The sequence below is a fragment of the Neltuma alba genome, unplaced genomic scaffold (assembly GCF_004799145.2).
Source record: "Neltuma alba isolate B1F8T4 unplaced genomic scaffold, ASM479914v2 tig00012646_pilon, whole genome shotgun sequence".
Taxonomy (NCBI): Eukaryota; Viridiplantae; Streptophyta; class Magnoliopsida; order Fabales; family Fabaceae; genus Neltuma; species Neltuma alba.
In genome coordinates, this window is record NW_021637081.1 from 1 (window position 1) to 242,470 (window position 242,470).

At 37.5% G+C, this 242,470-nt stretch overlaps 40 protein-coding genes, 3 long non-coding RNA genes and 1 pseudogene across 56 annotated transcripts; 25 read left to right on the forward strand and 19 right to left on the reverse strand.

The window, feature by feature from the left end:
- Window positions 1-229: 229 nt before the first annotated feature.
- LOC114729554 (S-protein homolog 29-like) lies at window positions 230-2,255 on the forward strand. The gene is made up of 2 exons (XM_028916574.1): window positions 230-342; window positions 1,877-2,255. The coding sequence occupies exons 1-2, from the start codon at window positions 230-232 to the stop codon at window positions 2,253-2,255; spliced, it is 492 nt and encodes a 163-aa protein (XP_028772407.1).
- Window positions 2,256-2,979: 724 nt separating this feature from the next.
- On the forward strand, window positions 2,980-5,996 carry LOC114729562 (surfeit locus protein 2-like). Of its 2 annotated transcripts, none has more exons than XM_028916584.1 (5): window positions 2,980-3,267; window positions 3,985-4,082; window positions 4,246-4,542; window positions 5,042-5,090; window positions 5,207-5,996. In XM_028916584.1, the coding sequence occupies exons 1-5, from the start codon at window positions 3,035-3,037 to the stop codon at window positions 5,286-5,288; spliced, it is 759 nt and encodes a 252-aa protein (XP_028772417.1). In that variant the 5' UTR covers window positions 2,980-3,034; the 3' UTR covers window positions 5,289-5,996. The 2 variants fall into 2 exon arrangements, with proteins under 2 accessions (XP_028772417.1, XP_028772418.1); XM_028916585.1 differs by having other exon boundaries at window positions 2,981-3,267; window positions 5,054-5,090.
- A 2,201-nt stretch (window positions 5,997-8,197) lies between these two features.
- Window positions 8,198-10,154, forward strand: LOC114729561 (GDSL esterase/lipase At5g14450-like). Its single transcript, XM_028916583.1, has 5 exons — window positions 8,198-8,416; window positions 8,624-8,833; window positions 8,914-9,086; window positions 9,318-9,591; window positions 9,673-10,154. The coding sequence occupies exons 1-5, from the start codon at window positions 8,218-8,220 to the stop codon at window positions 9,927-9,929; spliced, it is 1,113 nt and encodes a 370-aa protein (XP_028772416.1). The 5' UTR covers window positions 8,198-8,217; the 3' UTR covers window positions 9,930-10,154.
- A 942-nt stretch (window positions 10,155-11,096) lies between these two features.
- On the forward strand, window positions 11,097-13,172 carry LOC114729542 (GDSL esterase/lipase At5g14450). Its single transcript, XM_028916558.1, has 5 exons — window positions 11,097-11,619; window positions 11,709-11,918; window positions 12,027-12,199; window positions 12,305-12,578; window positions 12,679-13,172. The coding sequence occupies exons 1-5, from the start codon at window positions 11,376-11,378 to the stop codon at window positions 12,924-12,926; spliced, it is 1,149 nt and encodes a 382-aa protein (XP_028772391.1). The 5' UTR covers window positions 11,097-11,375; the 3' UTR covers window positions 12,927-13,172.
- Window positions 13,173-14,751: 1,579 nt separating this feature from the next.
- LOC114729545 (elongation factor TuA, chloroplastic-like) lies at window positions 14,752-16,373 on the reverse strand. The gene has a single exon (XM_028916562.1). The coding sequence runs from the start codon at window positions 16,342-16,344 to the stop codon at window positions 14,848-14,850; it is 1,497 nt and encodes a 498-aa protein (XP_028772395.1). The 5' UTR covers window positions 16,345-16,373; the 3' UTR covers window positions 14,752-14,847.
- Window positions 16,374-21,873: 5,500 nt separating this feature from the next.
- On the forward strand, window positions 21,874-27,018 carry LOC114729582 (E3 ubiquitin-protein ligase RGLG2-like). 2 transcript variants are annotated; one of them, XM_028916609.1, is made up of 12 exons: window positions 21,874-21,966; window positions 22,584-22,910; window positions 23,277-23,361; window positions 23,443-23,583; window positions 23,691-23,804; window positions 23,911-24,008; window positions 24,286-24,365; window positions 24,445-24,550; window positions 24,644-24,771; window positions 24,870-25,053; window positions 26,454-26,510; window positions 26,609-27,018. In XM_028916609.1, the coding sequence occupies exons 2-12, from the start codon at window positions 22,635-22,637 to the stop codon at window positions 26,687-26,689; spliced, it is 1,350 nt and encodes a 449-aa protein (XP_028772442.1). In that variant the 5' UTR covers window positions 21,874-21,966; window positions 22,584-22,634; the 3' UTR covers window positions 26,690-27,018. The 2 variants fall into 2 exon arrangements, with proteins under 2 accessions (XP_028772442.1, XP_028772441.1); XM_028916608.1 differs by lacking the exon at window positions 21,874-21,966 and adding an exon at window positions 22,015-22,123.
- A 973-nt stretch (window positions 27,019-27,991) lies between these two features.
- LOC114729541 (pentatricopeptide repeat-containing protein At4g35850, mitochondrial-like) lies at window positions 27,992-33,240 on the forward strand. The gene is made up of 13 exons (XM_028916556.1): window positions 27,992-28,059; window positions 28,177-28,312; window positions 28,409-28,571; window positions 29,446-29,511; window positions 29,627-29,724; window positions 29,818-29,935; window positions 30,026-30,235; window positions 31,082-31,158; window positions 31,468-31,561; window positions 32,182-32,247; window positions 32,327-32,404; window positions 32,491-32,592; window positions 32,769-33,240. The coding sequence occupies exons 1-13, from the start codon at window positions 28,035-28,037 to the stop codon at window positions 32,856-32,858; spliced, it is 1,323 nt and encodes a 440-aa protein (XP_028772389.1). The 5' UTR covers window positions 27,992-28,034; the 3' UTR covers window positions 32,859-33,240.
- A 3,012-nt stretch (window positions 33,241-36,252) lies between these two features.
- On the forward strand, window positions 36,253-40,893 carry LOC114729571 (pre-rRNA-processing protein esf2). Of its 3 annotated transcripts, none has more exons than XM_028916594.1 (8): window positions 36,253-36,616; window positions 38,573-39,168; window positions 39,273-39,339; window positions 39,424-39,491; window positions 39,650-39,739; window positions 39,827-39,957; window positions 40,381-40,506; window positions 40,631-40,893. In XM_028916594.1, the coding sequence occupies exons 2-8, from the start codon at window positions 38,748-38,750 to the stop codon at window positions 40,646-40,648; spliced, it is 921 nt and encodes a 306-aa protein (XP_028772427.1). In that variant the 5' UTR covers window positions 36,253-36,616; window positions 38,573-38,747; the 3' UTR covers window positions 40,649-40,893. The 3 variants fall into 3 exon arrangements, with proteins under 3 accessions (XP_028772427.1, XP_028772429.1, XP_028772428.1); XM_028916596.1 differs by having other exon boundaries at window positions 38,757-39,168; XM_028916595.1 differs by lacking the exon at window positions 36,253-36,616 and having other exon boundaries at window positions 38,566-39,168.
- Window positions 40,894-41,418: 525 nt separating this feature from the next.
- Window positions 41,419-43,930, reverse strand: LOC114729544 (ras-related protein RABB1b). 2 transcript variants are annotated; one of them, XM_028916561.1, is made up of 7 exons: window positions 43,910-43,930; window positions 43,637-43,724; window positions 43,404-43,543; window positions 42,839-42,921; window positions 42,177-42,381; window positions 41,999-42,067; window positions 41,419-41,856 (listed from the first exon to the last, which is right to left on the reverse strand). In XM_028916561.1, the coding sequence occupies exons 2-7, from the start codon at window positions 43,680-43,682 to the stop codon at window positions 41,764-41,766; spliced, it is 636 nt and encodes a 211-aa protein (XP_028772394.1). In that variant the 5' UTR covers window positions 43,683-43,724; window positions 43,910-43,930; the 3' UTR covers window positions 41,419-41,763. The 2 variants fall into 2 exon arrangements, with proteins under 2 accessions (XP_028772394.1, XP_028772393.1); XM_028916560.1 differs by lacking the exon at window positions 43,910-43,930 and having other exon boundaries at window positions 43,637-43,889.
- A 1,605-nt stretch (window positions 43,931-45,535) lies between these two features.
- LOC114729539 (proteasome subunit beta type-7-B) lies at window positions 45,536-49,177 on the reverse strand. 2 transcript variants are annotated; one of them, XM_028916555.1, is made up of 10 exons: window positions 49,103-49,177; window positions 48,455-48,617; window positions 47,238-47,379; window positions 47,017-47,113; window positions 46,867-46,936; window positions 46,670-46,774; window positions 46,299-46,397; window positions 46,119-46,205; window position 45,993; window positions 45,536-45,776 (listed from the first exon to the last, which is right to left on the reverse strand). In XM_028916555.1, exons 2-10 carry the CDS (start codon window positions 48,596-48,598, stop codon window positions 45,700-45,702), a joined length of 822 nt encoding a protein of 273 aa, XP_028772388.1. In that variant the 5' UTR covers window positions 48,599-48,617; window positions 49,103-49,177; the 3' UTR covers window positions 45,536-45,699. The 2 variants fall into 2 exon arrangements, with proteins under 2 accessions (XP_028772388.1, XP_028772387.1); XM_028916554.1 differs by lacking the exon at window position 45,993.
- An 849-nt stretch (window positions 49,178-50,026) lies between these two features.
- On the reverse strand, window positions 50,027-52,657 carry LOC114729536 (cytochrome P450 724B1-like). The gene is made up of 9 exons (XM_028916552.1): window positions 52,454-52,657; window positions 52,052-52,376; window positions 51,798-51,950; window positions 51,461-51,703; window positions 51,265-51,351; window positions 51,094-51,172; window positions 50,899-51,005; window positions 50,673-50,791; window positions 50,027-50,412 (listed from the first exon to the last, which is right to left on the reverse strand). The coding sequence occupies exons 1-9, from the start codon at window positions 52,582-52,584 to the stop codon at window positions 50,319-50,321; spliced, it is 1,338 nt and encodes a 445-aa protein (XP_028772385.1). The 5' UTR covers window positions 52,585-52,657; the 3' UTR covers window positions 50,027-50,318.
- Window positions 52,658-56,834: 4,177 nt separating this feature from the next.
- LOC114729564 (uncharacterized) lies at window positions 56,835-59,012 on the forward strand. Its single transcript, XM_028916586.1, has 6 exons — window positions 56,835-57,019; window positions 57,626-57,747; window positions 57,873-58,011; window positions 58,091-58,195; window positions 58,284-58,374; window positions 58,625-59,012. The coding sequence occupies exons 2-6, from the start codon at window positions 57,659-57,661 to the stop codon at window positions 58,789-58,791; spliced, it is 591 nt and encodes a 196-aa protein (XP_028772419.1). The 5' UTR covers window positions 56,835-57,019; window positions 57,626-57,658; the 3' UTR covers window positions 58,792-59,012.
- Window positions 59,013-63,723: 4,711 nt separating this feature from the next.
- On the forward strand, window positions 63,724-66,776 carry LOC114729543 (protein SIEVE ELEMENT OCCLUSION B). Its single transcript, XM_028916559.1, has 7 exons — window positions 63,724-63,988; window positions 64,075-64,179; window positions 64,283-64,731; window positions 64,824-64,933; window positions 65,043-65,185; window positions 65,291-65,788; window positions 65,877-66,776. Exons 1-7 carry the CDS (start codon window positions 63,776-63,778, stop codon window positions 66,549-66,551), a joined length of 2,193 nt encoding a protein of 730 aa, XP_028772392.1. The 5' UTR covers window positions 63,724-63,775; the 3' UTR covers window positions 66,552-66,776.
- Window positions 66,777-70,745: 3,969 nt separating this feature from the next.
- Window positions 70,746-74,542, forward strand: LOC114729537 (alpha/beta hydrolase domain-containing protein 17B-like; annotated as a pseudogene).
- Window positions 74,543-74,757: 215 nt separating this feature from the next.
- On the reverse strand, window positions 74,758-78,499 carry LOC114729560 (glycerol-3-phosphate dehydrogenase [NAD(+)]-like). The gene is made up of 13 exons (XM_028916582.1): window positions 78,237-78,499; window positions 77,926-78,002; window positions 77,776-77,848; window positions 77,362-77,579; window positions 77,170-77,277; window positions 76,823-76,886; window positions 76,704-76,741; window positions 76,488-76,608; window positions 76,355-76,409; window positions 76,210-76,258; window positions 75,714-75,843; window positions 75,546-75,627; window positions 74,758-75,303 (listed from the first exon to the last, which is right to left on the reverse strand). Exons 1-12 carry the CDS (start codon window positions 78,430-78,432, stop codon window positions 75,587-75,589), a joined length of 1,170 nt encoding a protein of 389 aa, XP_028772415.1. The 5' UTR covers window positions 78,433-78,499; the 3' UTR covers window positions 74,758-75,303; window positions 75,546-75,586.
- Window positions 78,500-79,787: 1,288 nt separating this feature from the next.
- Window positions 79,788-80,338, reverse strand: LOC114729540 (uncharacterized). Its single transcript, XR_003738755.1, has 2 exons — window positions 80,129-80,338; window positions 79,788-80,017 (listed from the first exon to the last, which is right to left on the reverse strand). It is a non-coding gene; the product is annotated as an uncharacterized LOC114729540 (long non-coding RNA).
- A 955-nt stretch (window positions 80,339-81,293) lies between these two features.
- LOC114729567 (classical arabinogalactan protein 11-like) lies at window positions 81,294-81,785 on the forward strand. The gene has a single exon (XM_028916590.1). The coding sequence runs from the start codon at window positions 81,294-81,296 to the stop codon at window positions 81,783-81,785; it is 492 nt and encodes a 163-aa protein (XP_028772423.1).
- A 1,517-nt stretch (window positions 81,786-83,302) lies between these two features.
- On the reverse strand, window positions 83,303-84,931 carry LOC114729572 (pectate lyase-like). The gene is made up of 2 exons (XM_028916598.1): window positions 84,788-84,931; window positions 83,303-84,659 (listed from the first exon to the last, which is right to left on the reverse strand). The coding sequence occupies exons 1-2, from the start codon at window positions 84,895-84,897 to the stop codon at window positions 83,558-83,560; spliced, it is 1,212 nt and encodes a 403-aa protein (XP_028772431.1). The 5' UTR covers window positions 84,898-84,931; the 3' UTR covers window positions 83,303-83,557.
- Window positions 84,932-87,254: 2,323 nt separating this feature from the next.
- On the forward strand, window positions 87,255-89,717 carry LOC114729573 (protein CHLOROPLAST IMPORT APPARATUS 2). Its single transcript, XM_028916599.1, has 3 exons — window positions 87,255-88,260; window positions 88,721-88,915; window positions 89,046-89,717. The coding sequence occupies exons 1-3, from the start codon at window positions 87,553-87,555 to the stop codon at window positions 89,067-89,069; spliced, it is 927 nt and encodes a 308-aa protein (XP_028772432.1). The 5' UTR covers window positions 87,255-87,552; the 3' UTR covers window positions 89,070-89,717.
- A 1,001-nt stretch (window positions 89,718-90,718) lies between these two features.
- LOC114729580 (uncharacterized) lies at window positions 90,719-92,057 on the reverse strand. Of its 2 annotated transcripts, XR_003738757.1 has the most exons (3): window positions 91,798-92,046; window positions 91,405-91,659; window positions 90,719-91,293 (listed from the first exon to the last, which is right to left on the reverse strand). It is a non-coding gene; the product is annotated as an uncharacterized LOC114729580 (long non-coding RNA). The 2 variants fall into 2 exon arrangements; XR_003738756.1 differs by having other exon boundaries at window positions 90,719-91,659; window positions 91,798-92,057.
- Window positions 91,788-106,239, forward strand: LOC114729576 (succinate dehydrogenase [ubiquinone] iron-sulfur subunit 2, mitochondrial). Of its 2 annotated transcripts, XM_028916603.1 has the most exons (3): window positions 91,788-91,793; window positions 103,816-104,496; window positions 105,688-106,239. In XM_028916603.1, exons 2-3 carry the CDS (start codon window positions 103,835-103,837, stop codon window positions 105,866-105,868), a joined length of 843 nt encoding a protein of 280 aa, XP_028772436.1. In that variant the 5' UTR covers window positions 91,788-91,793; window positions 103,816-103,834; the 3' UTR covers window positions 105,869-106,239. The 2 variants fall into 2 exon arrangements, with proteins under 2 accessions (XP_028772436.1, XP_028772437.1); XM_028916604.1 differs by lacking the exon at window positions 91,788-91,793 and having other exon boundaries at window positions 103,640-104,496.
- LOC114729579 (uncharacterized) lies at window positions 96,302-97,121 on the reverse strand. Its single transcript, XM_028916606.1, has 2 exons — window positions 96,880-97,121; window positions 96,302-96,793 (listed from the first exon to the last, which is right to left on the reverse strand). Exons 1-2 carry the CDS (start codon window positions 97,100-97,102, stop codon window positions 96,636-96,638), a joined length of 381 nt encoding a protein of 126 aa, XP_028772439.1. The 5' UTR covers window positions 97,103-97,121; the 3' UTR covers window positions 96,302-96,635.
- Window positions 97,199-98,173, reverse strand: LOC114729578 (BAG family molecular chaperone regulator 2-like). The gene is made up of 2 exons (XM_028916605.1): window positions 97,788-98,173; window positions 97,199-97,673 (listed from the first exon to the last, which is right to left on the reverse strand). Exons 1-2 carry the CDS (start codon window positions 98,029-98,031, stop codon window positions 97,447-97,449), a joined length of 471 nt encoding a protein of 156 aa, XP_028772438.1. The 5' UTR covers window positions 98,032-98,173; the 3' UTR covers window positions 97,199-97,446.
- A 1,071-nt stretch (window positions 106,240-107,310) lies between the features above and the next one.
- Window positions 107,311-109,343, forward strand: LOC114729574 (cystinosin homolog). Of its 2 annotated transcripts, none has more exons than XM_028916600.1 (8): window positions 107,311-107,550; window positions 107,623-107,755; window positions 108,056-108,145; window positions 108,243-108,388; window positions 108,479-108,521; window positions 108,618-108,735; window positions 108,839-108,888; window positions 108,991-109,343. In XM_028916600.1, the coding sequence occupies exons 1-8, from the start codon at window positions 107,426-107,428 to the stop codon at window positions 109,171-109,173; spliced, it is 888 nt and encodes a 295-aa protein (XP_028772433.1). In that variant the 5' UTR covers window positions 107,311-107,425; the 3' UTR covers window positions 109,174-109,343. The 2 variants fall into 2 exon arrangements, with proteins under 2 accessions (XP_028772433.1, XP_028772434.1); XM_028916601.1 differs by having other exon boundaries at window positions 107,316-107,550; window positions 108,264-108,388.
- Window positions 109,344-109,865: 522 nt separating this feature from the next.
- On the forward strand, window positions 109,866-110,959 carry LOC114729581 (uncharacterized). The gene is made up of 3 exons (XR_003738758.1): window positions 109,866-110,073; window positions 110,158-110,292; window positions 110,571-110,959. It is a non-coding gene; the product is annotated as an uncharacterized LOC114729581 (long non-coding RNA).
- A 1,118-nt stretch (window positions 110,960-112,077) lies between these two features.
- Window positions 112,078-113,993, forward strand: LOC114729575 (cystinosin homolog). The gene is made up of 8 exons (XM_028916602.1): window positions 112,078-112,254; window positions 112,364-112,496; window positions 112,572-112,661; window positions 112,764-112,888; window positions 112,999-113,041; window positions 113,128-113,245; window positions 113,336-113,385; window positions 113,518-113,993. The coding sequence occupies exons 1-8, from the start codon at window positions 112,136-112,138 to the stop codon at window positions 113,713-113,715; spliced, it is 876 nt and encodes a 291-aa protein (XP_028772435.1). The 5' UTR covers window positions 112,078-112,135; the 3' UTR covers window positions 113,716-113,993.
- Window positions 113,994-114,829: 836 nt separating this feature from the next.
- On the forward strand, window positions 114,830-118,324 carry LOC114729555 (protein FAR1-RELATED SEQUENCE 5-like). The gene is made up of 2 exons (XM_028916575.1): window positions 114,830-115,161; window positions 115,515-118,324. Exon 2 carries the CDS (start codon window positions 115,679-115,681, stop codon window positions 117,983-117,985), a length of 2,307 nt encoding a protein of 768 aa, XP_028772408.1. The 5' UTR covers window positions 114,830-115,161; window positions 115,515-115,678; the 3' UTR covers window positions 117,986-118,324.
- A 213-nt stretch (window positions 118,325-118,537) lies between these two features.
- LOC114729556 (protein WVD2-like 7) lies at window positions 118,538-121,692 on the reverse strand. Its single transcript, XM_028916576.1, has 9 exons — window positions 121,416-121,692; window positions 120,578-121,111; window positions 120,063-120,497; window positions 119,914-119,972; window positions 119,739-119,816; window positions 119,399-119,474; window positions 119,231-119,293; window positions 119,033-119,143; window positions 118,538-118,939 (listed from the first exon to the last, which is right to left on the reverse strand). Exons 1-9 carry the CDS (start codon window positions 121,488-121,490, stop codon window positions 118,640-118,642), a joined length of 1,731 nt encoding a protein of 576 aa, XP_028772409.1. The 5' UTR covers window positions 121,491-121,692; the 3' UTR covers window positions 118,538-118,639.
- A 3,146-nt stretch (window positions 121,693-124,838) lies between these two features.
- LOC114729538 (myb-related protein 315-like) lies at window positions 124,839-125,996 on the reverse strand. Its single transcript, XM_028916553.1, has 3 exons — window positions 125,864-125,996; window positions 125,621-125,750; window positions 124,839-125,516 (listed from the first exon to the last, which is right to left on the reverse strand). Exons 1-3 carry the CDS (start codon window positions 125,994-125,996, stop codon window positions 124,949-124,951), a joined length of 831 nt encoding a protein of 276 aa, XP_028772386.1. The 3' UTR covers window positions 124,839-124,948.
- A 4,567-nt stretch (window positions 125,997-130,563) lies between these two features.
- Window positions 130,564-135,348, forward strand: LOC114729568 (glycosyltransferase family 92 protein RCOM_0530710). Its single transcript, XM_028916591.1, is given in 11 exon segments — window positions 130,564-130,804; window positions 130,884-131,521; window positions 131,523-131,637; window positions 131,640-132,370; window positions 133,533-133,798; window positions 133,915-133,985; window positions 134,073-134,215; window positions 134,313-134,362; window positions 134,532-134,606; window positions 134,715-134,942; window positions 134,945-135,348. Coding segments are annotated over 11 exon segments (2,775 nt in total). The 5' UTR covers window positions 130,564-130,674; the 3' UTR covers window positions 135,273-135,348.
- A 1,661-nt stretch (window positions 135,349-137,009) lies between these two features.
- On the reverse strand, window positions 137,010-140,510 carry LOC114729565 (probable carboxylesterase 11). Its single transcript, XM_028916587.1, has 2 exons — window positions 139,421-140,510; window positions 137,010-137,894 (listed from the first exon to the last, which is right to left on the reverse strand). Exons 1-2 carry the CDS (start codon window positions 140,239-140,241, stop codon window positions 137,357-137,359), a joined length of 1,359 nt encoding a protein of 452 aa, XP_028772420.1. The 5' UTR covers window positions 140,242-140,510; the 3' UTR covers window positions 137,010-137,356.
- Window positions 140,511-142,860: 2,350 nt separating this feature from the next.
- Window positions 142,861-146,825, reverse strand: LOC114729557 (serine/threonine protein phosphatase 2A 57 kDa regulatory subunit B' theta isoform). Of its 2 annotated transcripts, none has more exons than XM_028916578.1 (4): window positions 146,477-146,825; window positions 146,185-146,298; window positions 144,506-146,026; window positions 142,861-143,627 (listed from the first exon to the last, which is right to left on the reverse strand). In XM_028916578.1, exons 3-4 carry the CDS (start codon window positions 145,718-145,720, stop codon window positions 143,268-143,270), a joined length of 1,575 nt encoding a protein of 524 aa, XP_028772411.1. In that variant the 5' UTR covers window positions 145,721-146,026; window positions 146,185-146,298; window positions 146,477-146,825; the 3' UTR covers window positions 142,861-143,267. The 2 variants fall into 2 exon arrangements, with proteins under 2 accessions (XP_028772411.1, XP_028772412.1); XM_028916579.1 differs by having other exon boundaries at window positions 146,450-146,825.
- A 1,027-nt stretch (window positions 146,826-147,852) lies between these two features.
- On the reverse strand, window positions 147,853-155,066 carry LOC114729546 (AUGMIN subunit 6). Of its 2 annotated transcripts, none has more exons than XM_028916564.1 (13): window positions 154,639-155,066; window positions 154,429-154,485; window positions 154,193-154,287; window positions 153,453-153,603; window positions 152,854-152,979; window positions 152,570-152,726; window positions 152,013-152,073; window positions 151,659-151,926; window positions 151,082-151,207; window positions 150,637-150,795; window positions 150,103-150,322; window positions 149,141-149,629; window positions 147,853-148,639 (listed from the first exon to the last, which is right to left on the reverse strand). In XM_028916564.1, the coding sequence occupies exons 1-13, from the start codon at window positions 154,852-154,854 to the stop codon at window positions 148,599-148,601; spliced, it is 2,166 nt and encodes a 721-aa protein (XP_028772397.1). In that variant the 5' UTR covers window positions 154,855-155,066; the 3' UTR covers window positions 147,853-148,598. The 2 variants fall into 2 exon arrangements, with proteins under 2 accessions (XP_028772397.1, XP_028772396.1); XM_028916563.1 differs by having other exon boundaries at window positions 150,076-150,322; window positions 154,639-155,065.
- A 2,540-nt stretch (window positions 155,067-157,606) lies between these two features.
- LOC114729549 (plant UBX domain-containing protein 1) lies at window positions 157,607-161,448 on the forward strand. 2 transcript variants are annotated; one of them, XM_028916567.1, is made up of 7 exons: window positions 157,607-157,750; window positions 158,396-158,492; window positions 158,628-158,693; window positions 159,171-159,238; window positions 159,409-159,538; window positions 159,744-159,848; window positions 160,953-161,448. In XM_028916567.1, the coding sequence occupies exons 1-7, from the start codon at window positions 157,667-157,669 to the stop codon at window positions 161,153-161,155; spliced, it is 753 nt and encodes a 250-aa protein (XP_028772400.1). In that variant the 5' UTR covers window positions 157,607-157,666; the 3' UTR covers window positions 161,156-161,448. The 2 variants fall into 2 exon arrangements, with proteins under 2 accessions (XP_028772400.1, XP_028772399.1); XM_028916566.1 differs by having other exon boundaries at window positions 157,608-157,750; window positions 158,625-158,693.
- Window positions 161,449-165,469: 4,021 nt separating this feature from the next.
- On the forward strand, window positions 165,470-171,653 carry LOC114729548 (glucose-6-phosphate 1-dehydrogenase, cytoplasmic isoform). Its single transcript, XM_028916565.1, has 16 exons — window positions 165,470-165,625; window positions 166,205-166,444; window positions 166,783-166,868; window positions 167,061-167,127; window positions 167,242-167,428; window positions 168,019-168,176; window positions 168,261-168,329; window positions 168,575-168,633; window positions 168,930-168,966; window positions 169,208-169,279; window positions 169,358-169,505; window positions 169,723-169,818; window positions 170,319-170,389; window positions 170,772-170,887; window positions 171,077-171,122; window positions 171,234-171,653. Exons 2-16 carry the CDS (start codon window positions 166,271-166,273, stop codon window positions 171,399-171,401), a joined length of 1,554 nt encoding a protein of 517 aa, XP_028772398.1. The 5' UTR covers window positions 165,470-165,625; window positions 166,205-166,270; the 3' UTR covers window positions 171,402-171,653.
- A 2,495-nt stretch (window positions 171,654-174,148) lies between these two features.
- Window positions 174,149-178,052, forward strand: LOC114729569 (F-box protein SKIP14). Its single transcript, XM_028916592.1, has 2 exons — window positions 174,149-175,748; window positions 176,413-178,052. The coding sequence occupies exons 1-2, from the start codon at window positions 174,816-174,818 to the stop codon at window positions 176,965-176,967; spliced, it is 1,488 nt and encodes a 495-aa protein (XP_028772425.1). The 5' UTR covers window positions 174,149-174,815; the 3' UTR covers window positions 176,968-178,052.
- A 2,665-nt stretch (window positions 178,053-180,717) lies between these two features.
- LOC114729570 (cytosolic Fe-S cluster assembly factor NBP35) lies at window positions 180,718-183,303 on the forward strand. Its single transcript, XM_028916593.1, has 3 exons — window positions 180,718-180,935; window positions 181,018-181,119; window positions 182,140-183,303. Exons 1-3 carry the CDS (start codon window positions 180,899-180,901, stop codon window positions 183,066-183,068), a joined length of 1,068 nt encoding a protein of 355 aa, XP_028772426.1. The 5' UTR covers window positions 180,718-180,898; the 3' UTR covers window positions 183,069-183,303.
- A 5,188-nt stretch (window positions 183,304-188,491) lies between these two features.
- Window positions 188,492-192,133, forward strand: LOC114729558 (serine/threonine-protein phosphatase 6 regulatory ankyrin repeat subunit B). Its single transcript, XM_028916580.1, has 3 exons — window positions 188,492-188,558; window positions 189,363-190,229; window positions 190,628-192,133. Exons 2-3 carry the CDS (start codon window positions 189,522-189,524, stop codon window positions 191,909-191,911), a joined length of 1,992 nt encoding a protein of 663 aa, XP_028772413.1. The 5' UTR covers window positions 188,492-188,558; window positions 189,363-189,521; the 3' UTR covers window positions 191,912-192,133.
- A 9,814-nt stretch (window positions 192,134-201,947) lies between these two features.
- LOC114729559 (lysine histidine transporter 1) lies at window positions 201,948-206,293 on the forward strand. The gene is made up of 8 exons (XM_028916581.1): window positions 201,948-202,072; window positions 203,965-204,122; window positions 204,280-204,663; window positions 204,767-205,160; window positions 205,257-205,362; window positions 205,450-205,541; window positions 205,636-205,704; window positions 205,809-206,293. Exons 1-8 carry the CDS (start codon window positions 202,025-202,027, stop codon window positions 205,905-205,907), a joined length of 1,350 nt encoding a protein of 449 aa, XP_028772414.1. The 5' UTR covers window positions 201,948-202,024; the 3' UTR covers window positions 205,908-206,293.
- Window positions 206,294-209,116: 2,823 nt separating this feature from the next.
- Window positions 209,117-212,111, forward strand: LOC114729566 (lysine histidine transporter 1-like). The gene is made up of 8 exons (XM_028916589.1): window positions 209,117-209,227; window positions 209,328-209,485; window positions 209,612-209,995; window positions 210,650-211,043; window positions 211,139-211,244; window positions 211,357-211,448; window positions 211,672-211,740; window positions 211,845-212,111. The coding sequence occupies exons 1-8, from the start codon at window positions 209,147-209,149 to the stop codon at window positions 211,941-211,943; spliced, it is 1,383 nt and encodes a 460-aa protein (XP_028772422.1). The 5' UTR covers window positions 209,117-209,146; the 3' UTR covers window positions 211,944-212,111.
- A 2,165-nt stretch (window positions 212,112-214,276) lies between these two features.
- On the reverse strand, window positions 214,277-215,565 carry LOC114729553 (TLC domain-containing protein At5g14285-like). The gene has a single exon (XM_028916573.1). The coding sequence runs from the start codon at window positions 215,241-215,243 to the stop codon at window positions 214,488-214,490; it is 756 nt and encodes a 251-aa protein (XP_028772406.1). The 5' UTR covers window positions 215,244-215,565; the 3' UTR covers window positions 214,277-214,487.
- Window positions 215,566-216,494: 929 nt separating this feature from the next.
- Window positions 216,495-223,675, reverse strand: LOC114729552 (transcription factor GTE8). 2 transcript variants are annotated; one of them, XM_028916571.1, is made up of 11 exons: window positions 223,320-223,675; window positions 221,550-222,914; window positions 221,381-221,429; window positions 221,170-221,301; window positions 219,633-219,703; window positions 219,411-219,483; window positions 218,041-218,121; window positions 217,840-217,955; window positions 217,667-217,733; window positions 217,408-217,538; window positions 216,495-217,321 (listed from the first exon to the last, which is right to left on the reverse strand). In XM_028916571.1, exons 2-11 carry the CDS (start codon window positions 222,786-222,788, stop codon window positions 217,052-217,054), a joined length of 2,229 nt encoding a protein of 742 aa, XP_028772404.1. In that variant the 5' UTR covers window positions 222,789-222,914; window positions 223,320-223,675; the 3' UTR covers window positions 216,495-217,051. The 2 variants fall into 2 exon arrangements, with proteins under 2 accessions (XP_028772404.1, XP_028772405.1); XM_028916572.1 differs by lacking the exon at window positions 223,320-223,675 and having other exon boundaries at window positions 219,633-219,697; window positions 221,550-223,308.
- Window positions 223,676-228,919: 5,244 nt separating this feature from the next.
- Window positions 228,920-233,425, reverse strand: LOC114729551 (uncharacterized). Its single transcript, XM_028916570.1, has 2 exons — window positions 231,742-233,425; window positions 228,920-228,956 (listed from the first exon to the last, which is right to left on the reverse strand). Exon 1 carries the CDS (start codon window positions 232,691-232,693, stop codon window positions 231,788-231,790), a length of 906 nt encoding a protein of 301 aa, XP_028772403.1. The 5' UTR covers window positions 232,694-233,425; the 3' UTR covers window positions 228,920-228,956; window positions 231,742-231,787.
- Window positions 233,426-234,860: 1,435 nt separating this feature from the next.
- LOC114729550 (uncharacterized) lies at window positions 234,861-236,800 on the reverse strand. Its single transcript, XM_028916568.1, has one exon. It carries the CDS (start codon window positions 236,156-236,158, stop codon window positions 235,277-235,279), a length of 882 nt encoding a protein of 293 aa, XP_028772401.1. The 5' UTR covers window positions 236,159-236,800; the 3' UTR covers window positions 234,861-235,276.
- Between the last annotated feature and the right edge of the window lie 5,670 nt (window positions 236,801-242,470).

A 242,470-nucleotide genomic window follows, 5' to 3' on the forward strand; every position in this document is an offset into this window, starting at 1 on the left:
TTCTACTCTTCCTCAATCCTCATTGCCTTAGTAAATATATGCATATATGGGAAAAGAAGTATTTAATACTCCTAAAAGTTAAATCTAATTAAATTTCTTTTTACAAAAATCAAAAGCACCTTCCAAAAAATGCCCTATATATGGACTGGAGGGACCAAGTAATGTACATCGGAGGAGATCATTTCAATTCATGTTAGGTTCTGCATAAGAAGGAGAGGGAGGAAACAAGATGGCTCCATATATGAAGTCTCTGCTTCTGGTGGCAGCAATAGTAGTTGCAATGTCTGAAGGTGGAGGCGTGGAAGATAAGATTTGCTCCCCTAACGGTGCAGATCCAGAATGGTTTGTCTCAAAATCAGGACTTGACGCTTCATTGCAAATCCAAGGACGATGATCTGGGACACACCCTACAAAACAAGGCAACCTACGAGTTCAAATTTTGGCCCAGTTTTTTTGTTCGTACGACGCTGTTTTTCTGCAGCTTTCGGTGGCCATCAGATACTTTCGCTTCACTACTTCGACATATACGTAGAGGACCGAGACTGGGGTGTGATCCTTGTACTTGGAACATAGAAGAATCTGGTCCTTGTCAAAATAAGTGCTTTCCTTGGAATTCCCCAAGTCCTAAATCACAATAATCAACAGTTAGTGGCTCCTATGCATTGGCGTTGCCATATATGCCAACTTCTCTCTAAATATATATGATATTTGTTTGAGAAGAAATTAGAAAATAAACGTACCTGGCTTCAAGTATTGAATCGAATTGTTGGCAAAAACGCTCGTCAAATGTGCATTAACAGTGTATGTTGAGATATTTGAGGCGAAGAGATTGATTATCTGGGTTAGTTCATAGCACATGAAACCATCTAAATGAAGCGGTGACACGGGCCACGCAGTTTGAAGCAAAAACGAAGCATTAATAACGGAGTAAAGCACGAATGCAAATGAGGACGATTCTTTAAATGCAATAACTGCAAAGTAGTAATAGTACAAGTGCAAGATGTTATTAACACTGCACTGATAAATGTTAAAGAATAATGTATTCCCGGTATGTTTTTATCTCAATTTAAAATCACTTATAAGTAACTTTTTAATAATTATTTATAAATGAGATAAGTACGTGAAAGTAATTTTATTTCAAATTACATGAAACGTGTTTCTAAGTGATTTGATTCGTGATTATTAATGGAAACAACTGCCATCTTTATATCTCTCCCTATTTATTATAAAGACAATTTTCGAGACATGTCAATTTTTTAATTAGTTTCCTATTTTACTCTCATTAATTAATTATATTTTAATATTCAATATATTTCTTATCTCATTTTTCGAAGTATTATTGATGTTAGGGGGGAAAAAAAGACAACACTACTAAACCCTTAACATCATACTAGTTCTTCCGGTCCTTATCACAAGTCACCAAATGAGATATTAATTACATTTTTTTTTAAAAAACCTGCTCTATTTAAAACCTTATTAATTGCAACATCTATGATTAATTGAATGAATTAATTAATTTGAAAGCTTATTTTATTTTCAGGCAGAGTTAATTAATAACCTGGCAAACTTTTATTGGCTTTGATGAGCTAGTCAGAGATGCCGAAAAATAATAGGAATGGACGGAGTAACCCCCCCTTTTTTTAACTATCCCTGTTAAATATAAGTGCATATATGGAAAAAAAAATATTTAGCACTCTTTAATACTAATACTATCAAATAATTTATTTAAAAAAGAATCAACAACACCTTCCAAAAGAATGTCCAGTATATATAGGATTGAAGGGAGTGACTAACGCAGATTGGACAAGATAAATTCAGCTCATGGGAGGAAACAAAATGGCTCCTCCGTCTATGAAGTCTTTGCTTCTGGTGCTAGCAATGGTTGTAATGGTGGGAGGCGGAAAGGCATGGATTATAAAAGCTCCAAAGTAACAGTGAAAATCCAGAATGGGCTGTCTCAAAATCAGGACTTGACGCTTCATTGCAAATCCAAGGACGATGATCTCGGAGAACACACCCTACAAAATAAAGCAAGTTACAAGTTCAGTTTGAGGCCCAGGTTTTTTATTCACTCGACACTGTTTTTCTGCAGCTTCTGGTGGCCTTCAAACACTTCGCTTCACTACTTCGACATATACGTAGAGGACCGAGACTGGTGGTGCAATCTCTGTGCTTGGACTATATCCGAATCAGGAGCTTGTATCTACGATGAACTCACTCGCCAAACTGATTGCTATCCTTGGAATTCTGCCTAATAACAATATCCTCATCCACACCAAATTATCAATATATATTACCCTAAACTCATCTTTAATTGTTGAAGCAATAGATCCTTAATTTCTTCCCCCAGGTTGTGACTTCTATTGACTTTGAATTAATTTTTTGAAAGTAATTTTATGAAATCAGTTTTGGTATTTATCACTTTAATGAGTATCTTAAATTCATGAGATGTGAGGCGTCCGTATTTTATTTGGATAATCTGGATTTGATTTTTTTATTTTTTATTTAAAATAATTATTTTAACATATATAGAATATAAAATAGAAATAATCTTTTAAGTATCATTCTTTTAAAAATAGTTTTTATTTAAAAATAACTAATTAAAAAATTTAAATCTAAACCATTCAGATTATATATAAATGGTTCAAATATAATGAGTTTAAAATGCTCATTAAAATGATGAGCAGTGAAATTGGTTTCGTAATTTTATAATGTTTAAGATAAACATGTGAGAGGAGTTTTATCTAGACGTGTATAAAAATACTCTTTTTTGGATGCTTTTACTACTTATCAAACACCCCTTATCTTTGATTAAAATTGATTAAAGACAGATAAAAATATAAGTTTCAAAAAAAATTATAGAAAAAAAACGAGTAAGAAAAAGAGATGTAAGAAATTTGTATATTTTATAAAATATATAAAATGGAAGGCAGAGCACGGGGCTTTTGATACAAACGACATCGTTGGCGGGCTCCACCATTAGGTCTTTTGTGCAGTGCTTCTGGCCTTCGGGAGGGACAACGAGGCGCGAGCCATGGCGATGGCTGAAGAGAAGGCGGGTAAGGAAGGTTTTGAGCTGCTGGGCTCGCCGACCTTCAATGAGCTGGAGAATGGTCGCTTCAGATGCGTTGAAACTGGACATGAACTGTTCGCCAAGGACATGGACTCCTACTCTCACAGCAAAAAGTGCCGATTAGGTCTCATTGACTTTGCGTTGTCCCATAATAAGCCCCCTTGCAATATGTTCAAGCAAGACCCACTCTCCCGGTAAATTCCCTTCTTGTTTTTTTGTATAAGAATTCATTGCCATCATGGGTTTCCATGGACTTAGCTATCATATGTTAACTTCCAGGCGGTTTTGGTTGAAACCACACTCTCCCTTGGTCTGTGTGTGCTATCTTTGGAAATCAATGGAATAGAACTCTTCAGGATTTCATTTATTCTTTTCTTTCACCTTCAATAAGGTCTGTGTAAACGCACTAAGGGGATATGCCCAAGCTTGACTATAGAACTCGTTCCTGGTCCTTGTAAGGGAGAAAACTCACATTTTTATCGTCCTTTTAGCTGCCCAAAAGGAACAATGAATTACAGCTTACCGAAAGAACTGGCTCGGTTTGCCTCAACTCCATCAGATCCTAACATGTTAATCTTCGTTCTCACCTCTCTATCATCATTTAGTCCATTTTATTTTCTATCACGCCATTCTAAACCATTCCCATCCTTTCCAACAATTAAACGGGCTATAAACTGTTTCCTTTTTATAACTTTGAAAAAACCGGTCGCTTATCTAAACCGCCATATCTTTGAAGGTCAGAAGTGGAAACTATTCGCGAGGAAGACCGATAGCGTTTCCAATCCTCAGATGGAGAGTCGAGCTATCGACTAGGATATAATGTTTATTTATTTTATTATGTGTCCGTTTGTTCCTTGGATTATTTATCAATGTCAGACTGGCATAACATAGGCATAGGTTCCGCATTGCAGTTCAAAGTTGATATGTAAATTGACTGGAGACACCGTCAACAAGTCAGAGGAACATATCTGGAAGCATATGAATGGGAAAAGATTTCTCAATAAACTAGGTCTGTCATATACCCCTCACTGTTTTAGGTCTTTTGGAATCATGAAAAATTCCAAATAATTTAGTGAGGTTCTGGTTTCTCAGTATTACTCATGGGTTAATATGTGAGTGCATGAGAAATTTGTAGATATTTATCAACTAATGTATTTGGCTTATAAAAGCAGAGCAAAAGGAAGCGGAGAAGTTGTCATGTGATGGAATGGAAGAAGAAGAGAGCAAACCAAGGCCACTAAGTGCAGATGGTGGGAAGACGGATAAGAAAAAGAAGAAGAAGAAGGAGGACAAGGACATTGAAGATATCAAACCTGAAGTACGGAAGTCTTCTAATGAGGACAGTGACTCTGAAGAGGCAGAATTCTGGATGCCTCCTGTTGGAGATCGCTGGGACTTTGATGATGGAAGAGATCGGTGGGGTTCAGGAACAGAGTCGGAGCAGGAAAGTGAAGAGGCCAATGAAATCGGTATGTTTTCCGCTCCTGCTCATTTCAATTGATTTATTATCAAGTTCCATTGGCTGTTTTGTCAAGGTCATACAAAGTGTTGACATGGCAGAAAATTAGTTTTATATTGGTTTATGATATGAACAAGATAATATGGTCGAGAATGAAAGCTTCCAAATAAATGAAATAATTGATATTGGGAATGAGGGGAAACTAAGATATGCAGAGACTGAATTACCAATAAGTAGTTGTATGATGGAACATATACAATATAAAGATTCAGTTAGATGCACTATCTTATCTTGTCTGCTTTTGGGGGGGGGGGGGGGGATCTTATTTTGTGATAACACATAAGTGGATTATCTTGTCAATAGATCACGTGAAGTGACTACGTTTTGTTCCGATGGATAGATCAGCTTTTAAGTCAGTCAAGCTCAAGCATTACTTTGGTTTCTCTTATGTTTTTCGTTGAGCTCATACAAAAACTAAATTAGTAATTGGGCTAATGATAGTATCGCAAATGTTGCTGCAGATGGGAATTCCAAGGATTCGGAAGAGCTATCTTCTCGGTATGCTGTGTTATCATGCAGTGGATGAATTACATTTAAGACTATTCTTTGTTAAATTTGTCGTTCAAACAGTCAAACAGTATCTGTTGGACTTAGCTTTTCCCTTTACATTGCAGGACAAAAAGAATGTCTATAGAAATAGGACCCAGTAGCTTTGCCTCAAGGAAGAAGAAAAGTAAGAAGGACCTCCAAAGCTAGTATCGGCTGGTAATATCAGTTTTGTGGCTGTGCTGTATAGCATGGAAGATGTAGGACTGGGCTGACAGTCCATAAACTAAATTATGTCAATGGAGGTTATAAGCTTGAACGAATAGAAAGTAACGGTTTTCAAGTGAAGCATATTCAAGATTGAAGGCTATACATTATGTTCTGTAAGATAAATGACTCTTAACATTTTTGTTGGTTGCAGCTTCGTTGCTATAGTTGCCGCTCTTTTATTCTTTGCTTCTTTGGGACTGGTAGCAAGTTTCACCGTTCATGTTTTAGTCATTTCAGAATTTAATTCATGATTTCATCTGCTACAGCCTAATAGTCATGGATCTTCATTTGATGTCTTGCTTGCGATATTCGTGTAAAGCCTTGTAACTTGCCAAAGTGAAGCACCATGTATTAATTAATAGACGATCTCATTTTCGACCGCTTTGATCTACAGAGAGACCCCGGATCGTTGAAGCAAAACGAGGGGAGAATCTTAAGGAGTGCAGACTAGAGCAAGCCAATAATAGTATAGTCATTTAAATTTTATTTGACACCGCATAATTTTGCGTGGGTTGGTGGGGAAAAAATGCTTTTTGTCATGGCAAGATGTAATTTTGTAGAAGGTTTGAAAACCGTTTTATAAGCTCTCACTCTCAGTGTTTCTGTGGAAATTCTGAAATGGGCCATTTAATGTGAGATTTTTCCTTACGCTGGTGCTAGAAATATTAATGCGAGCAGAGATCTTTCGAAGAATCAGATTAACCAACTAGGCCGTGATGCTCTGTCTGGGTCATGTTGCTTGGCACGAGTTTGGGCCGGGGGAAACATGAACCAGAATACCAGAATGACACCATTGCAATCAAAACGGGGAAATCATGCAACCCGAAAAGAGAACAGAAACGGGACTAGTATTTTTAGCTGTGGGTTTTCGTTTTCTATGATCACTTTCGGCAGTTATCATGTTATGAAGCGATCGAAATCCACTACCACTCCCGATTTTATTAATGTTCGTATGCTACACAGTCACACATGTCGCAGTAAGAGTGATGGATGAAAAAGGAAAATGCGATGATGGCGAGAGAGACGGAAGCTACATCTCTAAGTTTCGTACTTGTCAGAGTACATTTCTGTCAAGTCTGTACCACCCACCATCCCCTCCCCATCACATTACCTACTGTCCTCCCCCTGTTTTGCCTTCCCAGGCAACCATTTCCAGTTTACAACTACCACCCCAAAATAAATAAATAAACAACTACTTGCCCGAGATTACGCTCTTTTCTCCCAATTTAATGGCGTCCGTTGTGTTTCATCAATCTATAGTAGATATGGATCTTGTTTATTGAACAAAAGATGATTCTGTTCTTGCTGCTGATTATTATAATTTTGATTATCATAATGGTGAGGCGTGCACTCTACTAGTGGGGCGACCTTCTTCGTGTTGTGCGGAGAGTGGAGACCTCAACAACCCCATCTCTCTTATCTGAAGCTTGATTTCCGCTCATGTCCCTTTCCCTTAATCATTTTGTTATTAAAATAATTACTCATAAGTCCATATAATATCTCTCTCTAATTAATTTTCTTATCTGAATCTATGAATGATTTTCACGTTATTATTTCCGTCATCCTTTCCTATATCTCTCATTCCCCAAATTCTCGAAGCTGGTATCATTATTTGTTGTTATAAAAAATTTAGTTGATTTGGTTCTCAAGATTCACTACGGTCAGAACCTTAACATTATATAAACTGCTTGCCGAATCACAGCATCATGCCCATCTGTGACGTCGTCGTCTTAAAAGATAATATAATTAGCGTAGCAAATCATGTGATGGTCCTAAAATATGGATGGAGGAAGAAAGGTGCGCGAAACAAAGGGAAGGAGAAGGAGGATTTCCTTCTAAATCCAATTAAATGCTAACTAAAGTAAGGAGACATGCTGAATAAAGCGTGTGGTTTATGGACTGACATTTGAATTTTTAATAAAAATTTGCATTTTTAATTCGTGGCAAACAACAAAATTAAAAAAAAAAAAACCTTCAATTGCATTTTATTTAAGTTATTCGACTTTAAATTTCGGGACCACTATCATCACAGATAGAAGTTTTCAAATCATTTCAGTAAAGATTCAATCTCGCGTGATACGCAAATTAATTGAAAAACTTTGAACAAAGAAGAAAACTCCGGCTCATATGGGACAGTCCTTGTAATTATACTCCTACGGAAACCTGAAATTCCTACGGGTTAATGTGTTCATATGTGGACAACCTAGAAGCTTGTGTAACATTATTATTATATTCATCACTTCGATCAGTTCAACGTTTGTGGTCTAACCCTCAAGAAATTAATCACCATTATTAAAATCTTGTCGGTATCACGATAAATTTTTGCCAATGTTGTCGACTAAGCTTGTTGACACCCTGAAAATAAATTAACTTGTTTTTATAAAATTCTGACACCAAAGAATTGTATTCCTGCTTATATTTCAGAAAGGCTGAACATATTATCATAATTGTAAATTTGTAATATAAGAAATGCAGAACGGGATCTACCATCATGAGATTGTGCATTTAATAAGGAATATTCAGAAAAAAGAAAGAGGGACCCAATCAAAAGATAGCGAAGGGAGCTTCATTTTGTCAGGACATCACATTTTGTTTAGTTGTTCCTCATGAAATTAACAGGCAAGCAGGCCAGATCTTTCATTTCTTCCAATTTTAGATTCCTCTACTACTTCTATTCACCCTCATGTGATTATTAGCCGTTGGGTACACGAATACGTGATCACTCTAATTCTGCAAAACCATCCAAATATTTATATATAAATATAAACACACGCACACATATATATAGGAAGCCTGTTGGAGAATAGGTTAGGCCTGTGAGCAGAACATAATGGATGTGACTGGTGGGATCATAGTGTTTTGGTTTGTGATGAGTGGTGTGAAGTCGGAAGAAATGGATTCTCTGCCATCTTGTGATTTCCCAGCAATCTTCAACTTTGGTGACTCTAATTCAGATACAGGTTGCATGGCCGCTGCTTTCTATCCCATGGCTTCCCCTTCTGGTGAGACCTTCTTCCATGAGCCTGCTGGTCGAGCCTCTGATGGTCGCCTGATTATCGACTTCATCGGTATTTCTACAATACTAGTCTGTTTCTTCATCAATTCATATCTTTTACAGATACAAATCAATTATATGTATAGTATAGTATATAATACAATCGTATTCTTTTGAATCAGTTTCTCTTCTGTAATACAACTGTATAAGGTTTGGTTTGGCTTCCTTACTTCGTTTTGTAACTTGTCTCAAATGAGAGTTGTTTTATATATGAATGCAGCAAAGCAGCTTGGCTTTCCTCTGTTGAGTGCTTACGTTGACTCGATTGGAACAAGCTATGGGCATGGAGCGAATTTTGCAGCAGGATCATCAACAATTAGGAGGCAAAATAGAACCTTCTTTGATGGAGGCACCCCATTCACTCTTGAGATTCAGACTGCACAGTTTCATCAGTTCAAGGCACGCACCGCCAAGTTCTTCAATCAAACTGGTTGGTTCTTCTGGTATATATACCTATGCAACAACGCCTTTTTATATTCTGTTAAAACTGAGTTTGTCTATGATTTGCAGGAAATAATCCTGCCTGCAGAAGGCAGTATCCAAAACCAGAGGACTTTCCTAAGGCTATTTACACCATGGATATTGGCCAAAATGATATTGCTGCTGCTATTAACAGAGCGGGCCAAGAGGATTCTCATGCTGTAATCTCTGATATTGTACAGCAATTTGCTACTCAAGTTCAAGTAAGTTATGCGTACAAGAAGAGTTAACCCTTTTCTTCTCATTTACACGTTTAAAAGCTTACTTTTTTTTCAACCTCAACATATTAATTTGTGAAAGAATGATCTCGTATGATTCTACTATCGTTTGAAGGATGAACTTGGAGCCAATACCGAATTTAATTTTCAACTAAAGTGGCAAAAGAAACTTACTCACAAAAGCTTCGCTAAGAGAATATAGTGCCCATTACCCAGAATCTGTACAACGACGGAGCAAGGACATTCTGGATACACAACACTGGCCCAATTGGATGCTTGGCAGTAACCATGCACAACACTCACAACCCAGCGGCTGGTTACGTTGATCAAAACGGCTGTGTGAATTACCAAAACGACATGGCCAAAGAATTCAATGAAAAGCTCAAGAACACAGTGGTCAGTCTGAGATCACAACTCCTTGATGCCTCATTAACATACGTGGATCTCTTCTCCGCCAAGTACCAGCTAATTAGCAATGCAAAGAAGGAGGGTAACTAAATTCTCACTGCTAACAAAACTTGCAGCAGAAACCACAGTGCCTTTCAAATTTTACTTACTCTTGACATTGCAGGTTTTGTAGATCCAGCTAAGATTTGCTGCGGGTATCATGAAGAGGGGACTGATATATGGTGTGGAAACAAAGGAACAGTAAATGGTACTGAAATATTTGCAGGTGCTTGTGAAGATCCTTCCTCCCATATCAGCTGGGATGGCGTGCATTACACTGAAGCAGCCAATCACTGGATTGCTGATCGTATACTCAATGGTTCTTTCTCAGATCCGCCAATAGCGATCACGAACTCGTGTCATAAACCTGGGTCTCTCTGATTCTGACCCTTCTTTCTTCCTCATCATATGATTACAATATTACATATACTACAAACAGTGCCTGGCTTGATATAACTAATTAAAGCACACGTTGGAAGAAGTGTGCACAGTGAGGGGGTGACTTGTAAAACAGGGTAACCCATGCGTCTTTAACGATAGAACTTTATATTTTATGTGTTTTGCTGGACTGTGATTGTGATGAAGAAATGTTTACAGGGCGTAAAATAACTTCTCTATTGTTGGGTCAATCAAGAAGCTTCGTTACACGGCGTATAAACGCCCGCGCAAACAATTTTGGACTTTCGTATCGTCTCGTACTAAAGATCCTCTTTTTAAAGTTTGTGAACTTTTTTCCATAAATTTTTTATTTCCTCTCTTATGCGATCATGTTCTATGTTTGAAATTTGTGTATATAAGCACCATGCGCCAATGAAAATGTGTGGTTTTTCTTAGCATCCGTGGAGATGCGTAATTGACAGCAAGGGTCAGTGTTATTTGACCTCAACTATAATAAGGGACGAGTTAGCGTCTTTGCAGTATAATCCTGACATTTTTTCTTATTACATCCCAAAGATTTTCAGCAAATATTAAAGGCTGATAATTATCTCCTAATTTCTGGTATCTTGGAATGAAAAGAAGTACTCACTTTTTTTAAAATAAAAATCAAATTATAATTTTAAAAATAATTTTATAGTATACAAAATAAATATATAAAAAATTCATCTCAACTTATAAAAAAAAAATCTTGTAAAAGCTTTCCATTCACAACAAAAAAAAGTCTGACGTCGTTACTGTAGACTAGAAAATGTAGGTTGCATATACCTAGAAGATTGTCTCTGCTGTCTCACCCACTGATCACGCAAAATCTCTGTCTCTCTCTCTCTCTCTGTTTTTTTGGAGTAATATCTCTTCTGTTCTTTTTTTTAATCAAACAATTTTGAGCCTTTGTACTGCCCTGCCTCTCTAGTTTCCACCGACAGAACATAAGATGGACCACCTCAATTATACTTATGCTACATGCCTACATCACTGGATCATCCATACAGCCATACTAGCCGCCGCTTTTGTCCAAGCCCCTGGAAAACATGGACATGTGTTAGATCGCTGCATTTACCTCATGCCTTTATTATACAATCTATTTTATCCTCCTCGATTCACACACATTAACCTCAAAAACGAGCCGTATGAGGCACTTGATTTTTGTCCCATGTCAGAGACTCATGGCACAAGTGTAGCCCTGAATTTACTGCTGAGGAGGGCCAATTAGCGAACTTAGAGTGTCTACAAAAGCCTAGAAGTGAATGAAATCACGTGGGTTTTGCTCCAAGGCACATCGCCAAGCTCATCGCTCTCCCCTGGTTCTGGTCTAGGGTGTTTTTGCGGCTCTATAAATAGGTGTGCTCACTGGTTCAATCTAGCACAGGATACGCTAAGCCAGGCTTCAAAATGGGGATAAAGAAGCATTTTGTCTGCGGATTCTTGCTATTCTGGTTTCTATGTGTGAGTGGTGTAGAGCAGAAAGGCTCGCCTTTTTGTGCATTCCCAGCAATTTACAACTTCGGAGACTCAAATTCAGACACTGGAGGCATATCAGCTTCATTTGAGCCCATTTCTGGGCCATATGGCTCGGGCTTCTTCCATAAGCCTTCAGGAAGAGACAGCGATGGCCGCCTCATCATAGATTTCATAGGTAACACACATTCAAATGATTTTTTTTCTTCACTTCTACTGGTTTAGAAGCGAGAGTGAAATTTTTAACGAAAGTAATATTCTGGGCAGCTGAGAAGTTGAAATTGCCTTACTTGAGTGCTTATCTGAATTCACTTGGGACCAATTACCGGCACGGTGCAAATTTCGCGACGGGAGGATCCACCATCAGAAGGCAAAACGAAACCATATTTGAGTATGGGATAAGCCCATTCTCGCTTGACATCCAGATTGTCCAATTTGTTCAGTTCAAAGCACGCACCACTGAGCTCTACAAACAAGGTGAGCAGCAACTCACACTAATACTTGTACTAAACTTGAAGAAATTACGACAAAACTCTATCTTATTGGTCGTTAATTACATATAGTGCTTGTTTTCTTGAAATTTAGCTAAGAACCCATTCGAAAAAAGCAAGCTTCCAGTACCAGAGGAGTTCTCGAAGGCGCTTTACACATTTGATATTGGTCAAAATGATCTCTCTGTTGGCTTCAGAAAGATGAGCTTCGACCAACTCCGTGCAGCTATGCCTGATATCATCAACCAGCTAGCCTCTGCAGTGAGAGTAAGTAGCAATTTTTTATGCTATGAAATAACTGAGAATCCTAGGGAACCTCGAAGCTGTATGATTGAAATGAAGCGGGTCTGAGTTTAAATAGCTGATTTGCAGCATCTATACCAACAAGGAGGGAGGGCATTTTGGATACACAACACAGGACCAATTGGGTGCCTGCCAGTGAATCTGTTTTACAAGCATAATTTACCAGCAGGTTATCTTGACCAGTATGGGTGCGTGAAGGATCAGAATGAGATGGCCATAGAGTTCAACAAACAGCTTAAAAACAAAATTATCAAGCTGAGGGCAGAGCTCCCACAAGCTTCAATCACATATGTGGATGTCTATGCTGCAAAGTATGGACTCATCAGCAAAGCTAAGAATGAAGGTAATATCTTTCTATTCATTATTGGCATTATTTATTATACGAGGTTCTTATTAGGCTAAAATGGAGGGTGTCAATGCTTCGTTTTGTTTTGTGTTTTCAGGATTTGTTGATGCACTGAAGATCTGCTGCGGATATCACGTGAATGACACTCATATATGGTGCGGGACAAAACAAATGGTGAATGGAAAAGCCGTGTATGGTGCTTCTTGCGAGAATCCCTTGAAATATGTAAGCTGGGATGGTGTTCATTACGCTGAGGCTGCTAATCATTGGGTTGCTGATCGAATCCTCAATGGTTCTTTGTCAGACCCACCAATTCCAATTACCCAAGCATGTTACAGGCACTAGAAGTCGTGCCATGAGTTAGAACCGCAATTCAACTTATCGAGCATTCCCAAAGGCAGTCATGTCGCAAATAGCAAGCATAAATGGAGGTCATTTCTGTATTAGGTCAGCAATGCGCCACGGACCAATCTAATTACCACTTTTACCAGTTTTTTTTCTTTTTGAGAAAGATCTTCTTGCAAAATGAAACTGTACTATTCAACGTTATCATTTCTTTTAGTATGGAAGCTTCTTTGTTTCTTGGCATTATCCTTGGAACTTCACCAATGCGTCATCAGCATCGGATTTTTCCCGCCAAGACCCAGATACGACCTAAAGCTTCGTCTCCACCAAAATCCTGTGAGGAATGATCATAGCCACATCACCAATGAAGCAATAGCTTCGTCTTTGTCCAATCGATCCAGAATTGAATTGCGCCCGTCAGATGGTCAAAGTCCAAGTGCGAGAAAAGCCCCCATGAAAATTCTTTAACGGCTGGAAGCTTACAGCAAATCAAGAGTATGCAAAATTCAACTTAAAAATATATTTTGCTCATTGAAGGATGGAAGGCAAAAGCTTTTCATTGATCATCGTTCCACTCCATCCTGAAGTTACGACGTATCTAACAGTCTTCTACGATTTACTCTCATTTACGTTAAGCACAATGAAAACAACGCATCACTTATTACACACCTTGCCACGTCAAAAAAAAAATTATAGTGAGGTCCTAAAAAAAATATATTACAAAATTAGTCTTAAAAGTTTTTATTGTTTACTTTGACACTTGTCATTACAAACTGTTTAAGTTGTTATTAAGACTTGTTGGTAATTATTTTCTTTTTTTAGGACTTAATTATAATTCTCCCAAAAAAAAACTACCGGTCAACACAACTTCAGGTATTCATCACTATTATGCCCCATCATTATATGAAGAGTGGTAGAATGAACTCGCAACTTTTTGCTGTTTGAGCCTACCAAACAGCCTATACTTAAGATTAAGAACCACCCGCATTTGATGTGGGAAGCTAGGTCGCAGGGTGGGCTAACATCCTTGAGCAAATATAGAATCGCACACAACATGCTTATCACAGTTCCTAATTTCACATAGTATGTCAACTAAAATACACTAATCAAATGTCCACCGCCATCTTCTGTGGAGTAAAGAAATGCGGACGCACAACGGCACCAACTGATCAACTCCAAGCATGCAGCCAGGATTAAAATTTTCCACAATTTTACCAGTACATAAACTGAAACTAGTGCGTGCAGGTTGCATCAGACCCTCAAACCACCTCGCAACACTAAAGCTACACAATGACTAGATAAACGTTTGAAGAAGATTTGGCCAGTTAAAATTTCCAGAACGATGGCCACACAAATATGGCAAACGGAAAAACTCGTATGAAATTTACGTTGATACAAACTTAATAAAAATGAGCATGACTTGTTAGGAAAATCAGATGCTATCCAGCTCCCATCCTCTTCTTCTAAGTAACTGTGTCTCTGAAGATTACTGAACTAAGTTCCTGAATCAGCTATTATTAGGGTATCCTGCTATTGTTTAATGCGACCAAATTGAAATTTGAAACGTTAAATAGTTCGAGCACATCTAACCTGAAGACAAAGCATCCAATCCAATTCAATCTTACCAAATTAGGTAGTCCTTTAAGTTTTAAGTCAATCAAAACCCTCACACATCTTCTCGGTATATTTATCATCTTATTGATCATCCTGCAACCACTTGAAACTGCCTAACGCTCATTGTACTTTACAAAACAGTAGAATGCATGCCTGAAATATCTTTCCAGGTACCCAGCAAAATAGAACAATCTACATTATCATCGAAATATCAAAACAGTAACACAATTATTTGCAGACAATCACACTAACTAAACCGCATCAAAATAGCTTAAATTCATTTCACTGACCAAAATTCACAACAACGTCATTTAATGATGGTTTGGATGACACCAGCCCCAACGGTCTTCCCACCTTCTCTAATTGCAAATCTCATTCCTTGTTCACAAGCTACTGGAAAAATTAGCTCCACGTCCATCTTCACACGGTCCCCAGGCATAACCATCTTAGACTCTTCATCCTTATCATTCATGATCTTAGAAACCTTCCCAGTGACATCAGTAGTTCTCATGTAGAATTGCGGCCTGTATCCAGCAAAGAATGGCGAATGCCTCCCTCCCTCCTCTTTTTTCAACACATAAACAATAGCAGTGAACTTTGAATGGGGTGTGATGGTGCCCGGTTTGGCAATAACCATTCCTCTTTGAATGTCTGTTTTCTGAATACCCCTAAGCAAAAGCCCCACATTATCACCTGCAAGCGCTTCATCAAGTGTTTTCTGAAACATTTCAACCCCAGTAACTGTAGTAGTCCGGGTATCCCTAAGACCCACTATATCCACAGAGTCTCCAACCTTAACTTTGCCCCTCTCAACGCGCCCTGTCGCCACAGTACCGCGACCAGTAATTGAAAACACATCTTCAATTGCCATAAGGAAAGGTAAATCAGTCTGACGCTGAGGAATTGGTATGTAGCTATCAACAGCATCCATCAATTCATAAATTTTATCCACCCACTGATTCTCCCCTCTTTTAATATTCGGGTTGGCCATCAGTGCCTCCAAAGCCAACAAAGCCGAACCTGAAACTACAGGCACATCATCACCAGGGAATTCATAGATGCTCAAAAGCTCCCGGACTTCCAACTCCACTAGTTGAAGAAGCTCATCATCATCAACCTGATCCTGCTTGTTCAAGAAAACTACCAAATTAGGCACACCCACTTGTTTCGCCAACAAAATATGCTCTTTGGTCTGAGGCATTGGTCCATCAGCACCCGATACAACCAAAATAGCACCATCCATTTGTGCCGCACCGGTGATCATATTCTTCACATAATCAGCATGTCCAGGACAATCTACATGGGCATAGTGCCTGCTTTCAGTCTCGTATTCCACAGTAGCAGTATTGATCGTGATCCCTCGGGCTCTTTCCTCCGGTGCTGCATCAATTTCGTCGTATTTCTTGGGCGCACTATTTCCCATAGAGGCCAAAGCCATGGTAAGAGCAGCCGTCAAAGTAGTCTTTCCATGGTCAACATGACCGATTGTACCTATATTAACGTGTGGTTTCTTTCTCTCGAATTTCCCTCTGGCTGCTCGGACGACCAGGGACCGCCGGCCGGAGGAGAAACCTCCGAATGCGGACGAAGGGAGAAGGGAGGGACAGAAAATGGGAGATTCACCGACGACGAAAGAGGAGGACGAGACGGCAGAGTAGAGTTTGGAAGATAGGGTTTTGGGAGTTGAGGTGGGATTGGAGAGGAAGAGGTGCGTAGAGGCGGAAAGTGATGAAGAGGGCAGTGAAGGTCTGAGAAGGAGCTTTGAAGGAGAAGAGGAAGATGGCGATCCCACAACGGAAGCCATGCGAAACGGGTCCCGGGGGGGGGGGGGGGGGAGAGAGAGCGGGAGTGAGAGTGATACCACGAAGTGCAGAGCGCAGACAAAGAAATGAGAGAACAGGCCAAAGAATTTGAAAGGGGCTTGGGATCTCCTGGGCCCTGGCTTCAAACAAATATAACTAGTACGGGGTGCGATTGTGATTAATATTGATCATAAGGGGTGTCCTTGACCCAAAAAAAAAATACTACTATTGGGATTCTGAATATAAAATTTGTTTTGTAATATAAAATTATACTATAAAATAGATTTTATATTTAAAATCAGAATATTAATTTTTTATAAGTATAGGTATTATTTTATTGGAGGTAGAACATAAAAAAATTATATTTTTATTTAAAGGAAATATATAGTAAATTGAAATATTTATGATTTTTTTTTGAAAAAGACCATAATCCTCTGTTAGAATTTTTAAAAAAATCTTCACAACTTAGTTTTTCAAATTTTAACTATTCATTTCCCACGTTTTCAGCGTTGTTGGAAAGAAGGCAATTGATGAAATTGGTTTTTAAGCTCTAATCTTTCGTTAAAGAAAGACGTGAGGCGGACTGTCTTGAAAATTGTTTCTATTTTCTTGACACTTTTCCAGGCGTGACGCTGCCACGTTTTTCAATCGGCGATCAGCAAGTTTTCAACTTTCCATTTATTGATTATTGATTTTGTGATTTTCGTTCGTACTTATAATCACACTTGGCCTTATTGTATGGGTCGTGAAGTTCTCATTCGCGTGCATCCACGTCATTAATGAGAAATCCTTGCGGGCGCACCATATCCAATTAAATGGAACCACCTCATTTGCATTCCGTCTTACATGGCATCGCAAACAAAGAAATAATCTATGTGGGTTCCACCAATTTTTATTTAACAATTTCTCTCTCCGTCAATTAATTTCTTTCTTTCCGTTCCACAATTTTCACTTTTAATTATGCCCTTTTTCATCCTCCATTAAGGGGGTGTTTGGGAAACCCAAAACCATGGTTTCAGAAGCACTTTTCCGCAAAACGAGATAATCTCCTCCACATATTTACTTCGTAATCCGTAAAAAGCACTTCTGAAACCATGGTTTGGTTTCTATCCAAACACCTCCTAAAGCAAGAACTCTACCATAAATTATTTTCTTTCTTGGGTGCACAGCTCTAGAGTTAATTTTAGTTGTATCTACAGTACGTTTTAGAGCACTGTAAACTTGGGAGTATATCAATTGAAATAAATAATATATGCGTGATATTTACTGTAACTAAATTCATCCCTGTTGGCAAAAAAATAAAAAATAAATTCATCCCAATCCCATGTTCATTATTTTAATTATATCTATCGAAATTTTAAAATTTGTGCGGATCAATAATTTTGTATACTAGCTTTTATATTATTATATGAATTAAAATGTATTTGGTACTTTGAAATATTTTTTAAATGTATCCAGCATTTTAAATTATTTTTTAGTATATCCAATATAGTTTGAATTGTGTTAAATTCAAATTCTCTCTTACTCTGGATTGCGCTAATTTTTCAGAACAATTTATATATTATGTTAATTGTAAAATTGCACAAAAGATATTTTAAGATACTAAATACACTTATAAATATATTTTACAGTATTGGATGTGTTTTAAAAGACAAACTTTAGGCGTAGACTTATATTCATTAGGTCTATTTCTCTAGTAAAATTCCAATGCATGGGTTTTCTAGTAGTAAAGATTGATAGGAATAAAATTTTAAAATTTTGTTAAACTAAGCAAATCCACCTACTTTTTATGGGGTGATTAGATATCACTAGAAGTGTTTTTTAAAATCAATTTTTTTGTAAATTGAAATAAATTATTCTATATATTTATTTCGCATATCATAAAATCACTTTTTAAGTTATAATTTGATTTATATCTAAACCCCAGTAGCTACAGCTTTCAAGCCAAAGGAAGAGTTACTGTGCTTGGATGGAAGGGAAAGAAGGGCCTTGTTGAAGGAGAAAGTGTGATGGAGAGAGAGAAATTCATTAATGGAGAGGAATTGTTAAATATAAAAATTTGTAGGACCTATTGGTTTTCATTTCTCTGACTATGATGCCATGTAAGTATAAAGTTATATGAGCTAGTGCTATTAAACTCGATAGACCACGAATGAGCGTAAGAATTTCTCCGTCATTAATATATTAGTAATTAATCATACAGTACTATGCCTGGTAATTAGACACAGACCTATGGCTTTCAGAAAAGCTGGATCGACGGGAGTGTTTGTTTCTCAATCGAGCGTTCCAAAGCAGAATTTTGCAAACATATATACATTTCGGCTTCTGGGAAAGATCTATGAAACGCACAGTTAATTATATTACCTCCGTGACGTCGAGCCATTTTAGCCGGGTGCGGTGGCTGGTAAAATTACATAGCGGGGGGGTGGTTCCACTGATAACAATTAGTATGGGCCTTCAGGACCCTATCATATTTACACGCACCTCTTTTTCATGTCTTTCAGGAACATCGTATAGCGCCTTTCTGCTCCAAACAACTAGCCTCGTTCCCTGTCTGAACATATATGTCAAAGTAGTGAAACGAAGCGTCGGATGGCCACCTGAAATTGCAAAAACACAACGTTGTCCGTTTAAAAAGGCTGGATCTGAATTTGAACTCATATTTTGCTCCGACACTGATCTTGTGTTCTCCTTAGATTTGCAGCGAAGCGTCAAGTTCTGAGGTGGATTATTAGTGAAATTATTGATGATTTGTGCTATCGTCTTTGGAGGTGCGCCTGAGAAGAGGAAGAGAGCTTTGCTACCCGCAATAACCACTGCTGTCCGTACTAGCAAGGCGAGGGATTTCGCCAACCAAGCCATGTGTCCTTATTTCTCACGAAAGGGTATGACTGTTGGTTTAAGCTTATAAAGGGAGCTAGAATTCTCAAGTAATAATAAACTAATTAAATCTGTCCCAAATTAATTTTTTTAATCTTATTCATGTTAAATGAGGCTTGTTGTTGTGATTCATGTAGTCGACTCCACCTAGTGGGATAAGGTTTGTTGTTGTTTTTTTATTCATGTTAAATGAGATTATGAATAAGAAAGAAGAATATAAAAGGTCATGTTTAAGTATCAATTGCGTATACAAAACTGATACGCAAGTGTTGATTACTTTTCACATAACATATTATAAACCAAATTATTTTTTCTTGAACCGGCTTATGTATTTTGTAATCATGTGCGCCTCGCTATTTGTACGAGTCCTGATGTGTCGTGACGTTTCCATCTCATATACACCCATCACGTTAAAAGCTCATTAATGGGAGTTAATATTTACAGATTATATTCGCATTTATGGCATTTGAATAAATTGGGTCAGTGTTTTAATGTAAAACTAATATTTCTTCTTTTCCCTTCTTAAAAATAGATAAGAATCATGTGCAGGATTTTAATATATCGTCATGTATTTTTTTATATATAAAAAAAATTTAGATAACTTGAGTTATAAAGATTTACGAAAGTCAAAACATGCTTTTAAGTTCATATTAACAATAGAGTTCAACCTTGTGAGTCACGATTTTATAAATCATGAGCCGGTTCTTTATCAATTATATCAATTTTTATTGGCAAAATAGGTGACGTATGATTAAAGAAGAACAAATTAACAAAATAGTATATATGATTAAGAAGGAGGAAAAAGATGCAGCGCGCATCAGCAAAGTCATTACTTTTCCAAGTTCAGACATGAAGAATTGAAGATACTCATCCGTTTTTAATATAAGATTTATTTAACTAATTTGATTAGATTAAGAGAGTTAAAGTAAATTAGTTAATTATAAGAAATATGACATGTTTTTTCTAAAATATCTTAATCACTTTTCTTAATGTCCTCCCTTCCTCTTCTACTTGATTATAATCGAAGGAGTATTCATGGGGTAATTTAAAAAAATTGATAAATATAAGAAGTATGTATTATATTTAGGACCAAAATCAATTCAATAATTAGATCATATATTAAGGACCGGAAGAGTATACCATTAATGCCTAAACTTTCTTTTTTTCCTTGGCAGCTAATGCCTAAAATTTGGACGGTCATTTTACCTTAAAAAAAAAAAAATTACGTCAACCTTTTTATATTTATTATTTTAAATTTTTAAATCACATATTGTTGTGAGCTTTTTTATTTCCTATAAATTTATAATTGAATATTAATATTTCAAAAATAAGACACGTGTGTAATTGAGAAAGTTGATATGATTTTATTTTTAAAATTTTTTCTCAATCCTCGCGTAGTATTTCTCTTTTGATGGGTTTTATATAGTGTTTCTAATAATGGAATAAAAACTACTTATATTTTGAGAAAAACACTATAAAAGTCAAGAGATAAATGTAATCCTAAGAAAAGGTTTAAGTAACAATTTTTGTCACCAAACTTATTATCGTATATACTCTATATATATGGTCTATTTGGGTTAACAGTAGAAAAAATAATTATTCTCAAACTGACTTTTAAAAAAGTGAGATTGAATAAAAGTGAGATTGAGTAATGTGATTTATGTTTGGATTGATTTTTATAAAAATTAGTTTGTAAAATAAAAAAAGTTATTTGGATTATAATTGAATAAGTAATTCTAGTTTGTAGAATAACCAAAATAGATATAATTTTTATTAAATAATGAAAAATAATTAAAAACATGAATTTATAAAATATAATAATTTAAATTAGAAGTCATAATAATGTGAAAATTTTTTAAACCCAATAATATTACATAATTAATTAGATGATATACTCTACATGATTTATGCAAACATAAAATAGAAAATAATATTAAAAATTAAAAATATTATAAAAACTGTTAAAAATCATTTTCATTTAAGAGAACATTAAAAATTAATAACTAAGAATTGATTGGGAAGTATAAAAAATATATAGGAAAGCATAAATATAAAGGTAAAAATACCTTTTAATTTTAAAAAGCTGTTTTTGAATAAATTATAAGTAAGTTTTAGATATTTTTATAATTATATTTAAAAAAATAATTTTTGACTCGTAAATCTCAAAAACTGTAATAAATAACTTTTAAATTTACAAATTAACTTGTTACCGTTATTTTTTCCTCCTCAATCGCGTTGCCCAACAGGCACATGGTTTTGCTGTGATGAGACTCCCATTCCCAGTTATTCTTCCTATACCACATTTTAACAATAAGATCAATATGGTTTTTTTTTTTGGCCAGAATAAGATCAATATGGTTTAAAAAATTGAAATTTAAAAACAAGCTCTAGAAAATTCTGGGAAACTGTTGAGAAAATAAAATAATCCATCTAAAATCTAAAATATTAAAATAATGAACACAAGCAAGCAGGTGAGGTACGACCGTCGGCGGCGGAAACGTGCACGTGAAGGCCTCTTTTGATTTCGGCGGAAAAAGTGGTCCCGCTTTTCTGTTGTTTCCTTTTACTCGTTCTTTTTTTTTTTTGTTTCCCTGGCCAGAACCTTCTTACTCATTCGAAGAACCATTTGAAATTCGGATCTTAAATTGTCAATAGATCTACCGCCGCATATACTCTTCCGCAGATCGGCGCGCGTGGACTCTTCTCATTTCTAGACTACTCTCGTTAACATCGTCATCGTTCAGGTATTTTCTCTATGGAAATTGATTGCCTAGGATATTTCTTCATCTCGCCTTCCCAAATGAGGAGTTGTATCAAGCAAGCAGAGTTCTGATCTCATGCTGCGCAATGCAATGCTGATTTTTTTCCTCTATGCTTATTTTGGTTAATTGTGCAGTTGTGGTAAACTGTCGCTAGTAGTAATGTTTATATCTGGCTCTGACTCTTTTTGTTATTGCTTCTGTAGAAAATATGTAATTGCCTATCGGAGGAATTGGTATGCTATTTTATCTATTTTTATCCTTTACCAGTTGAACTGAACGTAGACTAGTATTAGTATTTGGACAGACCAAAGTGCCGTGTGTTGATTGTATTTGGAGGCACTTGGCTTCTTTGATACATCTGGCGACTTTTTCTGCTAACCTAATGGGGCCTATTTCCTTGAGTCGGTGGGTTTTGTTAAGAAGTCGGCTCATCGAACAATTGAAGAATTTGCTTGGAAAGGAAGAGCTTCAACCCCCTAATATATGTCATTTCAAAGCATTTGATATTAGGCCTGTCGTTGTCTGGGATTCATCCTCTTTTTGCTTGTTTGTTGTTGATTCGGATTGGTTGGGTTGATTTACTGCTTCGTGCCTTGAAGGAGAGAAGCGGGTTAGGAACCTTCTTTTCTAAGAGACTTGGCTTAGAGTTTATGGGTGGCAAAAGTTCCAAGGAGGAGGGTTGGGAGCGAGGTTCATCTTATCGTTCAACTTCGTCTTCGTCGTGGAGCTCATATCCTCAATCATCTTACGACGGAAGTCAGCCTTATGAGCCTCAACAGTCTTATTCTACGCAGCAATATTACATCCCTCCTCCACAAAACTATGGTCATGAACCTTATGCTACAGGTAGAGTGGCTGGCGACAACCGGAACAAGTTCGAGAGGATGTACTCTAGGATCGCTGATAATTATAATTCCGTGGAGGAGGTAAGAAATACATCGATTTTCTTCAGCTGAGCATGAGACTTGTTTATATACATGCCTAGATTTGTAGTACTTTCCTTCACCACTTATCGCCCTTTCTGAATTGTGCACAACTCAAACGACTGAGGATCATTTTATTGTTTGTCAATTTGTTATGGCACTTATGAGTCTTGTAGAAGAGCTTAAAATTTTACTGTTTGACTGATTGGTATATTTAATTTGGTAGAACGGAAGGTTCTTTCTAAGTAATATGATATGATTGAATTTGGAGGACTCTGTTCATTCTTCTTTCACGTATATCCATTCGAATAAATTGAATTAAATTCACTGAACATAAAAACACGTTTTTATGAATATTTTCTGTTCCAGGTAACCGAAGCTCTTGCCTGTGCAGGCCTTGAGTCTTCCAATCTTATTGTTGGTATCGATTTCACCAAGAGCAATGAGTGGACAGGTTAAGTCATGCTGTGATTTAAACTGAAGTTGGAATTAATCAAATGTGTTGTATTGAAATATCTTTTTCTTGGTCTTCTAGGAAAGCAATCATTTAACAGAAGAAGCTTGCATCACATTGGGACTGATCTAAATCCCTATGAACAGGCAATATCCATCATTGGCAAGACCTTGGCAGCATTTGATGAGGATAATTTGATTCCTTGTTTTGGATTTGGAGATGGTATCTTTCTTAAAGTTCATACAGTCTATAGTAACAGACTTTTTTTTTAATCAACTTCTATTTGAAGTTTAGAGATGATAAAAGGTGTTTCTGTAATGTCATGGCAGCATCGACCCATGATCAAGACGTCTTCAGTTTCTATTCAGATGAAAGATTTTGTAATGGATTTGAAGAAGTGTTGAGTCGGTATAGGGACATTGTTCCTCAGCTTCGACTTGCTGGTTATATTTCTTAAACTCTCTTTTTCTCGTTATACATGTTTTACTTGTTATTATGGATTTAGATATCTAGTATTAAAGCTGTCAATACTTGTGATTATTATTTCAGGTCCTACTTCATTTGCACCAGTAATTGAAATGGCCATGACCATTGTTGAGCAGAGTGGTGGCCAATACCATGTTTTGGTGATAATTGCAGATGGCCAGGTATTATAATCCTGGATAGACAGCGTTATTTTTTTTTTCCCTTTCTTTTGGCGGGCAAAGTTTTAGTTACTGATGAGCACCAAACAGAGTGAGAATCCCTTCCTCAAAAGTTAGCTATTGAGAAGGGGAACCAACATATTTGAGACTGGGTCTCCACTAATTAAGAGGATAATGTTTAAATCCATCTGACTTATTTGTCATTTTTCTTTGTTTATTCACCAACTATTATTGTTCTTATTGCTGTAAACTGAGCTCACACACAATGACTTTGCCTCAGGTAACAAGAAGTGTTGATCTTGAACAAGGCAAGCTAAGTCCACAGGAGCAGAAGACTGTGGATGCCATTGTTGAAGCCAGGTGATTATGTAATTTCTGCCCTAGTTTTTATTTATTCAAATTCAAATATCTGTGGTCTTATATGCCTACAATGTCACAGCAAATTTCCCCTTTCAATCATATTGGTTGGAGTTGGAGATGGGCCATGGGACATGATGAAGGAGTTTGATGATAATATTCCAGCTCGGGCCTTTGATAACTTTCAGGTAAGTGATTATGGCACTGAAGATCATCTTTATGACTTGCTATAAGTTACTAGTTTTGCGATCTGATCTACTGCCTTTTTTATTCCTCTCTAGTTTGTGAATTTCACAGAGATTATGTCAAAGAACATTCCCCCATCACGAAAAGAGGCAGCGTTTGCTCTTGCAGCATTGATGGAGATTCCCTCGCAGTACAAGGCAGCTTTAGAACTTAATCTGCTGGGGTAAGTATTTGACTCCTCTCTGTTCCTGTTGGCTCTAGGCTTATTGGCTTCATTTTCTGACAGAAGTTTTGTGGTCATATGCATTCACTGATCCACAGCAATATTCAGAGAAACAATGCTCCTCGGAGAGTTCCCCTCCCACCACCCACGTATGGTTCTGCATCTTTGGGCGCTTCAAAGCCTTCTCATCCTGCTAGTTTTGAGCCTAGTGTTCCCCCTTATCGGGACAACATCTCAGTGGGTACAGCTCCTCCTGCTTCGAGCTCCACTTATGACAATCAGGTACGAAGTCCATCAAGTGGAATCATATGCGTCCAAAGCTCAGGTTTTTTTGGAGCAAATATGTTTTATGATAATTCTGTGACGAATTACTTGAAATTGTGTTTATATTTTATACTAAAAGGCTTTTTATGTATTGCCTTTACATGAAAAGGGCTCTTTAGGCTTTAGCCCATGAAAAGCCAACTCTAATTTCCAGCTCTAGTTACATATAGCCACGTTCTTTTGCTCATAAATCAGTTCAGCAACTGTTGATGATACAAGAAGCCTTGGCAAGATTTGTAGTGGTTGGTCCAAGGTTGATTGAAAGTCATTGGACTGGGGATTATGAGATATGGCTGTAGCCGTAACACCTTTGTTATACTGAATGAACAATTATACCCATGTCAAATCGAAACTCTCTCTCTCTAGATGTTTAGTAATATGTAATTTTATTGTGACGTATTCTAAGTGTTTTAGTAATGTATTTAAAAAATTAATAAAGCAACATATGTGTTCTTTTTGGTAGAAAGCAAGTGTACATATACTAGTTATTATAAATAAAAATTACTCCTCCGGTCCTTAATATAGGACTCAATTCTTGAGTTAGTTTTGGTTCTAAATATAAGATCTATTTATCATATTTATCAATTTTCTCTAAATTACCCTTATGGATACTCCCTCAACCATAATCAAGTAGAAGAGGGAGTTGGGGTATTAAGAAAGATGATTATGGTGTTTTAGGAAAAGTGTCACTTTTTTTTTATAATTAACTAATTTACCTAACTTCCTTAATCTAATCAAATTAGTTAAATGGGTCTTATATTAAGGACCGGAGGAGTACAATGTTATTGAAGGTGTATTTGAGAAACTACAAGACATATAAAGCAAAGTATTAATATAAACCATGTATAAGCATGTAGCATCCAACAAAATATCAACAATTTAGGAAGCTGGACATGAGAAACACGGTCTGGAGTAGCATTGATGAAGAATTGAAGAAGGCTGTGCAGAGAGGCACGAGTTCTCTAATTGCATATAAGGGCAATATCGGAAGCTCAGAAATCATTGAGGTCAATTCGGTCATAGCAAGCCCGTCCTTTCAAATCCTCCCACTTCCCTCAAGTGTTTAACCAAATGAGGGGAGGGGAGTAACATCCCTCAAACCAAATGGCCTGTTATAGTTGGCATCTAGTGGAACTAGCGTGCTAAATCAATATCTCGTGTTTTCTTTGTATAATTAATTTTACATCATCCCAGCCCCGTTCCTTTTTGTGTTGCGTGTTGGTTTTATATTTGTGGATGCGACTAAATCTGAAATTTCCGTTGCTGTTAATTTTCAATAATGTTGAAAATGTGGTATTTAATGATGGAGTATTATTCAGTGGCTTTGCAACTGAACACATTGAACTGGTCTTGTGCAGCTTTGTCCCATATGTCTGAGCAACCCAAAGGACATGGCCTTTGGATGCGGTCATCAGGTAAAAACAGTTATCAATGTCTTTCATACTGGAGAATGATTAGAACCAGATGAAGAGAATGGCATTTGACCCCTTATGTTTTATGTCTTGTTTGGCAGACGTGTTGTGAATGTGGATCAGATCTTCAAACGTGCCCCATCTGTAGGAGCCCTATCAGTACCCGAATAAAGCTTTACTAAAGGCGGATCTAGGCCTTAGGCTCAATCGTGTTACCCAAAATTCTTTGTATTCTTTTTAGATATTCATTTTTTATTATTTGATTTGGTTGTTCATGGAACGTAGTTGTGTTGTGTGATTACTGGTTAATGTAGTCAATTTGATCTAGCAAGATAAGACTTGTCGTTGTTCGAATATCAGTTCCTAGGGATCAAAAGTGGAAGTTACAATCTTGTACAGCAGCATATTTTATTGCTTGATTCATGCAATCGATTTTATCTAGCAAGATAAGACTTGTTGTCGATGCATTTGAATATTGGTTCTTAGGGATCAAAAGTGGAAGTTGCAATCTTGTACAGCAGCGTATTTTATTGTATTCTAGAAGAAAATGGCAATTTGATAGGATGAAACACTGAAATGAACTGGTCGAATGGGAAATAGATGGGGGAAATCAGTTGGTCTTTCGGACTTGAATCATACGCGCTTTGCGCCTGACAGCTTATTGATTATGTGGCAAGTGGAAGGCCATGCCCCCTGTTGTGGTCGTGGGGCTCCCTTCCACTGTTTCACCGCTCACACGTCTTTCCCCATCTTGCCGCGGCGGCCTTGCATTACAATAACACCAAGCTCAGTTACAGAAAATATCAAATATTTATTTTTGTGCTTTTGCTTCTGGGCACGTGGATTTTCTGCCCTTTGAATCAAAACACAGATGTACTACGCGTTCAAATGATGAACGAAGTCTTGGGGGCAGCAATTCCTAGGCTTCTGCATCTGTTCTCACTTTTAGAATAAAATGGAGAATTGGTTATAATGATCACAAAAAAATGGATTTGACTATTCTGTTAAATGAAGCCTATTTATGGTTGAGTTGAAGGGAAATAATTTAATTTTCTTTGAGAAGTATGTTGAGGTCGAACTCAAAAAAATATCTCTACAAAGGATAATCGACTGTGCTCAAATTAACTACTACTACTAAAGAATGAGGGAGTTATTTAAAAAAGGGGAAAAAAAAGGTACATATACACGAAGTTCAACACGAGGAGTCGAAACCCTCAGACATAAAAGTTAATGATAATAATAATAATAATCTTCACCAAAAATAATAATAATAATAAAAATAAAATTAGGATGATCCGATTCTAATTTCTAAGCTAGTAAGCTTTGTTTTGTGGGAGAAAAGTCTTAAAATGCAACATGGGTCACAGGCCCAATCATTGGGCTTATGGGAAAAGTTTCCCGAGCAATTATGAGCCCAACAAACCATTCGAAGTTTCGACCGGAAAAGACAGCAAGAATCTCAGGGTTTTACTCCGTTCGGGGGACACGCCAAGCAGAGAGCCAGGACTCTTCTATTGCTCCCCGACCATGAAGCTTTTTCGCTCCATCATCGGTACTCCACCTCCTCTCCATTCATTTCTACACAGAGATGTGACTGGAAGAAGATCAGCCACACATTACGGATTCGTCGATACGCATATCTGAGCTTGTGCCTGTCTTGTTTTTTCAGGCCACCAAAGATCACTGGGCCGGGTCGTCGGACGCCGATACTTTGCTGCTTCCACCGAAGAATACTCTAAAAGAAATTATGCGAATAATGTTTCCGAGTATAATACTGTGGTGGGCTCTATTACAGCTCAAAGAAGGTCCTCTGTTTTTATCTTTCAGAGCTTCACTTAATCGAAAGCCTTCACGCTTCCAATTTCTATATCTGGTTCACTGTGTATTCAATTCTTTAATAGGCATTTCTTGTTGAGGGATGTGTATGATGATATGATGCTTGATGGAGTGCAGCCTTCTCGGGACACTTTCCATTCGTTCATTGTTGGAACCATGAAAGGCTCTCGTTTGCAAGACGCTTTCTTCTTCAGGGATCAAATGAAAGTCATGGGTTTGACCCCTGATGTATGTAACTGAAATCTATGTCTTCTGCTCTTTCTCCATGTGTTTGCTTGCGCTCTTATTTTTGGTTCCTGCCATCTAACTGGCTTTAAATGATGTAATCGGTAGCCTTTCTTTGGACCAACTCCTAAGCATTCGAATTTTTTGCTAAAAACTGGATACTTAGTTCTCTTTAATCCACGATAGGAAGGAGCCAATTTGGTTGCTTGACGTTTACTCGTAATTTTTGTGATTTTTGAACGACATGAGTGATATAAACTGGATATATTGATATTCTGAATACTTCTGCGCTATGCCTGGCAAAGTATGTCTAACAACTTTCTATTGTAAACCTAAACATTTTGACCGCGCTAGGATAACTGCCCTCTCCCAATTAAAATAGCTTGTGGATATGCAAATCTATTGTTTCCTTTATGATTTGTCTTTTTTTATTAAGTTTATGTATTTTGAACGACCATTTAGCTACGCATGTTTTGTTATTCTTTATACTTTCTTGTTTGCATGGATTGGAAGATAGTTTGATTATTTTGGTGAGGCAACTTCAATTAAAAAGAAATGTGACTTGAGTTGAGAGCAGAACCACTTTTGGCGATGCCAAAGGTAGGCATTTGTGAATTAAATTGTAGCAACGATGCCCATGAGTGTTTTCATGGTTGCACTGCATTGCCAATCAGCTTTTCAACTCCCATACGAAGTCACTCTATTCCTTTTTTGTGAGTTGAGCAATATAATTGTTTCTTTTGTTTTCTCATGAATCACTTGGTTCCTGTCAAATGAATGCCGTGTGCCCTGCAAAACTTGTTGCCTGTTAATTATATAAACTCCCTTTTAGGGTCTCAAAATTATGTCTATGACGTGTGTAAAATGGATGTCATAGGTTACTTTATACAACTTTCTCATTTCAACTTGTGGGAAATGCAAGAACTCTGATAAGGCTATACAGGTATGAGCCCCTGTCAACTTGTTGACATGCCTTAGAATTGTGCAACATTAGAAGGGGTTATTAGTCTCTTGTCTCTTGATGTATAATTTTTCTTGTTTACCCCTTATGAATGAAGATTTTGGAGGAGATGAAGCACATGGAAGTAAAACCCAATGTGCAAACCTACATCTGCTTGCTACATGCTTGTGCAGCTGATGGCCGATTAGATCGAGTGTATGTTAACAGCCTGGCAGCCTACCATGTATATTCTTCTTTTGAAATTCCATGGGGTATTAACAAATACAATGTCAATTCTTATTGATCCAGGTATGCAATTGTCCGTGATATGACTGCAGCGGGTCTTGGATTAAACAAATTTTGCTATGCTGGGCTTATAGCTGCACACAAGAACAAGACACCTGTGACAGATGATTTTGCCACAAAAGTAACGTGAATCTTTTCTCTTTGCTGCTATGTATTGATGTTCAAGTTCTTCAGAAATTCTTAATCTTGTAGTTATAATTGCATTAAAAAGGTGGTTGAGTTTGTGGAGCGATCAAAGATGTGGTCTTCAGTTGAAAGTGACAGCGCCAGTGCTGAGAATGTTATGATGGGTGTTTCAGATGAGGAGTTGTACAACTTGCCAACAGCAGAATATGTTCATAGACGTGCTGGATTTTTGGCTAGACAATTAACTGCATATCATACTGCGTTTCATGCTTCTGCTGATCTAAAAAATGTTGAGGTACAAGTCATTGTGTTTGTGTGTGCTATTTTTATCGAACAGATGTATAGTTCTTGCTCTATCTTCTGTCTCTCATTGCCTTAGTTCTGTGCACAACATGAGGGGTGTTTGGCAACCCTCGAAAAGTGCTTCTCAGAAGCATTTTTTCGCAAAACAAGGCAAACTCCTCCACATATTTACTTTGTAAACCGTAAAAACACTTTTGAAACCATGGTTTTGATTCCATCCAAATACTCCTGAAATCTTGGTAACTAGCAGCAATGGAAATCAGGGTAATGCTACTCTGGTTTTGTTTGTTACACCCCAAAAATGCGCATATGGTACATCTTATTAAAGGAAGTCATTTCTCATGGTTTGGCATGCATGTGTTGGACACTGGGTAAGTTAACAGAAGAGAGGCAACTGAGTTAGGGATTCCAATTGGTGGTTAGCTTACTCTATGAAGTGTGAATTCTACTGGAACATGACCTATCACTGTTACCCATCCCATAATGAGCTGAGAATCCATTGATGAATTGGCCATTGCTTTGGTTATATGGCGTGAATATGCTGCATCATTGCGTTGCTTTTGTCATATCACGATGTTTATTGAATAAGAGTTAGTAGACTGGTTGGCTCCAAGGAAAAGAGTTAGTAGTCTTAAAAAATGAGACTTGTAGAACCTTTGATAATCAAGCACAATTGCTTCATCTGGTTCACTTTGGACTTTATCTGCCTGTTCCTGCATGACTTGAGTTTTTTTATTTATTTGATATTCATATTCATATTGCTTAAAAAGAATTACGTATCTTTATTTCAGAATCTCATATTTGTAAAATTTCAAATCTTTATATTTGATTGTGGCAGCTGACAGATACTCTTTTAGAGATGCTAAAAAAGGAAGGAAAAATTCCTGATACCTATATTGTCATGCAAGTAATTAGGTGAGTATTTCTTGATTATTAACTCCATCTTTGCATTCGTTTGTCAATTAATTAAAGCAGTGTGGCAGCTCATGTTAATTTTCATGCGCTAATCATTTGAACCACTTGAGAATGGATGCTCTGGAGCCAATATCAATATTAATAATGTGGAAGGGTTCTTTTAGACTTCCAACACTTAAATATGCTCTAGAGCCAATACTAATCATGTGGCAGGCCTTTCACCTTGCTGTTCTTTTATTCCCCTGGTATATGTTTGTCAAATCTATTATTATATAATGCAGTTTATCTCTGATTATTGATTTTATACAGGTGCTATTTACATGCAGGAGACCTTGATCGTGGTCTTCAAACATTCGAAGACTACATGAAATCAGGAAAGCCTCCTGCTGCAGAGCTGTATGTGGTGAGTTTGGATTTGACCCTTGGATCTACCATGGGACAGGATAGTCTTTTCATGAACTCTGATACATCTTATATTGTCTTTGGTCCTGAATATGTAGGGTCTTCTCTGCGTAGTTAATCTGTCTACTTTGCAGTAGCTGCTATTTCCCCGTTATTTCCATGTGCTCTCTGCTAGGCAGTGGTTAGGGAGCAAATATCAATATATCATTCTTTGTTTGAGAGAACTTGATGTTTAGCATATTCATCTGATATATACTGCATAGCTGCACAATGCTGTTAGTTATATAAGCAGGTTTCTGTCTGCTTTAGTTGAGGTGATATGATCTGCAAGTTCTATTCTTTCTATTACGTGCATATTTGTAGCAATAGGTAGTGTTATATAGCAAGGGAGGCAGCCAATCTCTACTTGCTACTTGTCTTCCCCGCTATCTAGTGTTCAATTTCCATTTGTGGTATATTTTGCCGAGATTTTTAGTGTGTACTCTTGGTAAGTGCAATTTTGGCTGTTGTAGGCTTTAATTTCTTTTTGAAGTCAGTTTCTGTTAAATCAGTGCGCTTTTTTTTTTGGGCCATGATTTGCTAAAAAGGCATATTGATTGATGCAAACCATCATTGGTGCAGACACTTGCAGAGGGTGCGATGGTTGGACACACTCCAAAGGGAATGCAAATTGCTCAAGACACGCTGGTACGTTGCTCTAACTTAAGTCATTCTATCAACGCAAATTATTTGGAATATTAGCTGACTATTAATCCATCATATGTAGGTAAATATGGTTTCAAGGAACTTTTTCTTGAGTCCCAAGATGGGAAGTGATCTCCTGCTTTTAGCTGCTGGTGAAAAGGTACTCTTACTTGTTTTGTTGGGCTTTGGAGGAAGTCTATTATATTTGCTGCACGTTTATTTGGGTGATTTTTTCTTGAATTGCAGACTGGGGGATATACCACTGCTAACTACATATGGGACCTGATGCATGCTCGTAAAATGGTCCCTTCATTCCCTGCCGTGGAAGCCTATTACCAGGGGTTAAAAGTGAGTTTGTGGCCTCAATACTGATTCAATTTTCTATGTGCTTTCAAAATTTCTTGATGTTTGTGAATTCATTTTTGTTCTTGCTACGTAGAATTGTGTAATTCTATCTCGGTTGGGTATAGTAGCTGATTAGCCATCTTACATGTAAACTGAATCTTTAATTTTTGGAATTGCAGGAACGTGAGATTCCTGAAGACGACCCCAGACTTCTATTGGTGTCTAGAACTTGTGACAACCTTCGCGCAAGATTTGGTCCGAGAACATAAGTTGGATAGATTTCAACACCTCCTTGGTTGTAATGAGTTCTGCTAGATGTTTCTGGACATGGTATTTGACGAGAGAATCCAGAAATGGAAAAATGATTAATCAAATTGATGCTTGAGTTAGTGTGGGGCTTGGATCGGTTTGCGCCAGGTTGGGACGCTAACTTTTAAATGAATGTAGGCGCTGTTTTCGGTGTTCATTTCCTCCTAATATTATTCGGAGACTCTTTCTTAACATGTAGTAACTGTTTCATCGTTTGATGGTGGAGATTAGGTAGCGTGAGTTTTGTATATTACATTTTCAATTTGAATCTAAATTTTTGCAGGCGATATGTATCCGATAACGTAATATTAGAACTCGGCGAAACAGGGGAATATTAGAGGCCAAACTGTTGTGACGGAATAGATATTTGTAATTGGGTCAGAGAGAAAAAATGGCTTGTGGATTGGGTAGAGGGCATGGTACTTGAACCCTCTCCTTTCTCATCCGCACATTGATTGAAGTCCTCACTCTAATGGTGTAAATTGTGGAAGTAAGAATTCAGAGATTGTACTGAAATGTTGTGTCAAGTTAAAGCGCGAAATGTGCATTTTTGCCTTGGAAAATATCAACTACCAGATTGTGATTGTTATATTTTTTAAAACGAATGTGTAGCTTCTTATGTAATATTATTAGATCATAATTTAGTAGTTAATACTCCTCCGGTCCTAAATAGTATAAGGGTTTTATATTTGGAACTGGAAGAGTAGTTTTTAACTAATAGAATTCAAAGCCTCCTGTAATCTTAGGATTTTGACGGAAAAAATGTGTAGCTGGGGGAAGAAATTATGGAGAGCAATAGAACACTCATCCTGCTATTATCATCAAGCACTTAATCTTTATAAAGTGTCTGCTGTACTGAGAGTAACCGCCAATTCTTTGTGATCTATATTCGATTATTTTCTCATTTGTTAGTCGGTTGGTAACCGCTGGACTGACGAGAAAACCGAATTTCTTGTTGCCCTCGGGGCCTCATTTCCCCTACAATAGAGGAGAAGTGTGGCACTTTGTATCGGATACAATGGACAATTTGTATTTTCCCAAGGACCCGGCGAGTTGCGAGGATGAATGGGACAACCTTGGCAAGTTCTACCACAAGTCACAAGAGGATGGCATAGGGTAACGTTGAACAGAATAGAATGCTCTGCTCAACCTGATATTTAGTCGAGTTAGTTCTTTCATCTCAATATTTAACTTTTGAGGTAGAATTTTTTATTCCATTTAGGTATCCATCAATTGGTATTAGTCAGGTTATTGACAATGACTTTTAGCTATCTTTTTGTTTAGTTTCCTTTTATGGAAAAAATTAGTAGAAAGCTAAATAAATCTACGGAAATTTTTTTATAATATAAATTAATTGTTTTTAGATGATTGGGAAAGGTTTGATTGATCCAAATCGTCTAAAGTTTTGGACCTAGAAACTTTCAAAGGCTCAAGTTAGGCCGAATAAAATGGAACAATTATATGCGTAATTATGTATCCTAGAATGGGGGTGTTTAGGTCAACGCCTGATGGTATAATATAGGTTTGCCCTGCTCATCATTTTTTTTGAGTGAAAAGGAATTTATTGAAAAATAATAGCAACAAACTTACAGAGGGAACTTTAGAAAAAGTAAGAAACTATCAAGAGATTACATAATGAGCTGTTTACGAAACTCAGCAAATCTTATAATTTTGATCAGTCAAAGAAAAAACTTCATTAACTAGTCTTGGAGGCTGGGCCACTTCATGATTGAAAAGTCTTCCATTGCGGGCATTCCAGAGTTTCCAGCAGAGAAGACCAAACCTCACACACCAATTCAGGTTGTTCTTACTCGTGTCCAGATTCTTCTGCAACCATCTTCCAAAGGGTATACTTAGAAAACACGAAAGGTGACGCAAGGGGATTACAAGGCTCCAGCAAACCTGAGCCCAATGACAGCTCCTTAAGACATGGTCTAAGTCTTCGACTCCGTGCCCGCATGATTCACATTGGGTGCTATGGGTCATGTGTTGTCAGTAACGTTTAGCATTAGTTAGGAGCTTGTTACTTAAAGCTAACCAGAGGAAAGATCTTACTCTCTGTATTCTTGGCCATTTCCATGCTAATTTCCAAATTGGATTTTCTTCATCCCATTCATTCTCCATAACCAATTGGTAGGCTAAGTCAAGGCTAGCAGCTGTCTTTTCCCTCCGTTGGGTTCGAGGGGCGCATCTCTGAAATTTGGCATAGGATATCTTGCGGGAGGTGTTCAGAGAATTCCTACCAGTTCCATCTTCCATCCGTAGTTACAAAATCAAGTAGTTTCTTTTGTCTATCCGTCTCGTGTATGGGTGTATAGGCTAAATGCTGTAAGGGGCCAAGATCTCCCACCCAGTGGTCCTTCCAAAATCTGATTCGTTCACTGTTACCTATTTTCCATTGGATCCCCAAGTTCATGTCTTCTATTATAGTTGCCATACTTCGCCAGAAGTGCGACACATTCTTAGTTCTCATGTGCTGGTTAGGTTCACCATTCCAACCGTATTTGCTCGTTATGATCTGTACCCAGAAAAGATCAGCACAATGCATGAGAGCACAGGCTGCCTTCATTAAATTTATTTGCTCGCTCTGCCCATCATTGATATCACCTAGGAGGAGCCATTCAAACATCCTGCCTTGGGTTAAGCTTGAACCTTTACCTAAAATTTTTTTGTACCAAAAGAAAATGTACATGGATTTGTTGTACTGAAAAAAAAATTGATTTGTTGTAGCAAAAAAGATTTATTATATCGATTTGTACCAGAAAAAAGTATATCGATGTAGTGGTTCTAAAACTTACCATATGATTCTTAACAAATATTTTAATTATTGGCTGTGAAGTTTTAACAAAGCGGATTGGTAATTTAGTAGAACATTACTTGTTGGGGGTGTTTGACAATCCTTAAAAGTCCTTCTAAAAAGCACTTTTTCACAAAATGAGACAAATTTCTCTACATATTTACTTCGTAAATCGTAAAAATATTTTTAAAACTATGATTTGGTTTCTATCCAAACACCCGCGTTGTTTGATGTTAGTTTTTGAATTCGAATCCTCTAGGTGCCAAGTAAGGGTCCCCCCAAACAGCAATATGAAATTACCCTAAAGCACTTATTAGGTAAAAAAAAAAGAAGGAAATATTCTAAAAAATGATTGTTGAATTTTAAAATTTTAAATCAGTATTAATTACTACACTTATAAAGAAAATGACTACATTCAAAAAAGAAATGACAATATATTTTTATAGTAATTTCTGATTTGAAATGTTAAAATTCAATATTATTTTTTTGGGTATTTTCCCAAAAAATTAACTTGAGAGAACTCCCCCCCTCCCTTCCCGTGTATTTTTCCCATTCCAGACAAAGACGAGAGGAAAGGAAGAGGGAACGGCGCCGAAGGTAGCTTCTCGATTCTGAACGTGAAACTCAAGTCGTCCTCCACTTCCATCCTTGCCTGCCGTCGCCGTGCTCCACCGCCGTCTTCCTCTGCACTCAAGGTCCTTGCTTTGATTTCTGGTGGCTGCGTTTTCGTTTCTTTCTTGCTCTGTTGCGCAAGTGGTCTCCTCCCTTCCTTTGCTGAAATTGTTCTGTGGCAGTAGGAGAGCCATCCGTTTTATTCTCTTCTTTCTCCTTTGCTGCGGTGCTAGAAAGTTTGCTCTTGCTAGCTGGTGCAACCCCCATCTTCCTCCTTCTTGTTCTCGCCGATTTCTCCTTGTGCGTTTGGTAAGTTCAGATTCTTCTTCCCTTCTACTTTGTGTGGACAAGGCTGAGCAATTTGGTTCCTTCTTTCTTTCCTTCTTGCCGCGACTTGACAGATGAGAAGAGTTTGTATTGATTTATTGTTGCAGCTGGTTTTTTTTTTTTTTGGGGGGGGGGGGGAGAAGGGGAGGGAAGACTAGAGGCTGTTTATAGTGGAGGAGTATAGGAAGGATATTACAATTCAAGTAAGTTTGAGAATTAAAAGAAAAGAAAACAAGGAGAGGAAGAAACTTGTTTTACTAATGTCATTCGTGTATGGTAGATGTTTGATAAAATGTTTACTAGGGGAATTAAAATTAAAATGTACAATTAGATAGGTTTAAAGTATCATAATGCGAGTTTTGTATTTGAGATAATCTTGTGTGCCCACTAGGTGTTTGATGAAATGTTTGATAGAGAAGAGAATTGCAAGTATGTTTTTTTTAAAACTATTGCGATGGTGAGAAAGAATTGTGATCCTATTATGTATGATTGTGATGCAGATCTTGTGTAACGGTAAAATTTGGATGTTCTATAATCTTACACTAAATTGTGCTCATAATGACCAGAAGAGGAATGGATTAAATTCTTTTTAAGGGTTATGGGTTGATTTGTGGAATGCCCTTGAAGTGACTTGAAAAGGAAACCAAGCCTTATGGAATTGGGAATGAAATCTGTTGATACTAGTTTTAAGTGAAATTATAATGTGGGAATTGTTGATTATTTTTCTACATTGAAAACTGATGTATGCTGCTTGTGTTCATGCACGCTTGAACAGGGAAAATGTTTGAGATAGATAGACTTGTAATAAAATGTATATAACAAACCATTCTAATGGAAATGTTGATCTGATTATGTCTTTCATTGTTCATGGGACAGTTTTGTTCAAATATATATATATATATATATATATTTAAGTCACGTGATTATAAAGTCTGTGAAAGGAAATTTTGAAGTAAGGCTTATGAATATTTTGCAGAATCTTTTAGAAGGTTGAATTTTCAAAATACATGATGAATTTTCATAAGTTGAAAGAAATGATTTCTTATAAGATTATGAGCATTTTTTTATTCCCGTGAACTAGGCACAAAGCGACTGCCATTCGTAGCCTTTGACTTGCGCCTCTTATTCGTAGCCTTTGAGGTGTGTTGGATATTCGTGACCCTCGGGTTGTGTCTGTCATACATGTCCTTTTGGGTTGGGTGAAAGTACGGGGCTAAAGCCCATCTTATTGTTTCAGAACTTTACGTGGGTAAGTAATCCTCACAGTATCCCTGTACAAATATAAGAACAGTTTTTGGGATGGTTTCTCATCCTTTTGGGTTTTTATTTGTTTTGTGTTGGTTCCTCTGACAACACAAATTTTTAGAGAAAATGTTTTCTTAATTATTTCGTATCATTGAATTAAAATTTGTTTATAGGATCTTATATAAGTTGAATTTATAGTTATTTTATTGTTGTTAAATACAAGCATCGTTACGATAAATTTATAAATCATATATATATATATCATGATACTGTTTATTTATTTTATATTGTGAAATTTGTACGAACATACACTTGCTTACATTTATTCCAAGTATTTTATATGTTTTGGATTGAAAAAAAAAAAAAAGGGGAAGATGTTTCCAAAGTTAAATGTTTAAAGAGATTTAAGTTGGAAATTTATACCAGAGTTTAAGAATAATATTATAATATGGCTTGATATTATATTAATGGAGTGACCTTGTCAATTAAAAAAAGGGAAATAGTAAACTTAAAGGGCTTGTGGAGTGAGGTAGCTGTTAAGCTGTTTACCATGCGTGACGATGGAATGACCAATTTTTTTTTTCCCGAAAAGAAAAGACGGAGAAGAACAAGATTGGCATTTTTTTTTAAATCTTTTTTTTAAATAAAAAAAAAAAACCTTCCTAACACCTATTTTTCTCTCCTCGCCTCCAGCTTGCGCTTCTGTTTCCGCAGCCGGCTTCAAAACCTTGACATCCGCAGGGAGACTCACAATTTACAGACACTCACTTCTCCCTCCCTCCCTCCCTCTATTTTCACGCGCTTATGTTCAGATTGAAATTCACTTTCGCTCAAATCTAGCTGTTAAAATTCATTATTCGGTTGTAAAATGAAAAAGCGAAAATCGAAGGAAGCTTCCAGCTCTGAAACCCTGGGAGAACATCTCCAGGCCGATGACGAGACTCTTCAACGCGAGGCCTCTCCAATTGATAATGAAGCACAGGAAGTTGATGCGAGTTCCCAAATGAAGAAGAAGAAGAGGAAGAAGAAAGTTATGGCGGGCAACTCTGGGACTGCGCCGGAGGAAAAGGACATTAATGCCACGAAGAAAACCAGTTCACATTCCAGTGGTGAGAAAACGGATGGTAGAAAAAATAAAATGAAGAAACGGTTGTTGAAGGAGGCAGAGAAGGCCGATAAGCGTGGCGTCTGCTATTTGAGTCGGATTCCGCCGCATATGGACCACCTAAAGCTTCGGCGCATTCTCTCACAATTTGGTGATATTCAAAGGATTTATCTTGCTCCTGAAGGTGACCTCCTCTAGTTCATCTTTGATACTTAGTTGCATCTCTTTTAACTCTTTGCCAGAACGTGGATTGTGACTAACTACGGACTTTACTGGATTTGTCAATAGGAGATTCTGCTTCTCGAGCACCTTCAAAGTCATCGCGTAGATCTCGAGACCAAGTATTTTCGGAAGGGTATTCTTTGAATATTTAATTGACCGTTAAAAATTCCATTACTCTACTAGCATATGATCATTTGCTTCGCCTTCAATTATGTAGATGGGTTGAATTCACTGACAAAAGAGTAGCAAAGAAAGTTGCTAATATGTTAAATGGTGAACAGATAGGTATGTATTCTAATCAAGTCTAAGCCAAATAGTGGTTAGTTAGTAAAACGTAACTTGCAGGGGCAATGTTGCGCTATGTGATATGGTTAGTAATGCTTGATTGTCCATCATGTTGGTCTGTATTGATATCGTGAAAACTGTCTGTACTGTTTATCCAGGGGGAAAGAAGAGATCAGCATTCTACTATGACCTTTGGAATATTAAATACTTGAGTAAATTCAAATGGGATGATCTGACTGAAGAACTTGGTAGGGTTTTTATTATCTGTATTATCTTTTTATATAGCGGAGCTAAAGCAGCTGAGCTTACAGCAATGTCCTGATTTCTTATTACAGCCTTCAAGAAAGCCGTTCGGGAGCAAAAACTAGCTGTAGAACTTTCTGCTGCCAAAAGAGAGAGGGATTTCTATCTTTCTAAGGTTGATCAGTCACGTGCTTTGAGTTCTATAGAGGAACGACTAAGGAAGGTATGCTATATTTTGGTGGCCCTTGTATGCCTTTCTCCCTTTATTATGACTATGTCTACAGGAACACAAATCTAATAATGACAGAGGGAATGTATTATCTAATCCAAATTATTTTGGTCTGCATTGGTCTGTAATGTAGAGCTTGTAAAAATTTGGCTAAACTCTAAACGGTTGTAGGGAAAGACCAATTTTGAATTGTGGTTGGAGCTATTTTTCCGTTAGAATAGAAGCTGTCGCATTTGTTGATGGTAACGTGTTTTTACTCTGCATATGCCTTGTCATGCTGACTTCTAGAACTTGATTCATTAACGGTAAATTGGTGATTATAAACTTTTTTAAGTGATACTTTGTTTCTGTAGTTTTAGCACAAATGATATATTTTGAAGAATTATTAAGTGAAACAATCTCTTTCCGCTTTCACAGAAGCAAAAACTTGATCAGAATTCAGGAAAAATTGCAAAAGTGATTCGCAATTTCCCTCAGAAAAAACCAATATCTGCTAATGCTGACGGGAATAAACCCAGAGTCTCTGATGATGTATTGGATGCGGTAAGTCAGTTTGTTTATTGGATATAGCTATTGGTTTTGTCCTGTGTTTTTGCAGGAGTGTTATAGCATCATGCAATCTATAGTGGGTTTTTAAATTGAACCTTTTCCGCCATGCTTCTTGCAGGTATTTGGTGGTTTGTAATGCATGTCTTGAAATCAGCAGCCAATTTTGTTAAATCCTAAGGACAGCATGGACATCGCTTTCCCAGTTTGATTGTGTTAGACTTATTTATGATGTATTTTCATGATTCAACAGTGATTCTTCTAACACGATCTTCTTTTCGTCCAGCGAAGATTTTGTAGGAAAAATCAAATTTAAAACCTTGTGGATGATGTACCAGATTACGGTGCCTAATTGATCAATATTCTGTTTGCTATGATGGTTTATCTGGACTCCAACGATCCAATTATATGTGCCGAGTTAGAAATAAAGAGGAAGAATATTTATGTTCCTCAGAATAGCATAGCTAGTGTATGTATGGTTTCCTTCATACATTTAATTTGCGAAAATCATATTGAACCATGACTTGATAATAATTAACTACATTATAATGAAATACACAGAAGTGGCGTCATTACTTAAATAATTTCTTTTTACCTTTTTTGAAGAATACAACAGGATGGCACTGTCAATTAAAAAAAGGGCGTTGAATCCATAGATTAAACTATAACAAAACAGATCTCTGCAATCATTAGGATGCTAAATTATTGTGTAATGTTTAAAGCTTTGAAGTAGTGTTCCAATTTGTAAATAATGCAGCCTGGTAAATTTGCTGTTTTACATCCATTGATGATGGATTGACAAGGTACGCATTCTAACGCGAATTCCATTTTGACACCTTTAGGGAGCTGTAAATCCTAAAATCGAAAATATCCGATGTCTTTACTTCGTTCAAAACTAATACACAGGAATTAAGTTTGAATTTTCTCAATTGTTTTTTATTCAACAATTTATTTCATATTGATGACAGATCAGATATTAACGACTGAGAAGAGTCATTGAGTAAAACGAGCTACAACTTTAGCACTTGAAAATTTGATAAAGGCGTATGATACCCAACCAGGCTTTCATAGTTGGGCGGTAAATTTTTCTAACGACAGAATAAACAATGTCCCGAGAACGCTTGGGATTAGAGCTATACAAGAAACTTTAGTGCTATCCATTATTCACAAGACAATTCTAGGTGTGTATTCGGCGACGACATGAAATTGCAGATATAGCTGGGGCGAAAGGATCAAATACTGGTTTCCTCAAAATCAGCTGCAACACCCACCGCTCTGACTAACTGTTCCATCCCTAGCCCCTGATTGCCCCTGTGGACGTCCATAGCCAACCTTTATGCCAAACGACTGCAATGAAAAGAATCACGTCCAATCAGGTTGTGCAACAAGTATCCAAACTATGCTATTTAGGTTTATAATGGTGATGCTATATATTTGTCCCAGTTAACTTGATAAAACTTTCCACCATCAAACTGACGCTATATGTTACCTCATTAGATACATCAAATACACCTTCCTGGATGTTCTGGAGAATTTTAGCAGCAGTCTTGATGAAAGCCTGTAAAATATGCTTTAGAATTACTTTACACTCTAATGGAAAATCACGATATTCCAGAAGCTTTAAAGGACATTCAATGAACTCTTTTGAATCTGCGAATATGAATCACCTCTTCCACATTTTGAGCCGTCCTTGCAGAAGCCTCCAAGAATAAAAGCCCATTTTCCCTAGCAAACTGTTCCCCCTCCTCTTTGCTCACTGCCCTTCGGTGAGCCAGATCACACTTGTTCCCTATAAGCATGATTGTCATGTTAGGATTGGCATGCTGCCGGGCATCTTCCAGCCAACTTGCTAAATGATTAAATGTCTCCCTCCTGATAACAAAAACATCTTATTTTCAGGCAAGGGCAGGATTAGGAAATAAAGCAAGCATAAAAACCAGGAAGTTGGTATTGGATGGCATTGATCGTCATTTTATACAAACATAACAAATGACCTGTTCAAATATTAGACCAGTTTCCCGATTAGTTGAAAATGCAGATAAGCAAAAAGAATCACTGGCCCAGTACATAGGATGCAGCTTTCAAATAGAAGAATCAATAATTTCAAAAGGACAAGGAATAATAAAGCATCAATCAGCTGCCAGAAGCATCACAGAATTTCACATTAACTTTTATTGTAAGCACAATGAAACTCTGGAACCTATTAACGTGAATAAAAGAGGCAAAGACTAGACAATGTAGACGCATGTAAAAGGGTTGTATAGAGTTTGAAATGACTCTTAAGCACAAAAGTAATGCCTACATGTCAACCAACATATCCAATACTGACCTTGTAATGTCATAAACTAGAAGTGCCCCAGCAGCTCCTCTATAGTATGATCTAGTGATTGATCTAAAAGATTCTTGCCCAGCCTACATATAAATGAGGTATTTTGAATCAGTAAATATGCATTATGATTTATAACCTGAAATCTATTATGGCGAATCCAGAATCTAAAACCACAGCCCTACATTGTGATTACAAGGACAAAGACAACATTCATTACTATATTGATTTAAGGTTACCATGCAAGGCGCACTCTAATTCCACAGTCCCCAGCCTTTAGAAAGGAGAGAGTCGTTCAGATCAGTAACTTACTGCAGAGGTTTCTGATATGATTTCATAATCTATTATGCTCAGGGTCTCAATTACTGAAACGTTTGCGGTCAATTGTGGCTTTTACTGTATGTTTCAAAATAGTGAAAGTACCAAACAAATTATTGTTATTTTAGCTCTTTAGGTATGAATTTCCAATCAATCCTCAACAACTTAAAGAAGCATGGAGAAAGGTCAAAGGTTACCGCAATTAGATTTTGAGAAAACAAGAGCAGAAAGAAATAAAACATAGACTTACAGTGTCCCATATCTGGAGCTTGATGGGTCGGCCGTCGATGGTGACCATACGAGCGCCGAACTCCACACCAATAGTCAGGTCATGGACGGGTTGGAACCTCTTATCGGTGAATTGCAGAAGCAAGCATGACTTCCCAACACCTGCACCACAACCAAAAAATGCCCGAAATTTCAATTAGTTAGAAAACCATAACCGAAGTGGGATAAAAGCTAGGGTTCCTACAGCAAAATAACCTGTGTCCCCGATAATGATATACTTGAAAAGGTAGTCGTAAGACATGCCGAGAAAATGACGCCGTGCAGATCAAGGATAGAGGCGGCACTGCGGAAGAAGCCGTTTCAATAGGCAGGGCAGTGAAATATGCAGTGGGTTCAGAGGCAGAATGAGAATGAGAACTGAGAAATCGAGAGTAGAGAAGAGGCGAACGAACAGAACGAGAGACAGAAAAATGAAACAGTGACAAATCAAAAGGGGTTTAAAAGTTTAATGGCCACAGCGTGACGTACGAGTAACACCTTCGTAATCGTAACCCAGCACGCTACCCGTTCCCGTTCTGGATTGGGTTTCCTCTTTCCCGGTTCCACATGGCCGCCCCTCGCTACCATTCATTTGCTACTATGGTTTCTTAAATTTTTAAAGCAAACTGCTTCCTCCCTTTTTTCGGAAAATAAAAATTTAAAAATTAATATAAAATTTATTTTGGAGTTTAAATTAAACTATAATCTAGATTTTATATTTTTAAACTACACACTAAATCTTATATTAATTATTGAATGTAGTATAATTTATACATATTAAAATTTTAATTAGTAGTAAAGGAATATAAAACGTTATACTCGTTTGAAATATTACTTAAAATTTTAAAAAAATTTTGGTGATAAAAAATGACATGTTTCTTCATGCATTAAACAGAACCTCATCTAGGTTATACTTTCGAGTCTAATAAACAGTACATTTCAATGTAAGTTTTACATTTTATTATTAGTTTTCTGCAAAGACACTATAGAGAAGCTAGGGATATAAAGAGAAGGAGAAGTGACTAACATAGTACATGAAAAGCTAACGAAAGTATTAAATTCTGATTAAATCCATTATTTTTAAATGAGAATGCAAAAGATTAAGCATATATATAATTTATTTTTTTACTGTTTATCTCTATTTCTTAATTAATCAGTAATGGTAATTTCAGGCCATTGGCACTTTGGCAATCTCATTACGTAAAAGCATGGTTTGGGCCGGTCACGGGCAATTTGTCCCGTGGATACCAACATCGCTCAAGATAAAAGCAATTAATATGGTGGTGATGATTTGTATAGTCCCTTGGATTTTTTTTTTCTTCCCTTTTTCGCGATGGCTTGATCATGCACACGTGATCGGTAAAGTAGGACTTGGGGGTGTTTGGAAGCACCTCCGCAAAATATGATAAACTCTTTCACATATTTATTTCGTATACTGTAAAAATATTTTTAAAACCATAATTTTGATTCCATCCAAACACTTTCTAAATCATAAATTCTTGGCTTAGAACTCTAGAATTAGCAGACTCACGAAGAATATACATACATAATAAAAATTTTATAATTACTTAATCTTTTAAGAAAATGAAAATAAATTTCAACCTACTCTCCCCCGCCGACGAACGAAGGGCAATACATCCCTTAGAGGGAGAATAATTTTCTAAATTAGTAGTACTTCACTTATTTTAAAAGGAAATACTTATATACACTTAAATAATAAAATTCCTCACACTTTGATAATATTAATATAATTACCTCACTTTTTTCTATTAATGCTGCTGCAGCCAGAGGGATGCAAGTTGAAACTTTTACCAGTTATTATTCAAAAAATAAAAAAAACTTTTACCAAATGAATTTATGGGCAACTCAACCTGTCACAAGACACAAATGGAAATAAAGCTTGATATATTCTATGTTTATTATTCAATCAGAACTAATTGCTTAAAACCAAATTAAATGTTCTCACTTTCATTAAATCAACTAATGATAATCCACATAATTTAATCTAACATTAAAACGAGTAATTCAGGCCAGCAACATTAGAAATGCGGCCAAGATTGCACACTACTAGAGTAGGAAAAAGGGTTCTTGAAAAAAAAAAAAAAAAAAAGAGTAGGAAAAAGGGTATGCGGAATACTAGAAATTCATTTGGTAAAAACAAGAGGCCAATGATTATGGGGCCTCCACGATGCCGAGGTTTTGGGTGAGAATCAATACTCTCAATATTACAGGCATGTGATGATAATTTAAAGTAAATATAGTTCCTGTTGACACGAATGCTACTCTTCCATGGCATCTCCTCCATCGATCACTTCAACCTTCTCCTTCAGGGAAGTAATCTTTGTTAAGAGAACCTCTGCGCCAGATAACAGATTTATTATCTTAGGCACAACACAGAACATCACTAAATGTAAACGGGCTGGGCTTAACACTATTCAGGACCCGTTTAGAATAGCTTATAAGTAGTTTTTCAATCGTGATTTATAAAATGAGATAAACATGTAAAATGAGTTTTGCCTTAATTTGTGTAAAACGTGCTTATAAGTATTTTTGAATGCTATTCAAAACAGACCCTTAATTAGGAACACAAGACACAATGCAGGAAAATCCACACAAAATGCGTAAGATACTGTAAGCCGCGTTAATTTTCGAAGACTCCTAGCCGAATGACAGTGAGAAATAGAGGTTTGCCACAAACCGGTCTTTTTAGGAAAGTAAAGCCTTTTGGATTAACATATGTTCGAGGATTTGGCAACAGATGGTTCCTGAGGTAGTCCTTATGTCCCTGTGCAATATTAGAATAAAATCAGTACGTCAATGAAAATTAAATTCCTTCCTTCAAAAGCCCAGTTGCAGTGAATGGCATCAAAACACTAACCTTGGTTATCACACAAACGTCCACGTTGCTTCCACTTCCCAGATCATTAAATATACCAGCACAGATCGCCTCAACCACTAGCTGTACCCCTTCATCCCTCTGCACCACATCAAATAAAAAATGTTGATAATATATCAGAATATCCGGCAAGAAGCAAAATCAAATTTCATGACTCGTAATCAAAGCCTAAATCACCACGAACGTTTGTGCAATACTGATTTTTGACAAACCGGTTTTAAAAGAAATATCATCTGTCAGAATCAAAAGGTTATCAAATGTAAACGTTAACAATTTTAAGGTTGTCTGTTTTCATAAAATAAGCTAGCCATTTTAACAGCCCCAGACCTCTGAATCACAGAATGCTTACTTACAGTCAACCCTTCCTTGTATTTAGACTCAAAAAGAGACATTGCAGCAAGTGAACCTGAACCCATTGTTGCAAAGGGGAGCGAGTCAGTTGAACCGTGAGGATATATCTGCGACATATCATCAAAAGTCACAAGATATAACATTGCATGAATTCAAAGCAAGGAAATTCAAGTATAGAATTTTTAAGCAATGAACTTACCGTGTGCAAATGAGGTCCGGTGACATCAACCCCACCAAGTACCAAAGCTGCTTGGACATAACCTTGGTAACTGCACAATTATTTTGAAAGTCAACATGAATACTGCAACAGGGAGTAAGTTTAATTGCAATGGAAGTTCAGAAACTCAACTTGAAAAGATGTTTCTTCAGAAGTGTCAGTGCTGTAACCACTCTTGATTCTCGACCAGTATGGTAGCGATGTAATTGCAGTTGGGAGCTGACCATGTCTACAGGAAAGAACAGACTTCTCATTATCAAAGATGAGTAAATCGTAAACACAGCCATATTACAGAAGCCACGAGACATGAAATAGTATTATGCAGCCAAAAATATATTATTGCAACAAAATACCTGTTACTGCTTCTGTATCAGCAGCAGTGCCTGCTCCACAGCAATATATGTTGGGTGCCATGTAATGAATTTTCTCACAGTTTTTATCAGCAACTATGGGTCCTTCAGTGGCCCTTGTATCTGCTCCAAGAATGACGCCATCCTAGCAGGCATTAAGAGCCTTAATTATGGACTGCTTAAAGATAACTCTTAAGACTCAAAAAATTATCAAGAAGATATTTTTTTCCCCCTTTTATGTTGTATCAACAATGAACTTAGCCGAATTATAAACATTCAAGTTTATAACATCAAAAAGCTTGATTCCTCAGCTGTAAGATTCAAAAGTATGGGACAGTTAGTACATACTTTACCTATACGTTGGATAAGGTTTTCTGCAACATATACTGAGATATACTTTACATATACGTTGGATAAGATGCTATTATTAGTTGCATCGGCATGCTTAATTTCCTAATATGCACCATAGTATCTGCCTTACAAAGTTGAGCACTGAATCCAACCCAAAACCTTTCACCTCTTCCTTCGAAATTTAAACCATACCACTACCTCAAGAGATGGAGACCCCACAAATATTCAAGCAGCTGATTCAACTGAACTTTATCTATTTAATAAATTGTGTTGCAGGCCATACTGCCATAGACATAAAAGAAATCCAAATGACTGGACATCAAAATTTTAAGCATAAGATTCCAAAGTAAAACCAGACATTTCACTCCGCATAAATCATGATTCATAACCAGGTTTATAGGTTTAGTCTTCCATTACATAGCGGCTCACTTGTGGCTTCTGAGCAGGCTAAAGTGGACTCTCATTTTAGTAACAGAGACAGCAAGAAACAAATGAAAACTCTTCGCCACTGTATATTATATGTGGGAACGTATGTTGACAATTGGCAACAAACGCCAATTAAGAAAATCTCAAGTACCGCATCACCCCAAAAAAAAAGGGGGGGGGGGGAGTCTCAAGTACTAGATCGGCATTTAGACTTGGAATGTCCCAAAAAATAATCTTATCTATGGTTTTCATCATATCACTTCTCTGGCAGAGACGTAGCCATTTCCTTTCATGGGCGTAAGACATTACTTCCAAAGATTTAAGAAGTTGTTACAATTCCACTTAAATTCATGGAGCGAAAAGAATCACCGAAGAAAGAGCCAATCAAGGCTTCCATGAGGTAAAACAATCCTAGAAAGCAGAGAGCACTCAAGCAACCATACCTGGAATATCAAACCAACAATAGTAGTTCCGGTCTTGAGAAAAGATTGCGGTTTAAGACCCTTCTTTTCAAGCATGTCATTTCTTCTGCAGAGATCAAAACTAAATCCACCTTTGGGAGGAAGATCCGCCGCCAACTTAGACATTCTAAAAATTCGTATTGACCTGCAGACAATATATATAAATATATATAGTATCCAATAGAAATACCTCCCACGAAATAATACAAGTCCCTAAAACTAATATAAGCCTGCTAAAATACGATAGCCTAAATCCCTAATTATGATGACCGAAAGGGCAAGTTTCAGGCTTTCAGCTAAGCATCGCATTAAGAAAACAAAAGAAAAAAAGAAAAAGAAAACAAAACACGTTCCCAGGGAAGACAAGAGAAGTTCTACTCTGGTAGTAACTATTCCTTTTCCATCCTACAGCATTAAATCTGATGTAAACAAACAGAGGCACCGTGATAGTTGTTCGCATTTGACATTAACTGGGGGGAAATTAAATTGTTAAACAACGAAGAATGAAAACCCAAGCAGAAAACCGACAAGATATTGAACCGCTTCGATCTGGTTAAAGTGGGGACAGTGCTAATTCACAGCTGAATAAAGTTCAATGAGAGAGAGAGAGAGAGAGAGAGAGGTGCTCACAGCGTTAGATGGAGTCGACTCGACGAGCTTTCTTCAGCAAGCCAGGACGCCCGGTATGTCGTGGAAAGGAAGAAATCGGAGAGGCAGTCACGGCGTAGGCTTTTGCTCGGCAGAGTTCCCTTTTTGGGTCAAAACCGACCTGGGTAATCATGGGCCACAAAAGCCCATGTTATTTCTGTTTTGGGGCCACCAGCCCATGTATCCCCACAGCAGGATTTTCATTCCATGTATCCCACTTGATTAACAAAGATATTTCAGGAAAGGCAATACCTATTTATTACAAATAACTAATTTAATTAATTTTTTTTAATGTACTCAAATTAATCAATTAACTCGTATATTAATGGCAGGAGGTAGTATTTTATAATTTTGAATGTGATCTATATCCTATATTTATATGTTTCTATTATATATGAAAGGTGATGAATACCTCCAATAGACTAGTAAAATGCAAGACTCACATTCTATTTTTTTCTGTAACACTGAAAAAAATATAATTTTGAAAATCACTAATAATGGTTTGCATTTTTACCTGTGCTGGAAGGAATAAAAAGGTTGTATATGAAATTATATAAAAAATTGAGCTTTGTACTCCAAGAGAGCTTTTCACTCTGAAAATGGAACTTTACGTTTAACTTAAAAACTTATCCATAAAAACAAACATTTAACTCATATTTTTAATACATTTTCTTATCTATATTAGCTGGATCCAACTAATCTAAATACCATATATAATTAGACTAGATTGTGTAGGAAATTCAGAATTCATTTATTTCAGGCCTGCGAAATGTGTCCTCGTAAGTCGTAAAAGCTCTCTAAAATGAAATGGCGTTGGTTGTGCTCGCCTGCATTAATATATGGCAAAAATTGATATAGAGAGATCCTAGCATCCAGGTTACTCTTCAACTGTCGAACAAGTTTGTCTTTATTGTAACTATTACAGAACATGGATGTTTGAATTACAGGGGCGCAAGAGCTGTGAGCTACAGAACAAGTTCCTAATATTCACATGGACAATTGAAATTGAACCCAAGTTGGTCAAGCACCAACCGTTTTTTTCAAATAACAGAACTAGAAAACTGTTACATGCCATAAATTAATCATCCCGAATTTGGATTCTTTATTTTGTATCGGAACACTTGAGATCCCAACTTCCTGAAGACACACACATTAGATCTATTCACATTCTCGAGTGTCTGTCCAAAAGCAGTGATTTTTATGAGTCCAACTTTTCAAGGTCCAATAGCAAGCCTTTGGTGAAATCCACGTAAGGAAGAGCAAGTGGGTAGTCATCTGATCTGATCTTCCACCTATTGCAATCACGTAGCAAGTAACATCAATAGCAAATATAATTTTTTATTCTTCACAAGCTCAATTGGCTTCAACAATAATCATGCACATTCCAACATTGGCTGCATTCTTATAAACTAATAAAATAATCATACGGATTCCAAAGTGGGATACATTGAGTTAATTTATTCACCAATCTGCCCATCTTGATACCCATAAGCTATGCATGTCATTATTCTCGTGGACAGTGTTGCCTGGTTAGTGTGGTGTGGTAAATTACCTATAATTAAGGACAAGATGATGAAGGAAGAATGCTATCTCCACTTTAGCTATATCAGCACCTGGACAGAGTCGTGAGCCTCCACCAAACGGTGTAACTTTCTTGCACGTTGAAGTGTCCTACAAATAGAGGCAAATGTTTGATATGTACTGTTAAGTTTGTTTCTCGAGCAAATTAATACTTCATGTATGGGTTAAGTTGTTAATTGCATGGTGTTGCAACATACATTCCATCTGGAAGGATCGAACTTTGAAGGATTTTCATAGAAGAGAGGATCCAAATTCCCGGCAGACAGAATTGGAAGAACCTTCCATCCTTTGGGTATAACAAAATCTGCAACAGTTTTCAACCATTGAGGAAATATGAGCAGATTTTTCTGTTTAACGAGAACGAGGATAATGTAAACTCCCAGTTTAAATACCTTCAAATCTGACGTCTCGAATAGCTTTCCTGTGCAAAAATTTGACTACGTTCCCACATCTTGTTGCTTCATTTATCACCTGATGGTAAGAATTTTGGTGATTTTATATGAGAAACTGAGTAATTCCGAGGACATAAATTTGTTGTATGGTAAAGTAACTGTTTTCCTTACATCAAGAGTGAACTTCATTTGCTTGAAGTCCTCCCAGTTCAATGGTTCTCCATCTATTTTGCTTTTCCTAATGACTTGATGTTCCTCCTGTGGAGTTTTTTATTATTGAATTTATAGCAGCGAATCAGTAATCATTGTCAACTGAGCAATGACTTGTGATTAAACTAAAAATAGGAAAAAATTGAAGACTAGGTACCTTGAGCCTTTCTAACAATTTAGGTGATTGGCCAAGGAAATAGGCAATCAAGGACAATAGTTTTGCTGTTGTCTCATAACCACCAAACATGAGGTCCAATACAACACTCACCATCTCTTCAACACAAAGGTTTGGCTTTGACAATATCACATTTAAGAGGTCCTCTCCTTCCCGAGACCCCACATTACCTTTACGCTTTTTTATTATCATCTCTTTGACAATGGACGAGAGTCTTATTCTAGCCTGATAGAATCCGGGAACAGTAAAATATATCAGCATCAACATATTCTGGCTCTCGGTTAACTAAAGAGTTAATCCATATGTTTTTTATTTGTACCTTCACAGCATTGGAATACGTCGTTCCAGGGATATTTAGTGGGAATGATACGAAACCTCTCATGTAAGTCTCGAAGTTTTCTAGAATCTGAGAGCCCAGAGGCTCGTCTGGATTAATGTTCAACAGAAGCTTCAGCATAGCGCAGATCGTAAACTGTTTGAACCACGGGGGAAAAAATGCAATCTTATATCTTTATTTCTACTGCTTCTCTTGCAAAATATATATAGATATCAAGTGCCAGGCAGAAATCTTACCTTTTTAGCTTCAGCATAAAAACCAACTTGTTTACAGTGGCGCCATGAATTCACTCTTGAGAGCGCAAGCTTTTCTACAGAGGGGAGGAAAGTAGATTGGGATTTGGCCGCACAGACAAAGCTAACAGCAGAACTTCGTAGCTTCTTATGAAGGTCCCCAGTGACAACAATGAGAGACAAGTTGCCGAGAATGTAATGCATAACCTTGGGATAATCAGCCTCGAATAGCCTCCCTTCGTTCTGAAGAATGAACATGTTGAACTCGTAGTCGCAGGAAACGATGGTGGGGGAGCCAAACAGATGGGACTTGAAAACTTTGCCGTACCTGCATAACAAGGATAATTGCTCAGCGACAATGATAGGCTAACAACACCAGAGAACGGCCGTGAAAGAATATGGTACCTAGAACAACGTTGTTGCAAGAAGCTTCCTAAGGAGAATGATTCATGGGGTTTGAGGAAGCCAAGAGTCTCACCACAAAACGGCAAGCCCATGCTTCCATGAGGCAATTTCTCTTGCGCACTCTGCGTCATCAGATATTTGAGAAGCAAAGCCAAAAAGAAGGGCAATCCACAGAGGAAAGCTGAGATAAGGGACGAAAACTCAACCATAATGCTTAATAATCCTCCCGCTGAAGATGCAGATTTAGTCTGTGTTGGAGTACAGAAGCATATATATAAGAATAAATATGGATGTGGAAATAAGTATACCTGGGAACTGTCCTAGATTCTGATTTAATGATTTTATGTCTGCAATAGCAAAAAAAGGCGCTTTGTTGTAATACTTCAAAAATCAAAAGCATTTATCACGCCCTTCCTTTCGATATGGTAAATTAAATATTTCAATCTCCTTAAAGAAAAAGGTGAATTATCGAATTTGCCATTGTACATCTGCTGAAAGTCCAAATTCTCACATCACACCAAGGTGGGTTCTGCAGGAAGAAACAAAGGGCATGTTTGGGAGAAAAAAAATAAAGAGATGAAACTGAATGATGTTTAGTAGTATCTTCTTCTTGTTGCTGGGATATAATAAACTGGGGGGGTAAGAGTATTAAGATTGTTAATATCTGCTGCGATATCGTTTTAATTTATGTGATGATTTCTGAATGCAAGTTTAGCTTTATATCAAGCACATTTTTTCAATAAAAATGTGATATGTAAAGCATTTCATTCAACTTAATATTTGGAGGCAAATAGTTAGAATTCAATTTTTCCCCTCACAAAATTGTAAATGAAGCAGCTGTCTTGTTTGATCCTTTCATGCGGTTATTATAAACTAGGAGAAATAATTCTTGGTGGGATAAGACTAAAAACGGCCCCCCAAAATTTTTATTTTTACATCTTTTTATTGGTTCTAGAAAGCAATTCAAAATAACGAGTTATATCTATGACGGTGAGGCTCACCAAACTCGCTTTACAAAAAAAGGCATAGAGAATGATTTGGTGTCAACCAATTTTTTAGCTTTATTGTCCCTATCATAAACCCACTAATTCAACCTCTCTTGAGAGGCCCCATCCATGTCGGTTAAATCATATTTCTCACCCATTTTACGTGCGCTCAGTTAGTTTCTGAAAGCCCTCGCTAGCTTTAACATGTACCCACACATTAAAATATGGCGAAGTGTCCCCTTAACAAAGAACAAAAGAACACAAGGAGCCAAAAAGATTGAAACTACTAACCCACGCAGAAAAAAGTCTGAGCGTAAAGCTTCTTTTGGAATGAGAGGCTTTGATGACTGTCTTGGCAAGTTCGGCCAAACTTTTGTTCTATTGCTATATAGCTCTGCAATCTGCATAATCATGGACATGCACAAATTCTAAGCTTTGGATCATAATAGCTAGAAAAAAAGGAAGAGACATGAAGAAGGTACGGGCCTTTGGGGAGGCAAGAAAAGAGAACTGGTTCAATCTCTGTCTGGTACTGTTGTGCCTTGCATGTGCACGTGCAATGGGGATGGGACCCTTGATTTGATTAGGTTGCATTTAGAATCACTGGCAAATAGCTGGATATTCACTTTTCTAGTGCGCCCAAGTTTAGCATTATTCCTTTAGTTTTTTTTTCTCCTTCTCCTCCTGACTTAGCTTGGATCCTATTTATGAAAAGAAGTTTCATCAGAGCATCTTATGCGGGGCTTCATGATTGAAATTGTTGTCAAGAGTGAGGTTTTGCAAAATGGGGTTTCATTCCAAGGACTCTCTCGAACAGAGTGTCTAGACACTTAAATTAGGGAGGGATAAAAGAGTTGGTATTTATTAGTCATCATGCATTTGGCATAGTTCAGACTTGAAACTGTTGTTCACTGCGTGCTCGATATGACTTGAACCAAGTCCCTAACTATAAAGTCCACGTGAAACTATTTATTTGGGTGCTTTCATACTCGCAAATTATGAAGGCTAGGTGAAAGTCATCAAGGTTAAACAGATGCTTCCTATAAAAGACTGAGAATACTAAAATAGAGTAGGCAGATAAAAATGTGCATCATATGCTTTTGGATGTCTGCAGCCAATTAACACCATCTTTTTCTTTCTTTCTTTGTATTGTTGTGCATATTCATTGAACTGACTGGAACAATAGAAAACTTAGATAAGACGTTGTTGACTCGTGAAGGTTTGGTGAGAAATCTAACCCGATATTATATTAAAAAAAGGAAGAGAGAAAACAAGAATGGAGAATTTTCTATTCTATCTAATAGTAAACGCACAAACTAGTTTGCACCTGTAGCACCAACAGTAGCATAAAATGCATCATGTCTTGTGTAGATGACTATAACAGTAATAGAAGATAATGAAAATTCATTTTTTGCTGCCGTGAATTGCTGAACAAGAAGGACTGGGTTTCAACTCAAGTTTCTTTTATCACACAGTTCTTCTCTGCCTTCTCACAACAGTCAATAATTTTTATATCTTCAATTTAAAAATTGTATTCTTAAATACTCCTCCGGTCCTTAATATAGGACCCAATTACTGAGTTGGTTTTGGTCCTAAATATAAGACCCATTTCTCATATTTATCAGTTTTCTCTAAATTACCCCTATAGATACTCCCTCAACCATAATCAAGTAGAAGAGGGAGAGGAGGTATTAAAATAGATGATAGTGGTGTTTTAGGAAAAATATGTCACATTTCTTATAATTAACTAACTTACCTAACTTCCTTAATCTAATCAAATTAGTTAAATGGGTCTTATATTAAGGACCGGAGGAGTACATATTTGTGTCCATGCCCAAACAACATTGTTGCAAGACGTTCATAAGATATACTACCACCGGTCCTTAATGTAAAATTAGTTGACTAATTTAAGTAGATTAAAAAAATTTACTAAGTTAGTTATCTGTAATAAATACTACCTCCAACCTTTAATATAAAAGCTAGTTTGATTTTCAATTTGATCTTAAATATCACACTCTAATCCATTTTATCTTTCACATTTATCCATTTTTTTATAATAGTCATTGTAATAATTGCGCATGTTAAATGTTTTATCAAATGGTAATAGTATTTTTGAAAAGACAACACATATTTATTACAAATAATTAACTTAACAGATTTTCTTAATCTACTCAAATTAGTCAACTGGCTCTTATATTAAGGACCGAGGGCAATGGGTGTTATTTTCCTTAGAACACCCTCACTAATCGTGTATATTAACTAGAACTATGATTTGATGAAATATTTAATATGTGCAATTACTACAAGAACTACTTTAGAAAAAAAACAAATAAATATGAGAGACAAATTTGATTGAAATCTTATATTTAAGATCAAATTGAATGTCAAATTAGCTCTTATATTGAGGATAGTACAAGAGGACTACAACTTTTTTTTTGGGCTAAAGTATAAATATCCTCATATTAAAAGCAGTTTTATTTGAGGTATCGTCGGCCACTAAATATAGACATCTCTCCCAACGGAGATTTAAATCTTTTTTTTTACTAAAGCATAGGTATCCTTCTATTGGAAATAATCCTATTCGAGGTATTGTTGGACACTAAATGTAAGCACCTCTCCCAGTGGGAATTCAAACCTTAGCTCACTGCGTTGTGGGAGACTAGCCTCTTTTGCTAGACCCAATCCCTGTTGGTTAGATTCAAATTTTGGTTCAACACGTTACGAGAAGAAATTAATTTTTTTTGTTAGACCCAATTCTGTTGGTAGGACCACAACTTTTTCATCCAAGAATCATGTCTTCCTCCATTATCCAGTCACTGAGGAGTTCTTTTTTGGGGGAAAAAAAATTGGGCTATGCTGAAATGATTATGGCCCAGCCCAAATGGGCAGGACTAAGCTCTAGGACCGGGCCATTTCGTGTTGGGCACCGACCCATCACCAAACTGATAATGTATGCGTCCATTATGAAAATATAGAAATATAGATCCAATTGCCCTTTGACGTTGCGTATCGGTTTCACCTGCATCGCCATGTCACCGTGGAGATCTAATCTGGATGGTCTAAATTTAATATTTTTAAATAATTATTTTAAAATAAAAATATTATTTTTAAAAAAATAATAATTAAGAGATTATTTTATTTTATACTTTATATATATTAAAGTAATTATTTTAAAAATATAAAAATAAAACTAAATCTGAACTGTTCACGTCAGATTTGGACAGTCTTGATCGGTTGAGCATCCGAACTCACTCCTCAATTTTTATCTTGTGTTTGTTTCGGTCTGGCCGAGCCGTATTATTACTTTTTTTTTTATTTATATATCATATTGGCGGTGTATTTATTACCCCGCGAGTCGGCTTTAGTGCTTGCTTAGCCCTGTTCCGCAGCGCACTTCCGCTCTTCGAAGTTCCACTTCCACAGCTATACCGCCTCCCGCTCTCTTCTCATCCCTCCCTTTGCGCCTCTGTCTCTCGTGCTTCTTCTCCACTCTCAATTACTGAATTCGAATCTCCGCACCTCTGCCTCTCGTTATTCGCCGTCGAGCACCTCAGATATCAACCAAGGGATTTGGCTCTAGGTTCATCTACTCTCCAGACTCCAATTTTTAATTCACCTTTTTTATTTTTGTTGAATCTTGAATTTGTTTGTATTGTAAATTGTGAGTACTGGCTACTGGGTATTGAATGTTTGTGTTCGCGAGGAGCCTTGTTAAATATGCTCTGTATATGCTTCTTTCGACTTTCAACATAAAATTTTTAGCTGCTGGACCTTCTTTTGGAATTCAGAATCACATTGGAAAATCTTGTAATAATGCTCAATTGTTGAAGCATTGTTATTTCTTACTGTATTAATAGTAAATTTTGGAAGCTTTATGTTTCATGCATGTTCACAGCAGGACGGAGAAGGTGAATTTATTAAATAGTAACTCCTGTAATGGGAAGTTATCATGCTTGTGATTGTGCTTTGGGAAGTTCACTAAGAACATAATTAATAATATTTCTGGATTTGGAAATTTTATATTTCGAACCCTAGGTTTTGCCAGATGCATAATTTCATAACCCTTGTAATGTTTTGGTTCTGTCTCTATTTTTTAAAACGTTCCTGTTTTGGTTGGTGACAACTAGTAATATTAGCTCCTTTGTAAAGGTTATGTGTACTAAATATACGTATTTCTTGTTTGTAGGTTCAAATTATTTGGAGGTCCCCGTCATTAACAATGCATCGAATTTGCATGCATAGTTGGGTTATTCTGTTTTACATCATCCACATCATGATCAAGGTCCCGACCCTCTGCTTTGGGAATGTGTCAGTATCCAAATAAAAAAATCCTCAGCTATGTTTAATTATTTGGACTTTTCCTCCTGCAAATCAGTAGTGTTTCTGTTTTAAATTGTCACTCAAATAGAGAGGTCAATGGCTTAATGTCATAGGGATGAGAACAAAATTTTGAGAGCTGGGCAAGAGCTCTGGAGAGAGAGCCTGCCTTTAAATGGTGGCTCCCGGCTTTATCAACTACAAGATCTGAAGCCCCAAACGTGGTATGAAGTGAAGATATCATATCCTGCTTCTGTATGTATAATGTCTTTTCTGTCTGTTGTTTGCTGTGGGTTCTTCTCTGGAAACTGACATACGCTAACTGAAATATCAGATACCTGCCAGCTTTGCCATACAACTGGAGAAAGAGATGGTGCTGGGTAATAACAGAAGATTACTCAACACAGAAAAGCTAATTTTCAAGACCGAGAGCAATCTGGTTGGATATTTCATTCTAAACGAAGCTGTGATTGCTTTATATCACTTATGTTGTTACGTTATGTTCTGAAAGCATTGACGTTATTCAGGATAAAACGCGCGTCTTGGTAACTGTGGAGCCAGAGGGGTTTGTTGCCATACCGCATGTACGTGAGAGGCCATTCATTATCTTCAATATAGGTAATTTACTAATTTAGCATGGTATATGGCACTACTAATTTCTCTGCCAGAGATTCACGTTCTTCATTCTTGTTATGTTCCCTTCGAATTTGATTGAAATGGTTTTACTTTCCAGTTCTATTTTCGGTGCAAAGTCTGGTCACTGTTCATTGAGTTAAATACTATGCATTTCATTTGAAATGCATCTCATTTTAGCTTCAGACTTTGCTTGGTGGGTCTAATTCTTGTTCACTTTGGCATGGCATGACAGTTTGCGATGAGCTATTATTGGGCATACCCCAACAAGCCTGGTGGGTCGTAGTATTGGCAATGCTGTGTCTGGGAATTGCATTCTTTATTCCTTTTTTCCATCCACCGTATCTGTTCCCAAAGAATCAAAATGTAGGTTCCACCGATGGCATTTCAAAAACTTCTTGACAAGCTGTCGAAGAAGCAAGTGACCGTTGGATTCTTCACTTCCAATGCAGCGAAGTACCCTCTCGCGACATTAAAAATTATAATTTGTGAATTTCACCCAGTAGCAAACGATGAAACTGTTGTAATTAAACAAAATTGTTATCGCTTTCCTTTGATTTGCTTGCGATTATATGTATAGGCGTGTTATTTTAGATAATTTTATCATTTTATGGTATCAGGTCTACATCGACTAAACATTTAAATCTGGGAAGTGAGCTCCAAGAAATAACAAGTAACTTTAAAACCTTGAATCAAAGATTATAACAAAAAAAAAAACTCATTAGGAAAATAAACAAACTATTATCGTGATCAAGAGTGAGAAAAACGGTATTTAGTGTCAATTGGTTGCGGTGGTACATGGCCCCTGTATTTGTTAATACACGTGTCAAAACTAGGCAGCAAAATAGGAGGGTCCTTGGCTGCCCCCAAAACAGCAACCAAAAGATATGTTTTTTCCCGACCGCCGGCTATCTGGACCCCCTCAAATATTTATTTACTTTTTTGAAAAATAAATTTATGATTTCTTGTTTAATATCATTAGATCGTAATTTAATGGTTAATATTTTTCAAATCCAAAAAAAATGTGGGGGCGGCGGGAGAAATTATGAGGCACTCAGCCACTGCAAAGCAGCTAGCTTGCCCATTACGCTCATGACAAAGAAGTTAAAATTTCTCTTGTTGAGGTCCATCTGGCTTGGGGTTTCTTCGCGTAATAACTTGTATTAGCGGGTTGCTCCTTGGTTTTTGTTTTGGTCTGTTACTTGCCCGTAACAGAATGTGATTATCATTATTATTATGCTCTGATGTAATTTTGTCATTAATCTTACACTGTAGCATCGTTTTTTTTTTTTGAAAAATAAAAAGTTGTGAGCTTGATCCTTATTATAACACCAAGTAGCCAGTACCGGTCATTCTAAATAAAAAAGAATTATTGAAGTCTTCATTTTCAGAATAGTAATCCATAGTTAATTGTCCTGGTGTTCAGGTCCCCTAATCTAGTAAATCAAAGACAGACATCGGCGATCCCGTGACGCGTGCGAAGAAGAGCCGTTCTTCCTTTCTAGAAAGTGAAATTTCTCTGCTACACTTCTACGAAACATCATATGTGTGCCCCTTGGTGACTTACTCCCTGGGTTAGGTCCTCTCCTCTAGAAGCCCCTGTACCATTCCACCATCTATGGACCGTTTTTTCTCCCTCCCTAGTCAGTTAAGGCACCGTATCATATATAGTATCCCACGCTCATCAACCTTCACCAATTACAATTCTTGTATTCCTTCAACTTCAACCCAGTGATTAAGATATGAACGCGCATCACTTCGACTTCGAGTTCCCCGCTCCAAGTTTCGATCCCAGTAGCAGTTCCGCCCTTCCCAACGACGTCGTTTTCTGCGGCAAGGTCATTCATCGTCAATCGGAACCCCATCCACCCCAGGAGGTAAATAATTCATTCCTTCTACGATCCCATTCTCTCGTTAAATCGGACACTGGCCGATCAGATGGGCTTCTCAAACCTTTGGCTGTGGAAAATCGATGCCGAAGGAGTGCCAGCAGCCGGAAGTATCGCAACGGTCTTTTTGGGATTCTCAAGTTTCCCGTGGAAATGGATCTGAGCGAGATAAAGAGTAGGCAGGGACGAAGAGAACCAGCGCCGCTGCCGAAGTTTCCGGAGAATGACAATGGCGATTGGGTGAGCGGTGGTGATGGCGGGAACAGTTGTTGGGAGATGGCGCGGCCGTTAAAGCGGAGGGGCCCGCTAGTGAGCGCCTTGGTCAGGGCCACGTTTGGCTGTATTCCGCCGTTGTAATTAGTCGTATCGTTAGACAGATTGCGTCGTTGTGGATCTAGGCCCTTTTTTTCGTAGTCATGGGCTGTGAATTTTTACATAGCTGCTTCTCTGGTGTTTTTGCTGTTCCAGACTTGTGACCCAAACATTAATATATTCATGTTCATAAAATAACTGGGCAATAAATACTTCTGCCGAAAAAATGGGAATGAATACTCCGAACACTTCTTTTTTTAATCTTCTGACATGGGACTTTTTTTTTTGGGGGCAACCGGAAACGGGTCTAGTTTGCAAACATTCGCACAACATTTTGTCTTCAGCTTTCTCGATGAGCCTTTGCAAACTGCTTTTCCTGCACACTTTGAACGGAAAACACGTTCCCCCGAATTTTCAACTTGCATCATATTGAATTCATACAGATTATGAAGCTAGCCTTCGGATTTTGGCTTTTTAAAAACTAAATTATTATACATTTCATCTAGAGGTGAGTATTAGATTTTTCGGTTTTTGATAAAAACTGAATTAACTGATTTTGAATGTCATACCAAAATAGATTAAATAAGTTGATCAAAATGTTTGGGTTAATCAGTTAATCAAAATATATAAATATGAAATATTTTAGATTGAAAAAGCATAATAAAACACAATTACAATCATTAAATTAATGAAATTTCATTATTCAAGATGATTTATTATAATTATATTTGTTAAGTATAAATATGTTTCAGCTCACATACGCCTACATATATATTTATTATAACAATATTTATTAACTGAATTGTCAAATAATAAAAATCAAATATCTAACTGAAAACTAAGACAACCTAATCGAAATTGAATCTGGTTTGATTTTTTTGTTACAGTTCGGTTTTACTCATTACTACCTTTTAAAATTCTAACTTTATTTTAACATAAAACAAAGTATTAGTATAAGTCACTCTCTCATAATATAGCAACTCTTTAACTCTATACTTTCATCTTAAATTTAGTACTCCTTTGATCCTTAGTGTATATTTTTAAATATAAGACATATTTCATATAATTATCAATTTTTTTTTAAATTAACTTTATTGATGTTTTCTTAACAATAATCAAATAGGAAGAAAAAGAAAGAAATTAAAAAGATGCTTAGAGTGTTTTTAAAAAACATATCATATTAACTACTTCAACTAACATCCTTAATATACTCAAATTAGTTAATTAGGCCTTACATTAAGGACATAATGAGTATAAAATGTCAATTTATTTTCTCCCATAAATTTATAATTTTGAAACTATTGATATTAATTGCATACATCAAAAGAGTCTTACTAACATGGATAGTCCAATATAAATAATTTAAAATAACATTTTAGACCAAACAATACATATTTTTGACAAATAATTAATGTAAGTAATTTTTTTGGGACCGAAACCTAAGTATTTTTCCTAATTTTATTAATTTTTATAAATTAGTATAGTTAATGACGTATAAATAAGCAGGAGAAAGGAGGCTTAAAAGAAGGGTATAATGGAGGGGGGGGGGGGAAAAAAAAGAAGGAGGAGCGTAATAAAGAAGGTGTGCCATTAATCGCTTTAACAACAGAATAGGAGAAATGCACTTTGAATTGAACTACAGAGTACAGACAGCCGTAAATCACTGGAAACAAACTTTTGGGCACCAATTAAGCTGTCGGCTTAACTCTATCGAGGAACGCTAAGCGGAGGGTTCAAGAATGGGAATGGCCATAACATAACCCAACCTTCCTATATAAAGATAAAACAATTGACGACAAAAATAAAAGGAATCAAAGAAAATAAATTTGAATCCCGCTTAACTTCACTTGGCAAGATTAAATGAACAACCACGTCAATAATAGTATTTGACGCAGAGACCTCCTCGATGAATGTTTTCGATTTCAATTTGATTTTGTTGGCTTGGGTTTCATTAAAAAATTGAATGAAGATTTTTTGGGATTAAGATCACCCTTAAGCCACGTTAATCAGGGTTTCAATTACACATGATTTTGGCCATACAAGACCATTAAGCAAGACAAGTTAATTTAATGGTCATTTTGGGTGTTCCCAGTGAACAAGACGTCAAACCGATGTGGTCAGTGAATAGCTTCATGTCCAGTGGAATATTATGGGTAATAAAAAAGGGGAAAACCATATTGGAGGTACCTATACTTTTTTTCAATTTTCAATTTGGTACCTATGTGTTTTTTGTTCTTAACTAAATCTTTATTTTTCCTCTATTAACATCATTAATCCTTATGTAGAGACTAAAAATATCAATAGAACAAAGTTATAAGAGCTAATGTTGCTAAAAAGATAAAATTAAATGTTTAATTAAAGGGAAAAAAACACATAGGTACCAAATTAAAAATGAAGAGAAAGTATAGGTACCTTCAATATGGTTTTTCCATAAAAAAGAGCAAGGCATCAAATCTCTCAGTTCTATGTCCTTTATAGCTTTTGGTTGTTTTTGGCATAAATCAAAATATACCCAACTGACTTTGCAAGAAGAAAACGGAATCAAGTAAAGAAGCAAATCACAACAACGATCTTCACCAAGTTTCCCAATGGCCACCATGATTTGAATCTGGTTATGACATATTTAGTAAATACTGTGATACTTATTGGTTAACCCGAATCTTTATATACTGCTTGGACCACTCACCCCGAGTAATTTGCTGCACACGTTTACGTGCATGTGCAGATACTACTACATATCAGGCTATTACTCTACTTATATAGTACTCAATTCTGCAATATTCTTTCACAGGCCATTATCCATGAGTTTCACGCTTTCACAGACACGGTGAGAAGATTTTGTAGGTATAAGCTGCCAAACAGTCTGATCAGAATTTGGCTGTTCGGTGTTTCTTATTTTGTTTTGGATACTGCAGTTCTGTGGACAAGATACAGATGTACAGCACTAAAGTGAAGATGTGGTGTGGGGACAGAAGACAGGAAGATGCCAATGACTAGCTTACTCATAACGTTCCGAAGACTTAATTATGGTGAAAGCAAGGAAGTAGATTCATGTAGGCTTTATTCCTTTCTGAGGGTTATATAATGACCTGCTACTACATGGCAGCAAAACGCAATCTTTCTTCTCTTCTCTGTCTCAAAACCTAGAGTCCTTTGTCTGCATTTAGCTTCCCCTCTTGCTCACGATGGCCTTGGCTAACTTCGCTAAGTTGAATACAATGCAGCAACTGATGAAAACTGACAGGAACGTGCCTACTATGTCGGACGACACAATCCTTGTCAAGAAAATACTGGCAGATCATAATCCTGATGGACTAGAGCATGACGTCAAGCCACTCCTCCGTCTTGTTGAAGACATTCTTAAACATGCCACCTTGGAATCTGAAGGTGTTTCAATGGTACGATGCTTTAACTGTCCATTTACAGTTACTTCTTCAGTTGACTCTTGCCTGCCTCTCCTTCTCTTAGTATTCCTTTCCCGCAGGGTACCATGGGAATTGGTGATCAAGTTGATGACAGAGACCACCCTGCCAGCTACTTCACCGTCATGGAGAGTCTAGCCTACAGGATAGATCGGATAGCCTGCGAGGTGAACAGCAATTAGAATCCAAAAACTCTTTATATATCAAAATTATATTCATCTTTCAAATGCTCAGTTACTGACAAGCATGTGATTATGAATAAAATCTCAGATTTCCTACAAGGCTCTAAGTGGCGTGGATGCGCACACCACAACAGTTTCAATATTTGACATGCTTACAAATTTCAAGTGGGATGTGAAGTTGGTGCTGGTCTTGGCTGCTTTTGCTCTGAGCTATGGAGAATTTTGGCTGCTCGCCCATATTCATTCCACAAACTCTCTGGCCAAATCAATGGCTGTCCTGAAGCAACTTCCTGGTATCATGGAGCATGCTGGCCCATTGAAACCAAGGTTTGATGCGCTTAATGATCTTGTCAGGGTCATATTGGAGGTTACAAGATGTGTCATTGAGTTCAATGACCTGCCTCAGACATACATCACCCCAGATGTGTCAAGCTACACCACTGCCTCTGCCCATATCCCCATTGCTTCCTACTGGAGCGTTAGGGGCATTATTGCTTGCGCCACTCAGATTACAAGCCTCACTACTATGGGCTATGAGTATGTTGTTCCTGTCAATTATGATATTTTCTAATGATTATATATATATAAAAATGAAAATTGAGTGAATATATATTTATCACTGGTTGCAGGTTCATGCTGTCAACCACAGAGGCTTGGGAGCTATCCACTTTGGGTCACAAGCTCAAAACCATCCTTGAGCATCTCAGGAAGCACCTGGATGTCTGCTACAAATACATTGGTAAAAGGCAGTTCATTATGTCATGTGGAAGCATAGTAAACATATATATCATGTATCCCAGTATATACCATGCCTTAATTCCATGACACAAAATCACCGTTATATGCAGAGAAAAAGATGGATGCCGAAGCCTATGAAATGCTGTGCGATCTCTTCAGGATGATTCACATTGACAACATGAGGGTTCTAAAGGCTCTGATATATGCTAGGGATGATTTACTCCCTCTCTACGACGGTGCTACTAGGAAAAGGGTTTGATCATCTACCACACAAAGAATTATGATCATTTGTATATATATTAGTATTACTCAAAAATCATGCTAATTACTCAAGCATTCATAAAATGGAAATAAACAGGTTGGGATTGATGTGCTGAGGAGGAAAAACGTGTTGCTGCTAATCTCGGGTCTGGATTTCTCCCACGACGAGCTGCTAATCCTTGAACAGATATACAATGAATCGAGGGTACACGCAACAAAGCTGGAGAACAGATATGAGTTGGTGTGGATCCCAGTTGTGGATCGTCTCACCGGCGATCAAATGACAGAGCAACAGCAAAGGCAGTTCGAGAACCTGAGAGAGACGATGCCGTGGTACTCTGTGTATCATCCTTCATTGATAAGCAAGGCAGTGCTTATGTTCGTCCGAAACGAATGGAAGTACAAGAACAAGCCAATCCTGGTAGTGTTGGATCCTCAGGGCAGGGTAGTATGCCCTAACGCCATCCACATGATGTGGATTTGGGGAAGCAGCGCCTTCCCTTTCACCAGCTCAAAAGAAGAAGCCCTCTGGAGGGAAGAAAGCTGGCGTCTGGAGCTCGTCGTCGACGGTATCGACACCGAAATACTCAACTGGGTAAGCATGCACGAACATAAAATCACATACATTCATGGATCTGAACATGGCTCAACTGAAAAAAATTGCGTAACTAATTACTGAACAGATGAAGGATGGGAAGTTCATATTTCTGTACGGAGGAGATGACTATGTGTGGGTGAGGAACTTCGTGAGGGAAGCAAGGAGGGTACAAATGGCGGCACGCATACCATTAGAGATGGTGTATGTAGGGAAGAGCACGAAGAAGGATCAGGTACGGCGAGTTCTTGAGAGCATAATGCAGGACAAGCTCAACACTCACAGCTGGCAAGAGCAGAGCATGATCTGGTTCTTCTGGACCCGACTCGAGAGCATGCTGTTCTCCAAGATTCAGCTGCAGCAAGCCGATGATCATGACCTGGTGATGCAAGAGATCAAGAGGCTTCTGAGCTATGACAAACTGGGCGGATGGGTAATTCTGGCAAAAGGGTCTCGCATTGTGGTGAACGGCCATGCCAATACTGGGTTACAGACCCTGATGGAGTACGACACTATGTGGATGCAGAAAGCTGAGAAAGATGGTTTCGATAATGCTTTTGCAGAGCATTACAGGAAGCTTCATGCAGTAGAGAATCCGTGTTGCAGATTCGAGTTTTCTCATGCGATGGGCAGAATTCCAGAGAGGCTGAGGTGCCCTGAGTGCCAGCGTCACATGAACGTTCTTACCACCTTCCAGTGCTGCCACGATGAAGCTGCCGATGAGGCGTTCGTGGTCAGCGCCGTGTCTCCTCCCACCATATAATCCAACACACACGCCTCCACATGTTCTCGTCACTGTTCTGTTTCATCCCGTTAATTTCAATTCTGTGTGTTTTTGTTACGTACTCACCCCCCATGAGTGGCCAAGGACGTACGGTTTCGCTCAGCCATCGCACGTCCTCGTGTGCCTTTTCACGCTGAGGGGAGTGATCCTTTATTTTGTCAAGAGCTGCTTGTCATGTGATTGATATCAATCAATAATACCGCAGTTTTCGTCAATAATTTCACATCATGCCTTTGCTTTTCTTTCAGCTTTATTTATTGCCCCAGTAACATTTTTGGTCTGCTGAGCTCCCTGTGTGTTATCACGCCTCTGAGTTTCAAACTGCTACATATATATTTGTTAAGTCATCATAGGAACGTGCCAGTAGCTAACGTGTTGGATAACATTCTTCATTTGTAAGAATTGTGGTGTAAGATCAAAGATTTGAGGAAAACTTACTGATTGGAACTCTGGTACGATTGAGGAAAACATGTGTCTGTTCAACAGTGACCCTGGGACTTAGGACAGGTATTCAATATATAATGAGGGTAGAATTAAAGCATATCGGGGGCGTATTTTGCAGACTTTTCCATATTTCTCAGATTGTTATGTTTTAGTTCTGTTCTTTATCTGTGAAACTATCCACAAAAGAGTCATGTTCAGCTGCCATAGTGTGAGGAACTCTTTTGCGTTTATTCTTCTATTGATTTTGCATTGAATTGTTATCATCAAGACAAAAATCTAATAATCTGGTACAGTTTTCCATTGCTATAAAGTTCAAAAACATTGTTTGAAATCTCATCTGAACATATAGCACTGTTTCTTCCGGGCAAATGCTCTTAATTAGTTAAATGTTCATATTCTTAAATGCTACCGCTACTGATGCTTGTGGATAGTTGCTCACATAAAGTATTTTTCAGGTGCGGTAAAGTTGAAAGGTTTAAATTTGAAAACCTCATGAAGCTTACGCGTATGTCTAATAACCCTATTTAAGATCTTTGAACAGTACTCACTACTTATGAACGGATTCCTCCGAGTTCATGAATATTTCTAATACTTAATGCTCTTGATATATATCCTTAGTCTATCCCAGTCAAGATGTGTATTCCTTGTTATATCGTGTGCCATAAGTAACAATATATCTTAGTTCTAGATGTGTCGTTCATGTCAGACGAGGATAATCCAACTGCTACACGACCCCATCCTGGATTTGTCTGAATGCTTGCAGTCGCCATGCCATCAGCACCAGTGCCGACTCTGCCTCCTGTTATACACTCTCTGCTTAGAATCACTTGCACGATACATCCATCAAACACTCATAACACTACCTTTCTTTAATACTACCTTGGGTACTCTTAGTTTACTAATTTGAGTAAATTAAAAAAATGAGTTAAATTAGTTATTTGTAATAAATAAGTGTCCTAAAATATCCTTGCTAATCAAATTTATTCGTCAAAACTACTATTATTAAAAGGATAATCTTGAAAAAAAATGAAAGACAAAGTATATTAGGGTCTTATATTTATGACTAAAATAAAAATCAAATAAGATATTGTACTCCTCCGGTCCTTAATATAGGACCCAATTAGTGAGTTGGTTTTGGTCCTAAATATAAGACCCATTTTTCATATTTATCAATTTTTTCTAAATTACCCCTATAGATATTCCCTCAATTATAATCAAGTAGAAGAGAAAGAATGAGTATTAAGAAAGATGATTATGGTGTTTTAGGAAAAATGTGTCACTTTTCTTATAATTAACTAACTTACCTAACTTTCTTAATCTAATCAAATTAGTTAAATGGGTCTTATATTAAGAACCGGAGGAGTATTAAAGATCAGAGGTAGTATAAGAGTTAGTTTAAATTTTAATTTGATTCTAAATGTAAAACATCAATCTACTTTATCAATTATATTTATCCATTTTTTTCAAAACAATTCTTATAATAGTTGTATGTATTAAAAGTTTTAATCAAATGATAGTTTTAGCTAATAAATTTTAAATAAATAGCTCAAAAAACTTTTTAATCTACTCAAATTAATTAATTAGTTTTTATATTAAAATTTTGATATGGTGGTAATAATAATATTCTCTCTGGTTTGTCTTTCCATCACAACGGGCAGCAGATACGGGTAAGGTGAGTGCAGCCCAGCCCATCATTGTCTTTGCCCGGCCTATTATATTTTAGGGGGACCCGCAACATAAACAGAGAGCCTTTCTTTCGACTTGAATTCTAGTTGACTAGTTATGCACCTGATTACACTTCTTCCGATCTAAAATATAAGTTAAATTTTGTATTTTTTTTATGAAATAATATTTATTTTGATTTAAATATTTAATGAGTTTTTTCTAATTTTATCTCTATATATTTTCTTTTCTCTTTGTTTCATTTATAAAATTTTTTACTTATTTTTTTCATTAATAAGAACATATTTTTAAAAAATACATGCTTTATATATTTATTATTTTAAAGTAATTTAACAAATTTCTTGATAAACTTAAATAAATAAAATTTATCTTATATTTTGACCCAAAGAAACTATTATGTTCGTTTGTGTACAGTCCTTTTCTTCCCAATGAGATTAGCGTCTGTCCTGTGACCTAAATCCAAGCTTATTCCGGAAATATTGGGCCCACGGATCGTGACTGGTATCATGACTAACAGATGACGTTTGTCTACGTGGGAATCGATATGGGTAATTTTGACCATATGGTCCCATCTGTCAAATGTGCAACACTTGTTTTGAAGCTTTTGGTGAAGCCTGTGTCTGGGGATCCCAGAGATGAGGCATCGGGATGATTTCATGGGGATTTGCGTTGTTATTTCTGGGCAAGTTTTTTTTTTTTTTTTGAGGTTTGGTTTTTCCATGCTCATGTTCACGTTCACGTGTTTGTATGTTACGAGGGTAGTACGATTGCTGGTTCTATGTTTTTAACTTTTCTCTGAGGTTTCACGGAGGTGGCAACTCCACGTGAATTTGGGGTGAGGACCTACTCGACCGAAGAACATATTGCTACATTCCATTTACAAATACAAAGAACAAATGAACAATGATGGCGATGTCTCATGAAGCCAGAGAAACATTTGGCTATTTTGCTTCATTGGTTTGCTTAGAGAAAATGACACAGTGCCTGTATCTTTTCGATTTGTCCCTCATAAAAGAAAAAACGATGCCAATATGACTGTGTTGTGTTTTCCTGGCCTTACCCTGGTGACAGTATGATAGGCAGCTGCGTGGGATTAGTTAGTGTGATTATTGGAGGTTAATTAAAGCGTTTGGTTGCTTAATTAAGGGGTTAATGGGCCTTTAAGTAAAAGAACAGTGACCAAAAGGAGGAGGGATTTACATGGAGGGAGGAATCCGTATAGTTTGTTTGGGAAGTCTCAAAACAGAGGAAGGAGGAGAATGATGATGATGATTATTGTTTGAATGTGGAATGCAAAAAGTTGGCCTCGGTTCCATAATTCCAGCTGTCTGGAGAGAATCGGATTAAAGTTTAACATGTCAACTACTAAGCTTTTTCTTAAATCATCCAAAAACAGTATTGAAAAGCACATGAATCTGCACCGGTGGCCACGATTGATTGGATCCCAAAATGAAAACAAAAAAACAAAGAAAGATGGAGAAAAAAAACAGGGATATTCCATTCATATCTCACCATCTCTGCCTCCTTCAGTTGTCTGCTCCTTGTCAATTGCTCCATCGTCTCATCACCAAGGCGTTTGATTCACGCTTTCCTTTATTCCATCTTATCTCAACACTAATGGCGAATGAGTGTGTGTCTCTCAATTATATCTGATATTTCTTCTTGATAAGCCACAGTCATTTTTATTTCATGCCATCATATTTCACCTCAACTATCCCTTACTCTCCATATAATAATATGTATATATAGAGATTAATTTTTCATGGTCTCAGAATAATAATGCGTTTTTTCATGAAAGATTTGTGAAAAGTGAAAGAAGCAGCAAATTACTATGGAGATGGGGAGCAGGAAGACGCATGTACATGCACTGATGGGATGAGATGACGGGGAAATGGGAAGGAGGCAGCGATATCAGAGTACAATGACAAAATGATGTGAAATGAAATCCATTGGTCCATGCCTCCATACCCCACTGGCCCAACTTAAAGCAAAACAAAGCAAGCGAGGCAAGCCAGACCTCTTCCCCACGCACACTTTATCACGCTCTCTCCTCTCTCTCACTCTCATTTTCATTTTCAATCCCAATTTCGCACATTCGAAGCGCCCATTTGCCAAAACACCGTAGAAAGAAGCTCCTTTCACTGTCGCTCTTCTCTTTCTATTTCCAAAAAGTTTCGTCTTCTGGAAAGAGAAAGAAACCGAGTGTGAAGAGAAAAGGAAAAGAAAAAAATTAAAAAAAAAAAAGAAGGAAAGGCAAGGAAGGAATGTCGTGGATCTGAATTACTTCAGCGTGGGAATTCAGGACGAGGAAGACCAAAACAGGAGAGAAAGAGGGAGAGAGTGATGGGTGGGGTAACTTCTTCTATGGCGGCCAAGTTCGCCTTCTTCCCGCCGAACCCACCATCCTATAAATTAGTCACCGACGACCTCACCGGCCTTTTGCTCTCAGTCCCTTCCCTCACCGCGAGAACATTGAAATTCTCAAGTTGCCCACTCGTCGCGGCAGTGAGATTGTCGCAGTCTACATTCGGCATCCCATGGCTACCTCCACCTTGCTCTACTCTCACGGCAACGCCGCCGATCTCGGCCAGATGTACGAGCTCTTCGTTGATCTCAGCATCCATTTGCGCGTCAATCTCATGGGGTACTCTGTTTCACTTCTCTCTCTACTGCTTTACCTCTGTTTCTACTATTTACTGCTTTTGCATTTTGGTGCTTCGTTCTCTCTCGTGTCAGTTTTAAATAATGACTCGTCTAAATTTAGCATTTTTACTTCCTGTGTCCTGGTCATTTGGATTCTGGGTTTCCATGTGCGTGGAAGGTTTTTCATTTGCTCACGGAGGGAAAATCATAGCTAATTTGGTATCCTATGAAATAAGGACTCAGTGATCGTGACATGGGATCCTATCAAACTGGGGTTTCTCAGATTTCAGCTTCAATTTCAGTGTGATATTTCTTTAGCATCAAATGCTTCTTTAGATGGTCTGAAATTCCTGATCAATGTATATAATTCTGGTGATTTGTTGATAAGGGATTGTTTAATGTCGTGGCTTTAGATTCATATTGTTTTGAGGGTTTATAATACTGCGTAACATTTTTCCTCTATCTTTCAAGCCTGCAATCCCATTGCACGTATAGGCAGATGATGCACTGGCGGGTTTTGTTTGGTGTATCCGTTATCTTAATCACCGTAATTCTGTTAATCAGTCTGTATAAATTTATTTGTCCACGTCAGCTTCATGACTTCAGAACTGCAAAACCAGTAACATGCCAATATCGAGGTTCAATGGACATCCTCCCGTTATCACTTGCTGAAATTGGTCTAATTCATTGACCGCGTGCAGAAAATTTCTGGAAATGCATGTATTTTATCTGTTAATTGTGATGGAGACAATATCCTCAACTGTTCTCAGCACGAATGATGAAGTGTACTTTGGCAATTTTTCTCACAATCTCGCTCTGATTTTGTGCAGGTATGACTATTCTGGGTATGGCCAATCATCAGGAAAGGTTTGTAAGAATATCATAATGTCATTGGTATTGATGTAAACATGTGGTATCATGCATTAGTGTAGTCTTAGAGCTTAAAAATCATCTGACAAAAATGTTTCCTCATATGCAGCCAAGTGAACAGAATACATATGCCGATATTGAGGCTGCATATAAGTGTCTAGAAGAAAGCTATGGCACCAAGCAGGAAGATGTAATTCTTTATGGGCAATCTGTTGGTAGCGGCCCCACTTTGGATCTTGCTGCAAGGTTGCCCCATTTGAGAGCTGTTGTCCTGCACAGTCCCATATTGTCTGGCTTAAGGGTTATGTATCCTGTGAAGCGTACCTACTGGTTTGACATATATAAGGTGATTTACTGATATGATTTCTGATTGATAATTAAATGTTTTTAATTAAAGATTGCTAAGTTCCAGGCATGTGAACTTTTCAACCAATATGACACTACTCTCTGTTCATGTGCAGAATATTGACAAAATTCCACTTGTTAATTGTCCAGTTCTTATTATCCATGTAAGTATGCTGTACAAAATATTTATATTTTATATAACTATTTTAAGAATGATTTGCATTCATCATAGATTTAATGCTATTTTATTACATTGTACTTGTGTTGTTTCTATTATTTCATATGAATACCAACATCTTTTTTGAGTGAATTCTCTCTATTTTGTGCAAATTATTACCATCCAATCCATCTAGATAATTGAATTTTTTCAATTGAAAATATAAAAATATTTTTAGCAGATATTGGCCGTCCTGACTCCTGATTAAGATTTACTGAATAGTAAGAATTTGGTCCAAAAAAAAACAGAGAGGGAGAGAGGGAGAGGGGATCCTCTGGCCTTTTTCCTGAGGGCATTTTACTCCCCTTTTTGTTATGCCTTGATCAAATTTCCCGTTTTTGACAGGGTTTCAAAAACGTAGTCTTTGATATATAATATTCCTTGCCATTTTTTTTTCCTGAGTCAAGCTTAAAAGTAACTAAACCTGTCAAACCATCTCTAAACTCTTCTGCACATTTCAATGAAGTTCATTCTGTTTTTCTTATGTATTAAATAGGAGATAATAAATTCCTTTCAAATAAAGTAATTTGAGTAATACTGGTCTTTTTAGTCTCACAGGTATAAAACTAGGAAGAAAACTATCTTTCCTCTGTCAGTTGCTTACTTTCACCCTATATCAGGCAAAATGTGCATGTATATCTGTTTGAAAGCAAATTTACAATTCAGTTGCTCAATTCCTTATGAAGCCCGTTTTGCTCTTGGTTTGAATGGCATTAGTGAGATGCGTTTATGATGGTAACCATGCAGTAAGTGAGACAGTATTCTAGGACTGTTTCTTGGAGGATTTATCATGCCCAAACAACTCGCTATATTGGCAAGCATTTACAATATGATATATTGAGTATTCTTCTAACGGCCACTATTACTCATAATATCATTCAAATTGTTGTGTAGGGGACTTCAGATGAAGTTGTAGATTGCTCCCATGGCAAGCAACTGTGGGAACTGTGTAAAGAGAAGTACGAACCACTGTGGCTCAAAGGGGGTAATCATTGTGATTTGGAGCACTTTCCCGAGTACATCAGGCATCTGAAGAAGTTTGTAGCCACAGTGGAGAAATCTCCATCACAACGTTACAGTTTTAGGAGGAGCACGGACCAGTTTGAACAGCCGAGAAAGAGTACAGATTTTTTTGAAATCGGTAGAAAGAGCACTGATCGCAGAGAAAAACCAAGGAAGAGCACAGACAGGCCTGAGAAACTGAAGAACCTGTCTAGCAACGTTGATAAGCTAGAGAAATTAAGAATTTCTTTTGAGCATATGGAAAGGTCTCGGAGAAGTGTGGATTGCCACGAGAAGTCTCGAAAGAGCATTGATCATCAACTGGAAAAGGCACGGAAGAGCGTTGACCGGCTAGACAGAATAAGGACAGGATAACTCTCATTATAGCCATATATTCATGCCTGGGTTGGTTTTCTGGGATACTTTTTTTCTTTCCTTCTTCCTTAAGTCAGTGGTCTACTGGTTGTGTAGCATGTTTTATGACATATAAATAACTATTGGCATTCAAGGAAGGGTTTGGTGTTACAGCTAGATTCACTGTTCATTGAGATGCTCTCGCCCCTCTTTCTCCTTTTAATATGTTTGTGTGGGAATTACTATCCAATTAAATGCTGCTAAGAATTTTTTCTTTTTTTGTGGAAATGCTGTAAAGCATCTCTTTAGATCAACCACCCAATTGAGTTCATGGAGAATTCTACAGTTCTGATGTGCCGCCTTGATAACATTTTTGTATAAACTCTTCGCTGTGAATCAAAATTACATTATTTATTATTCTTGTGCGTGCTCAACAAGTTCCATAAACAATATTTATTTGACAATTTAATAAATAATTGACCATGTTTTGGTCTGATAGTACATGGTTGATGGTTCTGATTTACAAAGCCGTTCAATATATAACACTCTATTCTTATCAGTTTTGATGACAAGCAAAATCCCTGTTGATTCGTTCCAAGTACGTACAAATGACTAAAACAACGCGTGTTTAAATCATGAAATATAGCCACATAAATTTATGAAAATTTTCACAGTAACAGACATTTTTGGATTGTGGCAAGCTACCACCAACCAAAAGTACAAAAAAAGGTAGCAACTTCGACCTTATGGAAAGAGAATTTTATTAAAAAAAAAAATTCGTTTTAGAATTCCAATCCCATCAACCCATTTGTCGCTTTAAAAAAAGGCAAACAATTGGAATCACTTTCACTGGTACAGTTGTCTTCTTTTCCGCATTTTAGGTGACTTTGTGATCAACAGGATATATGCAGTATCTTTTCCTTCTTCCCTCACTCAGATTCTCCTAATCAGACATAGCTTTAAGGTTAAGCTGTCTTCAATCAGATGCTCCAACAAGGTTCTTACTAATGTCATGTGCGCTTCAGTAACTAAATCCTGCAGATGATGACAACGACCTAATATCTCGTGAGCAGACCATATTCCCTCCTTATGGGATTTATTTGCAGTGTAAAAAGTCTTCGCTGCTCTGAGAGCTAAAAGAGACGCTTTGTTTTCCCTTACCACAGGCGTCCGACTGCAGGCATTTGTTTCCAATTAGAAATTTGGAAAGGGAAAAAAAAAAAAAAAAAGAGGGCGTACTTAGTTAACAGGTTTAAAACACCACATAAAATGTGTTTTTCTGTTGCCTGTGTAGCTTGCAGTGGAAAAAACTTAAGAAATGAACCTAGAAACGAATTAGCAAAGCTGCCTTCGAAGAGACACAAAACAATTAGCATAATTTATGCAGCATACGTAACCAGGACAGAAACACTTACTTGGCATGAGATTTTTGGGAACAAAGAAGGTCCAGAAGTAATCAAATCCTTCCAAGACATTTACTCTTCAGTTTTCTTTGATCTGTAAATGTAATATATGTCATTTCAGCAACAAGACAATTTTCTTCTCCAAGACTAGTATCTGGAAGAACTAGTTTTTGTGCTTACTGTGTTGAACTATGGCAGATGGTGGGAGGCGGCCAGTGCATATCTCATGCACTGATGAGAAGAGGGGGAACAACTCAAGCCATCCGTTATGGCTTAGAACTTCATAAACATCGCCTGCAGTAGAGACCCCCTTCGTCCGAGAAAATTAGTCAAGTAAGGACACGGTATAATCAATCACACAAATTTTACAAGTTTTGGATTAATAACCTGTAATGAATGTGACCCATGTCCATGATTCTTTCTGGTGATAACAATCATTAATAATCCTCGTGCATGGAAGAACATCTCATAAAATATGAGAATTTACACTGTCTTTTAATTAATGATACGAGTTATGCATGTAGGCAGTAGAACTCCTAATGAATGCACATATATATGATAACTAGTGCCTAGATTTCAATTTTGATACTCTAGTTGTAGACAAAAATTATCAGTAGAACACCTGATCAATGCACAAAATCTAAAAATTTTGTTATGTCACTTTAAGTTATTAAACCTGCAATTTCTGGCCCTGCAACATCTCTTTTTCAAGCTCATCAAATGACCTGCAGAGATAAAGAGCCAAAGCAGGCAAGATTAAATCAATTGTTGTCCTTTTCTCTCCCAAGATGATACGTCATTATCAGAGAGGGAAAACCCACCTCTTCCCTCCACTCTTGGCAAAAGCCTCAGCAACTTCCCTGTTTCTTCCACCCACTGCCATGAATGATTTGGTTCGGATGAAATCCCTAGATAAGAAATGAAAAGAGATATTAAGTCAAACAGCTTCCTTACAGCATGTTGTGATAAGGTCAGCCACACCACAGCTTTCCAAAAAGGTGCTGTCCTTGACAGATGGAAAGAGTAGCTTGGAAAACGCCTTCATCTCTTCCAGACCTAATCGCATGATAGCAGCCTAGGCATATGTGGAAAACAAAAACACGACGGAATCTATTTATACTTCTCCTTTTTCCCTAAAAATCTTCAGAAGATGAAAATTTTGAAACTTACTTTTGCATTATTTCCCATCTCCAAGCCATCAACAAAACCTGTCCCATTTGGTTTTCATTCCTTGGTCATTCACTAAAATTGAAAAGGGGGAAACAAACTGCAGGATATTTTGTACACACCTGCGGCCACGGCCACAATATTTTTAAGAGTTCCACACAGTTCGACCCCTTCAACATCTTGGACCTATTATTCCATATAATGCAAAACGTAAGCACAAAGCATACTGTCTTATAAACAAACAATAATGTATAATCAAAATAAATAAATAAATAAACAGTAATATAACAGTTCACATGATTCATCATGCATCAATTTTATTTTCTCAGTTTTTGCCCGGTCAACTTTCTCTTGGTGTAGCAGATTACTTCAAGCAAATTTCTTGATTGATTCAGTTTCATCTGGAATCTCGTGTGATAAGAATTTCACAAGTTTATTGTAAATCAATCAGAATTTATGCTGCACTTACGGCCGTCACGTTGAAATAGGGAGTATTAAACAATTGAACCCACGTCTCTGCAGCCCCCCTATTCTGCCTGTACCCGATGGTTGCTTCACTAAATTTTTCTTGGCCAATCTGTAGAAACAGTATCAGTTGGAACAGGAACACGGGATGGCACAGCACATGGCATAAATTAACACTAAGTTTATTGTTAACTACCTCATTTGCTATGTTGGCCCCCATTAAGACAGAACAATTGATTCCCAGTTGCTGGGAAATGAGAGTAGACATCATGCGGGGACCGTCCACCTTGACCTCCATCCCTTTAACAAGGGAAATGGCTTCTGCATCTGTCTTAATTTTCCCTACAAGCTTCCTGCATATTCCCTCCACGAATTGATGTGGGGTCACAAAGACTAGCATATTCGCGTCCTTCACTGCATAATTACCCAATCAGAACAGCAGACAAGTTGACCCCAAAAACCACCTCAAAGTAAAAGTGAATAATTGTAAATGTTTGTGGGTTTTTTATGTCCTTTCCACGTACTAAAATGTTGGTCCTGTTCTGATTGGACCTTGTGATATATCTATATAATGACATTGTGGAGCTATGGATAAACAAGAAATCATTACCCGCATTTTCAAGATCGGGATCTGCAACTACATTTTTGCCCAGCTTAATTCCCGGAAGATATTTAACATTTTCCTACCAAAAGGAGTGAAGATGTTAATAATGGGAGGATATTGGATTCACGAAACGAATAATGCACGAGTCGGCCTTACATTGGTTCCATTGATGACATCAGTGAGCTTTTCGCCACTGGGCAATGTTTCCTCGAATACCCACATCCTCACTTCATCTGAGTCAATCAGAGAATTCATCAGAAAGATAGCTTTAGGATTCTACGACACACGGATACCGTGTTGATTAGCTGAGAAAGGTCTGTCAAACTCTCCAAATTCAGTTAAAGAGCATCGCTCGAGTGAGGAAAAAAAGAAAATAAGTATCTCATTCACAGATCACAAGGCTGGTTTCGGGCGCGGCCCAGAAACGAAAGAGGGTGAAAATTTACAGCAGCAGAAGCAAAACGCACCATGAAAGGAGGTGAACCTCAAGGTATTGGACGCGATGAGTTTAGCCGCAACACTGCCCCAGTTGCCGCTGCCAACGACGGTGACTTTGGATCCGAGTGAAACATTGCGAGCTTTTTGCAGGTGTGGGGTCATGTAGAGATCAAGGGAGGGGGAGATTGAATACGAGGGAAGGGAATTGAAGCGAGAGCATTGCATTGAGTTGTTCCTAGCCTTGCACTCTTCGCCGCAATTGTGCGAAAATGGGTTGCTGTTCTGAACTACGTCCTTCCCTGAATCTACGCTTCACTGATCCTACCCTGCTTAGCTTAAATCCATGCAATATGCTATTTTCGTCATTATGTTTTTTTTTTTTTGGCCAAAACATTATGGTTTTAAATAATGGGACATTTATACCCAAAAAAATAATGTAAACTCAAACGCAAATCATAATCACATATTGTAAAGTGAAAAATCGTATTTAAATAATCTCATTAAGAATCTGACGATAATTGTCACGGAATTTTAATTTTAACTATTAAAAAAACTGATTTCCGTATGTAGGAATTCAATGCTTCCTGTCGTTTAGCCATTTCCGATAAGCAGGTTCAATCCCTGGGCTTCGAAAAGTATATTTGAAGCCAAGGGGTCAGCTCGTAGCACATGATACTTTTCGGGATACTTTTCCGATCTTAAATATAAGATCTTTATACACATTAGTAATAGGGTGGACCGGAGGAGTAATTCTTATATGGAGCTTTCTCCATCTAAATTTAAGTTACGGCACTGAGTATGACTGAAATAAAGAGTTACTTTTCTTGCCTTCAGCTAAAATTTTTTTTTTTTTTTTTTAAAAAGGTGGATGCACTGCTAGTTGCTGGGGTCTGCACACGCCAACAGTATAAATATTCTCCGGAAACGTGGCATCTGTTCATGCCGTGCCCAGAAAAGGAACCTCTGCCCCAAACTTGGCCAAGGGGAATTCCGTACGTTGATTATTAATAAGTTCGATTGCACAGATGGACCAAACCAGATGCCCCAATTATGGAGGGCGAGGAAAGTGACCCGGCACTGAACATGCCGACCATCTTTATTTACGGATTCTCTTAAATAATTAATACACTAATTGCAATGCCTCGCATCTACTACAAAGGATCGAGAGGGACACACGTTTGCTTAAGGAAGATATCGTCATATTTAAGCCTCAAAGTACGCAAATTGTATTTGTGGGTGAAATTTAGACCTGGACTGCCGTGAAATAAATATACTAAGAAAGTGTTTGGATGAAAATATACTATAATTTTAAACATAATTTTATGATATATAAAATAAATATGTGGAGGAATTTATTTTGATTTGTTAAAAACAATTTCTTAAAATTTTCCAAACACTCTTGAGAAGTTAAGTGATTCCTAAACATGGGTCGCATGGACGCAGTGAACATTGAAACGAACGATCTGAGGAAGGCTGAGCGGCCGTACTAACAGAGATATTCAATTCGAAGGATCACTAGGGATGTGTTTCAGATCTGTTTCAATTTGAATTCCCAAATGTGGAATGGCGCACGAGCATGATATTGAAGGAAAAGTGCAAAAACATCTTTGGCCTCGTGACATTATTCATGCAGAATATTACAGAGACAACCCGCCACTCCTCACTCGCAACCAAGTTAAAAGTAAATCATGTTACGGCGGCTCTAACTTATTATGGACATGCCTTCGTCTCCCAGGTACAGAATAATCCTCCGACCACCAGCCTGACGCCCGCCGCCGCCCTTTCATTTCTTGTCCCTTCAAATTCGAACCTGCAACAACCCACCCGCTATAGTCCCTCGTTTGAACGCGACGCTTGCAGAGCTTAACTCAGTTGCCAAAATCACACTGCTCACACTAAAACACACTAAATATGCGCGTACCTGATGTCACAGAAGCTGCACAATGCCCAGTGAGCAAGATGAAGCAGACGATCGTTTTAAGCACCGCCACCACCTGAATGCCGCAGTTGTTCACCATCGTTGGCAGCCCGAATCTCCCGGTCTTGAGCCACATGTATGTCGCTGGCGCTTCTATATTTGGGACTGATGGTACGGTCCAACTGGTTGGTTTGAAGGAAAGGGAGCTTTTTTTTTTTTGCGACTATTATTTATTACCATGCACTAATTTACAAGCAGACACGCGTATGAATTGAAAAAAAGATGGTTTTGGTTTGCGGGCTCAGTATTGTCGCTTAGTGTGAATAAGAATTGATTTTTCAAGTTAAGAGTGGCCGTAACCATGTGGCCCACAGCCTAATGCTACAATCGTACGCATGATGCTTCATCAATTCAGACTCTCATCACATCCACAGTGATCGTCTCATCGTCATACGCATGATGCTACATCAAACCGCAACTTCGCTGACAAGAGTAATACCGATTAATGAAGCCGCTGGAACTGTGTAAAGGAACAATTTGACTGCAGCAAAATGGTATGGTGTTGAGCGGGCGTATAAGAGCTCAAGTCAAAACAGTATGTATCTGAAGTTGGTCGAAGAGATTAAAAGGCCCAAAATCTTTGTGGAAGCCCATGTCTCACAACTGGGTTTCTAGGGCAGGGAGGGGTCCGAAACCGCCAGTATGTAATTTATGTATATCATTGCAACCGTTTGATCACGTGGAGGGTGGAGATCTTCATTAGACGCCCATAATTGCCACAAAATGGCCCGCACACGACATCATGGCTTCATCAAAATTGTTCGAAAATATAACTACTTGTTACAAAAAGAAAAAGAAATAACATTCGTGGGTTTTTGGGAGCTGAATATTAGTGGTTATTACAATAATAGGAAAAGTGAGAGTTTTGCTGATATGCGCTGGTTGGAGGTGGGGAGTATGGGGCCCAGGAAGGTGGCCGGCCATTCATTGGAGCGATAGTCGCTGTCATCCACGCATTTTTTCTGTTCTGGGAACCTATAAATGGCGTCCTCCTCCCCAGCCCATTCCTCACTTGCGGTTCTTCTCTAATTCCCTTCGATTAGAGAACTACTGCTTCCACTGCCTTCATTCCCTTCCCTGTAATAAAATCCCAAAAACAGATTTAAAAATGGGTCGTGATTTGTTCGTCGTTCTTGTGGTGTTGATCGTGGCTGTGGCCGGAGCCATGGCGAGCGAAGCGCCCTCCGCCTCCCCCGCCGAGCCCCCCAAGTCCTCCTCCCACGCCTCTCCTCCCACCTCCCAATCCCACGCTCCCAAGGCCTCCGCTCCCGCACCCTCCTCCTCCGGCTCCGGCAAGGGCAGTGGCGGCAGCAGCAGCAGCCCCAAGTCAGCGCCCACTCCTTCCTCCTCCTCCGGCTCTCCTTCCCCGAGCAGCTCTGGCTCTCCGTCTAACTCACCTCCCACTCCTTCCCCCGAGGCCGACGACATCTCATCCCCCCCGGCCCCCGGCAGCGAGTCCATTGAGATGGACTCTCCTTCGCCCGCCCCCTCCTCCACCGTTACTCCAGCTGCGGCTCCCGCCAGCGCCGCCTCTTCCGATGCTGTTCTCCACCTGTCTGCTGCCGTGGCCGCCGCTGCAGTTGCTACCCTGGCCTTCTGAGCTGCTCATATCCCGGGCTTTATTTATTAAGTGATGTGGTTTGAGTGCCTATGTATATGTGTATGCCCCTACACTGATTCAAAATCCGTTCATTGTATTCATCCTCAGCTGAGGAAGCGGGCAATTGCGCCCGCGCTTTTGATCACGTTGTGTATGCATATATAACGGGAGGGCTCTTTTTCTTCATATCTATTATGTCAAAAAAGACCACTTCAGATTTTATATATACTTATTCATATTAATAATATTTAGTTTCATTCTTGTTATTTTAAAAATTTAACTTATTATTTCGATGACGACAGTACTTGTATTCGTTAATACATATAATTACATTATTATTCGCTGTATTTTGCATTTTTGTTTTCACGAGAATAGGTGCTTGGCGGATTCTTCTTCTTCTTGCGTTGCATGATTAACTACTCCTTCGGTCCTTAATATAGGACCCAATTCTTGAGTTAGTTTTGGTCCTAAATATAAGACCCATTTATCATATTTATCAATTTTCTCTAAATTACCCCTATAAATACTCTCTCAACCATAATCAAGTAAAAAAGGGAGATGAAGTATTAAGAAAGATGATTGTGGTGTTTTAGGAAAAATGTGTTATATTTCTTATAATTAACTAACTTACCTAACTTCCTTAATCTAATCAAATTAGTTAAATGGATCTTATATTAAGGACCGGAGGAGTAACTGAGTTAAGGTTTAATTTTGACCATATCTTATTTCTCATGTGTAATTTTATTTTTAATTTTTTCTTTCTATATAATTTCGATGCTGATCTTTTTTTTTTGCGCCCAAAAATCAGGGATAAAATTACACGCACAAAATCAGGAGCAAAACTACACTGGAAAAAAAAAACCAAGGTCAAAATTATATTACATTCACGGTGCGCAAAATTGCTATATATGAATACTAACACCAAGAAAGTGTCAACTATTTGAAACTAGTTTCAGTATTCATCACCTTGACGAACACATTAAACTCATCAAAACTAGACCGTTTTATATTTGATTTAAACAATCTATATTTAAAATCTTTAATTAATTATTTCTAAATAAAAAGAACTATTTTCTTAAAAAATAATAGTTAAGATATTGTCTTTATTTTAGATTCTATACATATTAAAATAATTATTTTGAACAAATAAAAAAATAAATCTGAACTATTTAAATAAGATATGAACCATTTAAATAGCTTATGATGCTCATCATAGTAATGAGCATCATAGTAATGAGCACTGCTTCCAAATATTTTACCCCGTACAGTTTTAGTCGCTCGTTTACCATATTATATATCACTCAATCCATTATGCACGATAGCTAGAGACTAGGTTGCTATTTGACATATGGGAAACCGGGCAAAGTCCGGACACTCGTAGCTAGACGGATCAGCCCGTGAAACGTCAGATGCATCCAGCTGGTCTTTGTATGGAATAATGACGCGACGAAACAAAATATGGCTAGCGACGCCATATGAGGCTAAGTGTGCAACTGAGAGAAGTCCAAATATTCCAATGAAGCCAACATTCACATGCGTTCCCATTCATACTTTGAGACCCATCTTTGCCATTAAAATGCAAAGGACAAGGACTGTTACAATACATAATCAAATTGAAGTGAAGTCGACGACTAAGCTCAGGGGGACGCTGCATGTGTCTATATATGTATATATAGCTATAAGAAACTGCTAGTGGGAAGCGATTTAAGGACACAACAATTTCCCAGACTTTATTCTTTAGCTAAGAAAGCAATTCCGTGGTGGTTGGCTTATCAGCAACGACTGCCCTTTCTGCAGATAAGTGCACCAGCACTGACGGTGATGGAACCAACCAGGGAAGACGGCCTAGCACTGAGACTCGACGCCCTAGCATAGGTAGAAGAAGCTCCAGCGCCGGATTGCGTGAAGAATGCCCCGTTCAAGAAAAGATCCCCTTCCGATCTCCAATTCCAGTTCTTCCACTCGCTCTCCGGAGCATCCTCGTGCTTCGTCACTTCTTTACTGGCGCTATTATCAGGGGCAAGGAACCTATTCCCTTCGCTGTTAATGGTGGGTTCGGCACTCCCTCCAATGGCGTACATCTCCCAGTGAGTGTAATCGTTGTTCACCACGTGGAAATAGCCGTGCCTGCACCTCGGCATTCTCTGCACAAGCCCTTCTCCGAAGTGATTAAACGCCACCGTCACCTGCATGTCCTTGTCTTGCGCGTATTCGTCACTGTGACCCAACAGCATCACCTTGTCGTGGTGGGTCATGTAGTTGTTGGAGATGGTGATGGCCGTGGATCCATGGGTGGCGTCGATGAGCCCGTCGTGGCAGTTGGATAAGGAACAGTGGTCGACCCATATGTTGTTGGAGTTAAAAATGGAGATGCCGTCTCCGTCCGACACCGTCCAGAACCCAGAGTGGGTGGGAGAGTCTCTGATCTCCGTGTTCCCCGTGGGCTTACAGTCGTGGATGTGAATCCCGTGGATGATGACGTTGTTGACGTAATGGATGGTAATGCAGCCGCCGCCGGCGATGTGAACACTGGCTCCTCTCCCGTCGATGGTCTTATAGGAGTTCATGATGAGCTCTTGCTTCAGATTGATCACCATGTCTCTGTTGAAGATGATCCACAGTGGCTCCTCCTGTATGACGGCGTGCCTGAGAGTACCCGGCTTGGGGTTCACTGGGTCGTCATCCCCCGAGTCGGAGACGACATAGATTCGGCCGCTTCTTCCTCCGACGGCGTCCTTACCGAAGCCAATGGCGCAATCAGCCAGCCTCTGACGGTTTTTCTCCCAGTTGGGGTCACAACGCCAGCAGTCATCTATGGGGTTCCCAGTTCCGCACGATAGATACGCCAGGTTTCTTCTAGACGCATTGATTCTCCTGTAACAATATCGAAATTCAGAAACTTTATAATGCGACATATATACACTCGCACGCTCACACAGATATATAGCAGCGTAATGCCTTTTGCTGATTATAAATATACGGTGTGCATGGAACGCGTGTACCTGTGTACGTCTTGGGCAACTAGGTGAGGGTGTGGCACAGCTGAAGAGGAAACAAGTGAGAAAAGAGAGATGGCAGGGAGGAGAAGAGAGAGAGGAAGATGATAGGCCATTATGATATCGTTTTTGTTTGTACTGAAGGGGGATAAGGGAGATGGTGCGGTGTGGAAGTTGAGGGGAGAGGGGGGGTTATTTAAAGGGAGAAAAAGCCGAGAGTAATGGCGTGATTAGTAGTAATTTTGGAAGTGGATTTCCATAATAATTGTATCGTAATTTCAGGTGCCTACCTAATGCCAACAGATAGCGGTAGTTTTGAAACCGTTAATGTTGGGGGCTTCAGAAATTCAAGCAAAGCACGCACGCTCAGGTCAATGTGGCTGACCTCTTGGTTCGCTTCGTTGAGGTCAGGTCCATTAAAGTGTTACGTGTATGAACTCTCGGCGTATAAACCTCCTCATTCTCAGGCTCTGCCCCCACAAGTCATGCCATGTTTTGCAACAGTGCGGCTTCAACTTCACACTATATGAACCAACAAGTGTTAGTTCAAGTAAAAGAGATTTGAACACCTTAAATATCATGTTTTGGGTTTGATCTTTAGAGCAATGTGTATGGAAAAAATATTATTGGGAGAAGTTTCCGCTACGACACCTGATAGTATCATTGAGAAATTATTCTTCTACTGTTTAGGTGAGAGGATGCACTGGGTGTAAAAAAAAAAAAAACTTCACACTATCTGAACAATTACAGAATTACTAAGGACGAAATGAAAATAATCACTAATCTAATTCTGATGCGGCGTTTCGGCCCAGGACAAAGATTCTTGTGCCGTGTGAAAAGCGAAAACCACCACAAGTGGCGCTCACGTGTTCATTGAGCAACTTGATCTCTTTTGGGCCGAATTGAAAAGCGAGCCCACAATGTTGAATTTGCGAGGTTGGGGAAGAAAATGGACCGAAAATGAACGGAGAACAGAATATGGGACAATTTTGACCCTGTGGTGGAACCACGTTCGGGGGCGGCGTGGATGGGCTATTTGTTTTCTTTTAACCGTGACTAATTACGTGACGTGAATCACCTTGGCGGGAACTCTCAGATTAGCTTATGACATATGGTCTGAGTTGACTGGGAGATCCCAATTTTTTGTCCCTTAAATGGCACAGCACCAAATACATGAAATGACCACACCTTTTCACAGTCTGTTATTGTTAAGAAATCATGTGACTCGTGAATTCATTCGAGGCTCACCAACCTTAATTATTGCACTATGATGCCAAGGGATCATTTATAGTCGGAATTTCAATTGTACTCTATGTTATAATTTCAAAACTCGTGCAGAATTAAAATTTCCTGAGTTTATTCTTGGTTTATGGATTATACATAGCTGAAAGCGTGGAATGGTTGATTTTTATTTTATAAAAAGATTATTCGAATCGAAATATTGGGATGTGAATGAGGACCAATTGGAGAGGACGGGATATAAAATTGAGGGGGGGGGGGGAGAAGAAGCGAAGGCCTGTGTTGGGGGGAGAGATATTTTCATGATTTGGATCTGAGTACACGTAAGAGGGCAGCTCCGAAAAGCGTCGGAGCATGCGGGGCCCGCACCCTGCACTTTTCTCGTGCCCTTTCGCTGTTTCATTCCATGCCCCCGCTTTTACGCTTTTGCCCTCATCCCCCATTTTCATGACTTATCATCACCTGGCGTCCTCATCTACACTTCCAGTTGGCCAGGAAAATACTCGACTACATTTTCCACAATTTTAATGTGACCGCTTGTATTTATTTAATATTATATATATATATATATATATCAAATTACAACTCATCTTTCTCTCTACATGATTAGGCAAAATAAAAGACTTGAATGAATTGTAAACAGTTTTTTAATTATAATTTATAAAATTAGAAGTAAATGTGTTCATATAAATAAAGATAAAATTGTTCTCATATATTTATATTATATTTCATAAATTACAATGAACATACTACTTATAAGTGACTTATAAATCATTCCAAACAAAGCCCTGAATGATTCACTCTTTTGGTTTGGATTAATTGTTTCACTAAGTACTCGTTTGTTTAGATTTTTAGTTGAAATGGTAGTTTTTAACAGTTTAATCAACTAAAAATATTAAGGCTGAATGGTGTGTTGGCGGATGATGAAAGAGGATGCGTAAGTGGTAGGGTCACATGATTGTTGTTGTTGTTGTAATTATTTACCAACACGTGAATATGAATCGATACTATCAGCCATCAGGTCTGGTGTATTTTTATGCTGAAATTATCGTTAGATATATAATTATATTTCACTAAACCATCTTTAAGTGTCTTCTAGATATATTTTAAATTAAAAAAAACAATCTATTGATATTTTAAATATGTTGAGTAGCTTTGACACCTCAAAAGTAACGATGCTATTTGCCAAAGCATGTCATTAATGTTGAAGGAACTCATTTTCCATTCTATCTATCCAAACCAAAACGAAATCCAGATAACAAGGGAATCCACTTCTTCCGCCAATGGCAGCGCCCCACCTGTGAAAAGCGGCACCGCGTCAGCATCATCTCCCTGATGAGCTATCTCTCTCCTAATGGGGTCAGTGTCCCTCCCTCAGAAAAGTCTCTCGATCGCTTTTTGCCCCCTTTTCAACCCCTCCCTCTCTTCCTCTCTCCGTTGTGGGGGAAAATCAGACCCGGCAAAACAGAGCAGTGTGTCTGTGGGTGAATATGGCATGTTAGGAGTCGGTGAGGGTGAAGCCATAAGTAGCTATGTGTCACACCAGCACCCCTCCTCCTTCTTCCGATCTCAGCCCCAGTAACTCCAACTCCATTCCCACAACCAGAGATTCTCTGAGTCGTCTCGCAGCACCTCGCCGTAAGAACAGAACAAAAACCAGGAAGCCCAAGTTCCTGAGTCTTCGGCTCCAGCTCTCATCAAATCAGTCCGATCCAATGGCACATCATCAACAGCTCAACCTCTTCCCCTTACACCCTGAAAACTTGATCCATGACAGAGATGTCATGCACGACGACGGCAACGTCGCTTTGCTCTTCACTTCTTATGGCCCCGCCACCCTCAACGGCCTTCTGGAACAGGACTCCACAACCACAACCACCACCACCACTAATACCACCGTTTCGGAGGAGGATTCTGTGTCGCCCCAGTGTTGGACGGCGTACCCCTTCCACAAGGAGAACGGGAGCGCGCTGGTACGTAAGGCCATGAAGAGGAGGAGCGAGGAGGACGGAAGGGAGGAGAGGTGGGTGTGTTACTCGGAGGTCACAAGTTATTGCAGCGCCAATACGACGGAGAGCACCGCCGCCCCCTCGACGTCGTCCGGGTTGCTGTCATTGAAGCTGAATTATGAGGGCATATTAAATGCCTGGTCTGACAAAGGTCCTCTTTATGTTCCGGCCGAGACCCCACACGCTGTTCCCGACTTCCTCGATCATGTCCTTCCACACCATCCGCCCCACGTAATTCTTCTTTTCACTCCGATCCTAGTATTTAAAACTGGCCATATCTATAATTTATATATGTGATGAATCTGCCGACACATGGAAACGTATGTAGTAAGATCGTAGTATGTGGCTTCTTATGATTCACATAATCCTTTTTATGAATCTGCTGTGGCACAGTATGATCAGGATGCCAATTTGACCTTGAGATTTGATGATTTTTTTTTTATTACTTTTAGCGTGTGAGGAAGTTTGTGACCGATGTTATAAGGACTTGGATGAACAACTGAGAACATTATTATTGGGGCCCATTGAAAAGAGATAGTTGGAGAAATAAGATGTGTATACAGTAGATCTAGCGAAGGAGGATAAGGGGTAAACATATAAAGAAAGGAGTTGACAATAATTAAAGTGGTGGGGCAGTGTTGAGGATAACGTGAAATTGATGTATATATGTTTGTGGGGAATATTATTGCAGGTTGTATGGGGGCATAGCAGTGTGGTGGAGAAGGCGTGGGAAGAGAGCGAGAAGAAGGAGAAACGGAAGGAAGAAATGGGACAAAGGGAGGCAAGCGTGTTAAGATATAAAGAGAAGAGGCGAAGCAGGCTCTTCTCCAAGCGAATCCGCTACGAGGTTCGTAAGCTCAATGCTGAACAGCGCCCCAGGATGAAGGTATCTTCTCTTTTCCTTCATTCAAGTGAACTTTATTTGCGGAGGGTTCTGATTCTGAATGAGATGGGAAATTAATTAGCCATCCAATTAGTGACATTTCATTTGTTTTCTCTCTTAATTATTTCTGTAGGGACGATTTGTGAAGAGGGACTGAGACGTGAAGCCTCTGGTGGCAGGGCAGGTACTCCTAATAAGAATTGACAACAACGTAGTTTGCCAATAATCCGGCGTCCTTCTACAATATTTGTTCCCTTTCGGGGGGGTAGATTTGTTGATTATATACAATTATTGTAAATATGGCAATGCCATGTAAGGAACAATAAATAGATAAACAAGCAAGCAAAACAAAAAATGATGTTTCCTTAAAATTAGCAACGGCAAGGAATAATATGTTAATGTGACGAAAAAGGGTAGAAGAGTACGGCAGCTTCGTTTTGAACACTTGCTGATCCATTTTAGTAGATATTTGCACTGTGGAGTGGAAAAGAAGAGAGATGTTAATAAGAACAAGGTAAAGGATTGTGTTGATGTGGAAGAGGAAGGGGAATAAGCAAGGCAATGTATATATGGTGGGGAGTCTGTAAACTCAGTACTCCATTCTCTTGTATTCAAACTGTATCAGCACTTAATTAACTGAAATAGTTTTAAGTGACGATCGAAGAGTGAGATATGATGATCATCTTGATGTGTGTTCCAGTTTTATTATGGGTGTGTCTCATTTGTGTTGCAGCCATTGAGGTGATAATTATCGCTGCTGTATGCCCACGTAATGACCACATACACTGACACTTTTATTTTCTTCTCAGACTGTAAAGTTGTAAACGGGAACCAAAACTTCCCATCTTTCTTTCTTGTTTGGAATAATGCTTTAAATAAAGTCCATATCTTGGATCTCCTATCTGTCCCACATCAACGACAGTCAGTTTGGTTGTAGGGATTTAGAAGGGACAGACGGGGAAGGAAAGGATTAATCTGGTGTCAGCCCTTCTATGTTGGTTAAAACAAAACGAAAGAAAAAACTCTAATGTGCTTGGTTTCTCGCTTAAACAGACGTTGAAACGCAGATTTGCTCCTAAACCCGAGTTAATTAATAAACCAAGGTACTATATCAAGTTCTTAATATAAAAACTTGTTTGATTTTTATTTTAATCACAAATATAAGATCTCAATCCACTTTGTCTTTTATATTTATCTATTTTTTTCTCAAAATAGGCTTTGTAATAATGATAGTTTTAACTTTTAACCAATACACTTGATTAGTAAGGATATTTTAAAAAAGACAATTCCTTATATCTATTTGTTACAAATAACTAATTTAACCAATTTTTTTAATTCTTTAAAATTAGTGAACTAATTTTTATATCAAAGAGCAGAGGTAGTATTTATAGATCCTTCTGTTGTATGTTAGGCAAATTAAAATGAAGTTGACTCAGATTTAAGCATGCACGTGACCACAGCAAATTGAAGGCTTACTCCACTCTAGGTATCTGGAACTGCAGCTCTCTACGAAATTAACAACTTTGTCATTTGTGGGTTGTAATAGCTTCACTGCCATAGATGGTGTGCCTTTATACATTGGCGTTTCCTGCATACAGTGTCAAGTTTGTCGATTCTGCCGCCCCCTTGGGGTCCCCCGATCTCCTTTTTGGGGTAAAAACACTGAACCCTAGACTCATTCTATAGGCATCAAAACATTCACCTACCTTTGTGCCCAAACAGTCCTGTGTAGCACTGTAATATCATTCAAGAGCCAGCACAGTGCCCATCACCCCCCCCCCCAAGGAGCACCCTATTAATGCATAACGCCATACAAATTCCAGTCTTGTTTTATTTATTTCAAAACATATATTATCAGCAAGATTAAGAAAAAAAGCTCCTCACAGCAACATCATGCTGGAGTACTGCACTAAAACATGACACACATATATTATTTGATATGGATTCCGGGAATAGGGTGGATCAGTGAGATTTGAACGAACATGAAAAATCACCATCACAATACGGGCCTAGAGCCTCTAAAGACGCAGGCAAAAACAGGTGAGGTGAGGGAGAATAACATGGGAATAATGCCAAGAACTCAACTGTTTTGATCCATGGCCACGCCAGATTCCGTGTATCATAGGTAAATTTTTTAAAAAAAAAAAAGTGTCTATGCATAGACGATGCTTTTAAGGTTTCTCCGATCTGGCCTCTATGTTTGAACAACCCTCTCGCTTCTTGTCTGCAATGACGGCACATCTTTGACGAACTCCCCCAGTCTATATATATCAAACACCTCTAAAAACATTTCATCCTCGTTTAACTGTGCCCAACCCTACTCTCGCCGTGTCTGAATCTAGTCAGTAATGAGCAAAGGCGAAGGGACCCTAGTTGGTGACCTGTCTTATATTTTATAGCACGGCAAGTTAAATAAGTGGCGGTCCCCAATTATACACATCTCACCAAAATTAACGGGGAAAAAGAATTAACAAGCATCAACGGGATCATACCTTGCAGGCAGGCGTTACTCCATTGATGGGTGATAGTGACATAAGATGGCTGGTCAGACGACAAGAAGAAGAGGTTATGGTGCAGCGAGCTTAAATAAGAAGTTTGGGGAAGAAAGTACTTCATGTTGGCAGAAGAAAAAAGAGCACAAGACTGCACAAACACAAACAGGCCTTTTGGGTATGTTCACTTGTGCTCTCTATCTTCTGTCAACCACCTTCCCCCACCGGCCCGCCTTATTCTTCATCAGCCTCTCCCTGCATCAATGAAGCTAAACTTTAGGGTTTACCAGACGGGTGGAGAGCAAAAATCGAAGGGAGAAAAGGGTGAAAGGGTTCGAAACACGCGCGGGAAGAAAAAATCCCAAGGAGGAGGAGTTAATTAGAAGGACGTACAGGAGGCAACCTGGGAAAGAACAAGGCATGGTGCTGAAAAAGCCCTGGCCTGTTATGTGAAGAAGATGATACGCAGGAGAGACCTCATCAGGTTGATTTGTGAGGCAAAGTTGTATCCTGAGATACATCGCAAAAGCACGTTTCTGACATTGAAGCTTCAAAGATTCAGAAAGTAGATATGGATGCAAACAGTAGGATGCTTTTTACAAGTGGGAGAGTAATGGTTGAAAGAGACGGGGAGGGAAGAGGCGGGATAAGAAAGAGGGAAAGAGGAGGCGATGATTGGTGCAAACAGAGGGGACCTATTGGGGGGATGCAAATAATTTACGAGTGTGAAGATCGGATAATGGCGAAGGCAAGGAACCCCCAACGGTTTCTTGATTGGGTTTCATTCATAGGTCAAAAATAATCATAACAAACCCAAAAATACGGTGGCGGATGGGAATAAAATACTACAAACACTCGTTGGGTAAAAAAGAAACACTCCTGGGGATCCCAATTAGAGTATATTATTGTTTTTGATACGGGAAGGGCACAGATACTTCTATATGCCCGTACACAGTTTTTAATAATAATAATAATAACAAAAAGAAATAAATGAGGCAAGAGGCGTACATTTTTTTTTTTTTAAATGGAGAGGCATGCCTCTTTCCATCCTTGTTATAAAAGAAATAAAATAAAATTTCAAATGCATTAATAAAAGATACATAATAAGTGATGTTTAGTAAGTTACGGCCTATGATTTTTAATATAAAAAATAATTTGATTTTTTACTTGTTTATAAATATAAGACTATAATCTATTTTGTTTCTCATATTTAGTTATTTTTTTTAAAGTGGTTTTTATAATAGTTGTACATGTTAATTAAAAGTTTTATAAATATAAAGCTCCTGTTACGTGAAGAAGATGATACACAGGGCACGCACGCAGGAGAGACATCATCAGCTTGATTTGTGAGGTGATGAGGCAAAGTTGGATCCTGAAGATCAGATATATCCCAAAAGCATGGCTCTGGCATTGAAGTTTCAAAGATTTGGAAAGTAGATAGATGTTATATACAGTATAATGCTTTTTACGGGTTGAAGAGCAGTGGTTGAAAGAGACTGGGGGGGTTGGCGGGGGCCGGGGGGGATAAGAAAGAGGGAAAGAAGAGGCGATGATTGGTGCAAATAGAGGGGACCTATCGGGGGGATGTATTACTAATTTACGAGTGTGAATATCAGATAATGGCGTAAGCAAGGAACCGTTGCCGGCATCTTCATTGGGTTGCATTCATAGGTCCGAAATAATGAAAACAAACCCAAAAATACGGTGGTGGATGGGAGTCAAAAAAAAAAAAAAAACGAAAGACACCGTTGGGGTCCCAATAAGGCTAGTTTATGAGAAGGGCGGGGCCTGGGAGTATAGTATTCTTTTTCATGTGGGAAGGGCATAGCTTCGAATTTTCTTTTTTATACACACACAAAGCATTCTTATTAAAATAAGAAATAGATGCGGCAGGGGGCATATATACTTCTTTTCATATGGAGAGGCGTACTTACACTTCCAACTACCTCCATCACATTCATTAAAAAAACACATAATAAAAAGAAGTTATAAAAGTTACAACCAATGATATTTTAAATAATAACCATCTTATAAAAATATAATTTACATTTGGTGATTTATAATTCGTGCAGGAAGAACAATTGAGGCATGCAGCTGGGAGAGGAAGAGGCCCCCAGGCAAGGGATGAATACGAAGAAACGAGGTGCATGCACCACTGTCTGAGGAAGAGTGAGTACGGAGGAGGGCGTGGCAGCCTGGTGGCTTCTATTTTTAGGGTCTGCTCAAATCCTTGTACTTTGCCCTTTTTTAATCTTGTCTTCCTCTCTTCCTTCCTGCTTCCCTTCCATTTCCTATTGGCCCCTCCCAAACGATCTCTCCCCTCAACCCATTCTTTATAACTATTATTTTTTTATTCTTTATTAATTACTCTCTCCAATTTAAAATATAAGCTACAATTTATTGGAAGGATTTATTTTTTCCACAAGATAACATTTCAGATTTATCTAAACATTAGATGAATACTTTCCGATTTTATCTCTAAGTATTTATTTCCTTTCATGTCTTTTATTTATTCATGACATACTCTGTCTCATCTTTTGTCCATAATATATTCTATTTCCTCTTTTTTATTTATTTATTGTTTTTTACTTATTCTCTCATTAACAAAGGTATGTTTGGGAAAATATATATATACCTTACACATTTATTGTTTTAAACTGTTTTTATTTGATTTTTTGATAAATATAAATAAACTAACTTTAGCTTATATTTTGAACTGAAAGGAGTATTAAAAAACACACGCACGACATCTATCATCCAAACAATATTCCCTCGCGATCCCCCTCTCCAGCACAGATCCACCGAGAAACCAAGTTTGGTGATGAATACCATGATGTTATTATTGTGATCAAATATACACATTCAAATATAATTTTAATGACATAGATTTAAAGTTTTTAGCTAATAATTTTTGAGAGTATTGCAATAAAATCCTAAAGAGAGGGAAAAAATTACAAAGTAAATCTCAAAAATTGTCATTTCTTATTTTAAAACTTGTTATCATAGGCTGCTCAGGTTGTTTTTGTGACTTTTCAGTAATTATTTTTCTTCATTGAGACTTAATTGTAATTTTTTCATATTTTTTAATAAAAAACTATTTAAAAAATTTTACAATTAAAAAATTACATTTATTTTGGATTATGTATATATTGAAGAAAAATATTTTTCAAAAATAAAAATTTAAAAATCCAAATCCGACCATAAATATTAAATTAAAACAATTGAGAGTTTATGAGATTATGATATTCATCATTACGGTGGGCATCAAAATTGATTCCAATCTATCCATGTGTTTTGTAGCCGCGCACATATTATTTACGTTTAATACAATGAAGAGTTGGGCATTGCCCTGATGCAGAATTAAAAAGACAATCAGATTATTTATTATATGAGAACTGCGTAACCTTGTATTTAATGCATGTGCTTGGGTAAAAAGAATTCCAATACGCGCCAAATTTAAATCAGTCCATTTTATGAGTAGCTCTACCTTCTTTTTGACCAGCTGAGTAGCTCTACCTTCAGATTTACAGTAGTCTGATTCAAAATATAAGTAAATTTTACCTACTTTATTGAAATTATGAAATAAATATTAGTTCATTAAATCTTATTTTGAATTATCAACAAAAAATAAATATCATTCCGAATCACATTTTAAATTTTGATCATATTCAAATCAGTCCCATATCTTTTTTCCCCATATCCGACGCGTATTACCAATTAAGTAAGGATAAGATTAAAAATTAATAATTAATAATTTTATAAGTGACTTGCGATATTATATATAGATCAGTTTGTTTTGAAAATATATTTTGGAATTAACGGAGTGGGTAACTTGGGGGGAGGACCGCAGTCGAAATGGATAGGGACGAGTTGCATGCGATGTGATCATCAGATCTAAATCGGTATAGATATAATTTGGAAGATTCGTATTTGATTTTTTTTATTTTCTTAAAATAATTACTTTAATGTGCATAAAATTCAAAATAAAGGTAATTACCCATTTTTCATGAAATAATTTTTATTTAAAAATAATTAATTAAAAATTTTAAATCTGAGATATACTACATCCGGTCCTAATTATAAGAGCTAGTTGATTAATTTGAGAAAATTAAGGAAAGAAGTTAAATTAGTTATTAGTAATAAATAGGCGTTGTCTTTCCTAAAATATTCTTACTAATCAAGTGTACTGGCTAGAATTACCATTGTTAGAAGGATTATTTTGGAAAAAAAATACATAAATATGAGAGACAAAATAGATTGGAATCTTATATTTAGGATTAAAATAAAAAAAAAGATCTTATATTAAGTACAAGAAGTAGTATTAGGTTTAGAGTTTTAGTATTACTTATGAACTACTTTTCAATTATAAAATTAATTTATATAAAACGTGCTTATTTTTATCAAAGCATATCCAGGCTACTAGACGATTCAAATGCAACGAGATCGAGGCGCTCATCACCGAACAGCACCGGTCGGTAATTGCAGGGATCCCTATTTTCACCGCTATTTCCAAAGCAAGGCTTCGGGCTGCATGCGTCCACTCCGCTTTTGAGTCTTAGGTGCTCAATTTGCGTTCGTCCCCTTCATCATTACTTCGGTTTTTCTCTTTTTGCTTTGCCATGTGACCCTGTTTTGGACTCTTTCACATGGCAATCCTCGGCAACCCCCGTTTTGGAGTTTCTTATTGGGAATACCCATAGCCTATAAATTGTATATCAATTAAGCACTTCGCACGCTGAGCCCCTTTTATCTATCCCAACCACACACTGATGAAGAAAAATCTAGGTGCAGTTACAAGTTTTGTTTTACTTTTTTTCTTTTTTCCCAAACACAAATAACGTCCAGGCCCAACCCTCAAGATCACTTTTGCCCTAGTTACAACTAGTTATTGTCTTATATAGTGATTTGAGTTTTTTGGCAACACAATGAAAACAAGTTTTATTATTTCAACATTAGCAAAGATTACCAAGTCTTTCTCAGAAGACTCATCATTTGCTTCAACTGCACTCATTGGCGTATCCATTTGCATCATTCTTCCCGTGTGGCAAGCCAAACAGGGGGAAATAAAAACCAACGAAGAGAACAAGGATTTCTCCAGCTGTGACTCTGAATTTTTGTTTCTAAGCTCAAAGCTTATCCCCCTCATTTTCAAATATTAATCATCTCCCGGTTGGAAAATGGTCGAATTGACCAGCACATCAACAATAATAGAGCCCACCTGGACCACTAAACTAAATTATCCCAGAACGTACTTTATGGTCCCTGTTTCCAGCCTCACCGAGCCCTGCATTCTGCAACTTGTGCGATTCACTGATCCTCCTCTGATTAATTTGGCCCATGCTTAACAAACCAAGTTCACCTGACAATTTGATAGTTAGATCCTCAAATTCTGCAGGTCAGTCAAACAAGATTATGAGACGCACCAAATCAAAGTCTGGTGAAAGACGAGAAATCATTATGCTTGCCACTAGGGACCCGAATTCTCATTGATGTTATTCACGCCATGCCTTCCATGGGTCTTCCCTTGCTCCCTAGCTTGACTTCTTGCAGAGGCCCAGAAGCTTATCCTTTTCGCATCATTATTAATGTTACAAAGCGTCGCAGACACTTCATTGAAGTCCCTTGTGTCCCCATTTTGACCCAAATTAAAACCCCACAATCGGTCCGTCAGCTCCCCTTTTAAACTTGTCCCCTGCATTATAGTATAATTCTTTTTGCTTCCGCGTGTTCGCGTGCGTTCATAGTACGTAGTATTATAAAACAAGAGACAGAAAACATCATAATGAAGAATTTATGACACAAACGGAATCAACAGACTTCTATTAACAGAGCGACGTCCGCGTATATTGTAACGGCATTGTTTCAACAGCAGAGTTTACACCATCAAGACTTTCAGGGAGCGAGTTACAGAACCCACAGACGACTACATAATTACGGTACTAATATATGACAGGTGAAGAAAGGCTCATCATTCTAATTGGCTTTCTCCACTTTCCTTTTTGTGGTTAGTGCTAATCAGCGATGCTATTAGATCAATCAGAGTCATACAGTAATGGTAGGACGAGGAGCGGCCATGGCCTGACCTCCTACCAAGGCAAGCAGCTTCTTCTCCTTGATCGCTGGGTCCTGTAGCAGCAGAACCTTGTCCTTGTCTCTAACCCCAACCATGTGAAGGTGTTCCTCGTCGTCTCTCTCTTTGCCTCTGAACAAAAGCCTCTGCTCTCTGGGCTCCAAACTTGTTACCAGTGACAGTATCATCTTCAATTCCCCTGCAAACCCATTAATTGATTCACAACTTTTGTCAAGCGCCTATAGAGCAATATCCCTAATTCTTCCGGAAAAAGGAAAAAGCTGCAATCTTGAGCCATTCTAATTAAACTCACCGAAAGTAGAAGTGGGTTGAATGGAAATGTCATGCCAGTGCGACACAGTTGAGACTCTGATGGTGATAACCCCATCTCCGGCATCTTGGTCGGCGTCCCTTTTCTGAACAAGCATGCCGCCCGGGCGAAGTTCCCACTTGATGTCGGAGATGTTCCTGCACTCCTTTTCTGGCGGCGACGCTTTGCCTCCATAGCCAAGCTTGGACATGCTTCTGCTGAATCTCTTGGACCTGAACTTGATCATCTTCTTCTTGGATCGCAAGAGTTGTGTGTGGTGGAGTGAGGGAAACTGAATGCAGTTGGGAAGTTATATAATGAAGTAGGGGAAGAGGACAAAGAACAAGAAACGAGGAAAGGGCAGGGCTTGGGGTAATTGAAGAATGGTTTTTTGAGCTGATTCTGGGAATATGGGTGACGCACATGGGGGACACGCATGCTTAATTTGCGGGCCTAACCAAATCTCTATCTATATTCAAATTATCAATTACCCTTCCAAATTTCCCCCCAACACTTCATTATCTATATATTACTATTATTCATACAATTGTAATTTGACAGTCTATTTCTACCAACTAATGGTTGCCACGTAATCTGCTTTATTTTTCCTATAATAATAACTGCAACAAATCCACATGCATGCACAGGGTTTTCAAGGAATTTGTGTTGAATTTTTAATTAAAGAATTTAGATCCTAAATTTTAAATAAAATATCAGTCAAAGTATAAATAAAAACAACACTCCATTTTTTAAATACTGCAACAGTATATAAAAAAAATCCATATGCCACCCTGATCCTAAATGCAAGTCACTTGTAAGAAAATTCTTTTATTCTAAATATAAATCACTTGTAGTATATCTAATTTCTGTTTTCAAGTTTACCTTTATTTAGTTTTTATTGGAAAGAGAAAAAAAATGAGAATGATTTGTAAATATAAAGAGAAAATTTTAATAAAAATAAAATTAAAAAATCTTAACAATTTAATATGTTTTTTAGCACATGAGAATGAGTTACGAGTCACTTATATATTGTTTTTGCTTGCTGATACGAAATAACTACTGTCGTGTTTGATTGCATTAAACTCGTGCATTGACTAAACCGTGAGTAATTTTAAGACAGGACATTATTGAGTCGTTCGATAACAATTATTTAATTCCTGACCTGGAATAAAATCATTTTGTCGATCAAGACTTCTGTCTTTTGTAGGCATTTGAAAAAAAATTAACAGAAGGCAAGATCCCTGGGATAAACAATTCAAGACAAAGTGACCCTTCATTTGCAATAGAGATATCGATGCTAGCTAGCCATCTATTTTGGATCACGTCCTCTTAAGAAAGAAAAAGGTCTCAAAAAAATGGAATGGACACTAATCATGCAGAGAAACGATTGAAATTTAAACAAGTAAAGAAAGATGGTGGAAAACAGATGGTTACTTGGGAGGGAAAAACCTAAACTTCGAAGTTGATGAGTTATTGTTAGGTTAGGGAGACATTTGTTAATGTAGGCGTTTACTTGGCACGAGGGCAGTTGGGCAGTCCTTTTATAGGGCACCAACCCCCACGTGGAAGGCTGTAAGAGGAAAACGCAAGCAAAAGAAGAGAGAAAGACAGGTTTGCTTAGGTCTTCACAATTCACAAAACGTTAGAAAGGTAACTTAATGTAAAAATTTGTTTAATTTTTATTTTAATTCTAAGTATAAAATTTTAATCTATTTTATCTTTCATATTTATCTATTTTTTAAAGTAATTATTGTAATAATAATAGTTCTAACTAATATACTTAATTAGTAAGGATATTTTAAGAAAAACACTACTTATTTGTTACAAATAACTAATTTAATTAATTTTTTTAATCTATTGAAATTAGTTAACTAGCTATTATATTAAGAATTAAAAGGAGTAATTAAAAAGTCACAATTTGTGGCGTTGTTGTTGTTTGGTTTGTAATTTCTAAGTGTGATCCCCCACATGGGCATATGCAAAATAGGTGCGACATCCTCCCAATCATTTGGATTTGGTTCCTGAACTTTGGTATGGCCTCAGATTATCTAGTTTTATGTACATGAATGCCGACTTGTCTCCCCTCCTATATTTTACTTGCTTCGTCCATTTCTTATAATTTTTCTCACGTTGTGCTCCACAACGTTGCTTCCCAACATCACATGTTGTGTTTGTACTGATACTGAATCCAACAATAATTTGCATGCTCATTTGTTTGGTTTGATTCCTCATGACACATAACTAGATACTCATTTTGTAGTTATAGCACTAGGCGGATGCCAAAAGCCACAGTGTCCGTCTTTGGCACTTGAAAATTGTATTATCGGATTACACATATCTATCAATAATAGTTTTCTCCGGCCAGGATCCCTTTCATATATTCGTGATAATCTTGTTTTAAATCTCCTCAAATCCTTTGCTCACGCCAGGAACATGCACTTATTTGCTCGTTGCAGGTTTAATTGGAAATTATTGTTCAGCCCCCTAATCATATATGAATTTTGTTATCACATATGTGATTCTTCACTCCAGAACTGTCCTGTTACTGTTAAATAATTATGAGCACGTCATATTTTAATTTAATTGAAGAATCCAATAATAAATACTTGTGTAAATTAAATACACCCAAATGATCTCTTGTTAAGATCTCTCTGTTTTTTTTGTTGCCAACTTGCTTAGATACAATTACTGCCACCGTGTTGATTACTAGTGTTTACATCAATGATGATTGCCTTGTGGCTATCAAACAGCTGACGTTAACATGTGATATTTCTAAACTAGAAAATCTAGTCGACTGGGGCTAATTTTATGAATTTATTATTACCATACTTCGTTCACCACACACTCTAACCAAGCATTTATGTACTGAGCCTTTGGCAATTAGCACCAAACTAAAACGAAACATGGACGCTTGAAGAGCGCTTTTGTCTTCTCTCTTTGCCTCTTACAGACATTTTTGATTTTTCAATATCTTAAGAAGCCGTCTTGAGCTGATCGCACCACGCGGGGGCCCAATATGAGCTGAAACAGGCCGAAAGTTAACTTTTTTTTTTTCGGCCTCTTTAATCGCCTCTAGGCTTAATCAGAAAATAAGTCGAATACGGAAGCTTTCTTATTGCCGGCAAAAGGTGGTTCAGTTTTATTTTTGGCCAGGGTTTATTAATCGCCTCTAGACTAATAAGAGAACAAATAAAATAAATAGAAGCTTTTCTTGTTGCCAACAAAAATTGATCTGTGAGTTAGAGTGTGTGTGGATTAGCAATAATAAAAGTGATTTTTATTTCACTTGACTTTTGCTAATTTAAGTTGGAGTAAAAGTTAGTTAGTATAAAACCAACAGGGGTTAGATCTAGTAGAAGGGACTAGTCACTTACAATATGACGAACTAAGGTTTGAATCCCCGTTGGAAGAGGTGCCTATATTTAGTACCCGACGATGTCTTGAATAGGATTGCCTCCAATAGAAGAGTATCTATGCTTTAGCAAAAAAGTTAATTAGTGTAATGTGATTTGTGTTTAGATTAGGTTTTGTAAAAAAAAAAAAGTTTGACAAACTAAAACTTATTTGATGACGATTAGAAAAGTAAGTTTAGAGATAACATGATTGAAAAGCACATGAATTATATTAATTTTTTTTGCCAACCATGAACTTTATTAAATTAAATAATACTTTTGATTTGAGATATATTAAAATTAAAATTCATAAAAACAAAAGTAGTTAATATAAATAAAGTTGACAAAAAAATTATTTGAGACATATTTAATTTTTTAATTTTAATTAATTAATTAGAGTGACTTATATTATAGATTGAAAGTATTTGAACAATAATTAATAATACACTTGCTTTTTAAAATATGATTTTATGAATTTGGGAATGAAGAGAAATAAGATAAAAGCACAACCTCCCTAAATCCCACTGTGTTGGGATGAACGGTTAAAAAACCAGAAGTAACATTTGGTAGCGTTGGAAAAGAAGTTCATTTATAACATAAACCCATTCAGTAACAATACCAATCCGAACATAATTTTTATGCCAATCCTACTTTTTGCTGCGTAAAAATTGGCTTGGAACTCACTTACATAATCCCAAACACATCTTTAGTACATAACCTATAAAAATGAGTTTAAATTTCATTGCGGACGTTGAGTGCTTTATCTGCAAACAAGTTGTAAGCATTTTTGTAAGTTCAACTAAACTTTTAATCTCATGTCTCACAAATAAGAGAGGGAGCTTCAAAGAAAGAAATCAATCGAAACAAAGAAATCAAAATTATTACACCTTAAACCAGAGGTAATCAGATTTGAAATTATGCTCATGGATCAGAGACATATGGGATGAACTTTGCTGAAAAAATTCGGACACGATGCCCAAAATTACAGTGCTATTCTTTCCAAAGTTGGCTGTTACTGTAATTGTACTACTCTCTTACAAAGGCAAGACGAAGGAGGTCGTAGTCCGTTTGCGTCCTATGGCAGGCCAAATACAGAAAAAATGATGGGGACGAAGAGGGGTTTCAACTTGCAACTTCAAATCGTAAGAGACATTAGTGTTTGTTTGAGGGGTAATTCAAACATTCTAAATTCCCTCCAGCTACATCTCTAGGCCCCAAGGGCCAATCCAGTTATGAACATTTAGAAACAGCAAAACCACTTCCTCTGCAGAGTCGAAACCAGAAGGAATCAATATAAGTTGAACCAAATACATTAACAAGGAGTTGGAGTATGAAGAATGATCAATGTTGTGGTTTGTGGGAAAGTAGATTACCGTTAAATCAGGGGAATTATCTGGTTTAGGACCGTTGTTGGCGTGAGAGGGCCCGTTCCCTCCTCCACCAGCAGCACCGCCCTTCTTCTCGTCTCTTGCTTTACTGAATATCACTGTGAATCCTTCAGCAGAAGCAGGATCATTCACATCCCACTCCCCAAATTTTGGCAGTGCCCGGCCTTTGTCTTCCTGCACTTCATAACTCTTTTTTTAAAAACATTTACGTACAGATCCTCTCACACCGTAAGCCATTCGTTTTGGATTTTCATCTCTTAATTTGGAAGCATAGTTGACTCATTCATGCAGTGAGCAATTTCGGGGGGGGAATTGCTTGTCCAGTTTCTGTTGCCCGCTTGGCAACTCTCTTGAATTTCTTGAATATTTCAGTTACATTTTCACTTTTGCTAAATTCTATCGATATGATTCGGGAAAGGGAAATATGAATAGGAAGCTATCAAATGAACCGGACATACATGACAAAAACAATTTGAGTCCGGAATGATTATATATAGCATGGAAATTAAAGCCATAACGGAATTGATCCGATCTCATCAAATTAAAGCTATGACCAATTATCATGTTTATCTCCTTAAAAGGGTTTTGATTCATATGGGCTCACAAAATGTGGGGCGCAATGGAAATGAGTTATAGCGGTTCCGTTCACAAAAGAATGTGCAAAAGAAAAAAGCAATCATACGTTTGAAAAAAAAAAAAAATCAGGAAGAAACACCAAATAATAAGGCGAAAGATGGAGAATGATGGAAGGCATCTTAAAAACAAAGGGATAAGCAGATCAGAAACAAATTACCGAAGCCATTGGCGAATATGATAAGTATCAAAGGCCGTGGGGTTGCTGCATCGGCAGGGGGAGACGCGGTGCAGCTGCACAGAGAGAGGGAAGGGAAGGATGGGGAAGATAGAGGCGAAGAAGGCGGGCATGGAGGGAGCCGAGACCAGCGAAAATGGCGGCTCTTAAAAGGGGTCCCAGTTGTAGATTTTATTATACTTTATGTTTTTATTAGGCGGTAATAATCTAATAAGACCAGTGTTGGCAAAATAAATACGAGACCAGTAATTTTTTGGCCACATCATCGATTGTGCTTTCTCGATTATTCGAACGGAAGTCCTCACGAGGCACCGCAAAGGATTTATAATCACCGGCTTATATATATCGTGAAAAATCAACGAATACAATCATTTCCCTCATTTTCCCTTCAAATCAATTTGCAGCGTCTCCTTCTAATTCCTCTGGTTATCTGTTTTGAGTCCCTGCGTTACTGGAATAATGGCGACGGGTATTGTCAGAAGGGCAGTTTCCAGGGTTTCATCGTCGCCCGCATCTATGTTGATGAGGATTAGAGCCCACGCTTCCGAAGCTCAAGCCCAGCAAGTCGAACCGGCGGCTCGAGATACCTCCAACTTTAAAACCTTCCAAATCTACCGATGGAACCCGGAAAATCCATCCAAACCCCAGCTTCAGGATTACAAGATCAATCTTAAGGAGTGTGGGCCCATGGTGCTCGACGCCCTGATCAAAATCAAGAACGAGGTCGATCCCACCCTCACTTTCCGTAGGTCTTGCCGCGAGGGAATCTGTGGGTCCTGCGCCATGAACATTGACGGTTGCAATGGCTTAGCCTGCTTGACTAAGATATCTTCTGGAACCGCCTCCACAATTACTCCTTTGCCTCATATGTTTGTGATTAAGGATCTGGTGGTGGATATGACCAATTTCTACAATCAATACAAGAGCATTGAACCGTGGTTGAAGAGGAAGAACTCGCCCCCCGTGCCTGGGAAGGAGATACCGCAGAGCAAAAAAGACAGGGCTAAACTTGATGGGATGTACGAGTGCATATTGTGCGCATGCTGTAGCACATCCTGCCCCAGTTACTGGTGGAATCCTGAGTCCTATCTCGGTCCGGCTGCTCTTCTCCACGCTAACAGGTAACCGCTGCTTTAATGCTTTGACCAACTATTTTTAAGTTACCGGGCGCGTAATGTGGCTACGCTACACTTGTTTAAAGACTATAGCTACAGGGTATGCTATCCGCTGTATTCTATGGAATGTCTGTTTCTTGTTATGTGAATTTATTCAGTTTTGATTACTTGTAGTTTGGTAATTGAGGTTCTGTTTGATCAAGTGCTCGTTGATAGGGTGAGAAAGAAAATATCTTGAGCACAGTTTTTAACGGGAATTGTGGATTCAATGAACAGGCTTTTACTATGTCCATTGGTAAATTGAAGCTTTCTGAAAATTTTCCTCCATTCTATAATTCTGGTAACGCATGTCCTCTTTTTTTTTTTTTTTAAGAAAAAAAAGTCTTGTTATTTTTGCTAGTCTTGACTGGGCTCATGAAAAGCTTCTCTTTATTTCTTGACGAAACTGAAGAAGCAAATGGAATGGGGTAGGAATTTTCTGCCTTCTCATCTTTGGGCAAATCAGAAGGTGGAGCTTACCTCTTTTTCCTATAAAAATTATTTTTCTATTCTCATTTTTTAAATCTGATGTTAGTTAGCTGGCCTTTTGTAATCTATGCCCTGTTTTGTTAGTAATATATTTCGTAAATTGGGTAATTGCCTTGCTTTTGACATACATCATGATACTTGCTCTCCTTTTCTTCTTGGCATTGTTAGTCTGTAATATTTGGATTTGGATTTGGATTTGTGGGTTGAAGTTTGGTGAATAATTCGACTATTTTCCTTGATGTCTGTATAAGATTTATTATTTAGCGTTTTGGATTAAAAACTTGAAGCTGCTGTTATTTCAGGCATCGAGGTCATAGGTATAATTCATCTAGTTGTTCACAAGTTGCTTTGCTATAAATCTTTGTTTACTTTTTTCAATTTCTTTATCTTCTTTATCTTGAACCCTTGCTGATTCATAGTGTGCATGTTTGAGATTTGGCATCTCAATCCCAAGCTCATAATCAAACAGCATGTCGTTCTTACCTTGAGGTTCTATATAGATTCTATATCTAGCATATCGTAATTGGAAGACTTTATAATTGATGCTACTCTTGTTTCAGAAGATACTCAGCTCTTCTGAATTTAGTATAGATGGGGGATTTTTTATTTGTTTTGGTTGAGTGTTGTCAAGAGCTGATATAGGGGGTATGATAATTGATATTGTTGCAGGTGGATAAGTGACAGTCGTGACGAGTACACTCAGGAGCGATTGGAAGCCATTAATGATGAGTTCAAGCTGTACCGATGTCATACCATATTGAACTGTGCTCGTGCGTGCCCAAAGGGCTTGAATCCAGGAAAGCAAATTCAAAACATCAAGAAGCTTGAGTTGGGAGTTGGTAAAGCATGAGTTTCTACTGTCAGATGCTTGACGGTTTGTTCAATTAAATGTTTCTGCGGGGAACTTGCTTCCCCTCTGGATGTGGTGATAACCCAGCTAATGTTGAAATAAGTCTGCCAATGTATTCCTCAGCTCCGTTTGTAAAATTTGGGCTTTGAAATTTTATTGTCAGTTTTCTTAGCCCCCCGCCCTCCTTTTTTTTCTTTGAAATAAGCCAAATAACCCCCCAGTTCGGCTGTTGCTAGCTGTATACACTGCCCTGCATCAGACGCTTATAGTCTTGCACTTTGTATGGTTAATGCAAGGAAATAACTTATTTTTTTCAATTATAAAAACTGGTACATCATATATATAATCCTTTAGGTTATTATTTGACAGTTGCTATTTTTCATTTAGTTCCTTTATTTTATTTTCATTTTGTGGGTCATGTAATATGCCTGTTGGATGAAAGAATTCGTTAGTTTGGAATGGGTGTTAGAACTCGTCAAATGGGGCAGAGATTGGCAGCCAATTTTTATTGAGAAAATGTGAATCAGGTTATGCTCTAGGGTGAAGATGAGGAGTTGATTAACTTGACATTTTGGAAACTAGTGCCAGCTGCAAAAGGTTGTGAGCTTGGGACGAAAAGGCGGGGTTGAGGTTCTATGTAATTTTTAGTAGCTCGAACTCAGTACTGGTTTCTGACCAAAAAAAAAAACTCAGTACTGGTTTGGGCCTGTCTCAAGTGAGCGCTGACTTAATTTATGTGGATTTGTCGAATGCCCCCAGTTACTGGTTTCTCGTTTAACGGTTCTCTAAGGCCTTTAGAAAACCGTATTTGATCTTCCAACTGATATAGCCATTAGGCAGCTATAGGGTCGAAGCATCAGGAGTATGTGTTGATGTTATGTTATCTTTCTTGGAATCGTCTCTTTTGACATCCGCAATCTAAGTGAACTTCCCTTTCAAATAAACTAAATACATTTATGTTGTGATAGAATCAGCTCTGTTGACCTAAGTGGGGGGATGAGAAGAAAAGAGAGACGACATCATTTCCACTGAAAAAGCTTTGAGAGCCATCTAACCGAATAAAAGAGACATGCTCTCCCCTTCTGCAGAGAGGATTAGGATCTAATGAGTAAAGTTATGAACAGAAAAACAGTAATGACTTCGGGATAAACACAAGAATCATTGGATGGCGACTGCTGAGGGCGGTTGTGTCACTTTTTGTGTGTGGATACTAGTGAATAAAGAGTGATTGTGACGTGCTCCCTATCCAGAAAAAGGGTCTGCACTTGGTGTTTGTTTCCAAATCGAGTCAGGTCCCACTCTCCGCTGGGATATTTTGATTTCAAAAAAAGAGAAAATGAGGTGGGCCAATTTTAGCCGTTAACAAATACTTTCCATTCAGGTCTCAGGTCGGAGGATTTATTTGAAACATGATTAATTTTCAGGATAATCCAAAGTCATAAAAATTTCAAGTAGTGTGCGTCCCCACCTCTGGCTTAGCCTGCCGATAATAATTGTATGAAGAACAAGAGGGAACGGTAGGTGAAATCAGGGTGCGCGCAAAGAGAGAGAGAGGGGATGGAAGGGGTTTCGTGGAAGTCGCCGATACTGGAAGGAGCATATGACGTGTGTGGATGGCTGGCCTTCATATTCTGGTCCGGCTGCTTATACCCTCAGCTGTTCTTGAATTTCCGAAGGAAAAGGTATGAATCCAATCGCTGCTCTCTGATTCAGCCTTCATGTTTTGGACTCTGATCCGAATTTGTTGAAAAAAGCGTGGTGGGTCTGAACTTCAACTACGCTTTGATGAACAACACCAAGCACACTGTGTATTTCATCTACAACGCTTGCTTCTACTTCAGCCCCCAGGTTCAGTCTCAGTACCGCTCCAAATATGGACTTCGCCAGGTCTTTCCTCCCATCCACTTCTCCATCCATATTCTCTCTCTTCATTCATCTTCCTCCCTCTCTATGACTATATTTGCTGCTGCTTCTTTTAACCCCTGTAATTCCAAAAGAAGAATGAAAAAAAGCTTGGACATAAAAATTTACATGGTTAGACAAAGGGGTATTTTAGGTAAAATTATGCATATGTTTTGCAATATTAATGATTGTAATTAACAAAATTAACCGACTTTCTTAAATCTTTTAAGGAGTAAGTAGGTCTTATGCTGATTTGAACCTGCCGAGATTTGTGGATTTGTGCAGATGATACCAGTGGCAGCAAACGACGTGGCGTTATCGTTTCACTCAGTCGTGTTGACACTGCTCACCCTCTTCCAAATTGCAATTTACGACGTACGTCCATCACCCACTCGCTTAAGCTTAAATGCTTAATCGATCCTTGTCCACGAAATTGGAGTATTTACATATTACAGGTTCCAAATATGGCTAGTTAATCGTGTGGGTGTTGCAGCGCGGAAACCAAGCGGTGTCCAAATTCACCATTATTATGCTTGTTGGGGTGTGGCTGGGTGTTGTTGTTTGTTACTTCGTGGCTCTCCCTTCTCACTCTTGGCTCTGGTTTCTCTCCGTCTTAACGTAACTTCAGTTCTCTCTATCTCCTTATTTTCCCCCTTAAAATTTTGATTTGTTGAGCTCACGATGAAATGTGAGTTTTCACTTTTGCAGCTCCATTCAAGTGTGTATGACCTCTATCAAATATATACCCCAGGTTAGAATTACTTGTTATATATATCTTCTTTGGCAGTAAGTAGGAAAATAGAGTGATGTTGTTGATTGATGATGATGGGGGGTGAGAATTACGCAGGCATTGATGAACTGTTTGAGGAGGAGCACGGAGGGTTTCAGCATTGGTTATGTCCTGCTTGATTTTTCTGGAGGAACCTTGAATTATGCCCAAATGATTATGCAGTCCATCGATCAAAGTATATCAAATTCATCCTCATTACTTTCATCACCAGCCTATCTTAATCCTTTAATCCTTTTGTAATCAATCGATTCATATGTTTTCTGCCCCCTGATGTGCAGATTCGTGGGTCAACTTATACGGGAACATTGGAAAAGTCTTGCTCTCTTTGGTATGCATGAATTTTTCCCAACTTTGAATGGACAATAACAATACCGAAACTTGAAGAATTTATTAAGTTGGTGTCTTAGTCGAAGTGAATATAAAATTGCAGGTATCAATGTCGTTCGACGTGGTGTTCATGTGCCAACATTATTTGCTGTACCCAAGCAAAAAAGAATCCCATTCCTCCAAGTTGGATCAAGAGATCGCAGAACCACTGGTGACTGACGGAGATATTTCTGCTGTTACGATTCCCCATAAGTCACCCACCACACACGCTGTGAAAACAGTTTAATTTATGTATTATAGAAAAAAAGTCAATCTGTAGGGTGCAAGTGTGTGAAAAGTCCATCATTTGTAAATGATAATCATGTACAAATTAATATGTTCGTTATGAACGTGGGACCTATTATTTACGTTACGCTCAATTTCTTGGTCATATTTATTTGCATTTGCCGTTTGTTATGATCATTGTCATTGATTAACCTCCTGCGTTAAAGGAGAAGCTGACCTTAAATTAGTACTCCTCTCCGATGTACTGCGGAGTACAATGAATCTGATTTAATAATGCCACTTAAACCAAAATTATTGGTTAGAATATAATTATAACACTAATTAAATATACAAAAAATTGTAGAATTTTTCAAATACTCTTTGGACAAAAATCAACGTTATAAGCAAAATGGGCCGCCCGTGTTTCCGACCCAATTTTCATCAACTATTCTTTTTTGGGTTATATCGTCACCTTATAATTCAGAGCGGTGTTGTTGGTTTGCGGATAAATTTGTGAATTAAATTAAATATAATTATGCCTTTGTAATTACATGCATCAAGCTGAGTTCAATAAATTAAACAGAAATCGTCATTTTTTTATTGAAATAGGAAAGAAAAAGAAGCGTACAAGTACACGCAAACAGTGACACCCGCGATGCAATAAAACTTCCCTTTTGAATAAACTAAACAAGTTTCTCTTTTGGCGGCTGGGGATCTTCGGCGTGCCCCCCTCTGGCTTAGCCCGCCAGTAATATTACTTGTTTATAAAGAGGAAGGATGATAGGCGGAATGAGAGAGATCGAGAAGATGGGAGGGGTTTCAGTTTCATGGAAGTCGCCGATACTGGAAGGAGCATACGACGTGTGCGGATGGCTGGCCTTCATGTTCTGCTCCGGCTGCTCTTGAATTTCCGCAGGAAAAGGTATATGCGAATCAATACAATAAAATCACTGCTCTTATTGATGATTATGTATATATATCATCTGATCCGAATTTGTTTGAACAGAGCGTGGTGGCTGTGAACTTCAACTATGCACTGATGAACAACACCAAGCGTACTGTGTCTTTCATTCACGCCCCTTGCTTCTACTTAAGCCCCGAGGTTCAGTTTCAGTACCGATCCAAACATGGATTCCACCAGGTCCTCTCCCTCTTTCATGGAAATTAATGTTCCTTAAACATTCTGAAATAAGTCGCATTTGATTAATTTATCCCTCCCAAAAAGCTTACATGCTTAGGATACACTTTGTCCAGTTAAACACTGACATTTTGTTTTTTTTCGTTTTCCCCACATCAGCGATATTCCACTAACCTTGTGTGGATGTGACCTTTTCGTGTCCTTTTTGGACTTCTCATTAACGTTGTGTGCGCAACTAAAAAGATCGGGTTATTTTAAGAATATCATTTGGATTAGTGCAGATGATACAAGGCGCAGCGAACGGCGCGGCGTTATAATTGAACGCTGTCGTATTGACCCTCTCCTTCTCTACTTCCTCCTACCAAAATATAATTGCAGGTATCAATGTTGTTCGACGGGGAGTTCATGTGCCAACATTATTTGATGTACCCGAACAAAAAAGAATCCCATTCCTCCAAGTTGGATCTACGGACCGCAGAACCACTGTTGAGTGGAGGAAGACATTTCTATTTACGATTCATGTATTATATAAAAAGCCAATTGGTAAATGGTAGGAGTATGTAAAGAAGTCCATCACTTGTTGCTGCCACAGCTGGGTCACTAAACACGTACAAATTAATGTTTGTTTATTGACGACGTACGCATCAATTACACTCAGATTTCTTGGTCATACTTATCTGAATCTCGCAATTTACTCGAATTATTAATTAACCTCCCAATCTGAAGGAGAACTTAGATGTTAAATAGACTAAACTCCGACTCAACGGATAAAATGCTTGGCTTATTCCGACATTTGCAGAATATGAACATCTTTGGAGAAGTTTCCCGTTTTCTTTCTTTCTTTTTTCTTTGGCTGGACTTTGACGACGAGATTTCAGCATATGTCTGAATTGGCTGATTGAAATTTCCGCCGAAAGCGTCTCTGTCATTTTGTTGTAAGAGAAATGTAGGTCATTTTTTTTTAAAAAAAAAAAGCCAAAATAAAAGGTTTGCTTGCGAAATTTCTCGACCTCAAATGAACTTGAAAAAATATTTCGGACCAATCCATTGCAAACGATGCAAAAATCAGACAGTTCCAAGAAAAGAGATAGAGATTGGAAGGTTCCCACCTGCCAACATTACCGATCAGGCCAGTAAATGACAATTCTCATTATCTCGCAACCAATAAGCCCAAAAAAAAAAAAGATTTACAATTCATGTGCCATCAATATTTGCTGAACCACGACAAAGAGGAGCTCCTCCCTCAAAGTAGGGGTGAACCGACCACAAAATCACAGCAACATATCCCTATTAATACCATAACCGATAAGTCGCCCCGACCCGACCCATAGCGTATCCATCAGTTCAATTTATTATAGAAAACGCACCAATTAGTATAGAGTCCAAGAATGTTAAAAAGCCCATCCTTTGCAATCGTCACAGGTGTGTCAGTAATCATGTGAAAATGTTTTTTAAAAAAAAAAAAAAAAACGCGGCCGTTTTGGTTACAATCAGTTTCTTAGTCAAATTGGAGGATTGAACTTCCCCCCGATGGCGTCTATGTTCTTTATTTGGAATAGAAGTGTCAGTCATAACGTTAGACGGGGGAAAAAGTTTGCTTGCTAGATTTCTCAACCCCAGATGAATTTGAAAAGCATTGTGGACCAAATTCATAGCAGCCGATGTTAAAAAAAAAAAAGCAGACCATTCCGGGATAGGAAAGAGGTTAGAAGGTCCTGCCAACATTTGGAATGAAGCCAATGCCTGACCACTCCCATTTGAAACAGAGATGGGAGGGAAGCTCCTATCAACATTTGGAACCCAGACAATAATTGACAGGTCCCATTATCCAAAGTTCTTGAGAGGAATGGCTTCTTGGAACTCAATCCCTCTTCAAGTTTGGTACCAAGTACTGGGTTGGTTAGCATTCGTTTCCTGGGCTATCAGTTGTTACCCACAAATCATCTTGAACTTTCGTAGGAAAAGGTACCGCATTTTTCAGAAACTTCTTTACCTCTTTCCCCACCTTGATCTCTCTTCTTCTTGATTCTTTTCTTATACAAAGCGTTTTTGTTGGTTGGGGTGTGGAACACAGTGTGGTGGGCTTAAACCTTGATTACGAAATACTCAGCTTAACAAAGCATTCCTCCTATCTCATCTACAACGCTTCCCTCTACTTCAGCACTGTCATTCAGAAGCAATACTTGGAGAAATACGGTTTTGAACAGGTTTAACTTCTTCCGATACCATACCCTGTTCCTCAATCACCCACTTTGCTTGTTAATTACTCTTTTAAATTGCAGATGATTCCTGTAGCCGCTAATGATGTTGCTTTCTCCACTCATACTGTTATAATGACCTTAATTTTGTTATTCCAAGTTGCAGTCTACGAAGTAAGTACTTTCACAGTTCTCCTTAGAGTTCTCCTCTTTCTTATAACCCACCAAATAGGTTTTGCGAATTCTTATTAAGATTCAATGCCTCTCTGTCTGCAGCGTGGAAATCAGAAATTCTCCAAATATGCCATTGCAATAGTATCCGCGGTATGGTTCATTGCTGCAGTCTGTTTTTTCGTAGCATTATCTGACCACTCTTGGCTTTGGCTCATCTCCATCTTTAAGTAAGCTCCCAGATCCATGGCCATTCTTTTCTTTCCAATGTATATGTATGCTTTTAACGTTGCTGCCGATTTGTGGTTAATATTGTGTGGGGGAATCCATTCTCATGCAGCTCAATTCAAGTATGTATGACCCTAATCAAATACATGCCCCAGGTGAGGATATTTTCATTCCCTCCCCATTGTTATAGAGTTTATCTGCTGGATTAGCCATACGTTTATATGTATGACTATGATTTTAGGCAGTCATGAACTTCCTGAGGAAGAGCACGGATGGATTCAGCATTGGCGGGGTTCTGCTTGACTTTTCTGGAGGAGTTTTCAATTACTCACAAATGGCCGTCCAATCTATAGATCAAGGTTTCTCAAAATCAACCATTCATAGTGTACTAGAGCTCCCTCCATCACTTTACCTCCCTCAGTAATAACTGATACTGAATCTGTTTCTAGGTTCATGGATGAACTTCATTGGAAACGTTGGCAAAGTACTTATATCCTTGGTATGACAACTCAAAAGTCTGATTCCTCTCTGGCTCTCTCTCTCTGACAAAGCCCCATAATTTTATAAAAGTGATTTGTTAAACATATTTGATATTTGGACATCAAACGAGGAACACTTTGTGATAATGCAGGTGACTATATTCTATGATCTTGTGTTTATGCTTCAACACTATGCACTATATCCTAGGAAGAAAGCTGGAGCTTCTCCGAAAGCTAATGACATAATCAGAGAGCCACTTATCTGCCCAACTTCAACAGATGTTGCAGATCAACAAACAAAGAGTGTGCAGAAATCTTCTGATCGACCTTTACAACAAGAGGAGGTGTAAGGTGTAGGCTATATACATAGCATGAAGAGTGCAGCACACCGAGCTTGAACTAGCCATAGTAAAATTTGCCAGTGAGGTTGTAGTAATTGTCACTCTTAAGTCCCTGATTTTAGTTCGTGTTGTTGTGGGACAGGGACTTTCAGGATCTGAAACTGCTTTGTAATTCCTTTAAATAGCGTTATTGTTATTTGGTGTAGTACATTTAACGAACAGAATTTGCATTAGTGTTATAAATTATACTCTCTTTTAGTATAAGAGTTAGTTGACTAATTTAAGTAGATTAAAAAAGTTTGTTAAGATAATTATTTGTAATAAATATGTGTTGTCTTTTTTAAAATATTTTTACCAATCAAGTATATTAGCTATAATTATCATTTGATGGAGCCTTTAAAATATACAACTATTATAATGATTACTTTAAAAAAATAGATAAATAGAAGAGACAAAATAAATTAAGATTTTATATTTAGAATTAAATTAAAAGTTAAACTAACACTTGATCACTAATGAAAGATTGAGTCTATTTTCAAAAAAATACTGACAAGTGAATTAAAAATTGTATACCCGATGAAAATTCGAATTCACGGATAGTTCATAGATGCTTGCATATCCAGGATGATGAGGTTTTTTTTTTTTCTCTCCTCATATAAGAATTAAAAAGCTTTTTTTCTTTAAAAAAAAAAGGTAAATCCGCAAAGGACGAGCAAAGGCTATAAATTCTTGTAATATATATTTTACGTTATTGCACTTTATAATTTATATTTATACATAAATAGCTAGAGTGAAAAAAGTAAGAGAAATCCTTGCCAGCTGGCCAAAAAATGTAAGGGAAATGATATTTAGGTCCTAAAGGATCAATTTAATGACAGCTATATCCAAACAATTTTTAAAGAGAGGTGGGTTGTATGAATCAGTTAAATACCTTAGTAACAAGTGATACTTATTTGCTAGATGGATAAATACATCTTCTTCTTTTTTTTAATAAGATTTGTCGGGGCTGGGCTGCTATTGGATTCACCCCAATTTTTCCTCGTATTTATTTTTTATAAGATACTCGGCATATTAATGGGGTAGAATTCTTTTTTCTTTTTTTCCGCCAACGTAATGCGGCGGATAAGAGAAGAAGATGAAACATTCATGGGAAAAGACGCGACCTCACTTTCACGGCACTTCTTCCCAAGCGAACTGGTTAGAAAGCCCTAAAAATTCCACACTCCATTCTTGTGGGTGCTCTGCCTCCTGGCCTGCTCTCGTCCTGGGATGTCATCTCTGGGCATACACCATCATCTAACTATATCCAGTCCGTTCGATTTCCTGCCAATCGCCACATCGGCAGCGGATTCTGCCCGTTGATCCGCGTTGTGTGCATTCCTCGCAGAGTCGAGCTCCAGATGATTCTTTACCGGGAGACATTTAGGTCGCTTGAACATATGCCAACAGGACCATGTATTCATTCTTTGTATTACTTTGCTGTTTTTTTTTTTTTTAAATCTTTGTCTTGCTGAAACATAAGTATGTGACTTCCCCGATTCCTCTACGAAAAATAAGAAATTCGAGTGCGGTTATGGGTTATTAATGAATTACTTGTATGATACAGATTTATTTTAGTAGCATGATACTGCTATCTGGAATTGTAGAGCATGGAAGTGCAAGTGATGTTCTATTATTTCTGTTATTTTCATTTTGACAAGCTTGATCATTCCTCCCATCTTCCTTATGACTCTCTCATCTTATGTTGCTACAGCGCATTGTTCCCCTAACTTTTTGTTTTTTTTTTTGGGTGGTATGTTCCCATAAAGGTCCATGGGGGGTCTAGAACCTGATATCAAAAGACACCCACCAGAATATGATGAGCAAAATGAAGGTCAAATGTCTCCTGGAGCAGCAATTGATGTTAGACACCAGAGTCAAAGCCCCAAGGATTCCTCAATCGTAGACAGTGACGCGGTCATTGATACTGAGAATGAGTGTACAAGCCCAAATATTGGTCCCGCTTGTCCCGAGTCTGATGGGAAATAGTGATGATTGTCTGAATTCAAGCATTTTGTGTGATCGCAATTTTCAGATTGAGGCTGCGAATGGTATTCTCTCTCGGGAATCAGACATTTCCTCTGTTAATGTATCAAGTAGCAGTAATGTCATAAAAGCTGAGGGGGAGCCATCCATGGTACCAAAAATTGGCTTGGAGTTTGATTCAGAAGACCATGCTTACAAGTGTTATAGCAGGCACGCTGTTTTGAAAGGCTTCAGCATAAGAAAAGATTTTGTCAACAAAAGTAGGGTGAATGGTGCTGTGGTATCTAGAAGATACACTTGCTACAGACAGGGCTATAGGCCTAATAAACATAATGCCGGTGTGAGGAAATCCCAGCCAGAGACAAGGACTGGATGCCTGGCACATATGACTATTGCTCGTCAGCCTAATGGCAAGTTTCGTGTCACTCATTTTGAAGCAGAGCACAATCATGAGTTTGCAACACCCTGTACTGCTCATATGTTACCATCGCAGAGAAGATTGAGTTTTGCTCAAGCAGTTGAATCTAACGGGTCTAATAATTCTGTGTTGGATGGGGTACCAAGAGTTGGAATGGGATTTGATTCAGAAGATCGTGCATATGAGTTTTATAATACATATGCTGGACGTGTAGGTTTCAGTGTACGGAAGGATTATGTAAATAGAAGTAAAATTGATGGTGCTGTAGCCTCTAGAAGGTTCACATGCTTTCGAGAAGGTTTTCGGCAGAAAGACAAACGTGATATGAATGTGAAGAGGCCTCGAAAAGAAACTAGAATTGGATGTTTAGCACAACTGGTAATTTCTCGTCAACCGGATGGTAGATATTGTGTAACTCATTTTGAAGAAAAGCATAATCATGAGCTCGTTGCTGCTTGTAGAGTTCACATGTTACGATCACAGAAGAGAATAGCCACGATTCAAGCCATTAAGAACAACATGGTAGATGCTTCCGTGGTGCTTCCTGAGTCTGGATCAAATTGCAAGGCTATTGAAGGTTTAGATGACCGGGGTTGTGACCCCATAGAATATGGAAATAAATTGCCCTTAAAGTGCACAAGAGAAATGAAAGAGGGAGAAGTTGAAAAGCTAAAGCATCACTTTCGAATCAAGCGATCAAAAAATCCTTCCTTCTTTTATGCTTTTCAACTTGATTCTGATGATCAAATAACTAATATGTTTTGGGCTGACACAAAGATGGTAGGAGACTACTGTGATTTTGGTGATGTTGTTTGTTTTGATTGTAGTTACAGATTTTATGGAGACTCCCGCCCTTTTGCTCCATTTCTTGGTGTCAATAATCACAAGCAAATGCTTATCTTTGGGGCTGCGCTTCTATATGATGAAACGATTGAATCTTTCAAGTGGCTATTTCAAGTCTTCTTGGAGGCGATGTCCAGAAGACAGCCAAAGACAATTCTTATAGATCAAGATGATATAATAGCTGAAGCAGTGTCTTCTGTCTTGCGTGAAACTAACTGCCAAATCTGTGCATGGCATGTGTACCAAAATGCACTAAATCAACTTGGTCACATGTTTATGGGATCTAATTCTTTTGTTAATGATTTGAGAAGCTGCTTTTTCGATCACGAGGAGGAGGATGACTTTGTTAATGCATGGAATGATTTCCTGGGCAGGTATAATCTTTGGGAAAATGAATGGTTGTGTCGAATATATGAAAGTAGAGACAACTGGGCCTTAGCATATGGAAGGCAAAATTTCTGTGCTGACATAACGAGTGTGCTTTGGAGAGAAAATCTTACTGGTGGCTTGAAGAAGCAGCTAACGAATGATACGGATGTGCTATCATTTGTCAAGTATCTTGGGAAGGTGGTGGCTGATTGGCACTATAAGGAATTAGAAGCCAATTATGATATGAGCCAGCGTATGCCAGCACTGATGGGAGATGTGATTCTTTTGAAGCATGCAAGAGATCCATATACACCTAAGATATTTGAGTTATTTCAGAAGGAATATGAAACTTGTTTAAATCTAGTGATAAAGCATTGCAGTGAAAGTGGATCATTGTACAGGTATAAAGTTAGCATATATGAGCACGTACGAGAGTATACCGTTACCTTTGATTCATCTAATGAGACTGTCAGCTGCACCTGTATGAAATTTGAGTCGATGGGAGTCCTATGCAGCCATGCATTAAAAGTTCTTGATTACAGGAATATAAGGATACTTCCATCATTGTACATCTTAAAGAGATGGACAAAAGATGCGAGACTAGATTTCTGGAAGCAAACTTGAACACACTATTAGAGGTAGATGGTGAACGTCGTCTTCCTGTGAAGGTGATATCACATGAATTGGTACTACATTATCATTAATTCTACAAGGAATCATTTTATTTGGTCACACGACTCTCAAATGTACAAAGCGCAGCTATATATGTGACAGTCATGTGTATAGTGTAACATCGTCTCCCTAAATTAGTGATTACGCACGTATCATATAAGTAAATGATACCCTTGATTGTTAATTTTGTCCGGATCCGGAGTTCTTTCTGCATTCCCTTGGTTGTGAAAAGTAACACTGATTCCATCCGCTTTCTTCAAAGCAAATAATGACAGTTGACCGTTTTCCCTTTGTCATTTAGAATTCAAAAATTGGCTTCATGGAAGAGGGAACCCTTGATTCCAGATATATTGTCTTTTTTGGTGGTGATTATTAATAGCTTATGAGTTATTGCCCAATGAGGACACCATATGTTTCAAGAGAGACTTTTTCCCCTTTCTCGCCAGTTCTGTTCACAGAGGAGACATGTAGTGCAGAATAATAAAAACAAACAAAATGAAGTAGTTTTCTAGTATAAGGGCCATCGACTACTATTATGCATAATCAGTGATTTAATATGGTACATTCCGTTTCTGCAAGCATCATTTGCTATTCATTTTTAACGATCTAAATATTATGCCAAGTTCTTCGACATTTTCTGGTGACGCCCTGCTCCAGCCGTTGCGTGGATTCTATGTGGTGGCCGTCATATTGGTTTTCACGCTGAATATTAGGCGATGAATTCTCCTGCGTAATCATCCTGGAATTTGAGGTTAGATGGTAGTTGGAGCTTCGCCCATTCGTTTCTAGATGATTCTTGGTGCCAATGTTTTTTATTGTAGATTTCTGAGGAGTCAGACAGGATTTGCTCCATACCCTAGCGGGAGTAGTTTTTTTCCCTTGTTTCGGTGACTCGGGGGATTGGCACTGCAAGGGGAAAAAAGGAAACAGAAATTAACTCTGATTATGAACTTTTGGCTTCTTAGGGAACTTAATATTGTGCAAATTTGAGAAAGATACCTTGTTTGTCTCGTTCTTTAATTCTTTCCTTTCTTTGTAAAAATCAGGTAGTGGCCTGGCCTTAAAGCAAAGGCTTTGGCGTAGTCTTCTGATTTCTGTTTCTGCTTTCTCCTGCACATTAAGACGATCGAATTTGAATATTTTTTATTGATCTGATGAACCTACAACTCTTGAGGTCAATTTCCCTTGTGAACCCACCTTTAGCTTTGTATGTAGCTGCACCTTGTGTGCCTCATTGGCGTTGAACTTCTCTTCGAGTTTCTGCATTCCATTAAGATCAATAGACAAAGAAAGAAACATACTTTCAGTAAAGCCCACAAATTTGAGTCAACTGGATTAGAAGATAAACATGGTTCGGAGCATTGCCTTCTTTCTTCTGGCAGCCCTTTCTTCGGTCCTCAAGCTGAAAGGGGAGGATATGGTCGGGGATCTCATTTTATTCCTGCAAGCATTTAACATTTCAAATTTTTACAAAGTTTGAAACATTGATCTAAACCCGAAATTAATGACCACGAAATAGAAGTGAAGTCCCTTCAAGACGCTGGTAATTGCTGGTAGAGATACCAGCGATGCTATTCAAGCCAATCGTTTAGGTGATACTTGGTACATGAAAATTTAATTTCTCTGTGATATATAATTCTGAATTCTGTCAAGAAGACTAGAACCCTGAAGTTTTCATAGAAAAATAATCCAAGAAATAACTTACCCTGTAGAGGGCAAGCGCCATTTGGGTCCAGCTGTATTGCTACCCAAAGATAATGAACCAGCAAAAGGGGTCTTGGTCCTACAGTGTTACAAAATTAAGATGAACATCGTGCCATAATCAGCTAGAATAGTGGAAATGGATTTTGATGGCGATAAAAATAATTTATATCAGCTACCCTCTGTTTTCTGTCAATGGGGTCCCTGCGGGAGGCTTCTGTAACTGGTTCTTCGAAGCCTACAGTTAGACGGCAATTTGAAGTTGATTGGGACAATAATAAGAAAAAAACATATATTTGACAAGACAGAATGACAAGGCTAAAAATACCATGGTTGGGGTTCTTAAGGGAGTGGAACTATCCTTTGAAGCCTTGGAAGAGGCATTCCCAATTCTTGCACCTTCAAACTTCCTCATGACTGATGTGGTCAATCTATTGAGTTCTCTGATGGGTGTGAAATTAGCTGTTGATCTTTTCTTATCGACCGAGCTAAGGGGTGTGGAATTAACGGTTGATTTCTTCTTATCAACTGAGCTAATGGGTGTGAAATTCACGGTTGATCTCTTTTTGTCAACCGTGCTTAATGCAGGCTTTTTGCTGCTCATTGGGGTACCCATAATGTTTTCTTTCTTGTGAGAAATAGGTTTGGCAGGTGTAAAGTTTAACTTGGAAGTTCCAGTAGACTCCGACGACTTCAGGGAAGAGGCTGGCGGTTTTTTGGTGCTTGTTGGTGCCAAAACTTCATCTTCATAATTGCCACCATGCTGCAAATAACAACACAAGAATTTTAAACATGAAATATTCGGTTGGTACAGATCAACATAATCTCATTTCAGTATTCTACCTTTTCATTTGCGTCCTTATCTTCAAGCTGGTTTTGTGATTCAACCTTCATTGAATTGGTCACCAGAGGTAGGGATTCCTCCACTCTGTTAATATCGGGCATATTTAAATGTGAGTCGCTGCTACTGTTGCTGACTATGGCATTTTGCTCGAAACTAACAACTTTAACTTCTTCTTCCTCTTTGTTGTGAACTGTGTCAGAAGTTGGACTCGTGACCTGATAATCAGGGTTACGATGAGCTGTGTCGTCTTGTTCTTGGTTGGTGGCTGATTTTTCGTGTTCTTGGTTGTTGACACTGTTCGATGCAGCATTGTTTGCTTGCTCAAGCAAAGCAGCAGCCTTTTGAGCAGCGAGTTTCTTGTAATGAGCTTCAAAGAAAGCTTTTTTCTCTGCAACTGACCCGGGCCGTGAATACCTCTCCGCCTCCTCGACGTAGCGATTGTGAGAGAAAGAAGACCATTTCTCCCATGCCAAAGACTCTGAACCGAACCTCCCAAATGAAATTGACTGACCGAATGCATGAATTAGGTTGCTCTGAAACGCACAATTTTCACAGGTTTTTTCAAGCCATGCAACACGAAGAAATCCTACTTTTGGTTCATTTGAACCCCAAATAAGATGGCAGAAGCGGTTAAACTTAACCGTTTAATTAAAGTCAAGAACTGCAGAAGACTGGGCCGGGGACATAAAGAGCAGAAGAATAAGTTTTCTATTTTTGGGCGGAGAAGAGGAACAAGTTAAAGATCCAAATTTTGTGCTTCGTCGTGAAGAAGGAAGAGACAAAAGGATTTGAGCATCCAAGAATGCAAATAATGAGGAGGTGGGTTAAGGAACTGACCTCGTTGGATTCGTTGGAAATGCCGGAAGCATAGCAGAATGGTTGTTGTTGCAAAAGACAGGCCGATTCTCCCATGTTTCTGGCTTTCTGCAACGTCGAAGCCTCAAAAGATCTGATCTTTTTTTAGTTTTTACTCTTTTGATTGTCGTTTTTATTTATGTGGCCCTTCTTGTTTCCTCTTCCCTTTGTTCGTTTTGGTTGGTCGGAGGGCCTCCGCCATTACGAACCGTTCAAATTTGAAATTTGAATCGAAAGCTGTGCAGTGTGCACGGTGCGTTAACGCCGACAGCTTCGAGTTGTAAAACAAGTTGTACTGCGCAACGTTTTTTTTTTTTTTGAGTAAAGAGTCTGCGCAGTGTTTTTAGGCTGGCCATGTTGTGATCGAGCGCCCTTTATTTATTTCTTTAATGTTATCGTACAATTAAATTTTAATGAGATTAACCTAAACGGTTCTTCTTCATTAAACATATAAAAACTAGATTAAATTTTATTTGCTCAATATCAATTTATATACGACATATCGTACTTTCTCTTCGTTATTATTTATTTATTTATTCATATTTGAATTTTTATTTTATTTCTAGATATATGTCTTATTACAAATTTTTAGGCTAATTATTTCTTGTTTTCAATAATTCTCTTGTTAAATAGATGCCATTATATAAAGATAGGTATAATCGAAAATGGTGTGACAATAAATGAATAAACGAAAAAAAAAATTGTTTCACGGTGCTTAGATTTTACTCTCTCTTTGTTGGAGTGAAAGATTTTACTCTCTCATTGTGTGTTAGCAGATAAAGAAGGACAAAGCGTCATAATTATTATTCTGTTTTTTGTAAAACATAGGTACTTGACTAATTTAAGGTTCAGGAAGAATAATTTCCCCTTCTGCGTGATAAACCCTGGCCAATAAGCCGTTAGTTAGTGTTTTCACTTTGGTCTGGGACCCACGTTTCGAAGATATCTCTTGAAACGAAATCTTCAGCTCCGTACTCAACCGTTAGTTCGTTTGAATTCTGAGATTTTTTCTTTTTTTTTTAATACAAAAATTTTTTTAGGTGAATTCTCAGGAAATATCTTTGTTTATTAAGGTATTTATAGATCACTGACAAAATCCTTAAATGGATAGCATAATTCGAATACATAACCTTATGATTTATAAGTTGATTTCTTACTAATTAGATTATCCTCTTCAGTACTTTTTTTTTGGCATGTCATGGGCTTTTTTTTTGGGCCATTGCATCATGAGAGGTTAATCTTGTCTTTTTTTTTTGCCAGAAAATGAGAGTTTAATCTTGTCGTCACCCGCATCACGCCATCGACTTACTTCTTCCACAATTAGCATGATTTTTCTCACCAAAAACAAAAATTAAAGGTCTTTTCGGGCCGAAGAAAAGGGGGGCAAAAAACAAAGAAATAAAAGAACTCAAATGACAGTTGAACTTAGGAAGGGTGTCTCTTTTGCATGTTCTAAAGACAGAGCATTCTGATTAAGTACTTGTTTGGAGCTATTTTTAGTAAAAATACTTGTAAATATTTTCATATAGACTGATATAAAACTATTTTTACATACTTCCTTACATCGCATTTCATATCACACAAATCATAATCAAAAAATTGTTTTTGAAAATTTCAATCGTTGTTTAAAACAAGCCTTCAGTTTTAACTGCATTATGCTAATACAGTTTGATGGTTTTAAGTAATTAATCTATAGTTCTTTTTTTTTTTTTGCAAAAATATTTAAGAATGACTCCTCTGGTTCTTAATATAGGATCCAATTCTTGAGTTGGTTTTGGTCCTAAATATAAGAATTATTTCTCATATTTATCAATTTTCTCTAAACTACCATTCTGGATATTCCCTTAACCATAATCAAGTAGAAGATGGAGGGGGTGTTAAAAAAGATGACTATGGTGTTTTAGAAAAAATGTGTCATTTTTTTTATAATTAACTAACTTACCTAATTTTTTTAATCTAATCAAATTAGTTAAATGAGTTTTATATTAAAGAGCGGAGGAGTATTAGAATCAATAATCAAAATAGATTCATGTTTGAAGTTTGGGTCAATCACCTTCACCCACCCACTGGAAAAAGGGTTTGGGTTAAATGAAGTTGTGGTATATAGAGTGGATCTCATCGTGTTGTGTCAATTCTGCCCAGATTCATGCTCGCGCGCGCACATATACACACATATAAAATAAAAACACATCTCAAAGCAAATATATCATAAATATTTAAGAAGCCTCTATGAGTAATTTGGAGTTCATAAATGAAGAAGAAAACGGTAACTGGATCAGCAAATTAAGTGGATTTAATTAATACAAAATTATTGATAGCAACCGACAGATAAAAGCGACCAAGCGAAGAAACCTTCAATACTCCATGATGATGCCTGCGACCTCTTTTCTGAAGGAGACAATATAAAAGTTATGATCTTATCATTCTGAAGCCCCCACATGTGAATGTTTGAGCACTTCAATCCCAAGTTTTTTTTAATATAAAAAAAAGAAAAACCAAATTAAGTACGTCGTTACAGAAAATCCAACTCCCACCACTTAATTAATTATCTCCTGATTTAAATCCTTCTTAATTACCTATCTTATAATTTGTTTAATCACAGCTTTAAATTACACCCTCCCTCATACAAGAATTTTCCCCAGATTCATGCATGGTGGGAGCGATGGAGATTCCCATCGGAATATATTGATCTTAGTGCTCAGCACGACCCACTTCTAATCATTTATAGCTCCCAAATGTTTACTGCTTTAATAAATTAAATGTGTGTGTGTGTGTGTCTCCGAAAGTAGGCTGCATTATATGCATCACATTAAAGTTGCACGAGTCCTTAATTTGTCCCAGCATGTACACAGTTCAATTAATTAAGCATATTTAAGTGGTTAATGGTGTGTACTATATAATATTGCCTGCCTTTCTCTTTCATACACAGTCATGGGTCATCATTTGGATACCTATCTGGCACACATCACTTCAATTTTTTTCATTCCAAATACAAACTTTTTAGTTAATTATACTGCTATTAAATGTGAGAATGAATTTGGAAACGAAACCCAAAAAAAAAAAAAGAATAAAGTTTGGGGATCGATAAAAGCAAAGTGCATCTGATCAATACAATTATTGTTATTGATCTAAAAGACACGAGGGACCAAATGAGAAAACCTGGGCATATTAATGATGATGTGTGCCACACCAGGTGAATAAAATCTACGCACGGCCAGTAACAAAGGAGACAAGAACAAGTAATGCTTCTTATCGATCCTGTGTTCATCCCAATTAATCCAAAGTAATAATGAAATGAAAGACCAAGCCATTACATAACTCCAATTCCATTCAATATAAGGAAAAGCATCATCAAACGCCAAAGTTAAGCATTAATATTCGCCACGGAACCAGAAAATGCGGGGATCGATCAAAGTACGTAGCAAACTTGTTTACATTTAGCTTTCCTCAGAGATGTTATTTTGCTTTAGAGAGATTGTCACAGTAGGGGAAGTTTTAAGGGTTGTTATTACTGATTATCTATTTCCAAAGTAGGAAAGATCCTGATCCAGAGGATCGAAGGCGTCCCATTGGAGAATGGATTCTATATTGATACTATCAACCCATTCCATTAAAGAGTTCTCCTGCAGGTAAGAAGAGTCACTCATGGAAAGGTGGCTAGAATCTTCCAGAGAAAAAGATGAAGAGCTGGTAGTACTGGTGTTTTTGTCTGGGTTCATCCGTGACCCGAAGTCCAGGTCGGAACATATTTTGTCGTTTTTGTTGGGAAGATCATAGGTATCATCCCAGGTCACCTTGTTTAGTTCTTCCTTGTTCCCTTGTTCTTCTGAAACAACTTGTGTGCAGCCGCTACTGTCCGAGGGCTTCATGATGATCTCCACATTTTCTTCGGAGCTCGGCCTTGTCTGGTTTCTCTGTCTCTTATTATCATCATCAGTGATTTGCTTTTGCATTTGCTCAATCGGCACGTGTGTCACAGGGTCCAGACCAGTCAGCTTCATCTTCTTCTTGATCCTTGTGTTCCAATGGTTCTTGATTTCGTTGTCCGTCCTCCCAGGAAAATGTGCAGCAATCTTAGACCACCTGAGAATTGATATGATCATATTCCTTGTGTTAGTTTAAAACCGAACAGTCATCATCCTATAAATATACAGATACACGTATATACAAGTTCCAAAAATCTTTACCTGTTACCAAGACGAGAGTGTAGCTGAATAATCTGATCCTCTTCCGTTTCAGTGAAGCCACCTCTTTTGAGGTCTGGCCTCAGATAATTAATCCATCTCAATCTGCAGCTCTTCCCACATCTTAGCAGACCTTTAATATAATTGATCACATGCGATTCAGATATACAATCGAATCAGAGGCAAAAATGAAGAATTCTGAAGAGCACGGGAGGAATAGGAGATAAGCATAAGAAATATATATACCTGCAAGCTTGGGAACCATACGCCAGCAATGGATGCCATTGTTGAGGATGAAGTTGATGAGCTTGTGATCTTCCTCAATAGTCCAGGGCCCTCGTTTCAAACCAATCTTATCACAACAAGGCTGCCTTCCCATATTCGGAAACTAGTCTTGAGGAAACCTAGAACGCAATAAGTCGACCATATAAAAGGAGGAGGGTGCTTGTAAAGCAGCTTCAGCTCCAAGCAAAGATGCTGCCAGATCATTCACACATATTAAAATCAGCAGTGTGTCGTCTCAGAGGGGAGATCAATGATTGGGCGGAAAGCATTGAGTTGAAAGCCAACCCAAAAAGAAACGGAGGCTCGTCATTATCATAAAAGGCTCACCACTCTCATTTATTCAAAGAGTTGTGCTCAATAAGAATAATATTATACGCCGAAGAAGGAGAAGAAGAACCAGAGACGTACGTGGGTCATCTTTCCACGTTGACAAGTTTTATTTTTTTTCCAAAAATATATATGAACACAAATAAATGTGGTGGTAGTACCGTTACCAAAACATTATTTATCTCATTGTTTTCTAGTCTAAGCCTCTTATACGGAGCATAAAAATAAAAGGGGTTGATGGGATTCCTTAGTTTGGCTTGCAAAAGGCTGGCCAACTTTGTCGTAGCAGACAAACTTTCTTTTGGCCAAGAGATGCTTTCTCACCCTTCTATCAAAGTGTCCTGAAATTCCCTCCATGGATTCACTTGCGACTTTGTGTGAATTGGACTGTAAACGATACAGGAAAACATACATCCATGTCATACTTGGGGTAGTGAATATTATATATATATATATATATATATATATAAGTAATTCAGTAGGAAAAGGACATCACTATAAATAAATTTCAAAGGGATATATATAATCCCAACTCAAGTGAAGTTGATGTGTGTGTGTGTGTGTGTGTGTGTGTGTCTGTTTGTGTATGTATCATTGAAAAATGACGAGTTGTTTTCAGTGATCCCCTGTGTAATTCTATATGACTGTCTTAATTGCTGGACGTTGGGACTGCATGGCGGCCAGCAAGTTGTAAAATTCAAGGGGCTTGATTTTCCTGACACATTAATTATATACTTCTCCGGTCCTTAATATAGGACATAATTAGAAGGTTGTTCTTGATTCTAAATATATGATCTATTTCTTATATTTACCAATTCTTTTCTGAATTATCCCTATTAAATAATTAAATATCACTAGAATACTTATTACTCATTAATAATACACCTACATATTTTATAAAGTGAGTGAGTACTTATTACCCGTTAATACCACACATACATCAATTCTACTGTTTTATACTTTTAATAAAATAATTTAAAACACTTTTTGAAATATCAATTTTTTATAGAAGTTTTAACTAAGAGTATTTTGAAAAACATATGCCATATTTATGATTATTATATCTAACTTAACTAATTTCTTTATTTTAATTAAAGTAATTGAATAGGTCTTATATTAAGGATAAGTGGAGTATAATTTGTCAAGTTGCATTGTGGCTTTTGATGAAATCAAAGGAGGCAAAAATAGAGAACAGAATGAGAGAGACCCTGGATGGGGAACCTCAATAATAATGATTCTCCTGAGTAGGGGACACTTGGGGGGGGGGGTGTCACTTTGAAAAAGGATTTAGTATGTATATAAACCGAACATCTCCGCACGATCACCACTCAAATCACACTCCCAAATTAACCTCAAAAAGCAAATCAAGCACTTCAATTTCATACTTATACTTCTCACTTTGCAGGTTCAAAAGCGGACATCCATCAGCATCAACGTTGAGCACTTTTTCCTGCCGAGGTTGTCGAGTAGTAACATAAGTTCAAAATCCACACCTGGCCGTCGTTGATCACTATGCTGGTCCCTTGTCAAGTCTCTTGGTAATTTGATGAGTTCAGTATTTTTTTTTTTAAAAAAAATCAAAGTTGATGCTTTTATCTTCTATGTCTAACGCTCAAGTTTAACATTTTGATTTACATAAACGTTCATACATGTTTTGTTCAATTTTAGGTTTCAATGTTTCATGCTGGGTGAAAAACCTGACCACAACAATAGAAAAGGGAATAACTTCTGTTGATGATATGATGGCAATGGAGAAAACGATAATTTGGATGAAGTGGTTGACTTTGGGAGATGAAAGATTCTGGTTCATCTCCAGACACTTTGATATACTGAAGGGCTGACTCGTACATACGTTGAACCAAAGGAAGCCACCATACTAGCTTCAACCGAACAACAATATATACACACTATACATGTGTGTGTGTGTGTGTGTGATTCATCCCCCCAGTATCGTAGTCGTATTTCGTATATATATAAATATTGTGCAACACAAACAAATGAAACAAATTAAGATTGGGTGCATTATGATTGGCTGGTTGGGTTCATGCACCAGAATATTCCCCAAAATCTCTAGCGATCTAAGCTGTTCATCGTTTCTGCAACCATTCTGCGGACCAATGCCCCCATGCCCCCCATCCCAAGTTTCGTACTACACATGTTTTATCATAAGACGGGATCTAATTAAGGAGTTAATATGTTAAGTAGAGCCGTTAATCCACTAGATCACACAAACACACATCCTTCCTGTAGAATTATTCTCTCTCTCATGTATTATTTTAATTATTGTAATCCAAACTTATTGGGGGGATAGGGACAAATTAAAAATATTACCTTCGATCCTTAATATAAGACATCATTTGACTTTTATTTTGATTCTAATTATAAAATCCTAATCCACTTTGTCTCTCATATTTATGCATTTTTATTGAAGATAATCCTTCTAATAATGATAGTTCTAGCTAATACACTTGATTAGCAATAATATTTTAAGAAAAACAACACTTATTTATTATAAATAATTAACTTAACTTATTTCCTTAATCTTCTCAAATTAATCAATTAGCTCTTATAATTAGGATTAGAGGTAGTAATAAATAAGGGAATAAGATAAGGGTGAGGGGCTGAAGAAACAAGTACGCATGCATGAACGATCCAACTTGTACTGCTCCTCCTAAGTTGTCAATTACACCTACCTATTCGGCATGACGCCTTAATTTTCCCCTTTTTTATTGTTCCTCTCCACCAGCATCGTATTTCCTCACAGATCTTCCATGTTCTTCTGGTTTTAATTAATTAGCATCCCTTCTCATATCCATAAACTACTCTTCTCTTCATGAACCGTCCCGGGTCAAAAAATTATATAAATAGTCGCAGTTTGATTGTTAATAATAGTTCACCAAAAAAAAACATATTTGTTAATAATATTTCATCAGTCAAACCATGATGAATATTTTTTTTAAAAAATATTTTTGACCAAAAGTAATTTTTTATGTATGAATTAATTTTAAAAATGTAATATCAGTTATTAGGAAATTACACATTTTCTAAGTTTGGTTTGAATAATGTAATAATGGAAATATAAATGGCTGGTCAAAAAAAATAACGGAAATATAAATGCTTTTGCATGTGGAGTTTTCAGTTGGAGGGTGAAGGCTGACGTGTGGATGAGGAGTGAGATATGGAGCCCAAAAGAGGGCCTGAGATGCGTTATTAGTTGGAGCATGAGCCCAAGCCCATGATGGCTGACAACCGCGACAGTACGAATGAATGAGTGAGAGAAAATTTTCAAAATGGAAAAGACTGGTCCGTAACGTCAAACAAATTACATTTAAATTCAAGTTCACGTCCAAGGCGGTGTTGGTATTTATGGCAACGGAGGGTTAACTGATATTCAATATAAGACATAATTAAGTAACTAGAATAGATTAAAAAAATTACATAGATTACTCTCAACGGAGGGTTAACTGACATTCAATATAAGACATAATTAAGTAACTAGAATAGATTAAAAAAATTAAATAGATTACTGGCACGGAGGGTTAACTGATATTCAATATAAGACATAATTAAGTAGCTAGAATAGATTAAAAAATTAAATAGATTACTTTAAAGTATTATGTCTATCATTTTTTTTTCCAAACTAATATGTCTAACTTATAAGCTGATATATAATTTAATAATATACATAAATATTTTAGAAATATTATGTAACATGTATTATAATTAAGTAATTTTTTTAATTTTTTGAATTTTCTCATATTTAATTTATCACATGAGGTAGCATGTACTAATTTACTCCGAGTAATTTCAAACGAGTTGCTTCCTGCTTTAATGTTCTTTCGTGGTAGGAATTGATTGATTGAAGTCGGGAAGATAATAACAGTGAGTTTGAATTATTGAATGAAAGCTTGAATTGGAAGGCCCAAAAAAAAAGGGGGGCTTGAATTGGCGATTGATCTGGGTTGTAACCGCTTAGGCCGCTAATTAAGTGGCTTGATGTCGTCCATACAGGGATTCGCCATCATCACCTCTTTCAGGTAAGAAAATGAATTGAAAAGGCTGTGTTAGTGAGTAGTTGTCTGGCGGCACTCTGTAATAGGAAGGGAGAGACGAAATGAAAGAAAATAAGGCTGAAGCTGAAGTGGCATATGATTAATTAATTTTCACAAACAAATGGAAAATGCAATTGAGAGACTCATAGCAAGCACCAGCCACATAACGAACCTCCGCATGTATCCCGACATGTACGGTACGGGGGAAGCAGACTGAGATTTACGGATTTAGACCTCCTCCTCCTTCCCTTCCCTTCCCTTCCCTTCTTCTTCTTCCTCCCACGCATCTCTCCCTCCCCCGTTTCCTCTGTCACCAAACCAACAAACATCAGCATCAACGAATGACATGACGCACGCCCTCCACCATTGCCATTTCATTCCCTTCTACTTGCCATGAAAGATCGTCGCCGACGTGACGCCTCCGCCCTTTCATGGATCTCCTTCTTCTGGTGCACTCTCTTCGTCGTCTTCTCTTCTGCCATCTTCACCACCCTCGCCACTCTCCGTCGCTTTTATTCCCAAGGTGCGTACCCCTTCCTCTTCCTCCTCCCCCCACCCTCTTCCTCCTCCTCTCTAACCCCCTCTTTTTTCATTCCCAACAGAGTCGCTTCCTTCCACCGCCGTCCTCTCACGGCCAGCCTGGGTGATGCACGCCAAATCCAGCCACTCCTCCCAAACTCCGGTAATTACGGTCCGAGAAACGGTCTTGCTTCCCAATCAGGCTCTTGTTTTCCTCTATTACCCCCCGTCTTTCCGCTTTTATACCCAAGATGACATCACATGCGCATATTCCTGGCCCAACTCCTCCCCCACCCACGAGCCTCCGCTTCAGATTGAGTACACCCATGATCGCCAGCAGATGGTTCGGTGCCCCCTCCATCCACTTCGCCTCAACGTCTCCCTCGCCCTCAAATCCAAGGCTTCTTTCCGTCCCAATTATAAGTGGCACCCCCTCGTCTACGAAGCCCTGTTCGACCGGGACAACAGCACCATCGTCTTCGTCAAGGGCTTCAACCTTCGTCCCGCCAGAGAAGCTGACCCCTCCAGGTTCCAGTGCCTCTTCGGCTGGGATTTCAGCTCCCCGAAGTACCTTCTCACCTCCGACGTCATTTCGGTCGCCCAGGAGATCGTCCGCTGCAGAACCCCCTTCAGCATTCTCACCAGCCACCCCAAGGTGAGATCTTCAGTCAAGGTTTCAGTCAGGGCGGTGGGCAGAAAAGTGCCCACGATCGCCATGCCGGGGCTACGTCCTCAACTTGACCCCATCCCGGAAACGCCACGTAATGTGCGTGTGCTCCATGTTACGGAACCAGGCTCGGTTCATAAAGGAGTGGATAATACCATACTCAGATCGGGGTCAGACAACAACAGCGATGACGACATCGCCGCCGTGATTGGGCTTCTACGGCGCGCCCGATACAACATCACACGCCACGTGTGGCCGTGGATTAAGACCCAGGAAGCCGGATTCGCGCACTGCGCATTACGGGCGCGCGATGTATGCGAGTGGGTGGGGTTCATCGACGTGGACGAGTTCTTCAACTTGAAAACAGCGGAGAACCTAGAAGAAGCGATCCTGCAGGAAACCAATGAAGTGGAGAATGCGGGGGAGATACGGACGAGCTGCTACAGTTTCGGGCCGTCGGGGCTGAAGAAGATACCGCGGGAGGGAGTGATGGTGGGTTACACTTGCAGGATGGCGGAGCGGGAGAGGCACAAGAGCATAGTGAGACCAGAAGCGCTGAACGAGAATCTGATAAATGTGGTGCACCATTTTCACCTGAGGGATGGGTATGTGGCGGTGGACGCGAACCGGAGCGCCATGGTGATAAACCATTACAAGTACCAGGTGTGGAAGGTTTTCAAGGACAAGTTCCAGAGGAGGGTGTCTGCGTATGTGGTTGATTGGAAGACAAGAGAGAACGTAGGGTCGAAGGACAGAGTACCCGGGCTAGGGAGCAGCGCAGTTGAGCCGGCCGATTGGGCGACCCGGTTTTGTGAAGTTTGGGATACGGATCTGAGGGAACGGGTAGTGGGGGCGTTCATGGACCCGAACACGCGTCTGCTTCCGTGGCAACAAAGGAAGACATGAGAAGAACACGAAGGAGGAAGCGAGGCACAGAGGAGTTTCCACCAAACATAACGACACCCAATTAACAGCAAGTGTTTAAGTGATGCGTTTTGAGGATGACGTGGTTTTAAAAGAGGGGTAGAGTTGGAGCATATAGAGAGATAGTTGATTTGTGATTGGCTCTTTTTTTGTACATAGTCAGCAGAAACAGCATATTTCAGCGGAGACACGTTGTTTGTAGATTGTCTGACCCAATCCACAACGGTCAGTGAATATACTAGTTTCTTTCTCGTCTAGACATGCTTTCTTACCTCAATGACTTGATTTGATTTAATTGACTGCCTCAAACAAGCTATTCTAATTGGTCGCATGAATAGTATTGCTTAATTCAAAAGATCCCGGGGAGGCCAGTTCATTATTTCTGCTACACATATTTTTGCACAATATTACATCACGGGGGTTACAAAATTAATGATCAATAAATAGTGTGATGTTTGAATATTGACGCAATTATATGAAGCAGGGTCGTGCTGAATTTTTTTTCTTTTCCAGTTCGGTTAAGATGCATTCAGACTCTAAAATATTTTTTTAAGTACATCTAACATTTAAAATATTTTGTGATATATCCATCTAGCACCATAAATTATTTTATTAGGTACATTTAGTATCGTAAAATATTTTTTTAATACATCAGCACCAAAAATATTTTTGAATGGTGTGTTCAGCATTTAAAAATATTTTTGGTGTATTAACACCAAGAACAAAAAAAAAACTTTAAAGCATACTGAACGTATCTAAAATCACTTTAAAAGTAGATGTGTTATAAAATATTTTAAGGTATTAGATGGATCTAAAAAAATATTTTGAATGCTTAGTGTATTTTAATCCTTCCCAATTCCAATCCAATATATATAGCCGAAATTAACCGTTACATGACAAAGGCAAGCAGTCCAGCCAAAAGGTTAAGGTAATTATTTCAAATGGGCGGCCAGCAAAGAACCGAGCCACGCGTATATTACAAGTCACCCGGGCTTTGCCCCGACATTATAGCCGTTGCAATTGCCAACCCTGCAATTATATTAAAAAAATTCGACCGTTAGGCCAAGATCGCACTATTCAAGATTACTCCCCTGATTCGTTGCACAGCCTCTCTCTCTCCCTCCCTCTCTGCCCCTGACATCCCACACCCAAACTGCACCGAGCGGAAATGGTGAGCGAAGAACAAAAACGCAGCCCGCGGAACCACAATAACCCATCAAGAGGAAATGGAGACGGCTTGGGCGGTATCTTCAGCCCCAGATTCAAATCAGCGGCTGCTTTGGCTGGCTGGGATGAGGAGGCCCTCCTAGTCGCCAGCCTCGTGGTCGAGGATACCCCCGACAGAGCTTCCAAGCATGATAAACGCTTTGATCTTAACATCAAGACTCCACCCACCAATTCAAGAAGGTATTTTCTCACTCTCTTCTCTCGTCATGGCCTGGTTCTTCTTTTATGTTGTCTTTATTGCTCGACCATCAAGTATTGTTTTGATGTGGGATATGTCGTGTGTTTAGGAAACGCAGAGCTCAGAGGAGTCCGCAATCAATCCCGGTTACTGTTCTTGACCTTGACCAAGATGAAACTCCCAGAAAGGGTCATTATCTCCTATGCGTTACTTTTCTTTCATCTTTGTTAAATTCATGTTTTCTTCGTTATTTATATATATTCTGTTGTGTGGCAGATAATCTAAAGAAGAAGAAAGAAAACAAAACTAGTGCTAACGAAGCGGGAGGGAATATTTTGACCCAGCAGAACTCTGGTTCTTCTCCTTCGGAATCTGCTCTTCCCTGCATTGATAAACTGAGGGAGGAGCTTTCCTGCGCGGTAAGAGCACTGATTTGTCATCACGATCTCGTCTTAATGTCAATTTGTACTTTTCTTTTCCCGATTTGTTATGCTGATATTCGATTTGCTCCTGCAGGTTTGTTTGGAGATATGCTTTGAACCAAGCACCACTCCTTGTGGACACAGGTATATCTCCAATTCCATAGTTTAAATTGCCTGATTATTCAAGAACGTGATCGACTTCATTGTGAGCTAAAATAATGATAGACTTTTTCGATGGCGTATTTGCTCATAGTTTTGTATGAGCAGTAGACCTTGAATTTTGGTTTTTAATTCAATACCTACCATTGTGCAGCTTTTGCAGAAAATGCCTTCGATCTGCGGCGGATAAATGTGGAAGAAAGTGCCCAAAATGCAGACAACTGATTAGGTAACTAGGAGGAAGCTTATAGCTTGCGCAAACTAATAAGTTAGTTGTAATATGATATGCTACAAAAATCTACTGTTGACTTATCCCCATTTTTTCTTGGGATTTCAGCAATGGACGATCTTGCACCGTGAACACAGTTCTTTGGAACACAATACAGCTCCTTTTTCCCAAGGAAGTGGAAGCAAGGAAAGCAGCAGGTGCCTTGAATATTCGAGAAGCTCAGCAGCGCCCGAGTCCAGAAACAGCATTCTACAATAACCTGAGGAACCAGCAAGCTCACGCGAACATCGGAGGCGAACATCGGAGGCTCCAGGCAGAGGAACAACTAGTGGGAGGAGAAGAGTGATCACTGCAACTCAAGATGAGGATGAAGACGCTGCATTGGTAAGAAGGTTGCTGCGGAGGGAGGGAAATGGGATGGTTCAGAATAATCAGACCCCGCCATCATCGTCTTCAAGAGGGAGGTCAAGAAGAAGGATAACGAGCCAAGACGAGGATGCTGCCTTGGCTCTGAGGTTGCAGAGGGAAGAGTTTATGCAGGCTTTCAGGGGAAGCCAAGTACGTTCGGACACGAGTGGGTCAATGTCAATGTCTTCAGCGAGAGCAAATTTGAGGGCCATGGCATCCAGAGCCATCAATCTTCGAGTTAGAGACCGAAGATCATAAATGAAAGCAGTGTCAAGAGCAATATTTGACTCTTTGAATGTAATGTTAACGTTGGAGGTGTTAACTATTTGTTTAACCCCAGTGTAATCCCATCTTCACCTCATCACCATTAAATATGCTTTCCATATTTTATGTTCCGTGTCCGGTCAAAAAAAAAAAAAAGTTATGTTCTGTGCGCCAAGTTGTTGAGATGGTGACAAAAGTAGCACGCCATGATAGCGGCTAAAATATTAACATTACAGATTTTTTTTTTCCTTCAATTTTTACGGTAAAACTAAAAAGGACGGAGGTGTGAGTCGACGTGACAAAAATACAAGCAATGACGCAGATGGAATTGGAACCTCGAGAAGGTCTTCTTTCATTTTCTTGTCAAGTCATCAAGTAAGTTATTGTAAATCAAGATAGCGAGTTTTAGATTGCTTTTAGTTCATCTTGTGCGCGTCTTGTTAGAGCTGTGATCAAGCATCATCAGCCTATATTCTCTCGTCCTTGATGTTTTCACCAAACATCAACAGCCTAGATACACCCCTTTTTGTAAAATTATCAAATTAATATCTACTCAGCATTTATAATTTAGTTGGTTTGAGAAAAATGAAAATAAGGTGGTAAGAAATTCTAACTAGTTTGATTAAAAAAATTGAATAAATAAGGTTAAAATTGGTTTTTCCTATTAAAATCTTATAACTCCATCTGTCCATAATTTTTTTTATAAATTAAACTTTTTTTTTTTTGCCAACTCATTAAAACCCCCCTCGCCTCCATTTCCCTATATCAAACACAGAATTGATACCATAAAATCTAGTCGGCATGTCAAGGGGGTGGCCACAGTGTATTCATGCACTTACAAAAGGAAAAAACCTTTTTTTTTTTTTTTCCAAGAGAGAAAAGCCCATAATACAACAGCAAACATGACAACACTTCGACTTAATTAGTTCCTTTACACGCAAAGGCACCCAGCCACTCACACAAGGAAACCGCCTTTTTTGTTTTTTCCTTCCCCGATCTTTTTCCCTGGTGGTCTCTTCAAAGTTGAAAGAAACAAAACGATTTTTGGCATCTGCAGAAAAGTGGTGTATCAGAGTCCGCAGAGGCATAGAGGAGGAGGGGGACAATCTGAAAGCTGAAGAACAGTCAAAATCACAAGGTGGCCACCCTGACCCTCAAAGTGCTTCCAATATTGAGACCAGCAAACCAAACCTGAACTGGCTTGCCGCACCAGCATGCTTCATACTCAAAGGATAAAAGGGCTCTTCTTCCATCTCATCTGTGGGAGAGACGGGCATCCTCTATCGCTGCATGAAGCCGCCCAGTGACTCCCTTCCTGGGAGAGGAGTCACTGTGGGGATATTACCTCTAAAGATTTGTGATCATATCCCCAAGGCTACCATGTTAATGCCATCGCCTATTTATAAGAAAATGGACAAGCACTACCCAGTCCTTGGTGCGAGACAAACGTCGGGCCGACCAAGAAACAAAGCACACTATGTCAGGAACCCTAGGTTTTGAATTTGGCTAATATATTCAGCTAGCTTCTTATATCCTTGATCGTTTCAGCATGTTAACTTATATGCAAGTCTCTTTCACACTGTGTTGTCCAAGAATGAACATCCCATTGAAAATCTTATTTCTTGCAGGGTTTTATCTGCGACCTCCATCAATTTGTGTTTTCAGATACCCACAAGGTTTATTTTCACTTGGAAGAGGAAAACCTGAAGAATTCTGGGGGTCAGGGCGGTCTATTGAATAGCACGTCAGTGCACTTCTCTTTACAGACAAATATTATACATCTCATTAAATCTCATATATTTTCGTCAAAACTAATACATCATGACCCACAAAAGGGGAAAAAAAATGGCAAAGGAACGTCTAAATGTGGAGGTGCACGAGGCTAATGCATCTCGGGCTCAACTAATCCTACTTACAAAGAACTCTACATGTTACAAAAAAATAGAACTGACAAGCGGAGAGAACATGGAATCTGTCGACTAGAACCTTATCAGTACCGGCAAAAACCTGTGTATATCACAGAAGCCCAGGTAGCGGCAGCTAGAGAGTGATCACAAGCTAACTTCAAAGACAGGTACTTAATATGAGAATTCATGACCTCGAAGTGAAATATATTTCTTAACCCAGATGGCAATGTCCTCGGCACAAACCTGAGCCTGAGGGCTTTTTAGAAGCATGTCAAGCGTTGCAAATTCGTGTACTGCATCCTTGTATTCAAGAACCGGTGCATCAACATTTACCTTCCGGAGCTCCTCCGAGTAAGCAATGGCACGATCCCTCATCCAGTCATGCTCTGCAACCACTGTCAATGTTGGAGGCATACGCTTAAGAGGAGGCCCCCGGTTTGGAACAAGGGGATTAGCAGCTGGGTGATCCAGGCTAAATTCTTCCTCAGGCAAGAATAGTTTCCACGCAAGCATACACATAGACTTGTCATAAAAGTAGGAGTTCGCCAACTTTATTTCCGAATGAGTAGGTACACTTCCTATAAAGAAGGGATACATTAGGACTTGTGCCACCACCTTGACGGGGTCCAGAAGCTTGCCTGCTTCCACAGCTTTTCGAGCCACATAGTCTGCAATATTTGCACCGCAACTGACCCCCAGAAGAACACACCTGTTTGAATATCAGTATAAAAACAAGTGTTAAATGCATTATAAGGACTAGCTTCCTACCATAGCAGAGCAAAGCATGACAAAAAAGAAATCAAGATTCCACAATGAATTAGAGAGCTTATCCACAGAAAAGTTAACCAGCAACGTAAGCTTTCAGCATTGTATTTCAACTAACAAAATTTCAAACAAACATCCCTTATGCAGAGGCATAACGTCATACTAATAACTACTACTTAATCCAGCGTACCCAGCAATGGTAATAAATAAAACCTGCATGAACTCATGGATAATAATACTATAATCAAGCAGAAAACAAGAACGCCTTAAGCTTCGCCCAATCACTTTAATTCGAAGTACATGCCCCAAGAGCTAGTAATACACCTAGTGAAAAGTAAGTCCAGCAAACTTCCTGTGGATTCAATTGAATGGGGGAGATAACCAGAATTAACCCAATTTCATAGCCAGGCTTCATGATTAAAAAGATTTCGGTCATTAAAGGAACACTCCCAAGAATTGAGTCCAGTAAAAAGTTGAGGCACGTTTGAGGAGACGCAGCGAAATTACATAAAATATGACATACTTCATAAAAATCACTTCATTAAAACAAATGACAGAGTTGTCTACGATTATTGGACGTATAATAAGTGGAGATGCAATGTTAAGGAGAAGAAGAGCAAGATAATTATGTATGGGATCAAGAGAGACAAAATCACAAGACAAAAAGGCTCAAGTCAATGGGATACAGAAAAATAGTGCTGCAAAATGGTCAGTGAGTCAAATCCAAATGACAGAATTGCTCAATTAGGACATTCTATCAGTCTTCATAGAGACCTACGTAATCTACCCATATAGCCTTCTCTTCTTTTTAACCACAGTTTTCACTGAAACTAGCATAAGCTATAATGCAGATAAATTCTTCTGGTCTGCATATAAGTTGTCCAATGAGAAAAATGCCAAACGGGTGCCACTGAAGTACATGAATGCTGCTGAGATGTTCTATAAAGGGCAGGAAAAACACAGGCTCAGACACATAGCCCCAGCGGGTGGGGGGAGACCGAACTTTGATTCCTGATGGACCAAACTTTAACTTCAGCACCACAAGTCCTTCATGGCTAGATGAAATTTCAGAATCACATTGATTAAGCGCCATAAATTCATTAGAAGAGACAACAAACTTCACTATGCTAGACAGAGAGCTCCCTCTTCATTTGAGTCTAGAGGCCAAGGCTAAGCTACATATCGTTGCCCCAATCTGAAGCGCCCTCCAAATGGAAAGTGCTGTATATGTAAAACGATGTGCAAGGATGAATCTCAGGTCAGAGTGCTTGGTGTTTAAACTTCTATCAACTTAAACTTGCGTCCCGCCAAGCTCAACTGATGAGCAATACTTGTCGCCCAGTTATATTAAATTAATCTACAGCCGAATTGGTCATTTACAATCATATGTCCGAAATGCTTTATTGAATTACTCTAACGCCAGCAGGATCAGAAATAACTAATAAAATCACAAAGAGAGATAAGTTCAACCTTGACGGATCTCCATGAGCGGCCAACCATGGCTCAACCGCTGAAGCTCCAAAAGTGTCCACAATATGCCTATGTACATCCGATTTTTTGAGCTCAGTCCCACCACCCCGTCCAATCCCCATCGACTTGTTATACTCAGCTAAGTTTGCCTGCTTTGCTAACCAATTCAATGCCTTCATTCCGTCCTCAAAAGCAGCCGGATAACGATTTTCAGGAGCGAGCCTGTACCCAACAGCAATAAGGATCGCATCGCAGAGTTTGGCAATTCGCCGACAGAAATAGTCGTTTGCAACAGAATCGTTGCTTCCACTAACCCAACCACCACCGTGAAACTGCAACATTACCGGCAATCTCCGACGATTATCTAGTTCCGGCGAGTAACCTCTGTATACCCCACCGCCGGCCAAATTTGAAGCTTCCACACCATTGCTTTTACCATGATCATTAGGCCCCAGGGGATGAGAATCTGAATTGCGATTAGTCGTATCAACTCGCACGGATCGAGATTCAAGATCGGCTTTGCCATTGCTATGTCGAGGCCTAGGCCTGGGTTGGGCTAAAGAATCCGATTCAGGGGACCTCAGTGCGGTCTCGGGAAGGAAGATTCTTACAGTAAGAGATGTGAAGGGGTCGATGTGGATGTCCTTGGTGGCAACGCCGTCGGTGAAGGAAGGATTGGAGGCGGCAACGGATTCATCGTGTCGTGAGGTGACTCCAAATGGGTCGGCTTCATTGGGAGGAGCTTGAATCCGATTCTGCAAACGTTGCTTCAAGAGAAACTTGAAGAATACGCTGTAGAGCTTCACAGCTACACTTGGCATCTGCCCCTCTCCCTACCCTGAACTCGTTTCACAGTAAAAACCCTATCTTTTTCTGTACAAACTCGTGTTCTGTTTTCTGTACACCAGAAATGAAAATGAAGATCACTTTGGAGTTCGAATATGAAAACATAGAAGGTAGGATCAGATTTAAGATCACTCAGGAGTTCTAGAGATTAGGGTTTTGTAAACCCGAAATTGCTTCAGTGGCGAGGTGAGGTGAGGTGAAAGGGAAAGACAGAGCGGTGGGGAAGGGAGGGGGGAGAGAGAAGAGAAGGCTTTGTTTGCGGTGCGGATGACGGTGATGGACAGAGGACATACATGCAACTTTTACACTTTAAACTTCTTTTTTAATTTTTTCTGAATAGTTCTAATTTTGGCTTTAATCATAATTAATCAATGCATTGCTACATTTTTATTGGTTGAATGTGTCGGAGAGGACATGTGCCATGTGGCAGCCAGAGAGGGGGTTATGATCTGCTGCATTAAAACCTGCGCGCACCTTCTTCAGAGGTTTTATGGTACCTGTCGTACAGGGCGGTTGCTGTCCTCCTGTGGCCATTGGAGGCATGGGAACGTGACTCTACGACTTCCAAGCTTCGAGAGGTCACAACTCATCATGGGAGCAACAAGCCTGCGTTGGGAATTGTGTGCTCTCAAGACTATTGATTAATGAGACAAATTAATTAGCAGTAATCACTGATCTGGGAATCTCCAATAATTGCAGCCTCGTTTAATTTTTTGGGCTCATCAGATTCCTTCCATTTTTGTCAGTTTCTCGCCCAATTGGCAGTGGAGGATGGTCAGTAAGGGTGTGTTTGGTATGAGGGATTTGGGAGGGAGGGAGGGGAGGGAAGGGGAGGGATTTTAATCATTTCCCCTTATTTGGCAACACATAAATTTTAGGAGGGGAGGGGAAATTTTTTAAAATTTTCCCTCCCCTCCCCTCTTCAACCTTCCTTCCAAAATTGGGAGGATTTGGAGGGAAAGGGTAATATTTTGTTATATTATGACCCTTATGCCCATATTTTGTCATGTTGTGACCATTATGCCCACTCCTTAAATAAAATAAGAGCAAAATTGTCCATATTAAAATATTTTTCCCTCCCCTCCCCTCTTTTTTTATAAATCCAAACAAGATAATATTAAAATCCTTCCACTCCCCTCCCCTCCATTAAAATCCCTCCCCTCCCCTTCCTCTCATTGAGCCAAATATACCCTAAGTGTTCGTGTTACTGTTACCGGTTTTTGTTGTGGTAAATAAACTTAACAGATTCTTCACAGAGAAAAATAAATAATCACATAGTAGCATTAAGAATTTCATATATTTGAAGTAACTGGTAAATAAATGACCTTTAAGTATTTCAGCGTTGGAGATTGGAGATGGCCGGGAAGGGTCAAGCTGTATCTTACCAGGTAAGATTTTTCCTATCATTCTATGTGTTGACGATTATGCGAAGATCGAGTGATCAAATTTTTGACTTCTTAATCAATTACGTATTGTTATTTTCTTTTTTTATTATATCTGGAAAATTATTCCAATTAATTTGGCTGGTTTTTAAAGAGAATTTTCCTTAGGGGGCTGCCGCGTCTATCCTAATGATATCACACGCCTTGAATCATCATTCATTGGCCTCCGTTCTCATATGTTGCCGCCAAAGAAAGCTACGTATTTTTAAATATCATGTTTTTTTCATTAAATTAACTTTGAATGGTCATATTTGTATTCGTAGATATCATTTAATATCGCAGTTTTTTATTTTGGACCTTTTAATTGGCTATGCCATAAAAACAGACGTGGCAGTTGGCGAAGTCGGATAATGGGATGGTAAGGGAAAGTCAAACAGGGAACATGCAAACAAAATTTCAGCGGCGTCTTATGGCTTTATGAGACCGTGGTCTTTTCCGCCACAGCCCACAAGGCACCCATCTAGAATTATTACGGTATCTTTTAACACACTCAAGAATGTTTGGCAAAAAAAAAAAAAAAACACTCAAAAGATATTACCAGCACGTACCAATTATTCAATCATACATACATATATATCCACACATGTACACATTTCTTATCCATTAACTTGGTAATAATATTTGGTGTTTGTATAATATGTTAAATTAAGATTTTTTTTTTGGCTCCAAATGTTAAATTAAGAGTGTGAAACCTCCACTTACCTCCCACATTATCATCTGGTGACCTAACATTTATAGAACCATAATACTACTTCTAGTCATAAATACAAAAATTAGTTAACTAATTTGAGTAGATTAAAAAAATAAATTAAGTTAATTATTTGTAATAAATATGTATTATCTTTTCTCAAATATCTTTACTAATCAAATATATAAGCTAGAACTATCATTATTAGGACTATCTTAGAAAAAAAATACATAAATATGAGAGACAAAGTAAATTAAAATTTTATATTTAAAATTAAAATAAAAGTCAAACAAAATCTTATATTAAGACTAGGAGCTAGTACGTATTAATATATTAATATGATCAACTATTCAGTATCTAAATTTTAAAAAAAAAATTTGGGCAACAAAAATTTAATAATATTAAAACAATTAATCTGTATAAAATAGCAACCCCCGCATGAAAACGGCAAAATAAACCATATCTGACACTGGAAACGGGCCAATATACAGGGAGCACATGTTTACATTAAACTAGGGCACGTGGACAGATTAGAATTATATAGGCCATCTTGCAATTCTATAAAGCATCAAACTGGAAAGGCTTAATACAGCAAATTCCCTGATAGACCCAGGGCTAAACCCCCCCATTTATGTCCTCCCAATGCCATATATACATCAAATGCTTGTTATGAGGTAAGAGAATGGATCCAAATGGAGCTATTTTACAAATAAAATGGAGCCATTTTGGTAGCCCCAGCTTTGACCCTGCAGCTTCATGTCATATGACCAGGAAACTAACCATAAGCTGCTTTAAAGCCATTCCTCAGATTCTCATGCTCTGCAAGGTCAAAAATCAAGGAACATTTGGATTGAAAGGAAGTTCTAATTGCCTAGCCAGATGGTGCACGCGAGGCATTTCTAGGAGAAACTAGAACTGGCTCGTTGCTTGCAGCTTTCATGGCTGCTATCTCTTCCAACCTTTTCCATTTAGCCTCTTGCTTTGACTTTACATCTTTCTCTTGTGCTTCATCTTCCTTACACTTTAGCAGGCACTCCTCATAGAGCTCCGGATCTGCATCGAAGAAGATCTTGCGGACATTTATTGTCAAGCTTTGGACAGCCTGGTTCCAGTGGTTTTGTGCATTTTTCTCCAGAGCAGGCAACACTAAGGGAAGTATGATCTTGCGATTCTGCTTGATCAAGTTCTCAATATGATCATTATTCCACAAGAACAAAGCCCTCTCAGCTACCTGAAAACGAACAAGCAGTCAGATTAGAGACAGAGTAAGAGAGAGATAGCCGAAGGCTACCTCTACAGTTATTGCTTTCGTCACAAATTTGACAAAATTTCATGGAAAGCACTAGTAAAATATAGTTGACATCACAAATACAAAGTCGAAGAATGAATAAGAACTGACATGTATGTTTTGCAAGCCCGAAAGAGCAAGAACCTAAAAAAAGGACACGAATTGGATCTCACACACACACACACACTCACACTCAGAGACCAATATAGGTGAGTCCCAGATGACACCGAGACAATTAGTGTGTAATCACTTCCACAGCAGATGATCTAAATGACCACACATGGGGCATGGTGGCTTGTGGCATACGAAAGCTACTAACTTATCAAAGCAATAATCAGCACAACAAATGTGTCCAGGGATTTCTGAAAATCTATTAGCAAAATGAAAAATATGAGAGGACCACAAAACATCGAAATCACCACAGAACGTCCAGCTTGACAATATCCTACCTTAGTTTTTGAAGTAAGTTTCTCAGAAATATAAACAGTAAAATTTGAATACACAAGAAAAGCATGAATAAACAGCAATTTAAGAAAATTGATAAGATAACAGTGGTTCTAGTATTGGTAGTACTATTCCAAATCTCAAACAATTTTCAGTGAGACAGTAGCTTATTTTTGGATGCAAATGCATCATGACTAAATATTTTAAACGAAACGGAAGTATTCTTTGGATATGAAAAATGAATTTGTACAGCAAATTCCTTCCACCGTAGGTGAAAAATCAAGCTTAAAAAGCCAACCTTTTTCTTTATGCGAGAGTTTACCAGAGGGGAAGCAAAAGAGGAAGAAAAGCTGATGAAGCTAATAAGATTACCAAACCTGGAAATGTGAACTGCTCAAACAACGACTTAGTTGGTGAAACAAGGGCACCATGCATCTCTGAAACTCCGCAGGTTGAGTGGCTTCCAAGACTTCCTCCAGTTCACTTAAAAACATGACCTCCTTAGAACTATTTGTAACAGGCCAATATTTTAATAATCCCCGTATTATAGTATCAGCAAGCTTGCAGTCTTTCTCCACAAATTGTGTGATGCAGTAAGATAACTGCTGATGGTACAGAGGTATGCATTTTGGTTTATGAAGAGGAATAAGCACTCGCACAAGAAACAGTTTGTGCTCTTCTTTCAATGGCAAAGCAAAGCCATTGATTATACTTCCCAAAATCTCCAACAGTTCTGCAATTCCATTGTGCTTCTCAGTTTCAAAAATAAATCGATAAAATATATTGTTGATTGCTTTCCTGATAAACGGGCGGTGCACCATAAATTTCCCATATATGCGATGAAGAACTGTCTTCAAGTAGTCCCGCTCTCTGGAGTCCTCTGAATCAAAAAGATCTAACAGTCTAAGAACAAATGAATGATCAATGTACCTTTTTGCTAACTTTGCATCAGTCTCAGGTGACGCAACAAACCTTAGAAGGAATTCATACACGATTTGCAGGTGAGACCATGCAGGGTCCATTGAAGGCTCTTCCTCTTCTAAATCGAAGGCTTCTAGAACCTTGTTTTGACAAGGTGGCGAAGTGAGTGTCCGGAACAAGTTTGTGGACACCATTTTTACAATTTCTTGCATCATGTTTTCGGTAAATTTGCCACTAGTTGCAGAAATGTAATCCACAAGCTCTACTAATGTCTGTCGCTTAATGTCCTTTTCTTTGAGGTTCTTCATTGGGTCAGTGAAGTCAAAAACAACACAACACATTTGCAGCTTTCTGATAAACATGTTCTGCTTCTCTGAGTTTGGAACATCTTTGAAACTTGGCAATGCTTCATAAGAAGAAGCAGACAAACTCCCATTAAGCTTTGAATTCACAGCTTCAAAGAACTTGTCGCCATGATTTAGTCCAAGACTTGAAAATGAATTAAGGCCTGAAATATATGACGCAGTTGAATTCCCAGGATTGTAACTTGCTAAATCACTGCTTCTTACATTGGGAGAAGCAGTTGAAGAGGATGGGAACGTTCCCCCTCCTCGATTTTCCACAGATTTGGAGGGCTTCCGTGGGAGCCTATTTAATATCTGTTTGATCATAACTTCCAGTTGGCTCCTCAAAAGATTGATGTCATGCACTTTAGAAGACACTGCTAAATGAAACCCGTTCCAAAATTCGGCAAAGCATCAAAACCAAGTCTCAGGATGCAGACACGCCGGAATACTAAAATGCATTGGCTGAATTGGAGGGAGAGCTGAGAACTTTAGGAAACTATAACGTCCTATGGCTTTTCTTCTGTCTCCATCATCATGAGACACTAATATGTCCATAGTTCGTCAACATGGAATTTCAAATGGGAAAAGCCAGGAACAGAGCCGCCTATGCCGCCTAGTCTGGTAACAAATCTGGAATCCAAAGACATGCCAAGCTCAAAATTCCACAAAACACCCAAAACTAGAATAAGAGTTCATGAAAGTCTTTTCATGTTTAAAGCAAACAAAATCAAATGACCTTGATATCTCGATTCAAGCTGAGTACGCAAAGGAAAATGAATAACAGTTACCTCATCTTTCCATTTTCCTCTCTATGAAGAGTTACAAGCAAATAGAGCTGGATGAAAGTCACAAGATCTGGTTCTGATCTACAAAACCCAAATAGCAGCCGCGGCAACTGTACCCTACAAAGTTTTGAAAATGAATAAAAGTAAAGAGGGAACAAGAAGTTAGCTATCCATTTTTTGAAATAAAATGGGTGCAGAATATGAAAAAGTAGAAAGTGAAGCAGGAAAAGCAGAGGATTTTTTAAGATTGAAGAAGGTTAATCTATACTTTAAAAAAAATTAAATTTCAGCCAACCCATCTCTGCAAGGCTGAGAGCGATTGCCTTCTGGTAGAAATAAAAAAATAGGAAGGGAAAGGAACAGCAATCTGTAGGTGAAGTTGTAGTAGTTGCGATAGCGGTTTTGTTAGCCAAATTACGTTGTTGCCGCCGGTATTACCTTTTTCGTCATCGTTCCGACTTTCCCTTTTAACTATCCTCCTCAGTATCATTCAAGCCTCAAAACTCTTGCGCTCAAAAAATATAAAGATTATAATATGATGATTTTCGCTTCTTAACATCATCTGTGTGCAGTTTTTTCTTCCTCAAACAGTTGCAACTCCGCGACCCAAAAAAAAAAACCCTTAAAAACGCTTCAAAACCAACATCAACTTTTTCTTTTAGTTCAATGAAGCGCAGTATATCAGATATCATGGAACTTGAAACCCCGAAGGGACGGGGAAAGGTTCACGGGGGGTGTGTGACACGCGCCATTTGGGTGAGTGAGACAGTAGGTTCAAAAATGAATATTGAAAAGAGAAGAGCTCTCTTTAAGCACAGTTTTCCTTTCCGATAAATTAAAGGAGATGCCGCTCGCTTTGTGCAACAGCCATCAGTGGGGCCCTCTCTGGTGGGGTCATCGATTGTGATTGGGTGACAATTTTGAGTGTTTCAAACTCAATATTATGTGCATGCAGTGTGGGGACTGGCAACGGTGGAGCACACATGTCCTCGGTCTCCACTTGATAACACATCAACCGTCCTAAGAGAGTATATCATTAGAGACACCAATTCTGACTTCCTATGATTCTAGTGCAATGCTTTCCAGCAAAGTATTGGCTTAAATCATTTTAAGGCAATGCTTTGAGATAGAATGTGTCAACAGATATTGACATTTTGTTCATTGTTGATACAGTGAAATCACAGTTATGCGATGGTAGACTAGATAAAGCTTGTTGAAATGTATCAGCTTAGAAAGTCCCATAAATGACCCCAGCAAAAGGTGGTTATTGATTACTGACATTTGGTGCAAATGAGGAATATGACATGCCAAACCACGAAACATGTGCCGAGATTTGTTCCCTGTTTGCTTCAGACAGTCGTAGCCTTCGTTAAGGCTTGTTTGATAGCTTTTTCCGCACATAATGAGTAGTGATTTGTGACAAAACAAAATGACCATAAATCTGGACTCCTTAAAACCTATTTCGGCATTACTGTAAAACAAATGCATCGCAAAAATTATCTATCAACTTGCATATTACATAAACCTTCAGTCATCATATGAATTACTATAAGAAATGTAAGTCAACAAATTCCAATTTTCATAATTCGCTATTTTGGATCATCACCTTCCATAACAAGAGCACGTTCCAGGTACAGTCGGGAGTCACATTAAACATATTTATCAATAAGCTGCTGTCAAACAAACTTTTAGCTGATGGAGTATAATTAAAAGGAAGAACCATACTAATCTGTTCAGTATACACATCAGTATAACAACTCCATTGTGCAGGATTCAAATTCCTAGCATCACCGGAAGTTACATTAGCTGGAATTAAGAAAATAGGGGAGCATTGTGCTTTTAGGGGAAACTATATAAGAAAAGATGCAATTTTTTAATTCTGGATATATCGCAAAGATATAACGCCTAACCCATGCACAAGTGTAAAATACATCAATTGGAGCGCAAGAATTAATCAGAGTTAGCTAGAAAAAGATGCCAAAGGCATGCAAATTTGAAGCAGCAAACACAATCAGGCTAAGAACTTCGTATCACCATGTTTTTCACCGCTCCTCTATGGCTGTCACAGATTTTAACTCGAGCAGAGGAGACCAATGAGGAAAATTCAAGTCCAAACAGCAATCACTTGGTCAAAGCCAACTTCACCCTCCAAAAACCCAGGCTGGACTTTTATTTTAAGAATGCATCCCAAATTTAGCTATCAAAACACAGGTGCCTCATAGTTCCCTCCGAGCAGAAGGACAACCGATGAGCATAGAGGATGTTAAATACATACCAAACAGAGATAACAGAAATCACACAAGCATCGTGTTAAAAGGCGAAGGAGGTGAATGTCCCAACAAAAATATGAAGAGCAACCCACCACGGCAGTCATGTCGTTTTCCCAATCATGTTCAGAAGTTAGCCAAATTATCATTTCAGTGCTCCATCAACGCTGTTTCAGTCTCAGATAGTGGGGCTGCATCAAACAGGATTCCCTCGTTAACTTGACATGAAAAAGTATTCATTTTTTTCTTAAGAAAAGACTACAAGTAGCTGAGTTTACAAGTTTCTAGAATTTATGCATAAAAAATTTGTCTCAGTCAGTCATGCTTGATCCAAACTATGTGACAATATATTATTTTTGGTGTATAAAGAAGAGAGAGAGGATGACATTGAGAAAAGGAAAACTTCAAATTGCATTTTCAGTCCTGAAGAATACTGGGCCTAAGTTTGCATCCTGATTCCTAAAAAGGTTTCATAAAATCCGTAGTTCATCAGCCAATAAAAAGGGGTTCCTCGGAAGTTGGATAAACAAATCCTCAAGAAAAGTAACCGCTTTCCCCCTCTTGGCCGCAACATCATATCTCAGACTAGCTAACCACGTAATATATCATAATGACAAAAAATGTGCAAAAAAAGAAAACACTACAATATTAGGAAGCTATAATCAGTATAGTTAGTTGTAAAGTCAACATACCCAGCAAGTCCTCAAATGAATCCGCTAGAAGTGATGAGTCCATTAAAAGAGGCGGTGAGAATACTTGATCTTGAGCATCCTCAAATTCATACACTGACTGTTGTGCATCAGAAGTTGCATTTGAGCCAGTAAATGAAAGAAACCCATTTACATGGTCATAATCAGAAAGCCGTTCCAATTCATTCAACATATCTGGAAAATCATCCAGCTTGCGCTCCTCCTGACCATCAGATGTATGACTCTTAAGCAGGGAATCATCCACTTGAGATAAAAATAAACTCTTACTCCTTAATGAAGAAGCCTTTCTTAAAGCAGCCTTTTTTTCAGCATCTAAATGAGAAAACCCAGTTTCTGAAAGAGGGGCAAAGAAGTGCTCAGAACTTCCATCAGAATGACTGTCTCGTGATGATTCTGAATTGCAGGACCGCAATGACAATGCTGCTTCTCTTACTGACCTCTTCAGATTCTGGACATAGGAAATATCTCTCTCTGCAAAACACAGAATGAAAATCAAACCTACAAAATAAGGCTATCAACCAATTCATTAAAGACGTAAAATTTTGGGAAAATTACTCCAAGGTTCCACACAACACCCTAAAATACTCCGAGGCCCCTTGAAATCATCAAATTATTGTGGATCCCCATGGGCCTTAATTGCAAATGAGCTTTGGTGTACATTTACTAAAATATTTTTAATTAAAAAAATTAAAAAATTCCCTCAATTTTTTAAGTGTATTTTGGTAAATGCACACCAAAACTTAATTACAATTAAGGCTCATAGGACTCCACCATAATTTAATGGTTCAAAGGGATCTCTTGGAGTATTTTACGGTGTTATGTGGGACCTTCGAGTAATTTTCGATAAAATTTTCTCTGAAACCCGATAAGCTTCAAAAACATTGCACCAGTTAAGCAACAGAATAGACGCAGTAAACCTTCTGGTAAAGTCTCTGCCTGATTACTTGAATTAGGATTCAAAGGTTTCCCTTCAGAAAGATTCTCAGTTTGGCTGGTCTGAGGAGCTGTACTATGCCTCCTTTGCACATTTCCAGCTTTTCCAGAGGTTGGAGTCAAGCTAAATAATTGAGGAAGCTTTAAAGTGGGAGGACTAGCTGACATCTTATCAAGCTGAATATTAGATATTCTTGATGTCACCTCACCAACATCATCAATGCCACCATCCTGAATAATTTGAGTTTTTAAAAAAACAAATAAGATCTCTGATTGTTAAGTAATAGTACTAAAATAACAGGAAAATAGAAACCGACCTCCCATTTGTATAGGCCATAAAACAGACCTCCCTCTTATCTTTAAAATAAAATAAAATGACAATTTTATATTGAAATAACAACAGTTACAAATGTGATTTTTCTGTTTTAGCTCTTAGGACCCAAGTTTTATATAGTGCACAAAAATTAACAGAAAGTTCTGCATAATTTTAACCAAATCCAAGAGAAGTCAGTAATAATTGAAGGAAATAAATTATAAATAGTTACCATCCTCAGACTACTTTGCGTTTGAATAGGGGATGTTGATTGCCCATGATGTCTATTTGATGGAGGTAGATTGGAGGCTACGCTGTTCACCTTTTCTGTACATTCTGATATGGACTTCTGTATTGCTGGAGCAACTTCCTTCAGTTGGTTAATAAGGACCTGCATATAAAAGGCGCTTGGATGTAAGAAACCCAACAGGGATCTTTTAGGTATACACATGGCAGTCCTATGTCCCCACAAAAATAATCCACCCTCCTCCACAGAGAAAGAGAAAAGATGAATCAACGTTTGAATACATTTATGCTAAAGAATGGAACAAGAAGACAATAAGCCAATAAGAGGCATGTAACTCCTCAATAACACAACTACTCTAATGAAGCTTCCTGCAGAAGTGCTTCAACCTTAGAAAAATTTTACGGTGGTTAAGTATGGTTTAATGCTTAACCTGAAAGCTAGCCAAATGTTGCTGATGCTCTGCAAGAGTTGCTGCTAAAGACTCAGCATGTCCACTTGACCCACCTTCTTGTGCACTTCGCAATATATCTGGACCCTCCCCATCATTTGCTTTTGCCTACAGATCATAGCATAGTTAAGTTTATAAAAGATATAAACAACGCTAAGTAGAGTTAATTGAAAAAATGATAATAACCATGACAAAAGAGACGAGAAAATGTTATAATTTTAATCAAAAGTACTAGGGACTCTATAGGTCAGGTAGTCCTAGTTCCAAGAGTTAGAATTAGAATTAATAAGAAATAACATTTAAATAAGAGTGCAACAAACTTATTTATGTGAATATATCCTCTACGTTCCAGGGTCATTGAGGCATGCCTAAGATTCCCCATGGATAAAACAACTGAGTAACAACTTAAATCGTATTATATAACAACTAATGTACTAAAATGCATATTTCTACAGTTAGAAAGAATATAATGAAGTATCTTAAAGTCAAGCCGAGTGAACCACCCCCTTGCCCCACAAAGAAAAAAGAAGCTAGGAATAGAACAGCTTGAAAAACATACCAAATGAAGTGATTGCTTATGAATACGTTGCAAAGCATGTGTCCATCGCCGTATAACCTCTGCTACATCAACTGCTTGGTGGACTCTTCCAGTTCTATCATCAGCTCTTGTCAGTATCTCATTGCTAGGATGAAATCCTTCACTCTCCTCATTTTCATCCATACGCACAGCCGGCAATTCCCCAGGCTGTCCAGATAATATGTCTGAATAAGGTGCCTGTGAACTCTGGTCCATTGCTGCAAGCAAGGATGTCCCAGAGATTCGGTACCTGAAATTTATGCATCAGAAAGTGATTTCAAACAAATATGGTCTCCATATATTGAACTAACAACGGATACTGTGTCACTACATTACCTGTGTTCCCGGTGAGCTATCAAGTCTTCAATAGGTCCTGATGCAAGAACTTCATGTTGACCTGTACAATGATGAATAAAATCCAGATCAACATCAATTGATCTCTTTCTTCTTTTTTTTCTTTTAGCTCTTTCAAAAAATAAGAACAAAATATTCAGAGGGAGGGACCAAGGTTTTTTTTCATAAAAGAAGGCAGGGAGATAAAGTGTTCGTAGAAAAAGATGCTTTTAAAATTACATCTACCGGTGAAGCTACTTTCAGTCCCTTTTCATACATGCTACAGCCAGCTTGGTTCAAAATAATTTATGTTTATGCTGTTTAAAATTCAAAATAATTTCAGCTAGTCCTATAGCAACAAACATAGACTCAAAAATGTCCACAATTATTAATTAACCCATCCAGATAGAAGTGCAAAAAGGCATACGATTACAGAAACAAAATCCCATTATTGAAAACCTCTTATAAAATTATAACGTGGCCTGCCTAAAATCATCAAACATGAGGATAATTAGAGTACTGCAAATTGCAAAAGAACAAGGGTTATTCTTCATTCTTACTTTTACGAGCTAATAAAGATTCCCATAGGCGTGTAGCCTTTGAAACTAAATGAGAATTCTGACTTGAAGTGGACACAAGATCATCCCAGTGTTCTCCCTCCAACTTCACTTTATTCCTCAAATCATGAAGTTTCTCCAGTTCTTGTTGCAAATAAGCCTGCATCCAGGTTGTATATTACACACACTTGAGAGAAATATATAGTGACACATTGCTGGTGAGAAAAGGGCAAAAAATATATGATATATGAACCAATTCCGGGAAATAACCTTCGGTAGCTGCTTACCTCTTCGGCACATAGGCCACGAAATTCAGCAGTCATTTCATGAGCTAAGTTTGACCACATAGCCTGCCGTTGCACAGCCATTTCTGCATTCTTAAGAAACTTTCTTCTTTCAAGTGCTATTCTAGCCTATTTGGGACAAGGGACATAATTTAGTTACTCAAGTTCAAGTCATTTGTTTCTAAAGAAATGATCAAGATAAATAATACAACATGTTACCATGACTAGAAAACCAAGAGTGACATCACCCAATAAAATGTTAATTACCAAGAGTGCTAAAGAGTATGCTAGGCAAAGATATTATAATATTCTTCTAACACAAACCTTCATATTGAGCAATATGGCAAAAGAAGTCAAAGTGAACTAGAAACATACATCTTAAAACATTACAAGATATATAATATGAGACTTGAAAACAACTACATCTATAAAATCATCATAATAGAAAAGGATGTGAAAGATTAACCTCAGAAGTCCTTTCATTCTCCAGTAGACAAGCCAAACACTTCATTGTTGTTTCAATTACAAGGTTGCATGCATATAGTCAGGATTGATTCGATCTTTGGATAAATTTTTTAATTTTTAATAATTATTAGTAATACCTTTGTCACAGGAAGTAGAGTAGCTGCATGTGAGAATGCTACATCAGTCAATGGAGCAGGCAACGGGTTAGAAGCTACATCAGCAGCAAATGTTCGTCTGTGAACCTCTCGCAAAGCATGCAAGGAAAGCTGCCATAGAAGTTCAACAAACCTGCACCACCATGTACATCTGAATAACTTGAATGCTCCTCAACAGAAATATAAATTCCAAGCCTTCATATGCAATATACACATGAGATTCCCCAGTGGCATTCTAATCAAGATTTGTTTGAATGGCATTTTGTACTTGAAAAAGTTGAATTTGGGAAGAAAAAGTTCTTCTCACTAACTTTCTTAACTTTCAGAAATAACAATTGCCCCCTAAGTTTGTAGACACTACAATCTCATCTTTTCAATGACCATAAAAACATTTTTTAAAAAAAACATGCTTTGCATAAAAACAACGCATTAAGAACAACAACATCTAAATTTGCTTGTCACCAACAGACACTGTACAATGCATTGCCTAAAAACCACAAAAATGTTAACATTTTCCTGCTAGTAATTGGATCAGGATAACAAGCAGATGTAATAAACTAAATATGCTGGTGAATAAAACTCCGACAGAACCAGCAAAAATGTACATGTTTCAAGGGGATATATTCTACACTTTTTCCCAGAAATCAACAGTGCAGATCAAAACTGAGGATTTCAGGGGGGCAAATGTGAGCCGGAAAGAGAGAGAAAACAGAAGAATCGACCTTGGTCCACAACAGGTAGCAAGCGAAGAAACTCTTGAATTGCTCCTCGGAAGCGCACCCTGCGACTCGAGCTCGCTAATAATCCCTTGCACGACCTAGTAATAAAATTCCAGCGCTATTTAAATAGATTCATTTCTAATTTAAATTCAAACGGGGAAGAGAAAAAAGAACCAAAACCCGGAAAACAGTGCTAGAGAAATACCAAAGTACCTACAATTGTACTTAAATAGTAATACCTTACGGAAATCACGCGATTGCGCCGAATCAAAAATCGGCCAAACCTTATCAAAATCCTGAAGATCCAAAAAAGGTTACAGTTAGGGGCAAATCACACAAAAATTTAGAAGCATCCGCCAAAACAGGCAAACAGGGATGGGTGGATGTAATGTATATGTGCAAGTGGTGAAACATGAAGAGTTGGCAAAATATCAGAAGAGAGAAGGTACTTTAGCGGATTGAACTGGGCCTCTGAGGGAAGAGAGTATGAAGTAGAGGAGCTGTTCACCCAATTTAGGGTTGGAATGGCGGAAGAGTCCGACGCGAGGGGTGCCATTGGAGGCTCCAACTCCGATAATAGCCGGATCCAGACCTAACAGCAAACAGTTAGTATACATTGCACTCTCTAGCTCTATCTCCCTCTCCTTCTCCCTGTCCATCGTCATCACCGAGCCCACCCTCCCTCTCTCTCTCTAGATTGTTGCAGCAGCAACTTTCTTCCTTGCCGTTCCTTATCTAAGCTTCCTTTTGAATTCTTTCTGATCCTGCTCGATTGTCTTTCTTTATTTCCGCTCACTCCATCCCACGGAATGTCTTTCTAGAAAACGCAGGTCGGGGTCCCCTTGTGTTTGATATTACGAAACGGACCATAATTTGAATCAGCAGAGGCTTATTATTTTTAATCTTTTGCGAAGCAAATATGGGGGAAGGGCCGGGGCCTGTGATAATTTAAATTAATTGTTTATTGCTAATCATGTAACTACTAGTGTTTTTAGTTTATGATGGTTGATGGGACCCTCCGGACTCACGTTCAGCCAACTCAAGAATTTGAAATGCCGCAGGCACGGTTGGAGTTTGGCAAAACGCGTTGTCGTCGCGGCCGGCCGGTTTAAGTCGTTACGCATTGTCGTTTAACGGTTTGCACTGCGAGGAAAATAAGAAAACGACAAAACTAACCCACGTCTTCCAGTTCCTTTATTTTTTAAAATGTCAAGAATGATATAAAATGCTGCATATTTCGATTGGGTTTTTTACATGAAAGAATTACAATCAAATCCCATACAAGAAAAATAACTACTAAAAGGTGTAATAACAATTTGAGCAGCTTATAATGACAAATTTTAAAGTGAAGAATAACAAACTTTGAGATTGGATATCATTTATACCAAACTTCCAAAACAATGAATGTGCAATTATTGATCTCATATCTCAGCGTGAAGTTCGTTTAAATGATTCTGTTTTAATAAAAAAAAATTATCGCAATAAACCTTGATGGTGAGCTGGTGATTGTAATTGCAACTGCCGCTTACTAATTAAAAACCTGGTTTGTTGAAAGGATAAAAATTGAAGACTAGATTAAAACAGATGAAACGCTTGAGAGGCATCAGAAAGTAACTTGAATATTATGAAAAAAATAATGATAAAAAAACTGCAAGAAAGCAAAAACAGTAAATTAAAAAAAAAAAAAAAAACGGGGAAAGAAAGTGAATCACTTGCTGTGCAGTGTTTAATGATTTCCGAAACTTTACTTCTCTCCATTGCGATGCGAAAAAGGCAAAGCTTCCTTTGAAATCATCTTTTATTGCGGTGGAAGCTACTCATTTCGTCACCCCCTTGTGTGGTTCTTCATTTTAATTGGATATCCGCGTTGACATTTGCATCGTTTGTTCTGTGATTGAAGATCCAGAAAAAAAGGTGTCATCAAAAAAAAAGTAAACCCAGAGCTGAAAAATTAGATTACATAAAACTTAGCTTTTAAGGGCCACATGAGTACATAAGAGATCGGCTATGACACTTCCAAGTGTACCCCATTGGGCCGCCTGACGTAAGGAGAACGGGCTAGCCCATCACGTAGCCTGCAATTGCGAACCCATGGGCTTGACATTATCTAGGTCGGACCTACTCCTTCTGCGTCGTGAATGGTAAACTCTTTCCAGTTAAGGTACTTTCCTTCGCCATGGAAATGACTAACGAATTAAAATTTAAATTTTTAATTAAAAAAATATTCATATTTAGTACCTGTAGTGTTTCAAATAGAATTATTTTGAATAAGAAGATACCTGTGTCTATAAAAAAAATTGTTTTGACCCCAAATTTAACTCACCTATTTTTTTTTAACAAAAAAAAGGTATTTTCCTTCATTCAGGTATTTTTGCTCTCACACTTTCTTTTCTTTTTGTTATCGTTGTTGTTGTTAGAAGTATCATAAAGAACACGACATTTTCTGAAAAGTACGTCATAATCTCATGCGAACTTGAATAATTTACATCATCGTTACCTTTGATTGATATTACCTTATGAAGTATACTAGAAAATTTAAAAAAATATACTCTTCCGGTTCTCAATATAGGACCTAATTGTTGAATTAGTTTTAGTCTTAAATATAAGACTCATTTCTCGTATTTATCACTTTTCTCTAAATTATTCCTATCGATACTCTTTCAACCATAATCAAGTAGAAGAAGGAAAATGGGTATTAAGAAAGATGATTATGGTGTTTTAGGAAAAACATGTCATATTTCTTATAATTAACTAACTTACCTAACTTTCTTAATCTAATCAAATTAGTTAAATGAATCTTGTATTAAGGACCGGAAGAGCATATAAACGCACATCAATATCATCAGTTCAGATTTGTTTCTGAAACTGGTCAAAAAAGACTGGTTTCTGAAAAAATTTAACATGTCTTTTATATACTGCACGGAGTGTAAAAGAAAAAAGAAATCAAATTGTGCTCTAGCTCAACTTTTTATATTTTTTATATTTCGCATCAATAGACAAAAGATCCAAACACCATTCTATGAATTAATTATCGGACTGGATAAAAAGATACCTTCTTTTGGTTTTTTGGCCGAACCTTTGGATGCGGAAGGGTGTTGATATTATTGTTAATACCTGATGAAACCAAAAAAATGTATTTAGACATCCTTAGGTGAAAACCGACCAAAAAAAACCATCAATTAAAAATAAACACCGATTTTAATAGAAAATATAAAAATTAAGGATCGAAATAAGAGTAAGAATCAAGCGAGAACTCTGCACGTACGGTCGTGCAAAGCGATAGACTTGCTGGAGAAGGAAAGGGTAAAACTAAAATCACCGATATGGTCCACTGTGCAAAGGCGGGCCACCCTGGGCCCAGGTACGAGTCCCTGGAGGCACATGTACGTTGGTGTTCTTTAATTCGCTTCCCACTTTTTGGCGCAAAAAAAAGAAAAAGAAAAAGAAAATCTCGCTCCCCACTCTTCTTTCTCTCTCATGGTTCTGGATGATCCCTTTTCTTTAACTTCGAAGAGGAGAAGGGTCACAGCGATTGATTCCATGGATGCTGAAGAAGCTAAGGTCATCGATTTTCTTTCTTTCTTTCTTTCTCGTCCGATAATTTTCTTCTTTTTTCCTCATCTAGGTTTGGTTATTTTCTGCCTTGTGTGCTTTGCTTGTTGCATCCCTCAAGATTTGTTCTTGGGGTTTCTTGCAAGTTTTCTTCCTCTCTCTATTATTTCCCTTAATGGAAAGCTGAGGAATTTCTAGTTTTTAGTACTATCCGTGGGTTGAGGTGTTTCTTTGGATTGACATTAATATCTGCCTGTGTCAAAACATGAAATTTGACACCTGATGATGGAAACTTTTGAAACTCGCAGCAACTAAACAACTGGAATTGGAACATCGAATATTAATAGTTGATTCGGGCAGAAAGTGCAAGACTCTGCGTTATTAGATAACACTCCGTATATAACACAGTACTTTGATATACCCTCAAACCTTGATCTGGTGGCGATGCGGAATCCATCCTTTGTTTATGTGTGCTCGATGCTAGCTCAAACCTTCTCGGGTTGTACGGACATCACTTAATTTTCAATGGCGAGTATGAAATAGAAAATATCAGCTTTATGTGGCCGTTTAATCTTGGCTCCTTTCAAGCTCTATGACGCACAATTGCTTCCTTTATCTGCTGTTTTACTTAATGCTCTTTCTTTTCTGCACCAGGCCAAGCTTGCAGCTATCAAGGAAAGGTTTGGACGAGATATCCGTGTATTTGAAACATCGCCAGTTTCTGCAGCACCAAATACTGCCACCAACAATGGTAATAGCACCTTAACTTCCAAACTTCCTAGACCTTTTGAAAAGTGTGATCTAAATTATTAAGAGTTTTATGTACAATCTGACTTTGCTATCCTGAATTAACTTTATTCTCTTGTTGGCATTTTGGTGGCAGAAGAGACTGATGATTTCTATGAGTTCACTGCTGAAGATTATTATCGACTGTTAGCTACTAAAAAGGACGGTGAGAATTATACTTCATATCCAATGATCCAAGAAGCGAGTTTGTACCAACCACAAACTGCCAAAAATCAGTGTTCTGTTTTACCGGAAGGATATGTCAATGTGTTTGAATTCTAATGAGGACTTGAATTATAAAGAGGCTATATGTTCACCAAATTGATTTACACTTCATCCAAAATGAATCTAAAATTCTCTTTCTTGGGATCCGTCAGAATTGTTACAGGCCTAATATCTTAAGGATAATTATTTCCAAGGACCAGGAAGTATATAATCTTCTAATTTGAGAAGTATTTTATAGTAATCTTGCATAAGCATGCATTAACACTAAATATTTTCAATTGATATATAACAGGGATCAATGAAAAGCGTATGCATTACAGGAAAATCATTAATGTTAGGTGCATGTTTCGGGGTGCATACAGAAAGAACATTTGATTTTTCATGAATGTGGAAATTTAAATGTATTGGTTATGTACAGATAAATTCTTGAAGACTCGCAAAATCCGAGAAGCAGAAGAGGCAGCTCGTAGATCAAGAATAACCAAAGTAATGCCTTTTTAAAAAAAAAAAAAAAAATTCTTGTATTCATTGCCACCGATGCATAAAAGTTTTCTTTCTTTCTTTCTTCCATTAAGTTATAAATATGTAACTGCTAGACTAATGAAGTCTGGGAGGGGTAAACTTAACTTTTTAAGTTTATCTGTTCGTGTTTCCAGACTGTGATTAGAGTTCGGTTTCCTGATAATCACACATTAGAGGCTGCCTTTCACCCTTCAGAAACGCTCCAGAGCCTAGTTGATCTCCTCACCAAAGTGATTGCACAACCAGAGCAGTCATTTTATATCTGTAAGCATACTGATAACTTCTATCAGATCAAAATTTTGTTTGAATGGATGATGACCAATTTTATTGTTTGAATACCCTAAACTCTTTTACCACCAGCTGACTCTGCCCAAAGTCATATCTGACATCTTGGAGCGTGGAAAGCCTTTACATATTGTAGCATATGGCCTTTATTCAGCATTTTTTTTTGTTTTTTTTGGTGGTGCAGATACCACTCCACCAAAGAAGCTGATTAAAGACATGTCTCAAGATTTTTATACTGCTGGCTTTTGCCCTGGGGCCATTGTATACTTTTCATACGATCCTCCCCTAGGTGAGTTCATGCAGTCTGTAGAATCTTTTTTGAATGTTGCCCCTTGATCTGTTCTAAATTTCATTCATTGTCTGACTAGAACATTTGTTTTACAAAACCACTCATTCTTCCTTTTGTGTCGTGTTTTGTTTGCTATGGTTCATAGCTGGTTGATTGTTTGTGATGTGCACCATGGCATGGACATGTATTGTGTTTGTGAGGGTTTGTGATAATATGCATAATTACACATATTTTAAAATTTAAATTCCTTTGAATTTCAGTTGGTGTTTAAGTTATTTATCAATGTCTGCAGATGCACTAAATAATGTGTAAAACTACATTCCATTAATTTACTGCCTAATTCTCAAAAGGAAAAAAAAACTGCATAGTACGTTGTTAAAGTACCACATGACTAGCATAGAATGTACGACGCTTAGACAGCTAAAAGGATGGAATTGAGGAGATGAACATGGGAGGTGGGCACAATCAATGAGTCGGGAACATGACTAGTGCATAAGTGGAGGTGAGAGGGGAGAGGAACAACTAGCTTATTACTCCACGGGAGGTTCCACCAACAGCACGGTTACTTATTTTTTCTGTTTAATTGTTTAATTATTGCATTTTCTAGCACTTATATGTTCTGTTGGTAGGTGTAGGAGTAGGCATTGAGTATTATTTGCTTGTTGTGTGTTTGGGAGATTCTCCTTTGCTGATTGATTTGGAAGAGTGAGATTCTCTCAACCCTTTCTAGTGGATTATTATTTTCGCTTCTTCTATTGAAGTTATTATATGTCCCACTTAGTTAAGAGGCTTGTTGTTGTTGCATTTATGATTTCAGCTTTTAGCATTACTTTCTTCAATAGAAACTCCCTTTAATTCACCTCTAGCAATTAGATTATATCGTGGATCACCATTATAATACATGAAAGTATAGCAAGCCACATTGTTTACGATTTGTGAACGGTGAGGTTCATTTTAGACTCTGTATCCCCACCCCAAATCATTTTTATTACTAATTAATTAAAACTGTATTAATACAGAGGCTGTAGTAAACACATTCACCTTCTAAGGCATTCACCAAGAATTGACTTTCTAAAAGTTTCCTTGTATAAATGTAATCTTCAGGTGAAAGCTCGAACCATACGGGGCCTTTCCTACTAGAGGATATCGTGTCTTTGAAGGGGTTGGATGTTACTAATGATCAAGGCCAGCAGTCTGAACCTGCACAGTCTGCACCAGAACCTGTTGAAGCTTCACAAACCCCTGCTGTTCAAGAACGTAAGCCTGCTGATAAAAAGCCTGTCAAGCCGAAATGGTTAAAATTGTGAAATCACTTTTTGATGGTCGAAGGGAGCCTGCATTTGTTCTTTTGGGTGGTTATCCTGACCTTGGTGGGCGTTTGCAGCCAGGGAGATTTGCTTGTGCTTGATATATAATTATATATGGATAATGGTCCCATGAGGCGGCTTTTTCGTGTGGTTAAATCACCATGGCCTCTTGGTTGTTTATGTTGAAGTGGGTATACAAGGATCTTCCTCAGTGTATCATGATGAATCCAAAAGAATGCTGCTCAGTTGACTTTCTCTTCCATTTGTCATGAATATGTAGATAATTCGCTGTAGCCATGAGTTTTCCTGCTGCTAATGCATGCATACCGGAAGATTTTATAACGTCTGGGTAGATAACCCGGTAAAAAAAAAAAACACACACACACACACAGAGTAAATATTCTCTTAATGCGGGCATGGAATTTTGAGATGGCCGTTGCTTCTTGCTAATGTTTTCCTGTCAGTTCGTCTGCTTCGTGGGCTTAGAACTCAAATAAGAGAGGGTAAGGGAAATGAAATGTGTAGTCGGCTGCCGAATATTTTGCAGGGTTTAGTTGTCTTTCTTATAAACAATCCCGAGAAACGAGTAAGTGTTGGTTCAAGTAGAAGGGACTGGGATATTTTAAATATCATGGTTTGGGTTTGATCTTTGGGACAGTGTGTATGGAACAAATATTGTTGGGAGGGGCTCTTGTTACGTGCTTGACAGTATCTTGAAAAATTAGTTTTTCACCGTTGAGATGAGAGGATACTCTAGGCAATTGAAAAAAAAAAAAAAAAAATTTCCGAGAATCGTTGAGAAGAAGAGAATTTAGTCATATCTCTTATTTGTATTTCTTCCGATTTCTTGGAAATTTGCATCGGGTGGGTGTTAGAAGGAGTTGGCATGTCGGATTCAGTTGATATCTAAAAAATGAAAATGAAGTCTATATACTGGTATTGTGCACTTTGGACTGCCCGTCAAATGGGTCGACAAGCCTGTTTGAACAGAAACAGCGTGATCCGTTTGTCCGGATTAATTAAAAGAGAAATAATGATAACTACATTTATTTTTGTCCTGTCTGAAATTTATAGGATTTACCTAATTAGTTTTCAATTTGAACATTAGCTGATTAATTGAAACCTAATCCCGCAGCCCGCTTTCTCGTCTGCTTTAGCGGTGATGGGTGAGGCGAATCACGTGCCTTTATTTGGTTGTCATTACTCACGCCGGCCACCCATTCCTCAGTATTTTAATTAACGGTTCTTCAAATTTGGATCAGCTAACCTCAATTATTCATGCCATTTGTAAAGTGTTGATTAGCTTTTAGCTTTATTGTGCTGTACTCAAATAATGATTGGTATCACGACAAGTCAGAATTATTTGTTATTGCACCTTTTTAAAATGAGCATAGAATAATCTTTTCTCGTCATAGAAGTTTTAAGATAATAACCGTAAAATTTTTATGACTGTAAGGGGGAAAAAAAGACCTTCGCCAAAATATTTATCATTTCATTTCTCGTATAATCATTTACATTTATTAGAGTAGTTCTTTTCTTTGTGTATATAAATCTTCTTAAGGTAAATAGAAGAGTAGGGCACGTTTTTCACTCGTTTTCACCTACCCCCTCCTCCTTGTAATTCCGACAACCAAAATACTACCTCCGGTCCTAATTATAAGAGTCAGTTGACTAGTTTGAGGAGATTAAGAAAATAAGTTGAACTAGTTATTTGTCTTAAATAGATACTGTCTTTCCTAAAATATCCTTACTAATCAAATGTAGTGATTAGAACTATCATTGTTAAAAGGACTACTTTGAAAAAAAAAAGTATAAATATAAGAGACAAAGTAGATTGAGGTCTTATATTTAGGATCAAAATAAGAGTCAAACAGGATCTTATATTAAAGACCGGAGATAGTATTGTTTAAATGAAATAAAATCGTGAAGAAATTATTCGATTCAAATTAAAATTTAATCAACAGACACAAATCTAAAATTTTCAGACATGTTACTGTGTGCTGTGTATTATCGACTATCCTAGTGAAAAAATGCAAATATTTTTTTATTATTATTATTTTGAGGCATAGTAGTATTATACTATTATTGTTTATGATGGATATTTAAAGATTACATTTCGGAAATTCCAATTCCGTTGATTGTTACCAACTTTATACATCCGCTTTGGTGGTTATTCTGTCAAAAACGCATGAACAAATGTATCTAAATATAATACAACTTTTAGTACTTAACATAAGAAAATTAACTAATTTACTAATATTAAGAAAATTAATAAAACTAGTTATTCATAATAAATGGGTGTTTTTTTTAAGTACTCTTATTAATACCTACATTAAAACCAAAATCCTTTAATATGTATGATTACTTTAGGAGAAAATGAATAAATATAAAAAATAAAGTGAAGTTTGGACCTTATATAGAGGACTAATGACCAAATTCAATCTTTAACTAGCTATAATATTTAAGATCGAAAATAGTAATATTATTAAGTGGCACGGTGGGACGATTAGCCACTGCACAGTGAACAATTAGTTCAAAATTTGTTAAGTTAAAGAGTTATGAGGGCAACTAACAATATGCAGCTACCCGCAGTAATTAGCTGACTTGACTGGCAGATGGACTCGGACAGCATGAATAAACTGATCAATAACACCCAAAAAAAAAAAACTTAATTTTTTATATAAATAATAATCAAAGGTTAAAGAATATTCTCCTGATCTCCTAGAGTTGCTTAAATTTTAATCTGTAGTACGCTTTGTTCCGCGTTCAAGGGCACACATCCGTATTTGTTTTTTTAACAGAAAAAGTTTGTCTAGCTCAATAAAAAAAAGGGGGGGAGGTTAGAATACTCTTAGAGCATGGTTTTATATGTTTAGAATGAATTAAATTCACAATTTCCAATTGAAAAGTGGAAAGCGAACAAAACAGAAATAAAAAATAAAAAAAACACCTGCGATTGAAAATAAAACCAATGTCCAAAATGCCTTGAATATGTTAAACCCTCGGTCAATCCTGGGCAGCCGAGGTTTTATGTTTATTGTTTACTTTTTTTAAATTATTTTAGTGAAATATCTTTATTTAACTTATCGTGGCGGCTAAGGACCTGCTTATTGATTCTGTTTCCTGAATATCTCATTTGAAAAGTCAAACTTCCCAATACCTCCACCATACCCTGTCGGATGGACTTTGACACCGCACGGGTCCAGAGTCCGTGGAATAAAAAAAAAAAAATCCGGTGTACTCACCGTTCACATTATCTTACGTGGAGAATATAAGTTGTTTGTTTTAAAAAAATTACATTCTCATATTTGAATTTACTTTCTACCCAGTTAAGACGTCCCTCAGGAAAGCAAATTTACCATTAAGCCACGGAGGGAGACGTATATAAAAGAAATTTGCCTCCGTTTTATTGAAATATCGAGTAAGATTTATGAGAAAGGTAGGGTTTGGTGAGTGGGCCCTGAGATGGGATGAAATCAGCATCACGTGTGTACCCTGCACCCTCCCCATCAAATATGAAATCACTTTATATTTGGGATGCGGCATTAACTTCTGATTGTGAAATCCTGGTGATTTCTCCTTCCTCGTCGCTGTCCGAATCCCTCCTCTGTTTTATTTTGTTACACATAAAGAAATTTGATTTTATTAATTTTCTATATTTAATTAATCATTTTCGGAGGTGTTTGCTGTAATTCTCTTTTCGGCCGTGACCGCGAATTGAGATTTGAGTGGCCTTCTCAATTACTAATATTCTCGAAAGATACTCTTGCTATTTTCGCTTCCACCCCTCCCACTTCCTGTGCTTTACACCAATTGACAGGAGTATAATATTCCCTCGCTTTTCTATTTTCCTTTTTACATGGCCCAGTCCCTATTTCTGCATTTCCTTGAGAGCCAAATTTATAATTTTAAAAGTTCTGATCAAATTTTTTTATCTTTACATACGCTTCGCTTCATTTCACCGTTATCATTTGGGTCAGCCTAATATTATTATTTTATCTCGTATACTAATTTTATTTCGTTGGATAAGACATAACAATACGAATTTTAGTCTGATTCCATGATTTTCGGCCAGAAAAACATCAGTTTCCATAATAATTACACAATGACTCGGAAAAGAAGATAAGAAATTGACTTTATTGTGTTTTCTCACTTTCTGGTTCTGCGCCTCTGCCCGCCCCAGCGGTTCCGTTAAATGAACGCGTACAACGTCAAGGCGCCAGCGAAGAATTTATCCAAATAGGGGGGGCGCGAACGTAAATAAGGGAAAATGCGTTGAAAGAGAATTTACAACCGCATTCGTCGACTGTGCAGACTACAGGTTCAGACCGAATGACACACATAATGACCAAGGAGAAAGTTGTTGAACCCATCAACTACCTCTGAACGGCTGAACCTTATAAGGAATACCCAGCTTCTAAATCCTTGCTATTTGCTCCCACTTTTCCCATCAATTTGGTACTATTCCCGGTAAGTTCGCTTCGTTAGGTACTTGTTCTTCCACTTAATCTCTCTGTTTCCCCATTAGAGTTCTCGTCGTGTTCTAGTTTGATTTTGATCATGGTTTTGATCTCATGGAGTCCAGCTTGTTGACTGTCGTTTCTGGGTGGCTTTCATTATTTCTGAAAGATATCTTTTGATTGCGAGCACCGATAGATTGACTTCCTATGCCTTGTGATCAATTTTAGATCCATGCAACAATAACCTTTCCGTTTGTTTGATTGGAAAGTATGATTCTTGAGCTTAGCTTCTTTTATTACCTTTTTTGTATTGTCTTGCCGCAAACTTGTGGCGAGTTTTTCATCCTCCAGGATGATGTACACTGTCTGTTGTGCTAGTTGTCTGACTGCCTAATCCATTGGTTTTTTCGATATCCGTCATTGTCTGTTGTGCTAGTTGTCGACTGCCTAATCCATTGGTTTTTTCGATATCCGTCATTTCCATTGCGGTCTGAGGCTGGGAACTTATCATCACCATCGCCATACAATTCTGTTTCTGTCATCAATATCGATATAGGATATTTGCTTACTTCAGCTTTGTTTGATGCAGATCATAGTTGCTGCAGATCATACCGGTAAATTTCAAGCTGTTCTATCTTTCTGGTTCTGCTGGAAGATGGGATCAAGGGAATGGGTTGTTGAAAAAAGATCTAGCTTTAGGAGTGACTCCCTTCTAGGAGAGGCAGAAAATGTACCCGAAACTGGGTCTCTCTCCATTGTGGTACTTGGTGCTTCTGGTGATCTTGCTAAGAAGAAGACATTTCCTGCACTTTTCCACCTATATCGCCAGGTTTGCTAGCATATAATTTATGAAACATGTGCTAAATCATTGTGGATCATATTGATCAGCGTGCGAAATAGCAAATCACGAAGCTAACGGCGGAGTTATTGATTACCCTTAACCAAGTGGATCTCTGTTATTTCGTGATTCTAATCCAGTTCAAGTTGTAATTTTTGTGGCTATTCACATTTTCTACGTATCAATATGAAATCATATTTTTTCTCTCTCAGATTTTCTCTTTCATGGAAGATTACCTACACATTTTTTTCAACAGCCAGAGAAGTTTATCGGCATTAACCAAGAACTTGGGTTAATTTCTTTTTGACCTTTGGTGGCCTTATTTGCAGCGGTTCTTGTCACCAAATGAAGTTCACATTTTTGGCTATGCGAGGACAAAAATCTCTGATGATGAATTGAGAAGCCGCTTACGTAGGTAAGGCATTTAACCGATTTTAAAATATTTTTTCTTTACATTTCTGATAAAATAATGTCCTTTGGAATTTAGTCTCTGCTTTCTCAATGTTGCTTTATCTTGTATCATCTTATAGGTATCTTACTGTTTCTTGAATTTCATCCTTGAGTGCTTTAAATGCTTACAAGTGTAGAAAACTTTTATCTGATGCAGCTACCTTGTTAATGACAAAAACGCATCCCCAGAGCAGTTGGATGAAGTTACAAAGTTTTTGCAACTGGTTAGCACAGTTTTCTTGCATCATTTATAGATTCTTTTCAATTTTCTCACTAATCATATAAAGCAATCTTCTTATTGGTCTAATATTGGCTTTCTCTTTTTCTCTTCCTTCTAGATCAAATATGTAAGTGGATCTTACGATTCTGAGGATGGTTTCCGCATACTGGATAAAGAGATTTCACAGCATGAATGTTCAAAAAATAGCGTGGAGGGTTCATCTCGAAGGCTTTTCTATCTTGCACTCCCTCCTTCAGTATATCCTTCCGTTTGCAGAATGATCAAGACTTGTTGCATGAATAAATGTAAGATTGTATACTCTGTAGTTGCCATTTGTATAATCAACATGAATGTTATTTTTTTGTGACATAAAAATAACTTTGGCCCCTTTTTTTTTTGGGGGGGGGTGTTTGGGGTGGGGTTTGAAACTTTCTATGCCCTAGTTTAACATCTGTTGAAAATCTTGATCTGCTGGACAACTAATCTAGGCTGCACTTCAGATTGACTTTTTCAGCTTTTCTCTGCTTCCTTGAATAAATTTTTGGCTACTACTCTGATTTCTTCAAGATCCTTTTCTAGGTTTCTTGGTGAATACCAGAACTTATTGAAGTCAATACCATGTATCATGTAGCTGCTTCTAATGTTCAAGTGTGACCTAGATTTTGGTTTTGGAATTTAGGACTGATTTTTGAGAAAAAAGACACATGTCCGGTAGATAGCAAACTTTAGCAGAACTGATCTTAGGGCTTCTAGTTTCTCCATGGTCTGTCCCCTCCGGGTGGACACATACTAGACCCTTTTGTAACTTGAAAGTGGCATATTTCCTTTTTCTTTCTTTGTTTTATTTAAGGCATTGATCTTTTCATTGATGGCTCCATCTATCTCCATTTCTTAGCTGATCTTGGTGGATGGACCCGTGTTGTTGTTGAGAAGCCTTTTGGCAAGGATCTACAGTCTGCTGAGGAACTCAGTGCCCATATTGGAGAGTTGTTTGAGGAACCACAGATTTACCGTATTGATCACTACTTGGGAAAGGAATTAGTTCAGAATATGGTAATAAATGAGTATATCATTGCTTGTTTGTTGTTTCTTTCCTGGACTTTTTCTAATTCCTCCTTATTTGACTTATATTGGCAGTTAGTACTTCGTTTTGCAAATCGGTTTTTCTTACCTCTTTGGAATCGTGATAACATTGACAATGTTCAGGTGAGTGTTCTTGTTTTGTCGAAGGTACATCAATAGATTAAGTATTAAACTTTTGTAATGATTTTGAAATTAGGGCAGGTTTTGTGGAGTGTGCTTGAAGATTAACAGTCTCTAAAATCATGTCTAACAATTTTTCCACCTTGGCAAAGTGTGCTTTGCTTTTTTTTTGCCCAATTCAGCTATGACATTAGCAAGTATATTCAACCAATTTAAACTTGGGTATTTGGATGTTGGTTCAATGGCAGATAGTTTTCCGGGAGGATTTTGGAACTGAAGGTCGTGGTGGATATTTTGATCAGTACGGGTATGTGCGGTGGATTGTCTCTAATTAATTTGTTGAACATGTTGTCAAATGACAAGTTATGGCAATTATTGATTTTGAGACGAAGAACATTAAGAAAACAAGTCTGTATATTCCAATTTATTTTCTTATCCGATATTGAGACCAGACTTCTAAATGTTATCTCAAATGTCTGCTGTTATTGGAATTAGTGTTTTTGTTTTTGGCCAAAGAAATTAGTGTTGTGGACTTATTTTGTTTTGAATAGCCATTTTATGGCTAAAGCTATAACTAATGAATTCATAACTTCTATTTGACAGGATTATTCGAGATATTATTCAAAATCATCTGCTGCAGGTGAGGCTTTCATTTTAACTGAAATAAATTCCCTTTATGTGAATCGGATTGTTAAGAAGATACTTATGTATATCAAGGAGATGTGTTACTATTACTTATATTTACTCCTATTCTAAGTTTTAATCTTATCAAAATTTAAAGCATTAGTGAACCTACTTTGCATTATCTTGTCTTTGAAGTTCCATAACCTTATTAGATCATAAATTTGTGAATGTTGATCATTAATTTTCTGCCTACTCAGGTTTTCTGCTTGGTTGCCATGGAAAAACCTATTTCTCTCAAGCCAGAGCATATTCGTGATGAGAAAGTGAAGGTGTGTCTTTGTTCATCCTATTTAAAATGGCTCTCCGTGCTCTTCTATCCCACTTACCAGTTGCTATGTTAAGTGCAGGTTCTTGAATCAGTCCTTCCTATTAAAGATGACGAGATTGTTCTTGGACAATATGAAGGATACAGAGATGACCCGACCGTACCTGACCAATCAAACACTCCAACTTTTGCTACTGTTATTCTGCGAGTCCACAATGAAAGATGGGAAGGTATGAGTGAAATTCCTGCTTTTGTTTCTGAATAAACCCCTTTCTTCAGACATTTCTTTGACTTATTTTTTTCGGAATGATTTGGATAAATAATATTGCAGAGATCGCCCATATTCATTTTAGTGTTAATTCCCCATTATATGCTATAGATTTTTGTGCATCTGATCAATCAAATAACAATTGATACATCTTCAACCTAAACTTCTGTTTCCCTCAGGTGTTCCTTTTATTCTAAAGGCAGGGAAGGCCCTAAATTCAAGAAAGGCAGAGATCCGGGTTCAGTTCAAGGATGTTCCTGGTGATATTTTCAAGTGTATGTTACCAACCCTTTGGATATTTGGGTGGATTGTCCTCAATACAAGCTTTTTCATGGATCTTCTGTTATGAACACTTAATTAATCTTGAGCATGATTGTGGAATTAGGGAAACCATAAAACTCATCATTTCGAAAGCTATGATGCTTCTGTGATTAGCATATATTTTCATTTTGGCGTCTATAGTATTTTCATGAATGCACGGTCTATCTTGGTTCCATTGAAGCATGAATTGAAACTATTAGTGGGCGTTGCTGTAGTTATTTACAATCATATTTCATGCACTAACTTGGTATGTAAATATAATTATGCTTTGCTGGTGAAAATTTATAATTTAGAGATGTTGGTAACCTTTAATCCATTAAAACACAAATGAAAAAGCCGCTTGTTCTATTTGGTAGTTGTTGGGTAGGTTATGTTCTTCCATGTCTAGATCCCAGATGCCTTAGTTTTGTCCATGTGCTGCCATAGGCATCAAACTTACTGTAAAACATTTCAGGTAAAAAACAGGGCAGAAATGAGTTTGTCATACGGCTGCAACCTTCAGAGGCTATTTACATGAAGCTTACGGTGAGTCATTCTATTTTTGATAACTTGCGAGGAGAATAATCCTACTGATTCCTGGACCTGATTACCTCTTGTAATACTTTATACTCCTCCGGTCCTAAATATAAGACCCTTACACTAGTATAGGGGTCTTATATTTAGGATCGGAGGAGTATATATGTTATTTGCAATTATTGAGGATATTTATTCTAGTACAATGTTTGCAGTGATTTTATTTTTCTTTGTGAATATGTGAGGTGGCAAATTTGCTTGTTCATATATCCTCCTGTCTTACGGTTATTGGTACTTTGTGGAATGAAACTAAGCTTTTAGTTTTGGCATAAAATGCTGAAACAAAATCCCTGATTCCAGTAACAGTGGACTGACTGTTTCATTGCCTCTTTAGGTCAAACAACCTGGACTGGAGATGTCAACAGTGCAAAGCGAACTAGACTTGTCATACGGACAACGATATCAAGGCGTCACCATTCCAGAGGCTTATGAGCGCCTAATTCTTGACACGTATGATCCTTTTCCTAAGTGCATGTTTATGCATTTTAAACTACTTTTTAAGCATCACACAGATGTGTGAAGTTGCACGAAGGTTACACTGCAGAAGTGCTAGGATTTACACGCTTCACTCAGCCATGAATTTTGTCTTCAAGTAATAAAACTTTTGGCTTAAAATGGGCATTTGTATTTGTTTTACAGAATAAGAGGAGATCAGCAACATTTTGTTCGAAGAGACGAGTTGAAGGTAAGGTCATTGCATGGTTTGTTGTACTGATACTGCAACAAAAGAGACTTCGAAATCCTGACTCTTGATTCCCAGCTTCAACTCTAATGGTTGTTTTCTGTTTGATATTAGGCGTCCTGGGAGATATTTACGCCACTTCTGCACAAAATTGATGAAGGGAACTTCAAGTCAATTCCTTACAAACCAGGAAGCAGAGGTCCTGCGGAAGCAGATGAGTTGCTGGAAAAAGCAGGCTATGTTCAAACACACGGCTATATATGGATTCCTCCTACCTTATAGAGTGCCCATTTTGAGTTTGTTGAGGGTCTTGTACATCAATAAGTAAGATAATGTTTTCTTGACGAGACTATCTTGGTTTGCGCGTGTTCACAAAAGGAGGCGAATAAAAATTACAAGAGCTTGACACGGTTTGTATGACGTGATCTGCTTCTGCAATGTGGATGCAGGAGAGAATCAGCTGATTTAGTAGTTGCCTGTAACTGAGTCTCAATCCTAATAAAATTCTTAGTTTCTTATTGATTGAGAGCTTTACTGCTGTCTTCCCTCTTCTGGTAATTTCCAAGTCAACAGGACAATGACGCAAATATACCTTTTGAAATATACAAATATCATATCATGAGTGCGAAGCGGCATAGTTCCCTGCGAGATGACCATATTGTCCCTGTGTAGGGGGGGAAAAAAACAATCTTCACTGGCGGTCTTTGAAGGCTCGCAGCTCTAGTGGTCGGAATTTCAACAACCAAAAATCTTAAAATTAATGGTAACTTTATCTTAAGAAATAACAATTTTAATCCTGAATATAAGATATCAATTCATTTTGTCTCTTAAACTTATGATTTTTCCTCTAAACCATTCTATTGAATGTACATATTAAGCGGGTTTTCATAAAAAGGATGTTTTAATGCAAATGAATAAAAAGAGTATTTCAAGAAAATATAAACCCATTTTTTACAAATGATTTAATTAGTATTTTTAATCTTTGCTAATTAATTATTAAGTTTTCACATTTAAATCTTGACAAAGTAACCATTTTATAAAGTGTTTAGGTAGAAACCAAACCATTATTTTAAAAGTAATTTTACGGTATATGAAATAGGTACGTGAAAAGAATTTTACCTCCAGTTAAGTGAAAACACTTTTTATAAATGCTTGTGGAAGAATCCAAAAATCGTATCAAATTATGAATATGCTAATTTTGACGGTGGGTGGTGATTTTATAGTGACTGATACAGATTTTGCCGATAGCATTATATTTTTGATATTATCATGATATGTTAATATCTGAAAAACATAAAATTTTTCACCAATTAAAATTCAGAAAATCACCTATAATTTATCATTATATACAGAAAATTTCCCACCAAATTCGTATCCTCTTTATGAGCCATGCAGCCAGGAGAGAAAAATGAAGAGATTTTGGAGGGGACAGAAGGCGCATAATAGGGCATGAGAGGGTCAAAAGCCTAAACACGTGCTAAGTAAGTTCCCGTCAAAGAGAACGGATCCGGATCCTCAGCGCGGGGCATATATTTCAGCCGTTGATTTCATCCAGCCTGTGAAGTAGCGCCACGTCATCCGCATGGACAGAAACCTAAACCCCGGTCTCTCCTTTTTGTTTTTTTGGCCAAAAACCCCCGTCTCTCCTTTGGTGCCGTCGGTATGGCATCATCGAATGCTTCATATAAGCAATCCGCTTTTTCGTAGCTTTACTTTGCTTCCAAGTTCTAGAGCCGTTGCTCTGCCTTGCACTCACTCACCATTTCTCTTTTTACCTCATATAAACGAATTTGTGATGTGTCACTTAGGAGGTGTTTAAAAAACTATAAGTCATTTTTTTTATAAATCAAGATAAACTTTTCTACATATTTATCTTGTATGTTGTAAAATTATTTTTATGATCATGATTTTATTTAAAAAAAATCACAAAAAAAGATCTTGAAACTAGAAAAATTACAAATAGGAACTTATTATAATATTAGTATAAGTTTTGACAACAATTGATCAACAAATTGTAACAATTTTTGTGAACAAGTCTCCGTATGTAATTTTTAAAATTTTTAAAGTCTTTTTTTACAATTTTCTCATTCACCCAAATGCCCCTTATTGAAAATCTACATGTCAGCTATCATTGCTGTCACGTTGCCAAGAATGCATACAAAACATATTAAGGTCTAACAAGGGCATATTATTTTTTTGCCCCCAATTTAAACCAAAACTGAGCCAATCTTTTCATGAAAAAGACCAATACTTGCTGAATTAAAATGAAAAGTACGTGCAGTTATATTATAATAAATGCAAGGTGCAATTCCATAGTTATTTTCATATCAAGGAGGAAACAAGTCACAGTTTATGTGGATAAACATATTTAGCCAGGTCAGTTAATATTAATGGTGTTAAGGGGCCAGAGACCAACGGGTTTAACAGACGTAAGTGTGAGGGTTCAATTTAAAGAAACTAATCTACAAGAACCTGATTCAAAATTGATGTAAAGTATAAAGACTTGGGGATTAATTTTCCCAACTATCTATAATGAAAAATAATTATTAAGAAATCCAGTCTATTAATCATGTGGGCTTGTATTTTATATAAAATTTAAAATGAATTATATTATTTTATCAGTAACATGTGAATGATGCAGGGAGGCATACTAGACTATACAAAGATACATGCAATTTAAAGGCGTTATTAGACAAGACCCTGACCACAGCTTGGAGAAAAAAAGAAGTAATAATCACATTGTTTAGTGTAGCAATTTTTATATAAATATAAAAACACTAAAAAAAATTCCATTAAATAATACTACAAAACAAAATTGAAAAACGCGGTTAATGGACGGTTAATAATGTACCGACCTCGGTGATTTCGGAGAAGAGATAACAAAAAAGGATGGAATTGATGAAGAGGAGGGCTTGAAACTTGAAAGTCAATCCAAAGGCAGGAGTGAGGAACTCCAAATCTTTGATTGGCTGCTCTCTCTCAATCGCATTTGTTCCTACTCCTACACGCGTCTCCCTCTCTTCACTCACTTCTCCACCCGCCTCTTTCTCCCTCCCTTTCTCTCTCCTATTTTTGAGCTTTTATTCTCCGTCCCTTCCAAATTCCAATTCGCTCTTTTCCCTCATATTTTTGGCTCTCTCTCTCCTCCTTCCCTCCATCCTCCCTCGATTGTCTTGCATTGCATGAGTGGGGTGGGTCAAACCCTACATTCTCCTGTCCCAACTTTTTTTTTCCTGCTAATCTTTTTTTCTCTCGCGGCAAACCCAACTACCCGAACTCCAGAATCTCCTGCTCTTCTATACTTGCCTTTTATGGTGTCTCTGTACTCTCTGCAAACTCTAGATCTACGAATGAATTGATTGGGTCCCCTACCTTCCTTGGGCCTGTCATTATTCTTGTCTGGTTTCATTTGCACGTTGCGTTTGAGGTGTTAGTTTTTGCTTTCCCTTCAACCCAATTGGAAAACTGAAAGCATGGGTATTGCTGATTAGGTTACCGAGATTCAGGAACCATGCAGTTAGTGTGTGTTTATTGGGTGAAAAAAGGTCTCTTGTACTGTACTTAATTGGGTTTTCTGTTTCTCCTGGGCAGAAGGATCTATCCGCATCGAAATGGTGTTTTCCTTTGAGGTTATATTCTTCTAATAGGGTTTCTGTGGAATTCAATTTGGTTAGGTGCAGAGACTGTTATTAGAACATGGCTCTGAATTTTTCCTGTGATTCGAGCTTTCTGGCTTCCCCGGAGAAGAGTCCGTATCATCCTATCGGGCCAGCCGTCGATGGTTATTTGTTTAAGAAATCTGGTTGTTTTGGTAATTCGTGGAGCTTTTGTAGTTTCAATAAGGCATTGGAAGATAACCCATGTGGTGAATTAGTCAATGCTGATTTGGGGGAATTTGATGAACCAGCGGCCGTGGTTGATGATATTCTTGATCGCTTGCCCAGGGATCCATTTGGCATGAACATAATGAAGTCTACCTTCCCTGAAATCTCGGATTGGATTCAAGATTTTGATTGGCATTTCCCGTCAGGGTATGATGTCCTTGGGGTGGATGAAACCCATACAAAGCTTGATTATGAACTTTTTGCGGGTCTATATTGGGGTTGGAACGGTGCTGGTAGTTTCCCTTCCGGAGGCAACGACAAAGGCAATGAGATTTCTGTTTCAGATGAAGTTTTCGATAGATTTCAGATTTTTGATGGGTTGTTTGATGGCGGCCTCGTATCAGATGGAAAAGTGGAGACGGTTTTACCCACTGGCGACGGAGGCAGCTGGGTTTCGAGCAGTGAAGCAGAAGAATTGAAAAATTCAACCAAAATTGATTATGATGGTGAAGCAGGCAGTCCGCATGATGCTATGCGTTTGGTGTTGAATTATCTAGGTGTCACGGACCTTCTTTCAGTTGAACAGGTTTGCAGATCTTTGCGTGATAGTGTTAGAGCTAATCCTCTGTTATGGTGGAGTATACACATAGATCAGTCATTGAGTTTGAGGATTACTGATGGCGCACTGGTGAAGTTAACTAACAGGGCTCAAGGTTTTCTTCAATCCTTGAGCCTGGTTAATTGCATAAGGATCACTGATAGTGGTCTGACGTCTGTTCTCCGAAGCAACCCTCGATTAACTAAGGTCAGTATTTGCAATGTGATCTCAAACTTTACGTGCACTTATTTATTATCTGAGGATATTCCATTATCACTTGCGAAAAGTTTTAATATTTCTGTGTGTCATATGCTGTAAGATGTCCAGTCAGAATTGTGTGCTATGTAAGTACATGTAGCTACTCTTTTTCTTTGTTTTCTCTTGATATTCAGCTGTATTGTATTCCTCTCTTGGTTGATCCAATCTGAATCATTTATTAAAGACTAGAGAATATGCAACAACAACAAAAGTGCGTTTGAGAGCTATGATGATTAAAATCTTTATACATGGTACTTGCAAAGTTTCCTGTTCACTACTGGTGGTCTTTTCAATAATTGTCTGGCTCAACGATAATGATCTGCTTTATTAATTGCCACATCAGATAAAGGCAATATAAGCATAATTGAATCTTTACATGGGTTGGTATAAGAAACGATGACAATTGGAGATGCCTTGACTTGTGTATATACTGTCTGTCTGCTGATTTTCAGTGAGCGCTATCATTCTGTATACTATCGTATCTTTTGCAGACGGTTTTGTTCTTATGGTTTTGATATGATGATTTTATACAACTATGTATTATGTCATGGAATCAATATGTCCATCTGTTTTTAAGTGAGGAACTCAGAAAATTTGCATCTCCCTCTTTCAGCTAAGCGTGCCTGGTTGTGTTAGACTTACCGTTGAAGGGATTTTACTCCACATGAGAGCCCTAAAGTCATCAGGGAAACCTGGGATAAAGCACTTAGAAATTGGTGGGCTTCCTCATGTAACAGACAAGCATTTTGAGGAGTTGAAGGTCTTATTAGATGCGGACAAGTATTTGCAACAGAAAGAGCAGAGGCCCCGATTCTACCGTGGATGGTTTCCATATACTATGTGTAATGATGACCGTGTAATTGATATAGAGCTTTGTCCTATATGCCAGATGCCAACACTTGTCTATGATTGCCCTGCAGAGAGTTGCCAGCAGAAGCAACAGGCTTCTCCGTTGTGTAGAGGTTGCATAGCTTGCATAGAACGGTGCATCCATTGTGGGCAGTGCATTAAGGATTTTGATTGTGAAGAGACATTCTGTCTGGAATTGCTTTGTTTGAATTGTTGGAACCAGCTGGTGAGTTGTCCAGATAACACAGTTGAAAAGGATTCTTCCAAGCGCACTGTTATTAGTCAAAGGACTATGTATAAGTTTTGCCTCTATGGCTGATGGACTAGCCCTAGCGTAAGCAGCAGTATATTTCTAGATTATTCAGACCAGAATGCGCAAGGTCGGCTGTATGGATTTTGAATGTACAAGTTGAACCTGTCATGGATGCATCTGCCAAGGCTTCTAGCCCTGCTGTGTCGGCTGATTATCGCATAGGATGACCACATAGTCAAGTCGTATTAAGGTTCAAGCTTTGCATTTTTGGGAAACACGATCCTCTACATGATGCCATCAGATAGCTGAACTAGTATCACACTTAACGACAGTCAGTAACATCTAAGTTTTTAGGGGACTGAATATCATCAGAACTGATCTCCTATTGCATGTTGCGCAAATTGTTGAACTGTCTGCAGATGGGCTGCTTTTAACTGCTCAAGACAGGAGGAAGGAAGAAGATGCGATCATTCTGGAGGGAAATGGGAACTCAGATTCCATGAGAAGAAAAAGAAACAAAAATAATGATAATTTATTGTGGTTGTGGAGTAGACGAGAGATGCATGGCCATGGCCTTTACTGAACTAGGCCAACGTGAATGCAGCTCCTGCGGGAAAAAGTTGTGAAGAGTTCACTGACAGGAAGAATGGGTAGTTCTTGAAGGTCGGTGTGCTCATGTTGGTTGTGCACACCTTTTCTCTAAGCAATCCCTTCTTCGGGACATGTCGTCTCCTGCAGTGGACATTGTCTCGAGTTTGTGGGAAAAATTTGTCGCCGTCGTTCTCTGTATACTGATGGCTGGCATAGGACTCTCTCTAAAGGAAGGCGACCGCATGACATGGGGCCACCTGCCGGAAGATTTGTACTCATTGAAGCAGTTGCTCCTGATGTTGCCTGTAACTGAAGCTGGAAGTCACTCCCAAGAACTGAAGACTGGGGAGAGGATAACCGGAAGAACAATTTAATTCTGCTCTTATCTTTAGTTGTGTAATAACTGAAGCACAAACAGTCGACTATACAAATTGACACTTTGCGCCTGTACCTTTTCTTTAGATGCGTTCATCGTTGAGCTTGGAAACTATCATCATCAATATGCCTCGTATCGTATCTATCAACAGGAAATTTAGAACACAAGTGTGCAGTTGCTGATTTGCTTTATTTCCAACATCGTTTATTCTTGATATGTCGGAGTTGATTCTAATTTCCTTATTTGTCAAGGGGCGTAACCATGACTTCTTGAATTTTAGTCCTTTAACATGTTTGTGAGAATTTAGAGAAATTTACTTAAGAGTGATAAAAATAAAGCTAAATTTGTATTATTAAATAATTTTTAAAATGAACTTTTGGGGACAGAAATCTGAGTCTTAAACACATGTTAACATTATTTTGGGGCCAAATGAGATTTTAAGAAAGGAAAATAATTATAAATAAGGGGGTGTTTGGATAGAATTTAAATTATAATTTTAAAAGTAATTTTATAATACACGAAATAAATATATGAAGTAATTTGTCTTGACTTACAGAAAAGTGTTTTTTAAAAGTACTTTTCACAAATGTCAAGCACCCCCTAAGTCTTAATAATAAGGAAATAGTTGTCATTTTCTATCATGACAATTGTTATTACAGATTGTTCTGTTGTTAATGGGATTAATTAGTAATAATGTTGATAATAAATTTGCTTCATTTTTTGAGTGCTTTTTCTTTTGGGAAAAAACAGTAAAATACCCTTAAAATTACTAATTGACAAATTAGGGTAGGTAAATTTCAAAATCCCAATTCAGACCCCAGGTACCATTTTGGAATTTTCAAATCTTGTAAAATGACAACATTGTCCTTACTGTCGGTGACTACTTTCATATAGCTATTGACTACTCTGTTTTAACTATTGACAACTTTTGTTTTCAAAGTTCCAATGAATATTTTTATATAGCTATTGACTACACAAGAGTAGTAAATCGCATTATTGGAGTAGTTAATAGCTTAGCAAGAGTAGTCATCAGAATTTAAAAATAAATATAGTCAATAGCTAAAAAAGAGTAGTTAATACATAAGAAAGAGTAGTCACTAGAGCACCCCTAACCAGTCAACGGAGTTCCGGTAACGTGTTATCAAAGTTCAAAAATAAATGTAGTCAATAGCTAAAAAAGAGTAGTCAATATATAAGAAAGAGTAGTCATCGGAACTCCAACAACCGGTCACCGGAACTTCGATGACCGGTCGCGCGGAGCTCCAGTGGTTGGCCGCCGGCAGGGTCGCCGGCGTCGGAGCTCCGGCGGCCAGAATTGCTGATGTGGCAGTATTTAAAAAAAAAGTAAAAAAAAAGGTAAAGGGCATTTGTGTAATTTTATAACATTTGAAAATTCCAAAATGGTACCTGGGGTCTGAATTGGGATTTTAAAATTTACCTACCCTAATTTGTCATTTAGTAATTTTGAAGATATTTTATTGTCTTTTTCCTTTTTCTTTTTCCTCGTAGTTAGATGCAAACCGGTATTTTCGGTTGAAAACATGCTTATTGCTTAAGGCCAAAAAAAACTCAAAAACAAGTTTATAGGACTAGGAGCTAAAATAGGCCAACAAACCTATTAGGGGCCTATGACTTGGTTCAACTTGAGTTTGGCATATTTAGTAAAAAAACAAAAAAGCCAGGCTTATTTACCTAAAGTTTTGCTTGTACACTTATCTATTTATATTTTTTCAATTACATTTACATAAATAAATTATCTATATAAATAACTATAATTTGAATTATTTTTATTTCATATTTTGTTACATGCTCTTTTCCTTGTATATATAGATAATTAGATATAAATATAAAAGTAACATATTTATGCACATAATATAATATATATTTATAATCACACGGCAGTAATATTTAAATAACTTATTAAAATATTAAAAATAGGTTTGGGCTTATTAAGGTTCATCACCTGGTCTGATTTTGATCTTGATCTGATCGGGTTTATTTAACCAAAAAGTCAGCTCAAGCTTATAATTAATTATGCCTTGTTCCCACCGTTAATTTCAGCCTGGCGGTCTCACAAAATATCATATGTAATTTTTCTCTTGATTTTTTTGTCCGCCAACCATTTCCGCTCCTTGATCGGCTGTTGAATACTACTGTTTTTCTATTGTACTTTATGTATACATTTCTCGATTCTTAATATAGAAAGTAATTGTTTTTTTGTCTTAAATATAAGAATTATTTTTTATATTTATTAATTTTTTAAAATTATCCTTGTAGATGTTTCCTTAATTATAATCAGGTAAAAAAAGAGATATTAAAAAAGAGATTATGGTGTTTTAGAAAAAACATGTCATATTTTTTATAATTAACTAACTTATCTAATTTATTAATTTAATCAAATTAATTAAATAAGTCTTATATTAAGAATTGGAAGAATATATATAAAGGGGAGCTTACTTATACAGTAAGGGAATTTACAACTGAATATTGTTTTGTTTTGGCCATACCTTCAAAAAACAAAAACAGAAAAGAAAACGCCCACGTAAAACGCCCCCTTTTTTCCTGCATTAGCCCGATTTCCACTGACGTGGCCTCTGAGATTGCCACGTAATCGGAAGAGAGAGGATGCGAGCCCTTGCTCCGTAAGACAAACAGAAAACCAATCAGAAAATAATGGATAGCGATGGAAATGGCGGTCACGGGGCAGTTAGCCGCCACGAAAGCTGGGATTGATTCGCCGTTCACAGCGTTTTTTTCCCTTGCCTTTCCCTTTCTCTTCAATTTCGGCCGGACAACCCCGGTCAACATCAGTTAAAGTCCCATGATAATTATTTTATTTTATAAGAAAATTAATTACAGCCGAATCCCTTAAAATAAGTCGGTTAGGTTTTCTTTTGTGTGACGACGTCGCTTTTCGAGTTTAAACTAGGTTCTTCCTTGGTTCCTTCCTCCCCTTGCAGTCTCTTTTGCAGAAGCTGCTGCGAGGATAATTGCTCTTCAAAGTTGAAGTGTGCGACGGCAAGAGTCGCCATGGAGAACGGAGATATCCCAGAGAACGCTAACGAGCGTATGAATTTTGCGCCTTTTCTGTCTTTACGAGTCATGTATAAAAACTTATTAGGTTTTCATTTTATTATTTTCGTTTTCAGATTGCCCAGGTCCCCAGTCTGAGGCTGCAGGAAAATCCGACGCATGCGAAGGTTGCCCCAATCAACAAGTTTGTGCCACTGCTCCAAAAGGACCCGACCCAGGTTCTTTTTCTGTACCTTTATGACTAAAATCGCCTTAAGCTTTGGTTTGCTTATTTTTTGAACCTTTCGCTAAGTTTGTTTATTTGAGAAGTCTGTGGTTCTATGCTTTTTTTATCCCCCTTTTTACCTCTTCCTCAGTTAGCTAAAGACGGCCCTGCTTCTTGGTATGGTTTTACTTTCAGCCTTGGAATAAGGTTGAAATGGTCAATAATGATTTGATATGAAATCCATGTATGTATTTGTGTGTACTAGGGAGAGAATGATGTCCTAAACACCGTGTGATATGTCGGATTGGGGGGATATCATATAAGTAGAAGTTCTATTTTTCGTTGGTGGTCGCCCATTTGAACACCTCAAATGTACAAATTGTTCTAGTGGCATTGGCACCTGATTAAAGTTGTTTAGATCCATGTGAAACTCAAGAATTTATTTCCTGATATATTGTTCCACTTTATTTACATAAATTTGTCCAAGTGAGAAATAGTCATAGCAACTTTTTCAATGTCAGCTATATCCGGAGAATAATTCGTAAGCTTGTTTCGCTGCTACATATCCAATTCATCAGTTGTGGTGTGTACTGCTATAACTTAGCATTGTCTTGCTTTAACTATCAACAGGCTGGTATTTTGACTAAGCTTACAGCATGCTCTGGCCTTAGATTGGGGCAGCTTCCCCTCACCCTGAACTTATCCCTGCATAAAGAAGGCCCGACTCTTGACATGCATTATATAAATTGTTCGTCTCTCCAATATTGTATTGATGAATGATTGGCTGGTTAAGATATTTAAATGTATTAACAACTTTTTTACCCTCTTTGTTCTGTTATTGGTGACGACATGGAATTGCAAGTACAGTAGTACATATATTTTGTGGTGCAAACAAAGTCGATATCTCAATATTATTGGGCAAATTGGGTTAGAAGAAATGTCATTGATTTGGTATGGCATATATGTAATGCTGCTTTGATACTCCTTCCCTGAAAAAAGTTTGGTTGCATGTCTTCCGCATTTGTTTTGGCAGATCTGGTATCCATCGCAGATAGAATGGCCACTGTGAAGCATAAAATATTGGTTCTATCGGGAAAGGGAGGAGTGGGCAAGAGCACGTTCTCTGCCCAGCTGGCATTTGCTTTAGCAGCAATGGATTTTCAGGTAGGTCTTCTTGACATTGATATTTGTGGTCCAAGCATTCCAAAGATGCTAGGCCTAGAAGGGCAAGAGATACATCAGAGCAACCTTGGTTGGTCTCCTGTCTATGTGGAGTCCAACTTAGGAGTCATGTCAATTGGGTTTATGCTTCCTCACCCCGATGAAGCTGTCATATGGAGGGGTCCACGCAAAAATGGGCTTATCAAGCAGTTTCTGAAGGACGTTTATTGGGGGGAACTTGATTTTCTTGTTGTTGATGCTCCGCCTGGTACCTCAGATGAGCATATTTCAATTGTCCAGTGCCTTGATGCCACTGGAATAGATGGTTCAATCATAGTTACCACACCCCAACAAGTCTCCTTGATTGATGTGAGGAAGGAGGTGAGTTTTTGCAAGAAAGTTGGAGTGAAAGTTCTTGGGGTCGTAGAGAACATGAGTGGTCTTTGCCAACCTATCACAGATTTCAAGTTTATGACAATGACGGGCACAGGCGAGCAGAAAGATGTCACAAGTTGGGCTTTGCAGTATTTGAGAGAAAAAGCACCAGAAATACTAGAATTGATTGCTTGCAGTGAAGTTTTTGACAGTAGCGGTGGTGGAGCAGCAAAGATGTGCAATGAAATGGGGGTATCTTTTCTTGGTAAGGTTCCATTGGATCCACAGCTCTGCAAGGCAGCTGAAGAAGGTAGATCATGCTTTGCTGATAAAACTTGTGGTGTGAGCGCTCCTGCATTGAAGAAGATTATAGAGAAGTTGATGGAAAATCAGGACTTATCAACGCCTCCTAATGGTGTTGCATAGGGGATTCACTTTGACAAGTCGTGAATATAAAAAATAAATACATAATTCTATGTATTTGTGCGCCCTTTAATGTTAGCGGTACTGATGCTGGTATGATATGATGAAGAGGACTTTGTATATGACGAGATTGGGCTTCTTGGACTTCATTTATTTTTTCTCCATGTAAAGAAGCCCATTAAGCTGTGTACCATTTTACCTATGTTTTAATAAGTCTGTCTTCTTAAAAAAAAAAAAATACAATGAAGCCCTGTGCTTTGAACCCTTCGACGCATGGATGGATAATTAGATGTAAGTAATGTATGAATAAGAATAAAAATAAATGACACTAAATGAAATAACGTATAATCCGTTGAATATCAAGTTATCAACCCCTTTTTAGTCTTTATGAGTTGATATGAATATATAAAAAGGATCAGTGTCATAAAAGATATTTTAGAACTACTGCAATTGAAAAAATGACAAGAACATCATTCGTGAGTGTCAAAAAATTAAAATTATTAAAGAATATGTATGCGTATAAATTAGAAATCAAGTTAGGAAAGTTAACCCTAATTAGATTTATCAATATTCAAATCGTGGAAGGAAGGAAGAATTCAATGATTCATCTTATCAAAAATTTGATCCATCGCAAATTTTATGACAATGAGTGGGGCTACAGGTGAAGCAGAGGATTTTATGCCTCCTTTTATTTTTCAGCTAGCATTTCGTTTAATATGTAGACTACCGAAACCATGGATCTTTGGTTTATAATCCATTCCTATGACGACTAAATTATTAACAGTGCCATCTAACCATCAGACCATCTTCAATATTTGCTGTCTCTGTCATTTTCAATGCTGTTTATTTCCGATGCATTTGGCCCAAGTTTCACATCTCGAAGCTAGCATTCAACTCACTGCACCCATTAGCTATTAGGCATATAAAATAGTAGTTTTTGCAATAATGCAGACTTCCAACATGATGAGATGAGCCCGAGGAAGTTCTATCTTTCCCCGCCTCCACTTCAGATGGGTTGATTTGATCAGATTTCTTCCTGTTTAGGATAACACGAATCCTATATTATGAGAGAATCGTTTCTTTCGGTGGTTCTTAATGTCTTTTTGATATTCTTTTTTTTTTTAGTCCTTTTGATCTATTTAATCTCATAATACCTCACTTTTCTTTTTCTACTGCATGGGCATGGCCTGGTTTCTTTAGTTTTTCTTTTAAATGATTAAGAGATGGAGTTACGTTCCCATCTGGTGGATGACTGGAGGGTGGATGGAATGACTTTGACAGCTTAACATAAGGAATGAAGACTATAATTTGCGGAATATGATTAAAAGGTTCGAAGATTATGCTGTATCAGTTTTCAATCGAAGAAAATCATTTGCTTTGAACTAAGTGAATTACGTGGGAAGAACATTGAAACACGCTTTGTTAAGCCGGATAACCGTGCAAGAATCAAGGAGAATAACTCTGTCAAGACCAACATCTGGTTCAAAAGGAACTTTACGAAGGGGAAAAATGTGCTAAGACTCCATTCTTTCCCAATTATAGTGCATCTCTGTCTTCTGTTTTTTTCTAAGTGACTAACTGAAATTTTCTGGCTATGATTAAAATGGAAAGGAAGGCATAAAAGGCATATTTAGTTATTGATTGTTATTTACTTTTGACTTGTTAGTCTCTTCTCCTTTCCCATGGGATGTTCATCAGAAAATTAAAGCTCATGATCTTTCTTGATCGAAAATATTACTTCTTCATGGCAACAGAGTAGAATTTTGTCTAGAGATTCTCCTTGCTTAACTTTATTACCACTGATGAGGCTGCCTTTATAATGTTAGTTTATAAATGGCGGCAAAGCCACTTCACTTTACACTACAAGACTGTGACTGTCAATATAATTTATTTTTCAAGAGTTCGCCCTTAAAAATATGTTGGATCACACTTCAATCCAAAAATTAGCCGACCTTCTTGTTTAAATTAAAGTCAATCATTATTATTTTTGTTTGTAGAAAATCATCTGGGGGAAGATCAGCATTGAAAGCTAAGTTTCAGGTGGCAAAACAGTGGCCGGGTGGGACTTGGAAGCAATTGGCATTGCTCCCACTAGTGGAGTCTCCTACTCTCGAAACAAGCATGGCATATTATAATTGAGAAACATAAAACTAGTTCCACTTTGTACAATATGAATTAAATATTGCATCACTCTATGGACATGGGTCCTAGTTTTGACTTGGATACTGAACTTCTTGGGTGGAAGCCACCTCCTTCTGCCCCCCAGGCAAGGGTGAAACACCATCCTGCTTTTGGATATTCACAGAAATTGAATATGCTATTATCCCTTTTCATCTATGATTGAACTTGGCGGGCCATCTGTTGGGGTCATAAAGCAATGGTTTTGATGAGTCTCCAACTTTTCTAGCTCCTTCATCTACAATAGCTTTAGGTATTCGGATTTGATCATAATTTAGTGGTCCCTGAATTGTGCAATGCAGAACTTTAATAACGTAACATTGTATTTAACTAGGACTGGCTGGTCTGTTATTGTTACAGTGGTAGGTGTTGTTGGCGTTTGTAAGCCCATGTGAAGATGTTTGCTTCAAGAGCCTTGTTAAAGCAAAGACAGAGACTAGAGAAGGCAAGATATTGATACTAGAGGGAGGAGGGAGTTCACCATCACATACTCTCACATGCATCACTGTTCTCAAAAGCAGGCCAACCTGCCCTATATAAGGCTTTTTAATGCACTGCTCTTGGTGTGTTAAAAAGCTGCCTTTGTGCCCTTTTCACATGTTAACACTTTTTTGCTTTTGGGATGTGTTTTATTCCATCACCTATGGGTGGTTGAACTTGGGCCCTTTTTAACATGAACCTCCCTATCCAAGACAGCTCACCACATCTTTAAATCTAATCCTTAATTTTCCAGTATCATGTACTAACCAAGGTAAACAGCCTCTTTCAGAAGGGATAACCGTTCATTCCTAGTCATTTTGTGATTACTTAGCTCCTTGTTTCAATTCTTTTGAGATGATATTATTAGGTTTAAGATATATTAATTAACGTCTCATCAGGGAGATCCTTTGTATCTGTGCTAATTGCACCCACATTGCTTAGTGTTCCTCTCTGCCTTGGCCTCTTGAGGAAGATCGTCAAGAAAAATCTGTCGGAATCAGAGAGAGGTTGGATAATGAGGTAAAGTAGCTAAAGATGGTGATGGATGGGTAATAAGACCCCGCCTTTTGCTTTGTCCCCAGAAAGTTTTGGTGGAAAGACGATAAGATTTGAGGAAAAAATTCAAGTTTCATTGTATGTATTCTTAACAGAGAGCCATCAGCCCTGCCACCACGAGTTTTTTCTTCTGTTTACATTAATTAGAATCTTGCATGTGGATTGATGTGTAACATGACAACGTCAAATTGACTCCTTAATTTGTTGTTTCTGTTCGTCCTTCTGCTACCCACCAAATTATCGCCTAATCTTGTTCTCCCTCTTTGGTTAATGTTGATTCTCTCATTTGACCCATTTGACTTGTTAAATTCCGCTGTCAAAAAGATAGATTAAGGGTGTGTTTAACCAAACGTGTTTGGAAAAGTGATCTGGAGAATAGATCTGGAAAAAATAGATTCTGTAAGAATAGATTTTGTAAAAAATGCTGAGAAGTTGAGAGTGTTTGGATAGTTGTTATCAGAAGCACTTTTTATATATACAAATTACTAAAAAAAAGCATAAGTTAATATGATATTACAGAAAAAATAGATTTTATGATATCTTTAATTTGAAGAAATAAAATTGTTAATAATATTTTTTACCACATAATTAATAATACATAAGATAATATATTAATAAATAATTAATGTCTATTGTATTTATAAAATATAAGATTAAATATATTTAAAAAAATATGTTTATAAAAAAATAACAAGATACATATCATATGCCCTCACCTCTCTCTTTTTTCTCCAAAAGCAAAAAATTTTGCTTTTTCCAAAACCATGGTTTTGAGTCAAACCATGGTTTTGACCCAAACCATGGTTTGGTTTTTGGAGAGCTGTTTGGGTAGTATTTCCCCAAACCATGGTTTGGGGTGCTATCCAAACAGAGCCTAAATTCCGCAACATACCAAGCTCGTAAAGAAGTTGGAACTGTACACTTTTTGTTTTCCTTTGAGTTAAACGTACTTTGTCAAAGTTGTGTTTATAGAAGAGTCTCTCCATGCTAGGCGATAATTAACTGCATAATGACAGATATTAAAGGGAAGATTAATCTAAGAATTAGATGAAAGCAGAAAAGCTGTGTACGATGATGTTGTCTATGATTTTTCCTCCACATTGAATCACGATTTGTGGAGAAGAAACTAGTAAAGTGAATCACCCTGCCCGTACTCGCGCTCACTTATAGTAAACTACCTCTGGTCCTTAATATAAGACATGTTTGACTTTTATTTTAGTCCTAAATATAAGACTCCAATCCTTTTGTCTTTTATATTTATACATTTTTTTTTTCCAAAGTAGTCTTTCTTACAATAATAGTTTTAGTCAATACACTTGACTAATAAGGATATTTTAGGAAAGACAACACCTATTTAGGATAAATAACTAACTCAGTTTATTTCCTTAATCTCTTCAAATTAGTCAACTGGCTCTTATAATTAGGACCGGAAGTAGTATCATCAATCATCATTTTATTCAAAACGTGGAGATATTTTTGGCTGGCCAAAAATAAATTTTTAGTCCTTTACTTTTGGGTAAGATGTCCTCTTGATCCTTTAATTTTATAAAATATTTTGTTTAGTCATTTAACTTTTAAAATTGGTATACAAATTATTTGTATTAAAATTTTAAGTGTTAATATGACATTTTCAGACACTAATATATTAAATTTAATTTTAAAAATAACAATGATTAATTACACAAAATCATCATTTGCGGATAATATTGTTAGTATGAAAAAAACGGAAAAGATATTTTTAAAAAAAATTAACAAACTAAACTAAAACCTTAAATAAAATTAAAAGAATAATAGTATGCTTTTGCCTGGCAGCGATCACAGGGACCCTTGCTCGAAATTCATGCCCATGCTCTTCCCTTCACCCTGACGTGGCATTGAAGTACTAGATGATAGCTGATTTGGGTCCCAAAAAGTACTCGTATTTTGCTTCTTCTTTTTTTTAATACAGAAAAAAGTATTTTGCTTTATGAGTTGAAATTCTTTGGTCGGCAATTAGAATCAGGTTCAAAAGCAAGTGCGAATTAAACCGATCTAAACTATTGGAGACCTAACCTTATTTTCAACGGAATTTAGCAAGCGTATTTGATATAATGGTGGAGTAATTGAGAAGGATAAGATGTGGATCGTAGAACTAAACCATCACCTCAACCATGTCACTCGTCTTAGAATGTAATTGATTGTCTAAGGACTGGGATAATTTATCACATTACACGCACCACGCAGCATTCGATGGTGTCATGAGTTCTGTCTCTGCAAGCTGAGAAAAGGCAATATGCCTCAGTAAAGCCTACCTAATTCACCATCTTTGTGTACAGTCAAGTTCTCTTGCATTGGTTCAGCTTCCAACTTTCCACCATCATTGCGGACAACTAATAAGAAGCCATTCTCCCTCTCCCTCCCTCTCTCTCCACAACCCTCCTTCATAATTATGTCCCGTGCATCCTGATTGAATTTCACTGTTACAAAGGAGGAAAACGAAAATTATCCGTGAAATCTCTATTAGCATCTTATTTTCCCTTGAGATTCTGATGAGACGACCAATAATCTATTGAGAATATCCTCTCCTCTGGTCCATAATCTTCTGCAAATGGCGTTGTGATCCCCTTATAGCTATATTCTTTTACTCTTTACTTTTCTTTCAAGCACCTGCTCCATTCTCTGGTCTCGTTTGTGAGGGCAATCATGGCTGTTTCCTTTCCCATCCCATCCACTTCATATCATTAATCACGATCCTCCATAACCCCTGTATCCTCATAAAGGAAACCCCTCTTCTTTCTTTATCATGTTTCTAATATATGCTTACTATAACTAGTCGGTGTTGTAATGGGGTTTTGCTGATGGTTCAACTGCTTAATTTATTATTAGCCCTTTATGTTGTCTTCATGTGCCTGATTTAGTGGTTTTCTATATTTATGGCATGCGGGCATTTCGTATCCTTTTAATACTCACTTGGTTTGGTCGCCTACTGTCATAATTTCCCAGTAAGCCTTCTTCTGCTGTATTAGTTCTATCCCCACACTGGCCCTGCATTTTTCTAAGGTCGTTTTCATATCTAACGTACAGTACTACTATCCCGGATTACAGAATTCGATGGAAAATGGTTTGCCTTTGCGTCAGATGTAGTTGATTTGGGCTGTTCTGTTCTTTTCATCTCAGACATACTATCTACATATTCATCTATCTTCCTTCATTCTTCTTGTTGGTCTTTCTGAATACAAAGTTTCAGTATTTCCAGTCTTCGCAATGCCTCCTACGTATTTCCCTCTTCGGTGGGAGAGCACCGGCGACCAGTGGTGGTATGCTTCCCCGATCGACTGGGCTGCTGCTAATGGCCACTATGACTTGGTTCGCGAGCTGCTTCGTATTGATAGCAACCACCTTTTCAAACTGACCTCCCTCCGCCGTATTCGGCGCCTGGAAACCGTGTGGGACGACGAAGAGCAGTTCAACGACGTTGCCAAGTTCCGTTCTGAAGTGGCCCGGAAGCTGCTTCAAGAGTGTGAATCCAAGAAAGGCAAAAACTCTCTCATTCGAGCAGGCTATGGTGGGTGGCTTATGTACACTGCTGCTTCAGCTGGAGATTATGGTTTCGTTCAAGAGCTTCTTGAGAGGAACCCACTTCTGGTTTTTGGAGAAGGAGAGTACGGGATCACTGATATACTATATGCTGCGGCGAGGAGCAAGAACTGTGAGGTTTTCAGGCTGCTGTTTGATTTTGCAGTTTCGCCCAGGTTTGCCACAGGAAAAGATGGTTTGTGGGTGGAGCATCTTGGGGAAATTCCTTCTGTTTACAGGTTCGAGATGACCAATAGGGCTGTTCATGCAGCTGCAAGAGGAGGTAATGTCAAGATTTTGGAGGAGCTTCTTGCCAATTGTTCTGATGTTTTGGCTTATAGAGACGCTCAGGGCTCTACTGCCTTGCATGCAGCTGCAGGCAGAGGACGGGTTGAGGTAAGGCTCTCTATCTCGCCAATTGCGCTCCTTCAGTCTTCGCTGCTTCGCTTGATTTCTCATTACTATTTTTATGCATTTAGTGATGAAGATAGAATGTGGTGAGTCAATGGGAAACTTATCATTAGTTTAGGTGAAAAATGGATTCTTTTTAAGGGATGTTGGCTTTGGGGTTTAACTTCAACTATTGCATTTAACATTGCCAGCAAAGATTAGGTAATTTGATGGAGCATGCCCTGAAGATTACCTAATGAGAACAATAAATTGAATATGTATGCAAAATCAAGGAAGAACTGACCATGATTAGAAGCCCAAAAAAAAAAAAAAGACTCTTTTCAAACATTAATGACTCTTCTCAAAATTGTTGTAAAATATAAAATTTGTTGTGGTTCATGCAGGTAATTAAATATTTGACATCAACTTTCGACATTATCAACTCGACAGACCATCAGGGCAACACAGCTCTGCATGTGGCTGCTTATAGGGGTCAATTAGCTGCAGTTGAAGCTCTAGTCTCTGCATATCCCACCTTGATAAGCCAGAAAAACAACGTAGGGGAAACCTTTCTCCACAAGGCTGTGTCTGGTTTCCAGACTCCGGCGTTCCGCAGATTGGACAGACAAGTGGCGCTTCTGAAGCAGTTACTTAGTGGGAAGAATTTCCACACGGAAGAAATCATCAATGTGAAGAATAATGACGGAAGAACAGCTCTTCACATGGCCATCATAGGAAACATCCACACTGATCTTGTCCAACTCTTGATGACGGCTCCTTCAATAAACGTCAATGCCTGTGATGTGGATGGCATGACCCCACTTGATTATCTCAGGCAACACCCCGATTCAGCATCCTCAGATATACTCATCAGAAAGTTGATCTCAGCCGGGGGAATGTTTGGCTGCAGAGATTATGATTCAAGAAAAGCCATAGCTTCACACTTGAAACAGCAGGGTGGAAGCAGTCCTGGGACATCCTTTAGAATCTCAGACACGGAGATATTCTTGCACACAGGTATTGAGAATAATGTTTCACATACTTTTGCTGATCAGGGAAATCCAGGAATGAGTCGATCTTCATCAGAACACAATCTATGCGGGTCCAACGCCGAGAATCACTGTAGTGCAGCCACCAGTAAAAGGCCTAGTTCTGTCACGGCAGCTAGACTGAAAAGAGTCCTTCAATGGCCTCGCGGGAAGGAGAAGAAAGCTGAGAGATTCAATGGAGAAACGCCAACCCCTCTCAGAGAAAGATTCTCCAAGCCATCGTCGCTTCCAAACAACAAAAGAACACTGTCTGTGAGGAGTCAACAGTCAAGTCCAAACGCGAAGAAGAAGTTTGCTTCAGGGTTAGTGCATGGAGTGATGCAGTCCGTGCCACAAGTGAAAGTTTCGCGCAGGTCCCGCTCGAGTTCATTCTCAAAATCATCAATCTCCTCGCCCAGATCATGGGACAAGCAAAAGGGTGTCTATATTGAGAATGATATGCCTGGGCCATCTTACTCGAACCAAGCACCTGAAGAAGATGAATCGCCACATATGGTGAGGCGAGCCTCTGTGAGTCAAAGGTTGAGAGGGCATTACTTCTGTTTCGGTGCAGCAGGACTTAATGTGAAGAACACAGCAAGTAGCAGCAAGCAGCAGGAAAGCCAGGACTTCAAGAATTATGTTATTTCGGTGGCATAATTGGTTGGGGAATGGGATTATAGCTAATTCCTGACAAGTCTGAGATGACACAAGGGATAAAAGCTGCTTGTTTAATGTATAACTTCTATGTCGAAATAAAGAGCAGCTGGTTCCTTAGCTGTGATTTCAGTCTCCTTATAGATTATACTTTGGTGGTGTATGTTTTAGGTCGTGTACGAGACTCCACTTACTAGTGGTAACTATGCTGTGTTAAATTATGCTTCATATCATATCAGCCTTTGGCAGCAGGTCAGCGAATTTCGGAGCTCAATTGTGTGGGAATTACTATTAGCATGGTTCGGGCACTGATAGTATACTTCCGTGATGCTAAGAAATAAGCAGCAATCCCCACCGCTGCTAAAAGTTTATTTACAGATATGCTTGTTTAAGGTTAAACAAGAATTAGGCTGAAGCAAAGATTAGCAGATTTAGATATAGTCATGATCACGAGTTCATAAATATAAGAATTTAAACCAACAGCACACATCAACTTTCATCTCCTTTGATCTGATTCACAAGTTAAAACGACTTTTAATTAGTATCTATCATTCAAAAATTAACATACTACCTCCGGTCCTTACTATAAGACCCTGTTTAATTTTTATTTTAGTCCTAAATATAAGACCCCAATCCACTTTGACTCTCATATTTATATATTTTTTTCCAAAGTAGCCCTTCTAACAATGATAGTTCTAGTCAATACACTTGATTAGCAAGGATATTTTAGGAAAGACAACACCTATTTAAGACAAATAACTAATTCAACTTCCTTAATCTCCTCAAATTAATCAACTGGCTCTTATAATTAGGACAGAAGGTAGTATATGTTAAGCTAACAGATAAATAGAGCAATATATTTTTCAAATTCAATAGCCAGGAAAAAGAGCAACAACTTTTTTCTTCGAGGGGAAAAAAAAGAAGGAGCAGCAATCTAGTTTTAATTACCTCTTAGACAAGGGAATAGAAGCCATAATTCTCCCTATAATGAAATGAAAGGGCAGACGCGGGAGCCAGGCCTCCGGCAAAGTACGTAGACAGAAGCCATGGCCCAAGAGGAGCCCAGTACACCAAAACAGCACCTAGGCATCAAAGTCCATTTCAGTTTCTCTCCGGCCCACGCATTCAGGCTTTGTCTGCTCACCTTTTTTGTACCCCAAAAAAAAAAACCATGTAAAAGCAAGCAGCAGCCACGGTACGGATAATGCAAAACCTCAATCTGTATCCGTCTGAATAAAAAGATTACTCCCTCCGTTCCTTATTATAAGAGACGAATAACCGAATTACGTTGATCAAAAAAACAGTTAAAATTAGTTAAGAACAATTAATGTGTAAAAAGTATAATTTTTTTTCCAAAAATACCCTCATTAATAAGGAGAGAGAGCATGAGAGAGAACAATGGTAAATTATTAAAATAAAGAGAAGTGAGAAGGAGAGAGAGTATGAGTTGGAGATAATAAATATGGGCAAAATAGGAAATCAACACAAAAAAATAGAGACAACTTTTAAGTGTCTCTTATATATAGGAACATGCCATAAGCATCAAATGTCTCTTATAATAAGGAACGGAGGGAGTAGTTTGCAACGGGTTAGGTCTAGTGGGAAAGGTCCCACAAGGTAATAACCCAATATTCAAATCTTCACTAAAAGATATACTCGCATTTAGTACTTGACAGTACTTATTTGTTAACTAATAGGGGTTAGGTCTAGCAAAAAAAATTACTCATTTATAATGTGATGAACCAAAACTTCAATCTGATTAGGAAAAGTGCCTACATTTGTATCCTCTTTCTCTCTCCCATTTAATATTATTTTCCCAACATAACGTCTCTAATTTTACTTTTTGTCTCTTATGGATATTTCAAAGAAACTGGCACGATTTTTACATAACAGTGACAAATAACCAACTTCATCAATCTTTTAATATCCGTGACATAATTAATTAAATCTTATATTACAACATCAAAGTTTGCTGCTTTTATTTATCACACTGCCATGATTTTCTTGCACATGAGGTCATGCCCCCCAGAAAAACACGCTTTGTTACGTTGTTTTATAATGAATGAGAAATTTGCGGGTGTTAACATCACCAGGATGAAGCCATTCAGAAACATCCATAGCGTATCAAGTTTAATCAAGCAACACTTGAGTTGAAATTATTGCAGAAAATTCCTTGCCACCTCCGCGATGGGAACCGCTTGTGGTTTGACTGGACACTCGAGGGTTGCCACCGCTCATTACATTTCAAAATCATAGTCCATGCCACATTTTTCAAAACAATACATTACCTCCTATTCTAAATATAAAAACTGGTTAACTAATTTAAATAAATCAAGGAATAAGTTAAGTTAGTTATTTGTAATAAATAGGTGCCGTCTTTCTTAAAATATCCTTACTAATCAAGTGTCTTGGCTAAAACTATCTTTATCGAAATGACTATTTTGAAAAAAAAAAGTATAAATATGAGAGATAAAGTGAATTAAAATGTTATATTTATGACCAAAATAAAAGTCAAATAAAATCTTATATTAAAAACCCGAGATAGTATTCAGGTTTATACAATTTAGTTATCGCGTCTTTTGTTCAAAAATACACTACACGTTTCAATTATTGAACAGTAATTGAACTATAAATACTTTTAAAAGCGATCGATTGCATTTGGTTCAGCTACAAGAATAGTAGTACTTGCGTGTGCTTGTCATGTAAGAGTACTTTAACTTAATCTCATTTTTCAGATGATTACCTCAAAATGCAAAATTTGTCATCAAATAGACATAGATGGTACATCACACAAGTGGGAGGAGGGGAATAGGGGATGGAGACGTAGATGACACGGCCAAAGTATTCTTCAACTAACTCATAATCCCGCTCCCCGTTCTTTTTTCAGAATCTCATCTACATTATTGAATTAAAAAATAAATAGTTCAGATTTAATAGTTTAAAAGCTATTATTATTATAGTCTATATATAAATAGGAAAGAGAAGATGAATATTTTTTTTTGAATAAATATGAACCATCTATTTTTGATCTAATTGCGGATATGAGATTATGAGAAGAATGTAAGAAAAAGGGATTATAAGATAATACCGACCTCTAATGCTACCGTGAAATTTAAATACTTTTAATTCCATTTTTTTCATTATAGAGAAGTAGCCCTTAGGTGCGGTTTAAGCGATTGTAATCAGAAACAAACCTCTTAAACATTAATTTACAGGGATGCGAGAGGGAGTTTTGATGACACAGGCGTGCGTAACAATTAAGCATCTAGTTAGTTATCATTAAAACTGTACACTATTTTTTGGTCAAAATTAAAAATATATTCTATGATAAACAAACGTCACAGACTAATATTTAGAGTTAAGAGGGACTTATGAAAATGCACGGAAAGCTGGTGGTCAAAGAAAGAGAAGTATTGTATTAAAAACGAGAAATTAAAATGGGGCGTTAAAGGTGGAAAAATTTTAGAAAATGGCATGCTGCGATGCAGTGTTGACCCTGAGTTTCTGGTCTTCGCCATGTGATAATGACATCTTGCAGAAATTTCGTCGCAGAAACCACTGAATTGTATCATCATTTCCCACATTCAAGTATGCAGTCCTTGCTCAAAAAAAAAAGTATGCAGTCCTTGCTTTGACTTTTAAATGTTTTTATGATGGCCCTATCCTTTCCGTTATTTCCCTTTCGCCCCACTAAATGCGATCGTTCCCACTACAGTGGACCCCACCCAACACTCCGGGTAAAACACGCTTCTCCCGGAATCTTTTTTTTTTTTTTTTTTTCATATGCACACTTCAGGAATCTTTTTTTTAAAATTATTATTGTTATTATTATAAAGATTATATGTAAGAGTAATAATTTAAATAATTTACATAATATTTACCAATAATATATTCAAAAATAAATATCTACATGCACTACTGTTCTCTCTTGTTATTATTTCTCTGATCATATGGGTTATGACTCGATGATAAGAAATTACTGACATAAAGAGAACCAGGTCGACTAAGACGACTTTGAAGTTTTGAACGCCCACAAGTCGACGAGATTGAAAGCCGGAATGATACAGCTTCGTACAAATTGCCAGAGAGGCAAGGGAGAGAACCCATCAATTATTGGGAAATGATAGTATAATTAATTAAAAAGAAAAGATGGTCAACTATGAAATGTTTATCAAAACCGTGTATTATTATCGGAGGGAGGCAACTGGGGAGAGAAACCTACAGGAACTCGCAACAGAAAGGTCAATTAACCTTAAAAAGAGTAGCATGTTTCGGTTGAACGCTGGGCAGCTCATATGGGTGTCAAGTGTGAAAATATGTCATCGACGACCACGTCAACTTGCAAAGCATTTAGAAAGACACACACCCACAGATCATCGCGCTTCCACGGAAATCTCATCTTAATTCACACCTCACAAACCACCAGCAAAAGAAGGCGCAAAAAAAAACAAAGAAAGAAAAGGAAAGCTAGCACCAACTTGTCTTTTTTTAAAAAAATAATAATAATACTATTAATAATATGTTCACATGAACACTGATTCACGACGCTGGATACGCTGTGTCCATTTGGCTCCATTGCCAGAATAGAGTTGAACAATAGGGTAGACGTGCCCAACATTCGTGGCTTGACCGGCCAAAAATATCAGGAAGAAAAAGGGGCCAAACCACCTCACTTTCCTTGCCTTATTTTACTCTCTTTCACATGAACCTCCCAACGATAATGCTATTCAAATTATTTATATATAAATACCCGTAAGAAATAATGTAGCTGAGCGCATAAGCTTTCCGCTTTATTTATTTATATATATATATATATATATATGCATCGTTATAATACTGCCTGATGAGGTAGTTGACATGTGTATATATATATTGGCCAAAAAGTTGACAAATAGATGACGATCGACTAATATTATATTATATTGTAATGTGCGTGATAGGGTTAGAGATGGGTTAGGGTTCCACGTAGATATATATATCGTACTACATATCGATACGGCAATAAGTTGTTGACGATGGCGAACTTTCTTTGAAGCTGCAAATATTTGAATTTTACGATGGTGGCACGCAGAAAAGTGGAAATTCTCTTCCTTATAATTTTTTTTTTGGATTACTCCATCCGGTATCCCAGGAAAATAGGCGTCTTTCAGCCGTAACAACGTCCCCAAACTAATCCGGATTCGGGGGCTTGCAAGGATCCATACAGACAGCGCCCTCTGGCTTCTTGGAGTGCTGTGTTCCCACGTCTCGAACCTGAGATCCGTGATTAAACTAGGATGATCCCAGCCAGTCGACCTAACCGGGTTTCTTCCTTATAATTATTCATCACACACAGCGGTATATGCTCCAAATAAGTGACTGTGACGGCTTTCGTCACGGAATCTGTGCTGTTTCACGCACTGAACTCAAACACGTGTCAAAATTTGACCCAGTCGTTGATGTACATCTCAAACTTTTAATTTAGCGGGAAACCAAACGCTCCTTGATATGTATATATCTTTATCTAACATGTTTAGGAATATAGTTGACCGCGAACTCAGTTATTCTTGCTGACCCCAAAAAAAAAACCTGAATTATTCTTAAATATTTATTTTTGCGAGATTATTCTTCAAAACCTAACTCTATTCGAACTGCCCCGGATGTATATTAGCATTTATTATTGTTGATGCTGCTGGTGGTGGAGGGATAATGTTCCAGTTTTTTTATTTTTCAATTTTAATTATGAGATTCTCGGTTAATCACGATCATACATGGATATTTGAAGTTCACTATAATAAAATGATTACGTTGCTTCATTAAGAGGTGGTTTCAAGGAAAAGAATAGCCGAATTTATTAAATTATATTCTTTCCGTCCCTTATTATAAGATCTAATTTTTTGAATAGGTTTATCTTTTTTATGAAATCTTTTTTTGAGTTTGTCTAAACATTTAATGCATTATTACTTATTTTACCCCTAGTTTAATGCATTTAATACATTCTATTTCTTCATTTATTTCACTATTATTCGTTCATAACTAGTTATCTACCAATTTACATATAGGGGTATATTTGAAAAAAAATTATATTTACTGCATATTAATTACTTTTAACTAATTTTAATTATCTTTTTAAACTGCACAATTTAGTTAAAAAGTTCTTATAATAAGAAATAGAATAGTCTTAAAAACTAAATAGATATACTCTTTCCGTCCTAATAGGTCTTAATGAAGAGTAATAATTTAGTGTGTCCTTCAACAAGTGTGAAATGCCTCACACATAAATTTAGAAACCCCATCACTGTCTTCTCATGGGAACAGAATTCCCTCATTTTGCACTATCAGAGGGGATGCTTTGACGACACTGTTCGTACGCTTTCACTTTACCGGAACTTGTGTTTTTGTTCTGAACATTAATCTGGCGGCCGGGAGCAGCATATACGCACGAGGTTGTTTGGAGTCACACCTAGTATGTGTAGTGGGCTAAGAAATGGAGTCGGTCGGGTGGAGATGAAGACAGGTGAATTAGTGCTCACTGAGATGAGATAACATAATGGTGGAAGACCAAGAAAACATTGCTAAACCAATAAAATGAAGGCCATCTGAGAGTACATGAAAATATTATTCCAATTATTTTGTCTTATTTAATTAGTGTCAACTGAGAGAAGAAAAAATTAATACTTTTCCCATTCGAAATACAAAACTTCAAATTCATGAACCCCCGAAGCAGAAACGACAGCTTCTCGCTAGTACGAGGCTCCAAATATCTTGTGAGGTATGGGCCCCGGGGGAGGGCGCATCCAGCCTGGCAAAGTTCAGTGTAACAATTAATGCGATGTACGTGACTGCCTGCGAAATTCATTGTAACCTGGGAAATTTCCAGGAAATAGGAAAAAACGGAATCAGCCAAAATTCTCACCACACAAATATGAGTTGGTTTTAGTCCTAAATATAAGACTCATTTTTCATATTTATTAATTTTCTTTAAACTATCTCTATAGATATTCCATCAACTATAATCAAGTAGAAGAGATAAAAGAGGTATTAAGAAAGATGATTATAGTGTTTTAGAAAAAATGTGTCACTTTTCTTATAATTAACTAACTTACATAATTTCCTTGATCTAATTAAATTAGTTAAATGGGTCTTATATTAAAGACGGGATGAGTGTTTACTTATTTTTTACACTGAATCTTGTTATTGTATTATTTATTTATTATGAACCTTTTTATAATTATATCTTTTTCCTTAGATCTCATGATAACTTTCTTTTGCAACTTTCCTCTGTTTCCCTTTACTGCCAGGAAATAGCTACTTTACTCTGTGTATTTTTATTTCTTTATAAAACTTTTTAATTTTCTAATGCCCGTGTCATGTTTTACTCTCAGAAGTCAGAACCATAAAAATAACCTCCTTCATTTGAGAGTTTATGTAACTTCCCAATTTTCATTCTACGTCTCATTATAACCAACTTTATATGTTAATTTCTCCACTTTAAACATATATACCGCTGTGATTACCACTTAAACTACTTTTTAATAAAATGGAGTGTCTTGTTTGTTGGGAGAGAAACAATATGGGGAGCAGGGCATGGAGAACAAATGCCATCGTCATTGTCGCTCATCAACCGTATTGCTGCCTCCGTCCTCCGTCATGGCTGATCAACCGCGCCACCGCGGCTACCACACTCCATGGTTATAGGGCAAATGGGTGACTGTATGAGAGTTCCATGGCCTAAGGAAGTCGTTTCCATTGATTTCATGGAAGTTGGCTTCCAATAATACAAGTGCATATGTACCTATCAAACAAATACCACAATGTGAATATATTCATTGTTTTTCTTCTTCTTCTTTTTTTTGGTGGGATGAATCAGGACTCAACTTCTCTTGTTAAAGATAAAAATCCTAGTTCTTAGTTCAGAATGCAGAAGGTCGCGCCGGAGTGGCGCAGGCGTAATTTTGATAGTGCTGCGTTTTTTCTCCCTCAGTACAGAACTTGTATTCTCACGCGTTTCGAGTCATTCTTGTTATTGTTTCCTTACTCTATTAATTAAATACTGATAAAAGGGTGTCATGGGTCCCCTCAAAATGTGACACCGCTACTACTAACTAATATTAGCAAATAATTAGGGGAAATTGGCTGTAATTCATCAACTGAAATTTTATTTGGGAAATAATCCTTGAAATGTTGTAAATGTCTGAGGTGCTTCACTGTAAATAAAGACGAAGATAAAAAGATCAAATTACCCTTCAAGTTTAATTATATACTATCTCTAATATGAGGTCTTATAATTAGAACCAGAGGTGATATATGAGAAAGAGGAAAGACCAAAACAAAACAAAAAAGCATATAAAAGTAATTTGCATGTTGGTTTTGTATTGCAATTAGTGAAAGTTATTATATTTAGAGTAAAATACTCTGATTACCTTTCTAATTTGCATCAAGTATATGAATCTTCCCTCTATTTTAAAAACATACAATTTAGTCCAATTAGTTAACACTGTTAGGAAAATTCTAAAAAGATTCTAAAAGTATTATTTTTAACTGAAATTTATATTAAAATAAAATTTATTTACTATTGTACTCCTCATTCTAATAAATTTCTAAATTATATTTTTACAATTATATCAATTTCATTTAGTTAGGACAACCATAAAAGATTTGATTAAAAAATTGACTATTTAATAAATATATATAAACTTAACTAAATATGTTTATAAATTTTTATAACAAAGATGCGTCTAAAGTTTTGAATCATAAATTTAAATAATTTATAAAAATTTTTAAACTTATATCATTTAAATTTTGCGATAAACAAAAACTATATATTTGAAATATGTTTTTACAATTTAAAATAAATCAAAGTAAATAATTTATAATGAATGTGATAAAATATTAAAATTATAAAATTTTATGATTTAGATCAAAATTAATAAATTTTATAACATATTAGAAATTTTAAAGATAATTATTTTTTGATTTTGGAAAATATAAATGTCTAAATAATTATTAATTTAAAGAGGGGTATTTTGGTCAAAAAATAATTTAAAGTCAGACTTAACGGTCAACTAATGGTTTGGGTGGATAAAAATAAAATCCTATACATATGAGGGATGTTTGTGTAACATATGTTTTAATTCTAAGAGAAATTTATATACATTTTCTAAAATAAAGAGGATGTCTCTATAATTGAGATAAAATAGAAGGGTAATCGATATATTTTACTTTTACATTTAAGAAGGCTATTTTGCACATTGCGAAACATAATTATTGCACTGCACATTATAAAAACTAATTGCATACTCCAAAAAGTCATTAATTTATAAATTATGAAAACTAAATTTATATTAGGGAATGCCATTGACATATTATGGAAGGTAGTTACATTTTTTGTTAATGGCTGCATGAGATATTTTAGTACCTCACATACATAATTTTAGTGAGCATTCACAAAATAAATTTTTAATTGGGGATTTATGACCAACTCTCGTTTATATTTAAAAAGACCCAATTATATAGAGATTCTCGTAGAACTATTGAAAGGATATCACTTACATCAAGTTAAGTTTTTCAAGTACACATGTACATAGATGAAAAGTTTAACTTAATGGATATAAGTGACTTAACGCAAATATTTTTTTTATTGAAAATTATATACTAGTATACCTTTAAATTATAGACTAATCATTATCGTCGAGGATTGAACTTTTCAAAAAAAATTTTGCCAACTTTAAACTTTTCAACTGAACGTACTAAATAAAACTTCTTTTATAATTTCAATTTCAATTATGTTCAATAGTTTTGGCTAAAAAATGGTCAATAATTTAATCAACTTATATATAATCATAACTATGGGAATAAGATGAAGATCATGGTATAAACATGATAAAAAATTTGAATTCCTCAGAAGAAAATTATTGAATTTCAGCGTCATTTCGTTTCTCTTTAAATGGCGGGCTTTAGAAAAGTCAACAACTTAAACGTCATAGTCCGAGAATTGCCTGCCTTCGGTTGTTTGCTACTTGCTTATATAGGAGACACGGCCTGTGATCTTTTTGAACCCTCAAAATAATAATATCAGAGCTGAGCTCTCTCATCTGTTCTTTACTCCCATCTGTCTTCTTCGTCACCCTCAGCCCCATGGGGACTCAAGCTCCAAACAACGACTCTTATGACCGCTCTAACTCTGTATGTCATTCTTTCTCCATCTTCCTCCCCCCCCCTCTCTATATACATATATATGTTGACGCATACTTTTCCACCATTTCTCGTTTTATTTAGCTACCGCACTTCTTTAGTTTGCTCCTGTTTTAGTTTCTGCAAATGTTCCTGAAATTTTGAGATAACAAAGAAAAAACAAAAGACAGAGTCTTTTTGGGTCTGGTTCTGGGGGGAGAAGGAGATAAATATCGTACTTGTTTGATTATTTTCATGACGATGAACCGATTGCTTTCTGATTTTCTCCTTCATCTCCGTGACCTCTTGCCCTGGAAATGGCCTGTCGTTTCCTGAATCTTCTCATAACATGAATCAGTGACCTTTTTGTAGACTCAGATGTTGCACACTCACGTGATATCGGTGAGTGCTACAAGATCCTATAATCCTACACTGTTCTGGGCAATTCAATCCCTCTCCACAACGACGTTCTCTGATTATTATTTTCCTAAATTGGGAACCACCACCGAGTTTTGATCGAACTCAGCCGTAGGAGGTCTCCTTTTTATTTTTAGGTCCTTGAATTAATAGTGTTTTTGAAAATGAACAGTCCCTGCGGAGACTTTTAATTAGAAATATAGCACATCTTCTTCCCCGGTGGATCTTAAGATAATATTATTCCTGAAAAATAATGGGATGACAACCAGAGAGAGGACCGAATACTTGCGTTTCCCCATGGTTGACCAATATGTTATTCTGAATCGACGTTTTTGAAAAACATAAAAAAATACAGTATGTGGACGCATACATTTAAATCAATCACCCCACTTGGACGTTTTGAACATATCTCCTCCTATTTTATATGATACGGTGAGACGTAAAATACGCTCGAGTAGTCATGCACACAGCTAATTGTATGGTTAATATACCGCCAAATCCTTTTTTAAAAAAAAAGAAAAGAATTAAGATAATTTCCCCCTTTCAATATATTATTACTATCTCCGCATTGTTTGACTTTTCTGGCTTCCACATGGCATGATAATATAAAAAGTAAATGCCGTGCTTGATTGGCGAGCATTACAAAATTTTACTCGGATTAGTTTTATAGGCCCCAACATGCCCTTTCTGTGCGGAGTACTCTTCGGGGGAAAGGAGGTTATTATCGTAATTCAAATGGCAGAGTCGGCCGTACTTTAATTTCTTCTCTGTCACGCAACCTTCCTTCCTCCCTTGTGTGTTTTCATTGGCCAGTTGAGCGATATTTAAGGACATGGCGCGTGGTTTATAATTATATTGATTAATTCTCAAAACGGCGAACTATTATCTTTATTTTCGGTTCAGATTCTGCTTTATGAAGAACGGAAAGTTCCCAATGAGGTTCAATTAACTTATTTAATGTAATTTTAAATCCTGATAACGTTTCGATGGCGTTAAGCTTTTTTTTTTTTTGTGTGGTTATTTTGTGAAGCAGTTTCTTTGTAATGAATCAATGGAGATTTTTGTTAATGGGGTAAAAAAATGAAAAAAAGAATGGAAGTCAAGCTTTGTGGGGCATGAGGAGACGCCAAAAGTCATAGCTGTCGTGTTCCAACATAAACATAAGCACTTTGCAAGCTAACGCACGAATAGCCTTTGCTTTTACATTGTATCTCCGAAAAGTTTGGGACTCCCTGAGTGCGTTGTCTCTGTTTCCTTTCGATTAGACGAATCATTGGACCCGGATATGTGAGTAAAACAAAAACACCCTCACCCACACTCAACAATTACTTCGAATGCCCCTTGAAAAGCCAGACCCACCCTTTCTCGGTTTCTGCATGCCGCCACGACTGGATTTTTCTGATTCGTTAATGCATTTCTGTTTATTTTGTTCCTGTGAATGAGATGAATTGTGTCTTAATTTATTCATTTTTATGTGAATCCAACAGGCTGAAGAGACAATAGCTAAGCAGAAGGAAATAGATGACTGGCTTCCAATTACTTCTGCAAGGAATGCAAAATGGTACTACTCAGCTTTTCACAATGTTACAGCCATGGTTGGAGCTGGTGTGCTCAGTCTCCCTTATGCAATGTCCGAGCTTGGATGGTAAGAATTGCATTTTACCTCGATTTCTCTGCAATATTTTCTTCCTTCTTGGAGTCCAATTATCACGCAACAAAAATGATTTCTCTCATTTCAAGCTGCACGAAGTGCACACTAGGTGTTTGTCGATATGACGATTGCAATATTTTTCTTTCTGCAGGGGTCCTGGTGTTACTGTACTAGTCCTCTCATGGATCATCACACTTTACACTCTCTGGCAAATGGTTGAGATGCACGAAATGGTTCCGGGGAGACGTTTCGACAGATACCATGAGCTGGGTCAGTATGCTTTCGGTGAAAAATTGGGTCTCTATATTGTGGTTCCTCAGCAACTTGTGGTTGAAATTGGGGTCAACATTGTCTACATGGTCACTGGAGGAACGTCATTGCAGAAGTTCCATGACACTGTCTGTAAGAGCTGCCATAAGATCAAATTGACCTACTTTATTATGATCTTCGCCTCAGCTCACTTTGTGCTATCCCATCTCCCCAACTTCAACGCTATTTCTGGAGTATCTTTGGCAGCAGCAGTCATGTCCTTGAGGTGTGCATATATATGTCCCTTTCTTTATCTTCCTTCCAGCTTCCATTAGTGACCACACAAGCACAGTTTGAATTTATTTTGTTTTCTTTTCTTTGTCCTACAGTTACTCTACAATTGCCTGGGCAGCTTCACTGAAAAAGGGTGTTATAGAAAATGTAGATTATAACTACAAGGGTAGCAGCACTGCAGGAAATGTGTTTAACTTCTTCAGTGCCCTTGGGGATGTGGCTTTTGCCTATGCTGGGCACAACGTGGTGCTGGAGATCCAAGCGACCATCCCATCCACACCAGAGAAGCCATCCAAGGGTCCTATGTGGAAAGGAGTTGTAGTGGCCTATATAGTCGTGGCTTTGTGCTACTTCCCAGTTGCTCTCATTGGTTATTGGATGTTTGGAAACCATGTTGATGACAACATTCTCATCACATTAGAGAAACCAGCATGGCTTATTGCTATGGCTAACATGTTTGTCGTTATCCATGTTATAGGAAGCTATCAGGTGAGGATAATTTGCTATGACTTGTGCTTTTTGGAGCCTGCTCTCCCTTTTCTGCCTAAAACTAACCAAGTTGTTGTTCTGTGTTTCTTGGTCTAGATTTACGCAATGCCAGTATTTGACATGATTGAAACCGTGTTGGTGAAGAAACTGAAATTCAGGCCTACTAAATTGCTTCGCTTTGTCGTGCGTAATGTATATGTGGGTAAGTAAACTCTCAAGGGCTTCCATACCATCTTCGGTCAATGTGCATGCTTTCGCGTGTAACTGAATATTGATACTTTCATTGCAGCTACCACAATGTTTCTTGGCATCACGTTCCCATTCTTCAGCGGTCTCCTAGGGTTTTTCGGGGGATTTGCTTTTGCTCCAACGACATACTTTGTAAGTGTCGAATGATTGAAAAGCTCAATCTAGTAAATAAGATCTCCTGATGATTAGCATTTGGTTTAACAATTCATTCTCTTTCGACTCTCAGCTTCCTTGCATCATGTGGCTTGCAATCTGCAAACCAAGGAGATTTAGCTTGTCTTGGTGGACCAATTGGGTGTGTTATAATTTCTTTCTCTCTTCCTTTCTAATGATGTTTCAATCAATTGCCCTTTGATAAATCGGATTAAATGGATTGAAGTATTGCTTTACGGATTTCAGATCTGCATTGTGGTTGGAGTGTGCTTAATGGTTGTGTCACCCATTGGAGGATTGAGGACAATCATAATTAATGCCAAGACCTACAAGTTTTACTCTTAAAAAGTAAAAACCTTCACTCACCCAAGAGTGATGCATATCATAGAAACGAATGAGGCACATGGATGTGTATTGTAGAGCCTGACTCCTCGGATTTACTGGCAAATCATGGCAACTGATCGAAATAGGTTGGCTCATGATGCATCTATCAACCAGCTGATGGAAAAGATAACTACGAGCAGAGGAATCTTATTATATACATTGGCTTTGTGTTTTCTTAATTATTATTATTATTATAAGTACATATTGCCTTTGTGCTTTTTATGGGAAAACTGGAATAATAGTCCCCTTTTGTGTGAATTGGCATTGATTTTCCAAAAATTTGCCATTGTCCTTTTGTCTCTGGTCCAAGATTATCTGGGAAGGAATTGGGTGGGGGACCTCTGTTTGCAATAAATATTTCTTACTATATTCTGCCGAACGCCCGTACATTGCATTTGTGCGGTGTAGAATAGCTTTTTTTTTTTTTCATTTTTTGGCCGGGTATAGAATAACTTTCATACGACGGAAGAAGTGAAAAGTGCACGAGTACAGCGACTTATATATTTGTTGGGGAAAAAAAATCACATTAACACAAATTTAATGCTAACCTTATTTTTCGCGTTAATATATCAAACCAAAGAAGATACTTTAATTTTCAATGTGGTACCAAGAATCATATGGTACAAGAGCTGGCTGAAAGTTAAATTAAATTTTAAATATAAAATATCAATATATTTTGTTTCTCATTCCTCCCAAATATCTCTATTAATTGTAAAAGATTTTCACCAAAAGATGATTCTAATCATTTAATACACATAATTCAAGAGGATAGTTTAGAATCATCAACATACCTTTGTGATAAATAACCAATCTAAATAATTTTTTTAATATCTCTAAATTTTTATTTAGCTCTTATATCAAGAATATAAAGTCTATTCAAAATTTTTGATTTAATCCTAAATATAAAGTCTTATAATACTTTTACTTATTATTTATTGAGGCATTTTTATCCCACGAATTAAATTTTAATTATTAAATGGCCGATTTGTTTTTTTAAAAAAACATTACAAATTTCTATCCTCTCCAGCCAAATGTACGAGGCAGGGTGTTTTTAAAGATAATATATTGAATAAGGATAACCAATTTTATCACTTTTTATTCCACACATTAATCAAAATAACTTTATATTTAGTAAACTTATCTAGGATTGGGGTGACACTATCAACCTCCACTATATTCAAAAATATTAGAAAGAAATAAGTAAAAAAGTCTTTATTTAAAAATTTTATTAACTAAAAAGGACTTGACATGTATTTATACATAAAGTATAACTATTCTAATTCAGGTCTCTTCTGATTAATACAATTTTTAAATAAAAATTTTTTACTGATTTTTTTCATATAATTTTTTTTGGCCTTGAAATTTTTTTTCTTCATATAATTAAAGTTATGGGTTCCGAACGTATCTCTGGGCCTAGGGGTTGCCGCCACGTGCCATCCAGCGAGTATTACAAAAATTTAAAAATAATTATATGGAGGATTGATCGACCACCAAAAACTTCGATATTTTTCAATCGGATGACTTCGGAACGGCGACCTTCACGGTATCCATTTTTTGGAAGCTCCAACACACCTTATTGTGTTTACACACATTATTTTTGTTTCATTTTATAAAACCATTCATCACAACATAAAACAATATACTCCTCCAATCTTAAATATAAGATTCTTATACTAATATGTATAAAGATTTTATATTTAGGACCGAAAGAGTACTTATTCATTCGTTAAAGACTAAAAAAGGCTACATGTATGCGTTCTCCTATTTGTTTAATGAACCTATACGATTTTTTTCCTACTCCATTTATATTTATAAGTAATTTTTAATTAATTCACACAAAAGTATAGCAGTTTAAAATTAATTAATTATCTTAAAATTACTCTATATTTCCAATCTCTCTTTACACTATAATAATTCAACAATATCCGTGCCAAAGACACTATTAAAAAATAATTACTTTACAAATTTGACATGGCTCACAAATCGGGATACGAAGAATTTCTAAAAATTGATTAATCAACAAATAAGAACAGAATAATTACATGACATAAAGGATCAAGTGGCCAAGTCAATGAAATAACGCTGACCACTTCAATGCAAACAACAGACTTGCGATTTATCGGATGCCCAATTCAAGTTATCTTGTTTGGAACATGGATAGAACTATGTTGTATTGTTCGATTAATTCTAAAATTTAACTTTTAGATATTAGAAATTTATAAAACAAAAAAAATCTTAAATCATAAACTTGTTTGATTCTATTTTTTATTTGTAAGTTATTAAAAACAATTATGCAGGGTAATTTTTCAAAACGAACTTTTAATGCTGGGAGGGAGTTGAGAGACGAAATGCAATTCAGTTTAAGTCCGGATAAAATTGAAAACACCTTTTAAAACAGTATTAATATGAATAATCTATCTAAATTCAAATATAAATCCTAATCAAATCGATCATAATCCTAATTGAAACATAATAAATCCAAATTAAAATATAATAATAGGATAATTTAAATATCCCAACTCATTGAAATCACACAAAATTCAAAAAGATAACATAATCAGCTAGACATTCTTTCATTAAAATGCCAAATTAGTCCATAAAAAATCCGAGGTTTCAAACTCCAAAATATATTTCAATTGTAAAAAAACTTGAAAATTAACTTTTTAATGGAAATAGAAACTCCATTAATCAAAACCAATACGAATCCAGATCAAAATATGGATAGCTATCATATCACATACTCACAAAACCGTTTGCTGGTTTATTTAAGGCAGTAGCGAAAGATCATAAAATCCTTCCTTCATTACATTGAATATAGATGTAGACGGCCAGACATTCACATTCCCTCCCCGTTTCATTCTTCATCCCCTGTTCATCCCGTTCTTACTGATCAGTAAATACGTGTATGCTGAATACCAATAACCTTAACAGGTAATCATATTTTAATTTCGCCTTAATACTGAACATGTATGAGATCTCTATATATACGTCAAAGATATATAAGTGTCGATCGTGCAAAACAAATTGCCGACTTGGAATTACGGGGCGTCATCTTTCGGGCGGACTTATCCGAGAGTCTCCGTCACAGACTATATCGGTGGCGTTGATTTTAGCTTTTAAGTCTGAAATATTTCCCATTCGATTGTTTCACAGATTATTTTCTACTACTCTGCGACCACAAAGCTCCAAACTTGATCTCCATGGGAACAGAGTCTGAGTCTGCAATGAATCAAACTGCTCATGCCGCAGAAAGAGAGGGAGCCTCCGTCCCATCTTTCGAGGTAAACCTGTTCTGTCTCTGTTTTGCTTACTTCTGCGTTCTCGTTGTTGTTGTTGATATGTTGAGATTAGAGAGACCTCAATGTGGGGAAAAAATGACAGGTAGACACACGAACAGCGGAGCAGAAGGCAATAGATGAATGGCTTCCCATAACTTCTTCCAGGAACGCAAAATGGTGGTACTCTGCTTTCCACAATGTCACCGCCATAGTCGGCGCCGGCGTCCTCAGCCTCCCCTCCGCCATGTCACATCTCGGCTGGTACATCCAATACACTCACATTAAACATACCATCTTTACGAAAAACTCGTCATTTTCTTCATTCAAACCTTCAGTTCATGTCCGATTTTCCGGGCATTAATTTTATCTGATGATCTGAGAATACAGGGGACCTGGTGTGGTGATTCTGGTATTATCATGGGTAATAACTTTGTACACACTGTGGCAAATGGTGGAGATGCATGAGATGGTACCGGGAAAGAGGTTTGACAGATACCATGAATTGGGTCAGCACGCGTTTGGAGAGAAGCTAGGACTGTGGATTGTGGTGCCGCAGCAACTGATATGTGAAGTAGGAGTGGACATAGCGTATATGGTGACCGGAGGCAAATCTCTGCAGAAAGTTCATGACCTTTTGTGCAATAATTGCAAGCCCATTAAGACTTCTTACTTCATCATGATCTTCGCCTCCGTTCACTTCTTCCTCGCTCATCTCCCCAACTTCAATTCCATTACTGGAATCTCTCTCGCTGCAGCTGTCATGTCTTTGAGGTAAGAACTAGCATGTTTCATCAATGGCGAGTCAACCCTACACTCTCTAGTAAACCGAACATGTCTCTTTTGTGTCCTTTTCCTCATTCTTTTTCTATGTCTGTACTTCTCGTTTTCAAAATCTGGGCCCACTCTTTTGAAGGAACTGTTTGCATTATTTTGGTTTTGAAGGACAAAACAGTACCGCTAGTTGCCAAAAAAAATGCATGATTTATGTATCATTAGAATAATTTGTTCCTTGCAAAATTAGCATACAAGCAAGTTGCTTGAAAGTGAAGTTAATTTCGTCCTAGTTATTTTATCAAATAACTCATGAATTCTCCTGTAATGTGTTTTGGAATTTTTTTTTTTTTAATGATGACTAGTATTAAGCTTCCAATTGTGGAGGCTACCTTATGCAATATGCATCATACACTCATATAAGGGACACATTTGTTGGTTTGCTCCTGTAATGTAAACAACATGGCATGCCTTCGATCTTATTCTTATGATCTTATCTGAAAAGCTGTGACTCAGATGATGCAGTATATATATCGGAAATTGTATACATTAGTTTCCGATGGAACAGTCTTTTGTCCCCATTCTCCTTTGCTTGACCCTCTTGTCTTAAAACTTTAAAAATAAACATGTCTGGGATGTTATATGATTGAGCAGCTACTCAACTATCGCCTGGGCGGCTTCTGTGCACAAGGGTGTTCAACCAGACGTGCAGTATGGACACAATGGCAGTACTTCAGCAAATACTGTCTTCGGCTTCTTCAACGCTTTGGGAGACGTTGCTTTCGCCTATGCGGGACACAATGTGGTGCTGGAGATCCAAGCAACCATCCCCTCATCTCCTGAGAAGCCATCAAAGGGACCTATGTGGAGAGGAGTGCTCATAGCATACATAATTGTGGCCTTCTGCTACTTCCCTGTTGCTCTTATAGGCTATTGGACGTTTGGTAATCAAGTTGCGGATAATATCCTCATCTCTCTGGAGAAACCAACTTGGCTTATAGTAGCAGCAAACTTATTTGTTGTGGTCCATGTTATAGGAAGCTACCAGGTGTGCAAGTAGTGCTTTCCCTGTGAAATTTTTCTTCTTTATGTCTGAATCATTTTCTAAGTTTCTTGCCTCTTTTTGTGCCTCTGGCTCTGCAGCTATTTGCTATGCCTGTTTTTGACATGATTGAAACTGTGATGGTAAAGAAATGGCGTTTCAAACCATCTCGTATCCTTCGTTTCACTGTTCGCAATTTATATGTTGGTGAGAACATAAGAATCCCTATTCTCTTTTCTTTGTTTCTTAGTTGTATCAAGTTCCTTTCATTGGGTTCACATCCATCTGCTTCTCATCAAGCATAAATGATTTGGTTCAGCATTCACTATGTTTGTGGCAATTACATTCCCCTTCTTTGGCGCTCTGCTTGGATTCTTCGGAGGATTTGCTTTTGCCCCAACAACCTACTATGTAAGTCCCTCGCTGTTCTATTCTCTGTAATCAGTATATAAATTTCTCGCCAAGTTTTTTAATAAACAGGCACATAATATAATTTCTGGCCCAAAATTACTTGACATTTAACTCTTAATTATAAAACTTTAAACCGACATCCTATATGATTTCTGTTTGTACCATAAAACAAGATAGGTCATCGCTCGCTAACTGCATTTTGTGACATGATTTGATTCGTCAGCTCCCCTGCATTATATGGCTTGCTATTTACAAACCTCGGAAGTTCAGCTTGTCCTGGATCATCAACTGGGTATGTTCACTTGAATGATACATATTTAACTATTTTTACTTCATAAATTTGATTACTACTGAACCTTAGACTTAGTTTACTTAAGGGGGTTTCACTGTTTTCAGATCTGCATTATTTTGGGAATCCTGCTGATGGTTGTGTCACCCATCGGAGCACTAAGGCAGATCATAGTCAATGCCAAGACCTATGGATTTTACCAATAAGATGATGCTCACCAACACCCAGCCTCAAGTTTGATGCTATAGAAATAAGCACTAATGTAACTAGTTACGTGAACAAAGTAGCAAAACTTTGAAATCTCCCTTCCCCATATTCCGTCATGTTTTTCTTGCGTTTGATACCATTTTAACTGCGTATCAATATATTATTTATGCACATTATTGTTCTCCCGCAGATGTTATGTGGGTATGAGATCCATGAAACTTTAGTTAGCCTAATTGCATTATTTTCGTTTGATCTGGTTCGAGACGCACGGGAATGTAATCTCAGGCATTGTATAGATTAGTCAGATTCCAGATAGGTGGATAAAGCTAAACTGACGTGACCGAGAAAGGAACAAACATAAAACTTTTCAGCATGGAGTATGTTGTTAGTGATTTAAAAAGTAAAATGGTAACGTAACAAACATCAAATGCTTATAACATATAAGGACAATTATGTAGTTTTGATGATTCACCCCGAAGGTTTCTGGATTTAGACAAATCACTCAGCTCCCTTGGTCTTTATGTTTATATGGTTATATCCATCTTTTCATTTAGGAAAAAAGAAAAGAAAAGAAAAATTGCTGAGAACGTCTTAGAGAAGTAGAGACAATGGTAAATGCTGTCCTTGAATGGAACGAATTTCATAGGATTCTTCAACGATAGCAGCTTCGTAGGGGCCCACCTTCCCGACACTGGCTCCATATCAGGTATAGCTCATTTTCTATGCTTTACCCAAAAAGAAGAAGAATCAATCAACGAAGGGTTAAATACAGAAGCCAGAATTAACCAAGTGACAGTTTTCTATATGGGTAATTGTCACATTCCATTATGCTTATGCTTGCGCAATCAGATATATCTTCACTTCAGTTTCGTCATAAAAGGGTGCCAAATAATTCAAGTTCCCCTTTATTCTGCGAGAATTTTTTTTTCCAAAGGAACATAGCAAATCAATTTGATGGTTTGTTTCTCAAAGGGCAGCCGCGACAACGGTCTCCTCACCTAAGAAGCTATCCCTTGAGCCACCTGAGGTTAAGGTTTCTGCAATATCTACTTTATTTTTGGTTCAACTTTTCTTGTTCCGTGTCAGTGTTCCGTTCCACGGATCTGATCTTCTTTTGGAGTAAAAACTGAAGAAAGCCATCATGTGTTAGTGTGACATTTCCTAGGAGGCACGCGCATTTAAGAATGATGTGTGAGAATGCGACATTTTCCACACGTGGAATGAATGCGCCCAGACCCCCCAGATCCAGAGGAAACAACATTTTGAGATCCCTCTAGCTACCACCATCAATTACTGCGTTCACGTGACGTCAGTTCCCATCTTCGTGGCCTCTTAACTTTGATATCGGCCCTCTTTTATGACCCCAGAAAAAAAAAAATCATTCCAATGCCGAAGTCAGTTTGTCGTGTTTTCCAGCAAATCAATTCGAGTTAGAGAACGTCTTTTGCTAACAATATCCTTTCCGTTAAAGAATATCTGCTGCTACTGACGCCATGCCCACGCAATGTTAGTTTACGCCCCGAAGCTTCGTTTTCTCGCAGGCTGTGTTCATATTGGTAAGCAGAATTCTGTTTCACGATACACTGATGGAGTGAAAAAGACCGCATTGTTATCTCATTTTCTTAATATAAAAACTAGCTACTTAATTTAAATAAATTAAAAAATTAATTAAATTAATTATCTGTAATAATTAAATATATGAGTTAGAATTATTATTACTACAAAGACTATTTTAAGAGAAAATAAATAAATATAAAAGACAAAATAAATTAAAATCTTATATTTAAAATCAAAATAAAAATCAAATTAATTCTTATATTAATAACTGAAAGAAGTATTATTTAGCAATTACTCAGTTGCAAAAGAATGACCGTTTTGAGTTTTGATTTTGGAGGGTGTTTGTCAATCTTTTGCGCAAATCAAGATAAACACATTATTTTGATTCCATCCAAACACGTTTTATATTACAGGGTTTACCAATCACAAAGAGCGTTCCCTGTTTCAGCACCCTTTGCCGGACCTCTGCATTAAGACAGTTTTCAATTACCTTCTTTTAGCGTTATCCATCTTAGTAGTGTTTTGGTGCCAAACTACGTTTTAAGGATGGATTCAACCTGGACATGATTTTGCTGCAAGCCAGAACTTTGATAGCAGCTCAAATGAAAATACATCTGTACTTAATCCCCCATTTCAAAAGCTGAGAAAACGGAGTCCAAATCAATTTATTCAAAGGTAGAGGTACTGATTGCCAAATAACCCCAGTGAATTTGATTATATTCATTATTCATAGAAATCAAACCAAAAAAATATATGAAAGAAATTCTGGAATTAGCGCATTAAAAACACTGAACTTCCCATAAAATCTTTTGCAGTTCATAGTTACACTTACAACAGAACCAACTCAGGACGACGACCCTCCCCAGTACCCATTTACCCAAAAGAGGAACAAGAAGGAATTGGATCCAAAGTATGATATTGTATAATAAATACCAGTAATAATTAATGAACAGAATTGCGGATGACATTCAGGACACAGTATTGCCCTATCTTATTTTCTCCTCTAATTTTCTGGTTCTTTCCCTATACAGTTCAACCCAAAGATTTGAAATCCACATGATACTCACACCAATAGCCGTCAACACCACAGCAACCCAAGAAATCCAAACCCACTTTGGAATCAGACCATCGACAAGCCCGCTCGTGTAGAACGCTACCATTCTATAGATAAAATAGGGGCCAGCAAGACCCCTGACTAGCGAATACAAAATATAAAATGGAGGAGACAAAATATCATACACCTTAGCTGCAATCTGGACGTCGCTCTTTCGCGCTCCGGCTAGCGTCCACACGTTCTGGCACAAACTGGTCATCTCGGCGAGAATCAAAAGAAAGAGAATTGCGAAAGCCCCGTGAGAAACAACGTAGCGGCAGGTGCAAATGACGAAGAGAGTGGCCAGGTGGTGAGCAATGAATAAAACATCGCTAGGGAAGAAGACAATGTAGTGCAGAAGATCCATGAGAAAGTATGCGATGCTGTAATCGAGAACCATCTTCTGAAACGGGGTGTTGAAACCATCGAAGCCGCGGTTCGGGTCGTTGAGGATGGCGAAGGTAGCTAAGAACACGGCGGGCGTGCCGTGAAGAAGAGAAATAAAGCAGCTAGAGGCTTCGGGTCGGATCTTAGGGCTCCAGTTGCGAAATACGATGAAGTAGGCGACGAGGTAGGAGAGTAGAAAGACGGAGAAGAAAGGGAGAAGAACGGGAACGGAACGGGAATCGGAAATCACAGAAGTCTCCATCTGAAAACCTCAGCCTCAGATGGGGAGACGAGAGGAAGGGGATTTAGGATTAAAACGGAAGAATATTCTGAGGGTTTGGGAGTCGATTCCGATTAGGGGTGAGAAAGAGTATGAGAATAATTACATTAGCATCGATAGTTAGGAAAATAAAGACGAAGCATCCGAGGCAGAGATGCAGAGGGAGGGAGGGTAGATATGACGAAGAAGAAGGAATCTGATAAAATAAAACTAAAAAAATGGGAGCCTCAATCAATGGAGTTTGAGTTTCCAAGGCTTATTGCGTGTTAGTTGATATATATTATGGAATAGAGTACAAGATTTGCAACTTGGGAGAGATTTCTGGTTCTGCCTCCTCCTACAAGATTGCATGGATTTAACAGCAGTCAGCCTGATCTGTGACTGTGAAGATGCTAAACAATAGTATCTGAGTTCAGGTCATTTTTTACTCGGGAGTTTCCATTCTGCGGATATAACTATGAATTTGAAATCCTGCTCTTGCCCTTATCTCTCTGTTTTTTAATTGCTTTTTTTGTTATCCTTTATATGAGATGACGGAACAATATTTTGAATTACGATTTATTGTCTTCTAAAAATTAAAAAACTAAAAATCACAATCATAACTATTGACATAATTTACTTCTAGGCTATACCCAGTAATTTATTATTCTAGTTTATTATAATACAATGTTGTTAAAAAAGCATAGTTATTGAGTTTTTATATTTTGCATAGTAACATATTAAAATCAACACTGTCAACATTATTTTGAAATATAAAAATTATGCTTACTGATTAGCATAAATAATATATACCCAGAATCGTACTGTATCAAAAAAATCAGTTATGACTCTATTGAAAACAATATTAAAGTTACAAGTGATCAATAAGATAAGAAACATAAAGTTTAATTATCAAAATTAAATCATAATTTTTAAATAGCCGCAGAAATTAACCACAAAGTTTCTAAATTAAATCATCTCAAAAATTGAGATGAGTGTTGCGGATACTGCATCATCTTAAAGTTGAAATTGGATACCAACACACAAGAAGAATTCAAATCTTAATTTATCCCGTGTCCACCGAAATCCATTCTTCCACCTCATCTCTCAAATGTTTGATTGCGAATCCCTAGTAATTTTTCATTTCATAACGAGTGCCAATGTTTTCGGGGCATAATCGCACTCCGGCTATTTGAAACTAGATATTGAATGATAATAACATTGATGACCTTCAATGGCTCAGTACGCCTATTTTAAGGGTCAACTCAGTCCTCCTGTCGGCCCTCATTCCACTGAAATAAATCACCATGCGGAAACGTTTACGAGTCCTCTGAACATGGAACTGACAAACTACCAAGATTGTCCCAATAAATACATCAAACATATTACAAATACAGGCACACAGCATATCCATGCATGGAGCTACTTCCATTATCAGTCGTTCCTAATCATGAAAATCTAAATAACTATATTTTATACAGATTTAACTAGACCAAGAAAAGAGACGTTCGGGCCAAAAACTAGGCTAATGTATGCTGCCCTTCTACAAGGGATGGGGCCAAAAGGACCTTCGTTTCTGTTCATACTGCCCCTTTTGTAGTGCACACTCAATATCGTGTCTTCCAGAGGCTGAATGCTGCCACAAGAAAAGATGCTTCGTCCATTTTGTGATGGATTACTGACTCATCAGAACCAAATGGTTCCAGAGGTTCATCAGGACCCGGATAAGTTTACTTTGCTCTTGTATTCTTCGTTTTTTTTTTAGGGAAATACACTCATACATTCTTCAGTGATTACAAATTCAGCATAATTTAATCAATCTCTCCCTCTTCTACATCATTTACAGGATTTGGAATGCTAGGAGGCTCTCCATCGTCTTCATCATCATCCACTTTCATATATAATCCTAGCTGTTCCAAGGGATTTCCACCCCCAAACTTAAAACTACCCAGGCCATCCCGTGAGTGATCAGGACTAGTCACATCTACAGAGCTTGCTAATTGCTCAGCAGGCGCAGCTCTAAGCATATCCAAGTCTTCAAGAATGCGAGAATTTTCATTGATTTCAACAGTCTTTTCAATCTGCACAGATGCCAGTATATGTTGGAATAAAATCCAGAGCAAAAAGATGGACAAATGTACCAGCAACTATTACACTGCTCATTTACCTGCAGCAATGCTTGGCGTGCAGCTTCTCTCTCAAGCTCCCTCTTTCGTCTGGCTTCTGCAGCAGCTTCTGCCTCCGCCTGCTTTCGAGCATCTTCAGCAGCCTTTGCTTCTGCTTGTAGCCGGGCCTTTTCTGCACAGGCAATGATCAAAGTTGTTAAATCAAGAGACGGGCTATAGTTAATATATGAAGCTGAACAGCCTAAACAGGCTGAGTACTCCTATAAAAAGCATATTAATGTAACATCCAATCCAATCCACCTTTCCGACGTTCCATCTCCAGTTTTTCCCTTTCCTGGCGCAATTTCTCAGGATCCCCCTTCTCACCCTGGTCAGCCAAATTACATGCATAGTAAGCTCAACGGTTTTCTTTTTTTTTTTTTGGGATCAGCTATAAGTTCAACAGTTCAAGTGGCCCAAATTTTGAACTGTACCTGTGCCAGTGTTTTTTCTCGGGCTTTCAAGATGGTATCAGCAAACCGATTCTTTAACACAGCAACTCGATAGAGTTTTTCAGGAGAGACCTGTCTCTCATTTGGACCGCTGTCCCCTACAACATTTTCAAGAACTAATTATTCCCCTACAACATATTTGATATAACCATAAATAGCCAGGACTTGAATATATTCTTTTACCATCTTGACAGCAGTCTGAATCAAAAGAACTCCGTTTTTGCTGAGAATTATCGTCAAGTTGATCCAACCCACTTACAGATTCTGTAAGATATAGAGATTAAGAGCTCAAGCCAGTGCAACAGCCAAGAATCCTGATTGGCAAATAATATAGAGCCAACTTGCACATACAACTAGAATTATTTAGGTGAGGTCCACAAGGCCACTGATTGTGAATCATTACTGCCTTAGCCCAAATTCTGACTACGCAACAACAGAGTTTCAAAAATAATTCGAGGAAAAAATATAGATACAGAAATTACTACAGAGACACAAAAGGAAGAAAGCACACAACCAAGACAGTCCGTTTTTCTACGTTACTTTATTAGCTATGCAAATGTTTCCAAAGAAAACATCTTACTAGAATGCTGTTCATGGTGCTACGCGTATGAAATTAAATTTGATACTGCGCATTGAAAAAGAGCATGTCTAGCACACAAGTCAAGAAATTATGCAGCACAAGAGAATGTGTAACTTCCCAAAAAATAAAAATAAAAAATCTTTTTATGAGTATTATATGCCAACGAGCACAACCTCTCAAGTAATGACAGTTTAGTCCAACGCCACAATGCACTTTTTTCCTCACTAAAACAAGTACTCACAGGTTAACCAAATTTGCACAATTTCTTCTTTCTTTTCTCACTGTTTAAAGTAAAAAATATTAGGTGAATATTTTAATCGTAAATCAACTAGCAATTAAAGAGAAGACAATTTTGTTCACTAATTATGTCATCGTGTGTGTCAAAAGTCACTTCTATCCAAAAGCTTATGATCTACAACATGCTGATGCAAAAAAAAAAAAAAAGAAGAAGAAGAAGACACTTTGGATTTAATTGTGCACAAAGCACAAGCTCATAATCTCTTGTGCGTGAAACTTATTTTATTAAGAGACAAGAATAAATATTTAACCAAAGTTCAAAACTTGAACCAAAAAGTTTAAACAAGAATATATAGTAACAGAACATGTTTCTACAATCTTCTACTTTGCATTAATCAAGAATATTACACAATTGTCCAAAAAAGAAAGAGCCTTCAAACATCAATTCAACAAGGCATTTCAACACAAGTCTATGCTAAGTTTGAATCATCACCTTCAGCTGATAGCAGGAATCCAAAAAACAAATAATAAAATTCACCAAAAAAAATCCCAGCCAACCCTAAAAAGCACCAGAGAAAAGAACACAGCTTACACCACAGGAAGGTCAAATAACTCACGTGTACACTACACTGGACACTAACATCAACAACTGATCATAGTTCATTTGCCATTAGTAACACTAATGGTTTAACCAAAAAGAAGATGACAAACAAGTAAACCAAGAACAATCACTCACGTTGTCTCTCAAGAGTATCAACAACACTGGCCTTTTCATCCAACTGAGGTTCACAACCCAAATTTTCTGGTACCTGGAGAAGAATAAAGATGAATAGTTGCAGTGCACGTTGCTAAGAAATCAACAAAGGAGAACCCAAGAGAAAACAGCATTGAGAATTAAAGGGGCATAATGCTAAAATTCAATAATAAGAGATAAACAAATTCAGTTTCCCACTTATACCTCTGATGCGTTTGCTTGACTTGCTTTAAAATCATCAGCTTCGCTATCAGAGGAACTACTAGAACCTGTATCTGAATTCAGACATCAGATATAGCCAGCAACAATCAGATAATAGAAATAAGGGAAAAAGTACATTTAGTAAATTAATCGGCTTCATACAACTATGGAACAGCATAAAGTGGTCATAGATAAAAACATGAAGAGCCAAATTGATCCTCTGGAACTAGTGACAGAACAGATGCTTGAGACTCTTCACATTTGATAGGCACCTCTAAGACACAGACTCGAACTAAAACAGGGTCATGTGAAGAGGAAGTCACCTCTTGCTCCTCCTAGTAGTTTCACAAGCCTCCCTATTTTTCTTTCATCTTTCATTTTCACACCATGCATTAAATAACTCAGTTCCTTACAGAAGATCCAACACGTTGGGAACAACTTTTATCTTCAATTACTTTCCAAGAGATCCCAAAACACTATAACTCAGCAAAATGAACAGGCAGAGGAAGTTTATGTGCAAAACTAGGTCTAAAATATTGAATATGGACGTATCTGATTCTTGTCCTTTTGCATGCCATTTCCTACCAAGAATGATTAAAAAAAGGAAAATGAAGACAACGATAAAAGCCACAAGTCTTGTTGCAATGATGGAAGCAATAAGCCATCCTTTAACCATGGAATCTCTTCAACTTCTTATTTACCACATATTGTCTAACTGAAAAGAAAACGGAAGAGATCATTTTTTTGAAATGCTCAACACATTCGCATATCAATGGAAAAAGCACATATACCAGGCCCGGGCACATCTGTTAATTGCCATCCTCCCCCTAGAACTTTGTCCTAGCAAACTAAGGCTACTTAGTCTCACTAAGATTTAAGTTGTTAGAAATTTAACATTTATAGAGAGAGGATAGTGACCCCCGAAAAAACTGATTATTGACCTATTAAAGAAATGCAGAACTAAAATACATCTCTAATTTCGTCCAAAATAAAACCCACCTCCTCTACTTGGACATAGACAAAACTTGTGAAATAGTCATATTGATAATAGAAAACGAGAGAAAATAATTCAAGAAACTAATAGAAAAAATATTTTTACATTTCAAATCCAAATCAAAATTAAAATTCAGATATTATCATGGCTACCATCCAAAAATAGATGCATCTCATAGATTCAATATCTACTGTGAAACATAATAAGAGGGGGGGAAATACAAGATCTCACTAATCAAAGAACAAAATAAAAGCATAAAGCTGAGAGAAGAAAAAAAGAGCATAAAATTAAGCAGCTTTAGGATAGCTTGATATTTATATTTAGAATAAATTCATAATTGTACGTAAAAATTTTATCCAAAAAAGGTCTCTTTTCCCACGTTATGTCCCACAAGTATCCAATATATCCCTACGTCTGAGCCACATTACATAAGTATTAGATAGTAACAGAAATATTAAGTCATTTTAATCACGTCATATGACTACTAGACAACATCATAATCACATAGCGCAAAAAGGCATCACAGAAGCATCATTAATCACTCACCACTGGAGCTTCCTGGGCTCAAACGTTGATCAATTCCATAAGTTCTATCCTTTTCACTCTCCACAGGTGGACAGCTTGATACAGGGGGCTCATTTCCACCGATTTCTACGTCCTCATCAGCTAGATCATTACCTGCAAGCAAAAAATAACTAAATGAAAAGCCAATTTAGAGCGTGTGCACTTGCCCAAGCACTCGGAGACTTTGTATAACCTTTAAAAGGCTGCAATGATGAATTGCTAGGTCCAGAATCATTTAAGAGCTGCAACAAAAGATTTAGATAAATGTAAGTGAAATCAGACAAAGTGCTATACATGATATCCATTTGGCATACATGTAAGAGAGATCGGAATTTCTAAGCAGTCATGTCAGAGGATGATACCTCTATTTCACATGGTTCAGCTTTTGCAATATCCTTTTGCTTCTCTTGCCTATAGTCATCCAAAAGCTTCCGTAGTGTGAACAGTGTATCATCACTCAGATCATCAATATCAATCTCGATCTCTTCCTCTCCACAATCTCTACCATTTAAACTTTTTTCTTTCAAGAAATCAATGATATGTACAGGCAATTCTCCCAGCAAAGACTCCAATTCTCTGCCTAAGCTGTTCTTGTCTTCATCTGTCATAATCGGCTTAGCTGGTGGTATCGCTTCCGAACTAGGGGGCAACGAAGTGATTTTCCTCTTTTTTGATGGAGGCATTGGTCTAGCAGTTTCCACTGCTCCATGAGCGTCTGGTTTTTCTGGCAATGGAAGAGGATCAGCTCTTGGCAGTTTCTTCTCAATTGCTTTCCATCTCACTTCAAAATATTTACTAAGAGTGTCAGCCATGGTATGGACATCATTTCCAGGAGGATTATAAGCCATTGCATTTGAAAACGTAATCCTCACATCGGCAACAAATTCCAATGGACTTGAGTAAGCTCCTGATGTTATCTTGCCTTTTATTGTTCCCAAATCCATAGGATGCTTAATTATGGTAAAATAATCTGGAAGATTCAACTTCACAACATCTACAGGGGTGTTGAAAACCCAAGCATATTGATGATTCATCAAACGTTTCAACAATGCCTCACACTGTTTCAGCAACATAGCATTCGCAGTATTTGGCGAACAAGTCTGTGTTGCAGACTCAAACTTACCTGAAGATCCCCGGTTCCATCCTCGTGACTTGTTACCAGTCGGATTCAATTTCTTCCCTGGTACAGAATTGGACATGGATGATTTTTTATTGTTCACTATTCTGGGACCATTTTGTCCGTTGTTACAACTAAGAATATCACTAGAGGATGACAATGCAATAGCATTTGTTCTTTGTACTTCGACTTTTTTCTGGAGCGCACGAATCTGTTCGAGCTCTGATCTCAACCTATGTACCAAATCTTTTCTTTCAAATGGTGATAGTTTTGATAAGGGGAGAACTTGCATGGGAACACCAAAGGTGTCACGGTGGCTTGAATTCAAACTAATACATTTCCTCGTTGGAACGCTTGAGTCCTCTGAAACAGTTATTTCAGTGTCAATTTGTCCTGAGCTACCAGACCCCTCTGATTCACCAGCTGGCGCTACTGCATTGCCACAATAACCTTCAGAGTACCTACCACTCTTGGCCATCTTCATGCACAAGATTTCAATCACTATACCATGAGACAGGGACTGCCGCCTTCAGATTAACGTCCAATACCAATCATGGAAACACCGCCTCTGGTTGTCCGAGAAAAACTTAAGGCGAGCGCAGTAATTTGACTGTTGAGAGATGCCCGGAAAAAGTTAAATTTTAATATATTATCATTAATTTCTTGAAACCACACAATAATATTATGAACACTTAGTGGAGGAGGAAAGGAAATTAAGGTAATTTTCAAGGATCACGCTCTTCAAATTTGGGCGTAAAATTTTACAAGCATACAGCAGACGGTTGGAATCAAAATTACTGTAATCTAATATGGTGTGTAACTGAGAATTAACAAATACTAGGTTTTCAAATAGACGCTAGTCACTTCGAGCGATTCTTGAGTCCCAAATATAACTCTTCCACTTAGAACTAACAGAATAATTTCCGACGATGAAGTAATTATAAGCCAGCTGTTGAAAATCAGAAAGACCACAGAACTCAAATCTAACGAAGCCAAGCCCCAGAAGAACAATTACCGGTCGCCAACCGAAAATTCTGCGGCCTTCAGGGTAGCTCAAAGACCTTGTTCCAATAATCAAATATCACTCAAAATGATCCCCAGAAAAGAAAATCAGTAGTAGAAGAAGCACTGAAAACCCAGAGGCCGCAATTGAAAAAGAAGCGGCAAGATGAAAGATCACAGCTCAAGTAAAACCCTAGCAGAATCGCAGTTGCATGCACCAAATCAGAAGTCGACAAGCGATAAAGCAGGAACTGGGAACTTCCCAAAAGCTCAAACCAAGACTGCAAGAGCGAGCTTCAAGACCTAGACTGCGCGATGAGGTTGAGAGCGCCAAAGCAGAGAGCGAAAATGCCACCCACCCCTCGAGACTCCAGTCGCTTCTAAATGGCGAATTGGCGATCCACGCCTTCTTCCGACATCACGGTCAAACAAATCTAAGCCGTAGGATTTTGAATTCAATAGATCTCAAGGGGAACGGCTATAACAAGAGATGGCCGTCGGATTCACAATCAACGGATAAGATGCATTTGGCGATTATTATTTCTTACAGCTTACGCTAGATATGGTAAAATAGATTATTAAACAGGATTTACTTGTCTGACAGCCGCAGATAAGGACCTTTGGATCTGCTTGGTCTTTTCCTTGACACTTGTTTAAAAAAGAAAATACTCAGGAAGGTTCTTCACCGCCAGCACATGGGATTGATTAAATTAAATTGAGTTGCAAATTAATTAAGGAGATGCTGTTAATGGAGTTTGTGCATTTTCATTTTGCATGCCAGTCCTTACCGCGCTGATTTCTTAGAACCGCCACAATTTCTTTTCTTGCGTGCATTTTTCTTTTTGGAACGTGATTATAATCTATAACAACCACTTTAAAAATTTAAGAAATTAACGAATAAATAAAAAATTAATTATGTGGGCAAAATATTATTTGCGTTGAATAAAAATGTTTAAATAATTCAACTCTAATACTTTTTTATGCCGCCCATAAATTCATTTTTCCACTTCAAAAAAACCTATCGTTTTTATTATTTTACATTTAAGACGTTTATTATTTTCCACTTAAGAAAAATCATATTGTCTTCTTTTTTATTTTCTTTTTTTCCGGAAAAAAAATTATGTGATTTTCATGGGCTTGTATGTATTTTCCCCGCGGCAAAATTGAGATCCACTGTCAGCTCAAAAAAAAAAAAACAATGATACAAGGGTTCTGTTTAGCAAAGGGGTTAATCTCTCACAACATGAACCAATATTCGAATCCCTACTGAGAGAGATGTCCACATTTAGTGCCTGACAGTACCTCAAATAGGATTACTTCTAATAGATGGATACTTATGTTTTAGAAGGAAAAAAAATCCCCCGGATACACATACAAGAAGGATCTAGAAATCATGCCATGTTTTTTTGTCTATCTTTGAAGTGTAGGCCTGGGCCTGTGCAAAAACTGCATTGGACTGGGCCATCGATCTATATGTATGAGATTTCTATATCAAGAATAAACTTCTCACTGGCATCGAATCAAAACGTTTTTAAGCTGGAAAGCTTCTATTGCCGCCACATAGACGATCCATTATGATGAAAGAGATTCAAACTCGATGACAACATAAACTCATTTGAATTGTTAAAATTTAGCTTGAACCACCTGAAGTTACAACAAAGTCACAAAACAAACCTCCTGCGCGCATAACATCACTGATTTGTGTACAGAACAATACATGACCCAAAGTCCAACAAGGTCTTTTGATTTACTTTGATCATAAGGAATATGGCAAGTTTGAAAAGTCACTAAACAAGAATTATAATATTACTCTATATGGATAGGTCATCCAAGTGCGACCTGATCATTTGAGAGAGCACAAAGTTTTCTGATGAAACAACATATTGACAATTGTTGTCTACGTGTTGTCCTGTGCTTTTGCCAAGGAACGTACGAATCACTAAAGCAAACACACCAGCGGAGTCCAAGGGGGATGATCATTTCAGAAGACGACAAACTATACATACTTAACTTTATCCACCTCCTAAAGAAAAAAAGTGATTACAGGTACAAAGCAACCAGACACGTATGAGAAAGTAACCTTGATATTCCAATAATTGAATCATAAAGATCCCCTCATTCACACGGAAGTTTTCACATGCAGAGATGACAAAACTGCACAGCCTGAGTCTCAATCCCAGGAAATGAATCTGGAGGGCCACCTTACATCGGGAAGATTTGACAGCGATTTTCCCCCGAGCATGTTCAAGATAACAAGAACCAAACTAATACAAATTTTGATCCTTTAATCTTATTTTGGTTTTAGTCCATCAAATTTTAAACCATAAGTTTCGATCCCTTAAGTTTCTTTTCATTTAAAATATTGATTCTTATAATCTAATAAAAACTTGGACTATCTTTTTTTGTTTGGGACCAAAACCTATAGTTTGAAACTTGAGCAACCAAAATCTAAATAAAAACAAACTTAAGAAACCAAAAATTATATTAACCCACAAAAACCATACCATGAGAAGACAGTACAGAAAGCTAATGGGATGGTTTAACAGCAAACATTGATTGATATGGCAGAACCAGAAAGAGGCAGAACACAGTACAATACGATACAATACAATACATCTAGAGCGTCTTCTTCGAGTTTCTTTGACACGAAAAAAAGGAGCGCCTTCGGATACACTTAACCTGGAATAAGGATCTCCTCCTCAACTCCATTTCAGAGGTATTGAGTATTTGCCGCAAACTGATATGTGCAGATTCTCAGCAAACTTTCTGAGAGATATTTATTGAGGCTTGTCTCTTCCTTGGAATACGCTGCTTCAGTAGTTAACCACCTGTACCTTTGGGCTTATTCCAAGTGGCAGGCATCGATGAAGATACTGAAAATTAGGTATAAATATGTACACTTAACTTGTCGAGTTGCTTAACACGCAAGTCTGGGTCCCTTCAACCAAAATTTTAGAAGCTGAAAACAGGAAAAAGAGCTGTCAATAGTCATAAAGGAAGGACAAAAAGGCAACAAGAAATTCAAAAAGAATAAAGCCACTGAAATACGACCAATAGAAACTGTCACAGTACCCACTATATATATACATATACATATTTTTTCATTTATAAACAATAGTCACAAGTGAAGGCAATAGAAACCGCCAGGTGCCTGCTCAAATTATTATACATTTGTCGGCCAGTTGCTATAGGCTCTCGAATCTGTCCTAAAGCGATGGAGGACCACCTACCAGGCTACCCACTCAGCGCTACAGTCTGAGCTACTAATGCATTACATATAATAAATTTGCTCCACGATATTCTTGTTACAAAATTATAAAAACAGAAGGAGAAGGATAGGCTTCAATGCATAAAGCATCTCTCTCTTCAAAAAGTGTGCATATAGGAAGAAAGATTAATACCACCTCCTTGAATTTGATCATAAATACTAAACTCTAATCCATTATGATTCTCATCATTTTTCAAAATATATTTTAAAAGGTTTCTGCTTGTTCAATGCACATGATTAAAGAGAGTGGCTTAAAAAGACTAACACATATTTTTAACAAATAACCAATTTAACTAATTTTCTTAATAATTCTAAATAAGTTATCGATCACCTATATTAAGGACTAGAGGTTGTATAGTTTTAATACCTGTACGTTTACAAATTAACAAACACGTTGGTTTTAGCAATATATCTATTTAAATTTATCAAACATGTTTGCTTCAAATTTTAACAAGCATATCTAATTAAGTTCAGATAACCAATGTAGCCAACACAGTAATTGTAATTTTGTTTAGAGCCCAAAGCTGAAGCACAGATCAAATTTCCATGCACTATCTCCGGTCCTAATTATAAAACCAGTTAACTATTTTGGAGAGATTAAGGAACTTATTTAAGTTAGTTATTTGTAATGAATAGGTGTTGTTTTTTCTAAAATATTCTTATTAATCAAGTTTGTTATCTAGAACTACCATTATTAAAGGACTATATTATAAAAAAAAAGATAAATATAAAAAACAAAGTAGATTCGGATCTTATATTTAGAACCAAAATATAAGTCAAACAAAATCTTATATTAAGGACCAGATGTACTATATTTTATTTGGGCGCATAACAATAATAAATCCGTTCTCCATCCAACAAGAGACTTCAAGCCTTGTGTTTATATTACAAATTATACAGATATACATTCTCTACTATTATTTAATAACATCATGTGCATGTACAGAAGGTAATATCTTGGTACCATTTGTGCTTATATTAATATATACATCTACCCTACATCTGATTAGAAAGAAGTGCGGGGAAGAGAAAATTAGATGAGAAAATAAGAAAGAAGATAATTTTTCTCCTATTTGAGCAGCATGAAAAGATAAAAGGAGGAGAAAAGGACAGGAGTAAAACATGCATGGGTTCACGTATTTTCTTAAAGTTTCTAGAGTTGAGAGATTCCAAAGATAGAATACGTGTTCTGAAATTGCTATGATGGGTCCACATCTTCTCTATACTTTTTTATTTTCACTATAAAATTAATGACTTTTTTCCCCCCTCATGTTTTTACACTTTTCACCTATTCATCTAAACATATTAGGAGCAGATGCATTTTCTCTCCACTTGTGTTTTCCCTCCATTTTCCCAACCCCCTATCCTCCAATATGTTTTTCTCTCATTTATTGTTCTCCCCTCTAAACTGTTTATTTTCATCAATGTATGTATTTATGTGCATGCTTATAGAGAGAGCTTGTTATTTGTTATTATGTCTTTGTTACTTGAAACTCACGTCTCTATCAAAGACCTTGTCAGCCTCCTTCCCTAGGAGGGGACACACAAAGTTAATTGGATGCATATCCCCATTACCACAAAGGCACCTTGTGAACTTCATAGGTTCATCATGTACCAATTTACATTACCATAAACTGAAATTTTAAACATATACTAAAAGTTAGTTTAAAATTTAATTTGGTCATAAATATAAAATTCCAATCCATTTCGTTTCTCATATTTATTTATTTTTTCTTAAAATAGTCTTTGCAGCAGTTACATATATTAAAAGTTTTATCAAATAATAATTCTAGTTAATACACATGGTTAGCAAATGTATTTTTTTTAAAAACAACATATACTGAAAGTGGTATTTTAGTGAACAGTCAACTTATGCTAACTTCTCGTCATCCACTAGGCTCAAAATTGGATTCTAACCTAGTATTTTGCTTTAAGGATTTAAGCAACGCTTCTTCAAAAATATGTTATACCGTATATATACTTTAACAAACAGATTTAAGTCCGCATCTTTCATTTCACATAGAATTGATTAAGTAGGTGTGAATTTTACACATTGTAAAAAATTTGAAGCAAGCAATGCTATTTATGACTTATAAATAATAATACGTCTTTATATAAGTTGCATATGTTAATATTTAATAACAAGAATATATCAACTTCATATATTTTCATCTGAGCATAATAAATAAAGTCATCTCACTTTGCCTCTTAAAGAAGTCCATTATTTGTCCAATATGATGCATCAAAGTTTCACCTTTATAATTAAATTAAAATAAACTATACAAGAATTATATGTATAGTTTGCATGGTCCCCATCTCATGTTTTTTTTTTTTTATAATTTAACAGCGTTAATTAATAATTTATTACATCCACAAGAGATCCTGCAGGAGAAAAAAAATACCTTAATGAAGCTAGCTCCATACGCTATATAGCAATCAGCTAAAAAGAGAAAGGGTAAGTAATCAGCGAATCACCAAGTAGCAGCTAATGGGCAGTGGAGCAAAAAGACTGGTTGCCGTTAACAGAAAACACGTCATGAGGATGAATACAAAAGTGTCTACCCCACTCTAAAATGCTCACTCACAATTTTACATCATGCCATGTGTCTCTCTTCAGATATAATTTGTCCACAGCATTATTATTTCATGTATAGGCTGACAGCGACTAGGACAATTATTTGTTGGCTAAAGATAGATCTAACAAGTAATAATACAAATAAAGATGTACGTGTAACATAACATGATAGGTGAGTTATGATAGTTTTTCATATTTTAGAATATAGATGAGATATATAATACAAAAATCAACATATATATATATAAGAAGATAATATATATTAACTCAAATTATCAATAGAAGTTCACAACAAACTAAAACTATATTTACTAATTAGATTACAGAGAGAGAGTGCGCGCTCATAAACAAATTCACATGAAAAATAGCAACATAGAAAATTAAGTTAGAAATTAAATTCCAAATGCAAGAATAATGTTCACAACAAGCTATGATTAAAATTGAGTAAATGAGCTATATGATACATTATATAACTATTGGAACCGGATTTGTGCATCATAATAGATTTACCCATATTTTCTTTTAATATATCAAAATTTGTTGAGGCTCAGGAGATAAATTCCAACTTAAAGTTGATGCTTATTTATGATCATGTATATTTCAACTCAAAGGATATTCCCCACCCAAGCTTCCAGTCCCCAAGGCCAAGTTAGTTAAGCAATATTGTTTATCCAACATGTTGCTTTATCGGATCATCATGCACCATTCATTAACACCTATTTCAAGATCTCATAAATCAATGGTTAGATACCAAACTTCGGATATATCTTCTAAATCTTTGTTTCTTCACCACTCCGTACACTTACTAATGTAATCTTTAAAGTATTCATTTTCAATTGCATCATGCATCCGACATAATAATATTTTGAAGCCACGGATCGTCAGTGCTTGTCAAGTAATGTCCCCCTGTCCAATTAAAGCAATAAGTGGATCCCTTACGTAAGTTTCTGTCTTATAGATTTTAGGACATCTGGTCGTTAATGTCAAAAACTAGATAACTAATTTAAAAAAATTTAAAAAATTAATTAAGTCAGCTAAATAAAACAAATGTATGTTAATTTTTCTAAATTACACTATTTAATTATGTGTGTTAGAACCATCCCTTAATAAGAACCTGTTCCAATCTGTAGGATATTTTAGAAAAAACATTACAAACTTTAGAGACAAGATGGATTATAGTATTGAGTAAAAAAAAAAAAAATCGTAGTATTATATTTAAAACCAAATTCAATGTCTAATTAGCTCTTATATTAAGGATTTAGGATTTGTAGTAGTATTATTATATGTTATTGACAGTGGCAAGTGATTGTGCATGCGTCTATGAGTGCATGTATCCTGTTATTTCCTAACAAATAATGAACCACAGCAAATTTTCAAATTAAGACTAGACACCTTGCTCCAGTCTTGATCACTTGGGACTGTTTCTGTGTTGCGGCAAAGCAACTATATAAATGGAGTGATAAACTTCCCCGGAGAAAATTTTCAAGTTGAATGTTGGAGGTCTAACTAGAGAGATACTCTGATAGTGGATTATTTACGAAACCTATATAACTAAATAAAAGACAAAAAGACACAAGTGATATATCAGAAACACCTGCATAAATTGAGAAGCAAATACCAAGCCTTAGTATTGACCAAAGTATTACTTCCGGTCCTAATTATAAGAGCTAGCTGACTAATTTAAGAAGATTAAAAAAGTAAGGTAAATTAGTTATATATGATAAATAAGTATTGTTTTTCCTAAAATATCCTTACTAATTAAGTATATTGACTAGAACTACTATTATTAAAATGATTACTTTGAAAAAAAAATACAAATATGAGAAATAAAATAGATTGATATCTTATATTTAAGACCAAGATAAAAGTCAAACTAGGACTTATAGAGACCAAAGGTAGCATATGATAAGCTAACTATATATATATAGGATATATGAATCTTGTTTGAGTGCATTCCTAATTAATTTATTTTATTATGCAACCTGCATTTTTTTTTTTAATAGGATTGATCGTACCAGACAGACATGCATACGTGCATGCATCCTCTAAGAAAAGGGAAACCCTAGCTAATAAGGCCTCAAGCAAGGGATGAGGAATGGGGCTCAGCTGAAGAAAATACGTGAGGGCTACACGCATACACTGTAAAAGAAGAGAACCTTGATAGGTTGACATAACTATAACCCTAAGTCCATCTCAGGCTCTCCCCAATTGACCCCATAATCTGTCCCGCAACAGTTTGTAATAATTCTCTATAACAAGCTAACATTGATATTGGTTCACCCAAAAGCTATATAACAATGTATTTGACATGTGTCAGTGTGCGTAGGGTCAATGTGAATGTTTGGTGAGTGCACGTCATCGTTATCCAAAATGCCCTGTTTCTTTTGCCAACCATTGGTTAGTTTTTGGTACCGATGCTAAGGAAGGAAAAGCAAGTTAGCAGATTTCGTGGATAGAGACTGTTTTCTAATCTGTCCCCACTTCAACCCTGCCTTCCTCCTATATACATACACACATACATATAATCGACTAGCATTCTACTTTTTATAAGATATATTCATATTCAGCTGGCTCGATGACTTTTGGCTATACCTGTATGATTCATCTTCGAAAGCAACAATGATCTGGTTTAATATATTTAGCGACCCAAACTGAGGGCAGCTTTTACGTCCAGCCTCCATGCAAATCCTCCACCGTCCATTCTCCAAGCATCACAAGGAACCATCTGCGAGAATTTCTCCTTCCACCACGTGTACTGCACTTTCAACTGGCATGTGAAAGCACTGTACGCCAGTCGTTCTCTCATCACTAACCTCACCTCCATCTCCGGCGGCTCTTCCTCGTCCTGATGATCCAGGCTCATGAACATCTTCCTAAACGCCCTATTCACCCACACAACCCTATTTAAGCCGTCTGATACGAACCCTGGACACGAATCCCCACCCAGATTGGTTAACTTCTCCATGTCTGTATACCCTAACCCTAGCGCATCCATGCACGTCTCACTCACGCACTCCACCGTCACCAACGTTTCCACCGATTTCCTCACCGGTGGCATCACTGCCATCTGACCTAACGCTTGATTACGATCATTCATCAAGTTCAAGTTCAAGTTCAGCCGAATAAAAGGGTTAATAGCTTCCCGATCTTCCTTATCTGTCACAGTGACCGTATGACTATACACACTAGTACTAGCGCTACACCAAGCTCCACCTTTCGATGGGACCCGTTGGTCCGCACGATTCTCTTCTAACAGCTGCAGCGTGGTGGCCGACTTGCTTTTTAGTTCTTCTTTTGCCACAGTACGCTCCCTGCCTTTATTAGCCTCTTTACAACTCCTCCGAACCCTAACGTACTTTCTCTTCGTTCTCCGTGCAGAAACGATGGTGTTATCATTGAACGCCGGCGATCGACCAAGTAGAGGCGCTCCCACAGCCGGCTTTGGAGCGATGGGTCGGAATCTTAGCATCAGGCTGTTGATCATCGCCTTATCCTGCAAGCCACCGGCGCATCTCGTGGAACGCCATGCCTCCCCACCATCCATATTTATCCTACCCACCCAGCACTATTAAGACCAGCTCATGGTTGGATCCAGATTTATGTCTCTCTCTCTCTTCTCGATCTGCGGGCGCGTGTGCAGGTTCTGAGGCAATTATTCTCTTCGCTGAGGGCTGAGAGAGAGAAACAGTTGGGGCCAGGTCGCTACCAAACTAGACAGAAGGGAGCGATGATAGGGGGAGCAAAAAGGCGAAGGCGAAAGGACACGTGTCCAGCGAAAAAGTCCAATACCATTGGGTGGATTGGGTTGAGACCGACAAAAGAGATGGGCCCGGCACAATGGAGTACGCAGAGCCGGTCCCACATAAGGACCAATCAGAAACGAGAAGGTGTCCGGCACTGCCGAAAGCATGGTACACGTGGGCTGTTTCCAGCATGAAAGCCGTACTGTGGAATGAGGTGGGGAAGAGGGCCTTGGGGAGCTTCCAGAATAACCACACGTAGTTGGGCTCTATTCGCGGCCCTCCTCCTGGAATCGGTGATGCCGCGTCTTTCTCCACTCGAGAGCAGGGTCGTGGACTTCACGGCCCACTCAGAGGGCTATGTTTTATGAGAATCGTCAGGCGTGGACACCACGCGCGTGAAGGCCAAAGAATAAGAATGTTTAGAGATATTTACACCCAAAATTAATGGATGTACCATATGAGACACGTTGCAGTTTTGTAGATAAGCGGATCTCGGCTAAGATTTCGTATGTCACTGTCTCGCATTAGTTGTTACATCCCTGCCACGTACCCCCACCGCTCTCCCCCCACGTTATCAGTTTCTTCTTTCTGTCGCAAATCCTCCTTCATTTTATCACAAGTAATAATCCTAACTTAATCTCTCTTACGAGAAAATAGGAGATAACAAGGCCATCTTTTCCCAACCATATATATCTTACAGTGAACATCAAAAAGAGCCCCCTCGTAACAAAGCATTCGTAAATTCCATGCAAAAAGCGTAGTTAGATTACATCTTTTCGTAGATAACCAAAAACTTCGGCGATTTATATCTCATCAACAAATAAATGACAATCAAATCATCTTCAATTTAATCTGCTTCATTAAAGGAGTTCGCTTCTTTCTTCGTAAAAGCTTTCACAGCAGGGGATTCGTCCGTGTAATTGAATATGATGTACATGTACGGGCTTGATATATAACAGTGCAGAGCCTTTTTTTTGGTATTCTTGTCCAGTAAGGAAATTTTAAAGCCTATTTTGTTCGGCTTATTATTATTATTTGTGCTTGATGTCATTAGGTACATGTGTGCGTGTATGCGTGTGTGTATATATATATATATCCACACAGTACGTTTCCAGTGTGCTTTTGCATTTTTAGTGTTGATTATACCTATATTAAAATAAAATACATACTAATACATCTAACTAATGTAAGAAAAACTTAAATTAAATTGTAGTACTCAAATGTCATGAATAATATGCTTTATTTAGTCTATTTATTTAAAAACGACTTGCATATGAACGGATTCCATTAAGCACATATAAAGCATAAAATAATAGATATTAAAGGATTCCCCCCGGTTTTCCCAACGCCTTCCAAGTTTTCGCATTGGATGCTTAATTTATGATGGCTCAGTTACGTGTTGCTTTGAGACTCTTGCTTATTTTAAGAAAGTTTTTTTTTCTTTAATCTTACATATATTGAATATTTATCCAGAAACTTGCTCATTAAGCCTACTTGGCAATTTATCTAGCTTCATCTTCTATATGACAAATATGAAAAGACCCCACTTGATACTTTTCTCTGTGCTGCCTATCGAGTCCTTTCTCTCGTCCAAAATTGTGTCCCCCTTCTCAGTATTATCGACATCATTATTTTTCTATTACCCCTCCATTATCATTATTAAAACATGTACAACTTCCCTGCTGCTTCTATAGCTATTCGTAACAGCAAATATCGGGCCCCTACCCACCCAAATAAATAGCACTCGGAACTTGCTATCACAGCAACCGCTCCCCTTTTCTGCCCCAACCCTCTCCTCTTGGCAGAAAACAGCCTCAGGCCAGCTAGTTCCTCTTCCCCTCCCTTTTTTTCCCCCTCTCTCACCCTCTCTCTATCCATCTATATCTATTCTATATATTATAATATACACACACACATTACAATAGGAATAGGAATATGTCTGGGTATAGCAGAGAGCATACATTTTATTTAACATTATATTAGATTATTAGATTAATCACATAGGTCATCCCCCCAGTCTATTTAGCCCCTATGGAGTGTCAGCGGCAATATATATTACATAGTTAAGCTAAGGGGAGAGATGTAACTATACACAGATAATAATTCACCCTCAAGCCCGGGGGAACGGTACAATACTTTATGGGTAAGATAATTGCCAGTATTGTTGTTGTTCCTCCCGTTTACTAGCTCTTGTCCTCTCTTCAGTCCCAACCAGATAAGAGCCACGATCACTTCCCATCCCATCCCACCCCTAGCGCATAACCAGAGAGCTGCTAGCTAATAGCTATTACTTTTCATTTTCAACTTTCTTCAAACATAAAATAATACCTGATACATAGGCTCCGGCACTCTAATTCATCTCTTTCCTTCTGAATTCTGGTTTCTCAGAGACCCAAGCTCAGGGCAGCCTTGATGTCTAGCCTCCATGCAAAGCCACCGCAGTCCAATTTCCACACATCACACGGCACCATCTTCGTCCACTTCTCCTTCTGACACGTATACTGTAATCTCACCCCGCACGTAAATGCCTCGTATGAATAGATCACGTTATCCCTCACTTTCAACTTCACCACCACCTCCGGCGACGACCCTTCCTCGTCTTTCCCACTCACCATCCTCTTGTACGCCTCGTTCACCCATCCAACCTTGCCCGTACCGTCTGATATGAACCCCGGACACGTGTCGCTCTCCAGATTCTTCACCTTCTCAACATCCGTACTACCTAACCCTCCTACGTTCGTACACGTGTCCCCCACGCTCTCCACCGTCACCCACGACTCCACCACCCTCCGGACGCCGTTCAGGGAGCCCGTCGTTGCCCACAGCCTTGCCGGTTCAGGATTTCTCGGGATCTCAACTTTCTCCACTGTCACGTCCAGATCAACGTTCTTACACCATGAGGTCTCGGCGATCGAGCCTCCCGACAGTTCACTTTTCTCCGGCATCAACTGAAGAGTTACAACCGCGTTCTCCGGACTCTCTCGCATCTCAGATCTCTCAAAAGATCTGTTATTATTATTATTATCCTTTCTCCCACATCCAGTGTTCCTCCGAACCCTAACGTACTTTCGCTTCGCTCTCTTGCCCGAAAGCAACACCTTACTCGTGTTGTCCGGCACCGCAGCTCCGGAGGCAGAGCCTCCGGCGACCGGTTTCGGCGCGATCGGACGGAATCTGAGCATTATTCTGTTAACTACGGTTTTATCGCGAGAAGCATCCCCGGGGGCACGCGCGGCTAGGTTGCTCCATACATCTCCACCGTCCATCAACCAACGGGAGTTCCTAATCTGAGGCGCGGATCTCTTGAGAGTGTGAGCCAAGGTCGCTTGTTTTCGCTCTGTTGCCGAGAGAAGGGATGGGGGAGCAGGGAGGAAACGATAATGATAACGGCAGCGCGGTGGCTGGGTGAATAAGCAACACGTGTCTAGGGCAACAGAAAACAGTAGAGGGTTGTGATTGGATGAATTTTAATTTACGTGGGCCCCGCTGGGAAAAAAAAAAGTGGCGTATCTGGGAGGCGTAAATCGAGGCCTGTGATTGGTCCCACGGCGGAGCCAATAAGAGACGCGATAGTGTCCAGCACTCCTGGAAAGAGGAGGGGCACGTGGCATCCTCACAGCGAGCACCATATTCTCTATTGGGAATACGCTTTTCTCTACTCGAGGACCTCAGCACGTGCTTCCCTTTGATTGGCCAGTAACAACCTCGTTGCGCTCTCAAACAGTTGACTCTTCCTTATCTGTCACTCTCTCAATGGGCGCGTGCCGTAACGTCCCTTTCATAATATCTTTGTGGATGGTGCATTCTTATTGGTCTATCTATTTGGGCCCCAGCTACGAAGTGACCTGCCACAGTGCTTGAACCGCACTCGCTTGGGCCGCAGCGTTGAATGTGTAATTGCTGATAAGTGAGTGGGTATGCATCCGCACTTTGCTCTGTTTGGATCAGTGTAAAAAAAACCGGACCGGACCGGCCGGTTCAACCGGTAAACCGGTGAACCGGTCAGTGGTCCGGTCTGGTTCATAAGCTAAACCGGGGACCGGTTCAAACCGGATTGAACCGGTCAAACCGGTGTGAACCGGTGAAACCGGTAAAAAACCGGTATGAACCGGTATTGAACCGTTTTTAAATAAATATATTGATATTTATCGTATTTTTTCTCATTTAACTCCTAATATCTCAATTATTATAGATTTAAATGAATTTTGATGATGAGTTTGGCATCAATAACTATTAATTTTAGTTATTGAAAAAATTATAAAGATCAAAATTCTCAATATTGTTGTACTTTATTATTATTACAATCAAATTCTTATTGTATTTCTTTATATTTTGTTATTAGTAATTATTATTATTGTTATATTTTGTCAGTTTAATTAAATTAAATTATTTTAATATGACCGGTTTGATCCCGAGTTGACCCCGGTCGACCCATTAACCCTTGAACACTACCTCAACCGGTTTAGTGTCCGGTCCGGTTTTTTGTTCCTTGGTTTGGATAGCACCCCAAACCATGGTTTGGGGAAAATGCTACCCAAACAGCCTCTCCAAAAACCAAAACATGGTTTTGGGTCAAAACCATGGTTTTGACTCCAAAACCATGGTTTTGGAAAAAGAAAAAGCAATTTTTTTGCTTTTGGAGAAAAAAAGGGAGAGTGTGTGGGCCTATATGATATGTATTTTGTTATTTTTTTTATAAACATATTTTTTTATAAATATATTTAATCTTATATTTTATAAATATATATAGACATTAATTATTTATTAATTATTTATCTTATGTATTATTAATTATGTTGGTAAAAAACATATTATTAACAATTTTATTTCTTCAAATTAAAATATATCATAAAATCTATTTTTTTCTGTAATTATCATATTAACTTATGTCTTTTTTTAGTAATGTATATATAAAAAGTGCTTCTGATAACAACTATCCAAACACTCTCACTTCTCAGAATCACTTTTTACAAAATCTATTCTTCACAGAATCTATTTTTTCCAGAATCTATTCTCCAGAATCACTTTTCCAAACCACGGTTTGGTTTCATCCAAACACACTCTTAACTGAACGCTGGACAAAATAACGAAAGCTCGTTGGTAATATTAGGAGGGGAAATTATATTTTAACACCAAATAAGAAAGATCGCATTCAGTTCAAATATAAATATTGGGTAGTAACTGCAGAACTAAAGAATGGAGCTATTATTTATGGCATAAATTATGAATTTTGGGAAACTATTTAATATCTTTTCAATATGACAATATGAATATCATCTTTTTTATTTAGTTAACATATCTTTTTTAATCTTTTAATTTTATATAAAAGTTTTAATTTAGTTTCTTAACTTCAAAAATATTTTAAAATTTTAATTTTAAAATTCTCAACAAAAAATGATAATATTAAATTTTAAATGTTAATAAAATATTCTGCAAAGTTAATATATTGAGTTTTATTTTTAAAATAACCAATATAATCATTTCAAACCAAGACTAATAATTTCATGACTAAAAATAAATTTTTTAAGGTGAAAGAATCAGACTAGGTTTTGTATAAATTAAAAGGCTCAATGTATGTTTTAATTATGGGAAGTACTCCCACAGTTCCTAAATTTTAAACTTCAAATAATAGAATTATGTTTAACAAACTAGTAGTTAAAATTAGTTTTAAATAATTAATTACTAAAAATGTATTTTTTATATATTTATCATTATTTATTAAGAGAGTAAATGGGAGACAGCAAATAAAAAAAATATGAGTAACATTAATAACAAAAAAATACTAAATAAGTCAACTAAAAATAAAATTGAAAAATAATAAATATTTGAATAAATTTAAAAATAAAATTTATATTTTAAACGAGACTCCAAAACTTATATATAGAATCTAAGGAATATAATTTTATTATAAAGAAACAAAATAAATAGGAACGCTAATACTAACCAAAGAGACAACCGAACCAACGCAAGAACTCCGAACCAACAAAGCAAGACGGCGTCGAAATCAAAGGCAAAGACCAGACAAACATCGAAGCTACTACCCTGCGAATTAGACAAGAGAAGACTAGAGTCCCCCCCATTTTGTTTGTAACGACCAAGGAACAAAAAACCGGACCGCGTATTGAGCCGGTCAAGGAAGTGGTTTAAGGGTTAATGGTTAGACCGAGGTCAGACCGGGGTCAGACCGGTTATATTAAAATAATACAATTTAATTAACAATGACAAAATATAACAACATTAATAATCACTTATAACAAAATATAAAAAAATACAGCAATAATTTAGTTACATCACATAACAAAATAATTGAAAATATTCATCATTACAATCTTTTAATCATTAAAATTCAAAATATTATATTTGATATAAAAATATTTGATTATAAAATTTTTACGTAGTATAATAAAGAAACTGCATTCATCTCATTGTTTTGCAAGACGGTCATTTTTTTTATTATAAAATATGTATTTACAATTTACATGTCATGGGAGATAAAAAAAAATTAAATTAAATGAGGCTTTGAAAAACGAAAAAAAAATGGATAGAACACGTTATATTAGGCCTGCAAAATAAAGGCTATACATAGGGTCTAACACTTGACTTTAATTTGCACAGGCTTTTTATTTTGTTGGACAGAACACGTTATACTAGACCTCAACTTCTGTTTCTTTCTCCACCGTCTTCTTTTTTTGATTTTTTCGACTTCATGTCTCTTCTTCCTTCCACCTTCCTCCTCCCCCCCTCTCTCTCTCTCTCTCTGTGAAAAACTCACTTCTTCTCAATGGGTTTCAAACAAAGCAACAAGGATGTGGCTCTCTACAAAAACAATCGGCAAGCTCCTCTCCTCTCTTTGTCTTTCCCTTTCATCCTGCTCTTCCTTTTCCTCGCTTTCATTCTTCTTCTTTCAAGTCTGATACGTTTATCTGTGGCTCTTCTCTTTTTGCCTCTTCTTCCTCCCGTAGGACATGGAAAAAAGGAAAAGACCGGACAACCCACCTCAGCCGGCGGTTATCCGGTTTTAAACGGTTTTTTTACCGGTTTAGCCGATTCGTTTCCGGTTCCTTTTATGCCCGGTCTACCAACCAAACCAGACCGGACTGAAGACCGGTTCACCGGTTTTTCGGTTGAACCGGCCGGTCCGGTCCGATTTTTTTTACCTTGGTAACGACTTCAAAACGGCCCGTGTTTAATATAAAAATTTATTTAATTTTTATTTTGATTCTAATTATAAAATTCTAATATATTTTATCTCTGATATTTATCAATTTTTTTTTCAAAATAGTCCTTATAATAATGGTAGTTCTAGGCAATATACTTGAGTAACAAGAATATTTTAAGAAAGACGATACCTATTTATTACAAATACTCTTACTAATCATGCATATTAACAAGGATAGTTTAATATGTATAACTACTATAAGGAGTACCTTAAAAAAAAATAAAATGAATTGGGATTTTATTAGGATTAAATTAAAAGTTAAACAAGTCCTTGTATTAAAAACTGAAAGTAATATAAAGTACTGTATACATATACGAGCACAGGAGGCACATGCACGTATCCTATCCAATTTAGACAGTCTTCATATTTGTGGAAACAACAGATGTGGATCCATTACCTGTCATACTTCACAGAGCATGAAGCCACTACCCAAAATAAGTAAACAACCAACCAACTTATTTTATTTGGGTCAAAAAGTAAACAGCCAATTAGTTGCCGTGCCCCAGCCTGTGATGGGTTATTGGCAAATTAACACAAACGGTGCACAACCGAATAGCTTCTTCTGAGTTGGCCTCTGGTTACATCAGTCCAATTAATTAAACAGCCTCCTTTTTCATCTCATTCGTCTCTAACCAATAATTGTCTTCCCAGGTGATCATACATGGTTTTCGTGATTTTCCATGAAGAAAATCTGGCAAACTTTGACCAAATTGTCCAATCTCAATCTTCCTTCCTCGTGCCTATCCACTACTCCTAAGAATAATGATTTTTTTTTTAACTGTTCGTCTTCTTTTTCTTTTTCCTAATAACCTTCACATTACCCATAAACATGGCTCATTATATATTCTACACGCGCGCGCACAAGCATGAGGTCCATATTTAATTTTTACAAATAAACACACTTGTGAACGCACATATGATCTTAGTGTGATTTAAACTGAAATTGCAATTGATGGATCTTTAATTGACGCAGAATTATTTTTTTTTGGTTAAGCACAAATATTCTTGGCTCGAGACCCTTGATTCCATGCATTATGAAGAACTAAAAAGGTGTTAGAATAAGATTAAAACTATAGTTTTAAAAGTATTTTTACGGTATACAAAATAAATATATGGAGGAGTTTGTCTCGATTTACAGAAAAGTACTTTTGAAAAGTGATTCTTGGGGTATCCAAACACCCCTTAATTCTTTTTCGTTAGACCAATCCCCATTTGTTCATACAGAAACATTATAACAGTGCAGATTGCCTTTGCCAACTTATGAGGGAGAGCTCAGGGCCAGAAATGGACAAATGCACGTAATTCATGTAAGTTATTCTGGCAGAAATTGATGAATGAAAAAAAAAAAAAATAAAAAAGTGTCTCATCGACTTATTATGTTTAATCCAAAATGAACGTCAACATTAGCCCCAAAAGCGATCCGCTTGCAAAAATCAAGTGAATGTAGTGACTCGGACGGTTTTAAAAATCACGGGCCCGAGAAGGGATATCTTTTAGACGGCAAATATATCTCACATATTGGGGGCCCATTATTTCTGTTTTAAACAACAAAATTGAACAAGCTTCCAGCCGCTTCATGAACCGCCGGAGTTGAACATATTTCAGGCATCTTATATAGCCACCGGGGAATAAGTGAAAATGAAGGTTGAAGGCAGTTAGTTGACGACATCAACAACCAGCTTGCGAGACTTGAGAACAGACCATCTCAATCGACGGAAAAGGCAGCTTGAAGTAGTGCCAGGGATAGTACAAAATCCATTTGAAACCCATCTGCATTTAGTAAGTTGGGTTAGAAAAATATGACATATACATTGATCAGGTAGGGAAAAAATATATAGAAGGAAACAAGACCAGTTTTCTCTCTTCCATCTCAGGTGGTCAGCAGCCCAAGCCAAGAATGCCACACAGTCCTTTTCCCATCTGCACATGGAAACAAATGAGCTTCCTACCACCAGAGCCCATGGATATTGCATTTTGAGAAGATTGCTAAAGCCACTCCTCAAGCCACACATATAGTTAAGAGGCAAATTTAATATACCTGAGATTCTGTAGCAGGGGTGCCATCTTCATATCTCAACAGCACATCGTTCAGCATTTTTAGGCATGGCGATTGCTCCACCAGGAAAAAAGGATTATAGGGTGCAATCCCTCTCTAATCTAAAAATTTTAATAAGAGAGATGATCATGATTAAGAGTTGAAGCCCATATTGCAAGTGGTGCAGAGAAAGACGTTCATGAACTTGTAAATTGTAATGATGATTGGATTTGAAGAAAAACTAGATATTCGATTTAGCTTCCACGGTTTATGTCAATATATACAAAGGACTGATAACTGGACTAGCCAGGTTCAATGAATCAA

Coding starts and splice junctions, on each gene's coding strand:
- LOC114729554 (XM_028916574.1), top strand. CDS start 230: ATGGCTCCATATATGAAGTCTCTGCTTCTGGTGGCAGCAATAGTAGTT. Junction 343..1,876: donor AACGGTGCAGATCCAGAATG/GTTTGTCTCAAA, acceptor TTCTGGTGCTAG/CAATGGTTGTAATGGTGGGA.
- LOC114729562 (XM_028916584.1), top strand. CDS start 3,035: ATGGCGATGGCTGAAGAGAAGGCGGGTAAGGAAGGTTTTGAGCTGCTG. Junction 3,268..3,984: donor AAGCAAGACCCACTCTCCCG/GTAAATTCCCTT, acceptor TCCGCATTGCAG/TTCAAAGTTGATATGTAAAT. Junction 4,083..4,245: donor AAGATTTCTCAATAAACTAG/GTCTGTCATATA, acceptor TTATAAAAGCAG/AGCAAAAGGAAGCGGAGAAG.
- LOC114729561 (XM_028916583.1), top strand. CDS start 8,218: ATGAGTGGTGTGAAGTCGGAAGAAATGGATTCTCTGCCATCTTGTGAT. Junction 8,417..8,623: donor CCTGATTATCGACTTCATCG/GTATTTCTACAA, acceptor ATATGAATGCAG/CAAAGCAGCTTGGCTTTCCT. Junction 9,592..9,672: donor TAGCAATGCAAAGAAGGAGG/GTAACTAAATTC, acceptor TTGACATTGCAG/GTTTTGTAGATCCAGCTAAG.
- LOC114729542 (XM_028916558.1), top strand. CDS start 11,376: ATGGGGATAAAGAAGCATTTTGTCTGCGGATTCTTGCTATTCTGGTTT. Junction 11,620..11,708: donor CCTCATCATAGATTTCATAG/GTAACACACATT, acceptor TATTCTGGGCAG/CTGAGAAGTTGAAATTGCCT. Junction 12,200..12,304: donor AGCTAGCCTCTGCAGTGAGA/GTAAGTAGCAAT, acceptor GCTGATTTGCAG/CATCTATACCAACAAGGAGG.
- LOC114729545 (XM_028916562.1), bottom strand. CDS start 16,344: ATGGCTTCCGTTGTGGGATCGCCATCTTCCTCTTCTCCTTCAAAGCTC.
- LOC114729582 (XM_028916608.1), top strand. CDS start 22,094: ATGCTTATTTTGGTTAATTGTGCAGTTGTG. Junction 23,584..23,690: donor TTGTTTTGGATTTGGAGATG/GTATCTTTCTTA, acceptor ATGTCATGGCAG/CATCGACCCATGATCAAGAC. Junction 24,772..24,869: donor TTAGAACTTAATCTGCTGGG/GTAAGTATTTGA, acceptor ACTGATCCACAG/CAATATTCAGAGAAACAATG.
- LOC114729541 (XM_028916556.1), top strand. CDS start 28,035: ATGAAGCTTTTTCGCTCCATCATCG. Junction 32,248..32,326: donor AAATTGCTCAAGACACGCTG/GTACGTTGCTCT, acceptor CATCATATGTAG/GTAAATATGGTTTCAAGGAA. Junction 32,593..32,768: donor CCTATTACCAGGGGTTAAAA/GTGAGTTTGTGG, acceptor TTGGAATTGCAG/GAACGTGAGATTCCTGAAGA.
- LOC114729571 (XM_028916594.1), top strand. CDS start 38,748: ATGAAAAAGCGAAAATCGAAGGAAGCTTCCAGCTCTGAAACCCTGGGA. Junction 39,492..39,649: donor GTTAAATGGTGAACAGATAG/GTATGTATTCTA, acceptor CTGTTTATCCAG/GGGGAAAGAAGAGATCAGCA. Junction 39,958..40,380: donor TAGAGGAACGACTAAGGAAG/GTATGCTATATT, acceptor CCGCTTTCACAG/AAGCAAAAACTTGATCAGAA.
- LOC114729544 (XM_028916561.1), bottom strand. CDS start 43,682: ATGTCTTACGACTACCTTTTCAAGTATATCATTATCGGGGACACAG. Junction 42,382..42,838: donor CTAGTTTATGACATTACAAG/GTCAGTATTGGA, acceptor TTTTGTTATCAG/GAGGGAGACATTTAATCATT. Junction 42,068..42,176: donor CGGCTCAAAATGTGGAAGAG/GTGATTCATATT, acceptor CATATTTTACAG/GCTTTCATCAAGACTGCTGC.
- LOC114729539 (XM_028916555.1), bottom strand. CDS start 48,598: ATGTCTAAGTTGGCGGCGGATCTTCCTCCCAAAGGTGGATTTAGTTTT. Junction 47,114..47,237: donor TGATACAGAAGCAGTAACAG/GTATTTTGTTGC, acceptor TCTTTCCTGTAG/ACATGGTCAGCTCCCAACTG. Junction 46,775..46,866: donor CCGGACCTCATTTGCACACG/GTAAGTTCATTG, acceptor GATATGTCGCAG/ATATATCCTCACGGTTCAAC.
- LOC114729536 (XM_028916552.1), bottom strand. CDS start 52,584: ATGACGCAGAGTGCGCAAGAGAAATTGCCTCATGGAAGCATGGGCTTG. Junction 51,352..51,460: donor AATTGTTAGAAAGGCTCAAG/GTACCTAGTCTT, acceptor AAAACTCCACAG/GAGGAACATCAAGTCATTAG. Junction 50,413..50,672: donor CATCTTGTCCTTAATTATAG/GTAATTTACCAC, acceptor TGATTGCAATAG/GTGGAAGATCAGATCAGATG.
- LOC114729564 (XM_028916586.1), top strand. CDS start 57,659: ATGCATCGAATTTGCATGCATAGTTGGGTTATTCTGTTTTACATCATC. Junction 58,012..58,090: donor AGATATCATATCCTGCTTCT/GTATGTATAATG, acceptor CTGAAATATCAG/ATACCTGCCAGCTTTGCCAT. Junction 58,196..58,283: donor TCAAGACCGAGAGCAATCTG/GTTGGATATTTC, acceptor GACGTTATTCAG/GATAAAACGCGCGTCTTGGT.
- LOC114729543 (XM_028916559.1), top strand. CDS start 63,776: ATGGCCTTGGCTAACTTCGCTAAGTTGAATACAATGCAGCAACTGATG. Junction 64,934..65,042: donor TGTCTGCTACAAATACATTG/GTAAAAGGCAGT, acceptor CGTTATATGCAG/AGAAAAAGATGGATGCCGAA. Junction 65,186..65,290: donor ACGGTGCTACTAGGAAAAGG/GTTTGATCATCT, acceptor GGAAATAAACAG/GTTGGGATTGATGTGCTGAG.
- LOC114729560 (XM_028916582.1), bottom strand. CDS start 78,432: ATGCAATGCTCTCGCTTCAATTCCCTTCCCTCGTATTCAATCTCCCCC. Junction 76,887..77,169: donor CCTATTTCAACGTGACGGCC/GTAAGTGCAGCA, acceptor ATGGAATAATAG/GTCCAAGATGTTGAAGGGGT. Junction 76,259..76,354: donor GCCAAGAGTGGAGGGAAGAG/GTGGGTTTTCCC, acceptor TTATCTCTGCAG/GTCATTTGATGAGCTTGAAA.
- LOC114729567 (XM_028916590.1), top strand. CDS start 81,294: ATGGGTCGTGATTTGTTCGTCGTTCTTGTGGTGTTGATCGTGGCTGTG.
- LOC114729572 (XM_028916598.1), bottom strand. CDS start 84,897: ATGGCCTATCATCTTCCTCTCTCTCTTCTCCTCCCTGCCATCTCTCTT. Junction 84,660..84,787: donor GTTGCCCAAGACGTACACAG/GTACACGCGTTC, acceptor ATATTGTTACAG/GAGAATCAATGCGTCTAGAA.
- LOC114729573 (XM_028916599.1), top strand. CDS start 87,553: ATGTGTCACACCAGCACCCCTCCTCCTTCTTCCGATCTCAGCCCCAGT. Junction 88,261..88,720: donor TTCCACACCATCCGCCCCAC/GTAATTCTTCTT, acceptor ATATTATTGCAG/GTTGTATGGGGGCATAGCAG. Junction 88,916..89,045: donor AACAGCGCCCCAGGATGAAG/GTATCTTCTCTT, acceptor TTATTTCTGTAG/GGACGATTTGTGAAGAGGGA.
- LOC114729579 (XM_028916606.1), bottom strand. CDS start 97,102: ATGCAGGGGACAAGTTTAAAAGGGGAGCTGACGGACCGATTGTGGGGT. Junction 96,794..96,879: donor TAACATCAATGAGAATTCGG/GTCCCTAGTGGC, acceptor ACTGACCTGCAG/AATTTGAGGATCTAACTATC.
- LOC114729578 (XM_028916605.1), bottom strand. CDS start 98,031: ATGATCAAGTTCAGGTCCAAGAGATTCAGCAGAAGCATGTCCAAGCTT. Junction 97,674..97,787: donor TCAACCCACTTCTACTTTCG/GTGAGTTTAATT, acceptor ATGGGTTTGCAG/GGGAATTGAAGATGATACTG.
- LOC114729576 (XM_028916603.1), top strand. CDS start 103,835: ATGGCGACGGGTATTGTCAGAAGGGCAGTTTCCAGGGTTTCATCGTCG. Junction 104,497..105,687: donor GCTCTTCTCCACGCTAACAG/GTAACCGCTGCT, acceptor ATATTGTTGCAG/GTGGATAAGTGACAGTCGTG.
- LOC114729574 (XM_028916600.1), top strand. CDS start 107,426: ATGGAAGGGGTTTCGTGGAAGTCGCCGATACTGGAAGGAGCATATGAC. Junction 107,756..108,055: donor CCAAATATGGACTTCGCCAG/GTCTTTCCTCCC, acceptor GGATTTGTGCAG/ATGATACCAGTGGCAGCAAA. Junction 108,522..108,617: donor CTATCAAATATATACCCCAG/GTTAGAATTACT, acceptor AGAATTACGCAG/GCATTGATGAACTGTTTGAG.
- LOC114729575 (XM_028916602.1), top strand. CDS start 112,136: ATGGCTTCTTGGAACTCAATCCCTCTTCAAGTTTGGTACCAAGTACTG. Junction 113,042..113,127: donor TAATCAAATACATGCCCCAG/GTGAGGATATTT, acceptor CTATGATTTTAG/GCAGTCATGAACTTCCTGAG. Junction 113,386..113,517: donor GCAAAGTACTTATATCCTTG/GTATGACAACTC, acceptor GTGATAATGCAG/GTGACTATATTCTATGATCT.
- LOC114729555 (XM_028916575.1), top strand. CDS start 115,679: ATGAGTGTACAAGCCCAAATATTGGTCCCGCTTGTCCCGAGTCTGATG.
- LOC114729556 (XM_028916576.1), bottom strand. CDS start 121,490: ATGGGAGAATCGGCCTGTCTTTTGCAACAACAACCATTCTGCTATGCT. Junction 121,112..121,415: donor TTTCCAACGAATCCAACGAG/GTCAGTTCCTTA, acceptor TGTGCGTTTCAG/AGCAACCTAATTCATGCATT. Junction 119,475..119,738: donor TGGCGCTTGCCCTCTACAGG/GTAAGTTATTTC, acceptor AAATGCTTGCAG/GAATAAAATGAGATCCCCGA.
- LOC114729538 (XM_028916553.1), bottom strand. CDS start 125,996: ATGGGAAGGCAGCCTTGTTGTGATAAGATTGGTTTGAAACGAGGGCCC. Junction 125,751..125,863: donor TATGGTTCCCAAGCTTGCAG/GTATATATATTT, acceptor ATTATATTAAAG/GTCTGCTAAGATGTGGGAAG. Junction 125,517..125,620: donor CACTCTCGTCTTGGTAACAG/GTAAAGATTTTT, acceptor ATCAATTCTCAG/GTGGTCTAAGATTGCTGCAC.
- LOC114729565 (XM_028916587.1), bottom strand. CDS start 140,241: ATGCCAAGTGTAGCTGTGAAGCTCTACAGCGTATTCTTCAAGTTTCTC. Junction 137,895..139,420: donor GCTCATGGAGATCCGTCAAG/GTTGAACTTATC, acceptor ATATTCAAACAG/GTGTGTTCTTCTGGGGGTCA.
- LOC114729557 (XM_028916578.1), bottom strand. CDS start 145,720: ATGATCAAACAGATATTAAATAGGCTCCCACGGAAGCCCTCCAAATCT. Junction 143,628..144,505: donor TGAGCAGTTCACATTTCCAG/GTTTGGTAATCT, acceptor GTTCGTTTTCAG/GTAGCTGAGAGGGCTTTGTT.
- LOC114729546 (XM_028916563.1), bottom strand. CDS start 154,854: ATGACGATGGACAGGGAGAAGGAGAGGGAGATAGAGCTAGAGAGTGCA. Junction 152,727..152,853: donor GTGGCCTATGTGCCGAAGAG/GTAAGCAGCTAC, acceptor ACCTGGATGCAG/GCTTATTTGCAACAAGAACT. Junction 151,208..151,658: donor ATAAGCAATCACTTCATTTG/GTATGTTTTTCA, acceptor TATGATCTGTAG/GCAAAAGCAAATGATGGGGA.
- LOC114729549 (XM_028916566.1), top strand. CDS start 157,667: ATGGTTCTGGATGATCCCTTTTCTTTAACTTCGAAGAGGAGAAGGGTC. Junction 159,239..159,408: donor GTAGATCAAGAATAACCAAA/GTAATGCCTTTT, acceptor TCGTGTTTCCAG/ACTGTGATTAGAGTTCGGTT. Junction 159,539..159,743: donor AGAGCAGTCATTTTATATCT/GTAAGCATACTG, acceptor TTGGTGGTGCAG/ATACCACTCCACCAAAGAAG.
- LOC114729548 (XM_028916565.1), top strand. CDS start 166,271: ATGGGATCAAGGGAATGGGTTGTTGAAAAAAGATCTAGCTTTAGGAGT. Junction 166,445..166,782: donor TTTTCCACCTATATCGCCAG/GTTTGCTAGCAT, acceptor CCTTATTTGCAG/CGGTTCTTGTCACCAAATGA. Junction 171,123..171,233: donor TTCGAAGAGACGAGTTGAAG/GTAAGGTCATTG, acceptor GTTTGATATTAG/GCGTCCTGGGAGATATTTAC.
- LOC114729569 (XM_028916592.1), top strand. CDS start 174,816: ATGGCTCTGAATTTTTCCTGTGATTCGAGCTTTCTGGCTTCCCCGGAG. Junction 175,749..176,412: donor GCAACCCTCGATTAACTAAG/GTCAGTATTTGC, acceptor TCCCTCTTTCAG/CTAAGCGTGCCTGGTTGTGT.
- LOC114729570 (XM_028916593.1), top strand. CDS start 180,899: ATGGAGAACGGAGATATCCCAGAGAACGCTAACGAGC. Junction 180,936..181,017: donor CCCAGAGAACGCTAACGAGC/GTATGAATTTTG, acceptor TTTCGTTTTCAG/ATTGCCCAGGTCCCCAGTCT. Junction 181,120..182,139: donor TCCAAAAGGACCCGACCCAG/GTTCTTTTTCTG, acceptor TTGTTTTGGCAG/ATCTGGTATCCATCGCAGAT.
- LOC114729558 (XM_028916580.1), top strand. CDS start 189,522: ATGCCTCCTACGTATTTCCCTCTTCGGTGGGAGAGCACCGGCGACCAG. Junction 190,230..190,627: donor CAGGCAGAGGACGGGTTGAG/GTAAGGCTCTCT, acceptor TGGTTCATGCAG/GTAATTAAATATTTGACATC.
- LOC114729559 (XM_028916581.1), top strand. CDS start 202,025: ATGGGGACTCAAGCTCCAAACAACGACTCTTATGACCGCTCTAACTCT. Junction 205,363..205,449: donor CGTGCGTAATGTATATGTGG/GTAAGTAAACTC, acceptor CTTTCATTGCAG/CTACCACAATGTTTCTTGGC. Junction 205,705..205,808: donor TGTCTTGGTGGACCAATTGG/GTGTGTTATAAT, acceptor TACGGATTTCAG/ATCTGCATTGTGGTTGGAGT.
- LOC114729566 (XM_028916589.1), top strand. CDS start 209,147: ATGGGAACAGAGTCTGAGTCTGCAATGAATCAAACTGCTCATGCCGCA. Junction 209,996..210,649: donor GCAGCTGTCATGTCTTTGAG/GTAAGAACTAGC, acceptor ATGATTGAGCAG/CTACTCAACTATCGCCTGGG. Junction 211,245..211,356: donor TGTTCGCAATTTATATGTTG/GTGAGAACATAA, acceptor GATTTGGTTCAG/CATTCACTATGTTTGTGGCA.
- LOC114729553 (XM_028916573.1), bottom strand. CDS start 215,243: ATGGAGACTTCTGTGATTTCCGATTCCCGTTCCGTTCCCGTTCTTCTC.
- LOC114729552 (XM_028916571.1), bottom strand. CDS start 222,788: ATGAAGATGGCCAAGAGTGGTAGGTACTCTGAAGGTTATTGTGGCAAT. Junction 221,430..221,549: donor CTGAACCATGTGAAATAGAG/GTATCATCCTCT, acceptor CTTTTGTTGCAG/CTCTTAAATGATTCTGGACC. Junction 218,122..219,410: donor TGATACTCTTGAGAGACAAC/GTGAGTGATTGT, acceptor TATATCTTACAG/AATCTGTAAGTGGGTTGGAT.
- LOC114729551 (XM_028916570.1), bottom strand. CDS start 232,693: ATGGATGGTGGGGAGGCATGGCGTTCCACGAGATGCGCCGGTGGCTTG.
- LOC114729550 (XM_028916568.1), bottom strand. CDS start 236,158: ATGGACGGTGGAGATGTATGGAGCAACCTAGCCGCGCGTGCCCCCGGG.